Source organism: Cetorhinus maximus, chromosome 8, assembly GCF_964194155.1.
Source record: "Cetorhinus maximus chromosome 8, sCetMax3.hap1.1, whole genome shotgun sequence".
NCBI classification, from domain to species: Eukaryota; Metazoa; Chordata; class Chondrichthyes; order Lamniformes; family Cetorhinidae; genus Cetorhinus; species Cetorhinus maximus.
The window spans coordinates 76,047,799-76,296,593 of record NC_135886.1 but is presented as its reverse complement, the minus strand read 5'-3'; the positions used below and the strand labels follow the sequence as shown (position 1 = coordinate 76,296,593).

Sequence of the window (248,795 nt, the reverse complement as noted above, 5' to 3'; positions counted from 1 at the left end):
GTAAGGTTTCCCTCCGTAGTCTTCCGCTAGGGAATTTTCACAGGAAATGCACAATGTGTGCACTCTATGGTCATATTAATTAAAAAATAACAGATTTTCCTTATATGCATCCTTAGAGGGCAGGACATTAAGGTTTGTGGAAGATTGTTCCAGTCATTAATTGTTCTTGGAAAAAAAGCGGGGGACAGGTTGGGTGGTGTAATGAATTCTTCGAGGTCGGTTGGACTTAATATACTGCTTAGAAATATTTAATTGTTCATTCAACATTTTATAGAAGCATATCAACCTGTGGGCTTTTCTTTGGTTCTGGAGACTGTTCTTGTAAGAATGCCCTAATACTACAGATTTGTACTCAGGTGCTCTGATTCCTTCCTTGAAGGCGATCTCTGAAACTGCAAGCTTCGAGCTTCAGCTTTCTCGTTGTCATCCAATAGGAACTTATCCCCTACATGCTGAATTGGTATTCCAGTAGTTTCTTTTTGATTTAACAGACCTTCAATATTCCCTGGGGTTTTCTGTCCTGGCTAATTCAATTTTGTTTTTACACTTGGCGCGTCAAATCTCCTTGCTGAACACAGTTTGACACTGTTCGAACTTACTGCAGACTTCCTCCCTCTTTGAAGAAACCTCATTCCACCAAGAATGAGCATGGATAATTTGTTTCTCTTTGCAGTCTTTTTTATTTAGATAGCCTGTAAACCATGGAGTACTCCTCCATCCAGAGTAGATTTTGTGAGGAACATGTAGATTTACAAGATGAAATACACATTCGGCAAAAACCTTCCAGTTCTTGTCCACTGAGTTGGTCTCAGGAGAGGTGTTGAAAAACTGTTTTGGCATCTGTGCAGCTTGGCTCTTAAAGGCATCATTACTGATACCCTGTTACTGCAGCACTTCCTTGGTAGTTTTCGGTGCAGTGGTGCCTTAAAGCAATATTCACCCAAAACTACTGAGTGGCCACTAATCCCGGAATGGGGCCTGACAGATCTCAGCAAAGCAGGATGTGTAACAAGAAGATCCAAAAAATGCTCAGTTCCATTGGTGTGCCTCCTAGTAGTAAAGTTGAGGATCTGCATTAACAAGTGGCCATTTACTATATTTATTAACTTTTCCTGAAGTGAGTTTGTTGCACATTGGGGACCGTCTTGATTCCAAGAAAGATTGGGACCATTAAAATCCCCACTTAATATGATGGACGCAGATGATATTATAAAGTGTTGTTAGACTAGCATCTAAGTCATTTAGAGAATCCTTGGGTTGCTGGGTTTCTAATAATATGCTCCAACAAAATCATCCCTTGGAGGGTCAATTCACACCATACTAACTTCTCATCTGTTGAAGATGAATCATGTCCGAGACTGGAAATTAAGTTCTTGATTACGATAAAGATTCCTCTGTCTTTAGTAGATCTATCTTTACGTTATACTGTGAAATCTTCTGGAAATATTTCTGCAGTGTGAAAATTTTCATCAAGTTTGGATTCAGTTCCTATAGTTATGGACAGGAGAGGGGTTTATTTAAACAGTGGTAGGGAAAAGGAATTTGCTGTGGAAGTTATTTGTGTTTTAAAATTTGTTTCAGCCACCGGGTTTTCGTCTTAGCTTCCAATAGGCTTTGTTATATCAAATTTTATTTGGCTCACCTCTTAACTTGGGCTCTGGTCAAATTCAAATTGAGTTCAATTCGGACTTGAGCTCCCAACTTCTGTTATGGACAGGAGGGGGTTTAATTTAAGTAGCCCTGATTTCTCCGCTCTCCATCCGTCTGTAAACAGAAAGGTGTTTATTATTTTTGATTTCTCCTTCTTGTGTAGAGGCGTTTTTCCCAACCCCTCAGTTTTGGTGTGATACAATTCTCTATTAATAACCCCACAACAAACTTGAGATAGGATGAACTAAAAGGGTTAATTTATTTGCACACACTTAAATGCAAGAGGAAGGTCACAACATGGCCTCCTTTTCATTTACACAATAAAGGTGGGATAGAGAACAGAAAGAGGTACAGGGCAAAGACCACAGACAAAATAAGAATTATTGTTTCTCCTGAGTCCAGAGTCCAGAATCAAAGCCCAGTGGTGTATATTCTTTTACAGAGTTGGCAGGTTGAAGACAGATGCTGGATAATCCACTCTTCCAGAAGAGATGACTTCCACGATGGGATAGGCACATAGAGATGATTTAGTCTTTTAGGCGCTGGTACAGAAGTTCAGAAGTGTAAGTAGAAACAGCGTAGATGGGGGAGAAGAGGGGGGCAGGAAATTTGCTATTTCAATCTGGACAGAGCTCTGGTTCTACTGCTGCTTGGCTGATGGAAGATGGCAGACTGTCTTTGCAGTTTCACAAGGCAGGATAACTGGTTCTCCCAGCTAGTGGCAGGAGGGGGAAGGGGATGTCATGTGGTATGACTCCCACTTCTCCACTTTAGTTTGGATAATAGTTATATATTCCTTTGTCTAGATCCTTGAGATGGGTTAATGTTTCAACCATTAATAATTTCAAAGGTGATTTCAGGGTCCTTTGTCCTCTCAGACAGGTAGTCTCCATTGGCTGGGTCTGCCCTTAGAAATGTTAATGGCCTTTGTACAATTCCTTTGGAATTTGGTCTCTCCAAGCACAGGGTTGTTAGCACCTCCTCAGGGATAATGAGATTGTAGCTGTTCTGAATGCCAGGAAGTTCCTAGTGTTTGAGTCATAGTCAGCAATGACTTCAGTCATTGCAAAGCCTTTGTCCAGTTTTAAAGATTTTACATAATTAGCCATGCTGACATATTAAATAATAAAAATATAGAGTGAGGTCTTAGCTCCGGGACATTATAATAACATCAAGTTTTTTCCTAGCTGATGAGTAACTCCAATTGAGCTACTTTCCCTCGAATACCATTACAATTTATATTTACAATCGTGATAGAGTTTAACTTAGAGCTATTTTGAAGAGTAGCTTTGAATTTCCTGTGCTTTGGTTTTTGACTTGGCTAATATTGGAAAATTGCTGGCCTTGGGGAGGTCTGGTGACCATCTATCTTCTGATCCTGTCCGTTTGAGTCTTAGTGGAGTAACTTGTATTTCCTGCTGCCTCTGTTGTTTCACTTTGGACCAACTTACATTCACCCACCAGTCTTCTGTTAATTTCAAATTCACTGTTGTAACCTTCCGTCACTCCTACTATGTAGTTTTTATAGTTGTTTTTACTTTCTACAACTGCAAAGCCCCATATTTAAATGAAACGTATCCAATATTTATTTATTGTGTTTTGGAATCGGCATGACTTGTGTATGAAGTTAAAGAAATAACTCTTACCTGCATTGATTTATAATGATAATTTAGTTTTCAAAATGTCCATTGAAAATAACACTCCATGCCTTATTGGGAGCTGACGTACTGTGGTTGAAATGAAGACAATTTGCAATCACTACCCAGTATGAAATACAAAATGCAAAATAAAATACAAATTCCAATACCCACGGACGAATTCTGTGTTGCTGTAGGCAATCTGTATTGCTAAGTGAATACCAATAGTGTTTAGGGAACTATAAAGAAGTGCCCAATTTTTCCACATGTTTAGCTGAATAATATAGGGTTAGCAAAGTTAATATTTTAATTCAGCTGTTACCTTATTTATACTTAAAACATAATGGACTATAAGAAAACAGTTCGGTAACAGTACATGTTATGCAACAGTATTTGAATGATACAATGATTGCAGTTGTTTGGGCTTTGTTTGTTCCATATAAAATCCACACAGCCATTCTCTTTAAGTATGACTCATCTTTATTTCATTTAAGAAACATATAGTAAAGCGTATCCTTTCAGATTGTTTGTGATAGCCCAGTTTAGAGTATTGAACTCTCAATTATTCTGTCCTTAGATCTTATACTTTATTTGCTGTATAACACAATGCAATGTTTTTGAAATAGATATAGATAGGATCATTTGTTTCGATTCCTCTTTTTAAATATTTTGTAATTTCCTTTCAAACCGTCATTGCTTTCTGCGTTCATTTCAGCCACAACATCTAAGCTCCCAAGAAGGCATGGGGTGATATTTTCAGCTGACATTTTTAAAAACTAAACTATTACAAAGTAATATATGTGGTTTATTTTTCCTTTAATGTCACACACTAGTAGTGAAGTCGTGCCAGTTCAAAAACCGCTATTTTCTCTCTATAATATCCAAGTGATATGTTATATCTTTTGTTTAATTACCTTGGATTTTTACTAGAAGGATGACAATCAAGAAATACAAATAAACCATATCACAGTTAAATGAAACAGTGCAACTACTGTGATTTGTTAAAACAATGACTTTGTACTGTTTAATTACAGTGAAGACAATTATAGAAAATGTGCTCTTAACAACCAGATGTGTTTTTGAGGTTTTTTGTAAGGTATCAATTTTATTAACAGCTTGGAGACAATCCAGCAGGGCTTTCCTTCAGCTAAGACCAAAATAAATTTTGGAGTATTCTTGTACAATCCTAGGTTTCCAAGGACCAATTGGCTTTAGAATGCTCTGTAATGTAACTTGAACAAGAACTGCTTTTGCCTTAATAATGTCATTGAAGCAGCAGCAAAGGAAAGGAGACCTATTTAAGGATTGCTACCAAGAAAGTTGACATAGAGAAAATGCCTGGAAGAGTGTAGCATCCTTCGATCATAAAAGGGAAGTGCCTTGAACAAGAATATTCTCTTACATGGCCTTTCCATTTTAAGAAATCATACATCACTGTCAAGCTGATTCATCTAACAGAACCGGCTTTCGATCACTGCCTCTCATCAACCCTTCTGCTGCCAAAAAGGAAATCCCCAAGATTGAATTGTGTGAAATAATACACTTCGGTATGTTTCACGGTAGTAACATATTTCCAGATTAATTATCCACTTTACTGTCATAGCTTATTGCATTATCAAACTCTCCGAACCCTTTGAGATATCACCGTTCTCCTTAGTCCATGTTGATAACTTTATATTTGACTTAGCCCAAAATAGTATTTACATCTTTAGTTTTTCACATTTTTTAAACTTTCTTTCCTTATTATTCATATGTTACTTAGAATGCTTGTCTTTCTCTTCATTTCTTAGATATAGTTAAGAGTAGGATTTTAATTCTGTAACTGAGTGGTCAGCAGTAGAAGAATGTATTTGATCAGGAAGATTAAATGTGGAAAATATTGTCACTTTAACATTTTACTTCCAATTGCAACTCATATTATAAATGAGACCAATATAGTGTTAACATCTTGTTAGAAACTAAAAATGCATTTTAATTACAAAAATACATTTTCAACCATGCTTTTCTTAATAGAACAGATAAGGGTGCCATATATAGTGGGAACACAGTTTCTCTTTGGCCAGCAAAAAACTGAATATGTCATGAAGATGTCCCAAAACTTTCTACAGCCAATGGATTACTTATTGTAATGTAGTCATTGTTATTATTTAGATAAATGAGACAGCAACTTTCTGGCACAGCAAGGTCCCACAAAGAAAATTAGATAAATAGCCAGTTAAATTTGCCCTTTCTCGAGGTTCAGTTGAGGGATAAATGTGGGCAAGGGAGAAAAAATGCCTTCTTCCATTGGATCATACAATAATTTACTCCAGAATGTTAATAGCACAGTTCAGAATAATTAAAATATATGTTAAGTTTAGTAGAAGGATACATTGCATGTAAATTTTGCAGTTAGTGTGAAGATCAAATGCACTGATTTTCATTCTATAGATGAAATTGGTTAGAATCAATAGCACGGATTGAAGGATTTTCAAACATCCTGATTGCAAACTTAAGGGACTGTAGTCTGAAAATGTTATTAATGCAATGCCGTACTTGTTACTAATATTTTAACAAATTGTTAATACAGTGACCTCTAGTGGTAGTACATTGTAAATCATCTTCATAGAAATAGTGTAATAGAGCTGAATGCCAAGCTGTCAGGCCCTGGCAAGAGGGCAGGGAGCTATGGTTTGAGATGACATGGAGGGAGGGCAACTGGGGTTGGGGGCACGGGGGGAGGAGGAGGGCCTGTTTTCCCATGCAGGTAAACCTGTCAGGCTGGGCACTTGGTGTGGGCCTGTCCAGCTGCCGATTAAATCCCGGCAGGGGCCATGGTGGGATGCAGCCCTTAAGTGGCACTAATTGCCCACATAAAGCCTCAATTAGCCCAATGGTGGGTGGGTCACTTAACGCCACCCCGACAGCTGTTATAATTGCGGTAGATGCAGGGTGGGCAGGTAGTTGGTGGGCAAGCCACCCAATGGATTTATCAAGCCCCTTCACCTTCACAAAATCCAGACCATAGAGTAGCTTATGGCACAGAATGAGGCCATTCAATCCATCGAGTCAATGCCGGCCCCCTCCCTTTGCTCAATCTCCATAACCCTGCAAGTTTATTTCCTTCAAGTTTCCATTCAATTTCCTTTTGAAATTACAGAATCAATTGTTGCCGTTTCTACCACCTTCGTTTTTTTTATTCATTTACAGGATGCTGGCATCACTGGTTAGGCCAGCATTTATTGCCCATCCTAATTGCCCTTGAGAAGGTGGTAGTGAGCTGCCTCCTAGAACCGCTGCAGTCCCTGTGGTGTAAATACACCTACATTGCTGTTAAGGAGGGAGTTCCAGGATTTCGACCCAGTGACTGAAGGAACGGCAAAATATTTCCAAATCAGGATGGTGAGTAGCTTGGACTGGAACTTCCAGGTGGTGGTGTTTCTATCTATCTGCTGCCCTTGTCCTTCTAGATGGTAGCAGTTGTAGGCTTGGAAGGTACTGCCTAAGGAGCTTTGGTAAGTTCCTGCAGTGCATCTTGTAGATGGTACACACTGCTGCCACTGCTCCTCGGTGATGGAGGGAGTGAATGTTTGTGGAAGAGATGCCAATCAAGCGGGCTGCTTTGTCTTGAATGTTGTCAAGCTTCTTGAGTGTTGTTGGAGCTGCACTCATCCAGGCAAGTGGAGAGTATTCCATCACACTCCTGACTTGTGCCTTGTAGATGGTGGACAGGCTTTGGGGTGTCAGGAGTTGAGTTCATTGCTGCAGGTTTCCTAGTCTCTGACCTGCTTTTGTAGCCACAATATTTATATGGCTAGTTCAGTTCAGTTTCTGGTTAATGGTAAGCCCCAGGATGTTGATATTGGGGGATTCAGCGATGGTAATGCCATTGAATGACAAAGGGCAATGGTTAGATTTTCTCCTGTTGGAGATGGTCATTGCCTGGCACTTGTGAGGCACAAATGTTATTTTCCACTTGTCAGCCCAAGCCCAGATATTGTCCAGGTCTTGCTGCATTTGGACACGGATTGCTTCAGTATCTGTGCAGTCGCAAATGTTGCTGGACATTGTGCAACCGCAAGCAGCAAGTTCCAGGTAATTTCCACTCGCTGCATAAAAAGTTCTTACCCACATCCTCCCTGCATCTTTTGTCCAAACCATAAATCTGTGTCCTCCAGTCCTTGCACTGTCAATGAATGGGAACAGCTTTTCCTTGTCGACCTTATCTAAACCTGTTATAATCTCCCCTCAATCTCCTTTGCTCCAAGGAGAACAACCCCAGCTTTTCCAACCTAACCTTGTAACTAATATTCTGCATCTCTGGAACCATTCTGGTAAATCTCTTCAGCACCCTCTCAAGGGCCCTCACATCCTTCCTAAAGTGTGCTGAGCAGAACTGGATGCAATACTCCAGTTGCGTCCTAATCAGAGCTTTATAAAGTTTCAACATAAATTCCCTGCATTTCTACTTATGAAGCCCAAGATCTCATTTGCTTTGCTAACCAGACTCTATGGGCTGAATTATATAGGGCACCATGGTCCTGGCCCCCCCTCCCCCCACCCCGCCCCTGCCAGGAGAAGAACGGCTGCCCTGCAGTCATTTAATAGCCAATTGGCCATTAATAGGCTGGAGGCAGGATTTCTGCCTCTTGTGGACAGGAAATCTCACCTCAGAGAGCTGCCAGCTAATCAGAGGCTAGAAGCTCTGGATGTACTGGTAGCGCCAGCAGGAGTGGTAGCCACTGCTGGTAGTGCACTTGGGCAATGAGGAGGTGAGCTGTGATGGATTGGAACTTTCTAAGTGTTTGGGGGCTGACGAGGGAGATGTTGGTGAAGGAGGTGTGGCTGAGGTTTCAGAAGCCATGGGGGGATCGCAATCTCAGGGGTTACACCTTGGGGGGAGGGGGGGTGCATTCCAATGAGACCAGGAGGCTAGTTAAGGTGTGCTACCACACCGCCCCCCCAACCCATGACCAACTTGTGCAGAGAAATCTGCCAGGCTGCTGGCATGGACCTCTCTCTCTCTCTCTGCCGGTTAAATGCCGGTAGCTGCGGGATGAGGCCCTTAAGTGACATTAATGCCCCACTTAAGGACTTCAGCTGACTCCCTGTAGGGTGGGCCACCCGACGCCACCACTGCGCTTGGTATAATTGCAGTGGGGGCAGAGGTAGGCAGGCAGGCAACTCGTAGGCCACCCACTAAATTTATTATGCCCCCTGCCATAAAACCAGCTGGCAGGGGGGTGTACAATTTAGCCCTATGACTCTAATATATGTCCTGCCCCCTTCAAAGATTGATGCATATGCTACCCCACGTCCTTTTATTCTTGCACGGTCTTTACTATTGTGCCAATAAGTCTATCCCTTCTGCCAAAATGCATAACTTCACACTTCTGCGGTCTTAAAGTTGCTGATTGTGGCGCAGGTGACAAGAATGCAGGTGCTAGTGTCATATTTATAATTCTGCCTGCCTGCATGTACAGCTACCTTTGACTGAATCAGAAACATACAAACTTAGAAAATAGAAGCTGGAGTAGGCCATTCGGCCCTTTGAGCCTGCTCCACCATTCAATATGATCATGCCTGATCCTCTATCTCAAACCATACTCCTGCTCCCTCCCCATACCCCTTGACGCCTTTAGAGTCCAGAAATATATCTATTGCCTTCTTAAATATATTCAATGACTTGGCCTCCACAACCTTCTGTGGTAGAGAATTCCACAGGCTCACCACCATCTGAGTGAGGAAGTTTCTCCTCATCTCAGTCCTAAATGGCCTATCCCATATCCTGAGACTGTGACCCCTTGTTCTAGACCCTCCAGCCAGAGGAAACATCATCCATGCATCCAGTGTGTCCATCCCTGTCAGAATTTTATACATTTCAATCAGATCCCATCTCATTCTTTGAAACTCCAGTGAATACAGGCCTAGTCAACCCAATCTCTCCTCATGCTTCGCTCCTGCCATCCCAGGAATCAGTCTGGTGAACCTCTGCTGCACTCCCGCTATAGCAAGTATATCCTTTCTTAGGTAAGGAGACTAAAACTGCACACAATACTCCAGGGGTGGTCTCACCAAGGCCCTGTACAAATGCAGTAAGGCATTCTTGCTCCTGTGCTCAAGTCCTCTCGCAATGAAGGCCAACATATCATTTGCCTTCTTAACTGCATGCTGCACCTGCATGCTTGCTTTCAATGATTGGTGTACAAGGTCACGCAGATCCCTTTGTACATCAATATTTCCCAATCTATTACCATTCTCTTTTTCTTACCGAAGTGGATAACTTCACACTTATCCACGTTATACTGCATCCGCCATGTATTTACCCACTCATGCAACCTCTCTAAATCGCCTTGAAACCTCTTAACACGCTCCTCACTGCTCACATTCCCACCAAGTTTCGTGTCATCAGCAAACTTGGAAATATTACATTGGTTCCCTCATCCAAATCATTGATATATATATAGTGAATAGCTGGGGCTCAAGTACTGGTCCCTGCGGTACCCCACTAGTCACCACCTGCAACTCCGAAAAAGACCCATTTATTTCTCCACTCTGTTTCCTGTCTGCTAACCAATTCTCAATCCATGCCAATATATTACCCCCAATCCCATGTGCTTTAATTTTACACACTAACCTCTTATTTGGGACTTATCAAAACCTTTCTGAAAATCCAAATACACCACATCCACTGGTGCTCTGTTATCTATTCTGCTAGTTACATCCTCAAAAAAACTCCCGTAGGTTTGTCAAACATTATTTCCCTTTCATAAATCCATGTTAACTTTGTCTAATCCTGTTGATATTTTCTAAGTGTCCTGATATCACAATCTTTATAGTAGACTCTAGCATTTTCCCTACTACTGTTAGGCTACCGGTCTGTAATTTGCTGCTTTCTCCCTCCCTTTTTTAAATAGTGGGGTTACATTTGCCACCCATCAATCTGCCGAGACTGTTCTAGAATCTACAGAATTTTGGATGACAACCAATGCATCCACCATTTCCACAGCCACCTCCTTTAGTATCCTGGAATGTAGATTATCAGGCCCTGGGGATTTATAAGCTTTCAGTCCCATTAATTTATCCAGCACTATTGTTTTAGTAATACTAATTTCATTCAATTCTTCCTTCTCACTAGACCCTTGGTTTCCTAGCATTTCTGGGAAGTTATTTGTGTCTTCCTCTGTGAAGACAGAACTAAAGTAGTTGTTTAATTGCTCTGTCATTTCCTTGTTCTCTATTATAAATTCTCCTGTTTCGGACTGTAAGGGGCCTACATTTGTCTTCACCAATCTTTTTCTTCTTACATACTTATAAAAGCTTTTACAGTCCACTTTTATGTTCCTTGCGAGTTTACTCTCATACTCTATTTTACCCCTCTTAATCAAACTCTTGGTCCTCCTTTGCTGAATTCTAAACTGCTCCCAATCCTCAGGCTTGCTACTTTTTCTAGCAACTTTATATGACTCCTCTTTGGATTTAATATTATCCTTAATTTCTTTTGTTAGCCATGGGGGGCCGCTTTTCCTGTTGTGCCTTTGTGCCAGAAAGGTATGTGTAACTGTTGCAATGCATACATTCATTCCTAAAATATTAGCCATTGCCTATCCACCATCATGCCTTTTAATGAAGTTCCCCAATCTATCTTAGCCAACTCACACCTCATATCTTCGTAGCTTCCTTTGTTTAGATTTAGGCCCCTAGTTTCAGATTGCACTATTTCATTTTGCATCCTAATAAAGAATTCTATCATGTTATGATCACTGTTCCCTAAAGGACCCCACACAAGAAGATTATTACTTAACCCCTTCTTATTGCACAATCCCAAAACTAGGATAGCCTGTTCCCCAGTCAGTTCCTCAACATACTGGTCTAAAAGAAATGTCGTACACAGGCCAGGAATTCATGTTATTATTGCTAATTTGGTTTGCCCAGTCTATATGTAGATTAAAATCACCCATGATTACTGTAGCACCCTTGTTACATGCATCTCTAATTTCCTGTTTGATGCCATCCCCTACCTTATCGCTACTGTTTGGAGGCTTATAGACAACTGCCACTAGTGTTTTCTGCCCCTTGTTGCTTCTTAGCTCCAGTCAGGCTGGTTTTACATCTAGATTTTCTGATCCAATATCCTCTCTCACTATTGCACTAATTTCATCCTTAACTAACAATGTCATGTCACTTCCTTTTCCTTTTCGTCTGTCCTTCCTAAATATTGAGTACCCTTGCATATTCAGTTCCCAGCCTTGGTCACCTTGCAGAAGTATCTCAGTAATTACAATCACATCATACCCATTTACATCTATTTGCGCTGTTAATTTATCTACCTTATTGTGAATGCTCTGTGCATTCAGATATGTGCCTTTAGACTTGTCTTTTTAACAGTTTTACACATCATTTTTGTACTATGGCCCTATTTGCTGCTAGCCCTTGTTTACTGTGCCTTCCACTTTTGATTATTACTTCTCTGTTATTTATTCCTATCTTTGTTTCCCACTCTTTTGTCTCCCTGTTCAGGTTCCCATCCCCCTGCCAGTGTGGTTTAAACCCTCCCCCACAGTACTAGTAAATACCCCTGTGAGGATATTGGTCCCTGATGGGGAGCAACCCATCCAGCTTGTACAGGTCCCATCTTCTCCAGAATCGATCCCAATGCCTCAGGAATCTAAATCCCTCCCTCTTATACCGTCTCTCCAGCTACGCATTCATCTAGTCTATTCTCCTATTCCTGATCTCGCTAGCATGAGCACTGGGAGTAATCCTGAGATTACTGCCTTTGATGTCCTGCTTTTTAATTTATTTCCTAGCTCCCTTTATTCTGCTTTCAGGACCTCATCCCTCTTTTTACCTAAGTCGTTGGTACCAATATGGACCACGACCTCTGACTGTTCACCCTCCCCTTTCAGAACGTCCTGCAGCCGCTCAGTGACATCCCTGACCCTGGCACCAGGGAGACAACGTACCACCCTGGTGTCACATCTGTGACCACAGAAACATCTATCTGTTCCCCTTATGGTAGAATTCCCTATCACTATTGCTCTCCCACTCTTTTTTTTTCCACCCTGTGCAGCTGAGCCACTCGCGGTGCCATGGACTTGGCTCTTGCTGCATTCCCCGAAGAAACCATCTCCCTCAGCAGTATCCAAAATGGAAAATCTGTTAAAGAGGGAGATGGACCCAGGGGACTCCTGCACTCCCTGCCTAGTTCGGAGTGCAACTGGACTCCCCTCCACTTCTGCTGGATTCTCCCCTAATTCTGCTGCTACCTGACCCCCAACCACACACTTCTGCTGCTGCTGACCTCCATATTTGCTGCTGCTGGACCTGCCCTCCACTTCTATTATTGCTGCTGTTGCTGGACACCCACTCTGTTTCAGCTGTTGCTGGGTTCCCCCTATCCTTCTACTGGTACTGTTGCTGGACGATTCCCCGAACTGCCCAACACCTCCCCGTGGTGCTGGATCCCCTTCCATTGTAGCTACATGACCCCCCCCCCCCCCCCCCCCGTGCCCCACCATCAGGACTCCAGGTCCAATGGACAGACTGGGAGCCAATTGGGTCCATGTCGATGGCATGACATTGAGTGGCCCCAAGGTTTAACAGTGCCTCCCTGTAGGTTCCCTCCAGGCTGCAAGGGAAAGGTGGCAGGTCCCCTTTTCAAGGGACAGCAAGAAGAGATCCTCCTGCCTGAACAAGCAAACCTGGACAGAGATTGCAGAGGATGTGAGCAGCCATGGGTCACCTGCTGAAAATGGGTCCAATGCCACAAGAGGGTCAAAAACCTCCTCTGCTCCACCAAGGACAGTCCTCCATGCATTGCTCCTCTCAGGGATTTGCATATGGCTACACAGAAGGGTGTGTTGCATGGATACGGTCTGGCCACAAATGGGGTGGCAAGGGGCTGAAGCAGTGATATACTTTGACAGATGTATGACTACATCTCCAGAATAGCCAACCCTCTGACTGAGCTCCACCCCCCTCCCCCACCCCACCACCCCCTCCCTCCACCATCCCCAACACATCCCTTGTGCACGTGGTGAAAATGTGTGCTAGGTGCTGGAACATGAAAGGATGGAGGTGACAGGTGGTTGTCATGAAGCTATTAATGTATATATTATTGGAAAATATTTTTCTTTTAAAATTGAGGTTTAGTCTGTGGGTGTGTATTAATTGGATTAAAGCCAGCTAGTCTGGGTGCTTTGATGTCTACTAGTTTTAAGATGTAAGAGGGATAGCGTGCATTTGCATTTTTTAAATAGAGCATTCAGGAAGTAGGGTGAAATCAGGCACCTAGCGAGCAGAAACCAAGCAATATGTTTATATTACGAATAAAATTGGTACTATGAAAGGGGTTTTATTGTTAGAAGAGGCTGGTGATACAATGGGAATTTACATTCAAGAGCTGTGTTAGGTATAAAAGGATAGCAGCTTTGTGTGTGCGGGGCAGAGGCAATGTAAGATCAAAGTAGCTGTAAGCCTACAACTGTTAACACAGGAACCAAAGTGAGAGGAATCTCATTTTTAATTTGTAAGCTGAAAATGCTTTGCCTGGTGTCTGGTTAAGTCTATAGATTGCTGTTGCCTTAATGGAGATTAGCTTGGGAATTTGTTAAAAGTTATGATAGTCGTCATTTGTAGCCATGTGTATATATATTTTAACCTGTGTAAATTAATAAAATGTTTCATTTAATTTAATATAAAACCTCTAGAGAACTGGTGGTCTGATTCCTGAATTTAGAGTTGCATCTTGAACATACCACTTAAAAATATAGGTTATGACAATTGTTTGAAGTTTCCCTCTGGGATTTTTAAATAAGTCAGCTTTACCGAAAGGCTGCCTCATAACAGTGCCATACATCGAGTTGAGTCTCTATTGAGTGAACTTCCTCACCCCTGTGCTGCCTGCTCAGCATCCTCCCCTACATCCTCCTTGTTGGATGAAGATTGATGATCAGTCATGTCCTCTTGATACAAGGCCTCCCCCTCCTCTGCAGTTCTAGATTGTGGAGGACAGCAAACCACCTCAATACACGAGACCCTTACTGAGGACAATTGCAGGCCTCCATCAGATCAAACAATGCATCAGTATCTCACTTTCAGCAGCCCAATGGCCTGCTCGATGGTTGCTCAGGAGGACGTGTGACGTGCATTGTACCTCATAGATTCATAGATGTTTACAGCACAGAAAGAGGCCATTCGGCCCATCATGTCCACCCCGGTCAAGAAGGAACTAACTACACTAATCTCATTTTCCAGATCTTGGCTCATAGCCCTGGAGGCTATGGCAATGCAAGTGAATATCTAAATACTTCTTTAATGTTACAAGGGCTTCTGACTCAACCACCCTTTCAGGCGGTGAGTTTCAGACTCCCACCACACTCTGAGTTAAAAAGTTTCTCCTCAACTCCCCTCTTAGCCTTCTACCTCTTACCTTAAATCTTTGCCCCCTGGCTATTGACTCCTCTACTAATGGAAAAAGTGCCCTCCTATCCACCCTATCTATGCCCCTCATAATCTTATACACTTCTATCAGGTCTCCACTCAACCTTCGCTGCTCCAAGGAAAACAACCCCAGCATATCCAATCTTTCTTTAAAGCTCAGACCGTCTAGCTCAGGCAGCATCCTGGTAAATCTCCTCTGCACCCTCTCCAGTGCAATCACAAACTTCCTATAATGTAGTGACCAGAATTGCATGCAGTACTCCAGTTGTGGCCTAACCAGCATTTTACACAGTTCCAGCATTACCTCCCTGCTCTCGTACTCTATGCCTCAGCTAATAAAGGCAAGTATCCCATGTGCCTTTTCAGCTACCTTATCTATCTGCCCTGTTACCTTCAGGGATCTGTGGATATGCACACCAAGGTCCCTCTGACCTTCAGTACTTTCCAGGGTCCTACACTTCATAGTGTAATCCCTTGCCTTGTTATCCCTCCCCAAGTGCATTACCTCACACTTTTTCGGGTTGAATTCCATTTGCCACTGCTCTGCCCACCTGACCAGTCCACTTATCATCTTGCAGTTTATAGCTATCCTCCTCACTATTTACTACCCTACCAATTACTGTGTCATCTGTGAACTTCTTGATCATACCTCCTACTTTTAAGTCCACATCAATCGTGTTTGACTAATTTGCTAGAGTTCTTTGAAGATGTGACAAGTAAAGTGGATAATGGGGATCCTGTAGATGTAATATATCTGGACTTCCAGAAGGCCTTTGATAAGGTGCCGCACAAAAGAATAATACACAAGATAAGATCACATGGAGTTAGGGGTAATATACTAACTTAGATAGAGGATTGGCTAACCAACAGAAAGCAGAGAGTAGGGATAAATGGGTCTTTTTCTGGATGGCAAGCTGTAACTAGTGGGGTGCCACAGGGTTCGCTCCTTGGGCCTCAACTATTTACAATCTATATTAATGACTTGGATTCAGGGATAGAAGGTACTATAGCTAAATTTGCAGATGACACCAAAGTAGGTGGGAAAGTAAGTTGCAATGAAGAAATAAGAAATTTACAAATAGATATTGACAGGTTAGGTGAATGGGCCAAAATTTGGCAGATGGAGTTTAACGTGGATAAGTATCCATTTTGGTCAGAAGAATAAAAAGGCGATTTATTATTTAAATGGAGAGAAACTTCAGAATGCTTCAGTGCAGAGGGATCTGGGTGTCCTAATGAATGAATTGCTGAAAGCTAGTATGCACGTACAGCAGGTAATAAGAAAGGCAAGTGGAATTTTGGCATTTATTGCTAAAGGAATAGAGTATAAAAATAGGGAAGTGTTGTTGAAACTATACAAGGCATTGATGAGACCGCACCTGGAGTACGGTGCACAGTTTTGGTCCCCTTACTTGAGGAAGGATAGAGTTGCATTGGAGGCGGTTCAGAGGAGATTCACTAGATTGATTCCAGAGATGCAGGGTTTGTCTTATGAGGAGAGATTCAACAGTTTAGGCCTATACTCGCTAGAGTTTAGAAGGATGAGAGGAGATCTAATTGAGGTATATAAGATGCTAAAGGGGGTAGACAAAGTAGACGTTTGATGTTTCCCCTTGTGGGCCATTCTAGAATGAGAGGCCATAGTTTTAGGCTAAGGGGTGGTAGATTTAAATCAAAGATGAGGAGGAATTACTTTTCTCAAAGGGTCGTGAATCTGTGGAATTCACTACCTCAGAGTGCAGTGGATGCCGGGACGCTGAATAAATTTAAGGAGGAGATTCGACAGATTTTTAATTAGTAATGGGTTGAAAGGTTATGGTGAGAGGGCGGGAAATTGGAGTTGAGGCCGAAATGAGATCAGCCATGATCCTATTGAATGGCGGGCAGGTTTGAGGGGCTGAATTGCTTACTCCTGCTCCTAGTTATGTTCTAAATAGACCAGATCCTCCAGGTGCTGCTGACTGCCTGTCCTCCTCTCACCTCTCCTCCTCTCCCTCTCTTCATGCTTTTATTCCCCGCTGTTCTCGCTGACCCTCGGAGTGAACTTCTGCTCTCTCTCCACACTTCTAGCCCCCGTTGTTTTCAGCGACTCTCGGAGTGAACTCCTGCTCTCTCCACGCTTTCATCATCTGCTGTTTTCGCCGATTCCTGGAGTGAATTCCGCTCTCTCTCTGCACTTTTATCCCTCGTTGCTCTCGCCGACTCTCGGAGTAAACTCTCGCACTTTCTGCATATCTCCACACCCCTGCTGCAGGGTGAGGGTTCCTCACAGGTGTGAGTAGCCATGTCTTCAGTGGGCAGTCCTTTTGTTCCCAAAATTCCATCCATGAAGGCAAGTGAGGTGGCTGGGAAAGCTGTGGTACCTGGGGCTGCCTGGTTACATAGGTGTACTGGCTGCTTCCGAAAATTGTGCAGGAAGCACCTACCACTGGTTAGAGATGAGTCAAACAATTTTTTGATTCTTTAATGGGACGTGGGTGCCGTTGGCTAGGGCAGCACGTTTTTATTGCCCATTCCTAATTGTCCTTGAGAAGGTGGTGGTGAGCCACCTTCTTGAACCTCTGCAGTCCATGTGGTGTAGATGCACTCACAGTGCTGTTAGGGAAGGAGTTCCAGAACTTTGACCCAGCGACAACGATATATTTTCAAGTCAGGATGGTGTGTGGCTTGGAGGGGAACTTGCAGGTTGTGGTGTTTCTATGCATCTGCTGCCCTTATCCTTCTACGTGGTAGAGGTCGCAGGTTTTGAAGGTGCTATTGAAGGAGCCCGGAAGTCCTTCCAGTTGATGAAGGCCAATGGCTGTTCCGTGGGAGCCTTGATGGCCACATGTGTGCAGTCAATGATACCTTCCACCTGGAAATCCAGCGAAGGTTCCAAAGTCGATGGCCCTCTCTGCCTGACTCTGAGTCAGTTCAGTAGTACACAGGGTCACTGGCCCTCCTGAACAAGGCATCACACACTTCCTTGATGCAGCGGTGGGCTGTTGCCTGGGAGACCCCAGACATATCCCCAGTGGATCCCTGGAAAGATCCATATGCATTAAAGTTTAATGCCTCAGTGATTTTCAAGACCACGGATATTGAGTGTCCAGCGAAGCCCCTGGGTCTCAGCTACACCTGCAGCATGGCACATCATTTGGTAACAGCCTCCCCACAGTCTTCATTGACATTGGCATTCTGATATTTGCAGTAGTTGAGGCAAGTCCAGTACTGTCTGTGCCACAGACAGGCCTTTCTTGGCTGTTGTCATTCCCCTAATCAAGGTTCACCAGCTTGCTCAGCTAGCACCTGGCCCTGCCTCCTTCTGAGCCTCTGCTGCATAGTGCAGGGGTCTACAAAGTCTGGGTGTATGAGAACCATGCTCGCTGGTCTCTCCCATGCGCTGATCCTTGAAAGAGGACCCTGTCTTTGTTACCTTCCCCTTGCCACTCAGATCCTCTAAATGTGGGCTGATGCCCCCTCTGCTCCTAACCTTGCCATGAACATAGTAGCCCCTCTGCTCCCATGCTTGCCATGAATGTGGCATCTCCTCTGTTTCGACCCTGGCCATGAATGGAGCACCACTGTCAGCCAGTGTCTGCTGAGCCCAATATTCTCTTTCCTGCATTCACCCAGCAATCCCCATGGCTGCCTTCCCAAGTAGGCACCGCAGCCTCACCTCACTACCGCCACCTTTAATCAAGGTGAGGATCAGAAGGCACATGATCTCTGTTCGCCACTGATTAAATTTGAAATGCCCCCATAAAATTGAGGTGAGCTCCATTCAAATTCACGGCAAGTGCCTGCTCAGTAATTCAGATTGCAATCCCACTGCATTGGAGCTTTCTCAACCCCGATAAAATCCAGACCTGACATCATGACATCAGATTTCTGATGAGCTTGTCCCACCCTGATTTTTTGTCTCCCCATGTCCCTTTGGGCTGCAAAAAAATTCAGCCCAATATTTCTCCTTGTGTAGAAGAGCGTAACCAGAGTCCAGAAGTACAAGATAGTCACAAAGATATCCAGTGGGAATTCAGAAGAAACTTTTTTACCGAAGGAGTGGTAAGAATGTGGAACTCACTACCACAGGGAGTGGTTGAAGCAAATAATATAGATACATTTAAGGGAAGCTAGACAGGCATATGAAGGGAATAGAGGCTTACGATGGTAGAGTTCAATGAGGGAAGATTGGAGGAGGCTTGAATGGAGTATAAACACCAGCATTACCAATGTGATCCTATGTAAGCTGGATAAGTAAATAATGGGGATGATTTTCATGTTGCAAACACCGCATTTGCAACTTGTGTTATTGGCATAAATGGTGAAATGGTTGAAGTGCCAACTTACCATATAGATTTCACTATTGTGATTTGTCATGCAGACCTCAATCTAGGTGGCCAGAGAACCTCTGCCAAAAATTGATGGGATTCTCAATAATGTAATCAGTGACAAATTGGCCTTTTTCTGCTCTGCCCAGAAATCATGATTGGTACAAGTTAGAAGGCAGATAATTCCAGTGACATTTAATGGATTGTCAAGTAAAACTAGAAAGCTTTGGGAGGCATTTTATTTGTATTATAGTATTGTTATTGTCATGTAGATGTTTTCTGAACTTTTAAGCAGCTTTTGGCATGGCACTTAGTATCTCATGTGGGTCCTTTTGGATATAATTCTCCAGCAAGAGGCAGAAAAAGAAAATAACCAACACGTGAGGCAATATAAATAGAAGTGGTAGCTAAGGGACAGTAATCAGCTTCCTAGGCCAATACATTATTCAGCTGCAAGAATTGGTACTCAACTGGGCCTGTCCATGGAAGGGAATTGATTGCTGTACAAAAGGTTTTCATGTCATCCTTTGAGACTATGGTGCATGCCCTGTATGGATTTTCTGGAGAATATGCAACAGTGCATCTGCCAAACTGCAAAAAATGTTTCATGGACTTTCATAACTACAATGCATTCTGGAGTGCATGTCCACTTTAAGGCTATTTGCAGGGGAATTGAGGACAGAGACACCAAGCATAGACATACATTTTCCCAGGAGTGCTATGATTCTCATTATTGAGATTGATCCTCCAATTTGCAAAAACCCACCAGTAACTGGATAGATTGTGGAATCAGTTCCAGATATTTATTTTGGCAGGATTCTTAGTCCCCATTGGAGTCCTTCAGTTTATACTCATGCCAATAACTTGCCTCCAGAAATGCAGAAAGAAGATCAGAGAATTTCTTCTCAGGGTGACTCCACATCCATTAAATCCAGCCTACTCCTTAAGTGCCAGTCAGTTGGCAGGTGCTGGCAGCCAGTCCCAGTTTTAATAGGACCATCTTATAGCCCTTGTACCCAGGGTAAAATTCCATTACAATCCTTTGATGAGTGAACAACAGCAGCCTGCTTCACATTTGCTTCTGCCACTCAAATAGCACTAGATTAAGTAGGATAGCACATTTTAAAGTGATGCCGTGGTGATCAATTCAGAAAAACTTTATCTAAGTATCACATAAACTTGCAGACCTTTAATTTTGCACAGTGCCAACATGTTTTTAGTAAGGAACCATTAAAGTAAAAGCCGAGGGCAGATGGTATGAGCTGACAGGAGCCGCAGCAGATGGAATGCACAGCATGTTGTTTCTAGGTACGCTTTTCTACTTGTTTGCAATACTTTATGCAGGGACCAGATCTGGAAATTACAAGAAGCAATTATCAGTCGGTGATTGCTGCATCAATCTTCTATTACCTCCTCCAACCCCTCAGAATATTTCACTTCGCCCACTAACACTCCCTCCTTTCAAAAGAAGGGAGCAGAGAACATCAGGGAGAGGCAAAGAATTGGAGGTGGCCCTCCAGTCAGAGCAGCCTTGGTAGCTGCAGAGGATGAGGTGATGGAGATGAGCCATGCTTGGCCATTAGAGATAGAGCTAGGGTTCTCCTAGCTACATGGTCACAGAATGAAATACCACACAGTAGCATGGCATACAACACTTGGTCATGTTGATTTGATGTTAGTAACTGCTAAAATATGATGATCTGCACAATGATAACCCAGAACCCTCTTATCTTGTCAGTTATAATTCATATCTTTCATTTCCCACAGGTCCGTCATGTGTCCCTCAGGGCCAGAACTTTTCGTTCTTCGGGCGCATGCGCACCCGAACGAGTGTAAAATGATCCACAATGATGTCGGGCAAGCGTCCCAATGTCATCATGCGCACGGGAATCGGCAGTGTGCCTGCCGACAATTGACAGGCCTATTAAGGTCATTAAAAATCTGATTGAATTAAATTTTTTGCTGCCTGTCCAACCTTACGTTTGGCAGGCAGGGGAAAAGGCCAAACAGCCTTTGGATTTTTTGCGAAACCTCATTCATGGACAGGATGAGGTTTCGATCCGTCATTAAAAAAAATAAATTTTCAAACTAATCTCTAACATGTCACTGCTCATGTGACACACAGTCACATGAGGGGGCATGTTTTTAACATTTTTAAATCCTTTCTTTTTTATTTTTCAAAATCTTCATCTCCTTAAGGCAGCTCTGTGCCTCAGGGAGCTTTTCTGCGCACACTCACACGCATGCGCGAACTTGTGCATTGACCTCCCCCCACCCCCCACACACAGGCAGCACTGAGCGCTGCAGCACACGTTTCACACTGGGCGGGCCTTAAATGGCCCACTAGCATGAAATCATGGTCGGGCCCTGATAGCGTGTGGCGGTTGGCTTCCCGTCCGTTCCCACTCGCCCCTGCCTGATGAAGGCAAAATCCTGGCCCAGGAGTTGGAGGCGGTAAATTTCTCACAGGAGGTCACTCACTTTGAGGATGCACTATCACATGACTCATGTTCACCCTTCACCACCCTCAGGATAAACAAACCTCCGTGGGGCAACCAAGACAGGCAGGTGGGTTGTTACACAGTGAAGCACACATCACAAGTGAGATGGAGCAGGCATTAGAGACAGGTACAGCAGTGGTGAGCCCCGGATAGCACAGGACCCTGCAAACTTTGCTAAGCTGAACACAGTTGCTGAACCTCAGTGATCATTAATGAAGAGAACAATCCTGTACAGCAGAAAATATGTGGAGTTCTGTCAGCCTTTCCAGAAGCACTGTGCGACATTGGAGAGAGATTGGAGGAGTCTGTCTCTAGCATAAACGTTGCCTCAGACCTTTGATCTGATGTCTGTAGGACATCTGCAGTGTAAAGAATAACCATAGTTATGGTTGAGGCTTGCATAGGCTACCTAATCATGACAGCACGTACACATACAGATATAAATGTTAAAGTTTGACCAACCTGGTCCATCATGCTTTGAGGCATTGGCAGCAACAGGACCGATGGGAAACAGCTTATTTTTCTTAAAACTACTGACTGTGAGAACACTTCAAGCAGTAACTTGTTTCCATAAAAAGTTAGGCAGTCTTATCAGGACTAAGACAAAGGTTGCTTATTCGAAGGGCTTCAAAGTAGGCCTTGGAAGTCTGGAAAGATAGATGTATGTGTGTCCCTCAGTGTCACTGGGACTTGAGAAACACAACAACTAGCACAAATGCACACTTAGTTGATCTGAACCGAATTCTGCCAAAGACCATTGGAGAGTGAGGATCTTTCCCCCAACTTAGTACATGCTGATTTTAACTGTGACTTTTGAATTTGGTTATTGCAGTCGAGAGAGCGAAATTGTCCAGTCAATCACTGAAGCCAATAATCAGCATGGACCTGACCACTTGTGTGTGGTTTGTGGATGCAAACTCCTTGTAATTTCATATTTCTGTGTGTTTTAGTGCTTGATTAACAGTATATTGGATGTGTTTGCATGCAAAAGAGTAGTAAAGATTTTTTATGGTTAACTGAAACAATTGAGTGCAGTCTCATTATTCCTGCAATTCTCAGTCAGAACCCTAAAACTTGTTAAGACCAGAAAAGGCCTTACATGTCTATGTCCAAGGAAAGAGTGGCCACCAGCATGGAGCATCAAGTATACCAGGCAACCAAATGCATGCTAACCCTTACTAATAGACTGTGCACTCAGACTGTTGCCTTAAGTAGGCTTGAAGGAAACCTCACCTTGGTTGTTGAGAGCCTCACTGAAGTGCAGCATAGCCCCTGCACAGGTACAGCTGAATCGTCTTTGATGGTTTCCTCATAGACTCTAAAACGCAGAGGATATCAGCCATGAACATCTAAGCAGTCATATGAGCTGCCTGACTCTAGCTCTGCTGAAGCCACATTGGTTGCATCACACAGTAGGAGAAAAAAGAACAAAAACGATTTGGGGCTGCACATGAGTATTCACTTGTCACATTTCTATTTTATGTTTATGAACCAGGAGATTTATTTTGATTCCGTCCTCCCCATTTTTATCTGACACCTGCCAAGTGGCCTTCTACTTTATGAAATTGGTATGACAAGACTTAACGACAAACAATGTGTGTATGTGAGAGGTATAAATTGTTGCCTGTGGGACTGATTTGTGACTGGGGGCTCAGGGTGGGTGAAGGAGCACAGTGGGTTCAGAATTGATATGCCAGATGGCTGCACTGCTGCAGATTAACTGAAGCTTCTCTGAAATCAGTCCCTTCTGGGCAACCCTGACAGCCAAGTGTGCAACTGCACTTGCTCTCACTCCAGCAGGATTCTCCTCCTCCTCCAAACATGCAGCTTGTTCATCACCTTCCTTCTCCTTGCTGCTGGGCAATATTGTACAAGGTACATTATGGAAATCCTTGCCGTTGCTTACTTAAGGGTACCCTAGATCCATCCAGGCACCTGAATTGTATTTTCAGTATCCTGATTGCTTGCTCAATTACAACCCTTGAGTTCATGTGGCCTGTGTAGTACTTTTCCTAGACTTCAGCACTTGGGCTTTTCACAAATGTCATCAGCCAAGTCTTTAAAAAATAAGCCTCATCTCCCAAGGAGTCATTTACTGACTCTGCTTTGAGGTATGAGTATCTGTGGGAGACTTGATTGGCGCAGGATGAAAGCATCTTGGCAATTCCCAAGTATTTTGTGCAGACATGAATTTTCGAAAGCTGTCTACGTCTGGTGGCCTTGACCGCCACTTGGCAGAAAGTCTTCTCTAAGAAGGCTGCAAATATCAGCAACAGGAAAATCTGTGCCTCCTGAGGCACTGGTGCTTAGTCATGTCCAAGAAACTTATCCTCTGCCTGTAAACCCTGTATTGCAGGTATCATCTTCTGAGAACTAGAGCTCTGCGCTCATTGCCACTGTCCTGTGGAGCAGCAGGTGGTTGAGAAGAAGGCTGCTGCTGCTCCTTTAGCTTTTTGTGATCCAAGGTAGAGCTGCATAAGTGGCTTTCATGCTCCTATAAAGGCTGATCAAAAGCGTAGATGAGTACAGATCTAAAGGTAAAAAAACTTAAAGGTAGCAGAAATGGCCTCCAAAGTATTGGAAATGACCTCCAAAGCAGTGAAAGCATACTCTCAAATCTTGAGTAGAAGCTTTATTCTTAGGCAAGGAAGCAGCTGTCAGATCTCATTCTTTAAAGCCTTTGTAGCCTGTCAAGTGCTCAGTCCCATCATTACCTACTGTCCTTTCACCTTGTTTTACCTGGTGAGTTCCAGAAAACTGGGGAACGCATGTGCAGAGTTAAAGACAGCATCCTGGGTTAAAATAACAGTTACTAAGCATTTCACATATTCAAATGGCAGACCCATCTGTTCCACATGGGTTCCCTGCACACTGAAGAGCATGCTTGGGTTAAAGGCGAAGTTGACAGGTTCCTGCCGGCTTCTTGACAGTCTGGCAGTTTCAACTGATTTAACTTGCCACCTACAGGCATCCACCTACCTTAACAGGTTAAAGTCTCCCCACTGCCACCCATTGTCTTTAGTTCCCACCACAAACTCCATTCCCTTGCCACCAGAAGTCGAGGATGCGAATGAAGATGTGTCAGAGCTAGAAATTCTACAAAATTAGAGGGACAGATGCTGAATTCCATTATGGAATTGCAAATCCTAATGCATCCTGCATATACAAAGCATTGTCCACATAGGCTCCTTGGTAAGAATCAGAATAATGTATACCTACAATCCATGCCCATTCCCTTTCTCACCTGCCCTTCACTTCATTGCAGTTTTTCCTTTCAAATATCCATTCGTTCCTATAGATGAAAGAAAGACAACAGTGGCAGAGGTAAATATTTGTTTAACGTTACTGCCATTATCTTATTCACCATGATAATTCATCCTGCCTCAGCTTCTAAGTGGTCCACATTTACTTTCCACATTATTCTTTCCCTCACCCTTGTGCCTTAATTTACCTCATCCTAAAGCTTCCATGCACTTTCCCCCAGGCGTAAGTGACAAGAAGCTAGAAGCCTCCTCTCCCTCAACCAGTCTCCCTCATAACCCCACTTACCTGCCTTTCCTGCCTGTTTCTCTCAGAGGTTTTGATTGATTTCAATGTGCAACTTTTTTTAGAGCAGGATTTTTCGTATGGCAGGATTGCCTGCACTGCCACGCAAAGAGACAGCAGGGAATGCCGATCACAGCAGCCCTGTAGCCATTTAACACTGCAAGGAGTGGCAATTGGCTAGAGACAGGACTTGGGCAAAAATCCTGCCTCAGAGAGTTGCCAGCCAATCTGATTGACCAGCAGCTCTGTAGTCCCAGCAGTGCCAGGACTGCAACTAGAAGCAGTCCCCAGATTTTAAATGCCAGAGTCCAGGGCCAGGTAACTGCAGGGAGTCTCACAACAGGGAGGGCCAGTGACACCCAGGAGGCTGGGTTGGGGGTCTTATTGCTGTTATAAATTCAGATATCCGTCTCACTGTTGTAACGCATTTGCAAAGACATTTGCCTCCAAAATTGAACTTACCTTTTGTAAACTGAATGGGTCAATTCTCTTTCTCCCACACACTTATACACCTGCTCTTAAAAACTTTGCATATACATTTTATCTCAATTAAAGCTTTTGATATTTGTCCTCAAGATTATTTGAAGAAAAGCTGCTGGGTAGAATTTTTTTTATTATTATCCATTCATGGGATGTGGGCTTCGCTGGCTGGGCCAGCATTTATTGCCCATCCCTAGGTGACATCGAGAAGGTGGTGGTGAGCTGCCTTCTTGAACCGCTGCAGTCCATGTGGTGTAGGTATGTAGGTACACCCACAGTGCTGTTAGGAAGGGAGTTCAAGGATTTTGACCCAGCGACAGTGAAGGAACGGCGATATATTTCCAAGTCAGGATGGTGAGTTACTTGGAGGGGAACCTCCAGGTGGTGGTGTTCCATCTATCTGCTGCCCTTGTCTTCTAGATGGTAGTGGTTCTGGGTTTGGAGGTTCTGTTTAAGGATCCTTGGTGAATTCCTGCAGTGCAATGCCATTACTACAGTTACCCAAACAGTACTGACACATTATGAAACTTTAGATATTCTGCATAATTAAAATTCATCTCAAGAATCTCATATCTGGGAAAAAATATCAAGTCCAAGTCCAGGCATTTGGTTGAGGCTTCAAATAATAACTATAACTAAGGCATTATGGTACAAAAGACATGATAATTAATTTGATTATATTTTATGACATTTTTGTTATGATTTTGCCAAAACCCTCATTTCAGACAACAAATAAATTCAGTAACTGAGATTTTAAAAATTCATTAGATCAATAGAGCAATAGACAGATAAATAATGTTCTGTAATACAGCTTATAGTATTATTCAAAACACTACAACTTTAACCTGTGTGAAGAAGGAATTATTTGTCAAATTAAAAACTTGCAACAAATACAAACTTCACTACTAAAAGATGCTTATTGCAGATCTGTCAGAGTTGAAATTGCTCTAAGTTTCACATATTTAACAAGTTAAATTGAGTGCCATGCTGAACTCTGCTGGCTGTACTTAGAATTGATAAGTCAATGGGACCAGATAAGTCGCATCCGAGGGAAGAAAGGGTGGAAATTGCAGAACCACTGGTAATAATCCTCCAATCCTCCTTAGGTACAGGGTGGTGGCCAGAGGAGTAGAGAATTGCAAATATTACACCTTTGTTTAAAAAAAGTATAAGGATAAGCCCTGCAACTACAATCCAGTCGGCTTAACTTCAGTGGTAAGATTAGAAATAATATTCCAGTTCAAGATTAATAGTCACTTGGACAAATGTAAGTTAATTAAGGAAAGCCAGCACAGATTTGTTAAAGGCAAACCGTGTTTAACTAAATTTTGAGATTTTTGATGAGGTAACAGAGGGTTAATGAGGGCAATGTGATTGATATGGTGCACAATGGACTTCCAAAAAGTATTTGATAAAGTGCCATATAATAGGTTTATCAGCAATCAGGGATGTGCAAGATACCAGAAATGTAGAGATGCAGAGATCTCAAAGGCTTGCTGGGCTAGAGGAGGATATGGTGATAAGGAGAGATGAGGCCATTAAGGTATTTGAAAACAGGGATCAGAATTTTAAAATTGAGACATTGCCAGACCAGGAGCAAAATTTAGGCCAGCAAGCACAGGGGTGAATGGGACTTGTTACCTGTTAGGATAGGGGCAGCAGATTTTTGGATGAGCTCAAGATGGAAAGCTGGCCAGGAAAGCATTGGAATGATCTAGTGTCAGCAAGTGCATGGATGAGGATTTCAGCAGTAGATAAGTTGAGACAGGGGCAAAGTTGGGTGATGTTATAGAGCGATGGAAGTAGGTAATGTTGGTGATGGAGTGGATATGTGATTGGAACCTTGTCTTGAGGTCAATTGCGATGCCAAAGTTGCAAATAGTCTGGTTCAGCCTCAGACAGTTATCAAGAAGAGTGATAGTGACGGTAGCTAGGAAATAGAATTTGTGTCAGAGATGAAAGAAAGACAACAGTGGCAGAGGTAAATATTTGTTTAACATTACTGCCATTATCTTATTCACCATGATAATTTATCCTGCCTCAGCTTCTAAGTGGTCCACATTTACTTATGCTACTCTCTTCCTTTTACATACTTGTAGAAGCTCTTACAATCTGTTTTTATATTTCTTGCTGGTGTACTCATTCTATTTTTACCCTCTATAATTTTTTTCATCATCCTTTGCTGGTTTTTAAAACTCTCCCAATCCTCAGGTGTATTACTCTGCTTGGTGACATTATGAGCTTCTTCTTTTAATCTAATACTAGCTTTAACCTCTTTAGTTAACCACAGCTGGATCACTTTTCCCATGGGATTTTTATCTCTCAATGCAATGTGTATTGACTGAGAACCATGGAATATTTCTTTAAATATTTGCTATTGCTTATCTACTACCATACCTTTTAATCTAATTTCCTAATCAACCTTAGCCAATTTACTCCTTATACCTATGCAATTGGTTTTATTTAAGATTAATACCTTAGACATATGTATGTCACTTTCAAACTCAATGTGAAATTCTATCATAAGCTAATCACTCTTCTCCAGAAAATCCATTACTTTGAGATTGCTAATGAATATTGCCTGTCTCATTACATAAGACAAGGTCTAAAATATCTTACTTCCTGGTTGATCTCAGGATTTACTGTTCTAGGAAACAAACTTGAATGTATTCCATGACCTTGTCCTCTAAACTACTTATGCCAATTTGATTTGAAGATATGAAGATGAATGTCTCCCACTGTTATTGGTTTGCCTATGTTACAAGCTCCTCTTATTTCTTTATTAGTATTCTGCTGATCAGTATGTGCTGTTAGGGGACTTTAAAGTACTCTCACAAATACCTTCTGCCCCTTGTTACTTAATATCCCCACCCAAACTGAATCTACTTCTTGCTCTTCCAAGCCAAGATCCTTCTTTACTACTGTCCATATGCCATCCTTTATTAGCAGGGCTAAGTCCCCTACTACACCACCCATCTTTCCATTTTGTCTACCTTTTTGAAGCATCAAGTATCCTGGAATGTTGAGTTTCCAATCTTGGTAACCATGCAACCACATCTCTGCAAGGACCATTACATAAAACTCATTTATCTCTATTTATACCATTAATTAATTTATCTTGTTATGAACACTTAATGTATTCAAATAAAGTCCCCGGCACCAGGGCATTCACTGTGGCAGTGAAGGTTACTATAGCTTTTCACTTTTAATGCCTCTGGCATCTTCCAACCTGTCTCTGGTGGCATCAGCAACAGCAGTCTGCTGGGCACACAGTAATCTGTCAGGTCAGTAATGCATTGTATGCAAGGCATCAACAGTTCATTAGCTTCCGCATGGAGACCAACAAGCAGAAAGAGAAAGTACTGGGATTTACTTGCATTGCTGCATTACATGGCAACATAGACCATCCACACATAACTCTGCATACTCTCTATTATGAGACAGCACTATTTCTCCAAAAGAAGGGCTTCCATTAATTAAATATTCATTATAGTTCATTACAAGCAACAAATTATGAAGGTCTGTGCCTGGTTTGCTGGCAATAGTCAAGACACGTTCATATTGTATTAGTCCTCAAATCCCTTTATTCCATCCAGACCATCAAGTCACAGGCTGGTTGCTGGAAGACAAATGCTAGGCAGTCACCATCTGACTCATGACTCCCATTAGGAATCCAGACACAGGCGCAAAGCACTAATGTAATGAGAACTATGCTGCAACAAGGCTCTGATTGAACAAACCATTGACATCCTAAAACAGCTCAAGCAGGGTCTGAGTGAGTGTCAATATGTATGCTCCATAATCTTGTTATAAAAAAAAGGAAAGTTGTACTTGGACTGGTCTGAAGAGGAAGAATTGGCATAGGATGATGAAGAAAGGGATAAGAAATAGGAGATAGCAGATGATAAAGCAGCTCTGCAGTACTGCAAGCTGCCAGGTAGCAAGTATCCCTCTCCATCCCAAAGCACCCAACTCCCTCCTTCCATTAGACTCAGTCCTCATGCCTACTATATAAATGCCCTCAAATAGTACAACTTTACAAATATTCTTGTTAATAACTCAGATTAATACAAACAACAACTATACCAGACAAAACATAAAACTTCACTAGCCCTAAAGACTCCTTTCTTGATTTGACAAAAGGTTATATGACTGATGGCTATCTATAAATCACCCTTGTGCAAAACCCTATCGCCTGTTTTTGTGTACTCGTTTGCTAAACAGATACAACAACAACTTGTATTTATATAGTACTTCTAAAACAATAAACCGCCCCAAGGCACTTCACAGGAGTATTGTCAAATTAAATTTGGCACTGAGCCCATAAAAACTGTCAGGGTATGCGCCAAAAGCTTAGTCAAAGAAGCATGCTTTAAGGGGTGTTTTAAAGGAGGAGAAAGAAATAGAGAGGTTTAGGAAGGGAATTTCAGTGCTTTGGGCCTTGGAAGATGAAGGTATGACCACCAATGGTGAAACAATCAAATTGGGGATGCTCAAGAGGCCAGAATTAGAGGATTACAGATATCTCAGAGGGTTTTAGGGCTGGAGGAGGTTACAGAGATAGTGAGAAGCAAGGCTACGGAGTGATTTGAAAACAAGGATCAGAATGTTAAAGCTGAGGCACTGCTGGACCGGAAGCCAATGTAGGTCAGCAAACACAGGGGTGATGGGTAAACAGGCTACCTGCTGTGAGTAGCTTTGGATGAACTCAAGTTTAAGTAGGATGGAAAATAGGGACCCCAGCCAATACAGCATTGCAATAGGCCAAACTAGAGTTAACAAAGGCAAGGAGCAACAGACGAGCTGAGGCAGTGCAGAATTGGGCAAAGTTACAGAAGTAGAAGTAGACAGTCTTGGTGATTCTGAGGTGCTTCCTCAGTGACTACAGCTTGACAGGTGGAAGGATGGTGAACATCTGAAGTTTCAAGATGGCTTTAGTGGACTTGGCTGTGGACTGCTGGAACTTGGTTTTGGTTGGGGCAGTCCGGTGCCAACAACAGCACTGTTCTTGGCAAGGGAACAGGGTACTGCCATCTGAGAGAGGGCTGCAGGAGTGTCCACCAAGGAACCAATAATACTCTCAGGGGGATGGAGTCTCAGAACTCCCACTGTTTTGCATGGGAACAGAGTGAAAGAATGCTTGGAGGTTCTCAATGTCCCTATAAATGCTCTCCTGCAGTCATTGTAAGCCAGAGGAGAATCTGGACCCCAGAGCCATCAAAGCTGTCACCAGGAGCTCCACTACTGCATAACCAATGACTTGTTCCATATTTGACTGCATGAACTTGATGGCATGTGTAATGACAATGCAGAGTTGGTACCATACACCTCAATGATCTCCAACATTATGCAATAACTTGCTGACCAGCAGCCCAATACATTTAGAAGATCAGTGTAGATTATTAGTCTTCTTATGTATGATAGATACTGTGGACTAAAAATTCATCTGACCAATTTTCAGTTATGGGCTTGCAATTCTCAACCCACCCGCACCCCGAACCTGTTGAGGCAGCCAGCATGCAAACTGAGTGATGAGCGCCCTCATCTGTTCGATTGTCATGGCCATGTAAAAGACCTTTCCTCAAAGTGGTCCGCAAACTCAGAATTTGTATGTGTATATGTAGCTCCCTTTTAATTCATGAGTGATTCAGTTTAAAAATAACCCAGAAGATATGCTTTAGTCTTAAACAAGATAATGGACAGTTCATTAGTAAAAGCTACTGCTGAAAGTTTAGGCAAAAATGATAAAGAAATTAACTAAAATACAGATACAAAGTTTAAAAGAAAATAAAGATAAAAATATACTTAAAGATGAGATTTCAAATCAGTCTGTGAGATATCATTGCGGGCCGATTGCTTGAATTCCTTCTTTCTGAAGCAAAGAGGTTGAAACTTGAGGTTTAATTTAGCAGCTGCAATGGCTTATGTAGTTGAAGAGTTGGAGTTTGCCTTTGCAGGTGCACTCAACAAGCAGAACAGACCCTTTTACTAACTTTTACGTTACTGCGGGTGGTGGCCCATGGTAGCCTGATGTAGTACAGCAGTCCAATAGCTGTTTCTGGAAACCCTCCTCGGTCTCTCCCTGTTGAGAAGCAGTTTCTGTGTCAAGGTATCTCTCTCATGATGTGTAAGATGGTTCTCTCTTTAGGCAGCTTCCAGACTTTTCCTATAATATGAAATCCAAAGATGTCTACTCCAAAACTGATAAATCATGTTCCCATATTAGGTATTTGTCATTCAAACAGCCAAACAACTTCTTTAGCTTTTCATTAAGCTCCTTATCAGTTGATTATCTTTGTTCTGAAAGGAGACCAGCAAGTGAAAGGATCTCATTTACACTTGGGGAACACTCACTGTCTTTTGTGATCCTTCTTGAGATAAGCAGTTTTATAAGGCTGCAGAACCAATGCATAAGGATGCCAAGTTGTATGTCCATACATCCCTTTTCTGAACAAAATGTATTTTTTAAGCAAGCATGTGCTTTTCAAACAGTTGTTCTTAAAAATCTATAATATCATAACTACACATTCATGACATCGGCTGTAGCATTCAACTGAGTAGGATCTATGCTGCTGATTGGCTGAATGCTCAACAGGGGGCATTTTAGCATGTTCCAGCTAGTCTCCAGCTAGTCTCCAGCTCTTAAAGGCTGTCTGCCCTGGAGTTGCACTGACTGAAAGGAAGCTGCTGCTGACTTCTAGTGATGTAAATTGGTTTCAATTTGAAACAAAGCAAATGGAGCACCAGGGCAGAGAGAAGGCTCCCAGGTTAATGGATACAGCGCTGGAGGCCTCAGTCATGTAGGTCAACCAGAGGTCAGAGGCCAGGTTTCTGCAGGGAGCTAGGGGGGTCATCAAGCAATGTGCTCCAAAGGGAATGTGGCCAGAGCAGTGCAGGCCTGGCTAATTACATATTTTTCTTGCTCTCTACCTCTCAGTTGGCTGCAGATTGTACAAGACAAAATTGCAACCCAGCCTGCCATATTCATAGATTTATAGGGAAGTCTATAACCTTACCTAAAAATGACTTTACCCTACACCATGGCAACAGGAAACACATTCACATTTCTAATTAGATACAAAACCAATCAGTTATCTCTGATCTCAGCTATCCTTTCATCTTAGAAGGGATAGTTTACAACACCACTGTTAACAACTTAACAGCTATAACATCTTTCTTCGGGAGAGTTAGGGTCCATTCATGGTATACTCAGTACTAGCTGGCATTGTCTTCAAGTGCAAATACCTTTCACCTCCCTCTCAGTAAAATAATCTGAGTCTCTTTTGATCTCTAATAATTAAACCACCCAAACTGACTGTCAGGCAGAAGCCAGCATGAGTCATATGATCTCTTTAATCTACCCTACCTTTAAAGATATAGTCCTAAAACATAGTAATCTTAGAAACATGACAACTGTAACAGGCATCAGAGAACATTGAGGATGACTGCATGTTACAGCCTTATGCACCTTCTCAATTCCCACCTCATTTTCACCCTGTTTTGCACATTAAGTGTGAGCTGCAGGTGGGTGATGTGACCACAGACCTATTGATTTCCACCCAAAACTCCCCTTCCCTCACTTAACCCTCCCCTTCTAATGTTCTGGTTTCAGATACCCAAGAATTACCACCTTCCCGGCCACAGCAACCTGAGTAGAGCAAGAGCAAAACCACACCACTGATCAAGAAGCACCGGCCCTTGATCTGACACTTGCAGTCACCAGCTCAACTACTGTCACTGCAGGAACTGTAGAGGCTAATACGGTATGGAGTTGGGAAGATCACCTGATAAGTCGCTAAGCATGAGTGGGCTGCAGCAAGCCTAAGAGAAAAAGATAGTTTATGTGCCAGCTTATCAGAGGGCGAAGTCGCAGACAAATTCTGCTACATGGGACTCAGATAAGGACTTTGATGTGCTGGCATATAGAATGCTGGTGAGGATGTACACCGAAATGTTTGGTATATTAGCAGACCTAACAGATAACCTCCCTGCACTGTCAAGGAGCATGGAGGAGTTCAGCTCCAACATAGAAACAGATATGCTTTTGGATAAAACTGTTACAGAAAGGTTATTGTTGGTAATTGTTGTTGCAGGGATCTTGGCCAAAGGGGAGCACACCAAATGGATGTTAAAGTGAGGAATGATGGACCCATGGTGCTGAATGGATGTCCCCTTGGGGAAGTGGAGTCTGAGCAGACGGTCTTGGACAGCCAGTCCAGAGCAAAGGGATCCCACTGCCTCCTCTCCCTCCTCCTCTTCCCATGGTCAACTCTGGAAGTCTGGTAGCAATGGCTGTGTCCTCATGATGGCAAGGTTGTAAAGCATGCAATAGATCACCAAGAACTTGGGAGACACTCTAGCAAGTATTAAATGACTGCCCCTGAGCAGTCCAGGCAGCAGAACAATTATTTAAGAATATCGATAGTCTGCTTCAGGATATTTCTAGCAGCTGCACGGCTTTCACTATGCATCTGTTGTCCTTGCATGGGGTTGTGGCAGAGGGGAATCTTTAGCCAACTATAGAGGGAATAGTCCCTTGCCCACCTTGTTTCTTCTTGGTGGGAATGGCAAACTGCCTCAGGATGTAGGTAATGTGGCTGCTGCCAGGATAGCAGGCATTTAATGGCATAGTGGTTTGTGCATGGTCACACACGTTAATGGAATGGCAGTCCTTGCAGTTCCTGAGCCTCTCCCCGTTGGATGTGAGGGCAGCAGTACCACGTGCATACAGTCAACAGCTTCCCTTAACATTAGAAAACCCCCCTACCCTAGCTAACCCAGATGCCCACTCATCCCGCTTCTCTCTGTTTGGACAGAAAACAATTAGATTGCCTCTCTTCACATAAGGTGCCTGTCACCTTCTGAATTCAATAATGGATGGCATGCTGGGTGATGTTTACTAGGTTGCTTTTTCTGCCTGGAATTATCTAGTCATGGATAAGTTCAATGCAGCCTTTACAGCCACTGGCAGTGCTGTATTTATCCTAATGTGAGGCTGCAGGTCCTTTTGAAGGAGGTGACAAAGTTCTGTGACAACCTGCTTGTTCAATTCAAGTTGCCTCAGACATGCCGCCTGGGTGGGGTGGAGGTATGTGAAGTGTTCTCTGAAACCTGTGGTAAAGCTTTCTTCCTCTGCGGAGCTTCTCATCCCTGCAGCCTCAACACAAATTTTTTAGTGATAAAAACAAAAAACTGCGGATGCTGGAAATCCAAAACAAAAACAGAAACACCTGGAAAAACTCAGCAGGCCTGGCAGCATCAGCAGAGAGAGCACAGTTGACGTTTCGAATCCTCATGACCCTTCAACAGAACTAAACTAACAGAACTCTGTTCTGTTGAAGGGTCATGAGGACTCGAAACGTCAACTGTGCTCTTCTGCGCCGATGCTGCCAGACCTGCTGAGTTTTTCTAGGTATTTCTGTTTCTGTTTTCAATTTTTTTAGTGTTGTGGACCCAGGGGCACTGCAACTCTGCCCTTATATCTCTTATAGACTTGATATATATAGGTGGCCAAATTCTCTGCCCTCTCTGAAAAGATGCACCACCTCACTTAAAGACCTCCAAAACCAAACCGCAGTACTTTCAAGCTTTGCTACAGCATATGCAAGTCAAAGCACCTCATCTGCAAGTTCATTCCTGCTTGTTCCTGTAAATCACATTATTGGAGGGGGTCAGGGCTTATGTAGCTGAACACATGCAGTTTCGACAACATGCACCAAATCAGCTGGAATGTCTGTTTGATTTTACAGTCCAACCACTCCTGATGCTTCCAATGCATGCATGGCACACCCACATGAGCTTGCCCTGTAAGGAAGAAAGAAATGTGTCAGTGTTATGGTAATGAGAAGTTTTGAGGACTGGGTGAGATGGTGTATAAAAAAATTACAGAGGTGTGAGGAGCTGGAATAAGTAATTGGGAGGGGGATACAGAGTGAGTAAGGACAAAAGTAAAGTGCAGTGTGAATTGGAGTGACTGGGGTTTGTGTAAGTGTTGGGCCAACAGGTAGTGCAAGGCTAAACAGAGTGTTGAGAGTCAAGAGTTAGGAGGCTTACCTAAATTGGTCTTGGAAGATCATTGATCCTTTTCCTACATTGCAGCCACTCCTGAGGGCGATACTTCCAGCACTAAGATAAAGGCAAAATACTGCTGATGTTGGAAATCTGAAATGGAACTCTGATGAAGAGTCATACTGACTCAAAACGTTAATTCTGTCTTTCTCTCCACAGATGCTGTCAGACCTGCTGAGTTTTTCCAGCATTTTTTGGTTTTACTTCTGGCACTAATCTGGCTCTACCACCTCATACCCAGCAGTTTGCTTTGATAACTTCCTGCCGTCGAGAAAATGCCACTATTCCTGTTGGGTTCCTCCACCAACAGTATCAGAAAAGCGGCTAGAGGATTGCGGTTTCTTCTGTACCACTACCAATGTCCAGACATAGCACAGCTCCTCCTAAACAGGTGTTGCCCTTAAATGGCGTCAACAACATGCGAAATTCGTCAGTGGAACAACGAAGAACCGCGATCGATGCAATTTGTTTTATTTGAAATTAATATAGGGGCTGAATTCGGGTTTTTATTTATGTCCATTTGTTGCAACCCAAAACGCGCCTTCGACCAATTTCTACCCCGTCAAATGTGATCCGCTGCGAATGAGAATCAACTCGATTTATGTTAAAATAAACATAACATTATTCAATTTTTCAGAGCTAAAAACGAACACAGCTGTGTATGTTTAAACAGGTATCATCGGTGTTGACAGCTGATAGCATCGTGCCAGCCTCCAGTTCTTTGCTGCCTTTACTTCCAATGTGGGAGGAAAGAAAACCGTTAACTAAAACACCCCGCGCATTCCCATTACCAGCTGAACTGCTATCAATCAACTGAAACCATGGTCGGGGGGGGGGGGGGAGGGAGAGAAGGTGTCAGACGGAGGGGCGGGGAAAGAGGCGGAGCGACGATCGGAGAGCCGGAGCATCGATTGGAGGAGTGGGGCAAGGGGCGTGACATCTTTCGGGTGGGCGGTGAAAGGGGCGGGGCATCAGGCGGAGCCGGATCGAGCCTCGGTTTGGTTGAGGGAGCCGGTTTGCACGCGTGTTCTTTCCCTCGCGCTTCCGTTGACAGGAAGCTCCTGTCAGTTGGTGAAATAGAGATCAAGGCCGGATGTGTTAGAGGAACAGTTTCTTTTTCAGATTGAATCTTTTTTAGATTATACGATATCCAGTTACCTATAGAATATATAAGAACTTTTTCCGTCGCCATTGTGAGGACTGTATGCGCCGTGATATTATAAAAAAAGTTATTTGGACTTGAGACTTTTTTGGATTGAGTTTTAAGCAAAAGGGGAGGGAACCATCATATTGTATTTGTTCCCTTTCTGCACCTGCTATGATTGCAATTCGGAATCAGTTGCAAAAAGATGTTTTCACACCGCAAGAAGAGAGGTTGCTGGGTTTGGTGTTCGTCTGGAAAGCTGGAAAAAAACGAAAAAACTGCATTTTGTGCGCCGCAGGTGCGTGACCTGTGTAATAGTGAGATGCATCCGTTACAAGCGATTGCTGCTCTTGTTTGGTTTGACGTTTTATGCTGGGAGCAGGTCCATCATGCAATTTCCGTTAAGAGAAGTTTTAGTTTTATGCACCCTGTTTCTCACAGCCCAAATTCTTGATACCTTCAATTACTTAGTACTCCCACGTGTCTGCCTACCTGTCTTGAAATGCCAGGTATAAGAAATAGAATCGCTTGACAACTACTGACTTGGAGATGGGAATGCTTAAGCAATCTTCCAATCTGCAAACTTCCATTCATCAGCTGTATTTGATCCGAGGGTGTGCTTATTTAAATAAGACGTGGCCCGAAGGGGATGGGTCAAGTTAAGCACCCTAACAGCAAAATAATAGATTAATGACATAAATGCTTCGTGGCATTTCCGATTTATTAATAACATTACCATGGAAGATTTGGTAGATTTACTTTGTCAAAACTTAGCCAATGCATAACTTTGATCTTTGATTAATTTGATCTGAGTTGATTAATCAGATTTGCCCGAAAAGCGAGAAATTTGAGGAGGGGAGTGGTATTTGTTAAAAAAAACACCTCAAAACCTTCCATACATTTTATATTGAAAGGCATAGTTATATGGAATATTTTTTGGAATTAAAATATCTAAAGTTTCCTGACCACTAGACTTTTGAATATTGGTGTTTGTGGCTGACAGTATCCCTTGATTCTTGAGAAGTTTCCTATAGGTAATGCAGACTGTTAATTGGAATCAGTCTCAGAGTTGATCCAGAACCATCAATCTGAAGAATGTACGCGACTGGTCTTATTGCAACTAAAACTGTGCAAGTGGCTTATTTCTTCGAGATACTGTAGAAATGAATGCCAACTGGCAAAGGTTAATTGGATTGTTGCAGCAGCAACTTAATCTAAGGACTAGCATTCTATATATACTTTTTAAAGCATTTTTGAATGTTTTCTCAAATATACAAGAGTCACTGTCCAGAGTCCCACATACACTTTCCAATGCACTTGCACTTCTTTCAATTTAGCATACTGTTTTTGCTGCTCACAATTTGGTCTTTGCTAGACTGGGGACCCAAACACAGGTTGGGTGGTGGCTTTGCAAAACATCTTATGTTCAGTGCAGAAGTATGACCCTGCATTTCTGGTTATCTTTCATTTTAAATCTTTGCCTCAGCCCCACTCTGGCCTCTCTGTGGCTGGCCCCCTACTATATGCTTGTCAGACTCAATGTAAGCTCGAGGAACAGCACTTCATCTTTCACGAAGGCACTGAGTAGCCTTCCAGACTCAACAATGAATTCACCAATATCTAATTATAACACCTATCCCCATTTTTTCAGACAGCAGCAGTTGGTAATGATGCAATTTTCGACTTTACACCCCTTCCAGGCCCATCTGTTGTTTCTTTATTTATCCCATTACCATTTCATTTTGCATCCTTTTTGTCAGTTAATTTGCCCTGTCTCCCACCCTGTCACACATCTTCCCTTTTTACTTTAGCCCATTTCATTTTCCCTGCCTCTGTATTTGCTTAAAAGCTGTTCCAACTCTAATTTTATCCAGTTTTGACGATACGCCATCACATGAAACATCAACCACTTCTTGTGCTTTCCCTCCTCCTGCCCTCACCCCCCCCCCCTTTTCCTGCCCTCACCCCCCCCCCCTCCTCCTGCCCTCATCCCCCCTCCTCCTCCTGCCCTTATCCCCCCATTCTTCTGAATGACCCATGCTGGACAGCAAATTTCAGATAATGTGTTGAATTTCCATGTGTAGTTGTTGGAAGTTGCTATCCAAATTGTGCACATATAATAGTAAGTGCTGTTAGCTGCACTGTTACTGTCACATCATTATTAATCCCATGGCTTGTGCAAGGCTTCTGTACTATCAATCGCAGTGCTATTCTTTCCAATCGTAAAATGTAATTGCAACATATGATGTTGTAGGTGTGCACATGGGGGCCTATACTTTCCAGTGGCGTGGCATTCCAAATACAAGGGAGGTGCTTTGTAAAAAGAACCCACCCAGCCTACAACATTCAGATGCCATACCTATTTCTGGGGTCAGTGTCATTTGCATAATCCTGGGAGAAATGGTGTGGGATCTTGCTTGCTGGGTAAAAAATAATTAAGTTAAAAGCTTCTAGCAGTTTAGAGGCAGATGTCAGGATTTGCAAACCAGCACCCTTTTTGCAGGTAGTTCAACAGGAACTAAAATGCACTATTCTGTCATGGGGGTGATACAATTTCTGGTGAGAGAAATGCTGTTTAAGTGAGGAGATTCTTTGGAATGGATGGCTGATTCTATGAATCCTTGTAAAGTATCTGTGAGCTCTAATAATCCACTGCATTGTAGGTGCACACGTACATATTTTATGACAGATTCTTCCACTATTCACTGGAAATGACACAGAAAATTGTGGTGTGTGCTTGTATAACAGTTGATTTTGCTGAGAAAATCTGAGCTATTGACCCTGTATCCAGACTATAATAACACCATGTAAGAAAAAGACAGGCTTTGCTAAAGATCAACTTTTTTTTGCAATCTGTATGCAGTTGTATTATTTCACATGGGCCAGAATTTTGACGTCGGCTTGTAGGGTCGGGCCCGACATGCCGATGCGCAAAATGATGCACGGTGATGTCAGCGTGCGTCCCGACGTCACTGCGCGTCATTTAGATCTTTCGTTCTGCAGGCACGTGCCAGAGGCAGCTGCACACCCGCCAAACTGTTAAAGGCCTGTTAAGGCCATTAAAAAACCAATTAAAGCAATTATCAACGCTGCCCATCCAACCTTAAGATTGGCGGACAGGTGAAGAGCCCAAGCGGTCTTTGCGTTTTTCAGGAAACCTCATCCATGGGTGGGATGAGGTTTCCTGAAGGTTTTATGAAATAAATAAATACATTTTTGCACAATTCATAAACATGTCCCCTCATGTGACAGTCTCACATTTACACATGTCCCACATGAACTGGGACATGTGTAAATGATTTTTATGTTTCTTCATTCTAGAATTTCAATATGTACTTAATCTCCCTGAGGCAACTCCATGCCTTGGAGATTTCTGTGTTCTTTCGCACACATGCGCAAAGGAGCACAGGCTCCAATTTGCCCTCTTTCCCCCGCCTGCACAAGAAGCATTGAGCGCTACCGGCCGTGTGTCACGCTGGGCAGGCCTTAATTTGTCCGCCCACGTAAAATGGCGGCGTGGAGCCGATCGTAGGCAGCGATCACCCCGCGCCCACTCCTGACCGGCCCGCCCGACATGGGGAAAATTCTCCACCTGATCTTAATGATTACAACAGGTGCCACCGCTCTGCATTATGCTGGGCAGCTTGTAGAATAACTCTTGTTGGTGTACCTGATCATCTAGAGCATTGGTTCTCAAACTGGAGAGAGAGAGAAAAACACAAGAGGCAGAAAGAGGAGGAAGGAAAAAAAGACAGGCCACTTGCTTTGTATAAATTAATGGTACTGAGTGTTAGCCTCGCACAAATAACTGATAAGAGGTCCACTCCCGAAGCTCTGAGCACCATTTCTGGTAATGGTGCCTCAGTCGCCATGATTTTCAACGATGAATCTCGCATTTACTTTTGGTAGATGGGAAGATGGGACTCCAGTTGCTCCTGTGGTTGCATTCAATTTCAAAGTCATGGAGTGGGCAAGCATTATAGTAATGCTGTCTGACCTGAGTGCATTTCCAGTATTTTCAGTTTATGTTAACCTTATGTTGATTTGATTTTTGAAATTGTAGAAAATCTGTCAATGTGATGTACTTAAATCTTCCGCTATGTTGCAATAATACAATTTCATTGAATGAAAGCTGAGAAACTGGAATGGATTTGCACAGGTCTGTAAAATATTCCGAGACTTTCATGGCCAAATAGGTACTCTAATTGAATTGGAGGGAAGGAAACTCTTCTATTTATGGGAAGTTTTTTTTTAAATTTAAAGTAGCAACCTGCCTCTAATCTAATAAATGCGTAAATAAGTGAACATATTGTTGATTTTGATTTAGCCAACAACAGTTTGTATTGGATGTGATGTATGAACTGATTATGTACGTACATGCCATTCCAACAATCTTTAAACGTATTACATGCAGTTCACTTGGCATGCATTAGAATGTGAATGGAATTACATATCTTTTATTTGTGGCTTGTCCGGTCTGTCTCATTGCTGTCTACATTAATGAAATTGTTTCTTAAAATTCATTCATGGGATGTGTGCATCGCTGGCTAGACCAGTATTGATTGCCCTTGAGAAAGTGGTGGTAAGCTGCCTTATTGAACCATTGCAGTCCATGTGGTATAGGATCCAGGCATTTAAGAGTCAACCACATTGCTGTGGTTCTAGAGTCACGCGTAGGCCAGACCACGTAAGGACAGCAGATTTCCTTCTGTAAAGGGCATTCGTGAACCATATAACAATGTTTCATGGTCATCATTAAACTTTTAATTCCCGATTTTTATTGAATTCACATTCCACCATCTGCCATGGCAGGATTCAAACCTGGGTCCCCGGAGCATTATCCTGGTTCTCTGGATTACTGGTCCAGTGACAATACACTACGCTACCGCCTCCCCTCAAATTGCAACTATACCTCATTACCTGTTTTCTTAAAAGCATTATTAAAACACCACTTTGATTGCAGTGATTCAAGAAGGTAGCTCACCACTACTTTTTCAAGGGAAATTAGAGATGAACAATAAATATTAGCCTTGCCAGTAATGCCCAGACCCCATGAAAAAAAAGAAAATATATGCAGCAACTCTATCATAAATGTTGTATGGTATTATAATTTATATTTGCATGCCCATGAGTGCTAACACATTTTAGGCGGGGGTCCTTCAACCAAAAGGGTCTGACAGCCACTGACCTAAAGAAATTGAGCAGTCAAGTACATGATATACTTAAACAAAAACAAAAAAAGCTGGAAAAACTCAGCATGTCTGACAGCATCTGCGGAGAGGAACGCAGTTGACGTTTCAAATCCGTATGACTCTTCATCAGAACTAAGGAAATAGAGAAATGAGATGAAATATAAGCTGGTAGAGGGGGGTGGGACAGGTAGAGCTGGATAGAGGGCCCGTGATAGGTGGAGGCAAAGAAGAGATTGCCAAAGGTGTCATACACAAAAGGACAAAAGGGTGTTGACAGTGGTGATATTATCTAAGGAATGTGCTAATGGGGACAATAAGGGTAGCAAGCAGGACAAGCAAGTGGCAGATGGCCCTAGTGGGGGTCGGGTGGGGGGAAGGGAAGGGATCGAAATGGGCTAAAAGGTGGAGATAAAACAATAGATCAAAATAAATTTAAAAATAGGTGGGAAAAGAAATATTTTTTTTTTTAAATTATAAATTATTGGAAAAAGGGGGATCGGAAAGCGGGTGGGAATGGAGGAGAGAGTTCATGATCTGAAGTTGTTGAACTCAGTATTAAGCCCGGAAGGCTGTAAAGTGCCTAGTCGGAAGATGAGGTGCTGTTCCTCCAGTTCGCGTTGAGCTTCACTGGAACATTGCAACAGGCCAAGGACGGGTGTGGGCATGAGAGCAGGGTGATGTGTTGTAATGGCAAGTGACAGGGAGGTCTGGGTCATGCTTGCGGACAAACCGAAGGTGTTCCGCAAAGCGGTCACCCAGTCTGCGTTTGGCCTCTCCAATGTAGAGGAGACCACATTGGGAGCAGAAACTGGAGGAACAGCACCTCATCTTTCGACTAGGCACTTTACAGCCTTCCGGACTTAATATTGAGTTCAACAACTTCAGATCATGAACTCTCTCCTCCATCCTCACCCCCTTTCCGATCCCCCTTTTTCCAATAGTTTATAATTTTTAAAAAATATATTTTTCTTTTCCCACCTATTTTTAAATTTATTTCGATCTATTGTTTTATCTCCACCTTTTAGCCCATTTCGATCCCTTCCCTTCCCCCCACCCCACCCCCACTAGGGCCATCTGCCACTTGCTTGTCCTGTTTACTACCCTTAATGTCCCCATTAGCACATTCCTTAGATAATATCACCACCGTCAACACCCTTTTGTCTATGACATCTTTGGTAATCTCGTCTTCGCCTCTACCTATCACTGGCCCTCTATCCAGCTCTACCTGTCCCACCCCCCTCCCCTCAACCAGTTTATATTTCACCTCATTTCTCTATTACCTTAGTTCTGATGAAGAGTCATACGGACTTGAAACGTCAACTGTGTTCCTCTCCACAGATGCTGTCAGACCTGCTGAGTTTTTCCAGCTATTTTTGGTTTTGTTTCAGATTTCCAGCATCTGCAGTATTTTGCGTTTATCACATGATATACTTATGTTACTTCTATGCTAATGTTCATAGATTAGCAAAAATGATCTTGTTAAGTAGCATATCCAGAGTTGAGCAGTATTTTCAAAGTAACATAATGATCATTTTGTTAACTTTGCAGGTATTGAATCAATCTACTGATGATGACATTTGAGATATTGGTAGTTGAAGAAACCTGACAGTTGCTGTAGCTGAGCCCTGAAGGGCTTTTAGATTTCAGCAGCGTATACTAGTGTTGATCGTTAGCATAACATTATCATCCTTATTTGCAGGTTATTTGTCATGTTTTGCCTTGGCTGTCGTGAAAGGCTGATCATGAATAATCAGGCAGGACTGATTCTACAGCTCACTTCCTCAGTAATATCCATCATAGTGGAAAATGCTACTAACATTGTAGGAACACATCACCTCCACTCTATGGTGTTATACCGAAATTCGAGTTGTTTCTCGGCTGTTACTTTTTCCTTCTGATATCCGCTACAGAGTTCAAAGGACAAGTTGCCCACCTCTCAGTTGGTGATAGGTGGCCTATGGAGTAGATAGATTCAAACCCCGATTTATTTAGAGAAAAAACAGTTTTGTTGAAGTTGTGATCAATACTTTGTTTTCTGCTTCAGTGTTCAGAAATTGATTTTGGTCTTCTGTACATCATTGAATGAGGATGTCTTGTGGCACAGTGAGTAGCATCTCTGCCTCTGAGCCAGAAGCTCTGGGTTCAAATCCCACTCCAGGACTTGATGGCTGAGGAAGACGCATTCATAACGTGGCCATATAGGTTGAGTATCAACTTATAAACCCTTCCAACCAATGCCAATGGCAGGTGGTAGGGATGGGAGAGATTCCTGATCAGCCATGTGATGGAAAGAAATTGGAGCCTCTACCATCATTATTCACAGCTCCAGGCTACAGCATGTATGTTAAAGTGTATGTTGCCACAGCAACTCTGACTCCTTGGGAGGGGCCATTTGACAGTGGATCAGATTGGTGCCAACAGCACGGGTTTCATTCCTGTTCTGGCTGGTGCGGTGGAGGTCGTGGCACTGTGGGTCAGGCCTGCTTTCAGGCAGAGAACTTGAAGATGAATATTACCCAATAGAATAGCGTTATCTATCGCTTGGATAATACATAAAAGATCAAAGAGAATTATATAGAAAACACAACTGAAATACAATAGGAATTGTACATTCCCCAGCATGGGCTGATGCTTTTGATGGAATCTGAGCAAACCGAGTTATATGAAGTGTAAAAACAAAAAACTACTGCGGATGCTGGAAATCCAAAACAAAAACAGAATTACCTGGAAAAACTCAGCAGGTCTGGCAGAGTTCTGTTGAAGGGTCATGTGGACTCGAAACGTCGACTCTTTTCTTCTCCACCGATGCTGCCAGACCTGCTGAGTTTTTCCAGGTAATTCTGTTTTTATATGAAGTGTAGTCCGCTTACAAAGATGAGCTTATAGCATTTATATGACAACCATCTGAGATATTTTTCATGCCTTTTCAATAACTGACATTTAAATATGTTGCGGAATAGAATTATATTTTTATATTTCTTTAGAATCTTGATGGGATTGATGTCTTGCCAAAAGGTGGAATAATTTTATTTTTTGCTGAACTTCAGTAGCTTAAAAGACCAAGGAAAGTGTAGTTGGGAATAGATTGATTAAAATGTCTCCTCTCTAACCCTTAAATCCCATTATTTTCCTTTTCTTTTGAGACCTATCATTTGAGATCTCTACAGAGAAAAGACTGCCGATAACGTTACAGGTCTTTCTTTCCCTAATGCAAATTGGAAGGTCTCTGAGCTATTGTTTCCTGATTTAAATGATTGTGTCAAATGAGACAAATAGGTGACAGGATTTTTAGGCCCTGATGAGGACAGGAATGAAGAAGGGTGGTGTGCCAGAAATTACTCTCAGGAAAGGAGAATGTGGGAGATGGCAACCCACTTATTTTGGGAATGAGACTAACAAGCTCATTGTCAGCTCATTGAGGGGCCAGTTTGGGTTTTTGGTGGGGTGCACAAGTGCATGTTGGGTAAGCATTAGGCCATGCGTATGGGAGTGGCAAAGCAAGGTGAGCCAGTCATGGCCGACCCATCAACTTATTTAGGTCATCAGAGGGAGCATGGCTGAGAAAGGCACTCAGCCATTGGCAAACAAATACCATTGTGTAGAGGTTGTGGGTAGAGTGGTCTGTACATGCTTGGGCAGTGCAGGGAGTCATAACTCTCCTGACATCGCAAGGGCATAAAAGGAGTGGTTGGGGCTGGGGGCAGGGGTGGCATGGTTGGGGGTGGCAGGGTGTGCCGTGTTAGGCGTCCAGACATTATTGGGAGTCCAGCTGAGTGCAGGGAAGGCATTAGCTGGTAATGGGAGCACAATTCTCAGATCTTGGATCTATTGGTGATGAGGATCAACAAAAGAAGGAAGAGGTGATGGATAAGGGACGGGAAGTCAAAGGAAGCCAGCATAGGAGCTACTGACAAAGACAGAACTAAGAACTACCTGGAGATGTTGGAGAACAAGTGCTACATGAGACTGCGGCTATCTTGACAATTGGTCACATAGATTTTGCCCTCTTGGCAGAAGATGTCACACCTTACCATGCCTTCAATATGCTTCCTATACAAAGTCATTGAGGCCTTCAATCTCCCATACTCGAGGGAAACAGCATGTTCTCACAAGTTAACAACCAGAAGTCCTGAAACCAGACTTTCCCCTCAGAGGTCAGATGACGGGTTCAAATCCAGGTCACAAACCCAACTCCATCACCAGCTTGCCAGGAAGTATGATTTTCCTGGAGTTGGGGCCTTAATTGGTCTGCAGATGGGTCTTCTGACCGATTAGGCAGAACTGAGGCAGGCCGACTCCGGAGTGGCAAGTTAAAAGGCCCTCTGTTCTGCTGGAGAATCCGGACCTACTGTCCTATAATCATTCTGTCTCTAATTATGCTTCCTACCCTTAGTTGGCCTTTCATTACCCAGAGAGCTGGTGGAGTAAGCACAATCAGCTGCCTCCTCATTATCTGACATCCTGTAATGCAGTTCTGAATGTCAGCAGAAGTTATGATCTAATATCTGCTCTTAGGGTTTATGTAACTGAAAAAGCTTGCATTTAACTTAATTTCAGGTTAGGCAACTGTGAAAGATACAAGCTTTATTCATACCATCCTTGGAGAGTTGCTACATTCAAATGATCAGGGGATGTACTCAGCAAATTTGTTTCCACGAACATGGGTACGGATGAACTATTTAAATTTCTTTAAATGTGAATTATTTTAACAGAATTAGTGCATACAAGCAGAAACTGCATCAAATTTAGTCACTTTAAACAGTAATTAAAATGTAGGTTATTACTAGAAGCTATGTTTAAAACATAAATTTAAAACTGCTTAGTTATCAAAGGTTAAGTGCAATACAGGGAGAATTAGAATTTAAACCTGTTAAGTACTGAGAGGGAAAACCATTTTACTTATCTTTTAAAACTCTTCCCGTCTCCATCTCATGGCTTGCCTCCATGCAGCCTCACTGATAATTACAAAACTTTCCAGAGATGAGCCCACAATAACATAAATTAGCTCGTTAATAGAGGTGGGCTTGTTTGAGGCCTGCTTCCTTCCCTGCCCTTGGAAAATGGCAGAGAGCAGAAATGGAGACAAGATTTCTGCTATGCCGATCGGTGGCCATTTTGTTTGCTGTCCGGCCTCTATTCCATCCAATTGGGGACAGGAAAATGCCGGCCCTGGTTTCATTCTAGTGGGTCTGCACTCCATCCAATCCGAGGCCAATAAATCCTTCCTAAGGTGCAGTGCCCAAAATTGAACTCGGTACTCCCAAATGGATTTGACCCAGGTACTATACAACTAATCTAAACTATTACTTGCTTCCTTTTGTATTCTAGCCCCCATGAGGTAAAGGCCAACTTTCCATTTACCTTTTTGATTGTTTTTATGTACCAACCAAGACATGCATCCTAAAGTTTTTTTTTAATCTTGCAATCACCATGTTTCTACCATAACAAGAAATAAATTAATGGAATATAAATTAAAACTAAATTAGAAAGTTCTAGTACAGTAATCTGGTAGTTTCAAGGTCATTATTACTGGTACTAGGTTTTTTTTAAAATTCTAGATTTATTTAATTAACTAAATTTGAATTCCCCAGCTGCTGTGGTGGGATTTGAACTCATGTCTTTGGAATATTAGCCTAGGTTTCTGGATTACTCAGCCTGTAATATGGCCACTCTGCTACCTATACCCATAAATTCAGTTTTGCCTCAATTTGAGTCAAAAATGACAGCAATTTCTAATATTAATGGGCTTGTCAGCTTGGAAGGAGATGCTTCCTTCTATAGTGGAACTAGGCCTGTAATTATTGTGATGCTGTACCTATTAGTGGCACAAGTAATTTAACAATATGTTACTCCAACAGCATATTAGACCATAATACTGGACTTTGTTGGGTACTGGTGTGTCTGTAAAGGAAAGAAAAAGCTACATTAATATTTCAAAGAAAGTTTTAATATAACATTCCTTAGCCCTTTCTTCAATACCTTGTACTTACACTACTTGCTTACACAACTGACTGCATTTCAGAGTAATATATCATGAGTGTATCACTTTGGAACATTTCTGAAAGACATGGGAATTTGCATAAATTTTTGAAATCATTGTATTTGTATTTCCTCGAACCAAGCAGCATAATAGTGAATCTGCACTGTTCCCACTCTTCTGCGTCAATGTGCTTCCTATGCTGTGGAACCCAAAACTGCATAAAGTACTACAACTGTGATCTTACAAAGGTTTTATATTCATTCAATTTTATATTCTGACATAATAATATGAGAAAAAACCTTTTTACACAGCAAGTGTTTAAGGTCTCCCATTCCGAACTCCTTCCCTTCCCCGAACTCCTTCCCTTATACCTTCCTCCCTCCCTTACTCATGCCTCCCCTGTTGCCGCATTCTCCCCTGTTACACCTCCCTACATACTCCCTCCCTAATCCCAACCTCAACCCCTCCTAATACCTTCGTTCTCCCCCTCCCAACCTCAACTCCATTGACACCTTTGTTCCCCCTTCCCAACCTCCAGAGAAATGCCATCCAGTGCAGGAAGAATATGAATGATCACATCTGCACTGCCAAGTCAACCTTCAGCTCACTTCATTCTTTCACTCTCATAATGGCATTATGCACTCAAAGCATCACACAGCCCAGGGATCTCTCACAATATGGGCAGGGAAGATATCAGCATTGAAAGCCTATTCACGAGCAGCTGACCCATCATCCTGCACAAACAGTATCTTCGGGGGGGTGGGGGGGAGGCAGTGGTGCTGAGCAATATATAGGAGGCAATGCATGCTTCCCAACCTCTGCTCCATCCCTTCACATCACATCCCATCCATTTGAAGACCTATCACAGCGTTCACATGCACCCTCCACCAGCACAGAGATGCACACCGCCGTGGGTCATATTTTTAGATTAGGGGTCACATTCTGGGGAACACCTCACTAACACGTCTCCACAGTAGTCGGAGACAGTGACAGTGCAGGTCTCTGGCACTCGGACAACTGCTGGAGAACAGCCAGCCGCTAAGTCTGAGTCAGATGATGAGACTCTGGAAGTAGCCGTTGCAAACATGCTGGAGATGCAGAGACAGGCGGCAGAACATCAGGCAGAGTTGCGAGAGACAGTCAACAGACTAGAGTGAAGGATGGAGGAACCCATCCGCATTCTGTCTGATGTCGTGGCTCCGACATGTGGGCGCCTCTAGGTCTCCCTGGGAAGGGTAGCGGTCGCCTTGAAGACCTCCTGCCAGATTTGCGCTCAGACTTGCACTCCATTGCTATAGACATTGGTGGGATCAATCAGTGGCTAGGCAAGAGGGAAATGGGGACAGCTGGACCTCCCTCCATATGCCCCTTCTCCGCAAGGCCTCAGGCAGGGGTCCCCGGGCACCTGCAGGGAGAAGGACCAGCAACTGGGTACCCCGGGGCCATCCACTCAGGTGATTCCGCAAATGTTCAGCCGATCCAAATCCCCTCTGTCTGTGACCCATCACCTCTGGCTGCACAGGCCGAGGAGGTTGCATCTGCCTCACAGCAGGGCAGGCCAGGGCTCTCCAGGCCTCAGTCCTCCAGAGCACGCCCGCCAAAGTCATCAAAGACAACAGGACGTAACAGTGATCAGGCTGCCTCCACCTTTGCTGCAGATGTTGGGGTTGCACCAAGACATAGCAGTAGGGTTAGAAAGATTATGAAATCTTGATATCACTTTTAAGTCACGAGTGGTCACTCACTGTATATATCATGCACCTTTGTAAATACATTGGCTGTTCATGACAATGGTCTCATCGTTTGAATGCGTCATTCATATCCACATATGTGATCTCTTATTGCGAGGGTGACCCAAGTTCCCACTCCGTGATTGCCCTCCTTTGTGAGCCTCACATTCTTGTGATGTCTAGCTGACTCTTGTTAGTTACTCGTCCCTTGTCTAATATCAGGGAGATGTGTTAACCTCTTTATTGAAAGTGACTGCAAATTGCTTTAGGAAGTGATATTCATGAAAAGACACCATGTAGTTATGCGTGCTCAATTGCATTTATGTTTTACCACTTGTCTCATCATCAAATAGCTTTCTTCACTGTTTGTGCCAAAACACAAGACCTGCAGCCATGATGGTCTCTCCAGCCATGTGTGCATCTCTGTGGCAGCAAGAAGTGTCTCATTTAGAATGCCACGACTGCATTAAGTCCACTTGACACAGGCTTTGCCCTGTCGTGCTGCCTTTTACTTCCCAGAGCAGTTACATATACTTTGGCTACTGACCTTTCTAAAGATTAGGACCTGGTGAAACATGAGGGTCCAAGCCCAGTGCTGACATTGCTCTCAATGTTAGTGGTTGTAAAAGCCTTTCAGATCAATGGCATGTCACTAATACGTAGGAGAAATGTGCTCGGTTACCCATGCCTGCACTTTACTCTTCCTGGAACCTTGTGGCTATGGGTGTGTCACGAACACGTCTTCCGCATCTTGTGGTTTCGATCACATCCTCATGTGGAATCTCCCCATCATCGCCCTCTTCAGGTTCCTGCCCTTCCAGTTCTTCATTATACGAGGAGTTCTCAGCCTGCTTCATGTCTCCCAGGGACTATGACTGCTTTTCACTCAGCTTTCTGGCTCCTTAATGAATGACCACAAGGTCGTCTCCCTTCACTGACCCCACCCCCCCGATTCATGAGTCTCTGCAACCCTACCCTCTTGTGCAAACCTACCCCCCAGCACACTCATGAGTCTCTGTGCAACCCTTCCCTTGTGCCACACTAACCTCCCCCCCACTTTCGTACTCTGGGGTCTGCTTGGAACCCTCTCCTTCAAGCAAATTGAATCTCATCCTCCCCCTTTTGTGTCTGCATTTTACTGTTTCATGTCGGACTCCAACATCCCCCATCCCCAATCTTCCATCTGCCTGTCATAATTTCCTCCCACCTCCAACCCTACCAAGCCCCCTTCACCTTCTGTCATCTTCTCTCCGCCCCCCGGCTCTGCCTCCCTGGTCACCATGCTAGTCTCTGTTTTAGAGTGCAGCCCTGCCTGAGACTCCATGCACACAATGCTGTACTGCCCGAGTAGGGGTGCAGACCAGCTCAGCGCCCTAGGGAAGCCACGGTAAGCAGCCCAGCTCAATGCCCAGGGCAACCACTGTTAGCAGCCCCACCAGCGTGGGCTAACGCTGGCATCACTAAGGAACCGGAGCAGCGCTGTTGCAGGTAAGCTTTGAATATTGCACTCACCTCGAAGTCACAAGTGAAGCTGATGGACAGCTGCATGCCACTTAGCTGTGATTTAGACTGGTCTAATTTCGTGCTGGTGTGGCACGTAATTGGGAGATGGAACGTGGTTCTGGCAAGTTGCATTTTTAATGATTATTCATGACATGCTAATGCATGCAAATAACATTCCCGACATGGATCAGCGGGAAAGCCAACCCACCATCATCCCATCATTAAAGTGGCGAGGGGAAAATGCCGACTCGTTTTTCTGTCAACCGAGAACCTGACTCACTCCGAATTTTCCACCCTCGCTGGTGAGAACGGAAAATTCTGCTCTTCCTCTGTGTATTGTAAACTATTTTTTCTTAGCTGTTATAGTTGCTATTAGCCTACACTAGTCAAATAGCCCTTCATTTTTATTTACTAATTTTACAAGCATTTGGGTAGGATATTTGGAGGCTAGTATTTATTTTTATTTGAGGCTGACTGTCTTACTCGTAGGTATGTTTAAGTTGGTCAGTGCCTGGAATGGAAATAACTATAATATTGACAGTAAATGTGGTTTATTACAAAATATCCAAGCTATGTAAGTTTTATGACATTTTTTTCAGCCATTAAGTTCTCCTGCATGTCATGTCCTTCCCCAGAAAGTGTTGCCTTTTCCCTCCGAGTCTCCTGAGGAATTTGACTTTTCACTAGCTCAGGTGTAGTCCATGGTACAGAAATCCTCTGGCACCTTTCACACAGAAACTCAGACTATGAAAAATAACAGCTTACATTTATACTGCGACTTTAATGACCTCAGGATGTCCCAAAGCACTGAATTGTAGTTACTGCACTAATGTAGGTACCAGCAACCAATTTACTTACAGCATGCTCCCACAACCAGCAGTGTGATAATGGTCAGATAATATGTTTTTGTGATGTTAATTGGGGGATAAGTATTGGCCAGTACATTAAGGATAACCATTGTACTGATTGAAATAGTGCCATTCACCTGAGGGGACAGCTGGGGTCTCAGTTTAACATCTCATTTGAAAAATGGCACCTCCAACAGTGAAGCACTCCCTCAGTACTGCACTGAAATGTCAGCCTTGATTTTTTTTGTGCTTAAGTCCTGGAGCGGAACTTGAAACTACAACTTTCTGACTCAAGAGGTGCGAGTGCTACCAACTGAGCAATAGCTGAATGGATTTAGATTTTTGGACTGTGAATAGGGTATAACTGCCAACCCTCTGGTGTTGTCCCATTCAAAATGTTCACTTGACTAATAATCAAATACAGGACCTTTGGTGGATTTTCCCTTTTCTTCAGAAGCATTGAAGCCAATTGTAATACTGTAGCTGCTTCAAAATTGGAATATGTCCCAGACAATGAACCTGGAATCCTCCTGATGTTTTGCAACCCAATGCTATGTTGATTGAAAGATTTACTGATCTATAATGGGAGCCTGATTTGTCTGTATTGAAAATATTGCTTTGTCGAAATGGAAATAAGTATGTTACTGATGTTTTTCTTAATCAATATAATTGTAAGAGGCAATAGTGCAGGAGAAACAGAATTTGAATCCAGTTACAGGACTGGCATACAATGTATATCTAATTTGATCTTGAATACCAGTTCTCAAGGATGTTGCCTACTTTGTCATTTGCCATAATAATTTAGAAGTTCTACCTGCTGATCTTTCGGAGCTAAGAACACATTGGCTCAACAGACACAATTCCATCCCCTCGAGACATTCAACTGATCTTTTAGGGTCATCCAAATGTTAAATTTTGAACTTTGGAAATTCAGCTCAAATTTATTTAATAGCAACAAGCAGTCTGCAGTTGCCAGCCACTAAACACCAGCAGTAATCTTGAAGAGGTCAGTCTACAAATGGGATGTAACAGCAAATACATATCCTGTTGTCAGTTTGTTACAATCTTACCATCATAAATGGTATTTATAGTGGCACACACATTTATCAACTCATTCTGACAACAGTCTGGCCAACAGATTCCAATAATTCGAACCAAAATACTTTTTTTTCCATCTGCTATTTTCTTCCTTGAGAACTCATACCAATGTCCAAAATAAGCTTTTAACAAGTTGTTTAAAAAATATATATATATATATCCCACAATAGCAGAATTACATTTATTAGTTAAATTACTTTTCTAATGCCTTCATTAAAATATGTGCTTGAAAGCCTCAGCCTTTCCCACAAACCTCGTCTTGGGAACGCACCAGACAGCATATTTCATGATTTTTGCTTTAAGTTGAGTAAGAGTGCAACATTGTTATTGTTACCTTTGTGGTAGCTCTATGGTCAATTGTACAAGAAAACTCAGTCTCTGGTATCTACAGGTAGAGTGCAAAGGACGCCGAGAAAGACGTCAACAAGGCTGGAGACAAGGAGGTCCTGCCGAATTTAACAGCAGGACTTCATTATCATTTTTTGGATGTACTTCCTGCCCAGCTGCCAGCCAAAATGATAGCCTAGTCTGTGGCTGTAAGGGAAAACCAGCAGCAGGAGGGTACAGCAAAGGACTTTTTGGCTGGTCCCCATCAAGCAGAAGAGGGGGAAGGTTGCCAGTTGTGGCTTGGGAGGGGGTGGGAGAGAGAAGGTTAGCGCTCAAAGCTGTTTGGGGTGGGGGGCGGTGGGAAAGGAGAAAGGCTGGAATTGGTCGAGGGATGGCGGAAGGCACTAGGATTGCTTTAAAAAAGTACTAACCTTGTAGAGCCAGCAACTGTGGCCTCCCTTTCACGACTGGTTTCATGCCCCCTGGTAAAAACACACACAGCAGCAATGAATTTCAAGTTGGGCTCCCAATTGCATTGTGGAAGCCCGATTTAAATATCTTAATCAAGTGTCCTGCCTCTCCACAGGACATTCTGGGCTGAATTTTGGAAGCCCGTCAGGGTGGGAAGGGTGTACCCAGAATTTCTGTGATCCCATCGGCATGCCAGGTTGCTGGTATCTTCCTGCCTCCAGGCCATTTTTAAAAAGTTTTTTTTAAAAGTGCTGAGAGGGCACCTCGAGCTTGAGTGCCTCTTATTGGCCTTTTAACTTCAGAAATCCGTCCTCCATCGGACTTGGTCAGTGAGTGTGCCCTTTGGCCATTAATTGGCCTTTCATTCAAAATTGCAGTGTGCCTGCCATGTTAATGCGTGCAGGGTCCAGACCTTGAAATTATCCCAACGTCAGTGTCTCGACCCAAAAATGAAAACCTGGCCTGCTGATTCTCAAAACCTGCCAGTGTAAAATGGCAACGTACTGGTGAATAAGGGTTGCAGTTTGTGTATTCGACAGTTTGATTGGTCCTCTCGCCTGTTGGGGGTAGCTGCCATTTGGTCAGTGCTGCAAAATATTATTATTGAGGCCCAAAATACTGAAGGTGAAGTTTTGGCAGTAAATGGGCTGGATTTTCAACTGATGGCGAATGAGCAGAAAACCTGATCCAGTATTTGCATATCAATGTGCTTTTTCAGCCTGACTGCACTGTCTGCCTATAATTAGGATCACATTACATGTCATGTGCAAGATTGCAAAATTGAGCTGGCATGTTCACCTTTCACCTGTGCTTTTAACTTTGACATGGTTTAAGGTCAAGTTCAATTGGATGGACTGGATATATGGACTCAATAAAACAACAAGTTTTGTTCTTTCCTAGAGGCAACATAATACAATGATTCTCCATTTCTTTTCTTATGCAGTGTCAACTGATCGTCCATATCAGGCTTCTCTTGTGAAATTTAAAAAAGCTGATAAAGGTGATGTGTACAAACAAGTGGCATGGTGGTCATTTGAGGATCTGCTGGCAGTTGACGGAAAGGATGCAGACAAGGTAAAAGAAGAAATGTTGTTTTATGAACATTGTAAATCAGTGTTAAATGTGAAAGCTAAGTGTTTGTTTTCTTCTTTCTAATTTCTTTCCTCTTCGTTAAGTCTTGTGTTACCGCTAATGTTTTCCTTCTGCACGTGGTTGCTCCATTGGATATTATTCATGTAAGCCATGATAGTAACTGTTGGCAGGCAATTTGCCTGAAGGATGACTCAAGACAACTGTATTTTAATAGGGATTACTGAATAGGGATCAAAAGCAAGAAAGGATTAAGGCCACTGAGTTCAGAAGTACAGTATTGCTGACTCAGCTGAGATCAGATTTGAACCTGGAATCTTCCTGGTCTATATGATTTAACTGTGCAAAGGATAAACTTTCTGGAATTTAGGGTAGATGTATTCTTTGTTTCAAGTCCATATCAGTTATTTACAATACTTTCTAATATAATATAGAAAAGGGGATGAATGAAAATATCCGTCCAGGAAAAAGCAGCCCACTTGATTGGCACCACATCCACAAACATTCACTCCCTCCAGCACTGACGCAGAGTAGCAGCAGTGTGTACCATCTACAAGATGCACTGCAGGAATTCAGTAAGGCTCGTTCAACAGCACCTTCCAAACTCACGACCACTACTTTCTAGAAGAACAAGGGCAGCAGAAAAATGGGAACGCCACCACCTGGAAGTTTCCCCTCCAAGTCACTCACCGTTCTGACTTGGAAATATGTCGCTGTTCCTTCACTGTCTCTGGGTCAAACTCCTAGAACTCCCTTCCTAATAGCACTGTGGGTGTATTTACACCACATTGACTGCAGAGGTTCAAGGAGGCAGCTCACCACCACCTTCTCAAGGGCATCTAGGGATGGGCAATAAATGCTGGCCCAGCCAGCGAAGCCTACATCCCGTGAATGAATTTTTAAAAAAAAAAAATCCATCATCAGGAGTGGCTCAGTGACACCACTATGACTGAGCTGGTTGAGTACCTGAAGCTGCCAGATTGGAATTGGGGTAGATGGTGAGAGAACCCACATGAGGGGAAGCACTATTTGACCTTGTCCTCACCAGTCTACCTGTTGCAGATACATTTGTCCCTGACAATATTGGTAGGAATATTTACCGCATGGTCGTTGTGGAGATGAAGTGCTGACTTCTTTGTGTGGACACACTCTGTTGTATTCTGTGGCACTACCATTGTGCTAAGTGGGTTGGATTCAGAACAGAACTAGCAGTTCAAACTGGGCACCCTTGAAGTACTATGGACATCAGAAGTAGCTGAATTGTATTCCACCACAACCTGTAACCTCTTGTCTCGGCATATCCTTCACTCTACCATTAAAATCAACGCAGGGGATCAAATCTGTTCAAATGAGGAGCATAAAACACCATGTCGAGAACAGCAATAGACCTAACTGAAAATGAGACACCAACCGAATAAAGCTACAAGACAGGACTACATGCATGCTTATCAGTGGAAACAGCATGCTGGGTGAACCCACAACCATTGGATCAGGTCAAAACTCTGTAGTCCTGCCAGATCTAGTTCTGAATTAAACAACTAACTAGAGGGGAGGCTCCACAAACATCCCCACCTCATTGATGGGGAAGCTCAGCAGCTCAGTGTAAAAGACAAGGCCGAAGCTTTCGCAACCATCTTCAGCCAGAAGTGCCAAGTGGATGGTGGATCTTGGCAACCTCCTGAGGTCCCTGCCTTCATAGGTTTCTAGTCTTCAGTCAATTCAATTCACTTCGCATTATATTAAGAAACAGTTTAGCACAATAGCTACAGAAGAGGCTGTAGGACCTGTCAACATCCCAGCTCTTAGGGCTAAAGTCCTGTGGTCCAACATTAATGTGCCTCTAGCCAATGTTCTAATACAGCTGCAACATCTACCTAGCGATGTGAGAAATTATCCAGTTTTGTCCTGTCCATAGAAAGCAGGATAAATCCAATCCTGCCAATTGCCACCCTTCAGCTGACACTCAATCATCATCACTGATAGAAGGTGCTATGACAGTGCTATCAAGCTGCACTGGCCCACTAATAACCAATGCTTAGTTTGGGTTTCGCAAGGATGCCTCTGCTCCAGACCTTATTACATCTTCAGTCTAAATGTGGGCAAAAAAGCTGAATTCCAGAGGTGAGATGAAAGTGACTGACCTTGACATCAAGATAGCTTTGACTGTGTGTGCCACCAAGGAGCCCTTGTAAAATAAGTCAGTGGGTATACTGGGGAAAACTCTTAACTGGCTGGAGCCATACATAGCAGAAAGGAAGATGCATGTGGTTATTGGATGTGAGTTACCTAAGCCCCAAGATATTGCTGTAGGAGTTCCTTGGAGAAGTGTTCATGGTCCAACCATCTTTAGCTGCTTCATTAATGACCATCCCTTTATCATAAGATCAAAAGTGGAGATGTTTGCTGATGATTACATAGCATTCAGTTCCATTCACAATTCCTAATAGCGAAGCACTCTGCACCTGCATGCAGCAAGACCTGGACAACATCAAGGCTTGGGCTGATAAGTGGCAAGTTACCCTCAATTGCTGGGGAATGACCATTTCCAACAAGTGAGTATCTAACTACTTCCCCATGACCTTTAGGGTTTGTATGGGGTAGGTCATGCCTGATGAACCTGAGTGAATTTTCTGAAGAGGTGACTAAAGTAGTAGGCAGGAGATTTTTTTTTTCTTTATTCTTTCAAGGGATGTGGGTGTCACTGGCAAGGCATGCATTTGTTGCCCATCCCTAATTGCCTTTAAACTGAGTGGCTTGCTAGGCCATTGCAGAGGACGCTTAAGAGCCAACCACGTTGCTGTGGGACTGGAGTCACATGTAGGCCAGACCGGGTAAGGATGGCAGATTTTGGCTAAGCGACCCTCCAACTTTTAGACCTCATGACTATGGATTCTTCAGCTCCTTGTTCTGGCTTTGGACATACATTAACTGCTTTTTCCCAGTCTGCTCCCACAGTTTCTGTACAGCTCTTTCCATGTTAACTGTTCAAGTTGACTGCTTTTTGCTATAAAGCCTTTCACTGTGAGGACCACTGTAGGATTCTTCCTATAGCTTCAAGCTAGCCAAATCTTCCAACTTCTTTCCCCCTCACGAGTTATGTCTCCAAATTGAGCTTGAGCCCCCATTTGCATTCTGCACAGTGAATGATAAAGTTAGGTTTTTTTTTGCTTTAAGGTGCAGGCCTAACATTTGTCTCCTTTTTTTCCACCACTTAGTGAGCTTAAACCTACACAAGACAAAAACTGCAACAGCCTTCTGTGAAAAACACCCAAATAAATTAAACAAAGGGTTCTTCTAACTCCCACAACCCCTCTCCATCACAATGTTCCATGCTTTGGAATGATTCAAACAGTAATGCAAAGTAATCAGCTTTACTTTCAGTACAACTCTTTGATTCTGTAACCCATATGAATAATTTATATCTAATGGAGTTTTACCATAAGACATAGGAGCAAAAATTAGGCCATTCGGCCCATCGGGTCTGCTCCGCCATTCAATCGTGGCTGATAGGTTTCTCAACCCCATTCTCCCGCCTTCTCCTCGTAACCTTTGATCCCCTTACCAAGCAAGAACCTATCTATCTCGGTCTTAAATACACTCAATGACCTGGCCTCCACAGCCTTCTGTGGCAATGAATTCCATAGATTCACCACTCTCTGACTAAAGAAGTTTCTCCTCATCTCTGTTCTAAAAGGTCTTCCCTTTATTCTGAGGCTGTGCCCTCGGGTCCTAGTCTCTCCTATTAATTGAAACATCTTCCCCACGTCCACTGTATCCAGGCCTTTCAGTATTCTGTAAGTTTCAATCAGATCCCCCCTCATCCTGCTAAACTCCATCGAGTATAGATCCAGAGTCCTCAAACGTTCCTCATATGTTAAGCCTTTCATTCCTGGGATCATTCTCGTGAAGCTCCTCTGGACCCTCTCCAGGGCCAGCACATCCTTCCTGAGGTACGGGGCCCAGAATTGCTCACAATATTCTAAATGTGGTCTGACCAGAGCCTTATAAAGCCTCAGCAGCACATCCCTGCTTTTATATCCTAGTCCTCTCGAAATAAATGCCAACATTGCATTTGCCTTCCTAACTACCGCGTCAACCTGCAAGTTAACCTTAAGAGAATCCTGGACTAGGACTCCCAAGTCCCTTTGCACTCCAGATTTCTGAATTCTCTCCCCATTTAGAAAATAGTCTATGCCTCTATTCTTCCTACCAAAGTGCATGACCTCACACTTCCCCACGTTGTATTCCATCTGCCACTTCTTTGCCCATTCTCCTAACCTGTCCAAATCCTTCTGCAGCCTCCCCGCCTCCTCAATACTACCTGTCCCTCCACCTATCTTTGTATCATCTGCAAACTTAACCAGGATGCTCTCAGTTCCTTCATCTAGATCATTAATGTATAAAGTGAAAAGTTGTGGTCCCAACACTGACCCCTGTGGAACTCCATAGTCACCGGCCGCCATCCTAAGAAGGACCCCCTTATCCCCACTCTCTGCCTCCTGCCGGACAGCCAATCTTCTATCCATGCTAGTGCCTTGCCTCCAACACCATGGGCTCTTATCTTACTGAGCAGCCTCCTGTGCGGCACCTTGTCAAAGGCCTTCTGGAAGTCCAAGTAGATAACATCTATTGGCTCTCCTTTGTCTAACCTACTCACTACCTATTCAAAGAATTCTAACAGATTTGTCAGGCATGACCTCCCCTTGATGAAACCATGCTGACTTTGCCCAATTTTACCATGCACTTCCAATTATTCTGAAATAATACAACCCTTTTCTTCAGAATTGCTGGCTTTTAACTTCTTTCATCTGGGAACTACATAAATATTTTAAATCTTTTATTAAGATAATGATAGACGCACTGACTCTACCAAGAGGTCCAGAGTTCGGTCATCCATTGTTCAGTGCTTACACTTCTAACTCCCACCTTGTAAGATAAACATAAATCACCTTTTAAATGTAATTAATACAACCTTGTTTGAGTTGCATTCACTTTTAGGTATTTTTTAGCTAGGTTCTTAAACAGGTTTTTTCGGCTATTTTGCATTTTAACACTTGAATCCCCAACCTAAAGTTTTTTTAATTCTTGCATTGAATGTGGGCGTCGCTGGCCAGGCCAGCATTTATTGCCCATCCCTAATTGTCCTTGAGAAGGTGGTGGTGTGCTACCTTCTTGAACCGCTGCAGTGTATATGTTGTAGGAACACCCACAGTGTTGCTAAGAAGGGAGTTCCAGGAGTTTAATCCAGCAACAGTGGAGGAATGGCGATATAGTTCCAAGTCAGCATGGTGTGTGACTTTGAGGGGGAATTTGAAGGTGGCGTTGTGCCATACATCTGCTGCCCTTGTCCTTCTAGGTGGTACACGTGATGGGTTTGGAAGGTGCTGTCAAAGGAACCTTAATGAGTTAATGCAGTGCATCTTGTAGATTGTACACACTGCTGCCACTGTGTGTTGGTGGTGGAGGGAGTGAATGTTTAAGGTGGTGGATGGTGTGCCAATCAAGCAGGCTGCTTTGTCCTCGATGGTGTCAAATTTCTTGAATGTTGTTGGAGCTGCGCCAGGCATATGGAGACTATTGACTTGTGCCTTGCAGGTGGTGGACAGGCTTTGGGGAGTCAGGAGGTGAGTTACTCTCCACAGAATTCCAAGCTCTTGTAGCCACAGTATTTATATGGCGGGAGGACTTTCTGGACTGTGTTCAGGAGAACTTCCTTGATCACTTATGTTTTCAGCCAACTAGAAAGGAGGCATTGCTGGATCTGGTGTTGGGAAATGAGGTGGATCAAGTGGACCAAATGGGTGAACATTTGATAAGAGTGATCATCATAACGTAAGGTTTAGATTAATAATGGAGAAGAGAAAGGAATAATCTAATAAAGAACTTCTAAATTGGAAGAGTGCTAATTTCAATGTGATGAGAAGGGATCTTTCCAGGGTAAAATGGAACCAGAGACTGGCAGGAAAAATTGAAATGAACAATGGGTGATCTTTTAAGCAAGAGATGCTTCAGGTGCAGGCTAGATACATTCCAACAAGGGCAAAAGGTAAGAAAGCCAAAAACAGAGCTCTTTGGATGATAAAGGAGATAGAGGTTATGATGAAACAAAAAAGGAAGGTGTATGACACATGTCAAGTGAGTTCTTCAAGTGAAAACCAGGTCATATACAATAGGTTGAGAGGGGAGTTGAAGAGGAAAATAAGACTGGCAAAGAGAGCATACGAGAATAGAATGGCAGTCAACATAAAAGGGAACCCAAAAATCTTTATCAGCATGTAAATAATAAGCAGGTTGTAAGAGGTGGAGTTGGTCCTTTTAGGGACAAAAAGAATGATATATGCTTAGAGGTACAGGGCAAGGCTAGAATACTTAATGAGTTCTTTGTATTGGTTTATACTAAGGAAGAGGATTCTGACAAAAAATGTCGGTAGAAACGGAGTTAGTAGAGTCAGTGGATAGTCTGAAAATTGAAAGGGAGGTGGTACTGGAAAGGCCGGCTATACTTAAGGTAGATAAGACACCTGGTCCAGATGCATCCTAGGTTGCTAAAGGAAGTGGAAGTGGAGTTAGTGGAAGAACGTGCCTTAATCTTTCAGTCGTCCCTAGGTATAGGGGAGGTGCCAGAGGATTGGAGAGTGGCGAATGTGACAAGGGTGCAAGAACAGTCCTAGCAACTACAGGCTTCAGTTAGTCTAATATCAGTGCTGGGTAAGGTTCTGGAATCCATAATCAAGGAAAAAATCAACAGCTACTTGGAGAGGTATGAGTTAATTGAGGGGAGCCAGTATGGATTTGTAAAAGGCAGACAGTGCTTGACTAATTCGATCTTTTGATGAAGTAACAGAGAAGTTTGAAGAAGGGAGTCTGGTAGATGTTGCCTATGTGGATTTACAGAAAGTGTTTGACAAGGTGCCACATAAAAGGTTGGTTAACCTTTGCTGAACCTATATAAACTCTGATTAGGCCCCAACTAGAGTATTGCATCCAGTTCTGGTCACCATACTTCAGGAAAGATGTGAAGGCACTTGAGAGGATGCAGAAGAATTTGCCAGAATGGTCCCAGAGCTAAGAGGGTTTAGTTATAAAGTTGGGTTAGAAAGCCTGGGGTTGTTCTCTTTGGAGCAAAGGTGATTGTGGTAATTTGGTAGAGGTGTACAAGATTCTGACAGCCTTAGATAAGGTAGCCCAGGAAAGATTCCTTCCATTAGCTGATGGCACGAAGGTTAGCATATACAGATTTAATATTTTGGAAAAGAGATGCATGGAAGTGTGAGGAAGAACTGTTTTATGCAGCAAGTGCTAATTACCTGGAACTTACTGCCCACCAGGTTAGTAGAAGCAGAAACAATCTGATTTCAAAAGGAAATTGGCCGGGCACTTGAAGGAAATAAACTTAGAGGGGCTCCAGGGTCCGAGTGGGGGAATGGGACTGATTGGATTGCTCCACGGGAGTCAGTATGGACTCAATGGTTCACTACATTTATATTTCAATGAGATCACCTCACATTCTTTTAAACTCCAATGAGTATAGGCCCAAGCTACTCAACCATCCCTTATAAGTCAAACCCTTCATCCAGGATCAACCTAGTGAATCATCTCTGGACTGCCAATGCAGGTATATCCCTCCTTAAATAAGGAAACCAAAACTTTAGTACTTCATGCTCTGTATAGTTGTAGCAAGAGTTCCCTAATTTTATACTCCATCTCCCTTGCAATAAAGGCAAACATTTAATTTGCTTTTCTAATTCTAACGTTTTGTGTTTAATGTTCAAGGACAACCAGATCCCTCTGTATTGCAGCATTCTATAGTCTCTCTTCATTTAAATAATATTTTGTTCTTCTATTTTTCCTTCCAAAGTGGAAATATCACATTTTCCCACACTATACTCCATCTGTGAAATTTTTGCCCACTCACTTAACCCATCTATTTTCTTTTGCAGATTCTTTGTGTTTTCCTCACAGTTTGCTTTCCCACCTATCTTTGTAACAGCAGCAAATCTGGCTACAATTCAATCAGTTCCCTTGTTTAGGTCATTAATATAGGTTGAAATAGTTGAGGCCTGGGAATTTATCCATGTGACACCACTCTAGTTACAGTTTGCTCACCGGAAAATGGCTCATTTATCCCACATCTGTTTTCTGAGAGTTGGCCAATCCTCTAGACATGCTCATACATTACCCCCAATGCCATGAACTCTTATCTTGCACAGTATATTAAACTTGTACAGCCAGTTGGTGGAGGAGATCAGAAATCAACCTTTACTCAGTTTTAGATTTATTCACAAAGTGAGACATTCCAAATGTATAGCTCCTAACTCTACAACCCACCACCAATCCTGCGTCAAGCAGTGTCTCTTTATACTCTTCTGAGCAATCAAATGATCAACACCATAAAGGGGCACTATAACAAAAATCAAAACTGTAAGGAAAACTTATTTAAATTAATGTAATACTTTGTGGGGAGATGGTGCACTCTGGATCCTGCGATGCCCACTGGTTGTAGAAGGCCTCAAGGGTACTGATGGACACTGTGTTTTCCCTCTCCAAGGACATCTGGGCACGGACGTAAGCAGGAAATAACGGCAGACAGTCAGGTCAAATGACCCCCTCAGCTGCCCACTGCCTCCTGTTCATGGCCACCTTGCAGTGTCTCTTTATTCGCGCACAATTAATTATCCAATGAATGCCCCCACCTATAGCCACTTAACCTTAATTGGTACAAGTAACAGATTACTTTATTCTTTAAACAAAGCTTCCATAATATTCACAAACAATATTTCAAAACAAATCCGCTTTGTCAAGAAAGGTTTTCTTCTGCTTCATTTGAAAATGTCATTGAACTTTCACTTAATGTGTGATAGACAACACTTTCACAACAGAAAGCAAAGACAACACGGTCCTTATTTTGAAGAAATCCAAATTCATCTGCCCAAGAAGGCTGAAATGAATGAACATCTAGCTTTGCTTTCTTAGGAGCTGACATTTTGTCAACTGTACCGCTCAATTTACAGTGAAAAAAATCACAACAGATGGCATGCACAATGTGGAACTCAGTGTGCTATTTTGCATTATGTGATACTGATGCAAGCAGCAAATCAGGACACAAGACCATCAGACGTAGGAGCAAAAGTAGGCCATTTGGCCCATCAAATCTGCTCTGCCATTCAATGAGATCATGGCAGATCTGCTAATCCTCAACTCCACTTTCCTGCCTTTTCTCCATAACCCTTGATTCCCTTACTGATTAAAAATCTGTCTATCTCAGCCTTGAATATACTTGACAACCCAGCCTCTACAGTCCTCTGCGGTAAAGAATTCCACAAATTAACAACCCTCTGAGAGAAGAAATTCCATTTCATCTCTGTCTTAAATGGGTGACCCCTCATTCTGAGATTATGCCCTCTGGTCCTAGATTCTCCCAAAAGGGGAAGCAACCTCTCAGCATCTACCCTGTCGAGCCCCCTAAGATTCTTTTATGTTTCAATAAGGTCGCCTCTCATTCTTCTAAACTCCAATGAGTACAGGCCCAACCTACTCAACCTCTCCTCATAAGAAAATCCCTCCATACCCAGGATCAACCTAGTGAACCTTCTCTGGACTGCCTCCAATGTTAGTACATCTTTCCTTAGCTAAGGGGGACCAAAACTGTTCGCAGTATCCTAGGTGTGGTCTAAATAGTGCCTTGTATAGTTTTAGCAAGACTTCCCTATTTTTATACTCCATTTCCCCAGCATTCCATTTGCCTTTCCTATTTCCTGCTGAACTTGTATTTTGGGATTCATGAACAAGGACCCCTAAATCCCTCTGTGCTGCAGCTTTCTTCGGTCTTTCTCCATTTAAGTAATATTCAGCTCCTCTTTTCTTTCTGCCAAAGTGCATAATCTCACGTTTTCCCACATTATATTCCATCTGCCAAATTTTTGCCCACTCGCTTAAACTGTCTATATCGTTCTGTAGACTCTTTGTGTCATCCTCACCACTTGCCTTCCCACCTATTTTTGTATCATCCGCAAACTTGGCGGTAGTACATTCATTTCCCTTATCCAAGTCATTAATATATATCGTAAATCATTGTGGCCCCAGCACTGATCCCTGTGGCACTTCACTAGTTACAGGTTGTCATCCTGAAAATGCTCCACCCCCCCGTCCCCGTATCCCAACTCTCTGTCTTCTATTAGTTAGCCAATCTTCTATCCATGCTAATATATTACCCCCAACACTAGGGGCTCTTATCTTATTAAGTAGCCTTATGTGTGGTACCTTGTCAAACGCCTTTTGGAAATCCAAATATCTTATATCTACTGGTTCCCCTTTATCTATCCTGCTTGTTACTTCCTCAGAGAATTCCATTAAATTTGTCAGGCATGATTTCCCCTTCATGAAACCATGCTGAATCTGCTTGATTATATTACACATTTCTAAATGCTCTGCTATTACATCCTTTTTAATAGACTCTAACATTTTCCCAATCACGGATGTTAAGCTAACTGGCCTATAGTTACCTGTTTTTTGTCTCCCTTTTTGATTGAGGGAGACATTGGCAGTTTTCCAATCCTCTGGGACTTTTCCAGAACCTAAGGATTCTTGGAAGTTACTTACTACCAGTGCATCCACTATCTCTGCAGCTATTTTCTTTAATATCCTAGGATGCAACCCATCAGGTCCAGGTGACTTATCGACTTTTAACCTCATTAGTTTCGCTAGTACTTTTTCTCTAGTGATAGTTATTGTATTTATTCCCTCCACCCACCCCCACTTTTGCCCACTGATTATTTAGTATTTCTCATATGCTATTAGTTGGTGTCTTCTACCATGAAGACTGATGCAATATATTTATTACAACTCCTCTGCCATTTTCTGGTTCCCCATTGTTATTTCCCCAGCCTCGTTCTCTAAGGGACCTATGTTGACTTTAGCTTCTCGCTTCCTTTTTATATATCTAAAGAAGCCCTTATTGTCCATTTTCACATTACTTGCCAATTTGCCCTCAAAGTTTATTTTCCCCATTTTTTTTTTTTGGTCATCTTCTGTTGGTTTTTAAAACTTTCCCAATCCTCTGGCTTACGACTAATTTTTGCCACATTGTATGTTTTTTTTTCAATTTGATATTGTCCTTAACTTTATTGGTTAACCATGGTTGGTTTATCCCCTTCCTTGAATCCTTCTTCCTCACTGGGACATATCTTTCTTGACAGTCATCAACCGTCTTTTCTGCTAAACTGCTTTCCCAGTCCACTCCAGCCAACTCTGCCCCCATTCCATCGTAATTACCCTTATTTAAGTTTAGCATAGTTGTTTCCCAACTAAGTTTCTCATTCTCAAACTGTATGCTAAATTCCACCATGTTATGGTCACTGTTTCCTAGGGGATCTTTTACTCTGAGATTTATTAAACCTGCCTCATTACACATTACCAGATCCAAAATAGCCTAATCCCTGGTTGGATCCACAACATATTATTCTAGGAAACTGTCCTGAATACACAATGAATTCTTGCTTGTGGATACCTCTGTCAATTTGATTTTCCCAATCTACATGAAGATTAAAGTTACTCACGATTAATATACTGCCTTTTTTACATGCCTTCATTATCTCCTGATTTATTTTCTGTCCTATAGTACAGCTACTTGTTAGGAGGCCTACAGACTGCTCCCACCAATGTCTTCTTCCCCTTGTTATTTCTTACCTCTACCCATATGTCTTCCGATCCAGGATCATTCCTTGCTATCGTACTTATTCCATCTCGTACTAACAAAGCTACCCCACCACCCTTTCCTTCCTGCCTGCCCTTTTGAAAAGTCATATACCTGAATATTTAGTTCCCAGCTTTGATTTCCTTGTAACCATGTCTCCGTAATGGCTGTAAGATCATACCTATTAACCTCTATTTGAGCCGATAATTAATTTATTTTGTTCCGAATACTACATGCATTTAAGAGCCATTTGTACCTTTTTACCATTTTTCCCCCTTTGACCCTATTTGCTGCTGTTTTTTTATGTTCGTACACTCTGTCCCTTCCTGACACACTCTGGATAGCTGCCCTGCAATGCTGCCATTTTGCTTTGTAAGCCTATGTACCCCCTCTCCACCAGAACCCTTCCCCCCTCTATTTAGTTTAAAGCCCTGTCTACAGCCCTAGTTATTCGATTCTCCAGGATACTGGACCCAGCTTGGTTCAAGTGAAGCCCATCCTACCGGAACAGCTCCCTTCTACCTCAGTACTGGAGCCAGTGCCCATTGAACTAAAACCCATTCCTCCCACACCAATCTTTGAGCCACGCATTTAACTCCTTGATTTCATTTACCCTATGGCAGTTTGCACATGGCTCAGGTAGTAATCCCAAGATTATTACCTTCGAGGTTCTGCATTTTAATTTAGTTCCTAATTGTTCAAATTCTTACCTCCGAGGTTCTGCTTTTTAATTTAGTTCCTAATTGTTCAAATTCTTTCAGCAGAACCTCCTTTCTACTTACTCCTATCCATGTTGTTGGTACCAACATGGCTGATGACAACTGGATCCCTCCCCTCCCACTCCGAGTTCCATTCCAGCCCTGAAGAGATGTCCTCAACCCTGGCAACACAGCCTTTGGGACTCATGATCACGGCTGCAGAGAACAGTATCTATCCCCCTAATTATGCTGTTCCCCTACCACTACTATGTTCCTATTTCCCCCCCACCACTTGAATGGCTCCCTGTACACGGTGCCATGGTCAGTTTGCTCATCCTTCCTGCAGTCCCTGCTCTCGTCCGCACAGCTTTCAAGAGCCTCGTGACTGTTGGACAGTTGCAGGGGCTGAGGCTCCTCGAAGGCTACCCCCTGTGTCCCCATACCTGCCGTCACACCCTCCGGTCCCCGATCACAGGCCAAATTTTGAATTACCTAACCTGTGGGGTGTGACTGCTTCCTGGAGCAAAGTGTCCAGGTAACTTTCCCCCTCCCTGATTTTTTAAAAAATTCTTTCATGGGATGTGGGCATTTGGTGCCCATCCCTAATTGCCTTTTAACCGAGTGGCTTGCAAGACCATTTCAGAGGACAATTAAGAGTCAACCACATTGCTGTGGATCTGGAATCACATGTAGGCCAGACCAGGACAGCAGATTTCCTACCCTAAAGGACATTAGTGAACTAGATGGGTTTTTTTTACAATAATCAATAATAATTTCATGATCACTGTTACTGAACTAACTTTATATTCTAGATTTATTAACTGAATTCAAATTCAACCTATTCAAATAGTGGGATTTGAACCCATATCCCCAGAGCATTAGCCTGGGCCACTGGATTACCAGTCCAGCAACATTACCACTACACCATTGTCTCCCTTGAAATATCCCAGTAATAAATAAAACACAAGCATTTACTATTTAAATACATCTTTTATCAATGTAACATACCTTCTTAGGATAAATATATGACAAAATATTAGATTTAGAACTTTTTATGCCATTAACTGGACTAGCAGCATGAGTGTCACTCAAAATCATCTCGCATGCCACCTTTGGAACACATGCTGCAGGTTGCCGACCCCTGGTCTAAACCAAAGTATTTAAAAGCCCCTGAAGCTTGACTTCTGATCTTTAATAACACATTTCCCAAATTCCACAGTACCATCCCATAAGAAATCATCAACATGCACCACAAAGATGCTGTAAGTTTCCCTATTTGATGCCAATAAAACACTGCAGGATCTGCTTTTAGTTCCTGCACTAAAAGGAACTAAAAAAAGATCACACCCTCGAGGCACTATTCAGGCCATAAACACACTTGTTTAATTTCCATAGTTTCCCTTCTGCATCACTTGCCCCTTTAGGCAGTTTCAGAAACAGTCACTCACTTTTCCAGAACCGCTTCATCCAATTCGGGGTCATGGGAAGTCTTAGCCTATCCTGACAGGCAATGGGCACTAGGCGGGGTACACCCAGGACGAGATGCCAGTCCATCACAGATCGCGCACACACACACACACACGCGGTCAATTTACCATAGCCAATCCACCTAACCAGCACATCTTTGGCTGGCGGAAGGAAACCAGAGCACCCGGTGGAAACCCACGCAGACACGGGAAGAACATGCAAACTCCACACAGACAGACACCAGTGGTCTGGATCAAACCCAGGGTCCTGGAGCTGCGCCACTGGCATGCCCAGGTTTCACTCCCCTGAAAACGTTACCCTGTAGAAATGCAACTTTTATGTCAATTGATCTACAATCCCATGAATATGTGGCCAAAAGAACTAAAAAAAAATATTTTCATGGTTATGTTTCCAGGTGTGGAGGGTCCACTTTAACATCTGTATTGCTCTTCAAAACCCCTGAGCTACTAGCCTTTCTTTAGCCTTAAAGTCCCAAATGAATTGACGTTTTCCATACAATTCTTCTTTGTGATAAGGCTGGTTGTCCCCTATCTAGTGTTTAAGAATAAATTCCAAATTCCTTACATCTACCTATTTCCTTTTGTTCTGCTTGTTTATTAGTTTACCCTCTAGATTGTTGGCAGCCACCAAAACTTCACAGTCATGAGGACTTCTGCTTAGTCTAATCTTGAAACTTGAGTATTGCTGAAAAGAGAGACATGTCGGAGCTTTTCATCTTGTACTCAAAGGGACATCGCTTTTGTGTTTCTTGGGCAGCCCATACATATGCAGACATAGCTAACTGTGAGGACGAACCCTGTCATATATATCACACGGTAGCTCATCGCTCTTACCTAAGTCTAGCAAGGGTTTTTTTAGTTTACTTTCAGGCAAGGCTGTCCAGCCATGTTGAGTGACAGGTCCATTGGATACAAATTTGAACCTGTCATTAAGCATGGCATGCATTTTGTTGATACAGTCATGCTTGTTAAGGATGACTATTCCCATTCTGATGTTGGTCTTAAGGCCTCACAACTCTGTGAGACGTTTGCATTGCATGTGAAAGTCAGACAGGTTGTTCGGAATCCCGCAATATGCATTCACTAGATCAGCTAGGTGCACTTTCAAGGATTCAGCGTCTTCAGTGGACGCTGGTTTGTGGTGGGATAGTTGGGAGTAGACGAGTTCGAACTCGGCAAATACTCCTTCGTGTTTGATTTGGGATGAAGACACACCAAAATTGAAACCATGTGCAAGAACAAACACAAGACACACAAAAGTGATGTCCCTCTCCGCCCTATCTTACCTATGACTGCTTCAGCACAACATGAATTGGCCAAATGGTTGGGCAAGTTTTGAGCAAGTTTTCCAAATACACATTGAAGGACTCTTTCACATTTGCGAAGGCCATACAAGACTTGCATATCAATAGCAATGCTGTGTTCATGTACTCATTTGACATTGCTAGCCTATTCACCAATGTTTCACTTAAGGAAGCCATAGATATTTGCGCTGCAGCATTATATCATGGCAATCTAGACCTGCCACCATTGTGTGAATCAGTATTCATTGAACTTATGAACTCGGCAACTCACGGAGTTGAGTTCAGTTTTAATGATACCATGCATGCCCAAATAGATGGTGTTGCCATAGGATCCCCTCTAGGCCCAGTTCTTCCAAATATCCTTGTTGGGTTCCATGAGAAATATGTCTTCAATGGATAACACCTAACCTCCCTCCCTTCGCATATTTCCAATATGTGGATGATACGTTTGCTATTTTTAAATCCTCAGCTGCATGTAGTAATTTCCTTACATGTCTCCATGGGCTCCATCCTGCACTCAAATTCACCTTTGAAATGGAGCAGTCAAATGAACTCCCCTTCCTTGATGTACTAGTCAAGAAATCTGCCAGGGAGTTCTCTACCGCAGTCTACCGCAAGCCTCCCTTCACTGGTCAGTATATGTTTTGGGACCCTTACAGTTCCACATGCTATAAGATTATCTTGTCAGCAACGTTGTAAATAGGGCCAGAGCCATTTGTTCACCATGCAAGCTTGATGCCAAAATAGGATGCACCAAAGGTATTCTGGAGGATAATGGCTACCCTGATCAGATAATTTCACGCTGTATATCACACAAACTAATGAACGGGCCTAAGGCTGTCACTTTCGGCCCTGAAGAGCAAGTTTTCTTAAAAATTCAAGCAACAGGTGAAGCTAGCTGTTTCACACTGCAATGCTGCAGTAGCAACATAAGTGGTATTCATCACTAACAGGATGCTGCCATCAAGCCAAAAAGACGTTCTGCCTATCACACAAATGAGTAATGTGGTATATGAATTTCAATGCCAGTGTGAGGCGTAGACTGTACGTCCCAAAGACTGGCGGATCATATCAAACAGCATGTCCCAGCCTCTGTTCACAATGGGCAAGGTACAGACTGTACCCAACCAGCCCTTGCTTGCAAAACTCAAAACACACGGTGGGATCTTCCAGTCCCACCCACCTCTGGGATCGTCCAGTCCCGCTGAAAGTTAATGGACTTTTGGCTGGGCGGCTGCATCGCTTGCCGGTCCCGCCACGGTAGGGCTGGAAAATCCCGGCCACGGTGTTCAACATTAGATGTGGTTCCGTGATTGGACAGCATTTGCTAAATAATCCTCAGTGTGCTAAGAATTACGCTGACAACCAATTTAAGAGTGTCAGTCAGGCTCATAGCGTGACGCATTTGCATGTACTGGAAACGGCATATATTAATACACAGGAACCTGTTTGCAGACAGAAAGAACATGTATATACATTGTGCCTCTTTCAGCTAAACAAAATAAGTGACAGCCATTTGCTGACTCATTCCTCATGCCTTGACCAATCAGGGTCTAGCTGCCTGGTTTAAATTTGAAACAATGCTTGGCAGTTAACCGTCAGTCACCATCTCTGATGCATTCTCCATGGCAATGCCTCTACCAATCAGAGTCGCTTGCCAATCAATCAGCACTACCTTCACATACAGTATAAATTGTTGTTTTCCCCTTATATTGGTATTCTTGTGAAGTGTCCTGATGAGTGTAAGATGAAAAGCTTCGCCATGTCTCTCTTCAGCAATACCAAACAACGAACTTGAGACTGTTCTATAGCCCTCATTTATTATGCAATCTATTCAAGCTGTGGTCTCTATTTTCACTTCGGTCTCTTTCGGGACTGCTGTAAGATCCCTCTCGTGTGGTCAGAGCCTCTCTCCGGTGCATAATCATTTTCTAATGCAAGAGTTGCTCTCGAGCCCACTATTAGAACTCATACTGCACTTTCTTACTTTCTTGTCTATTACCCTATCCATATGCGACACTCTCTGCCATTTCCTTGTTTACAATTATTACATCTTCAAACTCATCCACTTAGGGACCAACATTTAGTATAGCTGTTCTCTTCCTTTTTATGTACTTGTAGTAGCTATTACTGTTTTTGTTTATTTCTTTTTCTCAATCTATTTTATATTTCCAAAATTTTTCCAAATTCTGGCCTACCAGCATCACCACCACATTTTATTTTATTCTTACTTGGATGTGGGCATTGTTGCCCATTCCTTAAACTGAGTGAATTGCCAGGTCATTTCAGAGGATAATTCCAAGGGACAGACATTGCTGTGGATCTGAGTTCCAAGGACGTCAGACCTTCTTACCTTTAACTTTTTACAACAATGCTTTCATGGTCACCATTGCTGAAACTAGCTTTTCAATTCCAGATTTAAAATACACCAGCTGCCATGGTGGGATTTGAACCCATGTCCCCAAAGGATTAGCCTGGACCATTAACCAGTGACATTACCACTACACCACCATCATATGCCTTTTCTTTTAATTTGATACCATCCTTGATTACTTTCTTTCTTCACAGATGATTCATCTTTCTAGTGGCATCTTTCTTTCTCAATGGAATGTATCTTTGTCGCAAATTATCAAATGTCTCCTGAAATGCCTGCTACTGCTTATCTACTGTTTTACCATTTAATCTATTTTGCCAGTCCACTTTAGCCAACTTCATCTTCATACCTTTGTAAATGCCTTTAGTTTAAAATACTGGCTTGGATGTTCCAATTGTGACATAACTTCTGACTTTACAAAAGTTTTGATTGATAGGACTATAAATATGAACAAACAAATTAGGAGCAGAAGTAGGCCATTGGGTCCCTTGAGCCTGCTCTGCCATTTGATAAGACCATGGCTGATTTGATTGTGGTTTGGCATCTATGAAACGCTAAGAAAAAACTCTTGGGTGCATTTAGATTGAGATTGAAAATTGTTATATGGTAGTTGAATATTTTGAACAGTTTAATGTTTCATGTGCCTGAGAGTTGATGTTGCACTTTATTTTCTTATAGGATAATCCGGAATTTGATTTGCAGTTTGATAGAGTATACAAGTGGATCGCCGGTAATTCTGGAGAGAAAAATAACTTTATGTCCTGTCTCTTCAAGCTCAATCGTCGTTATCTACACAACAGAATTAAGTTTGTAAACGTCAGTTCTCACATTTTGGAAGGTAAAATCCACACAAGAATGGTTCTTTATTCTCTTACGAAAATGTAAAATGCATTTTACACATAATGTTTAAAATTTTATGGGGCTCCAGTGCCAATATGGGCAGTAAAATCAGTGATATGACTGCCTGCCAAATTTTCCACGGTGTGATTATTAGAAAGACAATAGGGATGCACTGGGATCACCCAAGGCTGGAAACTTGAGCACACAGCTCTCAGAATTTAATTTTTTTAAGTGTTTTATTTGCTCTCAGAACTTGCTCAACTGTCGCATGTTGCATCATGGTACTCAGCTCCAACACATCATAACTAGCGTCAGGCCTAGTCTGAGTGCACAATCAGTTCAACTGCCTAACATTGGGATTGGTTAGCTTGGTTGGCTTGGATTTGTGTCACCAATGGCATGGGCTAAATTCCCATACTGGCTAAGGTCATCCATGAAGGCCCTGTCTTCTCAGCTCGCCCCTCGTCTGAGGCGTGGTGACCCCCAGGTTAAACTCACCATCAGTCATCTATCTCTAATGAGAGAGCAGCCTGTAGTCCTCTGGGACTACGGTGACTTTCAGTAGTAGGGAAAATTCTATTATAAAGGATGTGACAGTTGGAAAATAAAGGTATGATTGGGCAGAGTCAACATGTATTTATGAAGGGAAATAATGTTTGACAAACCTGTTGGAGTTTTTTGAGGATGTAACTAGCAGAATAGATAAGGGGGAACCAGTGGATGTGGCGTGTTTGGATTTTCAGAAAGCTTTGATAAAGTCCCACACACGAGGAAGCGTTGCACTTCATTGTTCAGGTTTTTGATGGATGGAATCAGCCAAATTTGAAGTGGGCATCACTTGTCTCCTAGCAGCCATCCCATAAGTATGCTTGCAAGTTCAAAAGCATCATGGAGCTTGGACTACCGCAGAATGAAAACATTATGACCATGAAACCATTGCCAATTGTTGTAAAAACCCATCTGGTTCACTAATGTCCTTTAGGCAAGGAAATCTGCTGCCCTTACCTGGTCTGGCCTACATATGACTCTAGACCCACAGCAATGTGGTTGACTCTTAAATGCCCTCTGAACAAGGGCAATTAGGGATGGGAAATAAATGTGGTCCTAGCCAGCGATGCCCACATCCAATGAATAAAAATAAATAACCTTCTGAAAATCAGGTGACTGTGGGCACTGTTACAAAATTGAGACTTCTTATCTTCCTCTTGCCATTTCAAAAAATACATTTATGAAGTTTATGAAATTTTTTTAGTTGAACTACTAACAGATTAAGTTAAGTAATAACTTTATTTACCCACAGCTAACAAAATGCTTTATTTACACTGGCCAGTCATTACCTCTGCAGTGAGTACTAGCTTAGTTCTACAAGCTTAAAACCAGTTACACAGTAACTTTTGCCATTTCTGGTGAAAGGTCAGTGACCTGGAACATTTGGCTGAGTTTTAGATCCAGGGTCTTGATCCTGACACTGGACTGAATTCCAGGCAGGAACCCAGAGGTGACGATGACGTGGCCCTGGGGGAGATTTTCAAGTAAGCAACTTCACATTTCTCCGCATTGAACACCATCTGTCGTGCTTCAACCCATTGCACCATCCTTTCTGTTACCCAAAATCTATAATTATCCCCATCATGATCTATGATTTCATCAATTTTGTATCATCTGCAAATTTATAATACTGCTGCTTAAGCCCAAGTCTAGATCATTTATAAAACTTAAAAGAAAGTAATGGACCAAAACTAACCCTTGGGAACACTGCTGCAAATTATCTCCCAATCTGAAAAACATCCATCAGTTGTCACACATTTCCTTGTCACTGAGCCAGTGTTGTAACTGTACTGCCACTTTCTGCTTATTTCCACATACTTCTATCTTATTGAAAAGCCTTCTGTGTGGTATTTTGTCCAGTACCTTCCAAACTTCCATTTAGTATAGTACCTTGATCAGTGGCCTCTGTTGCGTCATCAAAGAATTCAATTGAGTTAATCAGAGACAATTTACCTTTAACAGGTAGCTCTCTTTGATTGACTCATGTCTTTCCAAACAAGAATTTATTTTGTGCCTGATAATGGTCTCCAATAACTTCCCCACTACCAATGTTAGCCTGACTGAAATGTAGCTTCCTGGTTTAAACCCTTCCCTTTTCTTGAAAGGCAGTGTAACATGGCAACCCTCCAGTCCTCTATCATTCCTGTATTAAGACCATAAGACATAGGAGCAGAAATTAGGCCATTCGGCCCATCAAGTCTGCTCCGCCATTCAATCATGGCTGATAGGTTTCTCAACCCCATTCTCTCGCCTTCTCCCCGTAACCTTTGATTCCCATACCAATCAAGAACCTATCTATCTCAGTCTTAAATACACTCAATGACCTGGCCTCCACAGCCTTCTGTGGCAATGAATTCCATAGATTCACCACTCTCTGGCTAAAGAAGTTTCCCCTCATCTCTGTTCTAAAAGGTCTTCCCTTTACTCTGAGGCTGTGCCCTCAGGTCCTAGTCTCTCCTACTAATGGAAACATCTTCCCCACGTGCACTCTATCCAGGCCTTTCAGTATTCTGTAAGTTTCAATCAGATCCCCCCCTCATCCTTCTAAACTCCATTGAGTATAGACCCAGAGTCCTCAAACGTTCCTCATATGTTAAGCCTTTCATTCCTGGGATCATTCTCGTGAACCTCCTCTGGACCCTCTTCAGGGCCAGCACATCCTTCCTGAGATACGGGGCCCAGAATTGCTCACAATATTCTAAATGTGGTCTGACCAGAGCCTTATAAAGCCTCAGCAGCACATCCCTGCTTTTATATTCTAGTCCTCTCGAAATAAATGCCAACATTGCATTTGCCTTCCTAACTACTGCGTCAACCTGCAAGTTAACCTTAAGAGAATCCTGGACTAGGACTCCCAAGTCCCTTTGCACTCCAGATTTCTGAATTCTCTCCCCATTTAGAAAATAGTCTATGCCTCTATTCTTTCTACCAAAGTGCAAGACCTCACACTTCCCCACGTTGTATTCCATCTGCCACTTCTTTGCCCATTCTCCTAACCTGTCCAAATCCTTCTGCAGCCTCCCTGCCTCCTCAATACTACCTGTCCCTCCACCTATCTTTGTATCATCTGCAAACTTAGCCAGGATGCTCTCAGTTCCTTCATCTAGATCATTAATGTATAAAGTGAAAAGTTGTGGTCCCAACACTGACCCCTGTGGAACTCCACTAGTCACCGGCCGCCATCCTGAGAAGGACCCCCTTATCCCCACTCTCTGCCTCCTGCCGGACAGCCAATCTTCTATCCATGCTAGTACTTTGCCTCCAACACCATGGGCTCTTATCTTACTGAGCAGCCTCCTGTGCGACACCTTGTCAAAGGCCATCTGGAAGTCCAAGTAGATAACATCCATTGGCTCTCCTTTGTCTAAACTACTCGTTACCTCCTCAAAGAATTCTAACAGATTTGTCAGGCATGACCTCCCCTTGATGAAACCATGCTGACTTTGCCCGATTTTACCATGCACTTCCAAGTATTCTGAAATCTCATCCTTAATAATGGACTCTAAAATCTTACCAACGACCGAGGTCAGGCTAATCGGCCTGTAATTTCCTGTCTTTTGCCCCACTCCCTTCTTAAACAGGGGGGTTACATTAGTGATTTTCCAGTCCTCTGGGACCCTCTCTGACTCCAGTGATTCCTGAAAGATCGCCACTAATGCCTCTCTCTTCAGCTATTTCCTTCAGAACTCTAGGGTGTAATCCATCTGGTCCAGGTGATTTATCCACCTTCAGACCTTTCAGTTTTCCTAGCACCTTCTCCTTGGTAATGGCCACCATACTCACCTTTGCCCCCCGACTCTCTTGAACTTTGGGGATGTCACTCGTGTCTTCCACTGTGAAGACTGACGCAAAGTACCTATTCAGTTCCTCCGCCATTTCTTTGTTCCCCACTACTACTTCTCCAGCATCATTTTCCAGTGGCCCAATGTCTACTTTTGCCTCTCTCTTACCTTTTTATATATGTAAAAAAACTCTTGCAATCTTCTTTTTATTACTGGCTAGTTTACCCTCATATTTAATCTTCTCCCTCCTTATTTCTTTTTTAGTTGCCCTCTGTTGGTCTTTGTAAGCTTCCCAATCCCCTGGTTTCCCACTGCTCTTCGCCGCATTGTATGCTTTCTCTTTAGCTTCCCTTGTTAGCCATGGTTGCCTCGTCCTCCCTTTAGTATGCTTCTTCTTCCTAGAGATGAATTTTTGCTGTGTCTCCCAAATTACTCCCAGGAACTCCTGCCATTGCTGTTCCACTGTCTTTCCTGCTAGGCTCATCTCCCAGTCAATTCTGGCCAGCTCCTCCCTCATGCCTCTGTAGTTGCCTTTATTCAACTGTAATACCGTTACATCTGATTCCAGCTTTTTCCTCTCAAATTGCAGGGTAAATTCTATCATATTATGGTCACTTCCTCCTAAGGGTTCCTTCACCTTAAGCTCCCTTATCAAATCTGCCTCATTACACATCACTAAATCTAGAATTGCCTGTTCCCTAGTGGGCTCCACCACAAGCTGCTCCAAAAAGCCATCTCGTAGACATTCCACAAATTCCATTTCTTGGGATCCACTACCAACCTGATTTTCCCAGTCTACCTGCATATTGAAATCCCCCATGATCACTGTAACCTTGCCTTTCTTACACGCCTTTTCTATCTCCTGGTGTATCTTGTGCCCCACATCCTGACTACTGTTCGGAGGCCTGTACATAACTCCCATTATGGTTTTTTTACCTTTGTGGTTCCTAAACTCTACCCACACAGATTCTACATCATCTGACCCTACATCATTTCTTGCTATCGATTTAATTTCATTTCTTACTAACAAAACAACCCCACCCCCTCTGCCAACCTGCCTATCTTTTCGAAAGGATGTATATCGTTGGATATTTATCTCCCAGTCCTGATCCCCTTGCAGCCATGTCTCCGTAATGCCCACCACATCATACCTGCCAATTTCAATCTGTGCCACAAGCTCATTTACCTTATTTCGTATACTGCGTGCATTCAGATACAACACCTTCAGTCCTGTATTTCCCATCCCCTTTCTCATTGTCATTCCTTTGACACATCCAGCAGCAACATCTCCTGAAGTGCCGTCATGGAATGGAACTGTTCTGGCCACATTTTTCCTTGCTTCCATTTATTTTCATAAAAAATGTCTTATTTGGCAAGGATGTTGATTAAAACACTTCTCCTTTTGAATGCAATCTCTTCTTCACAAGCTAGCAGTAGTTTTTTTATGAACTGCTTCTGATCAGATTTTGTGACAACTAGCCATTAGCTTGCCTGGCCGGACTCACTTTTCCATAAGCAGGGAGCTTTTTTAAATAAAGGTGACACAAAATGTTGTGAAGTTACTCTCCCTGATACCGGCACTGAACACCTGTACCACAGGTAAGCGTGGGCACTCTTTGAAAAAAATTGGAACCTATTACCTTCTACTATTTCAAAAAAATACACGAAGAAATTTATGCGTTTTTTGTAGATTAAGCTGAGTAATAACTTTATTTACCCACAGTTAACAAAATTTTTTATTTACAGTGTTCAGTCACTGTCTCTGCAATGAGTGTCAGCTTAGTTTTACAAGCTTAAAACCTATTCCACTGTAACTTTTGCCAAGTCATTGACGTGGAACATTGGGCTGAAGTTTAGTTCCAGGGTCCTGATCGCAACATTGGGCTGAATTCTAGGTCAGAAACCCAGAAGTGGTCATGGTGTGGTGCTGGATGACATTTTAGAAGAGGTGACCAATTAAGAGGCCACCTCTGGGAGCCCCATCCAATTAAGGGACGGCAGATAGGTTTCACAACAGGAGGGTCGTTGGAACCTCAAGATTCTGTATGGCTAATAATCCCGCAGTGTGACTGTAGGTGGGGGACCACGGCTGCTAGGCCATCATTGTGGAGTAAGAACCCTTCCAAGGAATTGCCTGCAGCCATAGCTGTGGTTCTCGCTGCCCAGCGGATTAATGCTGGGCTGCTGAGCAGGATGCCCCCTAGACCAAGCCCCCTCCACCCCTTTCAGCCTGTTAATATGGCAATCATCTTGTTAAAACCAATTGGTAGTTAAACAGGTGATGGGCATCAGTTATCCTAGCTGAATAGAATAAAAAGGTACAGCTGGAAAACTTTGTGGGGAAGTTAGTAGCACTGAGGAGTTGTCTTGGAAATAAATCAGCTTTAACCAAGAGACCTGCCTGGATTAATTCTTCCACCACAACCTCTTATTGTGAGTAACATGATAGCAGAGGATGAACTTTAAGCTTTGCTGATTGATTGCTGTGCATGAAGCTTTCTGTCTCAGTCCTCTGAGGGAAAAGAAGTGCACTGTTGCTAACAATTTAAGTTACGGAATGGCAGAAGGACGGTGCAAAATCGCAAGCTTCGACTATCCACCAATTTTTTCTGACTCTGAATCTTATCAGCAATAGAAGGCTGAAGTTGAAATGTGGACCCAGGTTACTGCTATACCCCGGAAGAAGCAAGGTATGGCTTTGGCGTTATCATTACCCAGCCAAAAGTAAGATAAGGAGTAAAGTATTTTCAGAGTGGAAAGTGGGTGATTTGGATCATGAAGAGGGATTGAACCGTCTGATACAATTTTTGGATAAGTTACACAAAAAGGATGAGTTATTGGAAGCGTATGAAGCTTGGCTGATCTTTGATAGGTTTAGGAAATCAGATGATCAGCCCATGGAAGAATATATCATGGATTTTGATAAATGGTACAGGAGACTACAGCGATTTGAACTTGAAATTCCAGAATCGGTATTTGCATTTAAACTACTGGACTGTGCTCGCATTTCCCATGTTGATAGTCTTTTAGTACTAACGGGGGTTCAGATCCAGGGGAAAGAATCTCTCTTAGATCAAATGGCTGCTGCCCTAAAAAAATTCCTGGGGAAACAGTTGTTCCCTGCCACATTTTTTAGCAAATGCGAACAACTATGCTGTAAAACAAAGGATAGATGATTCAATGGTGACCGAATTTTGCCGTCGACCAAATTTTAGATGAAGATTCCAATACAAAGATGGGGTTAATGACAAGAGGTCTGAAAATGGTTGTAACTCGAGCCAATTTGAGAGTCGGGACAAAAAATGTCAGGGATGGTGACCGTAGACATTTAAACCCAGAAAATGCATGGGGAATGGTTAATTGGTGTTCTCAGTGTGATTCCCAGTACCATTACACAATGAACTGCCCACAGCGAAGGAATCGTGTTTTTGAAGTGACCCACGAGATGGATTCATCTGAAACTGAAAATGATGGTGACTGCCATGATGGAATTATATTGATCAGAGTTTGAATCCGGTGATGAGTATCTTGATGGTAGATTCCTTCAACTGTGCAGTTCTGGACAGTGGTTGCACTTCTACCGTGTGCAGCATGGACTGGCTTAACTGCTATCTGGAGTCTCTCGATGCGCCAGACCAACAGAGGGTCAAGGAGTATGAAAGCTCTACCTGCTTCAGGTTCGGAGATGACAATACATTAACATCCTCCTAAAGGGTGGTCCTCCCTTGTAAGATAGCAGGGATCAATCTATTTATCAGTACTGATGTGGTTTCTAGCGAGATACCGCTATTATTGAATCGATCTGCGCTGAAGAAGGCTCAAGATGACGCTAGATATGAAGAATGATGGAGCAGTTGTGTTTGGGAAAAATGTGGATCTCCATTTTACTCGTTAGGCGATTACTGCTTGCCACTAAGGAAGCCAGAGATTTCTTATCAAAAAGTTCATGAAGTTTTGATAACTGCTGAGAATGAGAATTTGGTGGACAAAAAGATCATTTGGAAATTACATAGACGGTTTGCACATCCGGCGCTACAGAAACTGAAGACTCCGCTACGAGATGCGGGAGTGGTTGATAAAGGATATGATGATCTTATAGAACGAGTCACTGCTCAGTGTGAAATTTGCCTTAAAGATTGCAAGACACCACCGCGACCTGTTGTGAACTTGCCACTAGCCAGGGAGTTTAACGATGCAGTGGCAATGGACTTAAAAGTTTGGGACAAGGATAGGGGTATTTTATTTTTACTACACTTCATAGATATGGCAACCAGATTTAGTCTATCCACTGTGATACATAGTAAAGACAAAAGGACCATTAACGATAAGGTCATGGAGAAATGGGTAGGAACAGGATTAGGAACACCAATGAAATTCCTCACAGATAATGGTGGGGAATTCGCCAATGAGGAATTTTGAGATATGTGCGAAAATTTAAACATCATAGTTATGCACACTGCAGCTGAGAGCCCGTTCAGTAATGGTCTTTGTGAAAGAAACCATGCAGTAATAAATGACATGTTACATAAAATATTAGCTGATCAACCAGGTTGTAAACTGCAAACGGCGCTAGCATGGGCGGTGCATGCAAAGAACTCTCTGCAAATGGTTGGGGGGTACAGTCCATATCGGTTGGTGTATGAAAGAAATCTGAAGTTACCTTCGGTGTTATCAGATGCTCCCCCTGTTCTAGAAGGGACTAGCATTAGCTCCACTTTTTCTGCTCATCTGAATGCTTTGCATGCGGGCAGAAAAGCTTTCATTAAAGCTGAGGTTTCGGAGAAAATTCGGCGGGCCCTACGGCACCGCGTAAGACCATCAGGAATACAAAACAAAAACAGAACTACCTGGAAAAACTCAGCAGGTCTGGCAGCATCGGCGGAGAAGAAATCAGTTAACGTTTCGAGCCTTCATGGCCCTTCGGCAGAACTGGAGCCAGTTCTGCCGAAGGGCCATGAAGGCTCGAAACGTTAACTGATTTCTTCTCCGCCGATGCTGCCAGACCTGCTGAGTTTTTCCAGGTAATTCTTTTTGTTTTGGATTTCCAGCATCCGCAGTAGCTTTTAGCTTTTTGTTTTTATCAGGAATACAGTTTAGACAAGGAGACACGGTATATTATAAAAGGAAAGGCCAGAGAGTGGAAAGGACCTGGCAAGGTTATAAGGAATGATGGAAAAGTAGTAATTGTGCAATATGGTAATCAAACTGTTAGGGTACATTCTTCACTGTTAATTGGTGCTGACTATACCTTTACAGGTTCTGAACAGGACATAGAACGCGAGGAAGCACCATGCACTTCACATATACATACACTGGGTAGTTATGAGGAATAGATGACGGCAGATACAGGGTTGACTGACTATGAGCAAAGTAATACTGAGGTACAGGACAACACTATTCGTCCAAAAGGGCAATTACCCAAAGTAGGAACAAAGGTAACATACATGCCAGAATGGACCAGTGTGTGGAGGGATGCCACCATCATAGGGAGAGCAGGAAAGGCCACTGGTAAATACAAACATTGGCTAAATGTGCAGGATGAAGGACAGAAGACAAGACCTATCGATTGGCAAACCGAGGTAAAGATGTGGAAACCCAGAAGGTGCAGTATGAATTCTGACAGTGCACCAGAAAGTGGCCGTGGCCCTAGAAAAAGATCACGGACTTGCGAACGGAGTTCTGTTCGCATAGGAGGACGATCATATAGTAGCAATCCAGAAAGGGAGAGAAATGTGAGTAGCAGCCATAACTTAACAAGGAAGATTAGAGAGCAAGCTAGCAATCTCAATAGAAGTAGAAGTCCTTATGACAGAGAAATTCTAGTAGCTGTTAATAATTTGGAAAGTAAGCTGAAAAAGGAAGCCAAATGGAAAGAGTTAGAAAGTTGGAAAAAATTTCGGATATATTCTGAAATACCTGACAGTGGACATCCAGCTTTATCTCACAGATGGATCTGTACAGAAAAGGTATCCCCAGATGGCACATATAAGGCCAAAGCGAGATTAGTAGCCCGAGGCTTTGAAGAGACTAGGAGATCAAGATGTCAGAGTGGACTCGCCTATTGAGGGGAAAGTGAGTTTGAAGATTTTTTTTTTAGCTATTTTGGCATCCTATTCCTGGGAGTGCAAATTGATTGACATAAAGGCTGCGTTTTTACAGGGGGAGTAGTTTCAAAGGGAAGTTTTTTTGAAACCATCCGAAGAAGCCGGGGATGTAGAAGGAAAGCGATGGAAATTGAATAAGTGTGTTTATGGGTTGAATGATGCATCAAGAGTATGGTATTTTTCTGTGAGGTCTGTCTTGTTGAAAATAGGTTGCATTCGGTTAAAGACAGACCCCGCGATGTTCTACTGGTACCATAAGGAGAAACTAGCTGGGATCTTTATCATGCACGTTGATGATTTCCTGTGGGGAGGATCTGTAGAATTTGAACAATGGGTAATTGAGAAGATAAAGAAGGAATTCCAGGTCGGAAGTCAGGCTTCTGGGGCCTTTAAATACATAGGTTTAGGACTTTAAGCAGAGCAAGTTAGAAGTGACATTGAATCAACAATCTTATCTAGAAAATGTTAATTATATCCCAATAACTCGTGGTAGATCCTCACAAAAAGAGGATCCTGCTACCAAGGAAGAAACGGAACAGTTGAGAAGTTTGATTGGGCAGTTGAACTGGTTGTGCACTCAGTCTAGGCCTGATGCTAGTTATGATGTGTTGGAGCTGAGTACCATGATGAAACATGCGACAGTTGAGCAAATTCTGAGAGCAAATAAAACACTTAAATTAAATTCTGAGAGATGTGTGCTCAAGTTCCCAGCCTTGGGTGATCCAGAAGATATAAGGTTAGTCATTTTTAGTGCTGCTTCACATGCCAATCTTCCAGATGGGTACTCTAGCACAGCAGGGTTCATCATATTCTTGGTGGGAAGGAACGATAAATGTTGCCCACTGGCTTGGGAGACCAAGAAAATAAAAAGGGTAGTGAAAAGCACCTTAGCTGCTGAAACGTTAGCCTTAGTGGAGGCATTAGATATGGGGGTTTACTTGCCCAATATATCGACAGAAATATTATATAAGGGGCAATGTGGGAAAAATTTGCCCATAGAATGTTATGTTGATAACCAGTCTCTTTGGGACAACGTTCATTCCACGAAAAGTGTCACAGAAAAAAGGCTACGAATAGACCTAGCAAGCATAAAGGAGATGTTAAAAGAAAAGAGATGGCTAAGATAAAATGGGTTGACGCAAATCACCAACTATCAGACTGTTTTACAAAAAGAAGTGCCTGCTCTAAAAAATTATTAAATGTGTTGGAAGAGGGGTGTCTTATAATGATGCAATGAAAAAATTGTTTTAGTTTTATAATTGTGTGTGTATATATACGTGGTAAATGAAATTCGGAAATTATAGGCGTGGAAATGCGTGACGTTGGGCAGAATTTTCTGCCTGCCGGGCGGGCGGGGAGACGATCCCCGCCGGAGAAGCGGGCCCTGCTGCTATTTTACGTGGGCGGGCCAATTAAGACCTGCCCTGCGTGACATCTGGTGGGAAGCGCTTACTGTGCGGGCGGGGGCGGATTCTCCAAAAGCGAGAGTGCGCTCTTTTGCACATGCGCATTAAAGAGTGCACATCTGCCTGAGGCTAACTGCTGCCTCAGGGAGATCGCTTACACTTTTAAAAAGATTAAAAATAGAAAAAGAAATTCCCTAACTTGTCCCCCTCATGTGACAATGTCACATGAGATGGGACATGTTCATTAATTACAGTAAAACTTTATTAAACTTCCTAGAACCCTGCATGAAACCTCATCCTGCTGGTGGATGAGGTTTCATGTTTTTTCTATTTGCCGCCAGGGCTCCTGGCCTGCCCGCCAACCTTAAGGTTGGACAGGCAGGTCCTTTAATTGTTTAAATGATCCTGTCAATGGCCTCTATTGGCCATTGACTGGTCAGCGGGCCCACAGCTGATTTTGCTGAGCCCCCACCTTCCTGAAAATTTAAATGGGGTGGGGTGACGTCGGGGGTTCCGCCCGACGTCATCCCGTGTCATTTTATGGTGTCGGCGAGCGGGCCCTGCTCCCTGCTCACCGACGGCAAAATTCTGCCCATTATTTCCCTTTTATTTGCTTTAAAAAAAAAGTGTTCAAGTTTTTTTAAAAAGAGGGGAGTCTGTTAATATGGCAATCATCTTGTTAAAAACCAATTGGTAGTTAAACAGGTAATGGGCATTAATTATCCCAACTGAATAGAATAAAAAGGTACAGCTGGAACACTTTGTGGGGAAGCTAGCAGTACTGAGGAGTTGTCTTCGAAATAAACCAGCTTTAACCAAGAGACCTGCCTGGATTAATTCTTCCACCCCAACCTCTTATTGTGAGTAACACTGCCTGCCATCAGGAGGCCACAGCCAGGCATGGGCTCCAATCATATAAGGGGTGGGGGGCCATTTTCCAACTGGAAAACCTGGACAGTATGTCAAGTGTCCTCAGCTTAGTTGACTACCCACCACTGGCGAGTGGAAAACCTTCCCCCGCCCTCCTGGAAGCCGTGTCCATGGAAATAGGCTGGAGGTAGGAACTTGTCTGCAGACTGGCATGTTGGTCAGTTGCAAGAAATTGCTGGCAGATCTGCCTCTGCCTCGAAATGAAGGCTCAGCCCATTAACGCTATTTCCTTTTCTACAAATGTTGCCTGACCTGCTGAGTATTTCCATTATTTTCTGTTCTTTTATATTAGTTTTACAATAGTTGACGTGTGGTACAGGATAAGAAGCACAGTATGTCTATTTTGACTTTTCGTTGACCAATTGGTGGAATGCATTGGTTGGCAGCTGAAACTCAGTAAAATGGCACCCATGAGGCTCTGGCCTCATTCACATAGGCTGGGTGAGTTGCAGGGTGCCAAGTGGGCATCCCACGCAATTCACAAAAATGTGGCACAGGAAGCTGCTAGGAAGACAAATTGTGGTGGGAGGGTGGGTTTGTCATCATCGTGGAGGTTTGGGATCCCAGGGCAGCAGCAGCCCAGATTATTTTTGTCAGCCATGAAGGTGCATTCCTGCTCCTTCAAGACCCACAAAAATAGTTTGAATTACCTCTGCTGAACCTCATTTGTTCCATCACACCCAAAACTGGTTGAAGCCTGTGCTAAGCATTCTATGACCAATTCCTATCTAAATTGATAGTCATAGGATCCAAAAGAGGCCAATTGCCTGAAACAGATGGAGGCTTTTCACACCCTGTGATAGGCTTCTTTTATAAATGGCACCAGCTACGTCACTCAAAAGGCTAACAACCCTATATTAAGGCTGTTTACACCAGGCGCTAGCATTGAAAATTAACTCCAGTGTTTCTACTTTAAAGTCGCTTCATCTAGGTCCTTAACAGAGAAAATATTTTAACCTCCCTCACAAATGGTGTATTTGCAAGAACTGATAAAACAATAAAGACACTGATACATTTGATTTGAGGTGGTCAATTTGAAAGTAATTTTTTTAACATATTATTATCCTGTAAGATGCTCCATTGTTATTACATTAAAAGATGTATTAAATTACAGTGCCTATTTTCTTTTTAATCAGAATATATGTGAAAGTAGTTTGAACCACCCTGCCACTAGAGTTTTTCATTGTTTTTCTTTTCATCCTCAAGTTTTCTTTGTTCACCCCTCCTCCTCTGAAGCCACTGACTTATGCTGGTACCTCACCCAGGGGACAATTCATCATGTTTATCACCTAACAGTGTGACTGAAAATTTTTCATGTGGTGATTATCACAGGGAAACTTGATCATTTTTAAGTAAAGATCCTCATGTGCTATTGAGTTATACCAAATTCTCAGAAAATATTCCCATTAGCACAATATTTTGTTCATCATTTTGTCAAGGCCCAAGGACTAAAAATTGGCTTACATACAAGTAAGTATATGTTGGCGTAGTGAGGAAAACTATTCAAAGTCACAATAAAGAAGGAAGTAGTAGAGAAATTGGATAGGATTAAAATAGATAAAGAGAAGGTACTAAAAAGGTTGGGAGCACTCAAAGTAGAAAAGTTACCTGTCAGGGTGGGATGCATGCTAAATTGGTAAGGGAAGTAAGGATCGAAATTGTGGCTTTGGCCACAACAAGCTGGCAAATCTAATGTGTAGTACTTAAGCAAAAGTTTTTTGAAAGTACATAAACACACCAACTGCAAAACCTTCAGTTTTGTTGTGGAATGGTGCCTGTAATAGTATCCTCACCACTGACATTAGGCTGACTGGTCTATAGTTGCTGAGCTTATCCTCTCTTTAAGCAGATTACACCTGCTTAAAAACCTCCAGTTTTTTTGGCACCACTCCTATATATATCAAAGAAGAATTAGAAGCTAAGGTGAAAGACATCAGTTAGGTAGAGAGATTGGAGAAACTGGGTTTTCTTCTCCTTAGGGTAGAGAAGGCTAAGGGGAAATTTGATAGACGTGTTCAAAACATGAAGAGTTTAATAGGGTTAAAAAGAATCTATCCCCAGTGTCAGAGGCTCAATACCCTTTGCAAAAGAAGCAGAAACAACGTGGGGGCGTGGGGGGTTAAAATTGAGATGTTATGATTAGGAATGTATTGCCTGAAAGGTTGGTGGCAACAGATTCAATAATTAATTTCAAATGGAAAATAGCTAAATTCTTGAAGTGGAAAAAATTGCATGGCTGTAGGAAAAGGGCAGGGAAATGAATGAACTTCCAAAGAGCTTGCATAGGCATGGTAGGCTGAATGGCCTCTTTCTGTGCTGTATCAATTACCTGTATTTGTTGTAATTAAAAATTATGATGTCTTGTGATAGTGGTTGTTAGCATGTTCTTCATCTCATTTCGGAACAATACTTTGAAAGATCACGCGATGAGACATTCTGCTAAATGATTCTGACAGTCTGCTCATGATACCATCGACAGGATCCACCATCTCTTTTTCCTGCAGAGCCTTGAGGACATTACATGTGGACCACTGTCTGATGGACTTGTGGTCAAAGTTGTTTTTCTGCATAAACTTTTCCACTAGGGACAGGTGGTATGGCATGGTCCAACTGCAGGAATGTGGCCAGATCCATCCTTCGCAACACCAGGGACAGGTAGAACCTCAGCACATGGTGACACCTGGTGTTTGCATACCAAGGGTCTAAGCACAGTTTGATAGAGTTGCACACAAAGGTGTGGCCATCAGGATGAGGATGATGTTGGGTACGTTTTTCCCCCCTTTTATCTAGAGGTTTACACTTCATGTCTCTGCGGACACAGACCATTTTTGATCTCCAGATAAAATAGAATATGGCTCGGGTGACTGCAGTTGTGCAGGAGTAGGGTGGGGGCCAGTCGTGCCATGTGAGGCAACAGCAAGAGTATCTCACACCAGATGACCAGGTTCTTAACAACAATGGAGGGGGAACATTGTTCCCAAATGCCCAGTTTTTGTTTTACCATGCTCCTTCCAGTTTTTAGCACATGCCTGGCCCCTCCAAACCACATCCACAACACCTTCAGGTAGTCTGACCTGACAGTGAAGGGGACAAAGAATTGGTTGGTGTAGCTCCCAAGAAACTTGGACTTGTTCTTGCCGCAATTTACTTTGGCTCCCAAGGCCAGTTCAAACTGGTCCCAGATGTTCTTCATTCTGTGAATTGGCAGCCGATCTGAGCAGAAGACAGCAATGTTGTCCATGTACAGGGACACTTTGACCTAGCTGCCTGGGATTGTCACCCCTCTTTTGCACAGATTTTTCTTGATGGTCTTCCAGTGCAAAGAGCTGTTGACAACCAAGGGCAGAATCTTGCCCTTGTTGGACGGGCTTGGTGGGAGTGGGCAGGGGTGATCGGGAAGCCGACCGCCACCCGCGATTGAGGCCGAAAAGGCAATTTCACGCTGGCGGGCCAATTAAAGCCCGCCCAGCATGAAACGTGAGTGGCAACACTCAGCGCTGCCTATGTAGATGGGGCAGGGGAAAGAGTGTGAGCGGGGCGAGCGCAAACTTTGCACATGGGTGCAAGTGTGCGCTTCATAATCTCCCTGAGGCACAGAGCTGCCTCAGGGAGATGAAGCTTTTCTCAAAAAAGACAAATAATGTAATAAAACACGTCCCCTCATGTGGCTCTGTCACGTGTTATTAATTAAATTTTACATTTTATTTTATTTTTATTTGCTTTAGGAAACCTCATCCCATCTGTGGATGAGGTTTTCTAAAAAGTGCGAAGGCTACTTGGCCTTTTCGCCTGCCCGCCAACCATAAGGTTGGACGGGCTGCAAAAAATGTCAGTCAATAACCTTGTTAATGGCCTTAACAGGCCTTTTAATTGTTGGCAGGCGTGCAAAATATCACGCGACTGCACGTCAACGTTGGGACGCTTGCCTGATGTCAACGCACGTCATTTTACACTCAAGCAGGCCGGGACTGCGCCCGCCCACCGAGCTAAAGATTTTGCCCCCAAGTGTTACAGACTGGCACATTTCAAATTCCGAATTACATGCTCAGGGACACGCTAACGTTTGGGGCAGTTGCTGCAAAGGCACTGTCTAAGGCCCTCCCGCTGTAGTACACTGAGGGATTGGAAACTGTCAAACCCCTCAGGCTGTACTGATATATGAAATGTATGTAATTGTAGGTGTTGAGGCACCTAGAATGTATTGAAAGAAACTGAATTGGTTTGCACTTTATGTAAATTCACTTTGAATTGTCATGCCATGTGCTGTTATAAATTTTATGAAGAAAATACTTTTGGGGGGAAAAAAATCTTAACGGGACTGCACAGTGCAACAAATGGACTGTGCACAGCTTAGGTAAATTCTAGGGAACATTGGTTTGAATGATGAAACTTTTGGTTCCAGAACAAAATGGGAAGATATAAAATTTTATTGTATTCCAGAGAGCCTGCGTCCTCCAATGGAACAGCGAGCAAGAGGACCAGTTGAAGAGGAAGAAGAGATTGGTGTTTATCAAGAATTATCATCAAAAGAGGCATTTGATATTGAGAAATTAATGGAACAGTTTGATGAGTCTATTGCCAATTCAGAAGCTTTTGCAGAGAAAATGAGCAAAGATCTCCATGTGTTAGATGAGGTAATTCTTTAGAAACTTGTATGCACTTTATTACTTGAAACATAGAACAGTCACAAATAACTGTCATTTTCAATAATTCTACAATACCTGATCTAAAGTAAGATGTGGGCATATGATCCAGGAAATTAGTTACTGAAATTAATGAGCAAAATTTTTAATGGATTTGTATGGTATTCCTCAGTTTGCTATTTTAAAACAAATGTTATTTTATTTTGAATGAGTTATAACCCCCGCTTATACAATGGGTAGAAAAGTGTGAGCTGAACATATTAACCATTTATCTATTGATATTACTGGCAACATACTATAATGAATATTGTGCACTGTAATTAGGGTTTGAAGTACAATGTAATTAGGTATAATTGTTGTTTATAAATACCTAATTCATGGTTCATAGTAATATTTTAGAGGGAATTTTTAGTTCTGGGAAGATTAAAGTTAACTGTAGAAAATGGGGTAAATGCAACTAAAGCAGCTTAAAGACTATCACACTTAAAAGGTGAGGGCCATGTTGACCTAAGGGGTTAACAGCTAGAAAAGTAAGATCATAACACAGCAGGTGAGCTTACTAAGCTGAAGAATTGAAGATGAGGTGCCTACACTGCTTGCAAAGAAATGCAGCCCAGAGAGTTGGAATTCTTTGGGAGTTAAAGCTACGATAAATTTAAAAGCATTCAGTGAGCCCTGGAAGGCTACTTTGTCATGGAAATGGATAGAGCTTAAGAAAGTTCTAGGGTTTCAACATAGCTGTGTGTTTGCCGGGGCAGTGAGTGTTCTGCGCTGGGGAAAAGGCCATCCAAAAAGGTGCTGCTGTTAGCAGTCTCCAGACAGCAAAACTGTTGCTGTTGGCTGGCTGTGTGCAGTTAGGACTCAGGAGAAGCCCTGGGAAACTGAGACTGTGGCAGAAGGTCACTGGCTCTGTGCTAGAAAGTGTTAGGACTCAGAAGAAGCCCTGGGAGCCATTTGTAGCTTGGCGTAGCTGGGGAGATTGGAGTGAAACCCAGGGGCTGTTAAAGAGCTGAAATTGTGCCAGTAAATAGAGCCTGGAGTGCATACTCGGAAATCCAGGGGAACGGAATCTCGGGAGACAAGATTGAAACCCTGGGAGGTGTGCAGTCGTTGAGGCAGTCTTAGTTAGAGCACCTTTGAGGGATTTCAGAGGTTTGATCTTCAAAAATGAAAAGTTTGGAGTCCCTCATGAGGGAGACAGAATTTCAACAAGATTGGTTGACTCATGGTGTTTCCTAACATGTGGGTGGGGTTGCTGTCTTGGTCACATTTGCTATTTATTGTACAATGTGGTGTGTTCGACCACAGTTTGTCTGTTAATTCACATTTACCTCATATTAACCCTGAACGTTAGAGTACAAGAAAGATAATGTAAATCACAGAATCTCACAGTGCAGAAGAGGCCCTTCAGCCCATCGAGTCTACACCAACACGTGAGAAACACCTGACCTACCTACCTAATCCCATTTACCAACACTTGGCCCATAGCCTTGAATGTTATGACGTGCCAAGTGCTCATCCAGGTACTTTTTAAAGGATGTGAGGCAACCCGCCTCCACCACCCTCCCAGGCAGTGCATTCCAGACCGTCACCACCCTCTGGGTAAAAAAAGTTTTTTCTCTTATCCCCCCTAAACCTCCTGCCCCTCACCTTGAACTTATGTCCATTTGTGACTGACCCTTCAACTAAGGGGAACAGCTGCTCCCTATTCACTCTGTCCATGCCCCTCATAATCTTGTACACCTCGATCAGGTCGCCCCTCAGTCTTCTCTGCCCCAACGAAAACAACCCAAGTCAATCCAACCTCTCTTCATAACTTAAATGTTTCATCCCTGGCAACATCCTGGTGAATCTCCTGCACCCCCTCCAGTGCAATCACATCCTTCCTATAATGTGGCGACCAGAACTGCACACAGTACTCCAGCTGTGGCCTCACCAAGGTTCTATACAACTCCAACATGACCTCCCTACTTTTGTAATCTATGCCTCGATTGATAAAGGCAAGTGTCCCATATGCCTTTTTCACCACCCCACCAACATGCCCCTCTGCCTTCAGAGATCTATGGACACACACGCCAAGGTCCCTTTGTTCCTCAGAACTTCCTAGTGTCATGCTGTTCATTGAATACTTCCTTGTCAAATTACTCCTTCCAAAGTGTATCACCTCACACTTTTCAGGGTTAAACTCCATCTGTCACTTATCTACCCATTTGACCATCCAGTCTATATCTTTCTGTAGCCCAAGACACTCAACTAGAAATTGTTTTAACTTCTTGACCTTGTATAGTAAAGTTTATTTTTATGTGTTCAAAAGAATGTTGTGGCTTTATTCTCTTAGCAAGTGTCTTGAATCTCAAACTTTGTCTACCTTAAACAAAACGTTATTGGTCCCTAGCAGGATCTTACCAAAAACTTGGGGGTCTGGTCTCAGATCATAACAATATAGATATAGAAAGTTGCATAAAACGCAACCTTCTTCTGAAGTAATGAGATTTCCTTCGTGTATTAAATAACCATGCTGTGTAACCTTAGGAAGGCAAAATATATGGTTACAATTACAATGTTGTATATTTCTGAATTAAGAATGCTGATATGTTTATATTTTTGGGCAGTTCAATAGAAAACAGAATTATAAAATTATTTTAATACAGTTGATGAAATGATAATGCAAAAATACGCTTAATCCTAAAGAGCTACATTTTTTACATTAGGGGCAGAATTTATGTTCACTTGTCAGTACGTTTGTAGTTGGGGCGGTGGGGAGGGGTTGCTGGCCATAAAATTTGTCATATCAACATACAAAATAGGAGCAGGAGTAGGCCACTTGGCCCCTCGAGCCTATTCCGCCATTCAAAAGATCAGTGCTGAACTGTTTGTAACCTCAACTCCACATTCCCCCTACCCCCGATAACCTTTTACTCCCATGCTTATCAAGAATCTATCTACCTCTGCCTTAAAAATATTCAAAGACCCTGCTTTCACTGCCTTTTGAGGAAGGAAGTTCTAAAGACTCACAACTGTCTGAGAGAAAAAAATTCTCCTCATAAGACAACCTGCCCATTCCAGGTATTGGTATATAAACCTTTTCTGAACTGCTTCCAACATACTTACATCCTTCCTTAAATTCAGAGACCAATACCGTACACAGTACTTCAGATGTGGCCTCACCAATGTCCTGTATAACTGAAGCATAACCTCCCTATTTTTGTATTCAATTCCCTTCATAATAAACAATAACATTAGCTTTCAATTTTGCTGTACTTCCACACTAACCCTTTCATTTCATGCACAAGGACAGCCAGATCCCTCTGCATCTCAGACCTTTGAAATCTCTCACCATTTAGATATGCTTTTTCATTCTTCCTCCCAAAATGGATAATTTCACATTTTTCCACATCATACTCCATTTGCCAGGTCTTTGCCCACTCGTTTTATCTATCTATATCCTTTTGTAGCCTCCTTATGTCCTTTTCACAGCCTATCTTCGTGTGTCATCAGCACATTTAGCAACCATACCTTCGATCCCTTCATCTAAGTCATTTATATAAATTGTAAAAAATTGCCCAAGCAATGATCCTTGTGGCACACTACTCATTACATCTTGCCAACCAGAAAATGACCCATTTATGCCTATTCTCTGTTTTCTGTTAGATAGCTAATCTTCTATCCATGCCAATATGTTACCCCCTACACCATGAGCTTTTATATTCCGCAATAACCTTTGATGTGGCACCTTATCACATGCCTCTGGCAACCTAAGTTTAGTACATCCACTTGTTCCCCTTTATCCACAACACATGTTACTACTTTAAAGAGCTGCAATACATTGGTTAAACATGATTTCCCTCTCTCAAAACCATGTTGACTCTGCCTGATTACCTTGAATTTTTCTAAGTGTCCTGCTTTAATGTCTTTAATAATAGCTTCTAACATTTTCCCTATGACGGATGTTAAACTAGTAGATAGTCTATGTAAACCAATTGGCACCCTGTGGTCAGACACACCACACACTGAAACCTAGTGACAGATGCCCCCTCAACCAGAGGCTATGGATCCCTCCTCAACTCCCCCCAGATGCTTGTCACACAGTGAGCCAATCAGTCTCACTGAACTCCGTCTTTCACACGAGAGTTTCCAATCACCACTCTCGAAGAACTCGCTTTGGAATCTTCTCCCAAACCAACGCTTTCTCACCAATGCCCTCTGCAAGGTTTCACCTCTAGGGTTTCAAACTCTCCTTCAGATGTTCCTCTTCCCTGGATCACCTCATGAATTTAAGCTTTCTTCCACACAGTCTCTCTCACCGATTCAGGTGTCAACAGTATCACTGCTTCACATGCCCAAAGCAAAGTGTTACAGACTTTCAGCCGTCTCTTTGGACCTTCTTATCCCTTGTAAACTGGTCTCGCTTTAAATCTGCTTTCTGCAGCTTTTGTCTCTTTATATCTGAGGCTTGGATTCTTTATCTCTGCTCCTCACTCTTAACTTCACTTAACAGGACCTTTTCCAGGTTCTTGTCCTTCTTTTGACTAGAAGGTCTACTTGGGACTTTCCCCTATTCCACTCTCTGGATTCTTGGGGTTTTTCTTTAGCTTGGGATTTGCTATCTGTCCCCTTTGCTCTAACCTTTCCTGGCAGCTACTTTCAAAACCATATGAACTCAAACAGTTTCCAAAGTCAAGCTGCTGTTTCTAGCTTTTCTGTGTGTCTGTGAGCGGGACCGGCCTCTTTGGGCCCCTGTTGCCAGGCAACAGCCCAATTCTTCTACTCCTGTTTGTTTAACCTAGCTGCAACAGTCCTAAAAACCTCATTAGAAGAGCAAGCACCTTTTAAAGTGAAACTAAAACTCAATTTGACCTTTCTTAATACACATACAGAAATACAAATCAAACTTAAACATTAAAGCTAAAACTCATTCCTAACACCCACAAATACAAATATAACTTACTTTAACTGCCTCTATTTCCTAACGCTAAGATGAAATCCATCAGGACCCTGGGACATGACAGACCGCAGCTCCAATAATTTGCTCAGTACCACTTCCCTAGTGATTGTAATTACATTAGTTCCTCCCTCCCTTCCATTTCCTGATTTACAGCTATTTCTGGGATGTTACTTGTATCCTCTATAGTGAAGACCATTGCAAAATACCTGTTCAATTAACCTGCCTTCTCTTTATTTTCCACTATTAATTCTCCACTTGTTGGAGCATTAAATGGCTGCGGGGCAGCCAGTATCAGGGGATGTGTTCTCCATGGAGTCCTCAGATGGCAGGAAGGCAAACCCTGCCATCCTAAAATTCCTGGCCAAGGTTCTTCTACAATATGGATTGTTCTAGTATTTTAGTTACTGAAGGCCTGTGACCTACTTCTACTCATTTTTACATGGGAGGATTAAAAAAAATTATGGAATAAGTAAAATATATTAAACCACATGTTGTGAATATGTTTCACGTAATAATTTTGAAGGCAGCTTCAGAGTTCTAGTTGTAAGCAAGATTATTGAGTTGACATTCCAAATTCAACCACCAACTCTCAGTTTACTATAATTGCTTAGCATTGTTCGCTGAAATGGAGACTAGAATAACCAATACAGAAACTTACTATGTTAAGTGTTTTGGTTTTTCTCGATTGCAAGAAAGTATTTTTGCACACATATGCTTTTCAAGTGCTTGTTGTCAGCGAAGGAGTAATACCAAAATGTAAAGATATAGAACATTGGCAGTTTTGAGTTTCTCCAACATTGAAAAGAAGCCTAACACTGTGTATATTTGAAAACTTTACCCGTATTGCTATTTCTTATTTTTAAAATGGACAAAGACAATTAAGATGGTTCACCCTCTGGCTGGGAGTTATCCTCAGCACCCTCCAGAACAAAACAATTCTCCTCTCAATTTCGGGAATGTCACACTTTGTTAGACAACCTGGGACTGGACAGACCAATTTCAGAGAGCTACAGGAAAGCTATTTGCATTTGATAAGCCAGTCTTGCTGTTGGAGTCAGTAGGCCTACTGAGACAAATGCCAGACCCTCAATATAAATGGCACCCCTTTCGACCCATAATGGCTGAGAAATTATCAGTCCTGAAAACAACGCTAATTCCAGACACTGAATAAACATCCCTTTTGAAGTCATTGTGGAGGAGGAAGGTCACAGGACCTAAAACTCTGGCCCTTGGAACAGTTTAATATATTTCTGGGTTGCAGGCGGCAGTTTGCTGTTTTACCATCAGACTGGCAAGACACAAGGAAGCCAGCTTTGTCCATACAGGACAACCTGACTCTGCTGGAAGATTTCGTACCATCGCCTACAGAACCAACTCAATCTGTGTGTGCCTACTTCATCTTGTGACATCAACACCACCTGAAAAGTGAATCTTACCACACCAAGCTCCAGCTGGCCAAACTCTAAATGCTAACATGAAAAAATTTCTTTTTTTGGTCTCTGACTTTGGGACTTTAGAACTCACATGAACCAATTTTCATTTTTCTGTGATGCTTGTACTGTAAACCTCCTTTTCTCTAGCCTCCATTACTGTGTGAATGCAGAGTGGGACATTGCAGGCACTCATTTCGCGGACTTTGTGTGAAATAAACTAACCTTCTGAGTTAAGCCTAACTCTAGTTTGTTGTAGATTATTACTAAAATTGGATCATACAAATTGAGGAGTTGGGAAAACATATGCCACTGCTTATCCTTTAAGACAAACCAATTCAAAACACTTCTGTTTACGGACAAGTGGTATAAGGAAAACAGTGCTGTTTAAACTGACCCCCTCTCTTGTCCGTAACACTATGTACTTGAAGCTCCATTTAAAACTAGAGAGGGTGCTGCATGTGTACTAGGATGACTTATTCTAATAGTTCTTGTGAATTTCTAGCAGTTACATGTTACTTGATTTTAAAATTGTCCCATGATCATTGGAGATGTTCAAAAATAGAAAAAAGAATTTAATGCTGCAACTACACATCAGTTTATTCACTATGAAATTGGGAAGGCATGTGAAATCATTGCTGCTTTTCAGTTAAATGCAACACTTTTTGTCACCAATAATATATAATTCATAGAACAAAGAATAATTCGCCAATTTTTAAAATTATAATATATGTGTACATGTTCATATTGTTAAGACAGCGGATTAACGGTACCAATTCCCAATTGGCAGTTTGAACTTTTTAAGTAAGACCTGTGTTTTTTTCAAAAAGAAATACAAGTAAAGACACTGAGCAAGAGATGGCTGATAATATAAAGTGACCACTTTCTGGAAAATCCCTATGTGGATTATATTTAACTGACTGGTCCTGAGAGGACATGGAATGACACACCTGAAAGGTGCCATGGCCTTCTTCAAACAGATACTTGGAAGGGAGATAGGAAAAATGCAAAAGACTGAATTTTAATCTCTGGTGGTTGTGGAGACAAAAGACTGATTTGCACGTCTCAGCAGACATCCAAAATCCACCTCCTGTTGATTTATATTTCAGAATGTGTAAATGGTCTGAGATGAAAAGAACATGAACTCTGAGTGCAAGTCATAGTTTTTTCCCTTCCAGAATACACAGAGAAAAATCAGTTTAAAAAGCTGGTGTACTGGTATGTGACTGTGTGATAGCAAGCAGAAGAACAAATCAGTCACCCCCCCCTTGCAGCTTGCAGGTGAAAGATCTCTCTCTCTCTCGATTTCTCTCTCTCTCTCTCTCTGTCTCTGTTGCTGGAGGCAAAGCTCAGCAGAAGCCACGATCGTAAATGAAATAGGACAGCCTTTCAGCCACTCTGCAGAGCAAAGTGTCTCCAAACTAACTGCGAAATGGCCAAAGTCAGCTATACTGGAATCACCCAACTTAATGGCCACAACATACCACTATCCACGCCTTACGGACAAGCTGATGGCTGACTTGTATTTTTTTACTTTTATTTGGACTCTTAACTTCTCGTTTCTGATCTGTGTGTATGTGTGTTACATTTTTATTATTTTTCTCGGGTTGTAGTAACTAACAAACTTATTCTTTCTTTGACTCAAAAAAGCCTGGTTAAATTGGCTCCTTCAAAAAAATAAATACACTGTGACTGGGAAAAGATATCCATGGCAGGGAAGGAGTCCCTTTAAAATTAAATTAACCTTGATGTGACCAACCGAGGGAGTTGAATAAAGAAGGAGAGCCAGCTCATTCCTCCTCAACCAGGAGTATAACAAAATTGGGGTCCTGTTTGGGAAGTTAACAAATTGGGGAACCTCGCCTGGGGACCAGTCGTAGCAATATATAATGTTTCCAGTCACAGGGCACATTATAGGATTGTGTAGGTGCTAGTGATTGTATTGTGTTTATCCTATAGGCAAACATACGATCGATCATTGTGTCTGAGAAGCAAGTAACTGAAATGATGGAACTAATTGATGTGGGTCTCGTTGAAGTGAAAAACATTGAGCAGACCCTTCAAACCTACGAAGAGCTGCTGCAGAGTGTTAAAGAACAGATGGATCATATTCATCAAAGCAATTATCAATTACAAGTCATTGATTGTAACCAACAAAAACTTTTAGAGGAAGTAATTTTTCTTGTGGTAAGCAAGCTATGTTAGGTTAAAGGTGGGAGGACTGGTAAATAAGTTGATAATTTAAAAATAACTTGGTATATCTGTATATGTGTATGTCGATTTTTCCCACGCCCCACTGTTGCCAGTAAAAATTATTGATTCTAGTTACAGATGTGTATATGTGCATCTCAGGCCAATAAATAGCTCAGTCTTCAAAAGGTGTTGTCAGAATATAAAGAACAAGAGCCATGGCTCTATCATAAAGATAAAATAGCAACCCATGTGAAATTAAAGACCAGGTTTTTCATTTCTACATTCATTTATTCCACTTCAAAATTCTTTATTCCTCTCATTGAAGTATCCCTTTGCCATGTTCTGTCAGAGCAGGTTAAAATAATCAATCCTTCTCTACTATCAAAATACTTTGCAAGGGAATGTTGTTTAAATTTTAATTGGCCAGCCAGCGTAAAATCACGGTTGGGGGCCGATCATGAGCGGCGGCCTGTTCCCCAGCCACCCCTGGGCCTGCCAATTTCGCTCGCACACTGACCTAAAAATCCTGCCCAGAGTGTTGAAAGATGTGGCTAGAGAGATAGTGGATGCATTGGTGGTCATCTTTCAAAATTCTATAGATTTTGAAATGGTTCCTACAGATTGGGAAGGTAGCAAATGTACCTCTACTATTTAAGAAAAGAGGGAGAGAAAAAATAGGGAACTGCAGGCCTGTTAGCCTGACATCAGTAGTAGGGAAAATGCTAGAATCTATTATAGAAAATGTAATACACTTAGCAAACTGAACGCTTAGAAAATAATGGTAAAATTGAGCAAAGTCAATATGGATTTATGAAAGGGTAATCATGTTTGACAAACCTGTTGGAGTTTTTTTGAGGATGTAACTAGCAGAATAGATAAGGGGAACCAGTGAATTTGGATTTTCAGAAGGCTTCCGATAAGGTCCTACATAAGAGTAGTAAACAAAATTAGAGCATGTGGGTTTACGGGTAATATACTGGAATGAATTGAGAATTGGTTAACGGACAAAAAACAGAGAATAGGGATAAATGGATCATTCTCAGGTTGGTAGGCTGTGACCAGTGGAGTACCGCAATGATCAATCCTTGGGTCCCAGCTATCCACAATCTACATCAGTGATTTGGATGTGGGGACCAAAAGTAATATTTCCAAGTTTGCTGATGAGACAAAACTAGATGGTAATGTGAGTTGTGAGGAGGATGCAAGGAGGTTTCAAGGGGATTTAGATAGGCTGAGTGAGAAAAAACATGGCAGATGGAATATAATGTGAAAAAATCCACTTTGCTAAGAAAAACAGAAATGCAAAGTATTTTTTTAAATGAGTTATTTTTCACTACTTGACAGTGATTTCCAACTTCTTGGAAGGCACTTCACCAGTCTAACACTTCACTCACCTTAAGTTGCACATTCCTGCTGTTCGCCTTCAACATAGCATGGGAGCAGCTAATGCAGCTCCACCTCCGACCTCTAATGAGGAACAAAAGAAGTAGCAACAACACCAGGAGCAGCACCAGCAGCAACATTAACCAAGCTTCTCCTCAGCCATGTGTCACTGCACAGGTTAGACGGCACGGGCACAGAGATCTGGTTTGAAAGAGGTGAAGCTCCCAACAGGATGTCTTCAGAGAGAAGATCAGTTCTCTCGACATGGGGGAGTACTCGTACCTCAGGAGCCTCATGTGTTTAAAGAAGGTTATTGCTGACAGCTGTAGCCTCCTGGAACAAGTCCCCTCCCCAGCTGACCAGGTGGACCCACATAGCTCATGGCCATCAAAGTGGCTGTCACTGGAGGGCCACACCCCATCCTAGTTCTCTGCCTCTTACTGAAGTTCTGTGCTGTCTTCAAGGAAAGAAAGCAGAGTTATGAGAATTAGAAATGGATTGTCTGGAGAGGAGGGAATATTTGTGGAGAGTGACTGTGTGGCATGAAGGTGAGTGAGAGTATTGGCTATCCTGATGAGGATGTGAGGAGTTGCCTGGAGAGAGAGGAATAAGTGGAACTGCAAGGTGTGTTGTTTTGAGGAATGCTGTGTAGGAGAATGTTGGGAAAGACAGTATATGGGGCTTGAGATCTGAAGTTGTTATGCCATTCAAGTTTCCCACTGTCCTGAGGTCCTTGGTCCTCTTGATGCACTGTCTGCAGGTTGGAGGGATCATACTTGCACTGCTGACTTCCTTGGACTCTTACATCCACATCTGCTTAGTTGGAGAGCCTGGCTTCTTCCATCTTGGCAAGCATTATCTCACTTCAGTCCCTCAGATTCTGCAACAAGAGCTCCAGTTAAGAGTGAGACCCCAGCATGGGAAGCAGCCTTCCTGAGTCTCCATTCCATTCTTATGGTTGCTGCAGCCTCAAGAACCCATGTTCAAGTCAACTATTCAGACTCACACCAGAGTCCCTTTAATTAGAAATCCTTCCTTTGATAGATTTGGCATGTCATCCCGCATATCCTCTATGATTTGTCAGGGAACCTAGAAGTGGGATGTTAATGCTATGGCTCAGTTAAACAGCCATAGCAAAGCCTGTTTCTTTGACAGATGGGTGCCTGACCTCACCATTGTGTATGGATCAGTTACATTGAACCTCCACCCTTTATACAAAGAGTATTTAAGTTGAAGATCGAAGAAAACAGTACCAAATTAAGATTTTTAACAATCCAAAATCCCCCACACTATTCGGGGAATAGCTCAATTTAAGAGGAGGATGAAGAGCATAAACCTTCTCTCTGCCTGGATTGCTAGCAAGAATGCTTTTCCTGGTTCTCTGATGTATTAGGAAATAGCACAATCCTTCCTTAGTCCCTTCTAATGTTATTATTCAATGACCGTTTGATGTAGACTTAAGCATACATTGGTCAATTTAGAGCAGTGTAATATTGTTTATAATTTCTCAGAGCATTTATACTGGTTGTTTTTTAGTGTTACCAAATCTAATGTAAACATCCTGATTGATTCTTTAAAATAATTATTCTTATTCCAATAGCACGAGCTGGACCTTGCTAAAGAACATCAGCATGCATTAAGAAATGGTAATCTGTCCACACCTGAGAGTTTACAGGCTTGCATTGCTGCTGTTGAAGCTCTGAATAATTGCATGAATGTTAGGTTACTTCCAGGTATGGTTATATTTTCTCTCCCCTGTTGCTTTCCTTTTTTATTGGCTCATAACCCAAATAGATGTTTGAGCTAATGTATGTTTAAGTGGTATTAACACTACTCAGACTGCTTTGTACCACTTTCAATAAAATCAGATACCTTGTTGAGGCAGAATGGTGCACCTCAACTTTGCTCATAGCTGGATAACTTCTCAAGATATTTGAAGAAAATATTATAGCTAACTGCTCTTCAAAATAAGCCCCTTGTCACTTTGTGTTAATGTGTATTTTAAAACCAGCTTGGGAGAACTGGGGGATGCAGTGAGCCAGACACTGACCTTTCAGATCTGGGAATTAGTTTCAAATCAAATCCTGTGAAGTGCTTTGAAATGTCTTGAAGTTGTGGAAGGTGTATATAAATGAAACTCCTTTCTTTCCTCTTCCTCAATACCTTGCTCAGTAGCTTTCCTTTGCACCAGAACTGGGAATGCTTGATGGTCTGGGTGTCAGTTAGAAAAGGTATTCCATTCCCTGGCACAAAGAGCCTTCATCTTGATGAGCACAAATTACACAAAAAGCTCCATCGTTAATTTTTTTTAAAAATGAACATTAGGCCTGGAGAGTCCAGGCTGCAGTCCTTCATTTGTGCAATGCTGCATGATCTTAGCCAGGGCAACAATGGATATGCTACATTTGTCTTATGCGCCAGTTGACTAAGGCGAGGTGAAACTAACTAAGTCCATAGTCCTGATTGATATTCACAGCTGAAAAGTGTGAATGTGTTGCTGTTGAGTGTAAACACAGTTGGACTCAACTGTGATGCATCACATAGTTAAATAATTTGCTGATGCTCATCAACTAAGTATTAAGTTTTGCTGGGAGTAGATATTTCAAATCAGAAAGGATATGACATACCTTTCACAGTTAATGTAAAAATATTTTGGTGGGCTTTTGTAAGTCTGTCAAGGTGAACAATGATTCTGTTGGGGACTGGAATAGTTGGCCATACCAAACACTGCTGAATAAATCTGGGTTAGATGTAGTATTTTCAGTTATTGCAGCATTTTTCTTTTCACATAAATGGGATTTCTGGCATTAGTTGCCGTTTGTGATATACTATACATCTGCAGCATTTGCTTTATGGTCTGTGGTTACAATTTTGTTTGGCTATGAAACAACTGCAAACAGTAATGTGGTCTAGTGCAGGAAGTTTCCACATTTTACTTATTTTCATATTTAGTGTCTTCCCATATTCACAGATAGAAATAAAGATAGTCCAGCTGAGCTCAGAAGTGCAGACTAATCATCAGTAGACCTCCCCTGAATTCTTCTCACTGGGACAGAACTCCAACAGTGACATTTCAGTGGTGGTGGAAATAAAACTAGATTTTACCTGGCCTTTTCTCTGTTAGCACCACCACGGAAAGGAAAAATGAGGTGGGCTTATATTACTGTTAACTCACAAACTTCCTCCTTCATTTTTTTGGAGCCCCAAGGTGGGAAAATCATACCCGCACTGGTATTAATAGCTTAACGTGTTGCTGGTCACTATCAGTGGACACACATCACAAGTGATATTGTCATGACAACTTTTCAGAGTAGAATACAAGCTGTAGAACAACACAGTAAAAGCTGATGTAACCCTAAACTGTATAATAATTCCCTGACTCTAAACCCTAAATAGTTAATAACAAGCACACTGAATACTGATTCATCACAATGATTCATTTTTATACTTTCACTGGCACAGTAAGAAAAGGAATTTCCCATTTAGCAATAGCTGCCATTTGAAGATTTTCATTAGGCAGTTGTTGCAGGATTGTAATATTCCAGGTAAACAATGCTGCAAGCTTTTGTTTAACATTAGAAAAGTTGTGCCAGGCATTCATTTTTAATCCACTGTTTAAGACAAAAAAAAGCCTAGGTTTGTGAAATAACTGAAATAGTATTACCAATCATATAGTTATTAGCAGCAATTCAAACTACCTTTAAAACTCTGGTTTTATTAGGCCATCGGAAACTGCAAAGTGTGGTAGAACAATTAATAAAGTTTGAAAACTTGCGGCAGCTATTTGAAAGTCGATTCATACGGCATATTAACGCTATGTTTGTATTACAGGTAAGTTCAATGCTAAGTAATGTAGCTTGCTGTTTTTTGTGGTAAAATCTGGTAACAAAGACTTTGTAAAGCTTACAGTGTTATAAACAGTAGCTTCAAGAGTATAATAATTTCCAGTTGTTGATATTTATTTGGGGGAGAGTTCATCAGATACTCCTGAAACCAGAAACCCGAGCAAAATAAATCAAATGCATTGAGCATATTGTCTGTTTTGTTGGCTGTATCAGTCTGGAATATCAGCTTGATCTAACATTTCTTTACCAGAGTTGATTAGATGCAGATATGGAGGTAAGCTCATCACAAATTGACTGTATCTAGAAACCATTTGCTTTCTCTTCTGTTAATGAAATGTTTCTCATTTCTTCTTGCTGAATGAGTCCTAACACAAGTAATCTGCAACTAAATCTTCTACATCAAACGTCCAGCTGACATTAAAAAAGACTGAGTATCTGCCTGTATTTTTTATCGTTTGGAATTGCTGAGATTAGATAGTCATTGTTAGTTCACTCCCTAGTTATAGCATTGATTCAAGCAGACGAATTGGCCGAAAATAGATCAGTTCATTATGACATTGGGTGGAATCGTTCCAGATTTGCACTAAATGCGGTAGCAGGGGTGAAAAACAATGTTTTACCCGGCAGTTGCAATGGCAGATTTTTGTGCCATATCGTCCCCCTCCTGGCGCGTCCCAGCTCATTAAAAATGCATTCATGGGAAACACGCTGGATCGCTGGTAAGTGGACTTGGATTTGCCCGCCTCGCCATGACCTCAGCTCTTCCGTGCTCCGGGCACCATATTTAAAGTGCACCAGGGCGCAGCCTACTTCATGTCTACAGACCAGGATTGCTCCAGGCGACAGATGGCCCTGAAAGCAAAGGTGACGGCAGCCCTCTCTCTGCAGCGCCTGCTGGACGCAGTGGAAGGCCACCGCAAACTCCTCTACACCCTCTGTGACTGCAGGATGTCCACCAGAGTCGCCAATCCAGCCTGGGAGGTAGTGGCAGCAATGATCAGTGCCAACAGAGTACAGAGGAGGTCAGCCATCCAGTGCAGGAAGAGGATGAAAGCTCTCATCTACTCTGCCAGGGTAAGTCAACCACCTCATCACTCTCAACACTTACTCCCAAACCCATCAAATATCCACAGTAATCTCACACCTCAAGGGACAACACCACTAACTCTCAGACACATCCCCAGATCTCCATCAGACTCATATCCTCTGGAGCTTGCGGCCCCATCCAGTCCATGTCTCCGTTCGCCACACAAATATTCCACACACTGGCATGTGTCCTGTTCACACTCACTCCACCTGTTTTCTTGCAGGAGAAGCTGGCACACAATAGGCGCGAGAGGTCCTGGACCGGGGGTGGAGTGACCGATATTAGGCCCCTCACTCACTTTGAGGAGCATGCCATCGTGTTGACTGGTGAGGACATGGACCTTGCCTGCGGTGATGGTGTGTTCGATGGTGAACACCCACGTGAGGATCCTGCACCAGATCATCCCTCTCTTAATGCAACTGTGTGCTCTCTCTCCTGTTTTTGACTCTGCCATGCACTAATTATCTTTACTTTGGTTCACAGGGAGCTCTGCCAAGTGACCGATGCCTTCAGCCAGCCAGTCCCTTAGCTCCATCCAGGTCCTTGCCTCCAGTGGTGATGACACCTCCTCCATTGAAGAGCTGGAAATAAGCAGCCTGGAAACCAGTCACAGCACTTACCCACACCCTGCACCAGTGCAGAGAAACACACCTTGGTGGGACCTAGATCTAGAGCAGGCTCAGGTTAACAATCTGGTGGTCACCGCACAGACAAGTGTCCGCAGCAGGAGGAGGCAAGTTCAGCTGAGCTCCCTGGCGCACAGGGCTTCTGGGGAAGAGGCATCTGTGACGTCCAAGTCAGATGACAAGCCTCTGGTTTTGAGCTTCCAACTCATCGTGGAGAGTCATTAGAAGGTGGGGAAACATCACGCAGAACCTGTTGCAAATTGGCACGCGAGTCGGAGGAGTGCGTCCGCCTGCTCTCTGATGAAGTGGTACCCATATTTGTGCACATGGAGGTCTCCATGGAAAGTATGGCGAATGCCATGATGACCCCGGTCTAGCAGAATGCGGAGATGCTCACAGACCTGCACTCCATCATGGTAGCCGTGGGTGAGTCCCTGCCGTGGCTAGCGAGAGGGAAACGGGGCACCACAATGTCCCTCCAGGTGCTCCTTCCCCTCAAGGAGTCAGGCCAGGGCCTCGAGCACCCAAAGGGAGGAGGAGCGGCAGCTGGACAACCTTGGGTCATCCACTCAGGAATCTCAGAGGCTATCCGATCCCTCCGAGTCCCCTTTGCCTGTGAACCCCCCCTCAACCTCATCCTCTGTCACCACAGAGGGAGCAGCTCGCCTGCAGGAGAACAGCCAATGCAAGCCAGGGCTCTTAAGGCCTCAGCTCTCCTGAGGACACACGCCAAAGTCATCATAGGCAACAGGGCCGACCATTGCACAGGCTGTCTCCACCCCTGCTCCGGATGTCAGGGCAGCACCTAGAAGAAGTGGTAGACCTTGTAAAGTTAAGAAATTCTGATCACAAATGGCTACATGGCTGAACACATTTTGTCACTTTATACTCTGAAAATATATTCAACTTCACTGAATAATGTGTAATGTTGTCTTCAGCTTCATTTACAGGCTTCGTGAGTCCTCCCCCTGCAGTTCAACTGCACGCTGCCTCCCCATGAGTGATTCTGGAGGGAGAAGCATGTGTATGTGACAGGGCCTTTAGAGCCTTGTGCAAGCATTCTCCCACACACGCAGAGCCTTCATGCATCACATTCAACTCACTGTCCCGAGCATTTTCAATGCTGCCTGGTGGAGCTCTCTTTCAGTTGTCCATCTGAGCTGACCTGCATATCTGCCAAAGATTGCACTCTCATGCAGCACCTGTGCCCATCCAACACACGGCTCAGCTCACTTTCGATTTGCACATCATGGTATTCATTAAGTTTTTGATTAGCCGCCCTCCCCCAGTTACCCATGTCCTTTCCCCCATCACAGTCCACTCCCCTGGCATCAACTTCCACCTCCCCAGCATTACCCTACAGCTAAAACCTTGTCATTCCAGAATGTCCAGGTGAGTGTGCACATTCCCTACCTTCCTGAAAATCCCGCCCCCATTCACATTGATCTCTCTGACCTCCTTTCCACCCCCAGGGTCTGTGTTTGCCTCCATGTCCCCAGCAACTACCCTCACGCCCCTTCTACTGGCACCGAAGCAGCCTCACCCTCCCACCCTACCGGTTCCCCCCACCCCTCTCTCTCACCATTCCATCCTACCATGCCACTCTGTGTTTGCTTCCCAGGAGGCAGTCATTGACTTCCCCTTGCACATTCACCTGTTCATTCCACCCTCCCCTTACTCCTTCCTCCACCCTTACCCCCTCCCCCCTTTGAACTCCCTCCCCCCAGACACCGTCCGCCCTCTGCACTCCCTCCTTTCCCCGGACGCCTTCCCCACTCCGAACTCCATCCTTTCTTGGACACCTTCCTCCCTCCGAACACCCTCCCTCGCACCTTCCTCCCCCCTTTACACCTACTTTCCCATGCACCGTTCTCCCTCCCAACCTCGCCCACACTGACACCTTCGCGCGCCACCCCTTGCAGCTTACCTGTCTGACACCTTTGCCCCGATTCCAGCTTCCTCTCCCACTCACACCTTGATCTTCCCTCACCCCCACCACTTTGCCTATCATCCATACCAGTCCATGGTAAAGTCTGTGAAGATCCAAAGAAGGCCCGAAGCACCAACGGAGACTGTGGAATTTGATCCCATGGGTGAAGTCAGTGAAATTCTGAAGCCTCAGTGAAGTCAAAGGTGCTGCGTGGATACTTCCCACCTTCCGAGAGCTGCTTCGCAGCGGAGCCATGTGCATAAGGATCTGCCCAGCATGCTATGCACGTGTTCCTCCAGGGTCCGGCAACTGTAGGGCTCCAGCATCTTCTACTCCCCGGATGTCTGCAATCTCAGCAAGGCCCTAAAGATAAATCCCGATTTATGCATGCCATGCTTGTCCAGACGTATTCTGGGCCGGCATGTTTTCCCGCCAGCATAACGGTAAATTGGGTGTGGGGGGACAATTCCAGTCTGGCTTTACTTTGCATCCCATTAGCAGGATGCAAATAGAGTTCACACCAGCCTGCAACGGGATTCGTGACCCGCCATGGCGAACACCATGGGATGATCCCGCTGTGATTGCACGCCAGCATGAAACTGATTTCTGTCCCTCCTGCCAAATTATCCTCCCGCCCACCGTGATACCTGCCGCCAGCTGGAGCGGAAAGTTCCGGCCATTATTAGCAACAATATTTGTTAGTCTCTGCAGATTTTTTACATTCTTGCACCAAAGTACTAAACATGATAGACTAAGACCTGTTTTCTTTTCATTAAATATTTCCATCAATTTTCTCCCCTTCTGAAGAGTTTGACTCTTTGTTGGCAGATGGTTCCACTGAATGTTGATTACTCTCCAGCTGTCAACTAAATTGGGCATTATTCGTGATAGCCGAGTTATTCTGGGGTATAATCCATGTATGCTGGCAGCCAGTATTAATGGCTGAACCTTGTGAATGTCTATTCGTGAACAACTTCAAACACCGATTCCACATATCACTCATGAACAGGAATCGTGGATGACATTTTTTCTTTCCCTTCGAGATGCTGTGCCACATTAAGTTGTTGTATCCCTTTTGCTAACTTGGCTGAGACCAACTAACTTGGTATGCATCAGAAATTGAAGCTGGGATCTCTTGATCTAGATGGTTTATTTACTGATGAAACCAAATGTCACTGCTTTGATATTTCTTTCTTTTGGTATTTTCATTTATGCAGTCTAATAGTTTGGTTTGAAATACTCATAAATTGAGGGATGGGGTTAACTGAGTGATTTAATTTATGTTGTTAAATGTTCTGTAGCCTTAAAAATGTTATTTCTATTGTGTTTAAGGGAAATGAGCAAAGCATTAGCTTGATGCAACAATCTGGAGAGCTAATCTTCCCCAACCATAAGCTTTATCAGGATGAATTATTGCCATATAGCCCTCTAATGGCTTGGATAAAAAACAACAGCCCTGCTATTTTTGCTGATTTATCTAAGGTATGTTTCTTGGCTGTCAGAAAGTGGCCTGCAAGGTTTATAGACTGGAAATTTCTGTTGGCAGTACTGATGCACGATTTCTTAACTTGGTTATTTGATGTTTTGACATTAACTTCTTTGTAATAAATTGGGTAATGCCTCTGTTAAAATCGAAGAGACATAAGAAAACATTTGGCCATATAAGCTTACCAGAAAACATTAGGGGCAGAATTTTACATCCCATGGGTGGGCGCGCGTCTGACCCGATCGGGCGTAAAATAGCACACATTGACGTCGGTGAGCATCCCGTCGACATCGTACACACACTCGATATTTCGCTCGGCAGTGGGTGCCAGAGTCACGCGCGCCATTAATTAACAGGCCACTTAAGGCCATTAACAGTCCAGTTAACGGCGATTTTTCATTGCCAGTGCAATTTCGTGCTTGTCGCACAGGCAGACGGCCCGCCAACATTTTCAAAAACCTCATCCAAGGGCAGGATAAAAAGGGTCAGTAGCATTGCCAGAATGAGTGGTGAGGAGTTTGGTAGATAATTTGCTGCTGGTGACTTATTGGTACTTGGCAGCTTCATCTCTGTTCGAGGCTTCACTCTTAGCATTTCCAGGCTTCGTTTCAGGATTCCTTGGCATCTGCAAGGCCCCAGGAGGATTCAGACTGTGTGGATCCTTACAGGTATCAGACAGCTTTCCGTTACCCTGGTAATGGGGGTTGTGGTCTCCGCTGGTGGTACCACCTCTGAGGAGGAATCGAGGGGCAGAAGGGAAAGGAGGCCAAATGTCCCATTGTAGTTTCCAGGGGAGGGGCTTGTGAGAGGAGAGGCACAGGCACAAGTAGCGCAGGGCCAATAGGAAGTCCAAGGCAGAGGGGGCCGCAGAGGATACCACAATCCTGCCAGGGTTTACAGGCAGTGATGCAGCTACCTCAATATGTCTGAGGTGCAATGCCAAAGGAGGCTCCGCCTCTCAAGAGAGACTGTGACCTCCATTTGTCAGATGATTGGGCCTGAGATCAGCTCTGACTTTGTGGGGAGCACCCCATGCCAGTGGCTCTGAAAGTCACAGCAGCCCTCAACTTCTATGCCTCCGGCTTTTTCCAGGGTTCAGTGGGGGATCTGTGTGGAGTCTCCCAATCAGCCGTCCACAGTTGCGTCAAGTTAGTGACAGAAGTTCTCTGTTCAGGTGGATACTGACCTTTATTCTTTACCACATGGACGAGGCCAACTAGGCTGAGCAAGCCAGAGGCTTTGCAATGATTGCTGGGTTCCCCCGTGTCCAGTGTGCCATCGACTGCACACATGTGGCCATCAAGGCGCCAGCGAGTCAGCTGGATGCCTTCGTCAACAGGAAGGGATTCCACTCCATGAACGTGCAGATAGTGTGTGATCACAGGATGCAGATTCTACAAGCCTGTGCAAGGTACCCTGGCAGCTCCCATGATGCTTACATCCTCAGACACTCCCAGGTGCCGAGGCTCTTCAGTGCCCCAGCCCGACTGGGTGGATGGCTGCTGGGTGACAAGGGCTATCCGTTGAAGAGGTGGCTCATGACACCTCTCCGCCACCCAAGAACAGAGGTAGAGAAACGTTACAATAAGAGTCATGCCTCCACAAGGGCGGTGGTAGAGAGGACCATAGGTGTTAGAGTCATAGAGGTCTACAGCGCAGAAAAAGGCCCTTCGGCCCATCAAGTCTGTGCCGGTCAAACAAGTACCTGACTATCCTAATCTCATTTTCCAGCACCAGACCCATAGCCTTGTATGCCATGGCATAGCAAGTACACATCCAAATACTTCTTAAATGTTATAAGGGTTTTTGCCTCTACCACCCTTTCAGGCAGTGAGCTCCAGATTCCCACCACCCTCTGGGTGAAAAAATTCTTCCTCACATCCCCTCTAAACCTCCTGCCCCTTATCTTAAATCTATACCCCTTGGTTATTGATCCTTCCATCAAGGGGAAAATTTCCTTCCTGTCTTCCCTATCTATGCTTCTTTATACACCTTTATATAACTTTATACACCTCAGTCATGTCCCCCCCTTAATCTCCTCTGCTCCAGGGAAAATAACCCCAGTCTATCCAACCTCTCCTCATAACTAAAGCTCCCCAGCCCAGGCAACATCCTGGTAAATCTCCTCTGCACTCTCTCTAGTGCAATCACATCCTTCCTATAAAGTGGATTCCAGAACTGCACGTAATACTCTAGCTGTGGCCTAACCAGCATTTTTTAGTTCCAGCATAACCTCCCTGCTCTTATATTCTATGCCTCAGCAAATAAAGGCAAGTATCCCATATGCCTTCTTAACCACCTTATTTACTGTCCCACTACCTTAGGGGACCGGCGGACATGCACACCAAGGTCCTTCTGATCCTCGGTACTTCCTAGGGTCCTACCATTCATCATGTATTCCCATGCCTTGTTTGCCCTGCCCAAGTGCATCACCTCACACTTATCTGGATTAAATTCCATTTGCCACTGATCAGCCCACCTGACCAGCCCGTCTATATCCTCCTGTAATCTAAAGCTATCCTCCTCACTATTAACCACCCCACCAATTTTCGTGTCATCCGCGAACTTACTGATCAACCCTCCTACGTTCAAGTCTAAATCGTTTACATATATCACAAGTAGCAAGGGTCCCAACACAGATCGCTGTGGAACCCCACTGGACACAGGCATCCAGTCATAAAAACACCCCTCAACCACCACCCTCTGCTTCCTGCCACTCAGCCAATTCTGGATCCAATTTGCCAAATTGGCTTGGATCCCATGGGCTCTTACCTTCGTTATCAGTCTCCCATGCGGGATCTCAGCAAAAGCCTTACTGAAGTCCAAGTAGACTACGTCAAATGCATTGCCCTCATCTACACACCTGGTCACATCTTAAAAAAATTCAATCAAATTGGTCGGACATGACCTCCCCTTAACAAAACCATGCTGACTGTCCTTGATTAATCCCTGCCTCTCCAAGTGTAGGTTAATTCTGTCCCTCAGAATTGCTTCCAATAGTTTCCCCACCACTGAGGTTAGAGTGACTGGCCTGTAGTTCCCTGGTTTATCCCTTCCTCCCTTCTTGAATAATGGTACCACATTGAACATAAGAACTAGGAGCAGGAGTTGGCAATTCAGCCCCTCAAGCCTGCCCCGCCATTCAATATGATCATGGCTGATCTCATTTCGGCCTCAACTCCAATTTCCTGCCCTCTCCCCATAACCTTTCAACACGTTACTCATTAAAAATCTATCTCCTCCTTAAATTTATTCAGTGTCCCGTCGTCCACTGCACTCTGAGTAGTGAATTCCACAGATTCACGACCCTTTGAGAAAATTCCTGCTCATCTCTGATTTAAATCTACCACCCCTTAGCCTAAAACTATGGCCTCTCATTCTTGAATGCCCCACAAGGGGAAACATCTGCTCCACGTCTACTTTGTCTATCCCCTCTGGCATCTTATATACCTCAATTAGATCTCCCTTCATCTTCTAAACTCTAGCGAATATAGGCCTAAACTCCTCATAAGACAAGCCCCGCATCTCTGGAATCAATCTAGTGAATCTCCTCTGAACCGCCTCCAATGCAACTCTATCCTTCCTCAAGTAAGGGGACTAAAACTGTGCACAGTACTCCAGGAGCGGTCTCATCAATGCCTTGTATAGTTGCAACAACACTTCCCTATTTTTATACTCTATTCCTTTAGCAATAAATGCCAAAATTCCACTTGCCTTTCTTATTACCTGCTGTACGTGCATACTAGCTTTCAGCAATTCATTCATTAGGACACCCAGATCCCTCTGCACTGAAGCATTCTGAAGTTTCTCTCCATTTAAATAATAAGTCGCCTTTTTATTCTTCCGACCAAAATGGATACTTATCCACCTTAAACTCCATCTGCCAAATTTTGGCCCATTCACCTAACCTGTCCATATCCATTTGTAAATTTCTTATTTCTTCATTGCAACTTACTGTCCCACCTATTTTGGTGTCATCTGCAAATTTAGCTATAGTACCTTCTATCCCTGAATCCAAGTCATTAATATAGATTGTAAATAGTTGGGGCCCAAGGACCGAACCCTGTGGCACCCCACTAGTTACAGCTTGCCATCCAGAAAAAGACCCATTTATCCTGACTCTCTGCTTTCTGTTGGTTGGCCAATCCTCTATCCAAGCTAATATATTACCCCTAACTCCGTGTGATCTTATCTTGTGTATTCATCTTTTGTGCGGCACCTTATCAAAGGCCTTCTGGAAGTCCAGATATATTACATCTACAGGATCCCCATTATCCACTTTGCTTGTCACATCTTCAAAGAACTCTAGCAAATTAGTCAAACACGATTTACTCTTCATAAAACCATGCTGACTCTGATGGATTGCATTTTGACTTTCCAAATGCCCCATTACTACTTCCTGAATATTGGATTCTTACAATTTCCCAATGATAGACGTTAAACTAACTGTTCTATAGTTTCCTACTTTCTGCCTCCCCCGCCCCCCCACCCCCCTTTTTTTGAATAAGGGTGTTATATTAGCATTTTTCCAATCCTCTGGAACCTTTCCAGAATCCAGGGAATTTTGGGATATTATAGCTAATGCATTCCCTATCTCCACTGCCACTTCCTTTTAAGACCCTGGGATGTAGGCCATCAGGTCCTGGGGACTTGTCACCCTTTAATCCCAGTAGTTTGCTCAGTACTTTTTCTCTCGTGATGGTGATTGTTGTACTTTTCCTCTAGTGATGATGATAGGCTGTCCTCCAGTCCTCTGGCACCACTCCTGTGGCCAGAGAGGTATTGAAAATTATTGCCAGTGCTCCTGCTATTTCCTGCCTTGCTTCACTCAACAGCCTGGGATACATTTCATCCGGGCCTGGAGATTTATCTACTTTTAAGCCTGCCAGATCACTTAGAACCTCCTCCCTTTCTATGCTAATTTTATTTAATTATATCACAGAAATTCTGCCTGATTTCCATACCCACATCGTCCCTCACTTGTGAACACCGACACAAAGTATTCATTTAGAACCCTACCTACATCTTCCGGCTTCACACACAAATTACCACTATGGTCCTTAATGGGCCCTAATCTTTCCCTAGTTATCCTCTTACTCTTAATGTACTTGTAATATAGCTTTGGATTTTCCTTTATTTTACCTGCCAATGTTTTTTCTTGGCACCTTTTTGCTCTCCTAATTTCCTTTTTAAGTTCCCCCCTACACATTGTATACTCCTCAAGGGCTTCTGCTGTTTTGAGTCCTCGGTATCTGCCATAAGCCTTCTCAAGATGCGCTTCCGATGCCAGGATTGTTCGGGAGTGCACTACAATACCCCCCAGAATGGGTGTCACTGATAGTGGTTGCACGCTGCACTCTCCACAATCTGGCACTGACAAGGGGGGAACCCACTGGAGGAAGAGGATCTTGACAGCTGCACAGGCCGCAGATGATGAGTCCAGTAGTGAGTCAGAAGAGGAGCACCGGGAGGAGAACGCTGAGGGCATGGAGGTAGACCTCGGTAAATTCCAGGAAGGCAGGGATACCAGGGACGCATTGATCCAACACTCCTCCAGCTAGGCTACCAAAAATCAGCTTCAACCACATGCTAGGGCTGCAGCCTCCATCCCAGACGCCAAAAGGACCCTTTCATTTGAACACAACACAAAGAACACTCCGTGCCTGTGCAATAAAGTTCAGAGCCACTTATGTCCAGCATTACATACTGACATACCCTGCACCAATAAAATAAAAAGGTGAAGCATACTCAGTCCATGATGATATGTGAAGTGCCCTCACCAATGTGCACCAAGATACTAATCACTGAGCTAATGCCCACCGAGGTGTTGGTATCTGCGCTGGTGCCCGCTTCAGAGAGCAGGTGTGACGCAGCTGTAACAGAGGTTCGATGGTCCTCCGGCATCAGGGGTGGCCCTTCAGAGCGAACGCCTGCTGGCAAATCTAAACGTGAGAACAAGGGCATGTCATTAGTTAAAGTCATCAGGTTGTCACTGTGCAAGCCAGGTACCCTGGTGAGACAATGGAGATCTGCATCACGATGCCATCATCTTTCAATGACCAATGGGGACTCCAGGTTTGAGGATCGCATCAATGAAGACACTACACTAGAATGGTTGCACAATCCGAAACACTCACTTCTGTGCACTACATTCTTACCTTTGTCTGGCACCCTGCCTCTCCACACCCAGTTGCACATGGAGCTTGAGCTCCAGGGTGTCTTGCTCTAACCTGCTGAGCAGCAGGAGGTTGGGCTGCCCTCCACCTGTACATGCCCTCTGTGCCTGGTTATGGCTTGTCTTCCCCTGAAAGAACAGAGGAGCATTGATTAGTCCACTCTACCTTCAGCACCATTGCAGCCTGGCCAACTCCAGCTGAGGAACACCTCACAGGGCACACCCGAGTCATGGCCCTCGAGCTGCAAGGTACTCAGTTCAAGCAGCCAGGGTCATCCCCTTGGCCAGCTCTAGCATCATTGACAGTTGGCACTCAGACTCTAGCACCCCTGAAGTCCGTGGGGGGACAACCTTAACACTACTGCACACTGACCCATGCCAACATGGTACTCACCCTTCCTGAGTGCAGCAAGTCATTGAAGTGCTTCCAGCACTGCACCCATGTGTACCGCACCACATCTTGGCTGCTCACCATTGCTGCCACCTCTTCCTTTGCCCTCTTGGTGAGGTGCGGTGGCTGCCTCCTCCCATGCTCCAGGAGGATGGCAAAGCACTCGTCGGAAAAGTGGAGGGGCCGAGTGCCCACCCAACCTGCCCTCCTACCTGCCGTGTCCAGCTGCACTTGACTCCATTGGGAATGCTGAACACACATCCTTCCGGGGCTGCCTGGGCAGTTTTAGATAGAGTACCAGAAAAGATACAGAAAGAAAAAAATACATTTTTAAAAATCTCCAACAATTATTAAAATCTGAAAGAACGAGCCTTCACGTTTCTTAAAGTGAGTATCTGAAAGGTTATTTGGCAGTGATTAAAACTATGATGCCTTTAAATACACTTTTAAACCGGCCACCGGGTCGCCATTGGACCTGGCAACCAACAGGCCACCACCCGCCCTTTCCCAGACAGTGCCGAGCCGCGTTTCACGCTGGGAGGGCCTTAATTAGCCTGCCAGTGTGAAATCGCGATAGGGGGCTGACCGCAGGTGGTGGACTGTTTCCCGGCCGCTCCCAGGCCTGCCCACCATGCCTCAAAATCCTGCTCGATGGCCTGTCCATTCCAGTGTATTTAAAGGCATCATAGTTTTAATCACTGCCAAATAACCTTTCAGATACTCAGAGTTAACTTTAAGAAACGTGAAGGCTCGTTCTTTCAGATTTTAATAATTGTTGGAGATTTTTAAAAATGTATTTTTTTCTTTCTGTATCTTTTCTGGTACTCTATCCAAACTTTCTTTCTCTCTATTTCACTATTCGTACTTCATTTCACATTAAATTAATTATTCTAACAGGCACTTTCTGGTTCAGACTCTACATTGCTCATTAACGATTCTTTAGTCTGATTGATTAAGGAGATACACAGGTTCTTGCCCTTTACACAGGTGCCAGATAGATTTTCTCCATGATTGGCTGACAGGAACTTCCAGTACAAAAGCCCATAAGATTGCTATGGACAGATAAAAGTGTAACAAAACGCTGATTGCAAAATCCTGTGAAATAAGTGTTCATCCACTAATCTTGCAAACAGTAATTGCTAGCCCATATATTTAAATTGATTTCATTTATTTATTTCCTTAAATTTGCAGCTATTAATATGTAAACCACTATTGAAAATTATTTATATATTTCCTGATGGAAGAAGATAGGGAGCCTACATGAACTGGCTCCTATAAAACCCAGATTTATAAAGAAAGCAGATTATGCATTACCAATGGGGCTTTTTTCAAAGTTAATGACCATTCCAGTGCTTGAAACTGCCTTTTCCAAAACACAGCATGATTACATGTGCTTTCCCTGTTGCTGCTCAAGCTCAGAATGATTACTTTATTAGATTACAAATCATCTTGTAGGACAATACTATAATTCAGAATAAGTTCAATTTCAGAAGAAATTAACAATTCAGAGCAGTTCAGGAAATTTAGTTTATACACCATTAGTTGTCTAATGGTCAACAAGTGACATTCCTCTGGAAAAGGGAATGTAAGATAAATGATATCTCCTTTGAGCTGTTTTGAGGAATAGCCTTTAGGAGGTGAGGAACACAATATCATGAGCAGCAGTAGGGGGCTAGGGGAGCCAGTCATACCCGTTCAATAAAGGGTGACAGAGTAGCCCTGAAGAATGAGTGGAGTCTGCAGCCATTGCAAGTCAGCGGAAAGCAAGGCAAAGTAAAGGTCATTCAGAGAAAAACCCAGAGCAGGATGGAAATCAGCAGCAGCAGATCTACTCTGAAGTGAAATTTCCTGTCAGAGGAGCAGGAACAGACCTGGCACGAGAATACAATTTCTATAGGAAATAGCAGTGATGGTGTAGGCCACTGTAAGGTCCAGACACCAGTGGAGGAATGGACTTTAACACGGGAGATGGTGGATTTCCACGTAAGGCCTACACAACTGAAAAAAAAGCTGAAAGATAAACACTGCATTGAAGTACAGTCAGAAGCTTAGCAAGTAACAGCAACAGTTGTGGGCTGTTGGCTAAAAAAGGTTGTCTTAAAACTTGAAGTGACTGAGTAGCAGAGCAAAGTCATGATTGTCTATTCTTACAGGGAGCAAAGTAATCCAGGAGTTTGGAAAGTAAGTTTGAGCAATGATTGTCCACAGATGTAATTGCAATTTAAAAAGCTCAATTAAGAAGCCGCCAGCACCTGAGCCACCTTACCAGTTTAGGTGGGAGACTGGCAACAACTGTTCATTCCACTGGATGGAAAGGACATGGGTCATCAACATTGCCTTTGAAATTGCTTGCATAATTTATATCTACAGATCCATACTGTGACTTAAATAAAATACAAGGAAAAATGTGTGAAACACTATAAAATTACATTGAAATTGCTCCTGATAAATGTTATAATCTCCCTTCTCTCAATTTTTATTCACTGTGTTGCTTTTAATCAGGTATATGCAGAAAACATTAGAAAACTTTATGACAAACAAACCAAAGAATTTTTTGATCTGGTGAAGTTTAGACTGACTGGAATAAAAGAAGGCATGAGATTCAGTAAGTATTCTTAAAGTGACAAGCTACAAAACTGAAAACTCATTGTTAAATAACAGCACAATAAAGCGTACAGAAAATACTTAGCATAGCTTTGCTCACGGGTAATCTGGGCTCTGAAACACAATTGTAATGTTTGGCTGCCAGTTTAGCCTATCCCTTTAAAGCCATTTCTCTGAAGTAGGCAAATTCAGGTAATTGTGCCTGGTTATAAACTGCTCATGTTGTTCACAAGCCAAATGTAATTGTTTTTAAATTACAGTTTCCAGGCAGTGACTATTTTCTCTTTTTTATAAAACAATAGTTTTGCATCTGAAGCAAAATGTCATTCCTTGCCTTCAGAAAAGTTTGATAGATGTGTGTTAGACACAAGGGCCAGGATTTTCCAGTCGTCAGTCGGGCTCGGCGGGCAGGCCCGGGAGCAGTCGGGAAGCCAACCGCCACCCACGATTTCACACTGGCTGGCCAATTAACAGCCAGCCAGCGTGAATTGCACGCTGCAGTGCTCAGCACTGCCGAGGTGGGGGGGGTGGAGGAGGGCAAGCGCAGAAGTTTGCGTATGCGCGTGGGTGTGCGCAGTAAAAGCTCCCTGAAGCACAGAGCTGCCTCAGGGAGCTGAAGATTTTTAAAATAAAAAATAAAGATATCAAAAATAAAAAATAAAGATATTAAAAATGACTCTGTCACATGAGCAGGGACATGTTAGAGATGAGCGCAAAAAGTTTTTTTTGGATGAAACCTCATGCTGCCCGCAAATGCAAAGGCCGCTTGGCCTTTTTGCCCACCCACCAACCAAACTGGTGTGCTGCCAACTCCTGCGTGTGCCCACCGACCGGGACATTCACCCGACGTCATTGCATGTCATTTTACACTCATTCAGGTCGGATGCATGCCCACCCGACGAGTGCAATATTCTGCACAAGAATCTGCATTATATAAAGCAGATTTTACTACGGGTCTGAGGTTACATTGTTGAAGGCATTTAAAACACAAAAACAAACCAGAGTAATAGTTATGAAAAGGTGAAGAGATTGTAGAATTGGAGGGGTAAATAAGTAGATAGCTTATCCATCTCAGCTTCCTCCTGAGGTCAACACCATTATAGACACCAGTCTTCAGACAATTTGATTCACTCTGCATGATATCCAGAAAAGGCTGAAGGCACTGGATGTAGCAAAGAAAGACTGTGGGCTAGATTTTCGTTCCTGAGGCAGGTAGCTTGAGTTGGGAAACTTTCTGCTCACCGCACCCTCCTTGAGAAAAAGTGCCCTGAATGGCACTTTTTTCACTCCAGGGGCGATATGTGCGCAGCGGGGGTGGGGTGGTGAGGGATGAAGTCAGGCCCATCGCCCCGATCACAGATTGGAGGCAGTCACAGAGGCTGCCAGGTGCTGAAGTGGGCTGTTCAAAGGGCCCACCTTTGTTTGCTTTCTGGGACTTTGCCCCAGTTGTTTACTTAAAGATTAGGCCTGCCAGCCCTCACCCTTCAACACGCCCCCCCCCCCCCACACCCCCATGGCCCTTTATGTCAACTTATCTATTATCCACCATGGGCAGAGGTGGTGGCATAGTGGTATTCTCACTGGACTAGTAATCCAGAGAGCCAGGGTAATGCTCTGGGGACCGGGGTTCGAAACCCACCATGGCAGATGGTAGAATTTGAATTCAATAAAATGTGAAATTAAAAGTCTAATGTGACCATGAAACTATTGCTGATTGCTGTACATCTGCAGTATGCCCTTTAGGGAAGGAAATCTTCTGTCCTTACCTGGTCTGGCCTACATGTGACTCCAGACCCACAGCAATGTGGTTGACTCTGAACAAGGGAAATTAGGGATGGGTAATAAATGCTGGCCTAGCCAGTGATGCCCACATCTCACAACCTAACAGCTGTACTAAGATGAATAAAATTCTAAATATCTATTAAAGACATCACTATATAAAAACGACACTCATTCATTAAAGCCCATTCAATACATTTAAATCCCCTTATAGAAACAAACTTTTGTATAGATAATCCCACAGCTAAACCTTTCATAACCTCTTTGAGCTGCCAATCAAACTGTGAACTTACAGTCCCCCATTGTGATAACGATAGATTGAGGTAAGTAGTCATGCATTAATAATGTTATGATGATAGCACTCAGAGTTATGTCAACAAACAGCTATTAAATTTGCAAGTTTTTCTCAACTCTCAGACACAGGCTGGCATTTCTTTTCAATTTGTAAGGGGGTGGGGATTTAAATGATTTGACAGCTTGACAGTTTTGTATATCTTTTTCGCCCTTTCCAAATATTTACATTTCCACCATAAAGTTGTTTAACATATACTGCGGATCGAGGCCATTCCTGGAGCAAAAATTGGGTCTGCTTGCACTGTGCACTGAGTTTAAATGGCCAAGGTGATTCATAATTCGTGTCTATGCGCCTCATGCTTCACTCCGTTTCCCCTATCAGTGAAAATGGGATCTGCTGGAAAGGAGGGGGGGGACTTCCGGATCTGGGTACTGTCCACCATTTTTAAAGGTGTGCACAGTCTCCACAACCCTGTGAAAATCTGGACTGATGTACCCCAACAAGACCCCAGCTCTACTACTTGTGCTCCAGAACTAGCGGCATCATTAGATAAACTGTTCCAGTACAGCTACAACACGGAAATCTAACTGACAATGTGGCAAATGGCCCAGGTGTATCCTGTCCCCAGAGAGCAGGAGAAATCCAATTGGGCCAACCACCGTCCCATCTCTAGTCCCAGTCTGCTCTCAGTCATCAGCAAAGTGACGGAAGGTGTCATCGACAAGGCTATCAAGTGATAACACTTACTTATCAACATCCTGCTCACTGATGCTCAATTTGTGTTCTTCCAGGACCACTTGACCCCAAACCTTGTTACAGCCTTGGTCCAAACATGGATAAAAGAACTGAATTCCAAAGGTGAGGTGAGAGTAACTGCCTTTGACATCAAGGCAGCATTTGACTGAGTGTGGCATCAAGGAACCTCAGTAAAAATGAAGTCAATGGGAATCAAGGGAAAACTCCCCACTGGCTGGAGTCTAACCTAGTACAAGGTTATGACTGTTGGAGGCCAATCAACTAACTCCCAGGACATCATTGCAGGAGTTCCTCGAGGTAAATTTAACCACCTTCAACTGTGGTTCATCAGCGACCTTTCCTCTATCATAGGGTCAACGCTATATCTCAACGGCATACTCCTGCTCTCTCCCCATACTCCTTGACACCTTTAGAGTCTAGAAATCTATCTATTTCCTTCTTAAATATGTTCAGGGCTTGACCTCCACAGCCCTCTGTGGTAGAGAATTCCACAGGTTCACCACCCTCTGATTGAAGAAATTTCTCCTCTTCTCAGTCCTTAATGGCCTACCCGGTATCCTGAGATTGTGACCCCTTGTTCTAGACCCCCAGCCAGAGGAAACATCATCCCTGCATCCAGTCTGTCCAGCCCTGTCAGAATTTTATACATTTCAATGAGATCTCCTTTCATTCTTCAAAACTCCAGTGAATACTGGCCTAGTTGGCCCAATCTCTCCTCATACGACAATCCTGCCATCCCAGAAATCAGTCTGGTGAGCCTTCGCTGTACTCTATCTAAGCATATCCTTCCTTTGGTAAGGAGATCAAAACTGTACACAATACTCCAGACATGGTCTCACCAAGGCTCTGTACAGCTGCAGTAAGACATCCTTGCTCTTGTACTCAAGTTCTCTTGCAATGAAGGCCAACTTAACTGCCTTCTTAACTGCTTGCTGCACCTACAAGCTTGCTATCAGTGTTTGGTGGATAAGGACACCTAGGTCCCTTTGTACATTTCCCAATCTATCACCATTTAAATAATACTCTGCCATTCTGTTTTTCCTACCGAAGTGGATAACTTCACAATTATCTACGTTATACTACATCTGCCATGTATTTTCCCACTCACTCAACTTGTTTAAATCACCTTGAAGCCTCTTAACATCCTCCTCTCCACTCACATTCCCACCGAGTTTATTGTTATCAGCAAACTTGGAAATATTACATTTGGTTCCCTCATCCAAATCATTGATATATATTGTGAATAGCTGTGGCCCAAGCACTGATCCCTGTGGTAACCCACTAGTCACCGCCTGCCATTCTGAAAAAGACCCATTTATTCCTACTCTGTTTCCTGTCTGCTAACCAATTCTCAATCCATGCCGATATATTACCCCAATCCCATGTGCTTTAATTTTGCGCACTAACTGCTGATGTGGGATTTTATCAAAACCTTTCTGAAAATCCAAATGCACCACATCCACTACTTCCTCAAAAAACACTAGTAGGTTTGTCAAACATGATTTCCATTTCATAAATCCATGTTGACTTTCCCTCCTAACAGCACCGTAGATGTACCAAGGTCACACAAACTGTAGCTGTTCAAGAATGCAGCTCACCACCATCTCCTCAAGGACAATAGGGATGAGCAATAACTACTGGCCATGTCAGAGCCACCCGCAAGCCACAAACGAATAAAAAGAAAAATTACCCCCTCAAAATATTTAATTATAGGAATATGGGACCAGGAGTAGGCTGTTCAGCACCTCAAGCCTGATCTGTCAATCAGTGAGATCATGGTTGATCTATGACCAAAATGCACATATCCGCCTTTGCTCCCATTTCTCTTAATACCTTTGGTTCACAGAAACCTCTCAACTTCAGAATTAATGTTAGCAATTGACAGAGCATCAGTTGATATATTTGGAACAGAATTTCAAACTTCTACCATCCTTTGCATATGGAAGTGTCACCCAATTTGACACTCTAATATTTAGGTTGGGTACTTCAGTCCGAGACAATCAGTGGAAATTGTTTCTCGCTATCTATCCTATCAGTTCTCCGTAATATCTTGAAATCTTTGATCAAATCGCCCTTTAAACTTTTTTTTTCCTGATTACACGCCTGTGAATCACCTGGGGGAATGCTTACTATGTTAAAGACACTATATAAGTGTTATTTTGTTAAGATGACATGGGGAAACATTATAGAACTTCTATTCGCAGTTATGCCTGCACAGCTTATCAAGAGATAAATGCATGTAGTATGTGGAGGATGCTTATTTGAAAGATAATGAATCCACATAGTGCAGAATCTATATTTTACCATAAACAATTGTACCAAACTGCTACAAAATTAAAAATGAATGAAATGGTTGGGTAACACGGCGTCAACCAACTCACCAGATGTAACAATGGCACACCCAGTCTTGCAGAGTCCTCCTTACTTACATCTGGGAGCTTGTGCCAAAATTGGGAGAGCTGTTCCGGAATATTCAAACAACAGCCTGACATAGTCATACTCACTCCTTAGAGACAATGTGCCAGACACCAACATCACCATTCCTAGGTATGTCCTGTCAGTAGGACGGACTGACCAGAGGTGGCGGCACAATGATATACAGTCGGAAGGGATTTGCCCTGGCAGTCTTCCACATTGACTCCTGATCTCGTAAAGTTTCAAAGCATCAGTTCAAAGATCGGCAGGGAAACCTCCAGCTGATTACCACTTACGCTACCTGCCTCCCCCCAACCCCTCAGCTGATGAATCAGTACTCCTACATGTTGAACACCAATTGGAAGAAGCATTGAGGGTAATAAGGACACAGAATGTACACTCAGTGGGGGACTTCAATGTCCATGACAAAGAGTGCCTCGGTAGCACCACTACTGACTGAGCTGACTGAGTCCTGAAAGACATAGCTGCGAGACTGGACCCACGGCAAATTGTGAGGGAGCTATCAAGAGGGGAGAGTATATTTGACCTAGTCATCACCAATTTACCTACCACAGATGCATCTGTCCATGATGGTATTGCTAGGAACAAAGTCCTTGTGGAGACGAAATCCTGTCTTCAAATTGAGGATACCCTCCATCGTGACTTCGAACAGATCTAGCAACTTAGAAATGGGCCATCAGCAAAATTTTATTCAACCACAATCTGTAACCTCATGGGCTGGCATATCCCACACTCTGGTTCTTTGAAGAGTGCAGGAGCAGCACCAGGGGCAGCACTAGGCATACCTAAAAATGTGGTGTCAACCTGGTGAAGCTACAACAAAGGACTGCTTGTATTCCAAACAGCAGAAGCAGCATGCAATAAACAGAGCTAAGCAATCCCACAACCAATGGATCAGATTTAAACTCTGCAGTGCTGCCACATCCTGTTATGAATGGTGGTGGACAATTAAACTGGAGAAGGAGGCTGCACAAATATCCCCATCCTCAATGGTAGGGGAGCCCAGCACATCAGTGCAAAAGACCGGGCTGACAGATTTGCAGCGATCCTCAGTCAGAAGTGCTGAGTGAATGATCCATCTCTGCCTCCTCCTGAGGTCGCCAGTAACACAGGTGCCAGACTTCAACCAATTCAATCCACTTCACATGATACCAAGAAACAGCTGAAGGCAGTGGATACTGCAAAGGCCATGGGCCTTGACAACATTCCGGTAATTGTCCTGAAGACGTGTTCCAGAACCAGCCATGCCCCTTGCCAGGTTATTCTAGTACAGCTACAACATTGGCCTGATATTGTGGAAAATTGCCCTGATATGTCCTATGCACAAAAGCAAGCAGGACAAATCCAACCTAGCTATTTACTCTCGATCATCAGCAAAATGATGGAAGGTATCATCTACAGTGCTATCAAGTGGCACTTACACAGCAATAACTTGGCTGCTGATGCTCAGTTTGGGTTCCTGACCTTGGTTGAATCGTTGTCATTTACTTGTGTGGTTTCTAGCTGGATGAGGTTTCTCTTACTCTGATGAGTGACTTTGACATAGTTTGTATTAAGTTTTTCTTAAAACTATTTATTTACAACTATTTACATCCAAGACTGCATGGTAAGTATGTTATTCTCTGGACACAGACTGTTCTGTGTCTTGCTCCCTTGGAGTCTCTTGGTCATCTACCCCGATGTTATGCTTACATCATCATTAACATCATTGTCTAATTAACATATGTATTAACCCTTTACATCTCACCCCAAGTATAATCTCGAAAATTGATTAAACTGTTTACAGTTTCCATCCAACTCCTACCTCCGCCGCCCACCCCTCCAACCCTTCCAAGTCACTTTTGCCAAAGGCGTCAATCCCGACAGTGTCCTCTGCTCTCTTGGAGGACATGTAGGATTTATGTGTTCCCTTACCTTTTCCTTGGAAGGCAAACACATTGGTGGCAAACCTGACAGCTGGTTCCAGGGCTGTAACTTTTACAATGACCTGAAGGTAAAGGCATTGAAAACCAATCAAGGAAGTACTGATTGAAGAGAGAGCCTTCCAGGGCTCAAACGATCACAACTCCTTGAAAAGGAAGATAACTGAAATTCTCTCTCTTATCTTCTGCATTGTACACAGGGGAAAGTCGAAAGCACTGACTTGAGAAAATGAAGCACTTTCAGCTCCTATGAAGAACTTCACAGCTGTATCATTCAATGCTACTGTGATAACTAGAGTATTCAATACCTGAGTCATGAGCAACATGGTAGACAACTTGAAGAACAAAGAACATACTGAATATACTGCTGGATATGAGGAAAGGAGGACTTCTCTACTACTCTTAGGCTAGGGATTTCACTTTCTGTAGGCAGTGGTGTCATTTCCACGCTTGCTTCAGCAGGAGGCTGCTCCGCTGCAGACAATGGGGTTCAGGGTCAGCAGGAGAAAGTAGGATTGCACTGTCATCAACAATGGAATAAACTTCAGGACAGGGATCTGTAGGAAGTTCCTGCATAATACTCTGCAAATTTGCTTGAAAGTTCCTCATCAGAGTTGGCATTGTTGCTACAAGAGCCTCAGTAGTAATAGGAAAGACAGTTAGTAGAAAGTTGCTTTGTAGCCAACACTTTTGTATGATGTGGTGGCAATTTCCTTAGATGCGATATAGCATTTATACACTCCTGCACTGCAATATGTTCACTTACTTTTGTTGCACCATTTCTAACCTGTGAGTCCTTCTCTGTGGCTTGGTAGTGCTATGTGACTGCTAATGGCTGAGTTTTTGTTCTTTTCAGTGGTTAGATTTCTCCAACTCTTGCTTAATTTCAATAAGTTCAAGCTCCATTTGATTTTCAACTTTTAAGTTTCTCCAAGGTACGCTTCAGCTGTAGAAGCTCTGTAGTTTGGACCTCTGCTTCTTTACTGAAAGGAAGCTTGCGTGTGTCCATGGCTTGCTGATGAGATCGAAGTGAAAGCTCAAGCTTACATTTGTACAAAGTAATGAGCTCTGAACTTTCACTATTGGTTTGATCCAGTTTGGAGTTAAGTGTCTCATTCTCCTTAGGTAGCTCTTTGCTGGCTGCTTGCAATTGTTGATGCATGTCATCAGTGGGCTCAGTGAAATAAGTAGACAAATTCACCTCTTTATTGCCTTCTTCAATAAAAGGATGATTCTCCTCAAAAGAGACAACAAAGACTACATGATCATTGGTAGTGGAGTCAAGAGTGTAGTAAAATCGAGGAGCTCTGCTTCCGACAGATCATCTGCCTCTGCGTCAACTTCATTCTCTTCAACTCTGTCCCGAAAGAGCAAACCAAGGTCTAGAAACTCATCTAGCAGATGGTCACCATCATTGTTGGTGCACCCTGTATCCACTTCTTCTGGCCTGTCTCCAAAGAGAAGTGAAAGATTTGTGATGATCTTCTGTGGCTCAATGGAAGGTGTTGCTTCAATAAAGACTGGCTTACTGCGTAATAAGTCAAATTCAATTTCTGTTGCAATTTTGAGCTGCTCAGTCCTCAGAACAACTTTGGAAATTCATTCCTGAATGTTGCTCCGCTGTCATCTAGTATTACCTCATCAACCTTTTGTAGAAGATCAAGTCCTGCACACACTGCCCTCCTGAGCAGAAAAATTTGCTGACTCTGCAACGTCTAAGGGTTGTGGTAATACGCTTTGAGGTCTGTGCCTCCTAGCCCCTGTAACTTTACTTTTGATGTCTGGATCTTGATATCATTAAATCAGTCCAATTTGTCTGATAAGACTTTGATCCCCAGCCCCAGTGTCCAATTTAAATTCTTGTTACAAACAGGAGGGGGATTAATTTAAACAGCCCTGATTTCTCCCCTCACTACCCATCCATAAACAGAAAGGTGTTTTTGGTTTCTGAATTCTCCCTTTATTTTCCCCAACCCTTCAGTTTGGATTTATTAATAACCCTACAGCAAACTTGAGATAGGGTAAAATAAGAGGATTGGTTTATTTTACACATACACACACACATAAAATGCGGGAAGGAGTTTCGCAATATCTGCCCTTTTTTGCACTCATACAATAAAAGGGGGATAAGGGAAAGAAAGGGGTACAGGTCAGGACCACGATAAAAATTAGAGTTATGGTTTCACGTGAGTCTAGAACCAAAAGTCCAATGGTGTATTCCTTCAGGGGTTAGCAGGCTGAAAATGTTGCAGGGTGATCTGATGGAAGAGGTGAATTTGTCTTATAGGCCCAGATACAGGAATTCTGAAGTTCCAGTAGTCCAGTGTAGATTAGGGCCAGGCAATTTACCTAGACAGAGCTCTTTTTACTGCTAATTGTTAAGTGATAAAATGGTATACTACCTGTGTTCAGCTCCACATGGCAATATTATAGGTTCCAGCAGCTGCGGTGGGGGGGTGGGGGAGGTCGTGTGACATCCCTCCCACTTCCTCTCCTGGGTTTTGGTAAAGCCTTTGTCCATTTTAAATATAAAATAATAATTTTATAAATTAGCCAGGTTGACGTAGACATACATATATATTCCTTCCTGTCTTCTGGATGGGACATTCTGTTTTGTTTCCTTTGACTACCAGCTCTACAGACCAGAGCTGTTTATTGGGATCTTTTATTTCTCTGAGGAAATCGCCCAGTGAGTTGCTGTATTTCCAATTTCCTGGACTTTAAAATTATTGGAAGCCTGCTCCAGCTTTCTTCCTTTAAATTGTGCTTTAGATCTGCAGAATTCTTTAAAATGTCCAGTGTTGCTGCAGAGAAAGCATTTGGCTCCCCCTGCTGGACATTTTCCACAGTGATGCTGCTTTTTGGCACCACATCTGGAACATTTTTAAATAGTTGGAAGCGTTCTTCCAACCCCTTCAACGATTATGGTGGGCTTTTTCACCGATTTTCGGTGGGAGGGGTTCCCGACTTTGTGCCTAAATACTGGACCCCTCCCAAGCTGCGACATCTCCCCGAAATACACCCCAATTCTGCCTTTGCAGCTCCGCCTGCCTTGCAAACTGTTCAGCCTTCTCTAACATTAAATCCTCTGTGGCTTGCAAGATGTCCGATAGTGCGTCGTCGAGCATGCTGACTACAATGCGGTTATGGATTAACTCGTATTTTAAAGCTCCATAGCCACAGCTACTGGCTAGTCTGCATAAGTCATTAATAAATGAATTGATGGATTCACCCAGCCTCTGGCTCCTTTGCTTGAATCTCGCCCGTTCGATGTCCAGATTTTTCTTGGGGCTATAATAATTATCATAATTAGTAATTATCAAAATGGGTCAAAATCCTGGAACTCCCTTCCTAACAGCACTGTGAGTGTACCTACACCACATGGACTACAGCGGTTCAAGAATGCAGCTCAACACCACCTTCTCAAGGGCATCTAGGGATGGGCAATAAATGCTGGCCCAGCCAGCGAAGCCCAAATCCCATGAATGAATTTTTTTTTTTAATGCCTTCAGAACCTCCTTTTAGGATGCCGAGGTTTCCTCAACTCTTTGTCTCACTATGGCATCGTCAGCTATGTCCCCAGCTGAGTACAAAAGATCTGGTGTTTTTGTGCCTTCTCCGGCAAGCCCGAAGTTGTTCGGTACCTTTCAAACTGGCCCATCGTTGTCCTTGCTGTGGGCTCTTGATGTGTTTGAAGGACTGTGGAAGGGATAGTGGCTGTTCAGTGGCTGTAGATATCATGAGTGGCTCGCTTGTCCCCTACCAAGGTGCATCTTATTTTTCTCGTTCTTTGTGAAGCCGATCTGTTCCTAGGTCTTCACCTGTGGGTTACCAATCTCTATTATCAGTTTTCTTAAACTGCAGCCTCCAGCACTTCCACCATGTTTGGCTTGTTGCCCTTTACTTGTGTTGTCTTTTAGCTGGATGAGGTAATTTTTACTCTATGAGTGACCTGCACATAGTTTTAAGAAACTATTCTTAAAATAATACAGACCATTTGTTTACAACTATTTACGTCCAAGACCTCATGGTAAGTACGTTGTTCTGTGGACACAGACTGTTCTGTAACTTGCTCCCTTGGAGTCTCTTGATCATCTGCTCTGATGTCATGATTACATCACCATGAACATCATTATCTAATTAACATAACCATTAACCCTTTACTCTGCAGGCTTCTACAGACTTCATTACAGCCTTAGTCCTAATGTGGACAAAAGAGCTGAACTTGAGGTGAGGCGTAATGAGAGTGACTGTCCTTAACGTCAAAGCAGCATTTGATCGAGTATGGCATCAAGAGCCCCAGCAAAACTTAAGCCAATGGAAATTGGGGGGGGGGGGGGGGGGGGGGGTGGCGTGTGGCGGGGTGGGGGGGGGGAACCTCTTCACTGATTGGAGTCATACCTAGCACAAAGTAAGATGGTTGTGATTGTTGGAGGTCAATCATCTCACTCCAGGGATATTGCTGCAGGAGTTCCTCAGGGTAGTGCCCTAGGCCCAAACATCTTCAAATGCTTCATCAATGACATTCCCTTCATTATAAGGTCAGAAGTGGAGATATTCACTGGTGATTGCACAATGTTCAGCACCATTCATGACTCCTCAGATACTGAAGCAGTCCATGTCCAAATGCAGCAAGACCTGGATAACATTCAGTCATGGGCTGATTTTGTGTGGTGAATGTTAGTTGCCACTTAAGTGCCAGGCAATGACCATCTCCAAGAAGAGAAAATCCAACCATCTCTTCTTGACATCCAATGGCATTAACATCTCTGAATCCTCCGCTATCAACATCCTGGGGGTTACCATTGGCCAGAACTGGACTAGCCACATAAACACTGTGACTCCAAGAGTAGGTCAATCTGGGAATTCTGTGGTGAGAAACTCACCTCCTGACTCCACAAAGCCTGTCCACCATCTACAAGGCATAAGTTAGGAGTGTGATGGAATACTGTCCACTTGGACGAGTGTAGCTCCAACAACACTTAAGAACCACAACACCATCCAGGAGAAAGCAGCCGGCTTGATTGGTGCCCTATATACCAGCTTCAACATTCATTCCCTCCACCACCGATGCACAGTGGAAGCAGTGAGTACCATTACAAGATGCGCTACAGCAACTCACCAAGAATCCTTCAGCAGCACCTTCCAAACCTGCAACCTCTATCATCTAGTAGGCAAGGCAACAGGTGTTTGGGAACACTGCCACTTGCAGGTTCCACCTAAGCCACACACCATCCTAAATTGGAACTATATTGACATTCTTTTAATGTCATTGGGTAAAATCCTGGAGCTCCCTTCCTAACAGCACTACACTGCACGGACTGCAGCAGTTCAAGAGGGTGGCTCACCACCACCTTCTCAAGAGCAATTAATGATGGGCAACAAATGCTGGCCTAGCCAGCAACTCCCACATCCTGCAAAAGAACAATTTTTTTTTAAATTAGGCTGTATGCTGACACTGCAAAGCATACAGTATCTGTGCCTGTGATGTCATTTTCAGCAATGTCCCAGGCAGCTGCCTGCATCAAAGATAGTGCAGACCAGACTCAGCCAGAAAGGAAGACTTCTCATCACCCCCTCCTGAACCCTTGCAGCCTTCCGCTCACTGCCCCTCTCCCGAGTCCTTACCACAGTTGGCAAGTGGAGTTTTTTTTATTCATTGGATGTGGGCATCACTGGCTAGGCCAGCATTTATTGCCCATCCCTAATTGCCCTTGTTCAGAGGGCATTTTAAGAGACAAACACATTGCTGAGGGCCTGGAGTCACAAGACCAGGTAAGGATGGTAGATTTCCTTCCCTAAAGGGCATTAGCGAAAAAGATGGGTTTTTACAGCAATCGGAAATGGTTTCATGGTCATATCAGACTTTTATTTCCAGATTTTTATTTAATTCAGATTTCACCATCTGCCATGGTGGGAATCAAACCCAGGTCCCCAGAGCATTAACCTAGGTCTCTGGAATACTAGTCCAGTGACAATACCACTGTGCCACCACCTCTCCCCAGAGGTAAGGGTTCATGAGGGGGGTGGCAAGCAGAAGCAGCAGGGTTCAGGAGTGGAAGGGTGAGTGGGAAGTACCAAGGGCTCAGGAGAGGGGCGGTGAGCATGAGTCAGCAAGTGGGGCAGTGAGGGGCGTGGCAAGGGCTCTGAAGAGGGGTGGCAAGGACTCAGGAGAGGAGGCAGCAAGCAGGCAACAAGTGCAGAGGGTAGCTAGCAGAAGCATGCAACTGGTGCACAACAATGACATCAGTTTAAGCGGTAGAAACCCCGCGTGCGCCAGCAGACAGTGGGTGTCAAGTAGGCATGCACAACTGTTCCTGTTTGACAGCAGGAGTTAGAGTGAAACATTTAATGTGTGTGTACCTAATTTTGTTTTGTTTTGTGTGCCATGATTTTCAGGAATTCAGGAAAGTTTTGAAAAGCTGACTGCTTCTACATCCAATCTGCAGAAAACACTTTTCAGAAATTCTTTATATGAGCATTTAGGATCAGAAACTGACCTTGCAGATCGTGGAATGATGGACAAGGTGCAGCAACTATCTCTGTCCTTATCTGGATAATTATTTCATTTAGTAATATTTCTATACAATCAGTGAAGGTAATTTTTAAATATTGATAAAACAAAATAATGCATTGGTACAAAGAATGCTGGGCAGTCTTGTGGCACAGTGGGTAGTGTCCCTGCCTCTGAGCCAGAAGCTCCTGATTTGAGTCTCACCTCAGGACTTGATGGCCAAAGAAGGTACATTCCTAACATGGCCAAACAGGTTAATTATCAACCTGTAAATCCTTCCAATACATGCAAGAACGGGAGGGATTTCTGGTCAACCATGTGATGGAAAGAAAATTGGAGCCTCTACCATCACTATTCATAGCTCAGGACTACAACATGCATGTGACAAGTACATGTTGCCACGGCAGCTTGGACCCCCCAAGTGATCTGTAACACACACTACAGAAAGAATGTTGAAATATGTCAGTAGTTTCTTTTTAATCTCATGAAAAGCTATTTGTGAAATAGCATTGATAACCAAATGGTTGCTTGAATTTTTGCTGATAGCCGCAAACGCACTGATGTATTTATTAGTTATCTTTTTATAATCTACAATGAAAAATGGCAATATAATTTAAGAAATCCTAAAACAACAACATTTGCAACTTATAGTGTTAGATTTTATGTGTATGTAATATATACTAGTAGATCTCGTGATAAGTCAGTGAGTATGCTGTTTTATTACATAACTTCAACAATAATTACTTGGTTGCTATGCTCCTCCCTGTGTCCCCCAACGCTACTGCTATCTCCCCAGTTGGAGATTTCTTCTTTGTCATTTTTGTTTTCCCTTAGTTGCCCTGATTAAGCACTCACCTCTTATCATTGGTGCTAGAATTGCTTCATTCCTTGGGATAAATTGGAGGAAGAGGAACAGGAACAGCAACCTCAACAACCAGGACAAGCAACAAGTGGACCAGTTAGAAAACAGCAGGTGACAGGATCTCTTAGAACGTGATACCCAGCCCATGGAATCCATAGGTCAAGAGTCGAGTTCCTGGACATCTCCGAAGAATACTACATCAGGACACTGTGTTTCATCAAGCAGGCTGTTGCTCATCTATGCAGGCTCCTGCAGCAGCACCTGCTGCCTTCTGGACCAGGAGGCCATATTTTACCCATGAATGTCAAAATCACCACCATTACACTTTTTTATCTCCAGGATCCTTCCAGGCTGCTAAGGGGACATCACCTATATCTTTTAGTCTAAAGTACACAGCTGCCTCAGATGGGTCATCAATGCTTACCTTCCCAAAGCAAACCAGTATATTATCTTCCCAATAGATACCAAGATCCAGAATGAGAGAGCTCTGTGATTTTCAGAAGTGGCTGGCTTCCCTCATGTCCGTGGAATAATAGACACCTTTTGTTGCTCTCGGGGCACAAGAAGGTGATTCAGGAGCTTTTGTGAACAGGACTTACACTATTAACATGCAACGTATGTGATCACCTCAGAAGGAAAATACAAGTGTGTGCCAATTCCATTAACTACTGTCTCACCCCATCCTCCAGTGAGATGTTTAATTGTCCACCACCGTTCACGACAGGATGTGGTAGGACTGCAGAGCTTAGGTCTGACCCGTTGGTTGTGGAATCTCTTAGCTCTGTTTATCACTTGCTGCATGTGCTGTTTGGCACGCAAGTAGCCCTGTGTTGTAGCTTCACCAGGTTGACACCTCATTTTTAGGTATGCCTGGTGCTGCTCCTGGTATGTCTTCCTGCATGCTTCATTGAACCAGGGTTGATCCCCTGGCTTGATGGCAATGGTAGAGTGGGGGATATGCCAGGCCATGAAGTTACAGATTATGCTTGAGTACTATTCTGCCGCTGCTGATGGCCCACAGCGCCTCATGGCTACCCAGTCTTGGGTTGCTAGATCTATTTGAAATCTGTCCCATTTTAGCACGGTGGTAGTGCCACACAACACAATGCAGGGCATCCTCAATATGAAGATAGGACTTCATCGCCACAAATACTGTGCGGTGGTCACTCCTACCAATACTGTCATGGACAGATGCATCTGCAGCAGGCAGGTTGGTGAGAATGAGGTCAAGTATGTTTTTACCTCTTGTTGATTCCCTCACTACCTGCTGCAGACCCAGTTTAGCAGCTATGTCCTTTAGGACTTGGCCAGCTCGGTCAGTGGTGGTGCTGCCAAGCCACTCTTGGTGGTGGACATTGAAGTCCCTCACCCAGAGTACATTCTTTACCCTTCCACCTCCAGTGCTTCCTCCAAGTAGTGTTCAACATGGAGGAATACTGATTCAACAGCTGAGGGGGTGGTCATACTTGGTAATCATCAGGAGGTTTCCTTGCCCATGTTTTACCTGATGCCATGAGCTGTTGAGGACTCCCAAGGCAGCTCCCTGCCAACTGTATACAACTGTGCCGCCGCAATGTATTCCCCCTGCTTGTTCCTTCAGCTGCTCCTCCCCAGGAAGGCGGGTCTGACTGAGGGTGGCAATGTAGGTTTGGAGTCTTGATAGTTCACATGAGATGATTGCAGTTCTTATTTCCAGATGGCTGCTCTTGAGGTTATCCAGCAGTGTTCTAACATTTCACGTTGCAACATGTATAATTCTCTTGACCACAAAGATGGTGATCCTGCAGGGTGGGGTTGCCTAGCCAGGAGAAAGCGGGTGAGCAGATGGTATCCTGAAGTGGACTACTCAGTCATAAATGCTGCAGCTCAAAGACTCCTGTGTCCCAACACAGGTTCCCAGAGACCTTCATGCATCTGTCGGCTGCGTGCAGATCCTTGACTAGGGATTCTCAGCTTTATGCCCTGTCCCCATCGCCAATTCTCCATCGTCCCAGAACGTGAAAAATAGAGCTTGGTAGAAGCCTATGCATGTCTTTAAGGTGGGGACCTTGGGGCACTGTCATTGTCCACACAATCTTGAGGTGTTAGTGGTCCAATTTTGGTGATGTGTCTAATTATGATGACTGAGACCACATTGCAACTGCAACCTTCTTCTGCCTTCATAGTCAGTGAGATGCACAGTCTTCCTTCACCTGCTCTGCCATTGAGGATTTTATGGACTGCGCTTTGTCACCTCCCCACAACCTTGCGGCAATGGATGGCCCTACTAGGAGTAAGGAGCTTCTAAAGCCATTGCTTAAGGGCTCATCAGAGCACACAAGCCTCTCCACCGTATCAAGGTGGCGATCCATGGGGGGTGTGGAGAAATTTGACCCAGATGAACACAGCTGCTGTGGCACACAAGTCCTGGAATGGTACTTGATTCTGGGCCCTTCCAGACCAGAAGGCAGTGCACTACCGACTGAGCCACTCGGGTTCCATTGGTACACTGAAGCAAAAGATCACTTTTGAGGTTCCCTATTCTATGGTGCAGACAAAGTGGGCTGCATCATTGTTGTCTTTGCATTTTACACAACCTGCAACGCAAAGATGATGATAGTGTGAGGGGACACAACAGCGAGAATTGGCCTCATCAGATGCAGAAAGATTGAGTGAAAGCAAGAAGCAAGAATGAAGCAGAGGAAGGAGGGACAGCACAAAAGTTAAAGCCAATGAAGCCAGAGAGCAGTTGATAAATCAAACGTACAAATTAGGAGCAGGAGTAGGCTATTCGGCCCCAGACCTGTGCTTTTTGTGGCTTGCCCTTTTCTGAAAAGCGACAAAAGCCTCTTAGCATTAAGGATCCTTGTTACCAACACCAACCCCCCCCCCCCCCCCACCCCCCCAACCCCCACCCCTTGTCACTCATTTGATTCTGTAATAAGGAATATTAAACACAAAGTTCAAATCAGTAGTGCTGGCAGTGGTACTAAAGCCTGTTGCCACCTTCATGGTGCAAGTTGCTTTGCCACCTGCTCCCAATGCAACCTGCATGGTGTAGCACTTTAAGGAGGGCACTCGCACAGGTATCCCCTGTGAGCTATGGAAAGAGCTGAATGAATGCTGTTATGATATCACATAGTCCTACCAGATGATGTGATGCCCATTGGCCAAATTTGGACCACACAGGTGCATTCAGTGAATTTGAAAGTCACTTACAAATTGTGTAAGGTTGTGGGGAGGTGACAAAGTGCAGTCCATAAAATCCTCAACGGCAGAACAGGTGAAGGAAGACTGTGCATCTCACTGACTATGAAGGCGGAAGAAGGTTGCATTGGCAATGTGGTCCCAGTCATCATAATTAGACACATCACCAAGGATTCAGCTGCAAGATGGGCCCTAAAATAGCATTATTTAAATGCCAGGGACCCAATTTACAGGTAAGGTAATTTTGAAGAGGATCTGATGTTGCAAAGTGTCTGAAAGTATGCCAAAGTGTTTTAGGAAGTATTATGATGAGTTTCTGCGTTTGGTACAGCGTGTTGCCGCACCTTCACAGGGATGGCAGAGGAGTAGGTGACTTGTCCACACAAAGGCTGCAGTTGCAGTGCCTCTGATTCTGTACCATAACAAGGAGTTGGAGCAGAAGCTGTGGAGGGGACATGTTCTGCCAAGTACCCAGGGGAGGTGGTGGCATTGTGATATTGTCACTGGATTAGTAATCCAGAGACCCAGGGTAATTGTTTGGGGATCCGGGCTCAAATCCCACCATGGCAGATGGTGAAATTTGAAGTCAATAAAAGAAAATCTGGAATTAAAAGTCTAATGATGACCATGACTACGGTTGTCATAAAACCCATCTGGTTCACTAATACCCTTTAGGGAAGGAAATCTGCCTACATGTGACTCCAGACCCACAGCAATGTGGTTGACTCTGAAATGGCTGGCAAGTTGTATCAAACCTCTGAAAGGAATGAAACCGTTTAGACCACCTGGCATCGACCTGGGCACCGGGAAGGACAGTGCCAAACACAGCCCTGCCAACCCTGCAAAGTCCCCCTTGCTAACATCTGGGGGCAACAGATCAGAACTAAGTTCTGCAGCCCTACAACATCCAGTCGCAAATGATGGTGGACAATTAAGCAGCTCACTGGAGGAGGAGGTTCCACAAATATCCCATTCTCAATGATGGTGAAACCAGCACATCAGGGCAAAAGATAAGGCTGCAGCAATCTTTAGCCAGAAATGCCGAGTGAATGATCCATCTCGGCCTCCTTCGGAAGTCCCCAGCATCACAGATGCCAGTCTTCAGCCAATTCAGTTCACTCCACGTGATATCAAAAAACAGCTGAAGGCACTGGATATGGCAAAGGCTATGGGCCCTGACAGCATTTCAACAATAGTACTGAAGACTTGTGCTCCAAAACTTGCCACACCCCTAGCCAAACTGTTCCAGTACAGCTACAACCTGGCATCTAATATGGAAAATTGCTCAGGTATGTCCTGTACACAAAAAGCAGGACAAATCCAACCCGGCCAATTACTGCCCAATCAGTCTACTCTCAATCATCAGTGAAGTGATGGAAGGGGTTATCAACAATGCTATCAAGCAGCACTTGCTTCGCAATAAACTGCTCACTGACGCTCAGTTTGGATTCCGCCAGGGCCACTTAGCTCCTGACCTCATTACAGCCTTGGTTCAAACACGGACAAAAGAGCTGAACTCCAGAGGTGAGATGAGGTGAGGTCAAAGTGCCTTTGACATCAAGGTAGCATTTGACCGAGAGTCGCATCAAGGAGTCCTAGCAAAACTGGATATAATGGGAATCAGGGGGTAAACTCTCTGCAGGTTGGAGTCATAACTAGCACAAAGGAAGATAGTTGTGGTTGTTGGAGGTTAATCGCCTCAAGTTTCAGAACACCATTGCAAGAGTTCCTCAGGGTAGTGTCCTAGGCTCAAACATTTTCAGCTGCTTCATCAATGACCTTCCTTCCATCATAAGGTCAACAGTGGGAATGTTCGCTGATGATTGCACAATGTTCAGCACCATTCACAACTCGTCAGATACTGAAGCAGTCCATGTCCAAATGCAGAGAGACCTGGACAATATCCACTTGGGCTGACAAGTGGCAACTAACATTCATGCCACACAAGTGCCAGGCACTGACCATCTCCAACAAGAGAGAAACTAACCATCACCCCTTGACATTCAATGGCATTACCATTGCTGAATCCTCCACTTTCAACATCCTCGGGGTTATTATTGATGAGAAACTGAACTGGACGAGCCATATAAATACTGTGGCCACAAGAGCAGATCAGAGGTTAGGAATCCTGTGGCAAATAACTCATCACCTGACCCCCCCACTCCCTTGCCAAGCCTGTCCACCATCTCCAAGGCACAAGTCAGGAATGTGATGGAATACTCTCCACTTGCCTGGATGAGTGCAGCTTCAACAACACTCAGGAAGCTTGACACCATCCAGGACAAAGCATCTTGATTGGCACCGCATCTACATTCACTCTCTCTACCACCAACAATGGCAGCAGTGTGTACCATCTATAAGATGCACTGCAGGAACTCACAAAGCCTCCTTAGACAGCACCTTCCATCTGTAAGGACAAGGGCAGCAAACACATGGGAACACCGCCACCTGGATGTTGTCCTCCAAGCCACTCACCATCCTGACTTGGAAATTATATCGCCATTCCTTCACTGTCACTGGGTCAAAATAAAGGAACTCCCTCTCTAACAGCACTATGGATGTACCTACACCACAAGGACTGCAGCAGTTCAAGAAGGCAGCTCACCACCCCTTCTCAAGGGCAATTAGGGATGGGCAATAAATGCTGGCCTGGCCAGCAATGCCCATATCCCATGAATGAATTTTAAAAAACATGTGCCAAGTTGGAACCAGACTTCACCATGTTCCTTGATGTTGACAGGCGATTGTCTGGCAGGCAAGCCAATGCACCCAAAATGTCGATGTGCATGCCCTTCAGCATTCCACTGTATGCTGCCCCATCAAAGCACTCATGTGAGTACCCTGCAGCACAGACTTACACAACTTCAACTGAAAAGCCAGAAATCTGTTATTAGTTTGAGCGCCATTGTGAGTTCATCACCATAAAACTCCGACCTTCATTTTTCTTCTTCAGTGAACTGAAAGAGAATTTCCAGGTCTGCAATGGTTTTGACAACCTCCTTGGAGAAACAGAGTTATATTGACTTTCGGAACTTTAAGTAACTAAGTGCAGGTTACACCTTTGAAAGTCATCTTTTCATGTGTGCGTGTGAGAGAGAGAGAGAGAATAAGTAGTGGGTGTTTGTTGCATACATTTTTGGGTGTTGTGAGAAATAAACATTTATAAATTTATCCTTTCTTCTGATTTAAACTTACCAGAAAGCCTCTTTTGTGTCTGTTCCTAAAGGTCACAGTACTCAAAGTGTTAAAACACTTTTTCTCTAAAAATGCATCTTGTTGCTGTCATTCAGGAGGTGGTAAAAGGGAGAAATTATCCTACATCTCTCCCCTGTCCATTACAATAGTCATGATGTAAAGGGCATAGAGAGGGCAAAGAGTTTCGGAAGTGCATCAGGAGAACTTTATTGATAATTTTGAGAAAAGATGCATTGCTGGTTCTGGGGAATGAGGTGGATCAAGTGGATTAAGTATCATCGGGGGAGCATTTAAGGGAGAGTGATCATGGTAGTATCATAAGGATTAGATTATTTATGAAAAATACAAGAAGCAAACTAAAGGTACTTAAATTGGAGGAGGGTCAATTTCAGTAGGATGAAAACAGATCTGCCCCAGGTAAATTGGAATCAAAGATTTGCAGGCAAAACAATAAAGGAACAATGGGCTGCCTTTAGAGAAGGAGATGGTTCCGGTACAATCGAGGCACATTCCCTCAGGAGAGAAAGATACGGCAGCCAAAGCCAGAGTTGCCCCAATACTGATCCATTCTCAGGATTCACTGCTAACTCAAAGCTGCTTTCAGAACTATATGTGTTTATACTGTCAGCACATACAATATAAACACATGATTGAAAATTGACTTTAGGCTGACAATGGCCCTAAAAGGCCATTTGGAATTTATGAGTAAGTTGACATTTTTTTTGCAAATACATTACATTTTCAGGTTACATGTTGTAGTATTCAACATTTATAGAGTCAGAAGGCCAAACATAAAATAATAGCTGGTGAAAAAATACTCATATATTAGAACAATTTGATGTGGCTCATCTTTACCTTCTATTTAATTGGTAGGTTCCATTAATTTGCTGATCAGGAACGGCTGTGTTAATAAACCTGGTAGATTTATTTCATTAGAAGTTTAGCTTTTTCTGCTCACATTTGATTGTCATGGCTGCCGACCTGTTCAGGGGCAAAACTTTTAGCTTGGCGGGTGGGTGCGCACCCGACCCGCTCGAGTGTGAAATGATGCGTGTTGACGTTGGGCTAATGTCCCGACATCAACGCGCAGTCACGCGATATTTCGGTCTGCGGGCACGCGCCAGAGTCAGCAGCACGCCTGCCGACAATTAAAAGACCTGTTAAGGCCATTAAATTATCAATTAAGTTAAGTTTTTCGCTGCCTGTCCAACCTTATGGTTGGCGGGCAGGCAAAAAGGCCAAGTAGCCTTTGCACTTTTTAGGAAACCTCATCCACGGGTGGGATGAGGTTTCCTAAAGCAAATAAAAATAAAATTAAAATTTTAAAACTTAATTTATAACATGTCCCTGCTCATGTGACAGAGTCGCAAGAGGGAACATGTTTTATGACATTTTTAATTTCTTTATTTTTTTTTATAATTCTTCATCTCCCTGAGGCAGCTCTGTGCCTCAGGGAGATTGTCAAGCGTGCACTTGTGCGCATGCGCGAAGTTCATGCTCACCCCGCTCGCCCTCCTCCCCCCACCCACACAGGCATTTCACACTGGGCCCACCAATTGGCCCACCAGCGTGAAATCGCTTTCCAGCCCCGATCACGGGCAACGGTCGGCTTCCCAACTACCCCCACCGAGCCCGCCCAACAAGGGCAAGATTCTGCCCCAACTGTTAATTTGCCATTGTTTTATAATTGCAGAATTTGAGATAATCAATTCAAAATCTGATTGACAAATCACATATGTGTGTACCATTTACGTACACAGTGACCTTAACTTTTATTTTCTAGTACTCTCTCCATACTTTTTTTTATAAATAATTCATAATCTTATGCCATCTTTACCAAATAAAAAACTGCATATACATCTGTTCACAGCACTAATCTGTATTACACTGTCTTTAAATGTTATCATTCTTTTCTCTCTATTTGCGGCTTGGTGTGTAATTATTAAGGCAAAGGACGAACAGGACAGAGAATGGAGCATTTCTACATTTTGTACGCAGGTATGGCTCAATCCCAGTGAACAAGCTAAGTTTTATTTTATTGGTATGTTTCTTCAGTACTTTTTGAATGAGTTATGTGTAGGTTAACTTTTGACTAAAGGCATACAGTCCTATAGCATACTGATATGATATCAGTAGGCTACAAATAAGGAATAAGCCAACTTCGGCATGTGTGGGGAGCACAATAGTGGTGAGGATAGAAATTACCAGTGAAATTAAAGGAAAGTGACACAATGAAGGTACACAAAATCTGAATGAGTTTAGAATGGCATCGAAAGTTATGACAAGGCTGAAGGTGCACAGATGACAGCCAAAAATGAAGGGAAAGGAAATCCAATGTGCAGACTTTAGGCCACAGCTGACTCTGTCATTGATTGTGCCAATCATTTTTTTATTGATATTTGGTCTTTGAACCTTTTTTATTTAAGTGTAGCAGTACACATCTTTGTATCCAGAGCTGGATACAGCCAGCATTTTCTGTCCTTTTATTTGGCTTGTTTAAGGCGCTCAACAAAAAATTATTTGCACACGATTGTGACCGAGGCGAGCATGACTACAAACTCATAGCCTATCTTCACAACAGATGACTCAGCTCTGCAAATTAGCTCTTTGACTTGGATTTTGTAACTTTTCCCCATAGGTAGGTACTACCATGTTTGAAAATATGGTTGGTGATATTTTGCCAGGTCCAGCCAATCAGGCTGTACTGGCTGACCATTGCCCTTGCAGGACTTATATCCTACAGTACTATATACAACACAACGTTCTTTGATCAATGCTTCTGATTAAGCATCCAACATAATGGCTATCCAGGCCAAAATGTGCATTTTTAACATCAGGCTTGCTGTCACAAATTACATTCAAAGCTGGAGCTGATTGCTGTTGTCTGCAGCTTGGGGTACCCTTTAGTTATAGCTACACATGTGCAGGTGGACAGAGAGCACCACTTGTGCAGCCTAACCTGCCTGAAACCATTCTGGGCCTCATAAGGGGGATTCCCATTGGGAAAAGTATTGGAAGTAGTAATCATGTAAAACAAACGCCAGAAGAAAAAATAAAGATAATGGGCATGAAATGGATTCAATGCTAAAATACTCTTTGGAGCCTTTCAATTTATCTTCCAAGTTTATGTATCTCCTTTGATGCTAATCCCGTGAACTTTTGGTCTGCATTACTGACTGTAGAGAAGAGATACTGATTTATAAGCCTAAAAATATAGGGCAAAATTTAATCTGGGCAACGGGGGTGTAGAGTCTCCTTTGGAGAAGGCCCATCTTATGAAGTACCAGTCTGGTACTTAAGTGGCCAGTGAGGGGCCTTCCCCAGGACCAAGGCCCCCGAGGGCAGAAATCTTACCTCTCCGAGAGCTGCCAGCCAATCAGAAGCCAGTAGTTCTTCATTGCAGACAGTGCCACAGGGGAGCAATGGTAGCTGCCGGCAATGCACCCACCAGAGCCCCAGGCCTTCAGGAACCCCTCACACCAACCCGCCCTCGCTCCTCTGCCCCTCTCCACTCTTCCAGATGCCGGGTCCCAGCAGAGGGATGAGACCTTTAAGTGGGCATTTATTGCCCATATAAGGGCCTCAATTGGCAGCAGGGTGGGAATTCTGTCTACGAGCCTACCTGCCCCAGACTTAATCAGGCCATTTTGATGTATGTGGGGCCATGGGGTGGGTAGAGTATGAGGACTAGAGGGCCTAACAGCTTCTAAACTGTGGGACAAATTCAGAGGTCAGTAGCAGATCTTTCTTAACCAGTTATCTATTAAATTATAATATCATTTCCGTGAAAATATGTGGCTTCATTGTGTTTAATGTTATCACTGTTGGTTTTCCCTCTCTTTAAAGATCATAGATCAGGTATTAGCAGAACTGGAACCCATATGCATTGCAGAGGAGGAATTTATCACTAAATTCTTTATGTTGACAGAGGACACGTGCAGTGAAACACCACAGGTTTTGTACTAATGTTCTAAATATTTATAAATTTCTAAATGGTTTTATAAATATATTTCCTTTAATTTCTACATATATTTCCTTTAATTATTTTAAACTACGTAGTGCTTTCAGAATTTCACATATCCTCAACAAAAACCTAATAAAATCTTTACATTGAAAAAATATGGATTTTACTTACTGAACAGTTAAAGTAGTAGTGGTGGCATTTGATATTGTGATTGCAATTTAACATTCTACATTAACCTATACTAAATTTTTATTGTATTAGAGGTGGCCAACATCCTTTTTGGTGTTGAAATTTGTCAGCAAACTTAATTTAAAAATCAGTGACATCGAGATATTGCTTTCTCCTGATCAGTAACCACATCTGAAAGAGATTCTGAATGCCACTAATCTATAAGCTGCTTATTGAATGTTTCATCATTGACATTACCCGAACAGACCTAGAGCTTCAAACCCAAAATGGTACATCATTAAATTCAATCTTTTTTTTTTCTAGTTGCTGGGGAGTAGAAGTGATCTCGTTCTTTCAGTTAACCAAGACTCAGCAGAGAGAGTACGGATTTATCGGAGTGCTGCAGAGTGCGTAATAAATATTGTATTGTAGTGCTTTACTCGGGATTATCATTTCTCAGCAGGACAAATGAACTAGCATTTTTTGTATCCCTTATATTCTTTGGCTATTCATTAGGTGGTTGATATCAGAGATGTCAAAGAATCAGTTATCCTCTAGATCTTATATATAGATGCAGTAAGCTTAAATGTATTATAATTTATTTATTCTACTCAATTATTTGATTTTGATAATCATGTTTTAAAGCAATGAATAACTGTTGCTAGCAAATATTTTTACTACATCATCTTCATAGTCACCTAAATAATAAGATAACTTGCAGATAATAAGCTATTTAATGTCAGTCCTAATAGTAAAGGGAACTCTGGTCTAAGCAACTCATATTTGCACATTGAACACAATTTTCATGTGAAACAATTCAGTTCTTTATGTAATCAGCACAAGAAAATAATTGTTTCAATGTGGATGTTTTCCACTTGTACACTAATTGAGGTAGTCTAATTAATAACAACCTCTATCAAATAGTGTTGACTTACTTGCAAAAAGGTAAGGTATTGGCTAGGTGCTCATCTTGCCAATCTTTACCCACCCAACTCATTCCTTCCAGTGCTGACCCTGTGAACTCTGCCAGCATAATAGCTTTCACCACCTTTATCCACACCTCCCTGTAGAATGTCAGTTCACTTGTGAACAAGGCCCTTGTCATCCATGAGCTTATTGTGCTTGTTTGCATCAATATCATGGCCTTGACAGAAATCTGGCTCAGGGATGACGATACCTGAACCCAAATGGAACCTCTCCACCTGGCTATACCACTTGTCCTGCCATGACTATCACTGTAACGGTGTGGCCCTTATCAACACATCCTGCCTATTCCCCTGCTCCACTGGGACTTTCTTCTCCTTTGAACCTCTCACCTTGTTACACTTCTCTCACTTCTTATGTAAAATCTTCATTCTCTACTGCCACCCAAGTTCCATAAAAATGTTCTCACCAAAATGTTTTCACTGCTTTCCATCCTCAGCCTCTACAAATAGTGACTTCTCATCCTTGGTGATTTTATCCTCTATCTCAACTCATTATGCTCTCCCTCCTGTTATTACATTGCCCTCTTATTCTCCCTTAATCTCTCCCTGCATGTAAACTTCCTAACCCATATTGACAGCCACCTCTTGAACTTGCGACCTCACACACTCATCGTATCAATCACAGATAAATCACTTCCTTGTATCACTCTTCACCCACTTACCCCTTGTCTTCCTAACTCTACTTCCTTCCACGTCCTCACCCCCACGTTTCTCACACTGGCCATCTCCCACTACAATTTTCATCTCTATTCCCTTAAGACCAAAGGATGGACACTTGACTGGAATTAGATACAATTCATTGCCAACTCTTGCTGGACCATTTTAAGCACTATTGGATATTACTTTAATCTGCTAAAACTGCACATTATTCCATGGTCATCCTGGAATGCAAAGATAACTCCAGCTTTCTTTTTTACTATGAACCATTGCATTGAACCCCTCTCTCCTGTCTCCACCAGTCTTACCTCCAACAATAAGTGTGAGGAACTCATGAATTCCCTTGTCACCAATATTGAGGCCATCTGATCAGCTGTCACTCCCCTTCCTTCCCCTTTCCCATTGGGCTAGACCTTCTCTATAGTTCCCCCCTGCCCTACCTCTGAGCTTGCATCATTCTTGGTGCTGGATTTGGAGGTAGGCGGGAGTTAAAAAATAGCCCACCAGCTTCCATGCTGCTTCCCCAGCTCTGTCCTGCCTCCAGGCTGTTTTTGCAGGGGTGGGGTCAGATCGCGCTACCTACCCAAACGCAATAGGTAGTTGATGAGGCATCATTACGAGCCTAATTGAGGCCAATTAAAGGAGGCCAACTGGAATTTTCCATTTGGCCTCCAAGGCTCCACAGTTGGCAGGAACCAGCTTAGATTCCTGGAGGTGGCTTCCCAGTAGCAAGCCTTGGGGGGCAACACTCCAGGCAGTCCTAGAAGTCCTCCTTGCCTGCCTGAGTGCAGGTGCAGCCCACAAGCCACCCCGTAGAGGAGTACATCTCCACCAACCCGCACCCCCCATCAGCACAGTGGTGGCATGGCTGCAAAAGCCATATTTTTAATAACCCAGATCTTGAGGTCCCAATAGTGGCAAATGCTGAGAGATTCACCACTATTGAGGATCGCAATGGTACCACAACTTCTGGGAGCACACTTATGCTCAAATCCAGAAGTTGCGATCTGCCTGAATAGGCTCCAGAGCAGCCCATGCTGATGATTCCACTGAGACCTGTCATTCAGGAACTTGAGCTGATTTCCCCTCTCCACTCTGACTCCTCAGTCTCTTAATTGTAAGAAACATCACTTGATTGAGGAGAGCTAGGGTGGGGGGGTCGAGAGGAGCCATAAAATTTAAATTTATAACATTGCCACCATCAAATAAATTCCAAAGAGCCAAGAAAGACTTACCTGTCTTTGAACTGAACATAGTGTTCAAGGAGCATGTCTTCAGTTCATGGCATCAAAAAGGGCCGTGGCTTTGCCAGCAATGCACAGTGCCGCTAGGCCTTTCCATTGACTCAGCCGTTGGACCAATGCTGCAAACCAGGAAAGCAAGTTCCTACTGCAGCCTACAACCAAGGTAGGGCTGTACTTCGTGCATTCAGTGGCAAACACTTCCACTTCGCCACTGATCACAAGATCCAGGACAAAATGATTTTAAAAAGTTGGAGAGAGGAAACCTCCAACTTGATGCACCCTCTCTGTTACTTACCTTCCATTACAGCCTCCTCCTCGCGAGCTGGAAGGTCTCGATTCAGTCCTCCAGCTTTGAGAGCCTGCCTGCTGTCCTTAACTGGATAGCAAACTTGTGTCCAAGCTAATTAAGTGGGTGCTCATGTGGAAATCCCAGTCAGCAACTGTTTCCATCCAGGGGCAGGTTTGGGACCCAGTAACAGTCCTAACTCCTGCTCCCAGAGGAAGAATCCAGTCCCTTAACCAAATTCCAACCAAATTGTCGACCATCCAACTTCCCTTCCTGGTCTCTATGTTAGCTGATATTGTTAACTAACCTCTCTCTTCTGGAACTTTTCCTTTCTCCTTCAAATCTGTTGTCATCATACTGTTCTCCTCAAAAAATAAGTCCTCAATCCACCTTGCAAGCCACTGCCCTATCTCTGACCTCCCTTTCCTCTCCAAAGTTTTTGAATGTTTTGTCACCTCCCAAATCTGCACCAATCTTTCCCAGAGCTCCATGTTTGAATCCCTCCAATTAGATCTCTGCCCCACCACAGTGCCAAAATGGCACTTATCAAAGTCACAAATGACATCCTATGTGACTGTGTCAAAGCTAAGTAATTGTTCCTCATCCATCTCACCCTATCAGAGGCCTTTAACACAGTTGACCACACCACCTTCCAACACCTCTCCATCATCAGCCAGATGAGTGGATAACACTCACTTGGTTTCATTCTTATTTATTTAATCGGAGCTAGAGTATCAAATGCAATGACTACTCTTCCTGCTCCTGTGTTATTACCTCTGGTGTCCTCCAAGGATTGATCCTTGGTCCCTTCTGTTTTTCATCTGCATACTGCTTCTTGGCAAAGTCATCTAGAAACACAGTGTTAGTTTTCACATGTACAGTGATGACAAACAGCTCTACCCCACCACCGCCTCTCTCAACTCTTTAACTGTTGCTCAATTATCAGACTGCTTGGCTGACATCCAGAGTAAAAGAGCACAAATTTTCTCCAATAAATATTGAGAAGACTGAAGCCATTTTCTTCAATCCCCACTGCTAACACCATTCCTTGGCTTAGAATCCATGCGTCTCCCTCACAACTGTCTTGAGACTGAACCAGACTGTTTGCAACCTTGGGCGGAACCGTCCCAGGTTTGCACTAAATGCGGTAGCGGCTGTGAAAAAAGTCGATTTACCTGCTAGCCCGCAATGGCAGGTTTTCACTCTGTATCATCCAATTCCTGGCGCGTCCCACCTCATTAATAATGCACTCTCAGGAAACACACCAGATTGGTGGGGCAGCCTCTTAATTGCCTGCCCCACCGCCACCTCAGGCCTTCAATAAACCGGACGCCATATTTAAAGGGCGGCCCTGCACGAAGCTAGCACTCTCTAAGGAATCAAAAGCTGCCGGAAAGTCATGGCTGCCAAAGGGAGGAAACATCCTGCCCCCAAATTTAGCAACGCCTCCCTCAGGTGCTGACTGGATGTAGTGGAGGCCTGCCTTGATGTCCTCTACTCCCACTCTGGGCGAAGAGCAGCAAGCAAGCAACCAATCCAGCATGGGAGGTGGTGGCAGCGGTGGTCAGTGCAAATGCCCTGCCAAAGAGGGACAGCCACCCAGTGCCGAAAGAGGGTGAATGATCTCCGCTCTGCCACGGTAAGTCACTATTCTCATCATTCTCAACTCGCACACTCACAAACGCATCACACATCCACAGGGAGCTCACTCACTGCCAGTTCAAAGGCATCACCATTCTCTCTCTCAGCTTCATCCTCATGTGTCCTTATCCCGTCCATTGCACCACTCACCATGCACACATGCCAGGCATTCTTATCTGGCCTTGTAGGTGTCCTGCTTACATTCTCTCCATCTGTATTCATGCAAGACAGCTGGCAGACAACATAAGAGAGAGGTTGCAGACTGGCAGAGGAATGCCCAACATCAAGGTCCTAACAGACATTGAAAATAGAGTCGTCCAGCTGGCCGGCAACGATCTGGACCATTCCTGTGCTTACGGTGAGGTCGGCGCTGCTCAACCAAGTGAGGATCCAGCAGTGCAACCTCCCTCAGACATCCATGCTCTGAGTGAGTTCCCCTGTTCAACAGTCACCTGCCATGCACTGATTATATCTCTTTGTTTTCGCAGGCACATCTGGGAAGCAGCCGAGGGGTTCCATGAGCCAGGTCCTCTACTCAAGCCCCAAAGATATCTCAGAAGAAGAATCTGATGACACCCTAATTGAAGACCCGTCACAGCGCTCACCCGCACCCTCCACCAGCAAAGAGACACACACCTCAATGGGACCTAGTTCTAGAGTAGTCTCAGGGTCACAGGGCTGAATCATCCCAGATTTGCACTAAGTGCATTAACAGGCGGGAACAAAGTTGTTTTACCTGACAGCCGCAATGGCGACTTTTCACACCGTATCATCCCATTCCCAACTCATTAATTGTGCAGCCACAGGAAACACGCCGTCTCGCTGGTGGGTGACTTCCAATTTGCCCGCCACACCATTACCTCACCGCTTCCTCAAGCAGGTCGCCATGTTTAAACTGCAGCTGCACGCACACTTCTCAATGCTTGCAGCCCAAAACTGCTCCGTGAAGACTTGGCCCCAAAAGCCAAGAGGAATGCGGCCCCCCCAATTCACTAAAACATCCCTGGGACGCCTTCTGGACTCTAACCCTGCTCTGGCTGCAGAAGGCCCATCAGTCTCACCACTCCAGCTTGGGAGGCAGTGGCAGAGGTGGTCAGCTGCACATAAGAGGTCAGCCACCCAGTGCAGAAAACTGAATGATCTTATCTGTGCCATCAGGGTAAATCGCACACTGACAAGGCCTTCACACATTCACTGGCATCTCACTCACTGCCAGCTCAAGGGACAGCACCACTCATTCTTTCACACACACCCTCACATCTCCATCTGGTCTCATCTCCTCTGGAGACTACCTCCTCAGTCCTCACCATCTTGAGGCCACTTGCACAGATCAACATGTGCCCTCACGCACACCCTGGGATACCCACCATCCCCAGTACAGCCCTCATCCTTCAGCCACTTCCCTTGCCTGAGGCCATTTCTCTCCCTTCCCCAAGCAAGCCCTAGCCCTGCAGCCATTGAAACACCACCTGAAGCTGGTGTGGTAGGCAGAGACCTGCCCATAAGTCCCCCTAAAAGTGATGTGGTGCTGCCTGCGAAACCTGGCGCTGATGACTGTGAGTGCTGCAGAAGCAAGGTCGGCAAACAAACCTCAGAGTCCTGAGTGAAGTGCAGCTCGTCAGGTGAACGCCGCTTGTGTACAGTTGTGAAGCACGTCGGTGTGATTGCCCAGATGATCCAACGTAGGGGTATGATTCCGCCGAGCAAGGCTTATAATGATGTACTAAAGTATTGAAATTAGGTTCCTAATGTGCGGCGGCACGATGGATGGAGCGGATGATCACAAGCTGGTTTCACGACAGCGTGAAACTGATTTTTATCCTTCTCGTCATATAGTTCCCCCCCCATTCCTGCTGTGGCACCTGACGCCAACAATCTGGTGAGCACGTTGCACTATCTGATCCACAGCAGGTGGAGGCAGGGACTTCCCAGGATTCCAGCACTCGGAGGACTGCTGGAGACCAGAAATCTGCTGACTCCGAGTTGGGTGAGGAGCCTCTGGACTCGGTCATACCTCAGTTGCTGGAGTTGCAAAGGCAAGCTTGGGGACGTCAGGAAAGGATGTTCGCTGCACTCCTCAGATTGCAAGATACAATGGAGGAGTCCGTCCGCCTTCAGTCTGGGGTGATAGCACTGGCATGCCAACATACCAAAGTCAACACTGGTAGGATGGCAGCCACCATGGAAACCTTGGTCCAGGACATTGGTCCTGCATTGCTGAGCGGGCTCAACTCCATCGCTGACGCCATAGTTGGCCTCCAACAGTGTGTACGCGAGAGGGGTACAGGGCAGCTGGATCTCACTCCAGCTTCTCCTTCTCCTCAAGGAGCCAACCAGGGGCCCTCGGGCACCCATAGGGAGGAGGACCAGCAGGTGCACATTCTGGGGCCATCCACCCAGGTGACTCCAGGAGTGTCCAGCCCGTCTAAATCCCCTCTTCCTGTGACCCCAGCAGCTCCAGCTCCAAAGGCTAAGGAGAGTGCCACTGCCACACAGCAGGACCCTGAAAGCAGGCTGGGAACCTCCAGGTCTTGACCTTCCAGAGGACGCCTGCCAAGGTCATCACAGACAGGGCGTAGCAGTGAGCAGGCTGCCTCCACCTCCGCTGTGGATGTCGGGGGAGCACCAAGACGTAGCGGCAGGGTTAGGAAGATTAAGATGTAACTCTTTTTGTTACAAAACAAACAAACTAAATTAACAAACCAAGGGACAAAGTAAAAGGCAGCCCCTTAAAGGGAAACTGCAAAAACAAAAGACAAAATGCAAAGGATACTTAACCAACATTAAATCAAAATGTGAGTAAATTAAGAAGATGTAACTCTTTCGAGTTATCAACAGATCGCATGTAACTCTTTCGAGTACATTCACAGTTCTTGGTTTCCGGGAGTGGGACATGAACCCACAACCTTCTGATTCAAAGGCGAGGGTGCTATGAACTGAGCCACAGCTGACACCTCGCTAAGAAGATATAACTCTTTTGAGTTATCAACAGTTCGCATGTAACTCTTTCGAGTACATTCACAGTTCTTGGTTTCCGGGAGTGGGACATGAACCCACAACCTTCTGATTCAAAGGCGAGGGTGCTATGAACTGAGCCACAGCTGACACCTCCTTTTTCAACAGTTCGCATGTAACTCTATCGAGTACATTCACAGTTCTTGGTTTCTGGGAGTGGGACATGAACCCACAACCCTCTGATTCAAAGGCGAGGGTGCTATGAACTGAGCCACAGCTGACACCTCAAAAACCCTACTGGGGGAAACTCTTTCGAGTTACCAACAGTCACAGATTGCAACTTCTTTCGAGTACAATCACAGTTCTTGGTTTTCCAGGAGTGGGACATGAACCCACAACCCTCTGATTCAAAGGCGAGGGTGCTATGAACTGAGCCACAGCTGACACCTCGCTAAGAAGATGTAACTCTTTCGAGTTATCAACAGTTCGCATGTAACTCTTTCGAGTACATTCACATTTCTTGGTTTCCAGGAGTGGGACATGAACCCACAACCCTCTGATTCAAAGGCGAGGGTGCTATGAACTGAGCCACAGCTGACACCTCGCTAAGAAGATGTAGTTGCACAGCCTGGGCATGGGTGTTAATCACTTCTACTTAATCTTCGCTATTGTAAATAAACTCCCTAGAATGGCTCCTTGTTATGTTAGGAAGATTAATATGTAACTCTTGTCACTCAGATGTGAAACCTTGGCTCCTGCACAAGGTAAAGGCAGGTGTCTCAGTCCAGAGCCTCTTCCCTGTGCAGTGTGTAACCTTCAAACCAAAGTGATGGTCCGGTTTCGCACTCACTAGACACATTAGTGATGCCTGCACCTCAATGGTGCATGTCATTTCTGCCAGAATTTTGTGGGCAGGCTTCACAGAGTTCCATAATTCTCTGTGTGTGTTCTCAGCACCTTTGAGGTGGGGCTGGCCCACCATCTCTTCAGCATCTGTGACCAGTGACGCTGTGCTCCTGAAGTGGGTCAGGTGCTGAAGGCTGACAAAGAATCAGATGCATTTAAAGTTTCACAGCTGCATCTCCATGATTTGACCCTGATCACAGAGCGTAAGCGAGCTGCCCTCAGCCCGACAGGAGTCAAACATTCACAGAGGCAATGTGATATATGGAATGTGTTCACTGCATGTCGTCCTCATCTTCCTGGAATCTAGTGACTGTTAGGGCCTCCACTGCGTCCCCATGACATGAGCCTGAGCACTGAGGGTATATGCGCTGCCATCAGCCACATAGGAGCCAAATGTTCATAGATGCAAGGTGAGGATGTCAGGACTGTCATCACTGCATCTTGTCATCATCCCCCATGAACCTTGCGGCTAAGAAGGCCTCCCGAGTGCATCTGCATCATCTGGCCAGTGCAGTAGCCTCATCGCCAGAATCCTCGCCTGTGAGGGCCTCATCACCATCATCCCCTTCGATGTCCCCCTCATTGGAGGGAATGTGCAACTCTTTCATCCCCTCCTCAGCTAGGTCCTTCCCCCGTTGTAGCGCCAGGTTGTGTAATGTGCACCAAGCTACAGTGATATGTGACACCTTTGGTGGACTGCACTGCAGTGTTCCACTGGACCTATCGAGGCACTGGAGCCTATCATTTTCAAAATGCCTATTGTTTGCTCCACCAAAATCTGGCATGAGCCTCATTATAATGTCACTCTGCTGCAGTCTGAGGCCGCCACACAAGCGTCATCAGCCACATCCTCTGTCCCCGAGGAGCCAACTCTGCAGCCTCTCTGGACCCTGGAAAATGTCAGGGATGCATTGTGGTGGTCGCACACCAGCTGAACATTCAGCGATTGGAAGCCCTTGTGGTTGACGTAGTTGACGGCTTGTTGCCACGGAGACCTAAACACCACGTGAATGCAGTCGATGGCTCCCTGCACCTGTGGAAAACCAGAGATCTGCACAAATCCCAGCACTCTTGCTTCCTGGCTTTCCTGATCCTGAGCGAAATGCACAAAGTTCTGTGCCTTCTTGAAGATGCCGTGCGTGATCTCCTGGATACTTTGTGCGTGGAGGCTTGCAAGATCTCACACAGGTCACCTGTAGAGCCTGGAAGGACCCACTGGCATAGAAATTGAGTGCGTTCACTGTTACAGCCACTGGAAGTGGATGCCACCATGTCCTCATGGCGCCAAATCCTGCAGCAGATGGCATATGTGACCGACCCGCTCCCTAGACATGTGTAGTCTCCGGCAACACTGGTTCTCATCTGTAGGAATAACCAGCGCTGTCTATAGACTCTGGGTCTAGTGAAGCGCCTACCAGCGACGGCGCTCTGTGGCTTCTTCAGCTGCGTGCACAGAAGGCCCTGCCGCCTCTTCATCCTAAGGGAGCTGCTCATCCCTTTGCCGAACCAGATGCCTCCACTGCACTCCTCCTCCTTCTCTGCTCTCTGTAAGCCATGAGGCATACTGCTAAATCACCATGATTCTGATCTTCTCTTCTTGCAAGATCAAACAGAAAGACTCGTGGATTAGGATATGTGCCCTAAGAACCCCTCTTGGTTAAGTCTGAAGGCCCCTTCATGCATGCAGGAGAGTGCTGGGCACCACTAGGATGGCCAGTGTGTAGTGCACTTCATGGCTGTCCGAAACCCCACCCACCTCTGCCCTATTCCACTTGACCAGTTGGCGGCAGCTTCATCCACTGGACTGCATGCTATGCTGTCAGCTCAGGCTCAGGCATTCTCCTAACCCACACTGCAAGGCTGCGCTGTTAGCTTGAACCATGATATAAACTGGTCGAAACCTTAATAAAAACATTGAAAGGGGCTGTGAGTGCTTCCATCAGTGACCACATAATGGCCACCTTTTGCAAGGAGATTCTACAACTTGCCCAAGTGTTCTGCTGCCATGTTATGCAAACATAAAAGGGAACCCCAAGGTCTTCTGTAGGCATGTAAATAATAAAAGGGTGGTAAAAAAAAGAGTGGGCCGAATGGGGACAAAAAAGGGGACTTGCATGTGGAGGCTAAAGAAATAATGGAGGTGTTGAATGAGTACATTGCATCTGTCTTTACAAAGGAAGCACTTGCTACCCAGGTTGAGGTGAGAGAGGAGGTAACTGGTACACTAGAAGAACTTCCAATTGAGAGAAAGGAAGTGTTGGAAAATAGATAAGATACCAGGACTGGATGAGATACATCGAAGGGTACTGAGGGAAGTGAGAGTGGAAATTGCAGAGGCACTAGTGATAATCTTGCAGTCTTCCTTAGACATAGGGGTGGTGCTAGAGGGCTGGAGAACTGCGAATGTTACACCCTTGTTCAAAAAAGGGTGCAAGGATAAAGCTGGCAACTACAGGCCAGTCAGTTTGATCTCAGTGGAAGGGAAACTTCTGGAAACTATAGTGCAGGATAAAATCAATAATCACTTAGACAAGTGCACAGAATTGTTATGGTGTAGAAAGAGGCTATTCGGCTCATTGTGTCTGCACTGGCTCTCTCAGCATTAAGGAGATAATTAAGGAAAGCCAGCATGGATTCATCAAGGGAAAATCATGTTTCACTAACTTGCTGTAGTTTTTTGAGGAGGTAAACAAGAAGGCTGATAAAGGAAATGCTGTTGATGTGGTGTATATGGATTTTCAATAGGCATTTGATACAGTGCCACACAAGAGACTTGTAAGAAAAATTCTAGGTCATGGAATAAAAGGAAAAGTAGGCACTTGGATAAATTGGCTAAGTGACAGGAAACAGAGTTGTGATAAATGGTTGTTTTTCAGATTGGAGGAAGGTTTGTAGTAGAGTTCCTCAGGAGTCAGTGTTGGGACCCTTGCTCTTCCTGATGTATATTCATGGTCTAGATTGTGGTGTGCAGGAGATGATTTCAAAACTTGCAGATGATGCGAAAATTGGAAATATTGTCAACTGTGATGGGGATAGTTTTGAACTTCAAAACGACATAGACATGTTGGTGGATTGGGTAGACAAGTAGCAGATGAAGTTCAATGCAGAGAAGTGTGAGGTGATTCATTTTGGAAGGAAAGATATTGTGAAACAGTATAAAATAAAGGGAGAGGCTCTAAAGGAGTTGCAGGAACAGAGGGACCTCGATGTATATGTACATAGGTCATTGAAGATGGCAGGGCATGTTGAGAGAGCAGTTAATAAAGCATGTAGTATCTTAGGCTTTATTAATAGGGGCATTGAGTACAAGAGTAAGAAGGTCATGTTGAACTTGTATAAGATGTTAGTTGGGCCTCATCTGGAGTACTGCGTCCAGCTCTGGGCACCATACTTGAGGAAGGGTGTGAAGGCATTGGAGAGAGTACAGAGGAGATTCACAAGAATGATTCTAGGGATGAAGAACTGTAGCTATGTGGATAGATTGGAGAGGTTGAGACTTTTCCTTGGAGAAGAGAAGGCTGAGAGGAGACTTGATAGAGTTATTCAAGATCCTGCAGGGTATGGACAGGGTAAATAGTGAGAAACTGTTCCCACTTGAGAATATCAAGAACTAGAGGGCACAGATTCAAAATAATGACAAAAAGAGTAAATGTGATATGAGGATTTTTTTTTCCACCCAGAGTGTGGTTAGAGTCTGGAACAAATTCCTAAAAGGAACCTGTTGGAGGCAGGTTTGATCGAGGTATTCAAAAGGGAATTGGATTGCTACCTGAAAAGAGAGAATGTACAAGGTTACTGGGATAAGGCAGGGGAGTGGGACTAGGTGGAATGCTGTTTCAGAGAGCCAATGCAGACTCAATGGGCTGAATGGCCTCCTGTACTGTGATACCACAATTGAATCTGCCTTCATCATCCTTTCAGGCAGTGCATTCCAAATCATAACCTTTCCCTGCGTAAAATTGTTTTTCTTATTTCACATTTGGTTCTTTGCCAATCACTTTTGTCTCCCTGTTCTCAGCCATTCCATCAATGGGAACAGTTTCTCTCTCATGATTTTGAACATAACTAAAACAGCAATTCAAAATGCTGATAATTCTCTGGTAGCTCTCATTGGGCAGAGTCCTGGTGGTCCTCTTTGATCACCCATTATTTGCCATTTACTGCTCAGTGTCTTTTCACTCTAATGTAAAGAGCTCAGTGTTCAGCCATGTGAGGAGGACTAAAATGCAAGTCGCTGGTAATATTCAAATGTGAAACACCATTGAAGTAGATATAACCACACCAATAGACTCACTGTAGTGTGTCTCCTCACCAGGAGAATCTAAGAAGAGATAATAGAAGTAATAAAAGTAAGAACCATGAGGAGGAAAATTAGGTGAAAAAGTTATTACTGTACATTCAATCATTGCTTCCCCTGTGTGTATCAGATTTAACCCTTCATAACCTAAGAGTTTGTCTCCTTTGCTCCCCCCATCCAACATCTGCCATCCCACGAGTTGTTAATTTCATGAAAATAATTAAAATTGATCAGAAATAATTTTCAAAATACTTGAATCAAAAAACTGTGATTTTAAGCTCCACCCCAAAGTCTTGAGCAAATAATCTAGGCTGAGGGGGTACTGCATTGTCAGAGATGCTGCCTTTGGAAAGAGATATTCTGAGGCTCATCTGCCCCCTCAGATTGACACAAAAGATCCCATTGCACTATTTAAGAATAACAGGAAAATACTCCCCGATGTCCTGACCAGCATTTATCCCTTGGCCAAGACCACCAAAAAAAAAAATTTATCTGGTCCTTTATCTCTGTTATTGGTGGAACCTTGCTGTATGCATTTTAGCTGCTAAATTTCCTTGCATTACACTTTAGAAGTACTTAATTGGCTACGAAGCATTTCGTAATTCTCTGAGCTTGTGAAAGACACTTTATAAGCACAAGTTCTTGATTTAGTCGGTCGGTTTAAAGATTTTCATGTTCTAAAATAGATTACAACTCACTTCCCCATCAATTTCTGTATTTTACTAATATGTAATTCTTGAAACCTGAGTAACTACAGATCATTATTACACTCCTGATATCTTTCCACTGTATTAACACTTTTCTTTCTTACACTGTGAAGGTGGGTACAATTTCTGATCAAAATATTTATGCTGCAGCTTTTGCTTATTTTATTTTCTACTAGGCAGGAAGATTCTGGTATAAGCAGTAAAAGAAAAATGATGAGTGAAATTTTCAGCACTCTTGAACTAGATCTAAAGGGGTTTGTGAACCTATGTGATAAGATCAACCCTTCCAACTCCTTGCATTTACTGGTAATAGTGAGCCAGCGAGCACTGATAGCTCAAGATTGTGATCCTTCTTCTTTTCTCAAATCTACATTTGGAAACATTCTGGTGCATGTTAAACGCAACTTCGACAAATGCATTGTAAGTCATTAACATTTTGTTTTTGATTTTTGTTTAATTTGTTTATATATAAGTGATCCAAAGACAGTAACTAACCCAACTAAAAAAGATATTCTGCGAAATCACTTTTCCACATCTTTCCTGCATATGATACAATTCAAATGTGCTTTATACTCCTATTATCATGTGTTAACACCCTGATACTGTGGAATACATCCCATTTACATTGTGAGGCTGATTCTACAGCATCAGCAACAAGCTATGCACAGAGGCATAGAGTTGACCAATTATTTGAAGGTCATGATTTACAGCCTGTTTGGAGGCCAGTGAACTTTTCTCGATGTTTGGGGAAAGACTGTAATGGCAAGTGATAAGACCCTGGTCTGTGTGGGTATTTTGAACACTCTAAATGCTTAAGCAGAAAAAAACACTGGTGGTCAATGATAATCTTTATATTTGTTATCACCGCTGCTTCTGAAGTATTTGGACAAAATCACATGTACACTTGGGCATTACTTGAGACAGTAGACTGCCTCAATTACCTTGCAGTGGTGTTGTCAAAGTCAGGGTTTTTCACCTACTGTAAAGTAGCTATTAGATGTTTGTTTATAATTATGAAATTTGACTTGACAAATAACCTGAAGTTTACAATTGCATGTATTCATTGCAGTGATCATTTAAACAAATCATTTTGTTGCATCTAAATTAATGTCTTAACTTGTATATTTAAAAAAACAATCACTTTCTTCAGGAAATATATGCCAGTTGATAGTGTCTTAGTCTGTAACAAAAAGCAAGTAATTAAAGGTGTAATTATGTCATAGATACCAATCAGCTGCCAAACCATGTTTATATTACCTAACTTGTTACAATCCCCATAGAGACCAATAACTTTAAACAAGAGATTTGGGGCAGAATTTTACATCCTGTGGGCGGGCGCACACCCGTCCAGATGGGATGTAAAATTGCGCGAGATGACATCGGGCGATCGTCCCGCCGTCATCATGCACTTGCGCGATATTTTGCTCGGCTGGTGCCCGCAAAAGTCGGAAGCATGCCCGCCAACAATTGGGCAATTAAGCCCATTAACGGCGTGATTGTCTGCGATTTTTTTTGTGACACGCCCAATCTTACGGTTGGCAGATGGGCAAATCGGGCAGGCGGCCTTTACCTTTTTCATCAAACCTCATCCAAGGGTGTGATGAAATTTCCAATAGGAAATAAAATAAAAATAAATATCTGGGGACAACATTTATATGAGGTAGCTTTTAGGTGCTTGATTGTGATGTATGGACATTTTTGTGTAGTTTTGTACAGCTTTATTTCATTATTTGCAGGCCTGCAGCTCCCTGAGGCAGCTGTCTGCCTTCAGGGAGCTCTCTCGCAGCGCTCACCCGCGCCTACAGTGATGTAGTCGCCCACCCTCTTCCTGCCTCCAGCGCTGAGCTTTTCAGCGTGCGTTTCACGCTGGCTGGCCATTACTTGGACAGCTAGCATGAAATCGCGGTCGGGGGTCCGTTTCCCAGGTGCTCCCAGGATGATGTACACTTGATCACCGAAAAATTCAGGCCTTGAATTCCCAGTGACCAACTTAAAGGAATTGCTCAACAAGATTTCAAGTTTTAAGATTTTAACGTAACAAACTAACTAAAAAATCAACATCAACTAAACAATATTTAGTAAGCAACTTTAACTTCTAACATAAACGAAAATGCCACACCACAGTAATACTTCCCTACCCGCTTTCCGCAGAATTGCAGTTTTTACAGGTACCAGACCAACATCACTCCTTTCTTTCAATGGATTTGCTTCTCCCTGTTTTGCTGAGTCATAATGTCAAGTGACCATCAAAAAGTGCTTCTCTAACTTTTTGGAGAAGTCCCAAACAGACTAACAATCCCAACTACCGATTACTTGCTTCGACGATTCTTTCCCCACCCACCACCCAGCCACGCAAAGACAAATCTTACATTGCCACAGGATGCATCACCTTAGCCAGAAACCATTTTCCCTTCTGCATGGGTGATCTTTGTGGAGTCTCCCAATTAGCTGTCCACAGTTGTGTCAAGCTAGTGACAAACACTCTGTTCAGGCGTGCATTGACTTTCATTCACCAACTCATGGATGAGGCCAGCCAGGCAGAGCAAGCCAGAGGCTTTGCAGTGATTTCTGGGATTCACCCGCATCCAAGGTGCAAGTGACTGCACACATGTGGCCATCAAGGCGCCAGTGGGTGAGCCGGGTGCCTTCATCAACAAGAAGGGATTCCACTCCATGAACGTGCAGATAGTGTGTGACCATAGGATGCAGATTCTGCAAGTCTGTGCAAGGTACCCATGCAGCTCCCATGATGCTTACATCCTCAGACACTCCCAGGTGCCGAGGCTCTTCAGTGCTCCAGACTGGCTGGTTGGATGGATGGCTGCTGGGTGACACGAGCTATCCCCTCAAAAGGTGGCTTTTGACGCCTCTCCGCCATCCAAGAACAGAGGCCAAGCAGCGGTACAATAGAAGCCATGCCTCCACAGGGCAGTGGTAGAGAGAACCATCGGTCTTCTCAAGGTGTGTTTCCAATGCCTGGACTATTCAGGAGGCACACTGCAATACACTCCAGATTGTGTGTCACTGATAGTGGTTGCATGCTGCACTCTCCACAATCTGGCGCTGGAAAGGGGGGACGCAGTGGAGGAAGATGATGTTGACACAGCTGCTCTGGCAGCAGACAATGAGTCCAAAAGTGAGTCTGAGGACGAACACAGTCAGGAGAACGCTGAGGGGATAGACACTGATCTGGGCAACCCCCAGGGAGGCAGGGACACCTGGGAGGCTTTGATCCAATGCTTCTTCAGCTAGCCTACCAAAGATGAACCGCCACCACATGCCAGGGCTGCAGGCTCCATACTTGATACCTGATAGTGCATGTTGTTCACCAAGCAAATGTTCCTGTGTGCCATTTCAATAAAACTCAATAACAAACAAATCACTCATAACACCATGAGTTACCCTTCACCTGCAGAAGTAACGAAGCACCCAGAGGCTTGTTGAACACAAACACATTTACTGGTGTGGTGCCTAAAACAAATTAAATGGAAACCATCACACCTACTTATAAAAATCTTAAAAGTGGGGCACAAAAATATCACCAGTGATAAGCCCGTGTTGTGCCTAAGCTGCTTTGCGTTTGCGTTTACAGGTGCTATGTCTAGGTGCTCCCCCCTTGCTGGCACTGGCATTGGAGACAGCCTGCTCACTCTGCTGTCCTGTTGGTTGGCGTGGGTCCTCTGGCCATGGAGCTTGTGCTGGCCCCGCCTGGGAGGAACAGCCAGTGGCACGGCTGACATCTCCCCAGTCGCCGCCGCCTCATCGGATGCCACGGTCAATGGCAGAGGGGCAGAGGAGCTGCAGCCCTCATCCGGAGCACCCTGAGAGGAGTCCGCAGAGATGGCAAGCAGCTCGTGCGCCAACATCAGGTCGCCTTAGACCTCCCTACTCACCATTGATGGATGGGCACCTGGCTGGGATACTGGGTGCCCAATCCATCTCCCACAATGACACTGACCACCTAAGGCCATTGCCAGTGTGAGCGCTTGCAGGTCCAAGCGCATCCCCAGGAATCGCTGACTCAGCTCGGGGAGCAGCCTCTCCATGAATGTCACCACACTCTCCATGGAGGAGGCAGTGCGCTCGGCCATGAGGGTCATTGCATTGCTCATGCTCCGCATGGACCCCTCCACAATGAACACCATGGCACGCATTCCCTTATGTATCTCCGCTAGATCCTCCCGCACACCCTGCTGGACTTGCAATATCTGCCACCTGAGGGACAACCCCAGAGGCACATCATCAGCCACCGACTGAGCACGCTCCTGGTCTCCAGCATTCCTCCAACTGCCGCCGCCCTGGGCTCTCTCTGCCTCCGCCTGCACCTCAAGCAAGTGTGAAGTGCCCTCACCGCTGTGCACCGAGATACTATCCGCCGATCTAAATCCCACTGAGGTGCTGGTATCTGCGCTGGTGCCTGCCTGGCTGAGAGGGTGCGATGCTGGTGCGTTTATATCCTCTGTGTCCCCTGGAGCGGACCTTCAGGCTCCTGACCCCAATGGTCTTCAGGTGAGGCTGAAAGGAAGAACAAGGACATGTCATTAGTTGAAGTCATTACACTGTTACTATGTATGCCTGGCACCCGGATCAGGGTTCCCTCATCTTTCCATTATCAATGGGGATTCCATGTTCGAGGCTCACATCAATATAGAGACAACAGAGACTGGTTGCTATGACAGACATTCTGACCTCAATGCACTGCACTCTTACCTCCCTGTGGCACCCCAACCTCACTGCGGTCAGTTAACCTAGGCGCCTGGCACCTCAAGCTCCAGTGCCTCCTGCTCGTATCTAGACAGGATTAAAAGGTGGGGCGCTCCTCCACCAGTCCGCAACCTTTCAGCATTATTGTGGGATGTCTTCTCCTGAAATGAGAGAGGAGCATTGATTAGTCCACCGTGTACCTGCGTTGCCATTGCAGCCTGGCCAACCCCACCTGACGAATATCTCGCAGGGCTCAGCCGATTCGTGACCCTGGAGCCACAAAACATTCATTCTAAGCAGCCAGGGCTCAAACCCTTGCCCAGATGCTATCTCATTGAAATTTGCCACTCTCATTCCAAGAACTCTGATGTCCGGGGGTGGGGGGCCAGGGGAGCTGCTCCTAACTGCTGTGCCAAGTGACCCATGCCAACAAGGTACTCACCCTCCCTGGTCGCAAGAGGTCATTAAAGCGCTTGCGGCACTGCACCCATGTGCCCCTCACCACATCATGGGAGCTGACCCAGGATGCCATGTCCTCCCAGGCATTTTTGGTGAGGTGGGGTGGGGTCTTCCTCCTCCTGTCCTTTGGGACGAGGATATCCCAGCGTGCTGCCACCTCCTCCGGGAGGACAGCGAGGCACTCGTCAGAAAACCGTAACTGCCCCACTGGCCTGCCTTCCCGCCTGCCGTGTTCAGCAAAGACGTTCTGCATGACAACAGTCCTCCGAGTTAATGGCAACCTTCGCATGGCTGCCTGTGCCATTTTTGAATAGGCCACCAGGTCGCTATTGGACCCAGCGGACATTGAGCTCCCACCCGCCTCTTCACGCTGATGCCGGAGTTGCACATTACACTGGGCGGGTCTTAATTGGCCCACCCGTGTAAAATGGCGGTGTGGACCTAATCACAGGTGGCATTTGTGTTCCTGACTGCCCGCTCCCGCCGAGCCCGACACAGGAAAAATTCAGGCTTATAAGATAGTTATGTTTTGGGACTGTCTTTCAATTTAATGTAAAATGAAGGAGGTCGTGTGACCTGTTCTGAAGTCTGCCTGACAGTAAGCTTGGTGGTTTGATTGTTAGAAATCCAAGGAAGGCTTAGATTGTTTTACTGGGAAAGAGGTGCAAATTCTTTATGCTTGGAGACATTTGCAGCAGGCTGTCTGTTAACAGTAAAGACTGAGGCCGCAATTTTCCAGCCCCTCATGCCAGCAAGGTCTTCCAGTCCCACCGATGTAAACAGAGATTTCATTGACACGCCAGCCTCGCCATGTGGGGGCTGGATAATTCCAGCCTGAGTCTCTAACATCCCAGAAAATTGTTGAGAATGTTGAATTGTAAACAGTTGTGCTTTAAACTGTTTATTTACTTTCAAGATGAAAGAGTCAGGCTCTCTAGGATAACTAATTAGCATTTCTACCTAGCTTCAAGGCCCATGTGATTTACACTGCCATGGAGAAGGATGCAGAGGAAGCCTTTGTAAAGATCAGGTTACAGTCTTTCCTAGAATATTATTGAATATCACAGACAGTGTTTTGAGTCTTCCTGGATTCAGGAGGGAGCAGCTAGAGGCCAAAAAATGTCTTTATGGTTCGCCGCACAGGAATGCGGCTGGAGCCTTGTGCTTGGATTGAAAGGACCAAATTGTGGGGAGTTAAAAGGAAGCTGGAAGTCACCTAACGTGGGCTGGAGAGAGAGAGTCGCTGAGAAAAGAAAATCTCACTGTGAAAGACAGTTTGCAAGTTACCAGGCTGGGAAAAGAAAAGAACAGGAATAAATGCTCAAAAGTTAAGAATTACTTTGGATTGATTCTGGAAAAATTAAATGTCAACGTAAAGGACAGCAAAAAGTATACTTGTCAAGTGTGGTATTTTTTCAGTTGGGCTAAGAATAAGAAGGGGGTACTTTATTCTGTCGTTTAAAGTAAAAGTTACTTCCAAAGATAGTGTTTAATGAATAGTGTTTTAGTTATTTGTTACAGTAAACATCTAAAAATGTGAAATCTTGATTTGTCATTCTTTCAGGTATTAACTAGAAGTTCAAATTTCTTTCTAAAAATTATCAGTCCCCTCTACAGGGATCATAACAACATTTAACTTCAAAATCCATGCCATTCATGTAAGTTAATACCAGCAATGGCCCCAATGCTAAGCCCTAGAGCACCCTGCACACTACTTCCAATACACCCACCCCCCTCACCACAACAATAGTCCTTCATCTAGTACTCATTTCCTACTATATGAGTGCACTGCTGTCCATGTTCCATGCCTAATGATGAATAAAAAAGTGATTGATGCAGCAAAAAAGAATATAGCCCTCAGTGGTTCCTAAAAACCCAGACTTCTTAAATAACAATCCTAATTGTACAATTTTCTTGCCCTGCTAAAAATCAGGCTCAGATATGATAACAATGATGTCCCCTCATCATTTGCAACATACATACATCTGTGTGTTTGTTCCATCAAATTGAGGAGAAAATCTCCCTCCTCCCCATCATCTCTATTCACTGCCAAAAAAAAGGGAATTTATCAGTAGAAATTGATAAAAATTGAATCCCTATTTACTTTTCTCACTCCTGATCCCTAGGTTAAAATTCAGCCTAAACTGATTGAAAGTATTTTAATGATTTTAAGGGTCCTGCATGAAAAGATTATAACCAGGTCTGAAATGCAATTTAGCACCAAGCTGTCAGAGCAGCTGCAGGAATTGTTAGTGTAAGAAACATTCAATACTGGTACAATAGAATGTGTTCTTATGAAGTTGACATTAAGATATGTTGTAGAAAGGCACCAAACTTATGGAAAATTGTTTTTACAGTATGTAATTATGAGTCTTCCACAGCTCCAAAAATTAGATTTTCTTTTATTTTAATTCAGTCTGCTTTGTGCAAGCAAATAGAAGAAGCTAAGGTCCCAAAGAAGACTAAGATTGGCATTCTACCATTTGTTATTGGATTTGAGGAATTCGTAACTGTTGCCGAAGCTATCTTTAAGAATGCTGAGAGAAGAGGTGATCTGGATAAAGCTTACAATAAAGTAATTGCAGCAGTCTTCGCCAGTGGTAAGTAATCATCTTCCAGGAGGAGCTACAAGGACGGGATTGCTGTTGTACAGCCTTGCTATATGAGACACGGGTAATGACAGGTTGAGTGCAGGATCACCGAATCCATCATATTGGCAATATCCCCTAATGAACTTCAAACACTGGATTGCTTGGTCCAACACTCACTCTGTTATTGGAGGGACATGGAACTCATGAGCGTGTTTCTATATACCATAAAGAGGATGTAAATTGTTACAATCTCTAGTCTCACTCATGACATTATGCCCACTGCCTTTGTTATTGTGAATAATTTATTAGCTATCACTATAATACCCATTTGCTTATAAAGAATGAACCAAACTTATGATTCTGTGTAACTCTAATATGAAGTTGGAGATAAGATAGAGAATACTAAATTATTGTAAGATATCAATATCATTGTACAAATGAAAAAAAGGCATTTTGAATACCAAAATAACGTAAACATTTGCAGTTTTCTTAGAAGCCATCATGTTTGCACTCTTGGTGAAAATGGGATTTTGTTGATCCAAAATTGAGATGCTTCTATTTTTGTAACCCAACGGATTGTGCATGATATTACAATACGAGCCTCACCTTCCTCATTTGCTAAACAGTAAAAGAGTTACCATAAAGCAAACTTCGGTGAGGTTTACAAACTTCATCAATGAAAGCAGCTTTCAAGGAGAAATTAGGTTATAGACAAGTGGACCAGTTGGTATGGAAAGAGTTATGATCATCATTTCCATATGGATAAAGATAAGTGATAATAAAGGACCAACTTTGCTAATAGGGATAGTCTACAGTATGTTATACTCCCAAAAGCCAGTTAGTCAAGGATAGAAATGGAGCCAACCTTTACACGCATTGCATTTACAGTTAGACATTACAAGCATCCACCTCCTAACCCAACAACCAGTTTCAGCAATAAAAACAAAATGCTGGAAATACTCAAGCAGGTCTGACAGCTTTTGTGGAGAGAGAAACAGAGTAAACAGGCAGAATTTACTGCCCCTCCCTGTCCACCCACATTGAGTTTGGAGGCAGGGGGCATTTAATCAGATGAAAGGGTGTAGGTGGGGACCCACTGCCTTCCCACCTCCACCTGATTAAGTCTCAGGCAAGGAGGCTCATGGATGGCTTCCCCACCCAGATGATAATTGAGGCCCTTAAGTGTGCCTCTGATCTTGGGCCTCAGGTGGATGCATTACTGGCAGCAGCCACCACTCCTAGTGGCACTGACAGGCACTGGGGAGCTGCCAGCCTCTGGGAGAGTGACGAAGGGCCTCTTCCATGATTAAGTGGGCCCAGCCACCATGTTTCCTGCCACGACAGACTGCACTATATCCAACCCAATGAATGATATTGGCAAAAAATTATTAGAACAGCAATGGGAAACATTTAAAAAGGTGCTCAACAGGGTCCCACTACCAGCGGCCAGGAATCCCGTGTCACCCCATCTGCCCTTTGATTTAATTGAAAGTGGTTTTCCATCAGCAGGAGACTGACATGGGGCCTCTTCCACGATTAAGTAGCCCTAGCCACCATGTTTTCCACTACGGCAGAATGCATTAAATCCAGCCCTTGGTGTCAGAAGACTGGTGGATAGCTAATCTTACACCTATGTAAAAGAAGGGAGATAGAACGTGCCAGGAAATGATAAACCAGTTGCCTTAATATCAGTGGTGAGAAAAGTAATCGAAATAATGAAACAAGGGAATTCCTATAAAAGGAGAAAATGGAACAACATCTGGCAACCAAAAATACAATAATGAATAGTCAACACATATTTCAAAAGGGAAAGTCTTGCTTGACTAACCTTGTTGAATTTTTTGAAGAGATAAAAGAGGGAATGGAGAAAGGAAATACAATTGAAGTAGTTTATCTAGATTTTCAAAATAGCTTCAATAAGATACCACATAATAGACGAACGAGTTCGGTCAGAGAATGCAGAATCGGGGGACAAGTAGCACAATGGATAACTAGCTGGCTTCATGACAGAAAGCAGAGTGTAAGGGCAAAGGGTAGTTATTCAGAAGGTGGAAATTGATGTTCCACAAGGATCAGTGCTGAGACCACCGTTGTTCACAATTTATATTAATGATTTAGACTTCGAAATCAAAAACACAACTTCTGAATTTGCAGATGACACCAGACTGCAGGGATAGTCAATACTGAGAACTGCAACAGATTACAAAAATATATAACAAACTTGCAGAATGACATATAATTGGCAAATGAACGACCATATAGATAAATGTGAGGTATTACATTTCAGCAAGAAAACTAAGGAGGTTGCACATTAGAAAATTAGAATATAATTTGGGTAGAGAAGCAAAGAGATCTGGAAGTATAATACACAGATCACCAAGCAGAAATACAGGTTAACAAGGCGATAAAAATCAAACCAAGCAGTAGGATTTCTTTCTAGATGGATTTGAAAAGTAAGGAAATTATGCTAAGCCTGTACAGAATTTTGGTTAATCCACATCTGGAGAACTATGTACAATTCTGATCGCTATGTTATTAGAAAGATAGAGAGGCACTGGAGAGGGTACAAAAATAGATTTATAAGGATGAAACCAGAAATGTGGGGATGTATCTATCAGGAGAGGATGAATAGTTTGGGCCTCTTTTCTCTAGAAAAGAGAAGGCTGAGGGGTGACGTGATGAAAGGTTTTGAGAGAGGAAGGAGAGAATGTATCCACTTGTGGGGAAGAGCAAAACTAGAGGCCATCAATATAAGATAGTCACCAAGAAATCAAACAGGGAATTCAGAAGAAAGTTCCTTACCCAGAGAGCGGTGAGAATGTGAAACTTGCTACCACAGGGAATGATTAAAGCAAATGATTAAGAGGAGGCTAGATAAATATGAAGGAGGAGGAAATGGAGGATTATACAGATAGAGTTAGATGAGGAAAGATGGTAAGAGGCTTGAGTAGAGTATAAACTTCATATCCTATGTAATTAACAAGAAAACAAATCTTGAATAACATACATACAACTTTTATTTTATGTGCAGTGATAGATTGATGATTCATTTGATCATTCATACTCATCAGAATAAAGCTGCTTCTCACCTTTCAATGCATGGAATCTGCTATCTAGAAACTGCATCAAAAGAATCCAACCATTTGAATCTGTCCTCTTGTCATTTTTATCTAAGAGTACTTTTCTGTTGTTCTCAGATTTTTACCAAAAGAAATAACCTTCATCTACTGTTTAATTGTTCTTCCATTTCAAGTTGAAAATATTGCCTCAATGAACCTGAAGACCCCACCCGATGTGGTTATAATGGAGAATTTTCATCATATTTACTGCTTCCTTTCCGAATTGAAAATCCACAGTCTTGAAGATAGAAAAAAGGAAGCCGTCCAACAATATTCAGAACACCGTGATCTCTATGTTACTAAATACCTGGGGCAGCCTTTGGAGAAACTAAATGTTTGTACCTTGCCATTATATCTCTCTATAAGGAATTTGAAGAAATTTAACTGATATTGGCAGGTTAAAATTACATTGTTGGTCTGCGTTAGTGATAAAAAGATCAGGCCTTATCTCCACATTATTATCCAAGTTTAAGGGACAATTGATGTCAAACTAAGATGGTAACTTGAATCTTTAAGATAGGTCTTACTATCAGGCATGAATCTGACCAGAAATAGCAGTATGCAGAATTCACACCAGCTATATGTACTCAACACCGACCCTGATTGGCAGTCGCAGGATCAAGCTTCATAAAATGCATGTGAATTCCAGATGTAAGGATGTCTCTGATCGAGAGTTTATCTGTGAGTGAAGATGGGGAGGGGTTGGGGCTTAAAGGGGCAGATATTATGCAGCTTGTATTGAACTGTTAGGCAACATTTAAGGAGGGTAATGTGTTGGGAAGAAGTGCAGCTAAATTTTCTAATTAAGCTGTTCAAGTCTTCCAAGAAGAAATTAAACTGAAAAAGGACCCCCTTTGGTATGGATAGACACAGGTCACCAAAGAAAACTGCCTGGAGTAAATGGAAGGAAGTTGCTACATTCAACACCCTTAATACCATCATTCTGTGCAGGTATACCACATCTACAGGTTCCCCTTTATCCATGTTGCTTGTTACTTGCTCAAAGAACTCCAATTAATTAGTCAAACACGATTTCTCTATCACAAAACTAAGTAGACTCTGCCTAATTTTATTAATGTTTTCTAAGTGCCCTGCTATAACTTCCTGAATAATGAATTCTAACATTTTCCCTGTGACAGATGTTAGGCTAACTGCCCTGTAGTTTCCTGCTTTATGTCACCCTCCCTCCTTGAATAGAGGAGTTATATTCGCTATTTTCCAATCTGATGGAATCTTTCCATAATCTAGGGAATTTTGGAAAATTACAACCAATGCATGTAATATCTCAGCAGCCACTTATTTTAGACCTTAGGATGCAGGCCATCAGACCCACGGCACTTGTCAGCCTTTAGTTCTAATAGTTTTCTCAGTACCCTTTCCCTGGTGATTGTATTTGTTTTAAGTTCCTCCCTCCCTTTCAGCTCTTGGTTTATAATTATTTCTGGGATGTTATTTCTTTCTTCTACAGTGAAGACAGACACAAAAAATCTGTTCAGTGCTTCTGTCATTTCCCATTATTAATTCCCCAGACTCACTCATTAGAGGAGCAACGCTCATTTTAGCTACTCTTTTCCTTTTTAAATGTTTACAGAAATTCTTACTATCTGTTTTTGTATTTCTAGCTAGCTTTCTCTCATACTCTAATTTCTATCTCATTATTTTTTTGTTAGTTATTATTTGCTGGTTTTTAAATTCTGCCCAATCTCCTGACCTACCACTAATCTTTACAGAATTGTACGCTTTTTCTTTCAACTTGAACTTCCATAGTTAGCCACAGATAGTGCATCCTTCTCCTAGCATCTTTCTCTCACCATTTAGATAATAAGCTTTTTTATTCTTCCTGTCAAAATGAATGATTTCACATTTGCCCACGTTATACTCCATTTGCCAGATCTTTGCCTACTCATTTAACCTATTATGTTACTTTGTAGCCTCCTTTCATCCTCTTCACAATTTACTTTCCTACATATCTTTGTGTCAGCAAATTTAGCCACCATTCCTTTGGTCCCATTATCCAAGTCATTTATATAAATTGTAAAAAGTTGAGGCCCCAGCACTGATCCCTGTGGCGCACCACTGGTCACATCCTGCCAACCAGGAAAAGACCCATTTATGCCAATTCTCTGCTTTCTGTTAGCTAACCAATCTTCTATCCATGCCAATATGTTACCCCCTACACCATGAGCTTTTCTTTTCTGCAATAAGCATTGAATTTTCTGCAATAACCTGTCTCATTGCACATTACCAGATCTAGAATAGCCTGCTCTTTTGATTGGCTTTAGAACCTGCTGCTGTAAGAAATTGTTCCAAAAACACTCTATGAACTCATCTTCCAGTATATTTTGCCAATCTGATTCGTCCAATCTATATGTAGGTTAAAATCCCCGTGATTATTGCAGTACCTTTCTTAAAAAGACTCATTATTTCTTCCTGTATACTCCATCCTACATTGTAGTTATTGTTAGGGGATCAATAAACTACTCCCACAAGTGACTTCTTTCCTTTGCTAATTCTTATCTCTACCCAAACTGATTCTACATCTTGATCTTTAGAATTAAGATCATTAGAACTACCCTACCACTTTTTCCTAGCTTCCTGTCCTTCTGAAATGTCAAGTGCTCTTCAGTATTCAGGTTAGAGTCTTTGTCATCCGGCAGCCATGTCTCTGTAATGGCTATCACATCATACATATTTATTTCTATCTGAGCTGACAATTAATCCATTTTGTTACGAATGCCACGTGCATTCAAATACAGAGCCTTTAGTTCTGTCTTTTTACTGTTTTTGTGAACTCTTGCCTTATCTCTGTCCCTTCCTGCCCTGCTCTGGTTATCATTACCCATGTTGCTACTCTATACTATTGCCATGTCCTTTCCCTTTAATTTACCACATTTTCTCTCATTTGACAACAACGCCCCCCCTCCCCACTATTTAGTTTAAAGCCTTCTCTACTGCCCTAGTTATACAACTCACCAGAACACCGGTCCCAGCACAGTTCGGTTGAAGACTCTCCTATCGGTACAGCTCCCACTTTCCCCAGTGCTGGTGTCAGTCCCCCATGAATTGAAACCCATTTCTCCCACAGCAGTCTTTGAGCCACACATTTTTAATGTAGCTGCTCCTAGCTGTTCATAATCCCTAACCAAAACCTCTCTCCTAGTCCTATTTATTTTGTTGGTACTCACGTGAATCACGACCACTGGACCCTCCCACTCCCACTGCAAGTTCCTCTCCAGCCCTGAGCAGATGCCCCGAACCCTGGCAACAGGCATGCAACACAGCCTTCTGGACTCATGCTCTCAGTTGTAGAGAACTGTGTCTGCTCCCCTGATTAGACTGTTGTCTACTACCACTATTCCTATTTACTATCCCTACTTGAATGGCTTCTTGCACCACGGTGCCATGATCAGTTTGCTCATCCAACCTGCAGCCCCTGTTCTCATCATACAAGCTGCAAGAATTTGAACCTGTTGGACAATTACAAGGACTGAGGACCCTCCAACTGTACCTTCTCGACCCCCTTACCTACCTTATTCACAGTCAGACCCCACTGTCCCTGACCGCTGAGCAAATCAGAAGACCCTAGCCTAAGGAGTGTGACTGTCCCTCAACTCCATTTACTCGCCTTTATTCCATATCCCTTGATGACTTCCCTGACAAAATCTATTGATCTCACTTTTGAACATTTTGATTGACATAACTGTGCCTGTCATGGAGTTCAGCTACAAGTCTGGTTGCAGCATGTGGCATAATTTGTTGACAGCTTCCCAGTTAAATTGAAGCCTCTACTCGCACTGTTGCTTGGATACAAGGAGATGTATGCACCTCTGCCTCTATATTCTGGTGTGCGATATTGGAGGATGGATCCCAATTTTGTAGTGGCAGGTTGATGCCTCTGAAACAAAGAAAAAATATTTTAATTGTTTGTAAGCTGCTCACAACTTTACCTGTAACATGATTTTTTTTTAAATCAAGGATTACGCATACTTTCTTGAAATATTTGCTGAATTTTTTCAAATAATAATTCTTTCAACTGATTAGTTGAGCATGGAATTGTTTGTACAAAAAACTTTAATTGATCATGGACCTGATATTTTTAATTTACAGATCTTTTTTGATGGGGTCAAGGCTCGTATTGCACAGGGTGTCAAAGAGGATGAAGTTAGCTATCAACTGGCATTCAGCAAACAGGAGCTGAGGAAGGTGATTGAGAAATACCAAGGCAAAGAGGTGAAGAAGGCTCTGGAAAACCTCTACAAAAAAGTTGTCAAGCATCTAAGTGAAGAAGGAAACCTTTTACAGGTAAATGGAAATTAAGTGGAAAATCAAAACTTAAATCATGCAAGAGAGCCCAGTAATGAAATGAGTAGGGTGACTCTTTAGTGAATGGGTCAATTCATACAACTGCTATTAAAAATGGATGGCATGATATTTGCACCCATAACTTTGGCTTCTGTAGCACTGTTTCCAGCAAATGCCCTCACAGTGAGGCACGATGCCCCTCAACTAGCTTCCGGCACAGCCTGCTTGATACTCCATGCTGAGAAGGGTGTCATGTGGGTGTACCTTTTGTACGCCAAAAGCATCTCACCCGTTACTCAGTCCCTATTGTCACTCATCCCTACCGTCTGTTGTGAGGCTCAAGTTACAAATTTGGACCATACAGGTCCATTGTATGTACTCATTTGTCACTCACCAAAGAATAAGTATTCATCTGCAAGAGCGGCCCAGCAGCGGTGTTATTTAAAGGCCCAGGCACCCAGCTTTTAAATAAGAAAATTTAAAATATGTTATGATCCAGTAGAAACCAATAACTTTTAAAAAAGGGATTAAGAGAAAAGACATGAATGATAGGAGGAGCCGGTGACGTAGTGATAATTTCACTGCACTAGCAACCCAGAGGCCCAGGCTAATGCTCTCATAACACGGGTTCAAATGCCACCAAAGCAGCTGGTGGAATTTAAATTAGTTTAATAAACCTGGAATTAAAAAGCTATTCTCAGTAATGGTGACTATGAAATCATTGTCTTTAAAAACCCATCTGGTTCACTAATGTAAGGGAAATCTACTATCCTTACCTGGCCAACATGTGACTCCAGACCTCCAGCAATGTACTTGACTCTTAACTGCCCTCTGAAGTGGCCTAGAGAGCCACTCAGCTGCATCAAAGTGCTACAGAAAAGTCAAAAAGGAATGAAACCGGACAGTCTATTTGGAATCGACTGAGGTGCCAAAAACGACAGCAGCATACCCAGCCCTGTTGACCCTGCAAAGTCTTCCTTACTAACATATGGGGGCTTGTGCCAAAATTGGGAAAGCTGTACCACAGACTAGCCAAGTAATAGTCTCACATAGTCATAATTGCAGAACAATACCTTACAGACAATATCCCAGACACCACCTTCACCATTCCACCAGAGGTGGTGGCCCAGTGGTGTACAGTTGTGAGGGTGTTACCCTGGGAGTCCTCAACACTGATTCCGGCCTGACCCCATGAAGTCTTATGGCATCAGGTCAAACATCAGCAAGGAAACCACCTGCTAATTGCCACCTGCTGCCCCCCAGCTGATGAGTCAGTACTCCTGCAAGTTGAACACCACTTGGAGGAAGCACCAAGGGTACAGAATGTACCCTGGGTGGGGAGGTTTCAATGTCCATCACCAAGAGTGGCTCATTAGCACCATTATTGACTGAGTTGACCGAGCCCTAAAGGACAAAACTGCTAGACCGGTCTGCAGCAGGTGGTGAGAGAGCCAACAAGAGGGAAAAACCTACTTGACCTCATCCTCGCCGATCTACCTGTTGCAGATGCATCTGTCCATGACAGTATTGATAGGAGTGACCACCACACAGTCCTATTGGAGACAAAGTCACTTCTTCAAATTCAGGATACCCTGCATTGTGTTTTTCAACCGTGCTAAATGGGATAGATTTCGAACAGACATAGCAACTCAAAAATAGGCATCCATGAGGCACTGTGGGCCATCAGCAAGAGCAGAATTGTATTCAACCACAACCTATAACTTCATGACCTGGCATCTCCCCCGACTCACATTACCATCAAACTGGGATATCAGCCCTGGTTCAATAATGTGTGCAAGAGGGCATGCCAGGAGCAGCACCAGGCATACCTAAAAATGAGGTGCAAACCCAGTGAAGCTACAAAAAATGACTACATGCATGTCGAACAGCGTAAGCAGCATGAGATAGACAAAGCTAAGCAACCTCACAACCAAGGGATCAGATCTAAGCTCTGCAGTCCTGCCACAGCCAGTCGTGAATGGTGGTGGATAATTAAACAACTAACTAGAGGAGGAGGCTCCACAAATATCCTAATCCTCAATGATGGAGAAGCCCAGCACAGCAATGCAAAAGACGAGGCTGAAGCATTTGCAACCATCTTCAGCCAGAAGTGCCAAGTGGATGATTTATCTCGGCCTCTTCCTGAGATGCTCAACAGATGCCAATCTTCAGCCAGTTTGATTCAGTCCACATGATATCAAGAAATGGTTGAAGGCACTGGATACTGCAAAGGCTATGGGCCCTGACAACATTCCAGCAATTGTACTGAAGACATGCTTCAGAACTAGCTGTGCCGTAGTCATGCTGTTCCAGTACAGCTACAATACTGGCACCTACCCGGAAAGATGGAAAATTGCCCAAGTATGTCACATCCACAAAAAGCAGGACAAATCCAACCTGGCCAATTACCGCCCATCCGCCTACTCTCGATCATCAGCAGAGTGATGGAAGGTGCCGTCAACAGTGCTCTCAAGTGACACTTAGCCAGCAATAATCTACTCACTGATGCTCAATTTGCGTTCTGCCAACTTCAACTTTATGATACAATGATCACTTTCCCCCAAATGCTCCCTTACTGATGCATGATCCACTTGCCCCACCTCATTCCCAAGAACCAGGTCCAGCAATCCTCCTTTCTCATTGTACTGAAAACATACTGCTGTAAAGAATTCTCCTGCACACCCCGGAACTCTTCCCCACCTGTGCCCTTTACACAACTACTATCCCAGTCCATATTTGAGTAATTAAAGTCACCAATTATTGATACACTATCATCCTTGCACGTCTCTGTAATTTCCTTGCAAATTTGTTCCTCTACATTTTTCACTTTAGTTGGTGACCTATAGACTACACTGAGGAATGTAATTGCACCCTTTTTTATCCCTTAGCTCTAGCCAAATAGATTCTATCCTTGACCCTTCTGGGACATCCTCTCTCACTCCAGCACTGCAATGTTCTTCTTAATACCGCCATTCCCCCCCACCTCTTTCCTCCCTTTCCTATCTTTCCTGAACACCTTCAGAATCCAGAAATATTTAATACCCAGTCCTGCCATTCTTTGAGCCAGGTCTCTCTTATTGCCACAACATCTTATTCCCTTGTGGCTATATGCGTCGGCAACCCATTAATCTTATTTACCACATTCTGCACATTCACATACGTGCACTGTATGCCCTAATTTAGACTTTATCACCTTCCCTCTTATGCTGAACCCACCTGATGCCTCACTATTTCCTATTTTAGTGCTATCTGTCTCTCCCAGTATTCTTCTCACCTTGGTATCCCTTTCTAGTATTATCTCCTGATTCCCATACCACTGCCAAGTTAGTTTAAACGATCCCCAATGGCAACAGCAAATCACCCCTCAAGGTAATTGGTCCTGGCTCTTTTTAGGTACAACCCATCTGGCCTGTACATCCCATCTTCTCCAGAACTGATCCCACTGTCCCAAGAATCTAAAGCTCTCCCTTCCACACCACCTCTCCAGTCACGCATTTATCTGCTCTATCCTCCTAGCTCTATACTCACTCGCATGTGGGACCAGGATTAATCTGGATATTACTATTTTGTTAATTATTGTTAACTTCCTACCTAGCTCCATAAATTCTGACTGCAGGACCACATCCCTCTTTCTACTTATGTCATTGGTACCAATATGGATCATGACCACTGGCTGTTAACTTTTTCCCCTCAGGGTGCTCTGTAGCCGTTCAGTGACATCCTTGACCCTGGCACCAGGGAGGCAACATACCATCCTGGATTCCTGTCTGCAGCCGCAGAAATGTCTGTCTGTTCCCCTAAATATCCAATTTTGTATCACTATTGCTCTTCCAATCTTCCATAGGCCCCTCTGTACAGCTGAGCCAGCTGTGGTGCCATGGACAAAGATCACCTGTTTTCAGTCTGCTTAATATTGTACACTCTTTTGTGTTATCTAAACATTAGCTTTCATCTCAGATGTTAAATTCTCCATAACTAAGTATGAGGGTACAATCATATGGACATACAAACTATTTTCAAAGAAGACATTTGACATTTTGAAAATGTCATTGCAGTGATTTGAGTATTACAATGATGCAAATTTTAAGACTCGGGTCAAGTAAGTTGCATTAACTTCATATAATATCTTAAGTTCTGCTACCACTTAGCTCAAGGAAAATCCAACAATGCATGGTTACCATAAAGTAATGAACAACAATCTGTAAATGTTTACATGTTTGATTTGCACCAAATTCTTCTAACCATTAGGAAAGAAAATAATCGGAATTTGATTTGCTTAAGTACCCTGTTCCCTACTAATAAATATAAAGGTACATAAACTTTCAAATCAGTAAAGACAGAATAAGGGATAATGAACAATTGTACAAAACACTGGGGTAACAATTTCACTTTGGGTGCAGTCAGCAATCTGGGTACAAATTCCACCCAAAATTGCACCTTTTTAGAGAAGTGTTTTGTTTCTCCTAAAGGTGTTGCTCAAGCTCATTTCCATATCGGTGAGCACAATATCTCCCATGACTTATGAAATCGGGTACTGTTTTAGAGTGTAATTATTTTTTAAAAATCTTTAAAAGCATTCCTTGATGCTTGTAGTGTGTAACTTGTTGCAGTTTGTGATGAAACCATTTTTAGCTGTTTTCATCAAAAAAGCATCTAAATCAGTGGCTAGTCGACCACCTGTGAGTAATCAGATTTAAAATAAATGAAAACTATTTTACATAAGTATACAGAACTATTTGCTAGTTATAATGGAATATAATAGTTAACTCCCTTAATAATTTTTTTAAATATTTATATTTAAAAGTATATCTGTTATTGTCCTTGCACCCAAAAGAGCCTGCTTAAATTTCCCACCTGCTCAATGGCCTACAAATGAACGCAATTAGTGAAAACTCCCAATGGTGAGTGATTCAATCTGGAGGCGTGGCCACATTTGTGGACAAGGCGAGCTTCCATCACAATGCTTTTTAAACTAGCACAAAAGATTGTGCTTAAAATTTTGTGGTCTTTTGCATTAGTTTTGCTAATTTTAGGTGAAATGCGCCAAAAATAGTGCATCTGAGCAGAAGTTTTCAGCTAATTTTCTCTCTATCCCTTTTTACTTTATTTTTCTTACAGCAGAATAAATTGTATTTATGAATATTCAACAGTATGTGTTGCCACTGCTTATTCAATGAAACCACAGTATAATATGATTGTGAAGTGGCTCCAGAAAAGACAATGCCTAAATGCATAACTTACTAATTTCACAGGTAGTGTGGTATACTATGCAAGGAGAGTTTGTTCGCCAGTACAAGGAGTTTGAAGAAATGATTGCTCGATGTTATCCTGGCTCTGGCATAACCATGAATTTCAGTATAGAGGATATTCTGCTGTATTTCTTAGATATAACAAAGGCAATCTAACAACCAACTGTTTAATATTTTATGCAGCTCCTATTCAAACATGAAATGGGCTAAATGGTCATAATAGAATTGGAACCTTTATACAGTTAAGTTGTGAAAAATTTCAAGTTATCTCAAACCCAAAGTTGTGATTTTATGTAACTAAACCAGACACCACCATAACGTAATCATTTTTAATTATTAAAGGAACACCTTGCTTGAGGATTTTGTTTAGCTTATCACTTCAAAATCAACCCGTACAATTCTATGAAGCATGTGGTAACTAAGAGCACATGGTTCTGAAATTATACAATTGAATACTGACACTTGTCTGAAATTTCTTTCCCCAGTTTAGAACTTGGGTGAAGGATAGAACTGGAGCCTAGTCTTTATGCAGCTACAAGCTTTCATGTCATGTATCTTCAAACCAAAGGTCATTTTTCAGCCTGCTACTATATATATGGGGAGAATGTCTCCCCCTTTGTGGAGGTTGTGTGGTTTAAGTTTTAAAAACCTAAATAAAAAAAAGAAAAAATTTTAAGACATGTCCCCTCATGTGATAGTGTCGCATGAGCTGGGACATGTCAATGAATTTCTCTAAAAATTTTTATTCAATTTATAAACACTCCATGAAACCTCATCCCACCCATGGATGAGGTTCCATGAAAAATGCGAAGGCCGCCTGGGCTCTTTGCCAGCCCGCCAACCTAAGGTTGGACGGGCAGCTCAGTTTATTAGTTTAATTTGTTTCTAAATGGCCTTAATAGGCCTTTGACAGTTCGTCAGGCGCTCAGTCGAGTCAGCTGCGCGCCTATCAAACTGAAAATCTAAATGACACGCTGTGACATCGGGACGCACGCCCGATGTCACCCCACGTCATTTTATGCCTCAGCGAGCAGGCCCCGCCCCTGCTCACCAAGCCAAAAATTCTGGCCTATGAGTATCAATAACTTCCCACAGTCAATGCCGAACACAGAGGTTCCCAAACTGTGCATCGTGGCCCCCAATGGGGTTGCAAGTTGAGCAGTTGGGGTCACGGGCTTTGAAGCAGCACTGGTGGCTGTGGAGTGGAGACTCAGGTTTGACCACCATGAGATTGGCTGCAATACCCCTTTAAATGTGCATGATTTTTTTTTGCCAGCAGAGGCTCAATCACTGCCACTAACAGAGCCTTCAAATTGGTAGGTATCTGAGTTTTTTTTTGTGCCTGTACTCCTGCTGACACGCCCACCCGCCCACATTAACACCCCCACCCCCCTCCTCCCAACAACTCTCTCTCCCGCACCCTCTCCCCAGTCAGCAACTCTCTCCCACACCCCCCCTTCCCTGGTCAACAACTCTTTCCCCCTGATTTTGACTCTGGGGTCAGGCCAAGTGTGAAGCATTAAAATAAGGTCACAAACTTCCCAAAAAGTTTGGGAAGCATTGGCCTAGCATCTGAATACAAGTAAACACCCAATTAATAGAAACATAGAAACTAGAGCAGGAATAGGCCATTCAGCCCTTTGAGCCTGCTCTGACATTCAGTATGATCAAGGCTTATCCACTATCTCAACGCCAAATTCCTGCTTTCTCTCCATACCCCTTGATGCCCCTAATATCCAAAAATTTATCAATTTCTTTCTTGAATATACTCAGTGACCCGGCCTCCACAGCCTTCTGTGGTAGAGAATGCCACAGGTTGCCCATCCTCTGATTGAAGACGTTTTTCCTCATCTCAGTCCTAAATGGCCTGCCCTGTATCCTGAGACTATGGCCCGTGGATCTAGACTCCCCAAACAGGGGAAGCATCCTCCCTGCATCCAGTCTGTCTAGCCCTGTTAGAATTTTATACGTTTCAATTAGATCCCCTCTCATTCTTCTAAACTCTAGTGAATACAGGTCCAGTTGAACCAATGCCTCCTCACATGACGGTCCTGCCATCCCCAGTATCAGCCGAGTGAACCTTCACTGCACTCCCTCTATGGCAAGTATATCTACTCTTAGGTAGGGAGACCAAAACTGTACGCAATACTCGAGGTGTGGTCTCACCAAGGCCCTGTATATCTGCAGTAAGACATCCCTACTTCTGAACTCAAATCCTCTTGCAATGAAGGCCAACATACCATTTGCCTTCCTAATTGCTTGCTGCACCTGCCTATTTACTTTCATTGACTGATGTACAAAGACACCCAGATCCCTTTGTACATTCACATTTCCCAATATATCACCATTTAAATGATAGTTTGCCTTTCTGTTTTTCACACCGAAACATATAACTTCACATTTATCCATGTTATACTGCAGCTGCCATGTGTTTGCCCACACACACAACTTGTCTAAATCACCCTGAAGCCTCCTTGCTTCCTCCTCACAATTCACAACCCCACCCAGTTTTGTGTCGTCAGCAAACTTGGAAATATTGTATTTGATTCCCTCATCCAAGTCATTTATATATATATATATATATATGTGAATAGCTAGGGCCCAAGCACTGATCCCTGCGGTACATCACTAGTCACCACCTACCACCCAGAGAAAGACCCATTTTTTTCCCACTCTGTTTCCCAATTCTCAATCCATGCCAATATATTACCCCCAATCCCATGTGCTTTAATTTTGCCCACTAGCCTCTTATGTGGGACCTTATCAAAAGCCTTCTTGAAACTCAAATACACCACATACCTCTTCACTCACCGATGCATAAAATGACGTGCAATTATGTCGGGCGTGCGTCATTCAGATATTCAGCTCGGCGGGTACGTACCAGAGTCGGCTGTGTGCCTGCCGAACTGTCAAAGGCCTATTAAGGCCATTTAAATATCAATTAAAATACTTAACTGAGCTGCCTGTCCAACGTTAAGGTTGGCGGGCAGGCAAAGAGCCCAGGCGGCTTCGCATTTATCATGAAACCTCATCCACGGGCAGGATGAGGTTTCATGAAGGTTTTTAAAGTTAAATAAAATTTTTAAATACAATTCATTAAAATGTCCCAGCTCATGTGATACTGTCACATGAGGGGACATGTCTCAACATTTTTTTTTTGCCTTTATTAAAATTTTTAAAAATCAAACTGATTTCCCCGAGGCAGCTCTTTGCCTCAGGGAGATTTCTGTGCTGAACATAGGCCCCAACTCAGCCTTCTTCCCCCGCCCCCATAGCTTCTGGGTGCACGTCACGCTGGCCCGGCCTTAATTGGCCCACCCACATAAAATGGTTGCGGGCATCGATCGGTTGCACCCACGCCCGCTCCGCTCGGCCCGCCTGACGGGGAGAAAATTCCCCCCCACGTCTTTTATAATAGCCTCTAGCATTTTCCCCACTACTGATGTTAGGCTAACTGGTCTGTAATTCTCTGTTTTTTCTCTCCCTCGTATTTTAAGTAGTGGGGTTACGTTTGCCACCTTCCGATTTGTAGGAACTGCTCCAGAGTCTATAGAATTTTGGAAGATGACCACCAATGCATCCATTATTTCCAGGGCCACTTTCTTTAGTATTCTGGGATGCAGATTATCAGGCCTTGGGGATTTTTCAGCCTTTAACCCCATTAATTTCTCTAGCACCATTTTTTTACTAATACTGATTTTCTTTAATTCCTCCCTCTCACTAGACCCTTGGTTCCCTAACATTTCTGGGAAATTATTTGTGTCCTCTTTTGTGAAGACAGAACCAAAACATGTGTTCAATTCTTCTGTCATTTCTTTGTTCCCTATTATAATTTCCCCCCTTTCTGACTGTAAGGGACCTCTGTTTGTATTTGCTAATCTTTTTCTCTTCATATATTTATAGAAGCTTTTAGTCAGTTTTTATGTTTCCTGCAAGTTTACACTCATACTCCATTTTCCCCTTCTTGATCAATTTTTTTGTCCACGTTTGCTGAATGCTCCCAATCCTCAGGCTTGCTGCTTTTTCTGGCAATTTTATATGCCTTCTCTTTGGATCTAATACTATTCCTAATTTCTTTTGTAAGCCATGGTTGAGCCACCTTTCCTGTTTTATTTTTGCGACAAACAGGAATGAATAATTGTTGTAATTCATGCGTACATTCCTTAAATATTAGCCATTGCCTATCCACTGTCAACCCTTTTAGTAAGGTTCCCCAATCCATCATTGCCAACTCGCGCCTCATACCCTCATAATCCCCTTTATTGAGATTCAGGACCCTAGTTTCGGATCCAGCTTCTTCACTATCCATCCTAATGAACAATTCTATCATTTTATGGTCGCTCTTCCCCAAGGGACCCCGCATAACAATATACAATTAACTTTTTCAGCAGAGACATTACCCCATTTAAAATCAGTGTTGTTTGCTTAAATATAATGAGATTCAAATTTTTCAGGGTTTTACTGGTCTCCCACAAGGGACACCAGTGGAACTACCACCCCCAGGGAATGGAGGACACTGTGCTATTCCAGGTCATTGTTACTTCTGGAAGTCCCTTAATGGCCCAGTATGGGGTTCCACCCATAATTTGAGCATCCATGCTGGAGGAAGCAGGCCCAAGAGTGGCATAATGTTGGGGAGTTCCTACGAATATACGAAATAGGAGCAGAAGTAGGTCATTCAGCCCCTCGAGCCTGCCACGCCATTCAATAAGATCATGGCTAATCTGTTTGTGGTTTGAATTCCACATTCCCATTTACCCCCAATAACTTTTGATTCCCTTACCTAACAAGAATCTATCTACCTCTGCCTTAAAAATATTCAATGGCCCCACCTCCACCACCTTCTGAGGCAGAGTGTTCCAAAGTTGCACAACCCTCTGAAAGAAAAAAATTCTCCTAATCTCTGTCCTAATTTTAAAATAGTGCCCCCTAGTTCTGGACTCACCCACCGGAAGAAACATCCTTTACACGTCCACCTTGTCAATACTGTTCAAGATCTTATGTACTTAATCAAGTCACTCCTCACTTTTCTAAACTCCGGTAGACAACTACAGCCTGCAGGGAACCCAGCATAAAATCCAAGACTGATACACCAAGGGCGAAAACAGCAACACAAATCACTGCCAAGGGAGATGTGGAATGTAAGCGGGTTGGTGCCTAGACCTCAAAAATAAGAGCAGCTTCCTTTCAAAGAAGTGTCCCACATTTTGACACTTTGGATATGAAGGATGGCATCTTCCTTTTCTCAGCTTACACTATGAACCCTCTGATGATGGAGGTACCCCTCAGATACCAAAGGCCAATCTTTTCTCCATCGAACCGAAACACTTTGGGTACATCCCAGCATTTGAGTCAGCCCAATACATTTTTTGACCCCAGTATTCAGAAATACATTTCAAATAGAAAAAACCTGCTGTATTATCAAAATTCAGAACCACAGTATTTACAGTCTGAAAGATGTTTTCCTGCAGTTGTAGCAATCTACTATGTATTTGTTAAATAAAACTATTTGTTACAGTTAAAGAGTTTAGTGGTTCATCTATGTGTTGCATAAGAAATTTCCAGTGTCTGAAGTTAATAGAGTCTTAGAAAAAAATGGAAATTGTAGTGATATATATGCCATTTGTGGTTTTTCATTGCAGGATGTCCTATAATATATTTTGAATTGTAAACCCCCAGATATTATGACCTAGAAATTTCTGGACCTGGAATACACAATGGGTATAGGCCAGACAGCGGGTTTTGAATTTGGAATGGGACCTGGTTTCTATCAGAACTTCTCCCAACTTATAAAAGTGCTTGCATCCACACCTTCAATTGACCTGACCAACATCAACAACTTTCCCCTATTTAGTATAGGAAAACATCCCAAGGGGCTGCACAGAGGCATTAGAAAAATGGATATGATTAGGAGGAGTAACCAAAAGCTTCACCAAATCTGAGTGGATAGTTTCAATCATGGTGAGAAAGAAATCCAATGGATTTGTCTCGGAAGGTGATGTTGGAGGAGACGGGAGAGGGGTTAAAGGAGGCAGTTGATTGTAGTGGAGAGGATCCTGGCAGTTTGCTGGCTAGGAAGATCTTTGAGTTGTGGTGGTTTTGGCAAGAGAGAAAGAGATCTAGTCAAGATCTGATTTTGGTGATGGATAGCTCAGCAAGTTGTGTGTCAGTGACACATAAGTTTACACCCCTTGGATCTAAGGGCCAAAGAAAGAAATGCTACCAGGCGACTAACTGAGATGAAAGAAGATAGAAGTTTTGCTGAGAGCAATAGCATGAAATGTGAAGGTAAGAGTAGTTGAACAAATCAAGGTTTCAGGTAAGGTAGGGGGCAGAAACTAAAGTCTGACTGTATTGTCACCATAGCAGTTTGGATAGGACAGGTACTGAAATGTATAATCAGGTGGGGAGTCTTTCCAGGAGTGGTATCAAACATGAGCTAAGTTTTAACCAAGGCCACAATGTATAGACAGTCATCCACATTAGGGTGGTTGATGGGAAGAATACGTGATGCACGTGCATTAGCATGCTATGTCAACATCCTGGCGGAAGTGCAACAAGGGTAGAAGAGAGCAGGAAAGACTGAAGGTAATGAGAGGATAAGGCACATAAAGAAAGGAAGAGAAACAGAGAGGAAGAGTAAGGGATAGAAACAAAGGGAGGAAGACGGGGTATAGATTGAGATAATCTAACTACATGATCCAAAGCAAGGTAGTGAAAAAATTTTTGAATTGCTGCTCTATTTCGTTATAGCCAGGCTCTGTATGTAATATGTTATTGTTGTAGTAATCACTATCATTCAGTCATGAGCAATGGATAACGAGGAGCAGGATGTGATTGAGATGCAACCAATGAGGTGAGTGGGGCAGCTAACAAACAAAATCAACTGCTATGAGAGTCCTACCTTCCAAAGCAAAACCTATTAAAAGTTAACATATCTCATGCAAGTATGCACTAAACTTCAAAGGCATGATTTTCCTGACTCCCCCTAGAAAGACTATTTTCGGGGTCACTTTTACTCCTTTATAAGAGTTCTGATGCTAAACTAATGATTCCCACTGCTGCCATGGTACCTTCTTTCCTCTGGCTGTACGGGCTCTCAGAGATTTGCTGGATCCTAATCAGGTCAGGAATATGGGACATCCTGAAACTGGGAGTTCCTTCTCTGTCCCTTTCTATGTTTTTAGATCTTTTTTGGTGGCAGCTAGATGGCTGGAGTCACACTGAATTACACCAGAACAGCTGCGGATTTTTTGCATGCTCCGAGAACAAGGCCGACATTTTGAATTGAGCTTAAGACGTTCTCCAGACAATTCTCTGAGAACCATATTTGAAATTGGTTCTCACCATAAACATTTATTATTTAGATTATTGAAATTTAAAAATAAAAATAGTACAACTTGACTTAGATGCTCAACCTGTAGAAACTTAGGATCATAAGATATAGAAGCAGAAGTAGGCCATTCAGCCCACCAAGTCTGCTCCGCCATTCAATGAGATCATGGCTAATCTGATAATCCTCAACTCCACTTTCTGGCCTTTTCCCCATAACACTTGATTCCCTTACTAATTAAAAATCTGTCTATCTCAGCCTTGAATATACTTAACAACCGAGCCTCTACAGCCCTCTGCAGCAATTAGTTTCACAGATTCACTATCCTCTGAGAGAAGAAATTCCTCCTCCCCTCTGTCTTTTAAATGGGCGACTCCCTTACTCTGAGATTATGCCCTCTGGTCCTAGACTCTATCACAAGGGGAAACAACCTCTCAGCATCTACCCTGTCAAGCCTCCTAAGAATCTTATGTTTCAATAAGGTCGCCTGTCATTCTTCTAAACCCCAATGAGTACAGGCCCAACCTACACAACCTCTCCTCATAATAAAATCCCTCTATACCTGAGATCAACCTAGTAAACCTTTTCTGGACTGCCTCCAATATCTTTCCTTAGATAAGTGGACCGAAACTGTTCACAGTATTCTAGGTGTGGTCTAACTAGTGCCTTGTTTAGTTTTAGCAAGACTTCCCTATTTTTATATTCCATTCCCTTTGAAATAAAGGCCAACATTCCATTTTCCATCCCCATTATCTGCTGAACTTATATGGTTAGCTTTTTGTGATTCATGCACGAGGACCCCCAAATCCCTCTGTGCCACAGCTTTTTTTTTTTGCAAAAATATACTTTATTCACAAAATCTCTTCAACATTTCAAACCATTTCAAAATCACCATCACAAAAATACAATCAGGTTCAACTTTTACAACGTGTATCACGAAATGCATCAATACAATAAATGAATATTACAATCATTTGCAGACATTCATTTTGAGCTGTACAGCCCGAGGGGATTTAAACAGTTCCCAGTCCCTCGGTGCACTGTGGCAGAAAGGTCTTAGGCAGCGACGCTTCCCCATTGCGCCTTTGTGGCGGCTGCCCCAAGCTTTAGTGCATCCCTCAGCACGTAGTCCTGGACTTTGGAATGTGCCAGTCTGCAACACTCGATCGGGGACAACTCTTTGCGCTGAAAGACCAACAAGTTTCAGGCAGACCAAAGACCTCAGTAGACTCTGGGGACATGGGTCCATGAATCTGAATTCAGTTAAAACCTGGAACTAAAAGTCTGATGATGACCATGAAACAGTGTTGATCATCGTAAAATGGATAGCAGATTGGCGAATTAATAGAAGACAGAGAGTTAGGATAAGGGGGGCATTTTCAGGATGACGACCTGTAACAAGTGGAATGCCACAGGGATCAGTGCTGGGGCCACAATTATTTACAATACATATTAATGAGTTGGATGAGGGAAGTGAATGTACTATCGCCAAGTTTGCGGATGACACAAAAATAGGTGGGAAGGCAAATGGTGAGGATGACACAGAGTCTACAGAGAGATATAGACAGGTTAAGTGAGTGGGCAAAAAATTGGCAAATGGAATATAATGTGGGAAAGTGTGATGTTATGCACTTTGGCGGGAAGAATAGAGGAGATGAATAATATTTAAATGGAGAAAGACTGCAGATAGCTGTGGCACAGGGGGATTTGGGGGTCCTCATGCATGAATCACAAAAAGCTAGCATGCAAGTTCAGGTAATAGGGAAGGCAAATAGAATGTTGGCCTTTATTTCAAAGGGAATGGTGTATAAAAATAGGGAAGTCTTGCTAAAACTATACCAGGCACTAGTTAGACCACACCTAGAAGACTAAGAACAGTATTGGTCCCCTTATCTAAGGAAAGATATACTGGCATTGGAGGCAGTCCAGAAAAGGTTCACTAAGTTGATACCGGGTATGGAGGGATTTTCTTATGAGGACAGGTTGAGTAGGTTGGGCCTGTACTCATTGAAGGTTAGAAGAATGAGAGGCGACCTTATTGAAACATATAAGATTCTTAGGGGGCTTGACAGGGCAGATGCTGAGAGGCTGTTTCCATTTCCAGGAGAGTCTAGGACCAGAGGGCATAATCTCAGAGTAAGGGGGTCACCCATTTAAGACAGAGATGAGGAATTTCTTCTCTCAAAGGGTGGTGAATCTGTAGAATTCTTTACTGCAGAGGGCTGTAGAGTTGGACTGGGTAGTTAAGTATATTCAAGGTTGAGATGGTCAGATTTTTAATCAGTAAGGGAATCAAGGGCTCTGGGGAAAAGGCAGGAAAGTGGAGTTGAGGATTTTCAGATCAGCCATGATCTCATTGAATGGCGGAGCAGACTCGATGGGCCGATTGGCCTACTTCTGCCCCTACATCTTATGATCTTAATGTACTCTGGGTGGGGGACCTTAATGACCATCACAAAGAGAAGCTCGGCAGCTGGCAGACTGAGCTAGCCATTTCCTAAAGAACATAGCTGCTAGACGGGCCTGCAGCAGGTGGTGAGGGACCAACAAGAGGGAAAACGCTCTTGACCGCATCCTCACCAAGCTGCTTGTCGCAGATGCATCTGTCCATGACAGCATTGGACGGAGTGACCACTACACAGTCCTTGTAGAGATGAAGTCCCATCTTCACATTGAGGATACCCTCCGTCGTGTGGCATGACAACCATGCTAAATGGGAAAGATTTCAAACAGATCTAGAAACTCAAGACTGGGCAGCCATGAGGCGCTGTGGGCCATCAGCTGCAGGAGAACTGTGCTCAACCACAATCTGTAACGTCATAGCCCAGTATATCCCCCACTCTACCATTACCACCAAGCCAGGTGATAAACCCTGGTTCAATGAAGATTGCAGGAGAGTATGCCCGGAACAGAACTAGGCATACCTAAAAATGAGGTGTCAACTTGCATGCCAAACAGCATAAGCAGCAAGTGATAGAACAAAGCAATTCCACAGCCAATGGATCATATCTAAGCTCTGCAGTCCTGCCACATCCATGGACAGATGCATTCTGCGTGAATGGTGGTGGACAATTAAACATCTCGCTCCACAAATATCACCATCCTCAATGACGGGGCAGCCTAGCACATCAGTGCAGAAGATAAGGCTGAAACATTTGCAAGAATCTTCAGCCAGGAGTGGAGTGGATGATCCATCTCGGTCATATCCGGAAGTCCCCAGCACCACAGATGCCAGTCTTCAGCCAATCTGATTCACTCCATGTGATATCAAGAAACAGCTGAAGGCACTGGATAGGGAAAAGGCTGTGGATCCTGACAATATTTCAGCAATAATACTGAACCAGAACTTGCCACTCCCCTAGCCAAGCTGTTCCAGTACAGCTATAACACTGGTATCTACCTGGCAATGTGGAAAACTGCCCAGGTATGTCCTATACACAACGAGCAGGATACAATCAACCCATCCAATAACCACCCCATCAGTCTACTCTCGATCATCGGTAAAGCGATGGAAGAGGTCATCAACAGTGTTATCAAGCGGCACTTGCTTAGTTTGGCGGGTGCGCACCAGAGTTGGCTGAGCGCCCACCAAACTTTCAAAGGCCTAATAAGGCTATTTAAAAATTAATTAAAATAATTAACGAAGCTGCCCGTCCAACCTTAAGGTTGGCGGGCAGACGAAGAGCCCAGGCAGCCTTCGCATTTATCATGAAACCTCACCCACGGGCGGGGTGAGGTTTCATGAAGGATTTATAAATCAATTAAATTTTTTCATTAAAATTCATTGACATGTCCTAGCTCATGTGACACTGTCACATGAGGGGACATGTCTGAAAATATTTTTTCTCTTTATTTAAATTTTCCAAAATGAAATTAAACTCCCTGAGGCAGCTCTGTGCCTTGGAGATTTCTGTGCTCTTTCGCGCACATGCGCGAAAGAACACAGGCCCCGACTCACTCCCCTCCCCCCATCCGCACTTCCGGGTGCGCGCCACGCTGGGTGGGCCTTAATTGGCCTGCCCATGTAAAATGGTGGCGGGCAGCCAATCGTGTGTGGCGATCAGCTGCGCACCTACCCATGCCCGCTCCCGCTCAGCCCCCACCTTACACAAAGGAAGATGGTTGTGGTTGTTGGAGGACAATCATCCCAGTTTCAAGACATCACTGCAGGAGTTCCTTAGGGTAGTGTCCTAGGCAGAACCATCTTCAGCTGCTTCATCAATGACCTCCCTTCCATCATAAGGTCAGAAGTGGGGATGTTTGCTGATGGTGGCACAATGTTCACTATTCACAACTCCTCAGATACTGAAGCAGCCCATGTCCAAATGCAGCAAGATCTGGACAGTATCCAGACTTGAGCTGACAAGTGGCAACTAACATTCACAACAAACAAGTGTCAACCAATGACCACCTCCAACAAGAGAGAATCTAACCATCGCCCCTTGACACTCATGGCATTACCATCGCTGCATCTCCCACTATCAATGTCCTGGGGGTTACCATTGATGAGAAACTGAATTAGACTAACCATATAAATGCTGTGGCTACAAGAGCAGGTCAGAGGTTAGGAATCCTGCGAAGAGAAACTCACCTCCTGACTCCCCAAAGCCTGTCCACCATCTACAAGGTATAAGTCAGGAATGTGATGGCATACTCTCCACTTGCCTAGATGAGTGCAGCTCCAACAACACTCAAGAAGCTTGACACTGTCCAGGACAAAGTAGCCCGCTTGATTGGCATCCCATTCACAAACATTCACTCCCTCTACCACAGGCGCACAGTGGCAGGAGTATCTTCTGCAAGCCTCCTTGTATAGCATCTTCCAAACTCACGACCGCTACCATCTAGAAAGACAAGGGCAGCAGACGTATGGGAAAACCACCGCCTGGAAGTTCCCCTCCAAGCCACTCACCATCCTGGCTTGGAACTATATCGCCGTTCCTTTACTGTTGCTGGGTGAAAATCCTGGAACTCCCTCCCTAACAGCACTGCGGGTGTACCTACACCACATGGACTGCAGCAGTTCAAGAAGGCAGCTCACCATCACCTTCTCAAAGGCAGTTAGGGATGGGCAATAAATGCTGGCTCAGCCAGCGACACTCAGATCCCATGAACAAATAATATAAAATTACCTGTAAAATAGCATCCTGGAGTTCTACAACACAGGACAATGGGCTCAGTTACAGGACAATCCATTAAAATAAGGAACAGTTGGTCATCCTGTTTGTAATAGGCTCTACTTATAGCAGCTGCATCTCTTTTACCTGCATCAAAAGAAAACTCAAAAGCAATGGTAATATAAGTGACTCACACCCTAAACAGGTGGATGGTAAACGCAAATATGTCCTATAGAAACATAGGCATACAGAAAAATAATTATTTTGGCAACTATGGTATGCAAGGAGAACATTTTTCTAATCTACCTTCCGTAAGTAAAGCAATGTTATTTATTTGACCTCCAGGAGCTGATAAAAAAAATCATTTGCTTCACTGTCATTGAGCATACCTTTCATAAATTTGTTGAAATACTCTTTCAGTTGCAATATGCACTTCATGCCCAAGCACACCATATAGTATCTGTCCCCATGCAGCAATATAACATCTAACACCACATGAGAAATGCAAAGAAGGCCTGTTTTTAAATATCTTGTTTCGCTGTTGGTCCTTGACCTAGCTATGACTTCACACGTGGTGAGTTTTTGAACTCGGCTATACCAAGCACATGCTCATTTCAGACTAAAGTTGAATTCTTTTTCTCAAAGCTAGTTTAGAGCCACAGTTTCAGAGTCCTTCGAGCAAATCCCTCCCTGCAGGAATATAATTTGTAAACATCGACCTCTAAAGAAGGGAATGAAAGAAGCTGTAAAATAACTTTTAAAACTAACACCTTCTATAAAATATAAATTACTGTATTGCAAAAAGGTTAAGCATATTGCACTTAAAATAATAGCATAAAAATTCCAGTGGGTGTCAATGGGCCTCCAGAAATACGGGAATGGGGACTCCTGCCCCCTGTTTTTTTTTCCCATCCTGGGGGCAGTGTTATTGCAGATAAAGGGAAAGTCCCACCCCTATTGGACGTTATTGTGGCATTCAGTAAATAATGGAAACGCAACGGGCATTTTCAAATCTCTTCAATCCTGGGATCAGAAATTTTAGACTAAGTTTTTCAGTCTCTGACTCAGTTTTGGTTATTACAATAGAATAAACTGAAAGCAGTTTTATAAAACTGAAGGCAAGAATGTAACAAACAATGGTTAAAAATTGTATTTAGTTCGGGATACCACTCATTTTCTAATAAAATACTTAATTTCTGAAAATGCTGAAAACTTGTTTTTCTAATAATGCAGAACATTGCATAGCCAGTAGGTGGCAAGAGAGTTACATTGAGTCTACTTCTGATAGTTGAAGTCATTGTTATAATAAATATTTAATTTGCCCAGTATTCAAAATAAATTATATAATTAACATAGAAAAGTAGGAATCTAATTCAAAAATAATTGAATTGGATCATTTGAACTAAGTGACTGTATTTCTGAAATGTCAATTAGTTTAATGTGAAAAAATTCTGCTTCATTTGTCAAAATTCGGAGCAACAGCACTTATCTCTATAAAACTCTTGTAACAAACAAGGAAAATGTGAGCAAAGACCATAAAGAATGGATGAAACACCAGTTAGAAGCAAGTGAACGCATACAAATGAATAGGAGTCATACAAACAGAAGAAAGAGCAGAGTGCTATTGTCCTTGACATAGGAAAATAGGTACAGGAGTAGGCCATTCAGCCCATCGATTCTGCTCCACCATTCAGTGCAATCATGGCTGATCATCCGCTTCAATGCCTTTTTACAATACCATCCCCATATCCCTTTATGTCATTGGTGTTTAGAAATCTGTCAATCTCTGCTTCAAACATACTAATTGACTGAGCTGCCACAGCTCTCTGGGGTAGAGAATTCCAAAGATTCACAACCCTCTGAATAAAATGGTTTCTCCTCGTCTCAGTCCTAAGTGGCTCCCCCCTTATTTTGAAATTGTGGCCCCTGGTTCTACACTCCCCAACCAGGGAAAACATCTTACCTGCATCTACCTTATCTATCCCTTTAAGTATTTTGCAGGTTTCAATGAGATCATCTCACTCTTCAAAACTCTAGAGAATATTGGCCTAGTTTCCCTAAGCTCTCTTCATAGGACAATCCTGCCATCCTGGGAAAAAGTCTGGTGAACCTTCATTATACTCCATCTATGACAATAATATCCTTCCTAAGGTGAGGACCAAAACTGCACACAGTACTCCAGGTACAATCTAACCGAGATTCTATACAATTAAAGCAAGACTTCGCTACTGCTGTACTCAAATCCTCTTGCAATAAAGGCTAACATACCATTAGCCTTCCTAATTGCTTGCTGCACCTGCATGTTAGTCTTCAGTGACTTATTGATGAGCACCCCCAGGTCCCTTTGCACATCTACACTCTCTAATTCCTTACCATTTAAGAAATACTCTGCTCATCTGTTCCCCCTACCAAAGCAGATAACTTCACATTTTTCCACACTATATTCCATCTGCTATGTCCTTGCCCATTCACTAAGCCTGTCCAAATCCTCTTGAAGCCGCTTTGCATCTTCCTCACAACACACATTCCCACCTAGCTTTGTGTCATCCGTGAACTTGGAAATATTACATTTGGTCCCCACATCCAAATCATTGATATATATTGTAAACAGATGGAGCCCAAGTATTGATCTTTGCGATACCCCACTAATCGCAGCCTGTCAACACACGAATGACCCATTTATTCCTATGCTGTTTCCTGCCTGTTAGCCAATCCTTAATCAATGCCAGTATATTACCTCCTATCCCATGTGCTTTAGCTTTGTTAACCAACATCCTTTGGGGGACTTTGTCAAAAGCCTTCTGAAAATGGAAATGTACGATGTCCACCAACTCCCCTTTATCAATTCTGTTGGTAACATCCTCAAACAACTCCAACAGGTTGGTCAAACGTGATTTCCCATTCACAAATCCATGTTGACTATGCCCAATCAGATCATTATTATCCAAGTGTCCATTTATCACATTCTTTGGAATAGATTCTAGCATTTTCCCTACTACTGATGTAAGGCTAACAGATCTGTAATTCCCTGTTTTCTCTCTTTCTCTCTCCCTTCTTGAATAGTGGGGTGACATTTGCTACCTTTCAATCTGCAGGAACAATTCAGAATCTATAGAATTTTGAAAGATCACCAATGCATCTGCTTTCTCCATAGCTACCTCTTTCAATGCTCTGGGATGTAGAATATCAGGTACACAACCTCCTAACCAATGGTAATTTCCTCAATTCCTCATTCTCTCTAGTCCCTTGGATCTCTAATTATGGGAGATTTCTTCTATCTTCCTCATGCTGGGACCTGGCCTTCCCTGGATATTTCTGCGAGTTATTGTAATGAAAGGACAACTTCTTCCTGCTTCAGGAGGGAACCACCAGGCCAGGAGTTATCACAGAAGAACGATAGGCTGGTAAACTCGTAGATCTATGAATAATGGAGCATCTAACAGCATAAGTGCAACCCACCTTGTAATAAAGCAGATGCGAGGTCTGTAATATAACCTGGACCTTTGAAGCCAACAGCAACTATTTTTCTTGGATTCCTTACAGGAGGTCAATTGGGGAAGTGGGTGAAGGGGGCACAAAATTGATCTTTCTAGAGGGAGGGAGCCCTGGCATCTCTTCAACACACCTCTACCATTTCTGGCCTCCTGAGGCAAACAGGCACTACAACTCATTGTTAAGACAGCTACCCACTTTATGCAAATAGTGCCCTTCCACACCCTGCAAACTTTGGCAAAGTCAATGCCAGAAGTCATAAGCATATACATCCAGGCGATTATGCCAAGCTGTCAGGTTTTCTAGGCCGTTATTTCCAACGTCTGTATGATGATGACATCATCTTTTACTGTTGATTCAAGCAAAAGAGTATTCACATGGTGGGTGCATGTGTGTACTACTCCAGGCAGTGTGCTGATTTACCAGTAATGGAGAATTAAATCTTCCACTAAAGGTTGAGATTTTTCTCATTTAGTTCCTGATTACCATGCAAGTCAATGCCATTATGGATAGGGTGGCCAGACAGAACAAGTGTGGAAAACTAACCAGGGCCTGTGCGGTTTCAACTGATAAACTGTAGCAATATCCCTGCATATACCTAAAAAGTACTAGATCCTGGTGTTGCCAACATGTCTCTAAGCTCTTTGGACTTGGGTAATTGTAGTGTGGCCAAAAACACTTACTGTCAAACAGTGTTAATGAGAGAGGGACACTGCGTAGGACTGGAACAAAGAACGCTCTACGTTTCCCCACAAAATGCAGGCATAGGTAGGACTTCTGTGGGTTCTCATAGCAACACTTTTATTTAAAGGAAGTGAGTGGAACCAAAGGAGAAGATGTTCAATGTGAGGACAAGTTCTCTGAGGCAGAGGATGGTGGCAGTGGACAGGGACTTGTTGGGCCTCTGTTCAAAGAAGAAGTGGAGAGCCCTTGGACCACCTTGGTGGAAAATGAAGGTGTAAAGAGATTGGATATCCAGGTTGAAAACAAGATGGTTGGGAGAAGAAAATTTGGGGATTGGGTTATAGGCTTGGAGAAGATTGCAGATATCAGGAGGGGCGGTCCCAAGAAGAGTTTTAAACATGAATGCTGGGACCACTGGCATTCACAATTTATATTAACAATTTAGACTCTGGAATAAAGAACACAATTTTTTAATTTGCAGACAATGCCAAATTTGGAGGGATAGTCAACACTGAGGAGCTGAGGAGGACGCAACAAATTGCAAGAAGACATTAAGAGACTTAAGAATGGGAATATAATTAGCAAATGAATTTTATTACAAATATTAAGAAAAGTAAGGTCACATTTTATTTGGAAAATACGAAGCTACATGGGTTAGAGGAGCAAAGAGATCTTGTAGTACAGATAGACAAGTCACTAAAAGTTTTGACCTAGCTCAATAAGACCATAATAAAAGCAAGCCAAGCACCAGAGTTTATTCCTAGAAGTACAGAGTTGTGAAGAAGTTATGCTAAACTTGTAACAAACCTTGTTTAGACCGCACTTGGAGAACTGCATACAGCTCTGGTCAAAACATTATAAAAATAGTACATTGGAGAGAGTTCCAAAAAGATTTACAAGGATGATACCAGAACTACGAGGTCGTACCTATCAAGGAAGATGATCAACCTGGGTCTCTTTCTTATCTTGAAAAGAGAAGGCTGAGGGCTGACCTAATAAAGGTCTTTTAAATGACAGAAAATTTTCAGAGTGAACACAGCAGAAGTCTGTGCTTTCGCTGGGGACAAGCAAAACTAGAGAGTATCAATATAAGATATATTGACATCAAATAGGAAATTTAGAAGAAACTTCTTTACCCAGAGAGTGGAAAGAATGTGATATTCACTACGATGAGGATTGGTTGAGACGAATAGTAAAGATACAAATATGGGAAAGTAATAGAGGGTTATGCTGATTGACTTCTATGAAGAAGGATGGGAGGAGGCTCGCATTGAACATAAACGCCAGTATGGATGAGTTGGGCCAGCCTATTTTTCTATGTAATTCTAAATTTGATGCATTGGAAAATCAGCCAATGTAAGTCAGCCAGAACAGCTGATGGGGTCTGAAGGACATGATACAAGGTAGAATATGGGCAGCTGAGTATTGGGCACACTGAACTTTTCAAAGGGTGAAAGATGGAGGTCAGCAAGGAAAGTGTTTAAGTGGTTAGAGAACCAAAGTGGAGGGACAAAATTTCTGGAAGGCTTTGCAAATGTTCAAAAGGAATCCCGACTGATTGACAGGCTCTATTAAGAATGGAAGAGCAGAAATGCAGAGAAAGCAAACCCAAGGTGTATATACAAATCTACAGGCAAGCAACCCAACAAAGTCCAACACTTGACCCCATGTTTGAAGGCTATTGAAGTGGAGGCTATTCTGGAAAAGATAGCTGTGAAAACAATGGTCCTCTCAGCTACCTCATGACAACTTTTCTACAGATCAGCATAGCAACATGCCTACAAAGAGGTAAGCCAAGTTTCAGGCTGCAGGTTACTGTTACTGATCCCTGGATGTGAAGCTCTAATCCATAAGAAAGCTATATTTGTAAGTACAGCTCTTTATCTGACACTTTGCAGATCCAGACCTTGCATTGACACTTTCCTGCAGTCATTGCCAGTTGGGTATCCCAGGGCCTCCAGACATGGTTAGCAGCATCTCGACATGTGTTTCTTGTGAGCAAGCCTCTGCATTAGAAGCATACATTTGGAAAATGAACAAGTAATCAACACCCACCGACAAATAATTAAATCACATTGTTTAATACAATCTTACCAAAACAACCAAACATTTGAATTACAATGATTGAAAATTGTAATTAATTAGGGCCTCAGCACATTTTATAATCAAATATTTAATGTCTGAAAATGCTGAACATTTGGTTCTCTCATAATGCAGGAGTATGGAGTGCAAGAGGAGACAGGCACCTATGCTGGATTGAGATGGAGATTCTGAGTAGCGAATTAAGTTCACATGAGAATTCGGTGCACGGAGAAGGAGGTGTGGCACACATAGGGCTGAATTTTCCACCCGTCGGGGGGGAAGTTAATGGGCGGGTGCGAACCGGCGCGCTTCCAATTGGTGCCCCCGATCGGAGGCGCAGCGCCATTTTACGTTGGCGGGCCAATTAAGGCCTGCCCAGCATGACGTCCGCACAGAAGTGCTATGCGCTCCCTGTGCGGGTGGGGGGAGAATCCCAAAATCGAGAGTGTGCTCTTTCACACATGCGCACGAAAGAGTGCACTCATCTTCCTGAGGCTAAATGCAGCCTCAGGGAGATTGGCTCTAAATATGAAAAATAGAAAAATAAAATTTCCCTTACATGTCCCCTCATGTGACAATGTCACATGAGTTGGAACATGTCCATAATTTGTACAAAATCTTTATTAAAATTTTAAAGCCTACATGAAACCTCATCCCACCCGTGGATGAGGTTTCATGTTTTTTCTAGTTCCTGCTGGGGCTCCTGGCCTGCCCGCCAACCTTAAGGTTGGACGGGCAGGTCCTTTAATTACATAATTGACCCTGTCAATGGCCTCAATAGGCTGATTTTGCTGCGCTCCCGCCTTCCTGAAAATTTAAATCGGGCGCGGTGACGTCAGGAGTTCCCCCCGACATCACTGCGCGTCATTTTACGTGTTGGCGAGCAGACCCCGCCCCTGCTCGCCGACTCAAAATTCTGCCCGTAGGAATTATTCTAAATTAATTAAGTGAGTAATTAAATTAAATTAACTAAATAACATAAGTAACAATGGCATGACAGATGTTATGTTGCAGCTGTGGAATGTGGATGCTTTTGGACGCCAAGGCGATCCAGGACAAACAGGTCTGCAGGAAATGTAAGCAGCTTGAGGAATTCCAGATCAGGATTATTGATCTGGAAGCCGAACTACAGACACTGTGCATATAAGGGATGAAGAGAAATACCTGGACACTTTGTTCAAGAAGACGGTCACACCTCTTAGAATAGGGTCATCTGTTTTGGTCAGAAGTGAGGGACAGGAGGATGTGACCGTGAGTGAGGCATGTATTGGGACCGAACTGACAGTCATGGTGGAGCCTCAGGCTTTTTAATTGTCAAATGGGCTTGAGGTGCTCACAACCTGTGTGAACGAAAGCAAGGTCTACAAGGTGGATGAGCAGGCTGGCCATGGCACCAAGGTACAGGAAGCCTTTCAAGCAGAAAGGGCAAACAGGAATGTAGTGGTAGTAGGGGACAGTGTAGTGCGGGGGGTTAATACTGTTCTCTGCAGCAAAGAGCAAGCATTCAGACAGCTGTGTTGCCTGCCCAGTGCCAGGGTTCAGGACGTCTGCTCAGGGCTATAGAGGAACTTGCAGTGGGAGGGGAAGGATCCAGTGGTCATGGTCCATGTAGGTACCAGTGACATAGGCAGGACAAGGAAAGAGGTTCTGCATAGTCAGTATGAAAAGCTAGGCACCAAATTAAAAGCAAAACCTCAAAAGTCATAACTTCTGGATTATTATCTGAGCCACATGGAAATAGGCATAGGGCAAATAAGATTAGAGAGATGAATGCGTGGCTCAATGACTGGTGTGGGAGATGTGGGTTCCGGTTCGTGGGGCACTGACACCAGTACTGGGGAAAGTGGGGCCTGTACCGCTGGGACGGTCTACACCTGAACCATGCTGGGACATGTGTTCTTGCAAATCACATAATTAGGGATGTAGTGAGGGCTTTAAACTAAACAAGGGGGGGTCAGGGATCAAGCTTGGGTAGATGTGACACATCAGAGGTAAATTCAAGGCAAGAGACTATCATAGTAACATGGGAAATGATGGTCATAGAATAGCAGGAAGGGACAGAGAGATAAAACCTAAGAATACACCGATAGTCAAGACTGGATGTTACAAAGATAATAAAAATACAAAACTAAATGCTCTGTAGCTGAATGCACGTAGCATTCATAACAAAGTAAGTGAAATGATAGCACTCATTGAAGTAATTAAATATGATCTGATAATCATTTAGGAGACATAACTGCAGGATGACAAGGATTGGGTCCTGAATATTGAAGGGTACATGATATTCACGAAGAATAGGAAACTAGGTAAAGGTGGAGGGAGTAGCAATATTGATTAAGGATGGCATGGTGCAGTAGTTAGTGATTACCTTGCTTCAGGAGATCAGGATGTAGAATCAGTTTGGGCAGAGAGGAGGAATGATAGGGGAAAGAACTCATTAGTGGGAGTGGCCTACAAGCCCCCTAACAGTAACCACAATGCAGGACAAAGTATACGAGAAGAAATATTGGGTACTTGCGATAAAGGAATGTCAATAATCATGGGTGATTTTAATCTACATATAAACTGGAAAAATCAGATTGGCAGTGGTAGCCAATCTGAGGGGTCCATAGAATGCTTTTGCAATAGCTTTTTAGAGCAACATGTCCTGGAACCAACCAGAGAGCAGGTTATATTAGATTTGGTATTGTGTAATGTGACAGGATTCATTAATGACCTCAGAGTGAAGGCACCCCTGGGTAGCAGTGACTACAATATGATTAAATTTTACATCCAGTTTGAAAGAGAGAAGAATAGGTCTAAGACCAGTATTTTAAACTTAAATAAGGGTAACCATTTGAGCATGAAAGCTGAGCTAGCTGAAGTGAACTGGGATACTAGGCTAAAAGCAAAAAACTGCGGATGCTGGAAATCCAAAACAAAAACAAAAATACCTGGAAAAACTCAGCAGGTCTGGCAGCATCTGCGGAGAGGAGCATAGTTAACGTTTCGAGTCCGAATGACCCTTCAACAGAACTGTGTTGAAGGATCATTTGGACTCGAAATGTTAACTGTGCTCCTCTCCGCAGATGCTGCCAGACTTGCTGAGTTTTTCCAGGTATTTTTGTTTTTGTGTTTGGGATACTAGGCTAGTGGATAGATCAATAGAGAAACAGTGGCAGATATTTAAGGAGATATTTCATAATACTCAGAATAAGTATATTCCTACTATATAGAAAAATTATAAAGGGAGGACCAACCATCCATGGTTAACTAAAGTTGTGGAAAGCATTAAACTAAAGGAAAAAGCATATAACTGCACAAAGATGAATGGCAGGTCAGATGATTGGTCAAAATATAAAGAACGGCAGGGAATGACTAGAAGGTTAATCAGGAGAAAGAAATTATAGTATGAGAAGAAGCTAACTAGAAATGTAAAAATGAATAGCAAGAAAAAAGAAAGAGTAAGTAAAACGAGTGTTGATCTTCTAGAGAGTGACAATGGGGAGTTAATAGTAGATGATAAGGAAATGGCGGATGAAATATAGTGGATACAAAAAACATTCCAGTAACAGCTGTAAATCAGGAGGTGGAAGGGAGAGGGGAACTTGGTGAAATTACAATCATTAGGGAAGCAGTGCTGAGCAAACTGATGGTGCTATGGGCTGACAAGTCTTTGGCTCCTGCTTCATCCTAGTGTCTTAAAAGAGGTGGCTGATGAGGTAATGGATGCATTGGTGTTAATTTGCCAAAATTCACCAGATTCTGGAAAGATTCCATCAGACTGGAAAGTAGCAAATATAACCCCTCTATTCAAGAAGGAAGGGAGGCAGAAAACTGGAAACTATAGGCCAGTTAGCTTGACATCTGTCATGGAGAAGGTGTTAGAATCGATCATTAAGGAGGTTATAGCTGGGCATTTAGAGAAACTCAAAGTAATTGGGAAGACTCAGCATGGTTTTGTGAAAGGGAAATCATGTTTAATCAATTTATTGGAGTTCTTTGAAGGAGTAACATGATCTGCGGATAAAGGGGAGCCTGTAGATGTGCTGTACTTGGAGTTCCAGAAGGCATTTGATAAGGTGATTGGTTAAGATAAAGGTTATTGTGGAAAATAAAAGCTCATGGTGTAAGGGGTGTAAGGGGTAACATATTAGCATGGATAGAAGATTGGCTAGCTGGCAGACAACAGAAAGTTTGCATAAATGGGTCTTTTTCTGATTGGCAGGATATGATGAGTGGAGTCGCGCAAGGGCCTGTGCTGGGGCCATAACTTTTGACAATTTATATCAAAGGCTTAGATGAGGGGAGTTTTTTTTATTCATTCATGGGATGTGGGTGGCGTTGGCTAGGCTATCATTTATTGCCCATCCCTAATTGCCCTTGTTCAGAGGGCATTTAAGAGACAACCACATTGCTGTGAGTCTGGAGTCACATGTAGGCCAGACCAGGTAAGGACGGCAGATTTCCTTCCCTAAAGGACATTAGTGAACCAGATGGGTATGGGAGTGAAGCCATGGTAGCTAATTTTGCAATTGACACTAAGATAGGTAGGGAAGTATGTTGTGAAGAGGACATAAGGATGGATATAAATAGGTTGAGTCAGTGGGCAAAAATCTGGCAGATGGAGTATAATGTGGAGAAATGTGAAGTTGTTCACTTTGGCAGGAAGAATAAGACAGAGTATTACTGAAATGGAGAATGGTTGCAGAATTCCAAAGTGCTGAGAGATCTTGTTGTTCTAGGAGTCACAAAAAGTTGTTATGCAGGTACAGCAAGTAATTAAGAGGGCTAATGGAATGCGATCCTATATTATGAAAGGAATTGAATATAAAAGTAAGGAAGTTATGCTTCAGTTGTACGGGGCATTGGTGAGACCACATCTCGAATACTGTGTGCGGTTTTGGACTCCTTATTTAAGGAAGGATGTAAATGCGTTGGACGCAGTTCAGAGGAGGTTTACTGGAATGAGCAGGTTGTCTTATGAGGAAAGGTTAGACAGACTGGGCTTGTTTCCACTGGAGTTTAGAAGAGTGAGGGGTGACTTGATTGAAATACATAAGATTCCAAACAGTGTTGACAAGGTGGATATGGAAAGGACATTTCTTCTTGTGGGTGAGACCAGAACTAGGGAGCACTGCTTTAAAATTAGGGGTTGCCCTCTTAGGACAGAGATGAGGAGAATTTTTTCTCTCAGAGGGTTGTGCATCTTTGGAACTCTCTGCCTCCGAAGGCGGTGGAGGTGGGGTCATTGAATATTAATAATAGAGGTAGATAGATTCTTGTTAGGCAAGGGAATCAAAGGTTATCAGGGGCAGATGGGAATGTGGAATTCAAACACAAACAGATCAGCCTTGATCTTATTGAATGGTGGAGTAGGCTCAAGGGGCCAAATGGCTTACTCTGCTCCTATTTCAATTCTTTGTTGGTTTGTTCGTATAACATTCCATGGCCAATAGGTGGCAGGCCAGTCACATTGAAGTCTTTTTTGTACTAAATATTTAATTCAGCCAGTAATTCAAATTAAATCGAATAAGTAACAAAGTTGGAATTAAGTACGGAAAGAATGGAATCAGATCATTTGAATTAAGTGACTAAACTAAAGGGAGGTGACTGTATTTTTAAAACATCAATGACTTCAATGTTAAAACAATTCTTCATTTGTTCAATTTCAATGTACAATTGCACAGCAATGGTACTTACATTTCTATAATGCTTCTTATATAACAAGTAATATCATGCTTTATAGAGCAGGAGAAAAATGTGGGCAATGACCAGGAAAGAGTAGACAAAACTAAAACTAGGGGGGAAAGTGAATGCAACCAAATGAATAGCATGTCATCCAGAAGAACTAGCACAGTGATGCTATCCTTGATATGCTGGCACCAAGCCTTTCCTTGGAGTTTCTGGGAGCATTGTGAGGGGTGGAGAACATCTTTACACCACAAAGAAGCCAGCTGGAAAGGGCTTGGCGGAGGAGTGGAACCGCTACATCTGGAATACTGTGTGCAACTTTGAACTCGATATTTGAGGAAGGATTGACTTTAATTGAAGACAGTGCAACGAAGGCTCACTAGATTTGTCCCTGGAATGAGAGGGGGTTTTTTTTAATTCATTCATGGGATGTGAGCATCGCTGGCTAGGCCAGCATTTATTTCCCATCCCGAATTGCCCTTGAGAAGGTGGTGGTGGGCTCCCTCTTGAACTGCTGCAGTCCCTGTGGTGTAGGTACACCCACAGTGCTGTTAGAGAGGGAGTTCCAGGATTTTCACCCAGCAACAGTAAAGGAACAGATATATTTCGAGTCAGGATGGTGAGGGGCTTGGAGAAGAACTTTCAGGTGGTGGTGTTCCCATGTACCTACTGTGCTTGTCCTTCTAGATGGTAGCAGTCGTGGCTTTGGGAGCTGCTGCCTAAGGACTCTTGGTGAGTTTCTGCAGTGCATCTCATAGATGGTACACACTGCTGCCACTGTTCGTCGGTGGTGGAAGGAGTGAATGTTTGTGGAAGGGATGGCACTCAAGTGTGCTGCTTTCTTCTGGATGGTGTCAAGCTTCTTGAGTGTTGTGGGAGCTGCACTCATCCAGGCAAGTGGATAGTATTCCATCACACTCCTGACTTGTGCCTTATATATAGAAACTAGGAGCAGGAGTAGGCCATTCGGCCCTTCGCGCCTGCTCCGCCATTCATTATGATCATTGCTGACCATCCAACTCAATAGCCTGTTCCCGCTTTCTCCCCATACCTTTTGCTGGACAGACTTTAGGGAGTCAGGAGGTGAGTTACTTGGCGCAGGATTCCTAGCCTCTGACCTGCTCTTGTAACCACAGTATTTATTTGGCTCTTTCAATTTAGTTTCTGGTCAATGGTAACTCCCAGAATGTTGATAGTGGGGTATTCAGCAATGGTAATGCCATTGAATGTCAAGGGGCGATAATTAGATTCTCTCTTGTTGGAGATGGTCATTGCCTGGCACTTGTGTGGCGCGAATGTTACTTGCCACTTGTCAGCCCAAGTCTGGATATTGTCCAGGTCTTGATGCATTTGGACATGGACTGTCCTATGATGAGAAGCTGAGTAAATTGGGTTTATATTTCTCTGGTGTTTAGAAGAACGAGAGGTGATCTCATTGAAAGATTCAAGATTCTGAAGGGGCTTGAAAGGGTAGACATTGAGAGGTTGTTTCCCCTGGCTGGCGAATCTAGAACAAGGGGACACAGTTTCAGGATAAGGGGGCAATCATTTAGAACTGTGATGAGGAGAAATTTCTTCACTCAGAGTTATGAACCTTTGGAATCCTGTACCCAAGAGGGTTCTGGATGCGTCATCATTGAATACATTTACAGCTAAGACAGACACAGTTTTGGTCTCTCAGGGAATCAAGAGATATGGGGAGCAGGCGAGAAAGCAGAGTTGAAGGCCAAGATCAGCCATGATCACATCAAATGGCAGAGCAGGCTTGACAGGCTGAATGGTCCTCTCCTGCTCCTATTTCTTACGTTCTTATGTTACCAGGCCAGGTGAAGAGTCCCTGGAAGAAGAATAGTAGACTAGTGGGCCAAATGGGGGCTAGGGATAATGAACCATCCAGTAGGAGCTCTAGGTCCCATCTTGGGTCCAGGCCTGTAATACAATCTGGAGCTTGAAGCTGTTAGCAACTTTTTTTATCAGACGGGCACTACAAATTTGCAACAAATTGTTCAAGCACCCATTTTATTTAAGTTAAGCGACCACCTCCCCCACAACTTCGACAAAGTCAGTGACAGAAGTCACAAGCAGATATATCCAAGCAATTATGCCGAGATGTTGACACCATAGACTTTCCCATCCATTATCTTCAGCAGCTACATGAAGATCACACAATCCTTAACTATTGGCTCAAACATATACATGTCCACAAGGTACGTGAGTGCATGTGTGTAGTATTCCAGGCTGTGTTATGATTGAACACGATTGGAGAAGTCGATGTTCCCCTGAAGTGGAGGAATTTTCCCATTCAGCTCAAGATTACCTTCCAAGTCAATGGATAGTGTGACCAGTCTGAACAAATTGCAAGAAATTTATCATTGCTTATATGGTCTTATTCCTGCATACACGTGTAGATTACTAAACCTTGGTTCCACCAACCTGTCCTTAAGCTATTTGGACTTGGATAAGTATAGTGTGGCCAAATAATAATTACTATAATGTTTATCACATCAGAACAGATTATCCTTATTCTTTACAAAAACAGAATTACCTGGAAAAACTCAGCAAGTCTGGCAGCATCGGCGGAGAAGAAAGGAGTCAACGTTTCGAGTCCTCATGACCCTTCAGCAGAACTGAGTATAGTTAGGAGAGGGGTGAAATATAAGCTGGTTTAAGGGGGGGGGGGGTGGGGAGAGAAGTTGAGGGGGGGGTGGTTGTAGGGACAAGCAAGCAGTGATAGGAGCAGATAATCAAAAGATGTCACAGACAAAAGGATCAAAGAGGTGTTGAAGGTGGTGATATTATCTAAGAAAATGTGCTAATTAAGAATGGTTGGCAGGACACTCAAGGTACAGCTCTAGTGGGGGTGGGGCGGAAAGACTGACAAGGTATTAGTTGTAGATTTTAAAATAATGGAAATAGGTGGGAAAAGAAAAATCTATATAAATTATTGAAAAAAACAAAAGGGAGGGGGAAGAAACGGGGTGGGGATGGTGGGAGGGAGTTTAAGATCTAAAGTTGTTGAATTCAATATTCAGCCCAGAAGGCTGTAAAGTGCCCAGTCGGAAGATGAGGTGCTGTTCCTCCAGTTTGCGTTGGACTTCACTGGAACAATGCAGCAAGCCAAGGACAGACATGTGGGCAAGAGAGCAGGCTGGAGTGTTAAAATGGCAAGCGACAGGGAGGTTTGGGTCTTTATCGCGGACAGACCGCAGGTGTTCTGCAAAGCGGTCGCCCAGTTTGCGTTTGGTCTCTCCAATGTAGAGGAGACCGCATTGGGAGCAACAAATGCAGTAGACTAAGTTAGGGGAAATGCAAGTGAAATGCTGCTTCACTTGAAAGGAGTGTTTGGGCCCTTGGACGGTGAAGAGAGAGGAAGTGAAGGGGCAGGTGTTGCATCTTCTGCGTGGGGATGGGGAGGTGCCATAGGTGGGGGTTGAGGAGTTGGGGGTGATGGAGGAGTGGACCAGGGTGTCCCGGAGGGAACGATCCCTACGGAATGCCGCCAGGTGGGGTAAAGGGAAGATGTGTTTGGTGGTGGCATCATGCTGGAGTTGGCGGAAATGGCGGAGGATGATCCTTTGAATGCGGAGGCTGGTGGGGTGATAAGTGAGGACAAGGGGGACCCTATCATGTTTCTGGGAGGGAGGAGAAGGCGTGAGGGCGGATGCGCGGGAGATGGGCCGGACACGGTTGAGGGCCCTGTCAACCACCGTGGGTGGAAAACCTCGGTTAAGGAAGAAGGAGGACATGTCAGAGGAACTGTTTTTGAAGGTAGCGTCATCAGAACAGATGCGACGGAGGCGAAGGAACTGAGAGAATGGGATGGAGTCCTTACAGGAAGCGGGGTGTGAGGAGCTGTAGTCGAGGTAGCTGTGGGAATCGGTAGGCTTGTAATGGATATTGGTGGACAGTCTATCATCAGAAATTGAGACAGAGAGGTCAAGGAAGGGAAGGGAAGTGTCAGAGATGGACCATGTGAAAATGATGGAGGGGTGGAGATTGAAAGCAAAATTAATAAATTTTTCCAGGTCCAGACGAGAGCATGAAGCCGCACCGAAGTAATCATCGATGTACCGGAGAAAGAGTTGTGGGAGGGGACCGGAGTAGGACTGGAACAAGGAATGTTCCACATACCCCATAAAGAGACAGGCATAGCTGGGGCCCATGCGGGTACCCATAGCCACACCTTTTATTTGGAGGAAGTGAGAGGAGTTAAAGGAGAAATTGTTCAGTGTGAGAACAAGTTCAGCCAGACGGAGGAGAGTAGTGGTGGATGGGGATTGTTCTGGCCTCTGTTCAAGGAAGAAGCTAAGGGCCCTCATTTTTCTTTTGTTTTTGTTTTTATTTTTGTTTTTGTTTTTATCCTTATTCTTTTCCTGATTGTGACATAGGATAGCCAACTCCTATTTTTTGTGTTCTTTTGAATCTAGGTCATAGACAATTTCAAATTGTGAAATGAGGACTTTTGAGTTAGCTGAAAGCTGCTGTGATGAAATATAAGAAAGACTTCCATTTATATATTGTCTTTTATGACCTCAGAACATCTCACTGCTGTCCTACTTATATTGTCCTCACAACATATCCCTTCATGCCACAAATCAAGCCTGCCTCAATTCCCAAATATCTGTGCAACAGATCATAAAAATAAGAGCACAACAAGGCAATTTTAAGATCATTGCTGATCTGAATGTGGCCTTAATTCTACCTTCTTTCCTGCTTCCTCCATAACCCTTGACTCCCTTGTAGATCATAAATCTGTCTAACTCAAACTTGAATATGATCAATGACCCAGCCTCCACTTCTGACTTGGGAAGCAAATTTCAAAGACTAATGACCCTCTGAGAGAAGAAATTCCTCATCTCTGTCTCAAATGGGAGACCCCTTATTTAGAAACTGTGCCACCAGTTCTAGATGTTCCTCACCAGGGGAAACATCTTCCCAGCCTCTACCCTGTCAAGCCGCCTCAGAATCTGTATGTTTCAGTAAGATCACCACTCCTTCTTTTAAACTCCAATGAGTATACAATCAACCTACACAACCGTTCCTCATAAGACAAATGTTTCATCCCAGGAAGCAGCCTAGTGAACCTTCTCTGAACTGCTTGCAATGAAACTTTATTCCTCCTTAAGTAAGGAGATCAGAACTGTACACAGTACTGTAGGTGCGATCTCACCAACACCCTGTACAGTTGTAGCAAGACTTTACTACTTTTATTCTGGACAACCCCATATTATACTCCATCTGCCAATATTTTGCCCAACCACTTGACCTATTGTCATACCAAGTACAGGCATGTCATATTATGGGAGGTCAGGCTCATGCTGAGCCCCAGGCTGATAACATACCTCTGGAGTCATCAGCAAGGCGACAGATGCTGGAAGTTCAGCATGAGGAGCATGAAGGAGATTCCAGAGGGTATGTGCACCCTGGCTCAGACAGTGGAGGAGCCCATGCTGGCCAGGAGTGATGCAATCTCCCTCTCATCTGCGCATGTGGTTTCCTCCACTGACATACTGGTGAGTCTCATGGAGAACCACATCCAGAAGACCTGATAGCGAATGTAGGAGATACGCACAGACCAGCATGCCATCAAGGGAGTAGCAGCAAGACAAGAGAAGGACAAGGTACCTGGAGTCTTTCCAGCTCCTTATCCATCTGAGGATAGCAGGGAGGTACAAGTGTGCCTTGTGAGGCAGGTGGAAGGGTGACTGCCTTTCACATCTGCAAGCTCCTCTCAGGGTATTCTGAATGTGGACAATGGTGCCTCAGCCTCTCTGCCAGTGACAACAGTGCCTCATGTAGCTGAAACAACAAGGAAGGCTCCTGCATCTGTACATGAGCCCCTCAGAACGCTGGGGCCTGCCAGGCCTCTGGCATCCGAAAGATAGCCATCAAAGTAATCCCAGGTCTTATGACAGTTGGGTCTTGTTTTGAAACTCCTGCGTGCTGTGTCATTGGGCGGAATCATCCGTGCTCACTGGCATCGGGCATGTTCAGTGGTGTGAGCGGACAATATGGCGAGAAGGCCAAGGATCGGTTTCATGACGTCGTGAAACCAGTTTGCAATCATCCACTCAGCCCATCGATGGTGGCCCACGTTTCCCGCCATCGGATGTTGGGAACGTCATTGTAATACATCAGCATATAATTTAGGCCAGCCTGCCAGAGTCATTCCCCCTCCAACCCCCACTGCTGGGTCGTCCGTCCATGTTGGCATGATTGCACGCTGACGTGTTTCACAACCACATATAAAAGGAATGCACTTGGCGGGCTGCACTTTGAGGGGAACTCGGAGGTGAGTGCACAGTAACATTGCAGAGCGCTGTCAAGGGACGCCTGTTGGACTTCAAGGTTGAGGCGCAATTGGGGGCGGCAAAGGCTGCCCTGCGGTTAAGACAACTTTGTCGGCGGGGGGGGTGGGGGGGCAAAGGCTGCCCCAGGATTGAAGTGACTTTGGCGGGGTGGGATGCAAAGACTGCCCTATGGTTGAAGCACGTGCGGGGTGGGGGAGCGGGTAGGCGAGGGAAGTGGCCACGCATTAGGGACACTTTGTATAAAAAGACCATTCCTCTGCAGAAGAGCCAAGCGAGCCGTTGCTGGTAGGAGCCGAGCTTGACCCAGGGTCTATAGATGCTGCCTTTCGTTCTTGCAAATGACCAAGAACCAGTGTTGCTGAAGTCTGCGCACGTCTCGGGAACTGGTCGGTCACATCTGCCAGCTACTGCAGGATTTGGCACCAAGTGGACATGGAGGGCATCCACTGCCAGTGGCCGTGAAAGTGACAGCAGCTCTCAATTTCTATGCCAGTGGCTCTTTTCTGGGCTCCACAGGTGACCTCTGTGGGATATCATAAGCCTTCACCTACAAAAGCATCCATGAGGTCACAGATGCCACCTTCATGAAGGCAACTTTGTGCATTTCACTCGGGACCAGTACAGCCAGGATACAAGAGCAATTGGATTTGCCCAGGTCTCGGGTTTCCCACAGGGTGCAGGGCGCCATCGACTGCATTCACGTGGCACTCAGATCTCCAGCACAACAAGAGGTCGACTATGTCAACTGCAAGGGATTGATTCACTGAATGTGCAGCTGGCATATGACCACCAAAAATGTATCCTGCAGGTCTGTGCACGGTTTCCAAGGAGTGTCCATGACTCCTACATTCTCAGTCAGTCACAGACCTTGACGTCTTCCAGGGTCTACAGAGGGTGCAGAGATGGCTGCTTGGGGACAAGGGCTACCCACAGAGGCCGTGACTGATGACACCCGTGTGGCAGCCTCAGGCTGCAGCAGAATGAAAGTATAACAAGGCTCATGCTGCAACTCGCAACTTGGTGGAGCAAACCATCGGGATGCTGAATATGAGGTTCTGGTTCCTGCACCAGTCTGGTAGAGCCCTGCAATATAGTCCACAAAAGGTGTCACGCATCGTCATCGCCTACTGCGCCCTTTACAACCTGGCACTGCAACGGGTAGGAGGAGCTGGCTGAGGAAAGGATGGAGGAGCTGGAGGTCTCCTCTGATGAGAGTGAGGAGGACTTTGAAGGTGACGATGATGGCGATGAGGCCCTCGCACTGGCCAGATGAGGCAGACATGCTCGGGAGGCCCTCATCGCTGATAGGTTTGTGGAGGATGATGACAACATGCAGTGAGGAGACATCGTAAGATCCTCACATTGCATCTGTGAACGTTCGACTCCAGCCTGGCTTATGGCAGTGCACATTCCCTCTGTGATAATGTTCCTGTCATGGAAACGCAGTGGAGGCCCTAATAGTTGCTCGATTGCAAGAGGATGATGAGGACATGCAGTGAGGACACTCCATAGATTTTCACATAGCCTCTGAGAATGTCTGACTCCTGTCTGACTGAGGGCAGCTCATTTGTGCTCTGTGATCAGAGTTGTATCATAGAGACACAGCCATGAAACTTTAAAAAGCATCTGATCCTTTGTCCGCCTTCAGCTGGCTGTTAGTTTCATTGGATGTGAAGTTTTATTCTATATGAAAGCTATATTTGTCTTTGCATTAAATGACACAATCCTTTAACTGCACTTTGCTGATCCAGACCTTACATTGACAATTTCCTGTGGTAATTGCCAGGAAGGTGTTCCAAGGCCTCCAGATATTCTTAGTGACATCTTGACAGATGCAGGCAATTCAATTAGACTAGCTGTTGAGCACTGTGATATCCTTTATGTAGCGCGACTGAAAGATGGACATACACATGAATGAATTTTTTTAAAGTCTCTGCAAAAGAAGCATGCATTTAGGAAAGTGAGCATTTAATCAACATTTTTTTGATTATTCATTCATGGAATGTGGGCATCGCTGGCTGGGCCAGCATTTATTGTCCATCCCTAGTTGCCCTTGAGGTGGTGGTGAGCTCCCTTCTTGAAGTTCATGTGATGTAGGTACACCCACAGTGCTGTTAGGGAGGGAGTTCCAGGATTTTGACCCAACGACAGTGAAGGAACGGTGATAAAGTTCCAAGTCAGGATGGTGAGTGGTTTGCTGTTCTTGTCCTTTTAGATGGTAGTAGTTGCGGGTTTGGAAGCTGCTGTCTAAGGAGCCTTGATGAGTTTCTGCAGTGCATCTTGTAGATGGAACACACTGCTACCACTGTGCATCGGTGGTGGAGGGAGTGAATGTTTGTGGATGGGGTGCCAATCAAACGGGCTGCTTTGTCCTGGATGGTGTCAAGCTTCTTGTGTGTTGTTGGAGCTAAACTAATCCAGGCAAGCGGAGAGTATTCCATCACACTTCTGACTTGTGCCTTGCCCCAGGATGTTGATAGTGGGGGATTCAGCGATGGTAATGCCATTGAATGGCAAGGGGCAACAGTTAAATTCTCTCTTGTTGGAGATGGTAATTACCTGGCACTTGTGTGGCACAAATGTTCCTTGCCACTTGTCAACCCAAGCCTGGATACTGTCCAAGTCTTGCTGCAGTTGAACATGGACTGCTTCAGTATCTGAGGAGTCGTGAATGGTGCTGAATATTGTGCAACCATCAGTGAACATCTCCACTTTTGACCTTATGATGGAAGGAAGGTCATTGATGAAGCAGCTGAAGGTAGTTGGGCTGAGGATACTTACCTGAAGAACTCCTGCAATGATGTCCTGCAGCTGAGATGACTGACCTCCAACAACCATAATCATCTTCCTTTATGCTAGGTATGACCCCAGCCAGCAGAGTTTTCCCCCTGATTCCCATTGACTCCAGTTTTGCCAGAGCTCTTTGATGGCACACCCAGTCAAATGATCCCTTGATGACAAGGCTAGTCATAAGCCAACAAATTAAATTGCATTGTTTATTGTAAAATTATCAAACTTAACAAACATTTAAAGTATTATGTTATTGGTTAATCAAAACAATTATAATAACGATGTATTGAGTTACATCAGAAATGTCTAATCTATGATGTGACACATTTGGAATAGAATGGATGCATTTACAATATAACTGTAGTGTCAGTTCAAATCAGCTTTGCTTTACACCCATGCTGTAGTTATGGTGTGAATGCAGCCTAAATCTTTAGTGAGGGCTTGGCTGGACGCCAGAATGAAGTGGAATGAAACTTCCTGAATGAAGAGGTCTTGCTCCTCTTCTGTTGGAGTCCATTCAGGACTTAACACTCTATTTTGTGCAAGTTTAATGTCAATCTGAAGCTGCAACTGCTTTACTCCAAAGCTAAACTTGTAAAATATATCCTGAGATCCAGCAGCATCACACTTTCTGAGGTAAAAACCATTACAAGTGCCCTATTACTTTGTGCTTCATGGCCATCCATGTAACCTAAGGTGTTCTGTTAAATAGTGTAAGTTTTAATTATGTAATTATCAGAGCATCGCATAATTTAGAACACAATTTTTCTAAGCATTTCTGTATACCTGCCTATTAAATAAATTATATATTTTACAGTCAATTGTTATCTTCACATATATCAAGTAGCAAATATCAAGGTTCAGGAAATTACAAGTGGAAAACACCAGGAGGCTGAAAGTCCTGCGGTGAAAGAGGGTACAACTTGAGAAGATTGTCCATATTTTTGGTGGAACCCAGAATCGCTGGTTTTATAAATTGCAATCAAAGGACAGCTGAGAATTCTACTTTTCCCCCGCCCAGGTTCACAGTTAGTTTTGGAGTTATATTCAGAGGTGTTCTAAATTCATAAGCTCTTTAGGCCAAAAAAAAGCCATGCCTGTTGAGAATAGACATGGGGGTCAACTTCAATTTTTGGGTGGCCAACTGGCAGGGCTTGCTGGCCTCCCACCCGTAACATTTGTAAAAAAATGGCCATGATTTTGAGGCTCCAATCTCATTCACTTTGAATTGGGAAGCTGAGGGGCAGTAAATTGGCGACTAGATGCAACTTGCCTGATACAGGCTGGCCAACATTGGCTAGGGCAGCTGGCAACAAGGTAAATTTGGATGTGGGAGGGGTTCCAAAGCTAGCAGCAGCCCAAATTAATTGAAATTATTTTTGCTTCGCTCAAGGAATTATCATCAAGTATACAGCTTTTTCTAAAAAAAGCAATCAGGGGCCTACATACATTATAGAACCTTGAAAAACCATAATAAAAGGGACCATGTGGTGATAGGCCTTTGTTGAAATTCCAGCTGATCATCAGCATTTAAGGGATGAGGCCATTACCTATCTCCCTCAGGAAATGTGGCATGTCCAGCACAGATTGGGAGAAAATGCACAAGAACTACCTGGGGAGAAATCTCAAGGAGTGGCATTGTTTCCTTCAAGCAGATAAGGACAAAAGGCAGGCTGGTAAGACTGGGCTGTCCCAACAAAATCAGACAATTTATTCCGCTTGCTCACACTGTGGAAAGCCATGCAGGTTTGCAGTTGGGCTCCACAGCCACATTAGAATGCACAACAGGTGACTACGCACGCAAGCAACAGCCATCCTCCAAAATGAAGAGAAACCGATGACAACCTTTCTCCCAGTTACCACCAATTTTGGGGAATTAAAATTAACCCCATGAATGGCATTATGGCCCTATGAAAGGCCCCAAAAGTGAAAGGGGTAATATCTCTCTAAAAGCAAATTACCTTGTGGCTACAGCCTCTTAGTTCCTTGCAGTGATGATTTTTTTTAACCAATTTGCTACATCTCACAGGGTACCACTCCATTTGTCCCACACCTCACCAGGACAAGTGCACATTGATGGGTGTGGGTTGCTGTCCTAAACATTAAAATGACACCTGCCACCCGCACCCTCCCCCCCGAAACCCCCACTCACTACTCCACCAATCCCGGAAATTTGGCCAGATGCCAAAGAGCTGACTAGTCAGTGGAGGGAAGTCTTGCCCAGTTGCAGCAATGGTCTGTAATACCAACAACCTCTGCCCCAAGGTTTCAGGAGTTTAAATCCTTATAATGCAGATTACACATCACCTATCAAATATGAAAACCTATGATCAACCTGCTAATTAACATTTAAACATTAGTGCAAAGAAGTCGATATTTTTCACTGCAAATAAGCAGTTAAAGTGGAACTGTCCCTCACTTCTTCAAGGTTCTCAACAGTGTTGATAATAGCTTCTATTTTGTCCTGCTCCAACACATATGAAGCATTATTTTTGAACTTGTTGAGCAGTGATTCTCTAGACAGTGGGTTTCTCCAGTGTCCATAGAAGGTGTCACATTTTCCCCTGAGCATATCGCTGTTCTTCAGGACCAGAACCACTTCTCCGTACATCTTCTCAAAACTGGCCACATTATCTTCAGGATGTTGAAGCTCCACTTTGTTAAGTAACTCATTGAGATCATCTCGTCGGAGTTTACTTTCCGTGAATGATTCAATGTTCACATCACCATCCAACAATGCAGAGCAGGCATTAAATTGGAAGGAATGGCGAGCCTCATGTTCTGACTCTGGGAATGGCCTGTTGATGTATCGGGAAATAGGGACACGCAGAATTATTCTGTCAATCATAGCAGGTGAAAAGGCACCATCATTATCAATCGCCAACTGCCTAACTGAGGCAGCAGCATCTACTACCCAATGCATGCCCAGATGAGCAGGGAAGCGCTTAAATGCAATATCTTGGTCCTCAAGCAGAAAACGTGTCTGCTCAAGTGGTGCAATCTTCTGAGGTTCGTAATCACCATAGAAAGCAGAAAATCCAAAGCAGCCAAGGGTCTTGTCTAGAATTTTCACATTTCCCTCCATCCCTTTAGAAGCCAGGAGAGCTGCCTCAAAGCCTAGCCGTGTGGCATTGCCAATATGGATGGGTTTTGCCTGAGTGGCTGCATTGGCCATTGGTGCCCCTGAGAGTGAAGCTGCAATAGCCAGGGCATTAACACATTGACTGGCATTCAGTGATAGGAATTTGGCTATGGCTGCAGCACTGCCCATTGTCCCAACCACACTGGGAGGGTGAAATCTGTTAAAATAAACAAAAAGATATTCAAGCTCCTGATCCTTTTGCTTATTTATTTGCATTACAGTAACACTTTAATCCAACAGAATTAACAGTTTTATTGTGATTAGTAGTTCTGCAAAGTGCTCTTTTACAGGTCAGATCCATTGCAAAAATTTCCAAGTAATCTCACTACCCACCAAGCATTTACATAAATGCTCTTAATGAATTGTAATAAAACCGATAATTTTTTGGGCTGTACCTAGATGTTAAAATGTATTCTCTAGGGTGTTGTATGTTCTTTTATTGCCTGGATTTGTGTTGTAAATAATAGAGGCTAGTAATGAGTAAATCAGACAGCAACTTCTAGCATCTGCATATGAGCAGTTGAACAGAGAAATTGGGAAGTTGCTGTCTGATTTGCTCTGCTCCTCCATAACCTTTGCTACTCCAGTACCTCACTGAAAGACTTGGCACCTCAAATACATGACGGTCATGAAGTTGTGTTACTTACCCACTAAACACACCAGAAATAGGTTAGGGTATATCCATTCCAATCTAAGTGATTTTTAGACAGCGTGGTATGTCTTAAGTCTGGGGGAGATGCTGGTGTCATGGTAATGTCACTGGATAAGTAATCCAGAGATCCAGGCTAATGCTCTGGGGGCATAGGTTCAAATCCTACCACACCAGCTGGTGGAATTTAAATTAAATTAATACATCTGGAATATAAAGCTAGTGTCCCATTTGGTTCACTAATGTCATTTAGGAAATCTGCCATCCTTACCTAGTCTGGCCTACATGTGTCTCCAGACCCACAGCAATGTGGTTGACTCATCACTGCCCTCAGTTCAAGGGAAATCAGGGATGGGCAACAAATGCTGACCTTGCCGGTGATGCCCACATCCCATGAAAGAATGTGAAAAAATGCTGTCAAACAATCTGACCTTTACAATGGTGAGTTTTATTCCTTCAATTTTTAATTTTTGTTGAAGATTTTTTTCCTTTTTCCTATTCTTTTATCATCTCTTAATCCCATCTTTGTTTCACTATTTTTATTTTATTTTCAGTAAATGATTTTACATCAAATTAAACATTCCAATTTACACTTTCTGGTTTGGACTCTGCATATCACTGTAGGGAGTTTTCAATTTGATTGGTTGAGGAGACATAAAGCTGCTTGTGCTATTGACACAGGCCTCAGGTCCCCTTATGGAGGGTGCTACAGTTTTAATTTCTAATCACCAGGTGCTCCAATGCAAAAATCCATAGAAAGTCTGTTTAAATTTAATGAATAGCTGACACTATTCGTTCGCTAGTAGCCGCAAAATCTGGCCCTCACTGATGCAACAATGTTTGGAGTTTAATGTCAGCACCTTACCTCTTAGGGATGTTGTTCGCCTCTTGGGAGAAACGCATTAACCTGCCCTGAATTTCAATGCCCACATTAAAGGCCAGCAGGAAGTCAAGACCACTGGGTTTGGAGTTTGAAGGCAACATCTGGGCAGCAGCTAGGAGAGCAGGCAGTACAGCTCCCGAGGGGTGAGTGGCAGGGTGCCAGGTATCATCGAAATCCATTGAGTGGGCCTGAAGGTGAAGAAGAAGCAACGCCCATATTAACTCAAACAAAAACAAAAACAAAAAATGCTGGAAAAACTCAGCAAGTCTGACAGCATCTGTAGAGAGAAAGGCAGAGGTAACGTTTCGAGTCCGTATGGCTCTTCTTCAGAGCCTCATATTAACTCTATGGAAACAGTAAGAAATGCCAGAAGAGGCCGTTGAGATGAGGAGAGTTTTATCATTTTTTTCTGGTATTTGTCTGGTTTGTGAAGCCCAACGGAAGTAGAGTATAAATATCTTACCGCGACTCCATTGGTGAAAGCAGCCAACGTGGGAGAAAGTTTTAATCCTCTGCGTCCATATACCGAGCTGATTGGATCTTGAGCAAACATTTGCTGTTGGAAAGAAGGGGAGCAGGTTAGAAAGTAAGGGATTGGACGGCTTAGTGTAGGAAATGGCCTATGGGGTGTCAGTTGGCTCAGGCAGTGATTATCATTGGTACAATATATGACGAGTAATCATTGGATTGAGCCGCGAATCGGTGTTCCACTGAAATCACTGAAAATCGAGAGGGATGTAAAACGAGTTGGAGATTCGCTATCCCTCGATTTACACACACTCCTTTAGATCTACCCCACAGACTTTGAGAGTCAGCTTAGAACGGTCTCCAAATTAATCGCTTTCACATTGCGGCGGCTGTTAATTGTGTTTAAAGCTGTACTTTAACTGCTTGATAGAAACTGGTGCAGATATTAATGTAGGAATCTCAATGCTACTGGGTCATTGTGTGGAGTACTCGTTCAGCACAGGGTGTTGCGGTGACTCTCTGCCTGAAACGAGTTCGTGTGTAAATTACCTGGCAGTAACTGAGGCAGATATCAAAAACATGGCTAGTGCTGCCCAGAATTCCGACTCCAATGTTATCCAGGATCATGCGTTTACTCCTGTGTAAAATCGTGTCTGAAAGATGATCCGCTTTGACTCTTGAGACAAATGAGCCAAAACTGCTTGTCACTGTCTGTTTCAAATCCGGTGCCTCGAAAGCTAGAGAAAACAATAGTGGTCATAAAAATGGTGCAAATGAGGGCTTCATTTGTTTAAAATACATTAAATTGATTCCGCCAATTTAAAGCGTTATACTTTATAAAACGAGAACAGATAAAAACCATGTTGGTAAGGGGTTAGACATTTCCCCGCCAGTGTGCGCGCTCTCATATGTTAAAGTTGAAATATAAAAACATATTTTTTTTCTTAGGTTTTATTACAGAATCCGAGATTTGGGCTGAAATTAGCTGACCCGTCTATCCAACAACAAACAGCAACTTCGGTCACTTCATTATCGATCTACAATTAATTCGCTCAGAATAGAATTGCTGTACGCTTTCCGCGATTGTAGATTGTAATACGTTGAACGGGTTTCGACGCAATTTTGTTTTAGTGCAGTCTTTGAGTTGAAACAAACAGGATTACTGGGACATCGCACAGTCCTTCCGACTTTCAGTGTCGCATATTGTACTGTGCACCTGACTCCAGAAAGGAAGCATACACGAGTGGATAAACCGCTGTCATTTTATTTTAACTTCATAGCAGACAGAAACCAGACAGGAAAATATTTACCTTCGCGGGAAATGTTATGGTACAGTCGCTTTCCAACTGTGAAGCAAGGCGGAATTTTCTGAAGAGGAACAATGAATCAGTATTAGCAATTAATCTTTAAAAATACATTTAAAACAACAAAGAATTACAAATGAGTGAGAGTTAAATTATTTTTTCAAAGTTATCAAAATATCTACCTGCAGTTTGGAAAACATTGTGGTGTTTTTCTCTCTGTAACAGCACTTGCGATCGGGTCAAATTTCACTGAGAGAGTTATCGAATACTGCTCTCTTGAGATGGACATTTATATAGCATCTTGAAATTAGAGAACCGAAAGCCCACGTCACTCACTCTCCCCGCTCTCCACCCCCATTCCTCATGGTCAGCTGTTATTGCCAAAGATTTGAATAATTGTACTTTCCTTGATTTCCCCATTCTTAGATCAGAAAAGGCTGATATAAAACGAGATGACCTTGAACTTGATTTGCAGTAATTCCCTCCTACTTCCCTATAACTACAAAAATAATTCGAGGGAAGGGGGAAGTCCTGCTGGGTACCTAAAGCCTTTTGCACACTTTCGTTTCTCTTTTGACTTAAGTAGGTGGTGTGTAAAATGGGTTGGCTATTCACAATCTTTGGTTTCGAATTTGACCAATTTCGCTCCGAATCCTTATAGTACTAAAACGTTTTAAAGGCATTTAACCACAGCTTCTGCCTCATATAGGGGGTAGGATTAGTAAATTTGCGGATGACACGAAGATTGGCCGGGTGGTTAACAGTGAGGTTGAGTGTCTTGGGCTACAGGAAGATATAGACAGGATGGTCAAATGGGCAGATATGTGGCAGATGGAATTTAACCCTGAAAAGTGTGAGGTGATACACTTTGGAAGGAGTAATTTGACAAGGAAGTATTCAATGAACGGCATGACACTAGGAAGTTCTGAGGAACAAAGGGACCTTGGCGTGTGTGTCCAGAGATCTCTGAAGGTGGAGGGGCATGTTAGTGGGGTGGTGAAAAATGCACATGGGACACTTGCCTTTAACAATCGAGGCATAGATTACAAAAGTAGGGAGGTCATGATGGAGTTGTATAGAACCTTGGTGAGGCCACAGCTGGAGTACTGTGTGCAGTTCTGGTCGCCACATTATAGGAAGGATGTGATTACACTGGAGGGGGTGCAGAGGAGATACACCAGGATGTTGCCTGGGATGAAACATTTAAGTTATGAAGAGAGGTTGGATAGACTTGGGTTGTTTTTGTTGGAGCAGAGAAGACTGAGGGGAGGCCTGATCGAGGTGTACAAGATTATGAGGGGCATGGACAGGGTAGAAAGGGAGCAGCTGTTCCCCTTAGTTGAAGGGTCAGTCACAAGGGGACATAAGTTCAAGGTGAGGGGCGGGAGGTTTGGGGGGGGGTGAGGAAAAACTTTTTTACCCAGAGGGTGGTGACAGTCTGGAATGTGCTGCCTGGGAGAGTGGTGGAGGCAGGTTGCCTCACATCCTTTAAAAAATACCTGGATGAGCCCTTGGCACATCATAACATTCAAGGCTATGGGCCAAGTGCTGGTAAATGGGATTAGGTAGGTAGGTCAGGTGTTTCTCACATGTCAGTGCAGACTCAATGGGCCGAAGGGCCTCTTCTGCACTCTGTGATTCTGTGTTATTATTATAACCCTCAATTGGAGAGTTTCTGAGACCTGGTGGAAATAGGGCCAATAAGCCTGGCTAATGACCTACTGCCCTGTTCCTTGTTGTCACTGTGACAATCCTGCCCTGCCTTCCACTGGCTAACGTGTGCACTCCCTGATTCAGATGAGGTGCTATAACAAACATAAGACACCGATTAATATCAGAGGAGAGTGATGTGCTGGGCAGACTGCGTTCAGTATCTGCTGGCAGTCCAGCCGAAGAGGATCCCAGTTATAAGTCTGTGTTTATTTTTGTGGGGCCAGGAGCAGTCGGAGTCCTCTGACTCATGCAAAACTACTACTGCAGGCCACTGTTGGCACAGGCTTGCACTCGTCAGCCTCACCTCTCCACTCCTCCTACCCAACCCTGGCATCCCAAATGACCAGCATTGCTGTGGCTCAAAGACACCAGCTGCTTCAAGATGCCCACTTGGCAAACACAGGTCACCAGTCAGATTGAAATGAGGGTCAAGTCATTAAATCACAGTGGCCTCTTTGCTCCTGATTGATGTCAGATTGGTGGGCATAGCTTGGCCATCCAGAAATCGAAATCCATCCAAAGTACCGCATGTCAATAAGAACATTCCTTTGCCTCAAATAGCTCAATCCATGATAAAAGCCAAATACTGCAGATGCTGGAAATCTGAAATAAAAACAGAAAATGCTGGAAAAACTCGGCAAGTCTGACAGCATCTGTGGAGAGAAAAGCAGATTTAACGTTTCTGTTTTTCTCTCCACAGATGCTGTCAGACCTGCTGAGTTTTTCCAGCATTTTTTGTTTTTATCTTAATCTATGAATTTGATTGAAGCTGCAAACCAAACCAGAGTAAATCTCAAACCAGTGAAAGCCAAAACATTGGGAGTCCAAAATGATGCCTTTTTTTCTGCTGGCCCGAGTAATAACAGAGCCCTGAAACAATGTTAGGTGACTGCACAAAAGTAATACCACCAACTCCAGAGGGTGGCAGTAGTGGTATGGTAAGGGCACAGGTTGGTTAAGTCAAACTACAATCCTGAGAAGGAACCTATTAAACAACCTCCCTAACCTCCCATCATCAATTAGCACTATATGAGAATAAGATGACCGTTTTTTGGATTAGCAAAGAGGCTGTTTGTTTGATATCCTCTTTGTTACTTGCTCATTCAAGACGCATAATGTCCTTTTGAACCCATTTAGACTATTTAACTAAATTGATTTCACTAATAACCAATCCCACAACAAAATCCTCAGTAGTTCTGTCAAGTGTGAGTTATTTTTGTGGATTGCGTTTCTCATTTAGAAATACCGAATAAGGACACTTTCACAATGTATTTGCAATACTGTATAAGGAAACCAGAGGAATTCTTACTGAGAATTTGTATTTTCTTATTATTCCAGAAAGACATATGGCATGCTTGCCTTCATCGGCAGGGATATTGAGTATAAAAGCTGGGAAGTCATGCTGCAGCTGTATAGAACCCTGGTTAGGCCACACTTGGAATATTGTGTGCAATTCTGGTCGCCACATTACAGGAAGGATATGGAGGCAATGGAGATGGTGCAGAGGAGGTTTACCAGGATGCTGCCTGGTCTGGAGGTTATTAGCTATGAGGAGAGGTTGGAGAAACTCGGATTGTTCTCACTAGAGCGACGGAGATTGAGGGGCGACTTGATAGAAGTTTACAAAATTTTGAGTGGCATAGACAGAGTAGATAATCAGAAGCTTTTTCCCAGGGTGGAAGAGTCAATTACTAGGGGACATAGATTTAAGGTGAGAGGAGAAAACTTTAGAGGAGATGTGTGGGGCAAGTTTTTACACAGAGGGTAGTGAGTGTCTGGAATTCGCTGCCAGAGGAGGTGGTTGAAGCAGGTACGATAGTGGTGTTTAAGGGGCAGCTTGACAAATACATGAATAGGATGGGAATAGAGGGATACGGACCCTGGAAGTGTGAAATGTTCTAGTTTGACAGGCAATATGATCGGTACAGGCTTGGAGGGCCGAAGGGCCTGTTCCTGTGCTGTACTTTTCTTTGTCCTTGTTCTTTGTTCTATTAGCATTTTTGGCCTTACTATTCTCTCTGATTTAAAGGGAAATCTCACATCTTCACCCTTCGCAAATTCAGCTCCAAGAAATTCAGGCCAGGATTTCCACGCCCGTTCGCAGCAGGTGTCATGGCGGGCGGGAGCATAAAACATCACAAGAAGGCCAAAAATCAGTTCTACGTCATCGTGAAACCAGTTTGCGATTGTCTGTTCCACCCATCAATGGAGGACTGCGTTTCATGCTGCGACACATCAGGAACATCATTTTAATCTGCAGGAATGTTGGGAATGTGCAGGGGAGTGGGACTAACTGTATTGTTTTTTGAATGAGCTGGTGCAGACTAGGTCGGCTGAGTGATCTTCTTTTGTGTTGTTCTATTTGATAATCCTATGGTTCTATGATTCCACTGCAAATGGTGGATGTGAGGGCTGGTTTTCAGATTCCTTTCTAATTGTTCTCTGCTAATCTGTGTGCTGGAGATTGTTTGCATAGCCATCGGCTTTATGTGGATTTTGTCAGTATGAACGTGAATGCATTTTACAGGGCAGAGGTATATTTACAGGCATCTTGAGTGTTGAAAATGAATATCTCCCTCAGGATCAGCAATTGTGAAAATTTAGAGCGTCACTAACTCCAGAAGAAGGTGCTTAATTTTGATGAAGAAAGAAAGACTTCCATTTCTATAGTGCATTTCAGGTCCGCAGTGCTTTACAGCCAATAAAGTACTTTTGAAGTGCAGTCACAGTGGTAATGTCAGAACTGCAGGAGTCAAATTGCATGCAGCAAGCTCCCACAAAGAGCAGTGAGATAATAATCAGATAAGCAATTTATGTGATGTTGATTGAGGGATGCATATTGGCCAGGATACCAGGAAGAACTCGTCTACTTTTCAACATAGTGTCATGGGATCTTTTACATCCATCTGAAACAGCAGGTGGGATCTCAGTTTAATGGCTTACCTAACCACTGGCATATTGGACAGTAATGCTCCCTCACTGCTACACCGTAATCTCAACTTCAATTTTTATGCTCAAGTCCTGATGGCGCAATTGTAAGTGATTTTTCGTGGCCCATTGAACCTTACGGGTGGCAGATGGGCCAATCAGCCAGGCAGCCTTTACATTTTTGATTAAACCTCATCCAAGGGTGGGATGAAATCTCCGTTAGGATATAAAATAAAAAGAAATATCTGGGAACAACATTTTTATGAGCTATGCTTTCAGGTCCTTGATTGTGCTGCATGGACAATTTGTTAGCATTTTTGTGCTTTCTTTTATTATTTGGAGGTCTGCAGCTCCCTGAGGCACCTGTCTGCCTTCAGGGAACTCAGTGGAAGTGCTCACCTGCACCCGCGGCGATGTCGGCACCCACCATCTTCCCGCCCCCAACCCTGCAGCACTGAGCTTTTCAGCATGTTTCATGCTGGCTGGCCGTTAATTGGCCAGCTAGCGTGAAATCACGGTCAGGGGCTGATCGTGATCGGGGGCCCATTTCCCAACTGCTCCCAGGCCCACCGATTGCATGTACACAACGAGCGCAAAATTCAGGCCCTGGTGTGGTACTTCAACCCACAATATTCTGACTCAGATGCCAGAGTGCTATGAACTCAGCCATGCTAGCACTTATAGTTTTAGGCTAAAGGGTGGTAGATTTAAATCAGAGATGAGGAGGAATTACTTTTCCCAAAGGGTCATGAATCTGTGGAATTCACTATCTCAGAGTGCAGTGGATGCCGGGACGCTGGTTAAATTTAAGGAGGAGATAGACAGATTTTTAATTAGTAATGGGTTGAAAGGTTATGGAGAGAGGGCAGGAAATTGGAGTTGAGGCCGAAATGAAATCAGCCATGATCGTATTGAAAGGCGGGGCAGGCTTGAAGGGCTGAATTGCCTACTCCTGCTCCTAGTTCTAATGTTCTTATGTTCTTATGAAGCTTAGCTGTGGTCTCCTTAAAGATGCATACTGTTTTTTAACTTCCTCTATTCACTTGGCAGAGAAATTTTAAAAAGAACACAAGTTACAATGAATACTCTGAGGTGTATTATCACTTAAAGGAAGAATTTCTTCAAAGTGAACGAACCACTGTTTAGTCTGTGATGGAACTTGAGAGGTTTTGGCCTCCATACCCAAAGCGGCTGAATTCCAAGCCATCCCAGCCTGAATCTGGGAAGCCCAGTAAGAGCAATCAACATTTGGGGCCTTGGTAAGTTGAAAACCACACAGTTCTAATGAATAACACATAGGGCAGAATTTTACGGCCCCGTTTCGGCGGGGACATGGCCGTAAAATGCGACGAGACATTCTAAACCTCATTGACTTCAGCAGGAACTTAAAATCCCGCTGCCATAAAATTCTGCCAACAGGAACAAGAAAGACGGAATTGTGAAACACTCACATTCCTCTGCTTCTTTCAGGTCTACACACTTAGCACACTCCACAAAGAATGATTTGCAAGGATGCTGCTGAGGAGATTATGAAACAACAGTGAAATCTTGACGTGATTATTTTCTGCATGATTTTCCAAAGGGCAATGCAAATCTTGATTGTTTCCTTCGGCTATTTCTGTTATGTGTTAATCATTGGTATGTACTCTTCACTTCCTGGGCTCCACCCTTCATCCTTCAATTATTAATATGTTTGGACTTACTGTTCTATCTGATTTTAACATGAAGTCTCACATCTTCACCCTTGGTAAAGTCAGCTTCAAAAAATTCAGCTTTGTGTTTCATGGTAAACACATTCCCTTGAAGTCTCCAAAAATGCCAACTCCGCCCCAAATTTAAATACTGCCCCCACTTCCCCTGTAGCCCCCCCAGTCGCTCTCAATATTGCTTCATAAGGGATATTCCTCTCTCTGTATCTTTCTTCTTTAGTAGATTTCAAACCATTTCAATGTGTTACATTTCTTTTTCTCTACTTATTCAGCTTTTACTCTACATTATTGCCAGTATTTGAGCTGTTGTTCTACTCTCTCACATTTTATCCGCATTTATTAATAAATCCTTGAAGGAGAAAAATTGCAGAATTATGGGGAATAGACAGGGGAGTGGGACTGACTGGATTGTTCTTCAAAAGAGCCAGTGTGGACTTGATAAGCTGAATGACCTCCTTCGGAGCTGTACTATTCTATAATCCTATGATTCTACATTTCTATGATTCTGTTGTGAATGATGGATGTGAGGTCTGGTTTCCAGATTCCTTTCTATTTGTTTTCTACCATTTGCTGACCTAAAGCTTGCTCCCATGGCACTTTAGACTTTTAGGTGGTCCGATTCTAATGCCAAACTCTGAATTCACATTTTGGGAACTCTTGGCTATGCTAGATTGAGCAGACAGCTGACAGAAAGATGAGAATTTTCAGTCATGCATAGATCTTGTTCAAGATCTGTAGTGTTATTTCTCCCTATGTCTGCTTGAACACTATTTCTTTCTGCAATTTTATGGACAAGTTTTTTTCTAGGGTGCACTAAAGGTATAGAGCTGAAAGAATTCCATCAAGGTAATGGTGGCCAGCCTAGTCACCAGGAAGATTGGATAGTTTTGCCTGAATCAAAAAAGACATCTAACTTGAAGCTTGGGGTCACACTTGCAGACTGAAGGGAGGTGTTCTGCAAAATAGTCATCCAGTCTATGTTTGGCCTCACCAATGTGGAGCAATGAATAAAGCATACTAAATTGAAAGAAGTACAAGTAAGTTGCTGAATCACCTGAAAGAAGTGTTTGGAGCCTTGGACAGTTGGAAGGGAGGAGATAAAAGGTGGAGTGTTGTGTCTCCTGTGCTTGCATGGCAAGGTAATATGGGAAGTGGAGGAAGTGTTGTGGGTGACTGAGGAGTGGAGCAGGGATTCATGGAGGGAACCATTCCTTTGGAATGCTGAAAGGGGAGGATAGCAGAAGATGTGTTTGGTGGTGGCATCATGCTGGAGGTTACAGAAATGGTGGAGGATGATCCATTGAATGCAGAGGCTGGTGGAATGGAAGGTGAGGATAAGGGAAACCTGTTATGGTTCTGCAAAGGAGGGAAAGGGCTGAAAACAAGAAATGGAATAAACAGTCAAGAATCCTGTTAGGATTCCAGTCAAGGACTCCTCAGGTGAGGAAAAAGAAAATCGTATCAGAAATGCTAGTATGAAAGGTGCTATTGCCAGAACAGATGTAGCAGAGACGGAAAAACTGGGAGAATGGAATAAAGTCCTTACAGGAAATAGGGTGAGAGAAAGTGTAGTCAACATAACTGTGGGGGTCATTGGGTTATGTTGGATATTGGACAACAGCCTATCTATAGAAATGGAGACAGACATTAAGGAAGGGAAGAGTATGAGATGGACTATGTGAAGGTAATGGAAAGGTGGGAACTGAAAGAAAATGTGATGACATTTTCCAGTCTGGATGAAAGCAGGAAATGGCATAAATGCAGCCACCAATGTACCCAAAGAGGAGGTGAGTGAGGGGACATGAATAGAAACATTTCCCTTGAGAAGGTAGGGATGGCTAGGACCCCTGAGAGATTCCAATAACAACATCTTTTATTTGGAGGAAGTGAGTGGAAGCAAAGGAGAAATTGTTCAATATGAGAACAAATTGAGCCAGCAAAGGGTTGGGCCTCCATTCATGGAAGAAGCGGACCACTCCTCAGGCCATGCAGGTGGGGGATGGATGTGTAGGCGGATTGGATGTCTGTGGTGAAAAGAAGGACCAGGAAACTGGAAACTGTTAAATGCAATGGAGTACAATCAAAGAGCTGCATATGTATGTGGCAAGAGTTGGACGAGGGAGAATAGATCGAGTTGAGGGAAGGAGAAATCATTTCTGTGGGACAAGAACATGTTGAAACAGTGGATTTACCAGCGCAGTCCTGTTTGTGTATCTTGGGAAGGAGGCAGAAGCGGGCTAAGAGTGGTTGGGAGCAAGCCATGGAGGAAAGATCACCAGAGGAAATGAAGTCAGCAATGGTCTTGGAACCGATGGCTTGATGTTTGGTGGTGGGGTCATGGTTCTCTTTTTGTAAAAATGGTTGGTTTTGGAGGCAGGGCTCCTCTTGGCATATCCAGAATTCATTCAACAATAGGGGCAGAATTTGTGCAGCTTATGTGGGGTATCTCTCCTTGGTAATCAGCCTCTTATTCTTCTAACTTCTCTTTCTACCTTGTTCCTCAAGGGCTTCTGAATCTGTCATTGCTGCACTTTACTGCTACTCCGTGTATCATCACTCACTGTATCGTAATCAAGGGTCCACAGTACAGTCTCTTACTAAATCATGCTGCTAAGGACCTCAAAACCTGCGTGACTTCTTAATCTTTCCCATGCCACTGGCAGAAGATTGATGGAAGCGAAGTAAGTGAAGAAAAGTAACTCGCCTAGTCTTTAGTATCTTAGGAGTCATCTGAAGTTCTGAAGTTCTAATAAGAATATAATGCGTATTGTGTAACATTATCTCCACCGTTCATTAACAAAACCGGATGGAACATTTTCTGTAGTCTTGCAAACAATGTTTTAGTAGGAACAAAAACAAAAATAACTGGAAAAACTCAGCAGGTCTGACAGCATCTGCGGAGAGGAACACAGTTAACGTTTCGAGTCCGTATGACTCTTCACTAGAACTAAGGAAAAATAAAAAAGAGGTGAAATATAAGCTGCTTTAAGGGGGGGTGGGACAGGTAGAGCTGGATAGAGGGCCAGTGATAGGTGGAGGGCTACCTGTCCCTTGCTCGTCCTGTTTTCTACCCTTAATGTCACCATTAGCACATTTCTTAGCTAATGTCACCACCGTCAACACCCCTTTGTCCTTTTGTCTATGACATCTTTTGGCAATCTCCGTCTATCACTGGCCCTCTATCCAGCTCTACCTGTTCCCCCTCCCCCTCAAACCAGCTTATATTTCACCTCTTTTGTATTCTTCCTAAATTCTGGTGAAGAGTCATAGGGACTCGAAACGTTAACTGTGTTCCTCTCCGCAGATGCTGTCAGACCTGCTGAGTTTTTCCAGGTATTTTTATTTTTGTTTCGGATTTCCAGCATCCGCAGTTTTTTGCTTTTATCTAAATGTTTTAGTAGGGTTTGGAAACGAAGCAAGGTGAATAATAAATGTTTGGACTATTCGTTACCCTGACGACAGTTAATAGCATCATTCCGCGTTATGAAATGAGTTTCCATCTGCCACAGCCTCAACACTTTTTTTAAAAACGACTTTCAGATTATTTTAATCCTGCAAGGAAGAAATATAACTTTAGTATTACGATAAAAAAAATAATATCCCCGCGAATAAGACGTGAAAGTAATGAAGAATGGTCACGCGGTAAAAAATGTTTTTCCTCGTTCCAAATTCCTGGGCTTTTATTTTGACGTATTAGCTAACCCCTGTAATTTATTTGTGCGCGTTTACTGTGACGAAAAAGGAAGTTAACTGTGAGAGATAATGGGGCTTAAAAATTGTTGTCGGTTAAAGTGTGCCAGGAACACCATTTCTGCTACTTCCTCTTTCGATGCCAAAACCTATAAAACTGAGAGGCATAGGATAGTTTGAAAAAACCGCGAGGAAGGTGCTCCGGGAACATTACATGTAAGCAGCATTAACATTCATTCAGTTAGAGGATGATGTTTGTTAATATAGAAACAATACAGTGATCCAAAAAATCTAGAGCAAAAGTATATATGGATTTAAAGAAATATAAATCTGATCTAATTTGATACATACATATGTGTGTGTGTGTATATATATATATATAAAATCATTGGCTTTGATAGCTAAGTATTTCTCCAGCAGAGAAATAAACTGAAATATAGGTCGAATAAGAGTATATGATAAGACAGCTCAAATTCGTTAGATAATTTGATATTAATGTCAACTGAAATCCGATTGAAGAAATGCGTTCATGGTAATGTACTCAAAATGTTTCTTTCTAAAATATGAGTGGATCAGATTCAGTGAGGGTTGACGAATGATACTTTAACGATTTCAGGGAAAAGATAAAATAGACCTAATGTTTCTACTAATTTATGGGCTCATTTCTGTTTCGAAAACAAGCGTTAACACAGTTCTGGAAGCAAATACGACAACTGACTCCGGGAAACGATTACTTCAATCACTGATTTGGTGGTTCTATTTCCAGTTCGGTTCCCTGGGCTCCTGGGGCTCCTCAAGAATGGGTCCCAGAAATGGTCCTTTTTCTGAACTTTTCTGGAAACCTTCGGCAGGTCAGGTAGATTTCCAGCACCTGCAGCCATTTTCTGAATTATTCCGTTTTGCTAATAGCAATGCGGTTACTGTTATAATGTGCTATTAAAACGTTTGCTTCAAATATAGCACTATTTTCCGGTCATTGCTGGTACTGTTTTGGAGGAGCCGGGATGGTGATCCCCCAGAAACATCATGCAGGAAAATTTAAAGAAACTTGCGTTGATGTTGTACATTCTTCATTACCAATAGATGGCGCCATATTCACAAGGCTGAAGCCTTCGAGTCTCCTGTAGGTTTTCTGGTTGCTAGTCACTTTTTGAACCCTCCAGTCACTGAAGCTCTTTTGAAAATTTCCAAACAACCCTGTATTTGTCTAATGCAGCCCTGATTAATTGATTATTAAAACGAAATGTAGAGTTAATGGGCTTAATTGTTTCAATGAGTACTATTGTTAGAATATTCTTCTAACAACAGCAACTTTCATTGGTATAGCATCTTTAAAATAGATAAATGTCCTCAGACTCCTCATGATGAGTGCCAAGGTATAGAAGAATATGTTAGGCAAGGCGGCCAACAGCTTAGTCAAAGAAGTGAGTTTTTGAGGAGCTTTACCGGAGTCACAATGACATCCTAGGTGTCTGTGACAAAGGTAAACTTGCTCTTCTTGTCGATTGCAGCCTTTGACACTGTTGACCACGCCATCCTCCTCCAATGCCACTCCACTGTCATCCAGCTGGGTAGGGCTGCTCTCATGTGGTTCCATTCTTATTTCTCAAATCGTAGCCAAAAAAACCACTTGCAATGGTTTCTCTTCTTGCTCTCGTACCATTACCTCTGGTATCCCTCAAGGTTTAATCCTTGGCGGTCCCCTGTTTCCCATCTACATGCTGCTTCCCGACACATCAAAAGGCACAGCATTAGTTTTCACATACATGATCTCAACAACCAACTCTACCTCGGCATCACCTCCCTCAACTCCTCCATTGTCACTAAATTATTCAATTGGTTATCCAACTTCCAGTACTGGATGAACAAAAATTTCCTGCAATTAAATATTGGGAAGACTGAAGCCATTGTTTTTGGTCCAAAGTCCAAACTCCATCCATAGCTACCAACTTCATCCCACTCACTGGCAACAGCCTGAGATTAAACTAGTTTGTTTGTAACCTTGGTGTCACCTTTGAACCTGAGATCAACTTCCAACCTTATATTCATGCCATCACTAAAACTACCTATTTTCGCCTCTGTAACATTGCTCAACCACCCTATCTCAGCTCATCTATTTCTGAAACCTTCATCCATGTCTTCAACTACTGCAATGCACTCCTGGATGGCCTCCCACATTCTACCCTCTATAAACTTGAGGTCATCAAAACTCTGCTGCCTGTGTCTTAACTTGCAGCAAGCCCCGTTCTCCTATCACCCCTGTGCTCGCTGATCTACATTGGCTCCTGGGCAAGCAACATTTTGATCTCAAAATTCTAATCTTTGTTTTCAAATCCTTTCATGGCCTTGCCCCTCTGTAATCTCTTCCAACCCCACAACTCTCCAAGATATCTACACTCTTGTGCATTCCCAATTACAATTGCTCCATCAATGGTGGCCATGCCTTCAGCTGCTTAGGCCCCAAGCTCTAGAATTCCCTCCCTAAACTTCTCTACCTTGCTTTCCTCCTTTAAGATATTTCTTAAAATAAGATCTTCTTGCTGTCATACTTTTGTTTTATAATGCTCTTGTGAAGCGCCTTGGGACATTTCATTGCATTAAAGGTGCTATCTTAAAATTGGTGGAGGGGTTTAAAGGGGGGCGATTCCAGAGCATGGGGCATAGGCAACTGAAGATGCAGCTGCCAATAATGGGGTGAAGGGAGGGGATGCACCAGATGCCAGCTTGGGAGGGACAGAGAGTGTAGAGGGTGGGGAAAGAAGGTCAAAGCCCAGGAAATTTGGAGTTTGAAAAGGAAGTGACTTGCAAGGACCTCTTTCCAGGATTAGACTCAAGTTTGTGATGAGGCAAACAAGTTGGTAGTTAGAGATGGTCTTGTGAGGGATCAATACCATAGTAGAGAGGCCAAAGAAGATCACAAGGTCAAGTTGGTGGCCTCGATTATGTGCAGGCAAAATTTATATGGAAGGAAAAGTTTAGGGAGGACAGGAGCACCATGAGAAGAGAAGCAAAGGTAACTGAGATGCAGATGAAATTCATCAAGGCTCAGGGAGACAAGGAAGGAGATCATCACAGGGGAGGCTTGCGAGGTAATAGAAAGCAAGGATTTTTAAAGGTGAGAATAGTGAATCATTGAAATTTAACAGCACAGAAGGAGGCCATTCAGCTCATCGTGTCTGCACTGGCTCTCCAAATGAGCAATTTATATAGTGCCATTCTCCTGCCTTCTCCCCATTACCCTGCACATTGTTCCTTTTCAGATAACAGTCTAATTCCCTTTTGAATGCTTTGCTTGAACCTGCCGTCATCACATTCTCAGGTAGTGCATTCCAGACATTAACCACTCGCTGCGTGAAAAAGTTGTTTTCTCATATCACTTTTGCTTCTTTTGCAAATTACTTTAAATCCATGCCCTCTCATTCTCGATCCTTTCATGAGTGGGAACAGTTTCTTCATACCGATTCTGTGTGGAGGAGGAGAAAGAGTAATAGAAGGAGCAGAGTAGTGGTGGGAGAGATCAAATTGTGAGTTGGTGATAAGAGCTACACCGTTACCAGGGCAACTTCAGCGTAACAAATGATGTACACAATAGCTAATTTTTTTCCCCAAAAATATACTTTATTCATAAAAGTTGTAAAGATACATTATGTAACAGTTCAAAGTTGACAGTACATAAAGTGCATACAGTTTAATGTTTTTCAATACAGCTGTGGCCAGGCAGCTGGGAAGGGCCTGGAGCACTGAACCCTGGGCCTGATGCATGGTGGCAGCTTCCAAGCAACTAGCCTAATCCCCAATGACACGGGTTGGTGGGGGGCGGGGAGGGGGGGGGAGCTGCTTAACAGGTTTTCAACTGCCCTCAATTGGGCTACCCACTACTTATGGGGAAAATAGCCCAGGGGCAGGAGAGTCCCAGCAAATCAACACTCTGACCAGCGGCATGAATATTTTCACACTCCTGCTTCTGTACTCAGCCATATTGGAAGGTGAAAACCCGGCCCCATATTTGTGTCTCTATCTATTATTATGTCTACATTTACATGGTATTGTACATGGTTTATTTGTTATTATATATAAGTTTATCCAGTCTTTTCCTGCCCATTATAGCTACTATATCTTTTGAAACAATAGGCTATTTTTGTGAATGATATATTGTGTCATAAATGAAAATGTCAAGTTCATGGTGGGCTTTGTATTTCAATCATAAATTCATTCATTTTGATTTAAAGGCAATGTTTGATTATTGAAGTGCATGTTGTTTAATTCACACATTAATTTATTCATTCATTCTAGACTTAAAGAAAATGTCCAGCTCAGATGGTTTTGCTGCTGTATTCTACAGTGAGCCAGGAGTCCTGGGACTCTTGGCCAATGTAATCAGTGCCTTCCTTGTAGCTCTTCAGAATTTCGCTCAAGTCAATACAGGCATTTTGGCCAATGGAACTGAAAACATCTTGGCAGGTTAGTAAAAACACGGCAATGTACTGTAGTAATCTCCTCCCAAAATTATATAAACTGTCCTCTTATTTTGCTTAGAAAACAATAGAAACTAAACTTCAATTATGTGAAAAACTTAGAGATGTTTTGTTGTAGTAGCATTACTCAGGAATGTTCCTGACGCTCAGGGCAGTCGGATTTCATAACACTGATATGAAATATTTGTTTTGTAAATAAAACAAAGAATGTATGTGTGATTCCTAGTCCATGTTTTGTATTAGTTGTCAGGTTAAAGACAGTTATTATAGGGAAAATAAAGAGGGATTCATAAAGAAGTGACATTCAGGTATTTGTTTTAGATTAGAAGAGTGATATATAACTAAAGGGAAGATTAATATACCATGTGCAATAAAAAATATTTCTAGAACCTGTTTCGCTGATCTGAAAGTACCTTATAATGTACTTATTAGGAATAAATTTATGCAGGAACTCTGGGGGAAGAGCTGCAGGAGCCCCAGAAAAATTATGAAGATGCTGTTTACGCTGTTCCTGTGGAGGTTTTCAGCTTTTCTGCTGAAGTAATGGCCGATGTCCGGGCAGCCAGCAGAGAACTTCACCCCCATTAACTATTAACTCCCCTATAGTTAGTAGATTATAGAATGTGCCATAAAGTAACAATGGAAGAGGTCACATTCATTAATGTTCAGCGCATTCCCTCTTTTTTAGAAGGGCTTCTGTGTTCAGGCTCTCTATAAAAGCGTCTTGACATTGAGATTAAGCTGTCTTTAAAGTGTACTATTTATTAGCATCACTGGAAAGCAGTTTTTCCTTCACAGCAACACTAAAGTTGTTAGGGTCCATTCTGACCACTAAAATAAGTTTTGAGAGACTCTGCAGAAAGCAATGCTGAATGGGATACAACTCAAATGCATTGTCAATCTTCTTCCCATGTTCCTTGGACCTCCTGTGACCCAACTAATTTCTAAATATAATAGTTATGAGTGCAAGCACTCCAACATGCATTCCCTAACTATTTAAATTCTGTGCTGTCAAATCCCAGCACTTTGACACTGCCTCCTCCAGGAGTTATCACACTGCTCCCCTTTGAAGTCAGTCAGAAACAAGGTGTTGCAAAGCAGAAAGCATTTCTCAACAAAGCTAAAACTGCAGTATTAACAAATGCTAAGGAGATTTTGAATGAGAGATTCTTTTTAAAAGGTCTCCGAATCCCAAGACCCCTTTTTTAAGTATTGCCTTTTGACCTTGTTTAAAGTTATAGTGGTCAAGAATGAAACAAGTATGAAGATTGTATATTTGATATCGTATAATAAGAAACTTGTGGAAGGAACCAATTCTATTGAAGATTCCATTCTCTGTTTTTTAGGTGTTCACCTTGTCTTGATTGGTGGAGTGACACAACTTGTTGCTGGACTAATGTCCTTCAGAAAGTACGACCATCTAGGTGGCACAGCTTTTATAGCATTTTCAGCTTTGTGGAGCAGCTTTGGGGCAACTCGGATTATTCTGGGAGCAAACTCCCCTCTTAATATCACTTCGGGCGCTCTGAATCTAAAAAACATCAGTGTTGTAAATAATAGTTCAAATGTGGCTTTGCCTCCTATCAGTGAGTCAGCTGTTGCAGGGTTAGTAGCTTACATCAGTGTAGCATTTATTTTGTCCTTCTGTTCAGCTACAACTAATTACATCATGCCTTTTGTGTTTGGGGCCATAACAATTACCCTCATTTTTGAGGCTGTGGGCCTCTTTAGCCAATGGGCTTTAATACTATCTGGAATCTTTGAACTAGTGATTGTTGCCTTTGGGTTTTACGGTGCCACTGCCCTGCTTTTAAAGGGAGTCACCCAGAGGTACATCCTTCCAGGGTTTGGCAATGCATTATTCAATGTGCTGCTTCTTGGAGCAGCTAATAAATCATCTTCTAAGACCATTGGTGAAGAGAAAAAGAAGAACACCAAATATGCTGAGCCAATGGCACTTGGTAACTTGTGCAGTGTGATTTCTCCCTTCTTCTTTGCTTTTTACTGCTTTGGATACATTAAATCATTTTATGTGGGAGCTGTGTGGGTCAGCATAAATTCTATCGCTCAGCTTTGTGCCAGCTACTATGGTTATTTGCGCAATGATGTCTACTTTACCACGAAGTTTTGTGTCCATAGTATGTACTGGCTTGTGAAGTCCTGGGAGGAGTTCATTTTAACAGTCCTCATAAATGTTAATAATTTAGACAGCAGCAGAGCCAGGATGACAGGAGACTGGTTTTTTTTGGTCACAGCTTTGATTTTGTGCCTGATGTCTCTGAATATAAACAAACTTGAAATGATCCATAATGGCTTTTTTGTTCTTCTCACCATCTCCACCATTCCTCAGATTAACAGTGTATCATATTACAGATTTTTTGGAGCAGTTTGCTCCATGTATACAGCCCTCTCCATTTATGCAACATTTGCCAGCCTAATCAACTCGATAGCAGAAAAGGCACTGATTCCTATTGGAACCCAAATCCTCTCTTCAAAAACATTTCAGAATATTCTATTTGCCCTAAAACAGAGGTTCACCAAAGTTGAGGAGCCCCCATCCTTTACTACTGTGCAGCTTCCAGACGCCCTCTTCTACATTTGCAATGGACTGGCAGCCCTGTCCGCAATCCAGAGTGCAAACTTGGACCAGGCCCAAGCTCATCTTACTATTCCCTGGGTCCTGATCCCTGGAGCTCTAATCCAACTCTACGTGTCCAGGATTCAAGTTCGAGGAGGAAGGCGTTTTGGCTCTATATTACCCCTCTGTTATGCAGCTATCTGGGCAACGTGGACCTGGCTTCGATTTGCAGGTATACTTGTCAATGCAGGATTACTCTGACAAGCAATTCTTTATAAATATATGTGTATGTATATGCAACAATTTTTTATTGTTTCTCTAAATGTGAAATTTCTTTAACTAAACAAAGTTTTACATTTAAAATGTTCGTCTTATTCTTTGCTACAAGGAGTGTGCCCTATTTATGTTATCAATCTACCCAATGCTAAAATGGTCATTTTTACAAAAATATTTCTGTACTATTAAAATCATAATTCATTCATGGGAATATACTGTAGGCATGTATGCGCTGCACATTCATTTTGGGTTTAATTTACACATTATTATACCAACCTCATTGTAACATTTATCCATTGCTTACATAACATACTTGTGGCTTAAAAATCTCATACTACAGAAACATTGCAATGCCATGCAACTATAAAATATGTTGCTGCATATTATTCAGATTTGATAAACACATTTTATTTTTCTCAGTTGTGATACAGTAAGACAGCATATTAAGTAATGCATGGACAAAGTCTTAAGATTGTGTCATCATTCCCTATGTGCTGATCCCTGGGTCCCTGGTTAAACTTTATGCGTTCAGGATTCATTTGCAAGAATGGAGGTGATTTTGTATTGTGATACCATTCTGCTACACAGCTATCTAGATGAGCACTTCCTCCTTTAACCTTGAAATGTCATGAATGCCTAACAACTTATCTCTTTTCTCCTCACTATTAACAACTTATTGTATGAAGTCATATTAGCATAAAATCATGTTAACAAGGAAAGGAAGTCATTACATGTGTATTAAAATTTCACACAAAAGCACCTCTCACAGAAAGTTTCAAACCTCAATCAATTCTCAGTGGACTGGAAATTTCCATGAACAATTTCTTGCCACCATATCTTCACTGGAAATTCTCAGCCTTAATGTCTTGCTCAATTTACTCAAATGCTATTGACAGTAGTATTGTACATTTATATTCATGTCTGTATGTAAGGAGTTTCATAAATTTGTGTTTCATGCAGGTCATTTGTTAAATATTGATCCCAGTTCTGATGGTGGATTCACTGCAGGAGCGGTAGCTTTCCTTATAGTCAACATGTTTCTGGTTATCTCAGGTGAGTGTTTTAATTGCAATGCATTTCAGTTTGTGTACTTCAATGCCTTGTGTCCATGAGGAATTAATTTATTGGTGTGCTCTATCACAGCTACTTATATTAACATGGTGCTACTCCTAGTCACAGTCATTATGGAAGTGATAATCATCTGCTTTCTACTCTTCACCCTGGAGCGACTGCCTCTTCCTTTGGAAGGTCAATCACTAGTTCAAGTTATTTTAATTTTTAAAAAATGTTTATTTTATAGCCATGTGAGCATTGACAATTATTTCTCTCCATTGTTAATCCCACAGGTGTGATGCTGACTTTGTTCAGTCTTGTCTGTGTTTACGGAGCAATTGCCTCTTTTGCCAACCATATGTTTGGGAAACAACTAATTCCTCTGGGTGACTCTCTATACGAGGTAGATGCTATATGTTATCTATTTGTTTGTAATTTTAATCATTTTTCAATTTATTGCACACTAACGTTAAGGCTAAGTTTGGTGTTCAGTTGAAGCAGGATTACAGGGCAGGGGATAGCTGGACCAGTGCATCTAGATATAATTCAGGTCCCAATTTTAAAGATAAACATTCTGTTCCTATTTTTATATATTTTAACCTTATATTGCTGTTTATATTTAAATAGCACGACTTAATAAAGCTTGGGAAGCAAGACAGTTAAGTTGGTTGAAACACAAGAATTTCTGTGCAGTACAAGGTGAGGAGTTGAGAGACACATTGGCACCACTGGCTTGAAGGCATGATTCCAGTATGACAAGTTTACATAGTATTATGATCCTTGACTAGACCCCAAAGTTTTTGGTAAGATTCGGTTAGGGACTAATAACATTTTGTTTAAAGTAGACAAAGTTTGAGATTCAGAACTCTTGCTAATGGAATAAAGCCACAAGATTCCATAGGTTTTGAACAAATAAAAATAAACGTTACTATACAAGGTCAGAAAGATGAAACTATTTACAATATCTATCTTATACTCTAAATTCAGGATTAATATGAGGTACATGTGAATTAACAAGCAAACTGTGGTCAAACACACCACACGGCACAATAAATGGCACAGTGTGACCGAGACAGAGTAGACTAATTTCGCAACAACCCACCCAGACTTCAGTAACATTGTGAGTCAACCAATCTCACTGAAACTCTGTCTTCACTCACGAGGGATTCCAGTCTTCACCTTCAAAGATCTAACCTGGGAATTCTCTCCAAAAGTCGCTCCAACTTGGACGAAGTCAACAATGGCCAATGCACAAGGTTTCAATCTCATCTCCCGAGATTACGTTCCCCTGAATTCCCAAGCACATACACTCAAGCACCAACTCACAAGCACAACTGCAGCTCGTCGGCCATACGAGTAGAACACTACTGCTCCTAAGGGGGACCTTTGCCGCAGCGGCCTGCAGCATGGAGTCACCAAACGTTGACTGCCTTCTTGAATCTTCAGGGCTTCTCCTGAGGCCCCTTCGATTATCAGGCTTCCCCTGAGTCCTCTTTACTTAAAGTCTGCAAACCACAGCCCTTTTCTTGTTTGCAGCCTGTTTCTTTGCTCTTCTGTTTTTCACTTTAACGGGGACCTGTCTCTGTCCCCTGTCTGGGACTCTTCTTTTTGGGACTGCTCCCGGCCCCCTTCCCATGTCCTTTGCCTGGGACACTAGCCATAAATGGCGCTCTGGTCCCGGTCACCTGACTCGGGTTTTCATGCTGTTTTTCTTCTCTGCAAATGTCGCACTGGGCCCACGGAATATAAAAATTGCAAAGCTGTGCAGCTGTGCATATACAGCCCGCTTCTGGTCTGCACAAGTGCAAAAGCTCCGAGTCCCATCGAGAGTTGAGATTCCCAACCTCCACTGTCAATGAGGTAAGTATGGCTTTCATAACAGTAGGCGATTTCCATTATAAATGTGGATGTGGGAATTTATAATGGAACATGTTGACAGAATATGCATATGGATATTCTAAAAGGAATGGAACTAGACAGACCACCTGGCATCGACCTAGGTACTGGAACCAACAACAGCAAACGCAACCCTGTCGACCCTGCTTACTTACTAAGTAAGTCCTCCTTACTAACATCTGGAGGCTAGTGCCAAAATTGGGATAACTGTCTCACAGACTAGTCAAGCAACAGCCGGACATAGTGGTCTTCACCATTACATGCCCTACAGACAATGTCCCAGACACGACCACCACAACCCCTGGGTATCTCCTGTCCCACCGGCAGGACAGACCCAGCAGAGGTGGCGGCACAATGGTGTACAGCCAGGAGGGAGTTGCCCTGGAAGTCCTCAACATCTCCGGACCCCATAAAGTCTCATGGCATCAGATCAAACATGGGCAAGGAAACCTCCTGCTGATTACCACGTACCACCCTCCCTCAGCAAATGCTCCTCCATGTTGAACACCACTTGAAGCACTGAGAGTGGCAAGGGCGCAGAATGTACTCTGGATGGGGGACTTCACAATGTCAATCACCAAGAGTGGCTCGGCAGCACCACCACAAACTGAGCTGGCCAAGTCCTAAAGGATATAGCTGCTAGATTGGTTTGAGGCAGGAACCAACAAGAGGGAAAAACATACTTGATCTCATCCTCAACAACCTGCCTGTGGTAGATGCATCTGCCCATGACAGTATTGGTAGGAGTGACCACTGCACAGTCCTTTTGGAGACAAAGTCCTGTTCTCACATTGACGATATCCTCCATCATGTTGTGTGGCACTACCACCGTGCTAAATGGGATAGATTTCAAACAGATGAAGAAATTCAAGACTAGGAAACCATGAGGCGCTGTGGGCCAACAGCAGCAGCAGAATTGTACTCAACTATAATCTGTAACCTCATGGCCCAGCATATCCCCCACTCTATCATTACCACCAGGCCAGGGGAACAACCCTGGTTCAATGAAAAGTGCAAGAGGGCATGCCAGGAGCAGCACCAGGCATACCTAAAAATGAGGTGCCAATCTGGTGAAGCTATAACACAGGACTATTTGCATGCCAGGCAGCATAAGCAGCAGGTGATAGACAGAGCTAAGTGATTCCACAACCAATGGATCAGATCTAAGCTCTGCAGTCCTGCCACATCCAGTCATGCATGGTGGTGGATAATTAAACAACTCACTCCAGATATATCCCCATCCTCAATAATGGGGGAGCCCAGCACATCAGTGTAAAATATAAGGCTGAAGCATTTGCAACAATCTTCGGCCAGAAGTGCCAAGTGGATGATCCATCTCAGCCTCCTCCAGAGGTCCCCAGCATCACAGATGCCATTCTTCAGCCAATTCGATTCACTCCACATGATATCAAGAAACAGCTGAAGACACTGGATACTGCAGACGCTATGGGCCCTGACAATATTCCAACAATAGTGCTGAAGACTTATGCTTCAGAACTTGCTGCAGCCCTAGCCAAACTGTTCCAGTACAGCTACAACACTGGCATCTGTCCAACAATGTGGAAAATAACCCAGGTATGTCCTATACGAAAAGCAGGACAAATCCAACCCAGCCAATTACTGCCCCATCAGCCCACTCTCGATCATCACTAAAGGGGTGGAAGGGGTCATCAACAGTGCTATCACAGAGCAATAACCTGCTCACTGATGCTCAATTTGGGTTCTGCCAGGACCACTCAGCTCCTGACCTCATTACAGCCTTGGTTCAAACATGGACAAAAGAGCTGAATTCCAGAGATGAAGTGAGAGTGACTGACTTGACATCAAGGCAGCATTTGACCAATTGCGACATCAAGGCACAGTAGCAAAACTGGAGAAAATGGGAATCAGGAGAAACTCTCCGCTGGTTGGAGTCATACCAAACACAAAAGAAGATGGTTGTGGTTTTTAGAGGTCAATCATCTCAGTTCCAGAACATCATTGCAGGAGTTCCTTAGGGTAGTGTCCTTGGTCCAACCATCTTCAGCTGCATCATCAATGACCTTCTTTCCATCATATGGTCAGAAGCGGGAATGTTTACTGATGATTGCACAATGTTTAGCACCATTCATGACTCCTCAGATACTGAAGCAGTCCATGTCCAAATGCAGCAAGAAGTGGATAATTCCTAGGCTTGGGCTGACAATTGGCAAGTAACATTCATGCCACACAAGTGCCAGACAATGACCATCTTCAACAAGAGAGGATCTAACCATCATCCCTTGACATTCAATGGCATTACCATCGCTGAATTCCCCACTATCAACATCCTGGAGTTACCATTGACCAGAAACTGAACTGACTAGTGTGAGGAATATATCTTTTTACTTCTGTTGGACTGTTGTAAAGGACATATCTTTTTATCTTCTGTTGGACTATGGATTAGAATTACAATGTCTGCAGGTTGAAAGACATGTCCACTAGAACAGGATGAGAGATATATACAATGTTGCAGTCCTGGAACAGAGTGTGCCATGAAAGACAGGCTGGTGCCGGAAAGGAGTCCTGGACCAAGAGAGCTGCCTGACAGCAGCATTTTATTTGGCTCCTGACCAGGTGACCGGGTTTTGTGTGAGAAGCAGTGCAGCAGAATAGCTCTAGCCTGAAAGAAACAAGACCTAAAACCTCTTTCTCTTGTGTGTGGAAGATTCCAGTAATTCCACAATAACAGCTCATCTGGTTTTCTCCTCATATCTCTATAACCTGCTCTCTCTCTCTCTGAAAACCCTTGTCAAGAGCTAAAGAGGAAAATCATTGTTAGAGACATTGAAAGGCAAGTGCTCAACCAATGAACTAAATACTGAAAGTGCTGGAAGACCACCTCGTGTCATCAACAAGAACTGAAAGGAATTTGGAAGACATCGATCAAAATCAACCCATCGAATCCTGTACTCCAGAATTGGTGCTATTGAACTGTTTTATCCCACCCATAAAATCCATGTTTTTTGTGTGTCTTATGTATCTTGTATGTGTGTGTATATGGATTTAAGAAGGGGTAAAGTTTAGGTTATAGAATTAGAAATTAACAGTCCATATTTCTTTCTTTTGCCACTGGTTAACGACAGTTTGTTCAATAAACAGTTAATTAATTATTACATTTACAAACCTGGTGCTCATATTCTGTTAACCTAAATTAAACAGTTAGGTAGAATTGGGGCAATCTGGTGGTTTGGTCAAACTTTTTACATTTGTCGCGGCTCGGGGAACAGTGGGGTTTGATATTACAGTGCACTATCCACAGTGAGTCGTGACACTAGCCATATAAATACTATGGCTACAAGAACAGGTCAGAGGCTAGGAATCCCGCAGCGAGTAATTCTACTCCTGACTCCTCAAAGCCTGTCCACCATTTACAAGGCTCAAGTCAGGAGTGTGATAGAATACCATTCATGAAATGTGGTAAACTCACATATGTTTCCAGTAAAACTTGTTGGACTAACATCATAAACACATTTTTAAAAATATCCTTTGTAATGTGAGGTTTAATAGTTAAAGAATGCCAACATGTGCATTATTATACATATGGGTTTTGATAGAATCCATTATATTTCCGATATGAAACAGTAGTCTGACAAAAATATCTTAAAGTAACCATTTAAAGCATTTTTATCCTTACGTGGAGCTGCATTTTCATGTACCTACAACTTTGCAAACTTGTCACCGAATGGCAAGTAAACGCCAGTTGACCTATTTACTGAATGTAGTCAAGTTTGATGACCTTAAATGGAAGGCACTTAAACACTGCACGACTTTAGCAACCATGTGTATTGATTGCATGGTATAATGCTCCTATCATGAAGTAGCCTATCATTCGAATTTCTGTGAACCACACCATAAAAAGATCCACCAGTTAGGGAGTAAACTACCTTGCATCATATACATCTCTTTAACTTTCGTGGTAGTTTATAAACTGCTCAAGTATAATATTTACGGTTTGGGACGTCATCCAAATTTCAATAACTTCCTAATGCTCCATCAATTTTCTATTTTTTGTTTACAAATATCTTGTCCATTAATTAAACAGAGGACAGTGTGTTTATTTAAATGTAAACAATATTGAATACTATTTCATGAACAGGTAAACTGACATAAACATCTTGACTATAATCTACTTTATTCTGCAACGTACTTTTTAATTGAGTTCTGAAGAAGAGTTCTGCAATCTAGACCTTGCACATTGATGATTCATTTTAGAAAAACCTGAAGGATCATTTTCATTATAGTATTATCCAATTATTTTTCTGAAATATCTTAACATTCTTATTCAAAAATCACAGGCTGGAACAAACAAAAAGAAAGATCAAGCCTCTTTGCCTTGTCCCATTTCTACTTCACGGCAAACTAGTGGTCTACAAACTATCACAAAGATCTTAGATTCTGGTTGTGTGTGCGGCATCCCAACTGATACTGTGTATGCTCTGGCAGCTTCCTGTAAACACCCAGAAGCTATTGAACGTATCTACAACATAAAGGTAAGGATGCCAAAAGCAGTGAGACATAAATGCTGTACCTTCAGACATGATTCTTACAGCTTTTTATACTTACCCAGTAATATCATTTGCCACAGAGTGCACTTTTCAGTCTTTTAATGCATGATTGCTGCCCATGATTTTCCAGGAGCGTCCTATGGAGAAGCCCATCTGTATCTGTATCTCCAATCTGGATCAGCTGTCTGCGGTGCATCCTCCATTCAGCCCATTGCTCTGGGAGTTCATGAACCATGTCTACCCTGGAGGGATCAGCTGTATTGTGAAGAAAGGAGAATGGTTGAAGAAACTAGGTATGCATCACAATTAGTTGAACATTTCAAAGCATCAATGATCCCTATTCAAACAGCCAGTTTTATCAGTTATATTCAATATGAAATTATATGAGATTCTAAGGAATCAGAATGTATTCTTTATTAAAGGTGTTGGTGCTGCCTATGGCCATGTTGGTACAAAGGATAGCATCATGATCCGTGTTCCTGACCACACTGTAACAGCCCATCTCGTGAATATGACTGGTCCACTAGCCATTACGTCAGCCAACCCTAGTGGAGAGCCTGATAGTACCCACCATGACATGGTTATCTCGTATGTATTCAAATAGTGCCATTGAACTAATTGCTGTCTTACCTTATGGTACATGCATTTCTCAATATGTGTGTGTTCATGTTTATTAATAGGCGCCTTGGACACAAAATTGATGGCGTTTTATGTGATGGAAACTCCAATGAATTGGTTGCTTCCACTGTCGTCAACTGTACCAAGATTGATGATGGTATTACAGAATTTTGTTCAAATATGTTAATTATATATTTTTTTAATTACTGATTAACCTGACTGTATCCAAAAACATCAACATTTGTTTAGCCCTTAAGGTTCATGGATGTGTCTATTTCTTCAAATTATATATTAGTTTTAATATGTTAACATAGTGGTGGTTAGATTATGAGATGGAGTTACAGTTGGACTAGCTGCACATCTGGCAGTCTCTAGTGCTGAGCAATTTTCTGTCATAGCATTTGTTATACAGATGTATGTATTATTAATACTTGTGCAGGTCAGCCAGATGCAACTCATCTTGACAGCTGTGAAGTTCATAGAAGAAATACAATTGTAAACTGATTTTATCCAATAACTAGTATTAGCCTAGCACAAGCCTTTACATATGAATGAACTTTTCAAAAATTATGATGTTAGCTTTAATGTGACATTTTTCAGTTATTCTCAATAATTCTCTAAAGACCACTTCAGCAGTAATTGCAATGGGCTTTGGCTATGATTCATCCGCTTCTCACAGAAATTATTTACTTTCTTCAGAAGGAATCACCATTCTAAGAGAAGGCTGTGTCCCAGCAGTGAGAGTCATTCAGCTTTTTGAACAAGTGAAGCACAAACTTGACTAATGGCAAACCTCAAATAACGAAAATTTTCAAAACTGATATGCAATGAAGATGCATAGAACACCTGCATATAGTCATAGAGTGCAAACGATAAGATTGTTACACCTGTGGGTAACTTCTCATTACCAATGATGGATGTGGCAGTAGGTACAATGCAGTGATACATTGTGGTTTCCTTTTATTAAAGGGAACATGGGAGATCATGATTTGCTACACTTTCATAGTTATTGGTTCACCTTACCGAAGCAGAATGTTATATTGCAGGGCTAAAAAGACCTGTTAGGAAGCTTGTTGATCCAACTAAATAACAATCAGCAGGTAATAACTTTGCAATTAATGAATATTTAAATGTCAGTTCTACCACTCTGATGCATAAAGTAAAAGTCATAAGATATATATTTATATAAATAATTGTAATAAAATCAGCCTATATCAATATAATCATTGAATTCATTCATTAAAGAGCTGAAACTTCATCTCCAACTTGAGACAGAGCTCGAGTAAACGTCAGGGTTACACCTGCATTGTTCAGCTTTGAAGTCTGATGCTACCCATATTATGGTCATGTTACATTTCCACGTGAAGATATGAAGCTGAGTACCAAATTATTTGTGTTGTCATGTTTGTTGAAACAATAGCCTGTACACCCAGTAGGCTACAATCTGCCTATGTGACATCATTCTTCCTGTCATAATCTTGGTGACAATTGCACTTTTTCTACTCTATCCCAGTCTAATAGTAAGAATGTCCTTTCTGCTATTCTAATACTAAACTATGAATTTTGTCAATACTAGTTTTAGTAAGAAGACAGTACCTTCATAATATAAATCATAAAAATAAAAGGAAAACTGCACATTCTGGAATTTTGGAATAAAAACAGAAAACGCAGCAGTATCTGAAAGTGAAAAAGAAGTTAACATTCCAGGGGAATCATTGATCAGAACTGACATGTTTTTATTAGTTTAGTAGATCTAAATTAGAATACTGTTGTAATGCGTCCAGGAAATGCTGTGTGAACCCAAATCAGTTAATAACTTACAAATAATGGAAAAAAAGGTTTTGGAAAACACTGAATTAAGATCATTGTAAATATTGACTAGAAATGACTGGGAGTTATTTTACACTTTATTTTTGTCATTACTTTGGTATTTTAATACAGGCCCTAATTTGCTTATTTAAAATTGGTCAAAATTTCTTTTAAAAGGGCAGTGTTTCAACCTGGACGGGAGGAGTGCACAGTTTACCTAGACCCACGACTCCCCAGGTCATACCATTAGTTTAAGAGTTTAATTCACTCACCAAAGTGGCCAATTATTTACCTTTGCTACTGTTACGCAGAATAAAAGAGACTTTAACCAGGCTTCTTTCAATAAACTCAGAATGATTGATTTATTACAAAACAAAACTTCTTCAAGTTGCAAGATCCGGTTAACAAATAATTGTAGTCTGGAAGTATAATTGTCTATCCCTTTTAAAAATTCCCCAGCACACACACAAGACACACACTCACACAAGGCACACACAAAGTCTCTGCAGAGATGGGCAGTTGGGAAAAACTTTATAAGAATAAAGATAAAATTCGCAGGGTTTTGACACTGTTGATCTGGTGCCCCCTTGAGTGAAGACTGTTCGCTGGTCACCGTAGTTGTCGGGATGTTCTTTCCAAAGGAGCAACGGCGTGGATGTAAATAGGGCCAGACCAATCTTTCTTCTCCCAGCCTTTCAGGCCCAAATCCAGACAAGTTATGCGCAGATGAGAATTCTCTGGCTGTGGATTGATAACCACACACGGAATTTCAGACAAGGCAGGGGGAAAGCCATCTAGGATAGTCTTCCTTCTTAGTTTATTCCCCGAAAGACCAAGTTCACAAACAACAGGTTCAAAACTTAGTTTGTCTCAGCCATGTGATTTCCAATAAGTCAGTTGCCTGTGCCTTCACCAGTTTTTTCCCCCCACCAGTCAAAGTGATTACAGTTCAAAGCAAACAAACAGCTCTTCCTCTTCAATTACATGCTGGTCAGGTGATTTCTTGGAAAAGGCATGCTTGTTGACAGTTCCAAGGCGAACTTATGACCCTTTTAAAAAAAAACTCCAGTTCAGCATCCGGATATCCGGATAATGCCATGTCTTCCAATATTTTAAAAGAGAAAGATTGTTTTAAAAAATATGATGCTAACTGCAGACAATTGAATGCCATTCAAATGAATTATGCTAATATTATACCATAATTTTTAGACATATGTATATTGAGCAACTGGTGCTATACCTTCTTATTGTACTGTTTTGTTATCTAGATGTAATTGTAACTGTTCCTGAAAGGATGGTGGCAGCAGATTAAATAGTAACTCCCAAAAGGGAATTGGATAAATATTTGAAAAGGCGTGACTTAGTCAAATGACCACAGTCATTATTTGGGTTTTAATCAAAGCATAATGTGTGATTTTGTCAAAACTACTTGAATATCAAATATTATGAATCCTGGTAGAAAGTGAAGGAGATACCAATGAAGCTTTGATAAAGTAATACTTGAAGGTTTTGTACCATATTTCTGTTTCTTGTATGAAGGAGATTATTTGTAAATTTTTTCATTGTGCATTTCTGATTATGTTAATAAATATTACTCCAGGCAATTATACTACATCAGTAATAGTTCAGTATGTTTTTTCTGTGTGTTCTTTAGCAACTGCGTTTATTAAATGAATATAAACTAGACCTGAAGAAATCCTTATGAAGTGAGGCATGCCTATAGGTCCTCCAAGTTGAAGTGTTACTTATGAATGTTTTACTTTCCTGGTGAAATTTCCAGTGGTTGGTGGAGATTAAAATTGAGAAATAATAAAGGAAACAACTTGCTTGGACCATTCCTGTAATTTAAGGCATGTGATGCAAACCCCTGGAATGCACTCAACCAGAGCTGGCAACACTAAGCTTATGGGTTAAATAGATAAATAAATAAATAGTAAAAGTATGGTAAAAGGAGGAGTGGGGCTGAGTATGGACCTAAAAGGAGGTAGGGGGCATGGTTGAGTATTAAATGAATACTTTACATCTGTCTTTACCAAGGAAGAAGATGCTGCTCAGGTCATGGTGAAAGAGGGAGTAGTTCATACACTTGAAGGGTTTCAAATTGGCAAAGAGGCATTTTTAGATAGACTGGCTTTATTTAAAGTTGATAAGTCACCAGGACAAGATGAGATACATCCAAGAACACTGAGGACAGTTAAGGGTGGAAATGGCAGAGGAAATGGCCATAATTTCCCAATCTTCCTTAGATACAGGGGTTATGCCAGAGGACTGGAGAATTCCAAATGTTACACTTCTGTTCAAACAAGGGTGTAAGGGTAATCCCAGTAACAGCAGTTGCAGGCTAGTCAATTTAATGTCAATGGTGGGGGAGGTTTTAGAAATGATAATTAAAGCCAAAATTAACAGTTACTTGGGCATATGTGGGTTAATTAAGGTAAGCTATCATGGATTTGTTAAGGGCAAATCATGTTTAACTAAATTGCTTGAGTTTTTCAATGAAGTAATCAAGAAAGTGGATGAGGGCAATGTGGTTCATGTGGTAAACATGGATTTCCAAAAGACATTTGATAAAGTGCCATCGGAGCTCATGGAATAAAAGAGACAGTAGCAATGTAACGTGAAATTCAAGCACACAGATTGCATGGAGGTTATAAAACATGGATCCTTTATTCCACTGGCATCAAATCATTATCAACAATAATGGAAAAGCTTAATTTAGAGGAATGAACTATTTGCAATGCATATTGGCAGCCAACACTCCGATCCATGAGGATACTGTCGAAAGCTTAAATACTGATCTCTAATCAGCTGGATAGCAGAGTTCAGCTGGTGGAACTCCTATTGTTAATTTCCTATGACCACATGACCCAGTTTATCTTGTCTCCCAGAAACAAAGGGAATTCCTCTCCTTGGATTCAGGGGTGCTGTATAAGCAATCTGACTAGACCTCCAGCAGCTATTTGTCCTGTGCACTCCACTTCCCAGTTCTGTAGCCACAGTCAGAAGCTTCAAGCTACCCTGCTCATGGCCTTGGCTCACAAGTCTTGGATTTCTGCTCCTTGCCGCCTCTGCAGCCCTTGCTCCCTCCTCACAGCCTCTGACTCTGATCACCCCAGCTTAGCAAAGACCTGTTCCTGCACGGAGGGGCCCACAGGGGCTGACCAGTTCCTTTGCTTGTTACTTTCCCCCACCAACTCCATCTGCTGTGGAGGACCCACTACACCAACATGGCTACAAAATTGGCTGAGTAACAGGAAAGAGACTGAGTGGTTTTTTTCAGACTGGAAGAAGGTTTATAGTGGGGCTGGCGTTATGACTTGTGCAGTTCCTGATATATATTAATGGCCTAGACCTTGGCGTACAGGGCACAATTCAGAACCAACAAACTCTCAGCCACCAGTTCAAACTAGAGGTAACCAGGTCTGACACTCTACATCTAGCTGATGATTTCCCTCCACAACCCAACCACTTGTGCTCAACACACATATAACGAAAGCCATACTGCAATGTCAAACAGCATCAAGCAGGCAAGTGGGGTGCCGAAGCAAAGGTTCCACTGCCTTGAACAATCTAGAGGTACACTCCTGTACTAACAAGAGCGGGCATCCTGATTCACAGTGCTGTGCTGCATCTTCGCAACCTGGCAGTCATGAGGGCACAGTTATTGCCACCATCAATTTGGCGGTGACCTTGGGATGAGGAGGATGAGGAGGAGGTGGAGGAAATGAGGAGTCAGCGGACAGGTCCATGTTCCAGATAGACTATCAATGACTACTTCAATCCAGTCCCCACAAATACAACCCAGATTCATATTGCCCAACAGTCACACACCCTCAGTTACTGGCCACCATAATGTCCTCGTGGTCACATTCCTCAAAATGAAGCCACTTCAAAACCACTCCATACCAACTTTATGCAATAAACTCCCCACAATCCCCACAGAACTCAACACTTGTGCATTCTCTTAGTGCCTATCTTGTAGTTGCCTTTGCCTGATTTAGTTCTCCTAAGTAGT

General features: G+C 43.1%; 3 protein-coding genes across 7 annotated transcripts; 2 read left to right on the top strand and 1 right to left on the bottom strand.

Moving 5' to 3' along the window:
- The first annotated feature begins 36,623 nt into the window (after window positions 1-36,623).
- LOC144683742 (exocyst complex component 1-like) lies at window positions 36,624-177,938 on the top strand. 2 transcript variants are annotated; one of them, XM_078547083.1, is made up of 18 exons: window positions 36,624-37,058; window positions 54,853-54,983; window positions 73,232-73,391; window positions 90,104-90,297; window positions 98,641-98,868; window positions 101,858-101,990; window positions 103,979-104,088; window positions 109,078-109,227; window positions 118,300-118,402; window positions 131,989-132,116; window positions 141,294-141,344; window positions 143,193-143,300; window positions 143,803-143,885; window positions 157,334-157,577; window positions 164,737-164,920; window positions 168,165-168,364; window positions 172,138-172,332; window positions 177,585-177,938. In XM_078547083.1, exons 1-18 carry the CDS (start codon window positions 36,935-36,937, stop codon window positions 177,735-177,737), a joined length of 2,679 nt encoding a protein of 892 aa, XP_078403209.1. In that variant the 5' UTR covers window positions 36,624-36,934; the 3' UTR covers window positions 177,738-177,938. The 2 variants fall into 2 exon arrangements, with proteins under 2 accessions (XP_078403209.1, XP_078403210.1); XM_078547084.1 differs by lacking the exons at window positions 143,803-143,885; window positions 157,334-157,577 and having other exon boundaries at window positions 36,625-37,058.
- Window positions 177,939-212,487: 34,549 nt separating this feature from the next.
- Window positions 212,488-217,817, bottom strand: irg1l (immunoresponsive gene 1, like). Its single transcript, XM_078547073.1, has 6 exons — window positions 217,692-217,817; window positions 217,516-217,573; window positions 216,755-216,942; window positions 216,201-216,293; window positions 215,720-215,925; window positions 212,488-214,362 (listed from the first exon to the last, which is right to left on the bottom strand). Exons 1-6 carry the CDS (start codon window positions 217,707-217,709, stop codon window positions 213,444-213,446), a joined length of 1,482 nt encoding a protein of 493 aa, XP_078403199.1. The 5' UTR covers window positions 217,710-217,817; the 3' UTR covers window positions 212,488-213,443.
- A 9,814-nt stretch (window positions 217,818-227,631) lies between these two features.
- On the top strand, window positions 227,632-244,959 carry LOC144683303 (putative threonylcarbamoyl-AMP synthase). 4 transcript variants are annotated; one of them, XM_078546240.1, is made up of 11 exons: window positions 227,632-227,765; window positions 231,843-232,010; window positions 233,371-234,834; window positions 235,839-235,931; window positions 236,022-236,126; window positions 236,225-236,334; window positions 242,144-242,338; window positions 242,484-242,646; window positions 242,776-242,941; window positions 243,034-243,128; window positions 243,671-244,959. In XM_078546240.1, the coding sequence occupies exons 2-11, from the start codon at window positions 231,854-231,856 to the stop codon at window positions 243,754-243,756; spliced, it is 2,634 nt and encodes an 877-aa protein (XP_078402366.1). In that variant the 5' UTR covers window positions 227,632-227,765; window positions 231,843-231,853; the 3' UTR covers window positions 243,757-244,959. The 4 variants fall into 4 exon arrangements, with proteins under 4 accessions (XP_078402366.1, XP_078402369.1, XP_078402367.1 ...); XM_078546243.1 differs by lacking the exon at window positions 233,371-234,834; XM_078546241.1 differs by lacking the exon at window positions 236,022-236,126.
- The last annotated feature ends 3,836 nt before the right edge of the window (window positions 244,960-248,795 follow it).

Coding starts and splice junctions, on each gene's coding strand:
- LOC144683742 (XM_078547083.1), top strand. CDS start 36,935: ATGATTGCAATTCGGAATCAGTTGCAAAAAGATGTTTTCACACCGCAA. Junction 54,984..73,231: donor ACGGAAAGGATGCAGACAAG/GTAAAAGAAGAA, acceptor ATTTTCTTATAG/GATAATCCGGAATTTGATTT. Junction 101,991..103,978: donor GAATGTTAGGTTACTTCCAG/GTATGGTTATAT, acceptor TGGTTTTATTAG/GCCATCGGAAACTGCAAAGT.
- irg1l (XM_078547073.1), bottom strand. Junction 216,943..217,515: donor CCATAACATTTCCCGCGAAG/GTAAATATTTTC, acceptor TGTTTTCTCTAG/CTTTCGAGGCACCGGATTTG. Junction 215,926..216,200: donor CTTTCACCAATGGAGTCGCG/GTAAGATATTTA, acceptor CTTCACCTTCAG/GCCCACTCAATGGATTTCGA.
- LOC144683303 (XM_078546240.1), top strand. CDS start 231,854: ATGTCCAGCTCAGATGGTTTTGCTGCTGTATTCTACAGTGAGCCAGGA. Junction 242,339..242,483: donor AACGTATCTACAACATAAAG/GTAAGGATGCCA, acceptor ATGATTTTCCAG/GAGCGTCCTATGGAGAAGCC. Junction 243,129..243,670: donor CTGTACCAAGATTGATGATG/GTATTACAGAAT, acceptor TACTTTCTTCAG/AAGGAATCACCATTCTAAGA.